Genomic DNA, 288,358 nt, shown 5'->3' with positions numbered 1-288,358 from the left:
GTTTTTCTTCCTCCTCCCTGGTCATCTGGTTGCATTCCAAAGCGTAAAGTGGGGTACTTCCTTTGCAAGTTTGTGTTTCATGTTCATAATCAGTGGTGCATGCAGACAAATACTGAGATATTCTCATCTGGACAGGATGCACTGAACTGTAGATTTGAATTTGATCTTTGGCAAACAGTGATCCCTATTTTCCAAAAGGTTCTACAGGAGTTGCGCTATGTCAAGGACAAGTAGAGAAGACAGTACCAACACCAGGTTGGGCACAAGCCTACACAGATATTTTTGGGATCTTTGGAATTTGCTAATTTGATCTGCATGTGTTTTGCACCTCTGCAAATTTTTATGACCGTGTTCCCTGGAGTATTCAGAGGAGGTGCGACTGCGAAACATTCACTGTAAGTTCATTTGGAGCAGGCACTATGTTTACATTCGCGGCATTACATAAAGCAGGTTTAGTGCTGCTCTTTACATTAGGGTAGCTGGCTAACATGTTTTCAGCACCTGTTTCAAATGCCACCTTGGGAACCTGGACGTGATCAGCTGAATGGAAACCCAGTGAAAAAGTCAAGACACACCAGAGAGAATCCATCTCGTCTGTCCTGTGAGCTGAGACAGATCCCAAAGGAGAATTTGCTGAATGTTGCTGAGGCAAAACATGTTTGGACTACTCAGCTTAATCTTTTGCCACCCGACCCTCACGCTGACTTTGTAAATTACTGCATTTGTCATTTATAAAAATCTGAACCAGTTTTCCTAAGAGCGGTATCTCAAACCGCTAATGTCACTGCCGTCTGAGACCTGAGCGCAGCCTCGGAAAGCCAGATTAAACATCAAGGCAGGTGGAGTCATTTCTCCCACGATGCCATCTGGTTGTCTTACAGTGCTTCAAACACTAACATGTCAGTGTTTATACCTGTGGGTCAACATTTGAGTTAGAGGTAGAACTGCTGTCCCTCCACTGAAGGTGCCATTGAAGCTTTGTGGATCGCTACAGACTGTGAAAGCTTATGCAGGGAATTTTTTTGGGCCTCTATGTTGGATAATGACAGAATGGGAACGAAGCCATGGGGATAAGAGAGAGGGAGGCAGGGAAAGAGTGAGCGCAAGAAAAGGAAACAAATGACGGGGGAGGAAAGATGGGGATTTGAACTGATGTTATCTCTGAGTCTCTGTGATGGTTGCCATAGAGGGTCACTCTCGTTATGATTTTCTACAATGGCAGACAATAACAGTGCTGATGGGCAAATAGCTATGTATGTGTGCAAGGGTTTTGCGTGAGGGTGTGTGTCTGCATGCATGAGTGTGTAGGGAAGTCAGGGGAGCATGCCTATGAAGTCTTCCAGTACAGTGAAGCTGTGAGGTTTCTGAAAGGTGACAGCAGTTCAACACAGAAATACGGAGCACCAAAATCACGTTACATGCGATTTCCACTGCTGTGCTTCAAAGATGCTGGCATCTACACAACTGCAAATGAGATGTGAACAATGGTTTTTGCGAGTGCTTTGCGTCCACTCCAAATATGTCTTTCTTTTCTCATTTCCACTTGCTACACTCTCTTCAACCCCTTCTTCTCCTTTTCCGTTATGCTGACACATTTCGCATTTCTGCCTCTTCCTCCATCTGTTTTCCATTGCCTCGTTTCTATTTGCAAATCTCCATCACCATCACACCTCTGGTTTTATTTACCTACTGTATTCCCTGCTAACGTTCCCTTCTCTTCTCTAATCTCACGTCCTCTTGTTGCATGTCTCTCTATATTTCACCCCTGGGTGCCCCTGCAGCTAAAAAAACAGCCAAATGTAACAGAAGCCAGTAGAAAGGAGCTGTGCACTGCTGGCTCAGCGTTTCTTCACTACAGTGTGCCTCAACCAAAAGCCTGACAGACAGAGACTTCCCACACACACACACACACACACGCGTACATATACACAGATACACAAGGGCTCCTTAAATCCAACCTCTCAATTATACAATTACACAGTCGAGCAATTGCCCCCAGCAGGAACTGTTTATTTGCCTTTACCGCAGAATAATACTGCTTTTTGTTCTGGAGCTCTTTAAGATGAGATGAAAGGATGATAAAACCTCATTACTCTCTACAGACACGTGACGGCGAAGGATAAAATCAAACAAATGTCTTAGTAATGTAATCATTGGCATGTTGGTGGAATTCCTTTCTCTCTGCAAAACAACCTCAGTCACATGGGCACAGACTTGTATGTTGGGGGGGGGGGGGCTTCATATGAGCTTAGATGCTGGCATGCTGCAAGTGAGCCAAGTGAGACAAGTGCCAGTTGGTCTGGTGACTGGGTCAGTTCACTGAGCTGTATGGCTCATGAATGTGCAAAACTCTTAAGGAGTTCACACGGAGATCAGTGTTTTAGCACAATCTTATCAAAGCACAACTTCATGGAAATCATACTCAAAGATGAACAGACAACACCTCCATCCACCTACCATGTACTCCATGTTGGAAGCAGGAGGGTAGACCTGGCCTCTGAGTTTGTTGTGAAGGTCCAGGATGAGTTGAGCATCACTGTCTGTGATAGCCCTCTTCCCCCTCTGTTTGGCCTCCCACCAGTCCCCATCTTCGTCCAGATACTTGTCCAGAGTCTTCTGCCAGCTTGTGGAATTAGGAAGCATCACCATGGATGTGGCCGTCTGAAGAAGCAGGAGCAAGGACACAGCCCTCATCCAGAGCGGGTACACGCGCCTCATCCTTAAGTGATGATGATAGTGATGGCGAGGATCCTCTCAAAGTGGAGTGGGATGGATGAAGCGGGAAAGGTTGCCTGCCAGCACAAAAAGACACTTCTCTTCATCTACAATGCGAGCTGGCAAGAGAGCCGAGAGGAGAGTGCAAACAGGTTTACTGGAAGGATCATACGTATGTGGTGTGCTGTTCTGTATCAAATGTGCTGAATAACTTGCTTCAGTATTGAACTTGGTGAGCACAGTGCACACAGTTGGTCTGGTGCAGTGCCATTGTTAACCTCACAGAGTTCACTGGGGGTAAGCAGGCAGGCTGGGGATGACTAGTCCAAGTGTGAATGAAAGAAGTCCTGACTAGCTGTTAGGAAATGTTTTCAATTACAGCTGTAATGAACGTAGCTAGGTGCACAGGATGATGCATAATGTATCTAATGCATTCACAACACTGTATGTAAACTTTCTGAGTTGAGCCTCTTGGTATGCATGCTGCAGTGCTGACAGAGGCCGATGCAGCCGGCCAACACCTAATAGAAAAATGCGAAGAGTAATGCATATTGAAATAGAAATGGAGTAGTGTGATTTAATGTAGACTTTGGAAACAATTTACCTTTAATGACCCGGAATGGAGCCCGCTTCTCGAGATCCTGACAGAGATCTGGCTATGAGAAAACTTCTGCAGCAAGAAGAGAGAGAGGCAGAGAGACAAGGTCCGTCTTCAAAGTTAGCTGCACAGCTGCTCAGGTGGAACAGAAATGACCGTATGATAGAAATCAAACATGACACGAGCTCCTTTCACTCTGAAGAAAAAGTGAGAGTTGGTCTTTCTTCTTTCGGGATTCTTGCACCAAAGACGCTGAAACCATCACTTGTCCACATTTTATCCTCAACTTGGCTGCGCCTCGGCGGCCCCGCCCCTGACCCCGCCCCCCCCCCCCAGTCTCCTAAACTCGTTCACGCTGACGACGAGTGCGCGTCCAGGGTCGTGCGTGTGTGCGCAGCATAGTGTGAGCAGGATTCCTTATTTTCACCCAATGTTGTGCGCAGCAAGTTTAATCCTGACACCGTGTGACCCACAGAAAGTCTCCATTCATCAGACACAGTATTATAGAGTCTCTGTGGTTCCTTAGAAAAGGAACCTTCACTTAAACTTTGGTGTTTCACTATTGCCTTTTTACCTTGGTGGTCAAAAATACTGCAGTAAAAGTGGCCACTTTGAGTGTTCACAGGTGGATCTAAGAGAATTAAAACTCAAACCAACTCTCCGTTAATTCGTCGTTGTTTCTGCTCCTGGCTGTACCTGGCTCTCTATACAGACTCACTTCCCACAGAGGGAGACACGGTTCTTCTTGTATTTTACCTAAGAAACATGATAAATGTCATCAAATAAATGACTTTATACCGGCAGTGGTTTGACCCACTTTCAGTCAACTGTGAATTTTTTTTTTTCCGTCCCTTAGCACTGACCTGTCAGGTGAGTCACGGACTAACCAGGGAGCTCTGTCACTCAGTTATGTTTGGACATGTGTTAAGACCGTTAGATTACTGGAAGGTGAGGAGGACGTGTGTTGGGAGACGATGGGACACGCTATTAAAACTAAACAATGCAGTAAAAAGATGTGTCCTACTTAACGTCTCAGAACTACACCGCACTACAGAAAACGTCCCCTTTGACTGATTATTGTACAGGAAATAACACTAGTGGAGAACCTTTTACTGTTGCAGCTGGTTAAGGCAAAGCTATTTTAACAACTTTATTTACTGTTAGTTCAGCACAGTGGTTTCAAACTTGGGGTTTAGCTTCTTCCAAACGGTCACAAGACAAATATGAGGGGTCATGAGATAATTAATGGGGCATGACAGAAGAAAATAACTCAAATTTGCTGCACAAATTTCCGTTCGCTCCCTGGTCTCGAGTCCAATATACTTAGTGACATCGCACTGATGCATTCATTTGAGAAGCATCAGGTCAGCGTGAGCACTATAGAAGAATATGAAAGCCTCTCTTCCTGAGCACCTCTGCTGTCTGAGCTACTTCTATCAACGTGATACAAGAGCTCTCGCGTTGGGGACCCACCACATTCTGAACTTCCACAAACCCTGAGTTTACTGTCTGCTGCCTGGGTCAGTAGCAGGGCCTCGACCGCAGCTCCAGTAGTGGCCCTCTCCCTGCAGTCGAACCAGGCAGGCCTCCCCCTCCTCATCCCCCACTGCAGCTGAAAAAGCAATGATCTCGCTATGTTCCCAAATCCCAGGAGAGAAGAACCACCGAAAACACTCAGTCATATGATATACACTAGAATTAATGTTACTCTACATTTAGATGTGTGTGTGTTTGTGAGAGAGAGAGAGAGAGAGAGAGAGAGAGAGAGAGAGAGCTTGACCATAAGAGAGTGAGGGGTGTAGCAGCAGAGGTGTGGACTAGTGAGTCAGTGTGTCACTGTACCTTCATAACACAAACAGAAAATTATTTAAACACTCCAATTAGGTTCTATGGACTTAAACTCGAGCCGTCGCCGAAACACACAACGAGTAACTGTACGAGACTCTGCCCATGAAAAAGAAAGTGTGTGGATAAAAGAAATATTTACCAACTGCTCAGGGACTTATGATTTACAGTGTGGTAATTTAGGTCAGGCCATGTGTAACAGACGAGACATTGTCTGATTAATGTTTATTACAATGGCTGCCAGTAAACATACACTATTTATGCCTGTGGCAGAGCAGTATAAATGATTTCATGCTCGGGCTTGTTGTGCTAGCACCATTTTATATGATTTCTCTGTATCATCCATTCTCTTTATTGCATCTGTTGTTTTCTACTACTTCTCACTGAGCTGTCTGTTAGATTTTTCCTTTCTGTTAGCGACTGACGAGCTCCCTGCCTGTGTGTGTACTGTACATGTATGTTGTCTCTCTCTCTCTCTCTCTCTGTATGTCTCTTGTCTCTCATGTTCTTTCTATCTCACCCACAGACTCATTGTTAAGCCGTGGGTCCAGATGTTCCATTCGCCACCTCCTCCCTTCACCGTGTGGTCTTGCAAAAAAAAAAAAAAAACTCATGAACCCAGCAGAATGCATCAACCATGCCAGACGCTGCATCCACACAACACTCGCCTCTGGACACAACAGCTAACCACACAAATGCTGTCGAAGAACACTTTTTGTTGGCCCATGTTATCTGGCACATTGCTCCCTAATGGTTTTGGTTGAGCTGAATTGAGGTCAGAGCACTGGAACGACGTCTGGGTGAGAACGAGAGTAAAGTGCATCAAGGTCATTTGGCCGACGTTTGACATCACTGCCTCTGTGCTTTTCTGACATTATCAGCAGTGTTCAGCAGAAAAGCTGCCTCAGGTCCACTTCGCCACAATCTTTTGCAGCTTGTCTGCCTCAACCCCCTTGTGGTGAAAAGATGTCAGTACGTCTGTGGACAGTGTGCACTGTGCTGTGTCCTGTTGCTGTATGTTTTATGTATGTTGAGGTGGACATCTAGGGCTGGAATTACATTTTTAAAGGATGGTTTCAAAAGTAACCCAGGACAGAAAGCAGTTCTTACGGTCAAACTAAACTTAATATACTATCTTCAAGGAGTCACACATTCAAATGTCCTTGTTTTTTTCATACTTACAATTCAGAGCATCAGTTTAATGTTCATATTCATTTTCAAATGCACACATTGGCTTGGCCTTCACTTTCCCTTGTGGTTTCTTTTCTAATCTCTTTTTTCTTTTATTATAACAGCCATTACCCTTCTCATGTGTCACAGATTAACTAGAAAAAATGATGTGGTCTGGTCCCAATTCAAGAGTAATTTGGTCTTAAAGCGCTCTCTTATTTCATACTGAAGAAGTGCTGTTCCTCTATAAGGTTTATATGTATGTATATCTGTGTATGTTTAACATCTTAAAAATATGCAATATACTTTTGCTTTAATTGTCTTTATTAGTAACAATCACGCTAACTGATGTCAAAAAACATGACATTGACTGCACCACTTCTGCGGGATCGCACACAGCGCTTTACAGAATCACAGTTTGTTGTTAATATATTCTTCATGATATTACAGCAGCGAAAGGTTTTGTCAAGGAAATGTATGGACTTCTCGTTGGAATGTGTGGGAAAAGCACATTCATCATAAAACCAGCAGGTGTCAGTGTCCTGCAACACACAGTGAGCACAAGAACCTTTCAGAGGATTTACAGTACTCGAGTGGTTGGGCAGGGGAAAAAAAAAGCTTTACTTAGATTACTGTTTGTTGTGCAAACCCGTTCGAAACCAAGACATTTCACAACTATACCAAATGCAGTCCGGTCTCCTGTCATCTGAATTATCCTCTGGAGAAGCTGCAATAATCAAGCACTCTGTTCCACTGATGTGTAGTTTACCCCAACATGCTTTCTTTGACCTACCTAAATATAAAAAAGTATGTTGAAACAACTTCTTTTGTGTGGGTTTTCATAGAATGCACTTTAAAAGAAATCACACATTGCTACATCACGAGAGCAAAGAGGCTGTGGCCCTTTGAGCGAGTATCAGCATCAAAGCCTCAGCGAGCTTGTCGACAACAGCCATAAAAGAGAGTTGAGAGTAAAGGAGGAAAGCCCATCTGATTATGCAGCATTTTCCCAGTGCTGTGTTTCTGAGAGGACATTGATTTTGGCTTACGTTTTGCAGCTGCAGGATGTCGCTTGTCTGGAGTTCCTGCAAGGCCCTGCGAGGAGGCTAACACGACCCCGGCCAAGACAAAGACTGCAGTAGGATATGGAGGGCAAAACACAGAACACAGGCCACCTTCGCCCCAGTTTGTGTTCTTAGATACAGCCAGGAGGGTCAACTCCAGCCTGCTATGTGGTTTTAAATACTGTAGATTTATTCCTATTACTACTGTAGAGGATCTCAATGGTGCCAGGGTCTGAAAACCTAACTCCATGGGATTACTTTTAATGTTCTGTATGACATGAGTACAGACTGTACAGTTTTATGACATAACAGCTTATATTAGTCACCATAAAATGGAATATCTATACTGAGGTATGCCAGATATGTTTTATTTATATTTAACCAGACCATGTGATGAGCATTTCAAAGAAAAGACAAGAAAAGTGACCATAAGGTTCACCTCAAACCAAATGGTGTCTCGTTTCATTCTGGCCGATTGACTGAAACATCAGGACTTGCTTGTGTGCTGTTAGCGCAGAGAGAACATTAAACCATGAAAACCTGGGAGGAGTGAAACATTTCCCCACATGTTATGGCAACACTGTCCTAAATAAATAGAATTAAAGACCAAAATAGGCAACTGAGACACCGCAAATGATTTGTGTACCTGAAAAGCTTTATTTTTTACCCCTATGTTTGAAGTAAGGGCAAATCCAACTCAAAAGAAGAACGAGTGCAAAGAAACGTGTCCTGCACAAAAACTGTGCTGCCTCGAGAGATTTATTGTAGCAAAAGGGCTTTGACATGTATATGCCAACGTTTGAAGAGATTCCAAAACATGCTTCAAGTAGCTGACATCAGTCTCTGGGAAACACATATGTCAACAGGCTCCGACTTGACCTATGCACATGCTCCACTTTAAGAGTTACATTGCAAATATGTGTGGAGGCCTTGGAAATGTGTCAGTGAGGCCATAACAATGATTTTAGTGCAGGTAACATATTGTATCTTCTATCAAATGTCCTGCCAAAGGACATAATTTATATACATATAATATGAATCCAATATAAATAGGTGTTCCCTTTTATCTGTCTCATGCAAATACAGTATCACATGAGACTCTGCTAGTCTAGTCACAGAGGTTTACACGGTTCATGAAAATTTTCAAATACATTTTTTGAGGCACCTTATGGGTTTCTCACACTATCTGATATGGTCAAACGCTGCTGTACTTGGAAATAAGTGGAGTTTTTTGACAAATGCTGTTTTCAGGGTCAGGACTGCTCTGTCAATGTGAACTTTTCATGGAAGTGTCATCTCCAATCTCATCCAATGTGATGTGGTCTAAATCTTTTTTTTTTGCCAGGGTAATTTATTATTTTATTATGGTATATACAGTAATAACACATACAAACAACAGTGTTTTTTTTTTTTTGCAAAGACTGAACTCACTAGACTGTTTTTGTTGTAAGAACCTGTCTAACTGCTGGGACTCTTTCTCTGCAGGTCCATCAATAGTCAACTATTTCTGCTTGGAAAAGAAGATGAATACCATTATCCATCACTGAATATACATAAATAAACATAAATATACAGTATTGTTTTTACTGCATTGAGCATTAACCCCATTCTGATGTCCTCATTTCACTGGGGCAGTGGAGGATTTTGGGGAGGCTTGAGGACAGAGCCGAGGCTTGGACTGGGCACAGGCTGCATTTCCGATGGTTGAGCCTCCAGGGGAGCAAAATAAACATAGTTGTTGTGCTTCCAAAGAAGAAAGAAGAAAAAGAAGAAAAAAACAATACAATGAATAAGAAAGAAACCTCTCTCTGTATCCCCCTCAAGGCACAGAAAGGCCACTCGGAGCTAGAAGTCATAGAGGGCACAGAGGTACACAGAGTACAGAGACAACAAAGGAAGGAGAGAGGTGTAGCTGCAGCCTTACAACAACAACAAATAAACATCAAACCTCCACAACATTAACAAGTCACAAAAGATTTAGCTCCCTTTCTTTCAGTAGTATCACTCAAACCTAAACTCTTTCTCACACCTCTCAGCAGTATTGGAGTTGGACGGCTGTTTGCACATTTGGAAACCGACTCTCCCACTCTCACCTTCTCCCTGCTAATAATCTATCACCCTGCCGTCATCCCCATGAAGTCTTCATCTTCTTTCAAAAACAAATGCTTTCGCCGTCTTCACACTTCAAGGAGATACAACTGTTTAAGCAATAAGCGTTCATCTGACAGATCAGTAATTCACGTGTGTTATTCGAAAAAGTTGTACCTTCACAAGAGCTTGCAGATGCGTCATTGCAGCCTCAGCAAGTGTTGGCACAGCGTGATAGCAAAACCAGTTAAATTGGATTTATTGCTGCAGCAACTGGAGAGTGAAAACTCTGAAATGAAAATCTGTTTCTTCTCTCTGTTTCTCTGATTGCGTTTCCCTCTATCCTCCTGGTCTTGAGGTGGAGAGGAGTTTATGCTTCTTGTCTAACTATCCTGAGTTAAGTGAGGAATTCGATACAATGATAAACCATCAGATTAGATTAAATTAAGACATTTGCTTTCACACATTAAATACTGACACTTGACCGTAAAGATGTACTGAAGGAAGCTGAAACAGCAGTTAGGGCAGATTTCTAGTAGATGATATATAGCTTAAACGTTAAATGACATACCTGTGCTCGTACAATTCACTGGGACGTGACTAGTTTAAATTCTAGCGTGAAGAAGTTTAAAACAAGTTGGTGAATGCCAGAGGCAGAATGATTATTTTAACATTCAGTAGTATGGAAAAACGGACTGAAAATCTAGAATAAGTTAAAATACTTTGATGAGAAGTGCACCACTAGGCCTTTCAGAAGCTAAACACAAAAAGGTGATTAAGGTAATGCTGTAATGGTCCTTTCTTATTTTACACTCTTCACAGGTGTTTTTCTGCTCTGACTTTCGAACCATCAGCTTTCATCCTAAACCAAATCTAAATCCTTCACTTCTACTCTGTGTCTGCCACTGATGGATAATCCAGCTAAATGTTGACAGCAGGCTGTCTAACTCATCATAGCATTCTGCTTCTCGCTCCACTCATGTGCCTTTTAAACATCTACCAATCATCTGTTTGGCTCCAGCTCTGGCATTTGCTCAGACAAAAGGATTTTTCTCATGCATGCTAATGTGTTCCTCGAAAACTCTGTGCTCGTCTCTTCCGGTGAGTGCGCCGCTCTGTTAAGGTTGGCTGCACATGATGCAGATGAAGCTTCCTAATAAAGCTCAGGAAGTGGTTTGAAACTCTCATGCTATGCAAAGTTTAGCATGGAAATGTGGGGGATGGCACTCCAGTCTGCCAAAGCGCCTTGTCTGAAAAAGATGTTTTCTGTAATTGTGTTTGCGTTTGAACTAACACGGACATTCACCTAACAGTAAAGACACGTTCCAGTCCTGTTTATTTGTTTATTTGATTACTTCATAGTCTGTTTGTCTCATGCATTCGCTGTACCTGTGATGGACGCTGGCTGAGTACCATATCCTGCAATTACCACTGAGAGACAAAGCAAAAACTTCAGCATCTGTCCAACACATCATGCATAGCACAGCATATATGGTTTGCATACCTAGGCCCACCTCTCTATTAGTTTCATATGTCTTAACAAATTTCAACTACTTTCTCCATCAGCATTTACAGAAAATATTAGGTGATAGGACATATGATAAAAGGTTAGCAGATTAGGACATTTTTTTATAGTCTGTCCCCAGTGGATGTGTCTAGAAAAGACAAATTCTCTTTCTGCTTCTCCTATTCCACTCAGCTCTCTGTATCTCTCTCCGAGCGAGGTTGGTTTCATTAGACAAGCTCTAACAACTCTATTAGTCTGTTGATTTGTGTAGACATGGACGGACAGGGCCAAATTCAATCTTTGCTTATTAGGATTCATCTGTAGCCATATGTCATACAGGATGCAGGATATGGGACTTTGCAATGGCTCTGTTAAACTGAAAATGAACACTGAGAATCCAAGAGCCACATTGATAGTTTAGGCAGAACCTCTAATCAATATCAGACACGAGGATGAGCTTCCTCTGACATCTCACCCAATAGTTACTGATACTGTTTTGGCCATAGGCAAGGACGGGATGAACTGTGTACTTGTGAAGAAGAAGAAGAAGTAGAAGAAAAAAGAACACAATCAAAATAGACAATTTTATTACAAATACAAAACATAAGGAAAATACAGTTCACTGCATAAATAGGTTGATGTTGATTTAAATACAGTCAGTGCGGAGAATGTTAATTTCCTATTTTGTAACGCAATACTTTCAACTAATTTCTTTTAATTAATGTCAACATTTTGGTGTCATCTTGAATATGTTTTCTAAGTCCTTTTAAGTGTCGAATGTCTTGAGAAACCGAAAAGGAATTCTTATCCATTTGCCAAAATGTCAAAAGTATTTACTTGTCAACATTGTGCTAGTGCTCAGTTCAACTAATCTACTACTATGTTCATTTACATATTGGTATGTAACATAATAAGTTGTCATGCAAATGAACCCTATTCAGTACCTTGAAATCATATAGATATATGTACAATCCTTTTAAAAAACAATATAAAATATCTATTGCTTCTCCATATAAAAATGAATAACTTATAGAATACTTGAAGTTTAAAGATAGTCAAGATATAATGATTATCTACATATACAAAAAATATTAATTTCCTTGTATTTTGGAAAATAAAACAAACAATTAAGGTGCACTTGAGTGCGTAACACCAAAAACATTGCTACATCAGTGAAAAGATCATTACAATGCATAAACATTGCATTAGTCCATTATACAAAGTCAAGATACGTACATATTGGTGTATGCTGTGCCAATACACTATTCAACAAATATGATTATAAAACAGATATGTGGGTCAGATTTGTGGTATCTTTTCACTCTAGCAAAAAAATTTCATGAAATACGAAGGAAACCTGGCATGAGTGCAGATTAAAACTGCAAATGCACCATGTGAATATAGAAACCCACTTTTGACCACAGCGGCGTCATCTCTGCTGCCAAAAGCGCCTCTGAAATTCTCGGATTTCTAAAACGTCTGACTGAAGTATGTCCTTTTGTACCGTTTTGCTTTTGCATGCTTTTTGATTACAGTAAGTGCCCTGTTGTAGACAAATGTTTGGAGAATTATTTTCAAATAGAAATCCCATTAGATTTGATTATGGAGTTTGTCACTTACGGCGACGTCTAAGGCGGCCACTAAGCTGACACTGCCAGCACAGGATTTTCCTCTGAGGTCAAAGGCTTTGATCTTATACATCACAACATTCTTGTGAAGGCACACACACCACATGAAGGCATGATGCCGATAGCACCAAAGTGAGTAGGTATTGAGCAGCTATGATGATGTTACTGTATGTCCTTAAATACTACACTGTCAATGGTAAACAAATATAGTGATAACAAAAATGTATGCAGCACCACACGTGTTTAAGGACCCATTTTACATATAAATTATATTATTAATTAAAATAGTCATCAGTTACCAGCAACACTGGTAAAAAATGGAACACATTAATTTACAGTTTATTTACAAGTCATCAATGCTAAATCATCTGCTGCCTTCAAATGCATGTTTGTGTCTTTAAATAAGCCCATATATACAAAATAGTGTGGTCCACAACTGTTGTGCAAATCCTTAAAGGATCAAAATAATGTCTCTGTGGTACTGTATGTTGTCAGCTTATGTCGAGAGCAAACCTGTGTTTATTTGAACCAGTGCAGATAGTTTGTCTTGAGAGCGGGGAAGCACATGTTGTTGCTGCAGGAGCCCCCGTAGCTAGGAGGGCAGGCGGAGCAGGGCACGCCTACTTTGTAGGGAGCCTCTCCAATCCAGTTACCCCTGGAAATCAGAAAACCATATTGTGAATGGACCAGAGCACACAATTGAATATCTGACTATCAACAAGTTTAAAAATGTATTCTTTCTCGGCAATAAAATAAATTTCCTGGAGGATTGAACATCTGGGCGTAACATCTGCTGATGAAAATCATGATTCACATTGATAGTTGGTGTCATTCACGTTACTGAATTATGAAGACAGTGACAACAGTGACCTCTGCAGATCTGAAAGCAGGACTGAACCCAAACCCAATAACCTGGAGTGTCTAAAAATAGAGGCCACGTCCAATAGGCAAGTTAAACTGCCATCAGCTTCCTGATCCTGTTACTAGTACATATGCCTCAAACCAGTGGGATTACAGAACCTAGGTCACAAGTAAGTCACAAGTTCATGTCAGGGTTTTGAGTCCATTCATTTTTTTGTAGAGAATGTTCTACAGGTTGGGGTCTGCAGAGCTCAGCTAGTGCAGTGCTGGTTAACAGGCTTGCATCAGGGTTATCAACATGGGTGGCATTTCACAAGCACAGAACAGAGGGACTGTGTCGGGACTAAGCCTGCCGTCACTCTATTGACAACAGGTTAACAGGTTCACCAGAATGCACACGCGTCCTTACGGCATGTATTTAACACTTTATAAGAGAAGCATACAGTTAATCTTCACTTCACCAGGTATACTTACTTAGGTGAGTAATTGCACACTAAATAGGTTGCACGTTTCCACACTGAACCCCATACATTCATATTGTGGCACGTGTGAACAGCACAGCCCACTTTGTTGGATGTTGCCCACACCATCTACAAAACAGGAAAATCTGCTGTCAGTTGATGACACTACTGAGAGTTATTCCACGTATTAGGTAATTATCTGTCTACCTGTGTATAATGAGTACACATGGGTCCATAACATCTGAGGGGGCATCGAGGGTTACAGTCACGGGGGTATGGAAAAGAGTAGTCCTTGACCTCATCGTACCATGGTTTCACAAGCTGAAGAATGGATCGATAGCTGTGAACAAAAGAAAGACTAAGAGGCATTGTACATACCACATGTGACGGAGAGCAACACCTAATGCCTGCACCTTGTCAGCAGGTTGACAGTAAAACGATAACTGTGCTTAACTGTGACAAATGAGTGGAGATGCACTTCAGGTTTGGTCAAAGGTGACAGAGCAAAGAAAAATTTAAAACACAGCCTGATTCTGAAGATGCTCCAGAAAGTCCACATCAACTTTTTTTTTTTCTCTATGTTTTTCTATGGACAGAATTGTCTTACTGTTTTTTGTTTTTTTAACTCCATGGTACAACTCTCTCTGCAACCCACCAATAAGCTGCTGCACCTCCTAGAGTTTCATGTTGTTCTTCAATAAAAGCTAAAAGTGAAGGAACATGTGAAGGTGCCCTGTGTTTCCAAATGGAAAGTCGTGACCCACTAAAGGGATGCGCCTATGTCCTCATGGGTCATCGCTGAAAACACAGCTCTTGTTTATTTGAAGGGCCACAGCAGCATTCCTCAAGCAGTCACCAGGTCACAGTGCAAAAACGCTTAGAAGAGAGAAGAAGGGGGCTGAAAGGTAATGACTGCTGAGAAAAAGTCATCCCTGAGAGGAGCAGCAGATGTCAGGGAGGGGGGGAGGGGAGGTAAAGGTCACTCACCGTCCTGTCCTGACGGAGAGGTTTTGACCCAAGAATCTGAGGAGGTGAGGTGGCCCATGCTCCCACAGGCAGGCGTGAGCCCAGTCCTCAGCTGTCTTAGCCAGAGTGTCGTCCCAAACCTGAACACACAGGCAGATGTGAGAGATGATAAGTATCAGCACCACATCTTCATACAGCTGTTCTGACTGGTACAGGTGTCACCCATTAAAGCTCTTATACTGCCTAGAAGGAAAACTTTAGTTGTACATTTCCCACGTACAGTAGCACATGCAATGAATAGACCTTTGTGAGGTGAAGTGCTGTTGCAAAGCTTCACAACACAGAGAATGGCAGATACGAGAATATGTACATGGTTTCAGTGGGAATGGATTGTGGCTCGGGGCTCTCTGCATGTTCTGATTTTATGGTAGTTTAATTGGTAGAAGAGTCACCCCAAACATATTTTATTGATAATACAATTCAAACCAAACCAAACAGCTGAAGCTGCTGAGTAAAACTTAAAGCCATTTCTCATTTAACTTTCCTAGAAAACTACAATTATTAGTAAGTATTTTCAGTCTTTACATAGTCCACATACTTAAATGAATTTATGGATGCCCTTTGGTCACTTGTCATAACATAAATAGAAGAGATACAGTGTACATTGTATTTGGCTGCAGTAAAACCATGCTCTGACTAGGAATGATAAAAAGGGTTAACTCACCATGTATTCCATATTGGATGCTGGAGGAAACACTTTCCCTCTCACTTTGTTGTGGTAATCAAGAATGGCAAGCATGTCGTTCTGACTGATGTAACGCTTCCTCCTGGTTTTGGGAACAGTCGTGGTGTCTGTTCCATAGTTGTGCGCTGGAGAACCGGCACTGGAGAAATTGGCGGCTGGCAAGGACGTGGACGCTGGAAGAAAAGTCGCTGCCAGTGCACTTGCTCCGCAAGATATGCACAGAAGTATGAGGTCTATGGCAAATAACTGAGGTTTCATGTTTGGTTTCAGGAATCTGCAGACAGAATCTCCTGCGTCCTGGATTGCTCTGCAAAGAAACCAATAAGATCAACTTCAAGTAATCTAGCGCAAAAACAAGGCAGTGCAGTCCAGACACGGTCAAACCATGTTTCAAACCCCTCTTGCTTTAAATTACAGCCCAGAAATATTACAAACATCCTTTCACAGACTCTGTAGTCCTACCTTTTCTTGCGCAGCGGTACCTTGTATCTGCGTCGCCAAGTTGCTATCACCTCCAAAGCTTCGGCGATGACTTAGAGAGGGGGAGGGCTGCCTGGCTGCCGGTGTGGGGTTTTTGCGCTTTGCAAACTTGGTGAAAACTTCAGGAGAAGCCCTGCTTGGCGGGTTTATATATTGCTGTGGACGATGCAGGAAGTGCGCTTGCCTCAGAGGTAGAGGCTCAGCCCCTCCCTGTTACCTGAAACACAGCATCATTTGGAGACCGTGTGCTCGGTCCATCCTAACCCCTTCCTGGCAGATCTTGCCTAATTTCATCAAGGCATCTGCTGTAGGTTTGCACAGCTGCAGGAGGTGCAGGGACAAGATTTGATCAATAAAGAATGGAACATATTACATAACTATTACAGGAGTTGTCCAGTAAATCAATAAGACAATGATGGCACGGCTCTTTGTACAGTATTATGTGTTATTAGTGTGATGTATGGTGAATTATGGTCTTAAGTTATATTTTTAATATAGAACTGCAATCTGAAACATATTAGACAGAACTGAATGACCTTGATCGAAACCATATATGACAGTTAACAATCAAGCTGTCAAATCAGCTCCATAAAATTTCCACATCCCTCATACTCCACTCCTCACTGACCAAGACATCCACATAAACTCATGGGTGGGAAGACAGCCAGGAGATGTATGTGTTGAATCAATGTGAGCGCTGGGTTTCTATGACCCGTCAGTGGTTATTGTTGTATTCATTATACTATTAAAAATTACACTTGATCAGCGTGTAGCTCCGGCTGTGTGGGTTGCCAGGACAGATGCAGAATTAAGGGAGGGGGGGGGGGAGAAAAAACCCTTCTGCAGGTCATAATTTTCATTGGCAGCTGGCAAACAAATTAAAGCAACGTGACACAGGAACAATTTTCCTCTCCTTCGTTTTCTTCTCTCTCTCCCTCTTTCTTTTTCTCTCCTGTTGCAGACAACTGGTGCTTTTGCCAAAAATCTTCTTGGAAGTGATGGACCTTTCAGGTGCTGGAACTGGTGGAAGGGATATATCACTCAAGAGCGGTGCACAGCAAAGATTTTCTCCTCTGTTTCGCACTTACAGTTCAGCTCCTACTCGTCACTGTGGTACTTCCACCTTATACGTTTTTGCAGGGATGAAAAGATGCCAGAGAGGACGTGGTGTTAGCTTTATTGCATTTATTTTTGCATACATAACATATTCAATCCTAATTTGAACTCCAGTGAACTCGTGTGGTCACATATGAGAAAAAGCTACTACCAAACTTGGAATAAACTGTTGCATATTTTAAAGTCATTCCCCTTTAATTCTACTAAACAATCCTTTGGATATCAAGCTATGAAGTGATTTAGCTTTTTTTCCCCTGTTACAACTATACATCATCACATGTGTTCAGTATTTTGACTCATCCTCCCATCTGGTATCAATAGTCAGGCCTCTCTCCAGCCAGCTCAACCCACCAGCCAAAGATTTTGATATGAGACTCTATCTCCAAGTTTACAGTCATATTATAATCCATATCACTAGATTAGCATGCAACATTTTAACATACACCTGTGTCACAGCGTTTCTTTAATTTATTCTCCATTTGGCCATAGGCAAGTCTAAACAGTGGAGTCAAAGGTTTCTGTTAATGGTGGTAAAGCAGGAACCAGAACAAAATAGTATACTGTATAATTCACTGTACTTCACTTCACTTTCTCTTTCTCGCTCACTCTCACACACACAGACACACATGCAGTTATTCCATGTGGAGTCTTCTCAAGGCTCCAGATGATATTCCCTGAATCGCAGAGTGCTGCTCCTTGTTTGCATGGTGAACCTAGTGACTTCAAAAGAGGTCAAAGCATTATTATTATATTATCAGCTTAGTAATTACAAGATTATTTGGGGCACATGCTGCTCAGAGGGGCCTTGGGTCTGTTTTGGAAAGGCATTCTTTTTCTGACAGAGCATTTATTTACCTACAATACATTGTTCCAAGTTTCCCACATGCTTTCCCCCCTCTCGGGAGGCCCCTCGAAGCCCAGTGCTGATGCCAGTACAGCAGAGAGAATGAGGTGCAGTAGTGAGCGAAAGGAAAACCAAGGCGAGGACTAGCCCGCAAACCATAGACAAACACAACAAATGTTGAACAAGCTGTGTTTCTATACACATTCAAAACAGCAAAAGGATTTAGAAAAAAAATCATGTGCATTATTTTAACCTGAAATGGAGCTTCTCGTGCAATCACACAATGAATGTCATCCACTTTTCCGTTTTTCATGCAGATTTGAGTAAATAAGTGTTGTTGGAAGGTTTTGGACCCAGGTCTGCATAAGAGTTCTGACCTGCACGATTCAACACGTAACACAATCTCTTAAGGATGGCTTCTTGCTCTGTCTGTCTGCTATTCCAGCAATCAAAGCACATGCTGTAGACTCCAGCTCAGCTGTGCACTCCACCCTATTGTTACTGCACTGGCCAACTCCACCATGCATGGGAAAGCCATTAAGTAATCGGCAGCATGTGAATGGATGGATGAAAAAGCGGTGGAATATGACTTGAAAGACCAAAATGTTTTGGAGCCGTTTGCAAGATTAGATAGTAAGCTGTGGATCATGTTGCTCACAGCACTACTGCGAGCATATGTTCTGTATCTTATTCTATGTACACACATAGCTTCACGTTGCTTATTTGTTTTTGTTTCTTTTTCAGAAGATAAATGAGAATTATGAAAAAAATATGAAGCTAGAGCCAGGACACAGTTAGCTTAGCTTAACATAGCAGACATGACTATAGTAGGGGAAAACAACCAGCCACAGACTGTCCCAAAGAGCCTCCAACATTCACTTGTAGTGCTTAGTTAAGCAAACCTGTAGTTTCCTATTTTATGTACTCATAGTTATAGTATAGAGTTATACTTCCAGCAGCCAGTGAGTTAAGCTTATCACAAAGACCAGAAACTGGGGAAACTGTAGTCTGGCTTGTACGGCTCGGTTACGTGCCAGACTATTTCTCAGCCAAGTGCAAGACAAGACTGTAGGAAATTGTTACATCCAGTCTTTTTATACATTGCTTTTAGTCAATTTTAATGAATCAACATAACATGTTATATGGGTTTTAGATGTGCTAGTAGCTCAGTTTTTGTACCTGTATCTTTAGGCTAAGGTAGGTTGTACTGGGGCGGCTCAGAGGTTGTGAAGTTGTGATGTCATGAGTTGGTTTTTGTTGGCCACAGGGCAAAAAGAAAAGTGACATTTCAAGAGTGGTTTACATTGGGTAAAAGCCCAGTCCCTCGCTTCAATCTGTCCAGGCTGCTTTCTTCCACATGCAGCTGTTAAGCTTTTGTATCGGTGCAATATACAGTTACATTGCAAATACGATATGTTTCACACAGCCTGATAACTTACAACAGGGTGAAGACAGGGAAAGACCTGCGGGTGAGAAAGCTTCAACCCTGTGTCCCCATCAGAAGTTCAGGAGTGGATTATTACTCCTCCCTTCCTTGTCCAAAGAGTAACAAGCACAGTAATTAAGTCAATAAATATCCGTGTCTTCTGATCAAAGAGTGTCCTCACTGACCTTTTATTGAATCCAAAATTTAATTCCTGCTTTGTTTAGACTTTATATATACCAAGCTGATAATATAACATTTGTGCTGTTTTTTCATACAATCCGACTTTGGTTACAATGCCAGCTGGTACTGTAACTACAGTATTTACTGCTGAGAGATACCCCACAGCCACAAAGCCTTGTATTTAAAGAACAGCAACCTCCATAAATACACCCAGAGAGAGAGGATCTGTTCCAGACTGGATGTTTCCCCCTGTTGTTGTCTAGATACAAGTTTGACGGTTGTTTGACTACTCAGTGGATTTAGTGTTTGACTTTGTCCCCAGGCCCGGTCACAGGAAGAAACCACACTGTCGAGACAATTAAGGCAAATATAAAGTATAAACAGAAGATGGCAGTGAGGGCCACCAAGGCTTAGAGCGATCTGAATTCACAGGCCAATTTTTCTTTCAGTTGAGATGGATCAATTGGAAAAGTACGGGACAAAAAGCGTAAAGACTGAAGAGACAATGGCGATGGTTAAAAACTAGTCACTGTGCCATCAGCAAGACTTATAAAGTGCTACAGACATTCTTAACAAAGCTCATGTCAGCAATACATACACAAGTAAGCACCTGTTTTCCCGTAACAACGTTTAGAGTGTGAGAAAAACCCGAGGGATTCCTAGACGGGGAACATTTTCTTCAGGAATAAGTCCCTCAGCTCATGTATCTATTTTTGACATGTTACATTCCTTTGCCCCCAGATATTCTCACCCATCTATAAGATATTTACAACCATCTTTGATGCTCAGGCTTTGTAAGACTGGACAGAGGCGTGCTGTGGTCACATTCAGACATTTCTCAAGAGGTTCAGATGTCAGCTGAGAGAGGGACAGGCAAACATGAAAAATCCAGCAGGACCTAAAGTTAGAACTGAGGAGTTTTATGATGTATCTTAGTGACAGTAGGTAACAAAAACTATCACCTGGGACTCAAATAAACTGCCAAAACAGCCTGTACCTGTATATGGAGTTTGACTTTTAATGCCAGGGTATAGTATACAGCTGCAAATTACATCTAAAGAGAAAGCTTGGGTACATGCTAACATCATTTACAACATACTTACAACATACAGTATACACAGTATGCAGTATATGCAGCATAATGCTGACCACTTGTGCTATTTTAGCTGTATCTTTCTAGCCTTTACCCCAGGGGTCCTAGTTTCCAGGCCTTCTGCCCATTTTCGGACTTTGACTGTTGCTTGGTATTTTTTCTTATATTTCTTCTAGCACTTTTTGGGATTCACCAATTTCTGCAGCTACAGCACCATTACATGTCAGGGACAGACCAAGCAAACGAGACTGTCTAGGACCATAAACGTGGTTCACCTGTGTTATTGTTATATCCAGGGCATCTGGGGCTACTGCCTTTGGCAGAAATAATCCACGCAATGAACTCTTCTGAGTTTAAGATAAGACACTCGCTGCTGTGATTGTAATATCTCATTGTAATTGAATTAGGGAGAGCGGCTCAGTCATTTAGAAAATTTTCTTCTATTTCTAAAATCTGTTTTTCATATGATCATTATATTACTGTGGATTTATGATTCGTCTGAAATTTTCACTGCTGCTCCCGAAGAGAACTGTTCATTGTCACAAACTGGAGAAAAGGCTCGATTTCCTGTGCCTTTGTGGGTGGTTTAAGGCTTGATCCTTGCTTACTTGGCACCTAGTAAGAGCTTTGTGCGTGGGGAGCACAGGCGAGTTCTGCAACCTGCCGAATTTGTGTCCAGAGTGCAGTGGTGACATCTGGTGAACTGTACCATTCATCATTAAAGAATATGCAAATTGTTATGTTGGATTATTTTTTATGTCAGCTTTTCTGTCTTGATCCTATTAGAGCCAGTTCAAGCAGCTACCTGCCAGAAACCATGCAACAAGTATAATAACACAAGTGATTCCATTGTTACACTCTCGCTCCTTTCACGATCTAAGTACACATTACTGTTACAGAAAACTTCATCTTACAGTAGTTAGGTTGAAAAGTGGATTTCTGTTCTATGGATTTGACATAATAGATTCAACATGGTTTTATTAAAGCTTAGACCTTATGAGTATGTATGAATATATACAGTAAGTTCACTGGACATTGGATGCTAAATGTGTTTCAAATTAAATGTATTTATTTCTTTCAGGATATAGTGTTGCGGATTGCAGAGCTGTATGTTTTTGTATTTGATTCTTTGATTTTGGCCCAGAGGATGACAGAAATCGGGAAGTCAAGCCACAGAGACCAAGCAGAGTTCAGAAGACTGTGTACTATAACACTGGAATTCAAACAGTATCTCAGGTTCTCACACTTGATTGGTGAGTAATGTGATATCATAAAAAAGGTTAATATGTACTGAATCAAACTAGCCTCTTGCGTATATTGAGCGTTGGTCTATGACGTTGAATGAACAGTCATCAGTCTTTCATTAGCAGCCTCTCGACCCGCTGTACTTGTAATGATATCAGTGTTTGTGTTGGAGCCACCTTATCAGAAAAGCTCAAACCTTCTTATGATCTGCTTTCATGGAAGGGAGGGATTTCAATCTAAGATGAAGCAAAGTCCCAGTAGATTGCTGGGAGTCCCCTCTTTCTGGCCTTTCTCTTTATTCTCATGTGCCATTTTTTAGGCGTTGCCAAGTTCTCTCAAGTGCCGTTGACGGGACCAGTCACGGTGTCTCATACTGTAACAGTGGGGCAGAAATAACTTGTTGTTATGGGTCAGCGACAGAGTTTTTATTTGATTTGTTCAATTGATTGAAAATCTGCTTTGAGGGTTTAAGTGTTGACTTTAGACTTTCTACTGGCTCTTATTCTTCCGCTCACTTGGACTGTTTTCCACACACAAGTTTACCTCAAATGTTTTGTACTGCACCCCCTTTTGTGAGGCTTGAACTTGCGGTGGCAGAAGGCATCCCTTGTAAGATTTTACGGCTCAGTTCTTGGTTCAATGTAAACACACAAGTTTGTGGAGCAAATACTGAGAGGTCATGGTCCCTGCAGTTTGATTGTGCCATGACAAAGAAAACTGCCTCATTTCTCCTGTGTTACCTGTCAATGTCTGGAGCTGCTCTTTCACACATGTAGCACACAACAGGAGACTGTCAGTGTCAGATGTGTTTTCAATTGGCGAAATTTGGTTTTGGTGAGGAGCAGTCTACTACCCATAACCATGGTAAATAGTTCTCATCTTTCTGCTGATTGACTGAAAGGAAAAGCACGCTTACTCACCGTGAATTCCCTGGACAATTAACTACTGTATTCACACATGGTCTCAATCGAACAGCACTCTGGAAGGGTCATGTCCATTTAATGTTGTGGCCAACCTCTTCAGATATTTGTGGTGGTGTCTGAAGTTCCAGTGCTTGTCTGGTAATGACTATAATATAATGTATTATATTATTACATATTACATATTATTCATTAGAAGTTAGTCAAATCTTGGGACATTTATACATTGTATATAACTTCCATGTATTGTTGAAACTAGGTTTTGTGGATTCCCTGACTCCTTCTGTGGGGCCGCAGTGAGGTTGAAGTTTGACATTTTGAGTCATAGGCATATGCATGAAGACATTGGTCTGTACATCTATGCTGTCTTCTGCAATTTGTTCCTTCTGTTCTTAACAAGTGACACTAGGTATTGTGTGTGAATAATTCAGATGAGGCATGTTAATAGTTTACTGGGTAAGAACATGTAATGCTAATTAATTTACAATAATAATTACATACTTTATTCTTTGGTTCTCTTCAGGTTCTCCAGCGTCTTCCCACCATGCAAAGATGTGCATGGTGACTCTAAATTGCCCAAAAGTGTGAATGTTTGTCTGTCCTTGTATGTCAGCCCTGTAATAGACTGGAGCTGTGTACATGAATATGAAATGGAGAAGAAAATAATCAACATCTTCTTGAACCCAGGTTACACTTTCTAATATTAATGAGCGCTGTCAAACTTTTATTCAAAGCCTTACATCATATGAAGAATGTTTTGTAATTCTATCCTTTCATTTCATCTTTTCAGTCTTTCCACATAATAAACTTTCTCCTTGTTTCCATAAACCTTTGACCCTAGTGGCGTAAATACGCGCGTGTGTGTCTGGCTGTGGACAGTTGCGGTGGTTTTAACCTGCTCTGCGTCAGCAAGTGTTTTGACTCTTCTTTGAAACTGAACTTTTCCCATGTCGTCCCTTTCTTTCTACTTCCCCTGGTTCTCATGGTAATCCTATCTGCCAAGGAGCTTCACACGCTACCGAGTGAGGTTTAATGTGGGTGAAAACGTCAGGTCAATTTAAAAGACTTGCTTATATGCATGCACATGTATAGGTTTTTAAATGACTGACCCTGCTACTGAAATACAGTCTTGCGCTGTATGCAAATGATTGCTCAAGTTCTAGAAAACACATGATTACTTCAGTGTATGACGTATTTGTTACACTGGAGGCAGATTTTCACATGTTTCTCTGCAGCAGGACTAAACATCCAAGTTTGTCATATCAGATGTGAAGGAAGCTAAGCCAGATTACTACGAAGCCCATCCAAGGGTCATCCTTATTTTTCACATGGTTGTATAACTGAACCCCACTCGTATACTGTGATTTAGCCCTGTACCTAACCTGAGCGGCATGTTCAATTATGCTAAATGTATCTGTTTTTTTATGTGCTTGGCAACAGTTATAGCCTTTTTAACTTATTATCATTGTTGTAGGAAAGTCTCAGACTTGGATAGTTTTACTCTATTAGAGTATGTCTTCAGTACGTGATGTTCCATTTATTCCAGGTGTTATTTTTTTGGCCCCAGTGGAAGTGGTGTAATTTAGCATTTATGTTCTGCCTACCTCCTTTTAATCTGTCTTGTCTTCCATAGTTACTGGGTAAATAATATTTCCACAATTTACAGTGAATCTCAGTTTTATTAGCCTCATTGCAACTGTAGATAAAGCTTGTACACTATATTAGAGGTTGTGTTTTGAGTGTGTTTCAAGTAATTTTACATGTCTATGTAGCTTTGTTGTTTCTCTTGATAGCGAGTTTGTGTTTTTTTGTAAATTTCTGCCTTTGTCATTGTTTTGTATTACTTTGTAATCCAATGTATGGGATCCTTTTACATCTCCTCGTGGCCATTTTGTGTCTTTTAACTCAGTTCTATTGATTTTGTGTTGTACAGATAAATGTAAATCATTATTCACGGTCATTTTAGTTGTGTTTCCTTTTTTCTAGTTCCAGAGAGAAGCACCAGGCATTTTACAGTAGCTGCTAATAGCATCACTAGTGAATTAATTGTTCTCCAGCTAGTTGCTGACCTTGTCTGGCTGACATTTTTACAATGAGTTGAAAGTCAATAAAACATTGTACTAATGTGAAAATGTGAAATCTATCATTCTGAAATGTTTAAATAGCACCCCTGGTCTATGTTTCCAAAGGTGCTCTGCTTGTTGTGACAGAAATGATTGGTTATCAACCTGCGTGTTGCTATGCCCTGGATTGGTGAGGCTAGTGTCTAAACAAATCCAACCAGCTGCTCTGGTTTGTTCAACTGTGAGTGTGTACGATGTATCCCAGCATGTCCAAGCCAATGCACATTTCCTGTCCTTGTTTCCTGTATAAAAAATCAGTGTGCTATCAAGAGAGACTCTTCATGAAACACTGCTGCACAAGCAATCATTTTTCCCACAAGCTGCACATGATTAAAATTTGTGTCTTTTCTCATTCTATTGTCTGGTTTTATTGTCTTTAAGCAAATGAACCTCGCTTCGGAATATAAAACTGAATCTGAGAAATGAAAATAAAGCAAACTTTATGTACATATAGCAGTGTCAATGCATTGAAAATCCTGCAGCTCTCAGTTTAAAAAGCCAGCAAATTCTCTGTGGATCGGATTCAATGAAGTAGGAAAAGGCAGCAAATTTCAAGCCTTTGCTCATTTTTCACTGCATTAAATCAGACTGTGTCTGTCATTTTATAAGCTGATCTCTGTCCAAAAATGACAACAACAAAAAAAGAAAAAGAAAAACGTGTGGTGATGATTTTCTTTCCTTTCGGCCAAAATATCCACAGCTGTCCTCACAGATCATCAAGAGTCTGATGCCGCCCCACCCTAACACACACACACACACACACACACACACATATGCACTTTACAACTGATGTTGCAGCACTTTTACTGCATTGCAGACAGCTTCCTATCCGTTTTAAAGTTGAGTTCACTGTGAACACTATTGTTTTCTTTGCTCTTTTTTATTATTCCTCCCAGGTCTTTGGTCATTAACTAGTCCTTGACTGTTTGTTGTAGAAACGTGCTTCAACTTCCTAAACGTGTGTCCTCTTTAGGCAGCGTGTGCTGTAACTTTTCACGTTTTTAACTTTTCAACTTTTTATTTTATTCTGCTTTTTCTCTATACATCAGCCTCTTTTGGCAGTTTTAGTTTAAGCTTTTTTTTTATTTTCTCAATTAGTTTATATGAATAAATGTTGGTGCAGCTGTAGTGGGGAATGGCACTTTCACTGTGAGGGCTCTCCCTTCAACTTTGATTAATTTTTTTGCTTCTTTCTGCAACTTTCATCTTAAACATACACATCAAAACATACGAAGTGTTGTACCTTTTCTGGACGTATTCTTCTCGTAGGACGATAGGACTTTTTGAATGGCTTGACCAGCTGCCGTCTAAATTTCCCAATGGGTGCCATTCTAAAATTTCTCCTCCAAATCAGACATGTTGGCTGTTAGTGAATTACTTCATATAAAACATATCAGTGTGTTTCTAGAAGCTTTGGATTTTTTCAGTATGACCAATAGTTTTTGTGTAATTAAAGGTTTTGTGTGTATGAGGAGACAGTAACGAGTGCAGGTGTGTCTATCACCACCCCGGCGACCCATGTCTAAAAATGACTCAGCAAAACATGACTCAGCATTTTTTGTGTTGATTACGGATGAACCTTTATTATTTACCTGTTAATCATTTCATACACACACACGTCCTGTTTTCACAATAAAAGCCCTAATCCCTGAAATTTAAAAGGAAAGGCTTAAAGTGGTTTGAATGTACAAAATATTATCACCAGCAAACAACATGATAGTATATGACGGTGTACTAAAAGCATATGAAAAGAAAAATTCCTGTTACTTGATGTTTTTCTGTCTATTTTTTGTTTTTCAATTAAAACTCGTGTCTCTTTATTTAACCTTCCTTTAAACACTTTCTTTCTTTTCTTACTGCTCCTTCTGTCCTTCTTTTTTCATCTCGCCTTCTCTTTTATTTTTCCTCTTTTTCTGCCATATATTTTTCGCCTCACCTCTGTCACTTTTATTTTTGTAACTTTTTCTTATGGTCAACTTTTTATCTTTGGGAACTTTTTTTCAGTTTGACAACCTTTTCCCTTGTCAACTTTTCCTTTTAATCAACTTTTCTTTGTGACGTTCTTTTAGACAAGAACTTGCAATAACTTGTCATCGGTCCGCAGCTTCTAAGCAGTCTGCGTTTTTTGGCAGCGGATCAGCTCGGCGACATAATTTCTCCAGTTTAAAGTTGTTTTTGAATAAATTGCTTCTCTTGCACCATATTTGGTCTCAAATCTATTCTCACTATTTAATGAGCATTTGTAACCTTCTATTCTCACACATCTTTGTTACAGTATGAACTCAGTGATGTAGTTTATGTGCAGATCAGGCTTTGTTAGGTTGTAATTCAGTTTTACTGTACTGTTGCAATTTTGCAGTTAAAATCGCTTATAACATCATATGATACTTAAAAAAAGTCTAGTTGCTCTTTATATGGATCGTAATAACGCCATTTTAACCCTAACCCCAACCCTAACTCTTACCCTGGATAGAAAATACTGGAGGTGGTTCATCCTGCCAACCTTCTGCTGTCAACAGTGGTCTCTAATAGCGTCTCCTCCTCAAGCTGGAGGACTCTGTGCTGCTCCTCTCTTTTTCTAGGTGTGTCTTCCTCCTTTTTTTCAAGTTTTCTTGAAATATGAAAGCATCTGGCTCTGGGCCTCCTGCTCCAAAGCCCCACAGCACATCCTTCAAGCTTGCTGGTGCACTCATCCTTATCCTACCTGACTGACACCTTGGACTTGGTGAGACGTGACCAATTCTGGACTTTGAAGTTTGGTTTTTCACTACATTAATGCCTTACCTATTTGTTCTTCAGATTAGACCTTCATGTTTATGCTAAATCAGGTCCAAGTCATTTTATTTGACTGGTAGGATCTGGTCTGTTTTTTGCAATATCCTTAGGAACTTGTATTTTTTTCCTGACGTCTGGGGTGGGAACTGGGTAACAAATGGGTTGGGAACTGCAACGGTTCTAATCTTTTAGAGGCCACTGAGACGCAGTGTGCCATATTGGCCTACAAGTAAAATTGAAGCATAGATATGAATGAATGTCTTTTAATGTGTTTCTTGTCCTCCCAAGAAGTATGACAGCATCTGTTGCTTTAGCAAATGAAACTTATTTATCTTCATTTTTTGTTACCAGCAGCCATGTTTTTATTTGAGCACATTGTCCACAAATGACTGCGATTCCCATCAGCATGCATTACACCCCTTCCTCTAAATGAATTGTCATCATTGGATGAACCATGGTTCAGCAGAACAGCTTCCGACATATTTCTCAGCACTGTCGTAATGATAAACCTTTCACTGACCTCTGACCCACAGAGCTCAGTCCTCAGACACACAGTAGCAGAGTGATTCCAGATGGAGGGAGTCTGTGGTTAGAAATATGTCACTGTTTCAGCGTCATCAACACAATTTCTGGTTTGCCTCACATTACAAGATTGCCCAGTTCCAGTCAAACCAGTTACTGTAGGAAAGATGACTACAGAATTTGTTTTTCTTTTCTTTTCACTTGACTAGACTTGTAGACATCAATTTCTCTACCTAAAATAGTACTGGGTGTTGTATGTGAAAGAGCTGATATTACTTTTCCTTTCTTAAAGTTTTATAGTTTCTGTGAAAGTCATTCCAATTAAAGTGCAATGCAGTATGTGTTTAAGGACGGGTAGAGAGTCCGCAGATATCAAATGACTTCTCACCCAGTTACATTTCCCCTGCGCCAATAACACAGTCTGTGAACTTTCCTTAAAATCCACTCCAACAACTGTGGATACACTAATGGTATAAACAAGCCCATCAATAAGAAAAACAGGTGCTCTCTCCAACGTGCTCCATTCACATGTCAGAGTACACTTCAGCTGCCATCATTCTTGACAGTAGGAGGTGGTACCAGCCGTTGGGACAAAGAGACATTCCCTTTTTTTCACCATTGAAAAACAAATAACAGACACAATAGTGCTCTTTTATTCGCTCATAGTCACGGGTTAGGCTGGAGAAATGGCTGGGAAAGGGTGATCTCTCTTGAACACAGATTTAAGAGGTGTCACCTGGTGCAAAGATGCATATGCTCAAGAAATTATGTAATATTATCTAGTATTCTTAAAATTCTACAACGAGATCAATTGGCAGAATTTTATTTTCTTTTTTAAATAGACTTTCTTAATGCATAAGACTGAGCCACTAACATTCCCATGAATCAGACACCAGCTGGCTAACTTTTCTCTTGTGGGTGGGCTGAACCATAGATTAGGTATGTATTTCAAGTAGGATGAAAGTTGAAACATAATCCAGCCAGAGATTTTGTATATACTGTACAGTACCTCTTCAAAATGTATTTGCTGATGCTGTTTAGCTGTTTATCTTATCTTGTGAACATCTTGTGACATTGATTGATAAGTCTTTTGGACAGGACAGACTAGTAGTTTCCCCATTTCCTACATGAATGCAGGCTTTAGATTTGCTGCATTTCCCTACTTCATTGAATCATAGAGATATTGACATCTGCATGATTTTCAATGACACTGCTGTTCCAGGGACTACATATTCTCTGATTTACTTTGCTGGCAATGCCATAAAGCAAAGTATCCGTAGTTTTGGTTTGCTTTATTTTTATTAATCACATTGAGTTTTATATTCTGAAGTGAGGCTCATTTGCTTAGGCAAGAATTTACAGTATGTACAGCGTACAGTACAATAGAAGTTGAATTGATCATCACATTTAACCACCTGCTAGGAACTAAGCATATCTCCTAATACGTCAAATTCCTTTAGGTTGGCAAAACATGCTTAAAGCATGATTTTAAAGAACATTTTTAAAGATCTGTGAATTAAAGCTTCATTGTACACTGATTATGCTATTTTCTAATTTTGTAGTGGCTATGTTGGTAGAGTGGTCCTCCTCCTCCATTGGCGGTTAAAGGGCCCATGCTCCTGGTCATATGTCAAAGTGTCCCTGGACGAGACACTGAAGCTGTCCAAAAAACCCACAGTCATTAAGGGTTGCACAAGCCAGTGCACTCAGAGTGCCAGTCCCAAGCCCTGTGCAAAATTGGGGAGGGTTGCATCAGGAAGGGCATCAGGCATAAAAACCTATGCCAAACCCATGATGCACTGTGGCAACCCAGACCCCAGGATCAGCCAAAAAAAAAAAAAAAAGGATTCAATTTTCTACTTTTGCAACCTTAAAAATGCCAATTCAGCCAGAGTTACTGGAGATGAACTACTGTTAAAACATTTCTGTGTGCTTAGTTCATGAAGCGTGAGAGAGTAGGGGAAATGTGAGGACTACAGTGTGTAACAGCAGCTACTTTTTTCCATCTACATAAGTCACCAAAACTTTGCACTGTGTGGAAACTGTAAGTCTAAGAGCCTAAAGTTGTGCTGCTCTGCGAGGTTTATCCTGTTTTCTAATTTTGGGTTGGCAGTGGCAGAGTGGTGTTTAGAGCAGAATGTTTAGATGTTAGCATGTTCATACGATCATGATGATGTTACACTCAGGCATGACATCTGCTACATCTAATTTAATTTAGCTAGTTAGTGCAAAACAAAACAACTGGCTCTGATAAGAATGTCGAATTTTACATTCGATCATAAACCAACAAGCTTTACAACAACTAAGCCCAAAGTTGCAAATAAAATTCTTTAAATCAATTCAAATCACAAGTGAATATTTTATAGGATAAGATAAACTTTATTAATCCCAGAAGGGACATTCAGGTAGTCTTGTAGATAGAAAGATCGTGATAGTAGTTAGTAATCATCTACTGTCCATGGCCGGGATGAAGGATCTCCTGTATCTTTCAGTCCTGCAATACAGTGAGGTGAGTTGTTCACTGCAGCTATTTCTCTGGTCCATCAGGATGTTGTGTAGGGGATGGTCAGTGTACTCTAGAAAGGTCTCTGTCTTTTTCTGTGTGTTTTTCCACCACAGTCTTCACTTCAGCCAGTGAAGTTGTTAATTTTCCTCCACACTTCTCTGATGTTGTGCTCTTGTAAGTCTCTCTCTTTATTTTATTTTTGTAGTCCTCCTTAGCCGGCCTCAGTTTGCTCTTCAGTTCATGTTGGACACATTTGGGCCTTTCTTTGTCTCTATCTTTAAATGCCTCCTTTTCTGGTTAAGTATAGCCTTTATTCTCACTAGTGATCCAGGGTTTGTTATTTGGAAAACACAGACTTTGTAGGTTTAACAGTGTCTCTACAGAAGTTGATGTATTCTGTGAAACAGTCAGCCTGTCTGTCAATGTCCATGCTCTTCACCTTTCAGGAAGAGAAGAGCAGCCTAAGGTGTCCATTTCCTGACATGATGATGGTTGTAGGTTGCTTCAGTACACAGGGTTTATAACAGATCTGCAGTAAGATCAGGCAGTGATCTGACCTGCCGAGTGGCGATAAGGCAGTAAAGGTGTAGGCCTCCTTGACACTTGCACAAAGTAGATCCAGTGTTTTACCTTCTCTGGTAGGACAGGGGACAAAGTCAGAAAATCCAGTGAGCATCGAGGTGAGAGTCACTTGGTTAAAGGGCCTCAGAATGTGGAGTTTGTATCCTCATACACAATCTCATAGATGCTCCATCTCCATCTCCAAACCTTTAGTTTAGCACCATCCACAGAGACACCTCTTCACCTCAGCTGGGATGGGCTGATATACTCCAGGTTTGCTGTGTTGTAAATAAAGGAGGTCATCTCACAGCAATATCTACAGGTGATTGAGCATAAACATATTACACTAGTAAATAAAATGTCAAACAGATGACATATGGCTTACAGTGTACCTCTGTATCTGTAAATCTGTAATGATGCTCTGTAATTTTATATCAGTGTAAATGCATTTTCCATGTTGTTCATTTGCTACCAGCAAATATATATTTTGGAACACTTACTGTTCCTAGTTAGTTGATCCTACAAATACGGTGTAAAATCTGGAAAGTGCAGACACCACAGAATGCAAACACAGGCCAACTGTACATAAATGTCTCAATTTAGCATTCAACTGCATCCAAGTGGCATCTAAGTGGGAATGCACAGGCTGCTGCACTCTGTTTTAACTGGAAGACTTTATGCTCTGGATTTGTCTCAAATCCCCTCCAGCTGGACACAGAGGCAGCCTTTACACCGAGCTCTGCTGGGTGTGAAACGGATTATTTAATAAAGATTTATTTACTGTACATCTACTAAGAAATAACGCTGTATGGAAAAGAGTCAGATTATGTGTAACAAAGTGTTGGGATTTGGTGTAAAGAACACTAAATTGGGGATTTCCAGCCTTCTGAAATTTGTGAGTTTTATTGTGTTGGTGTTGGCCATTCTGGGATTTTCAGTACTTTTTTCAGAGTGTGAGATTTTCGTCATATGGAGTGAAGAAAAATTAGACGTCTAGCCAACAAAAGTAAAGTCAGTTATCCTCCCAGCAGAAGAGAAACCTGGCCATCACTCGCATTTATTGAACTGCCATGGAAAAGAAAAGAGTGAAATGGTGAGCTTGTTTCTACCCAGGAACGCCTCGACTGCTACTCTCACATCCCTGCCCTGAGATGAAAAAAACGGTTTTCCTGTTTGATTTTTTTTTACTCTTGAACTGGGAGTGCAGAGAAACATTGACATTTATCAAAACAGACTTATAGGTTTTCTTACAAAGATGAAATTATCAAGCCTTCCTATTGAGAGCTAAAGACATGACATCACATCCAGACCTGTCCTTCACTGGCTTGTGTAACTCACAGAAGTCTGTTTTTCCAGCATGTTCCTTTAGTTCATGTTCCACGCTGCAGGTAATCTAATTATGTCTGGATAATTTGATTTTAAATGATGGTGTTGTACATATCCAATAAATTCAACTTTTGCTTCACAACCCCTAAAAACTCCCACGAGTTAGCACACGAACGAAATGGTTTTTATTGGCTGACAAAAATTAAAAAAGTTTCCTATTAACAACTTATGTCGCATCTAGTATGTTTAATCTGTATAAAAACCAAGGTGCAAAACGTACAAGATGAGGTTTAATAGGTGTGTAGTGTCTTTCTGAAGTTGTCACTGGTTATCTGGCCAAGTGATAACTTCAAACCACACCTTTGTGTTTTGCACTCCAGTGTTTGGATGCATTAAACAAACAAGTTTATATTGTGTTAATTGGTGAGTATAGTGAAGTGGGAATATTTCTGCAGTTGTTATATATGCCTCCAGATGGCGCTGAGCTTTTGGGTGTACTCCTAAGGACGTTTTAGGGCCCCCAAACCAGGAAGCCATGCTGGTCATTGCAGCATTGTGCACAGATGTAGAGATTTGACTAGTTCAAACAGTAAATGTATGCAAAATTGGTTTTAGGATGCCTCCTAAAATTGTTCTTTTTTCTAATATTAAAACCACAGCAAACGTTACTTTTGTCTCTGGCATTATAAGCGCATAGTCATCAATTAGGAAACCTCACTTTTTGGAAATTTAAGTTTATTACCCGACAACCCTGAAACCAAAATCCTTGAGTTGTCGGTTCATGTCTCCTAGGCATGTGCAGTGTCAGTGAGGTGACCCATGTCATTAAAAACAGGCTAAGGAAACAAATTCTCGGAACTCAGCCACATGTGAAGGAAAAGCTGTGGGTGGTAATGACGTAAAACGCACTCAAAGAACATACTATTAAGACCCCCCAAAACAACAGTCCATTTTGTCTGCTTTCCCTCTCATCACATGGTTTCACTGGTCAACAACACAAACACTGCACATACACTAATCCTTACACTCATTTAGTTCGTTTTTTTGTTTTGTTTTTGTTATTTTTCCAACATTTTCGAGAACTGATACAGAGCAGTTCTTAACTACAACGACTGTTTCACAGTGTCTAGTTAGAGGGGCTTTCTTTTTTTAACCCAAATCTCCATGATTCCCCATGGATGTAACTGACGTAATCTGCCACTGTTAAGAGCCATTAGAGGGATGACGCGGCCTGGCACAGTGATTAGTGTAGTAAAATCAGCACACACACACACACACACACACACACACACACACACACACACACACACACACACACACACACACACACACACATACAGATTCTTAAACAGCCTTGTGGGGATTGTTAACAGAACTCCCTCTAGTAGTATGAGTGTGAAAAAGTGATATCCAGTCAGGTGGATTTGTATAAGTGTGTATGCAAATACCGGATTTCTATGTCTTTATATAGAATAATGCAGTTGTAAGTACTTACATGTACTGAGTTAGCGGATGAATCACTAGGTGGTATTTGTCTGGTTCTTTCCATTTTCTTGTGTTCAACATTATTCAGATTTGCCTATAGATTTCTATTAGAAATTAAAAGCTATTAAGAGTGTAACTAACTCTCAGATCACACTTCTATACTTAGTGTTTACACCAGCGTCATTTTAATAGACACTGATATTTATGATTATTTCTGATTCATACACACGCCTTTGTGTATTTATGGATTTTCCAAGAGCAAATGTATTTTCTATTTCTCCTGCTGTGAGAGGAAATATTTGGATTCAGTCAATTATTCTACCTTTATTGCAGCATTCGAGTCATGTGTCAAGAACATTTCATTGGAGGTCATAATTGAAATTAATTCAGTAGACAGTTTATGTAGCTTGACCCCAGCGACCCTTTTAATGGCAGTACGAGCACCTTCTTGAGAAACACTGAAACTCAGGAAGCAGGATGTTTCTGAGGATATGGTTATATTTGTACATCAATAATCCACTCACTGAGCCAGCATGCTCGGCTGGGATGGAAATAAAATTATCCAGCACAATACATCATCCAACATAAAATCAAAGCAATGGCTACCCAAACTTTAGGCCAAATACAAATTTAATTCCCTGATATACAATCCCTCCCTTACCTCATTTTACCCTTTGGATGCTCAGCTTTCCTTTCCTTTCTAAGATGCAGATTCCCCCACCCACACCCCCACCATGTAGGTGGCCCACTGCTACAGTGCTAGTTAGCCTGGCTGCTGTCTAGGTGAGCTGCAAGACACAAGACCTGTGGTGGCTGGCTGGGGTACAGCGGTCACAGCCTCTGTCGGGCTGAGTCTAGTCTGAATTGACATTGGGATAGACAGAACAGGGCAGGGCCGGCACAGGCAGTGGTCAAACACTGGATCTGTCTGAATGAACGCTCAAACTAAAGTGTGGGTGACAGTGGCTTCATGGTAGACAATTTGCGTGTCTTTGCCCCTCTTCTGTCTGTCTGCCTAAGTTCATTTTAGTTCACTGAAATATCAGTTTCATAAATACTCCTCCATGCATCGATGTCACTTCTGCTCAGTGCCCTTCCTCACAGTGATTCTGTTCCACAGTCGTTCTTTTCTGCCTGTCAGAACAACAATAGTGAGCCTCTCTTGGCCATTCAAACAATATACTCTATCACTATTTAATGAAAGCCTCAAATCTAAAACACACATAACTAGTGTTTTGGTCACATTTCATTCATCCGGCATGAATAGATGTAAGATCCATCCACGGCATCCACACACATATAAAAAGAAATTTGTCTGCGACCAATGATTACAGATAACATCCTTCTCTGTGCAGATCTTTAAAGGCATTTATGTGTATCTTGGGGGACCAGATAGTAAAAAACGTATTCTCTTACTCTTTGATAGCAAGAAAATACAACCCGTTTATATCTTCTCAGAACAAGTTATAATAAGTGTTTAATGGAGTGTTTATAGTCGTTCCAAATGGCCACACTGTATGTTGTAAATGAAAAGCTGACTGGAATATGGGTCCAAAGTGTTGGACTGACTGACTGACTGACTGCCATCCAAAGCATACAACAAAGATGATGGTTTGAATATTGATTCACCCGTTTAAAAAAACAGGTCTATCCCTAAGCATCGCCCACCTCCTTTAAATCACACACACACACACAATAACAGTGAGATGAGTTCAGATTCTGGTGAAGGGGAGGACGATAGCTTGTTCACTCTATGTCCATGAGTCCTACGTCTGACATTTCCTGTCACCTCTTCACCTTTTCTTTTAGCACTTTTCATTTTTTGTGTCTTTCCTATTTTCCTCTGTCGCAAAGAGCCTGTGTGTCGAGAGAGGGATGATGGATGAGAAGAATGATGACTGTTTATGTTTGGTACCATCTGACCTTATTCGTATTACTTTTGAAGAGCGGCCAACTCAGGCAGGCACATTCGTAGTTGAACACACACATCACTGCCACATTACATGTGTTTATACGCGTTCTGTTGAAAGACAATACAAATTGCTTCTCTCCCATTTAGCTGTGTTCTGGCAGAAACCAGTGCCTTACGTACATTTTCTAAATAATGTCTCAGAGCGAGTTTCAGCTTCCATCATTGTTTAGGTGCAGTTGAACAGCCCAAATGCACAGAGAATAAAACAGAGGGGCGCAATGACTTAGATGGCAGCAGTGTATGATTTTCTAAGAGGTGTGGCTCAGAGAACCGAAACACAACATTTACAGTTTGTTGCTTTGAGTGCAATTACATATCAGTGCAAATGTTTGTTAGTACAGTAATGCCATCCAGGAATGGAGCCCTCACACCAAACCTCCAAAAGCGTAAAGCCCCCGATGCAGCCTCCTAGTTCTCACCTTGAACACCATGGGGATAAAACAGAGGTAAACATAGCTAATTCTCAACACCATGTGCAGTATTTGAACTGTTAAGTCTGTTTTTGTTCTTTTTGAGACCTGGGCTATACAGTTAGATTCAACAGGAGAGACTGGAAACACTACAGCCTAATTTTGCAGGGCTGCAGTAAAATCCATTTTATATCTATGGAACATGCAAATACACATGCACATCACTGCATCACTGCCCATATTATTTAAAATCCACTTTAAAATTAAAATGATTTAAAATGCACACGCCAAGTATGTTAGAAGTACACTCCGTCTCTCTGTCCTTTGTGTCTATTTGAAGTTTGCACTCGAAATGACGTATTGTCGAGTCTCAAGGACCCAATCGCTGCTCAGGCTCAGTCCAAACACCGCACAACAACAACCTTAGCCGAACACACAGACATATGAAGAGTGGTGTGTTGTGTCCTTTTTGGCTGACCAAAAGACCAAAAGCTGCTGCATTTTGGATGAACTGGAGTCTGATTGTACGTTTTTGACAGGAAGAGCTATGTGTCTTCAGCATGATGTGAGCCGATGTTGGGAACGAGGGATGTTGTATAGATTAGATCAGCTTCTACTCAACAGGAGTCCCTTCCTTGATGATGAATTAATAAAGTCAGCTTCTGTAGTGCAAATCAGAATCAGTAGGCTTCACTTCAGATCAAACCACCATGTAGTTGGACTCCAACGTACTGTTTCTCTAGAGCTGAGCCAAGAACCACAACACCTTCTGTCACTAATACAATATGGCAATGCTATATGAGTTACTGCTGAAAACGAATTGATGCGGAGATTCACAAGAGTCATTTATCTACTGCAAACCAAGATGACCAAGAAAATAATCCAGTGAGTAGCTGAGGAGGCTGAATGGCTATAAAGTGCTGTATGACTTTGATCTAACATGGTACAGGAAGGATTTCACAGCAACATCTTAACTATTTTTAACTAAGCCATAGTTAGAACTTAATTTTCCTGCTGTAGACTCAGGATTGAGAACTCCGAGCAGAAATCTCTCCACTTGGCTGGTGTTAATGGGTTCAGGCTACTGAGAGAACGCAGGCCTCTCTAATCCTCCATGGATACAGTCATGTCAATAGAACCCGGTGCCATTTAATACGGCTCTTTGTAACAATGAAATACTGCTGAGATACACAGCCAAATGAGAAACTTTAAAAGGCCATTTTATTTTCAGTTGAGGCAGCATTTCTGGCTTTTATTTTACAAGTCAACACAATTGGAATTGGCATCAAATAAACAAACACAGAAGGGTTGTGTATAGATGTCTTTGTTTCTGGTTGAAAAGAGTTTTTTGTTTGGCCAGAGATGCATTAAGTTTAAAAGCCGAGTGTAGTGATTACAGAGCTGCTTCAGAAATGCTAAATGCAGTATAGAGTAATTGTGCTTCTGCCATTTATTCCATTTCGTCTTTTGCCTCCATTCTCAGCATGCAGAGGACATTAGGCTCAGAGAGAGGCCATTAGGATTCTGTTATTTCTATTGATTTATGTTTTATTTGTTCTTGGATAATACTTTTTTGTATGTTTTTCCTCACAGCAGTAAGTCATTTTGGGCACGTCTACAAGGAGAAAGAATAAGTCATCAAAATAGTAAAGAGAACGGCAGCTTTCATGGGGTGCACTTGTGAATTTGACTTGTATTGCAATCGTCTCCCTTTTCATTTCCATTGCAATGCTTTGAAATTCTCCTCAAAATGCTGCAGTGCACACCTCCTGTTCTCCATTTGTGATCCACACCTCTCACTGCAACTATAAAGCAGTCAGACAGATCTTACTTTTTTATGGGAGGTGTAGTGCAGCAATATTTCTCTGACCGCAAGCCAAGGCCACCAAACATAATCAATGTTAATGATATACAGTAAAATATGAGCTCTTCTGGTTGATTTTGAATGCTGTGTGGCTTGGTGGGTTGTTCATTTTGAAACAAGTGTTTCTTATTATGTCGAGTATTGTGTTTGGCAAAGAGGCTGCAAAAATCCTGCCAATGCGAAATCTGCTTTCCAGTGCCTGCTTAGAATACCATATATAGTTTCACCTGTTATCCTGCTCAATTCGCAGAGATAATCCACACAGTCAGCAAGTTTTTTTTTTGTTAAGTATGTTGTGGCAGATACCCTGTAAAACTAAAGGCTTTGTGTGCATATAGTTACTCTTCTTTAAGCTGGTTTCATTCTCCAAAGAACAGTATTCTGAAGTTCTCGGTTTGTCCCCAGTGACCTTGGTGATTTGTTTGTTTTACTGTAGTGACTGTACTGTTTCACCTTACAGTAAACTTGGGATAGACGATATCAACAGTCTACAGTTGAAGGAAAAAGTAAGTGAACTACAATATTTGCACTTTCCTGGATTTCCTGGATCCAACACAATATTTCTAGGCTGAAAAAATATGAACACTCATGGTTTTTCATGTGTTTATCCAACACACCCGTTAAACATACAGAGTGATTGTGGAAAAAGTACGTTCTGATAACTGATAAGTGGCTTGTAATGTCACTAAACGCCAACTGGCTTCAGGTGTTTGCAAATGCAGAGTAACCTGAAGAGTCATCAGCCCACAGTTTGGTACAGAGGCCGTCCAGCCAAGATCACTCTAAAGGAACAACACAGGATGCTCAGTGAGGTTAAAAAAAAAGAACCACAGAGTAATTGCTACAGATTTGAAGGATTTATTGGAGCGGGTTAACAGTGAACCACATGCAAAACATTGAACAGGCATGATATCTGTGGCAGGACACCAAAAAGGAAGTTATTGTACCCACACACAAAAAAAAAAAGCCTTGTAGCACACCTGGAGTTTGCCAAAGACCACCTTGACACTTCAGAGAGCCTTTTACACCAGACTTTTCCTGAGAAGCTCAGCTAAGAACTGAGCCAAAGCTGGTTTCAACCCGTTATCAAAACACTGTTTCATTTGCTGTTTCCACTATCACTCTATATTGTTAATGTGTGTGTTTAATAAAGACAAAAAATCATGACTGTTTTATCAACTTAGAAACATTGTGTTTGTTGATATTTGTGACTTTGGCGAAGATCAGATCACGTTTCATGAACAATTTATGCATAAAACCAGAAAATTGAAAATACTTCCCTTAGTTTTTTATTGTAACTGTACTTGACACTACATGTAAATTAGTCCAGTAATCACATTATATGATTTGCTGATATGCCAAAAGTGCTTAATATGCTTTGGACAACAACAGTAACTACAGAGGCAGGGTGTGCATTCTTTTTTGAAAATAGCATGTTGATCTGCAACAGAAACATGGAAAACATGACACACTGATGAAAGTATTTCAGACAAATCACTGTAAATGCATTGTCTCCTATTTCCTCAACTTCACCAACATCAAGGTTTGCTCAATAAAACACAACCCAACATCTCTCTCACACACACACACACACACACACAGACAGTTAGACAATTCATTTTTGAATCACAGAAAACTCCCTTGAGGACAGATTGTATTGCTGTGTTCAGTCATTGCCTTTCAAAGGTCATAGAGGATGAGCTGTTTTGTGCAGCACGAACTGTATGACTCAGCTGATTTTAATAAGTTCACTTCCTGGCTTGAGTTTTCTTTGCTGTCTTCTTCTCGAATTTTTAACTTTGCTTGTGCGCAGCTGTTAAAATGTTCCCTGCCTGTTAATCACGATCCCATTCTAATTGAAAATACAACGTATTAATAATATTAATAGCATTAACAGCATCCCAAAGAGCCATGTGAGCTTGTGTGCTTGCACACTGCAGCACGTGGCTGTTGTGACTTGTGGCTTTACCTCATCAATCTGTGATTGTGGGGAATTGCTCTGCAACAAATCATCCACACACTTTTTTACTTTGTGTTTATCTTTCACTGGACAGTCAGCAGTGCTGTAGCAGATCAGCATCACTGGACTTAAACAATTACACAACTTACAGTTGGACTATAGTGCAGATTTCATGTCTTTCCTCCATGACAGCCTCATTGTGAGTAATTAAAACCAAAACACCGTGTGGTTTTGCCAGAAATGTATCGCCAGCAGGAACTTGTCTCTACCCTCTGCCTTTCCCTTTGATATGCTTTAAAATGCTATTTCAAAATGTTCCTGGTTAATAAGTAAATGTTAATAAGTACAGTAACTGGAATGTGAGGGCCAGTAAATGGCATCAGTGCCTTTATCATCCAGGAACTGCTCAGACACTCTGGCCACATGAGGCTGGGCAGTGGGTTTGCTGAGCTTTTCTGTCAGAATAACAACCAGGGTCAATACTCAATCAATCACCAAATGTTACCAAAGTTAACCACCAAGAGTTGTTAACTAGCGTTAGCACTAACTAACTAACAGCAACTCTGGTGTTCTCTGCTCTCTGTGTTAGACTAACTGGACAACCTGTGCAACCTGATTGGCTTGCAAGTATGTGAGCCTCATGCTCACAGTAGTAACAAGGAAAAACAAAACAAAAAACACCAATGTGGAGAAGAATCATTCATTCATGATCAATTTGATCATTAGATTATTTATTTTCTGTCATTGACTTTTTTTTTTTTTTTTGTGTCGGCAGATGACGTTACACACCAACCAGCCAACAATAAAGTCACCTGGCGGCCACCTCGGACCTGCAGCCTCATGCGCAGGTCAGATCTTATAGTGAGTAGGCAGATAAAGTATTCTTAAAGCAACAGTTGGGCAAGAATCTGTTTCTTTGTTTGTACAATATATGTGTCTGTAGGTCCAGTATCTTGCAGGTGGAGTGACCTTCACTGACTGTGTTTCAGGTCAAATTGACACAGATTAACGATACGAGAATACAGCTTCGTTTTAACTTGTGATCTCTCATTTGATCACACTTAATTCTGAGTAACTTACAGTTAATCTGATCACACGTGGCTTTGTTATTCTGAAACTGTACAGTATCTCCTCAGTGAAGCAACATTTCAACTACACCACCTGTCAAATCTGTACACTTTCCATGCAGGTTCCAAAGAGCTTACAAAGTCAGAAAAATAATTCCTCCCATGACCTCAGGTCTGTGGTGACATCACTGTGGTTAATTTTCATGGCAAGCCCATCATATACAGCAAAATCATTTACACAATAAAAAGCTGGTGGTGTGTTTGACTTAGCCACATCTGGACAACTGAACAGAGATTTATAAAGCAGCGAGTCCACTCCAAACGGCGTTGGGTATCATCTCTCCTGTGCAGCAGTGTTTATGTAGGCCAAGCTTAAATATTTGAGGAGCACATGTGGGGATGAATGGTGGCACTGGATTTCATCATAAAGCTGTGAAGAGTGAGCCAGCGGGGGGTCATTTTAACACTAGTGTCAACATCATGAGAGCCCACCTCTGTCGACTCAGCAAACACTATATCGCACGTGCTCTGAAAAGTGACGCTGCTTTCTAGAAAGGTCCGGTGGTTTTCTCAGAACACGTTTTGATGGTGCCAACAGGCTTTGGACACCCCCTGGTTGATTCTGAGTGGAGTGTCCAAAGTAACCATAAAGGGGAAAAATAACAGAGGGAGCTACGAGAGTGTAGGGCTGGGGTCTGCTCATTAGACAATAGTGACAGATGTGCTGGAAAGAGCAAAACAGCTGCTGCTCCATCCACTGAGAGACTCCATCTTGCTATGTCATTTCTATGTCTACAGTGTCATTATGTAATGGTTTTTTTTGTTGTTGTTGTTGTTCCTCTGGTTTGTATTATACACTGTTGTGCTCTTAGGGTCATTTTAACTGGCCGACCACTTCTTGGTAGAGTAGCCACAGTCCCAAAGTGTCTCCATTTGTTGATTGTTTAGCTGTATACTAGTGAGTTTCTAAAGTCTTTGACATCTATTTGTAACCCTTCCCAGCTTCATCAACAATTCTTTATCGTAGATCCTCTGAAAGCTCCTTTTGTCGAGGCATGGCTCACATAAGCGAATTGTTCTTGTGCTGAGCAAAGTCAAAAATGAAATTGTGTTTTGTCAGTCATAGTAGCTCTAGTGCACACCTCCAAACTAATTATCTTAACTAAACTACAGGTATGCTAACACCTGACTCCAGGTAGCTTGTTTTTTAGGTTTTTATTCCAAGGGTTCACATACTTTTTCCACTAGCAAAGGGTTCACATAGTATACCTATAGTATCCCATCTTTCCTCAAATCTGTTACCACTCAGATCACTGTATTTAATTACAATGAGTACTGTGGAAGTTTCCATGCTCCCCCTCATTCAGTTGCCAGGGCAAGAGCCACATCAGGCGGGCCTAGATGCTGGCTACTGCTGCGTGGGTTTCTGTTTACCCAGCCTGGCTGTCTGTGGACATCCAGCACAGCTCACACATCATCACCCCACTGTCCACCTGCCTCGCTCACTACAGAGAGTTTCAGTGCATCAACAAAAGCCTGTTCTGACTATATCTAAATGATGTTCTAATAAAACCCTCTCTGTTTCACATGCACAGCAGAAGGTTGTCTCTTCTTGCAGCACTGCCTTTTATTCAGATAATTTCAAATCAGTCTCTTTTATATCTTCTTTGGCCTTTGTCAGTAACCATCCATCACTTCCAGCCAACCATAAGCCATCGTCTTTCTCTGCGCTTTCTGCTTTTCTGTGGGTATGCATGTCTGCTGGGGGTTTCTATGCAACTCTCCCTTTATTAAAACAGACATCTGAACTACCCCACCCACACCCTCTGACGTATCCATCTCCCTAGTGGGAAAAGGAAAAGAGAAGAACTGTGTTCATAAAGGAAAGTTAAAGGGAAAGAGAAAGAAATAAATCACTGATGGCTGCAGACGCAACTGATTTTGTTTATTTGAATGGCAGCAACGGCGCACCGCTCTGCGTTAGTGGTCTGACCTGTTGCCAGTCACAATCTCTAGAATACACCAAAGGGGGTTTAAAGACGCTCTAAATAGGAAAACAAATAATCTCCCAGTTAGACTACAAATTATAGTCCAACAGCAGCTTTGGTACTGCGGTGACTCAGTGCTGATGCCACATCATCTAGGATGTCAACCACTGCATGACCACTCTTCATCCAGTCACATTGTAGAACCTTTTACACTGGGTAGATATAGCTGTCAAAGCTTTATGCAGGAACAAACAGGAAACATTGGAAGGTACAGCAGTGTGTGTGCACCTGAGAAGAACTGCCGAACTCTTCCCCACCTCACAAACCAAGCCGAGCTACATCTATTTTATCCCCCAGTCTTAAAGTGGCCATTAAACCATTACAAATATCAGCATGCTTCAGAGAAGTGGCTTGTTCGAAATAAGTTATTTGATTACTTATTAGTTTCAAGTGCTACACCAATGAGAAGAGACCATTTGTGTGCACAGATATCCTGAGGTGTATGAGTTTTGCCCCTCTCTGTTATGGCAGCATTTTAATCCCACTTTCCGACCTGATTGTCTGGTTGTTTCGTACCTCTAGAGGTGTTCAGACAAACATCTACAGCACTCCACTGTGTCCTGTAGTAACAAATACAAGTTGTGACAACAACCTGATCCCATTCACTGTTAATGACAAAATATACTATTTGCTAACACTTGAAAGACTCCAAACATGAGTATTTTTCCATAGTTTCCATCACATCACCTACAATAAATTCAAACCTATCACATTTAAAAATCACTTTATGAATCTGGCTCTACAAACACTTGGCAGATGTATTTTCCAAGTCCCTAACTGATCTTAATCCTGCAGATTGCAATTTTGAGATGTCAAAATTTAAACATTTATAAACCTTGTTTTGGCAGGTGAATTAATATGATTGATAGTTCAAGTTCAGTGAGGAAATTTAAATGTTTCTTGAATATAGTCTCATAGTAATGGATTTGGTTGACTTGGTAAGGCATGTCATCCAGATATGAATAAATAACATTTATTATAAACATTGGAAACATGTTACTTTAAATGTCTTTGCCAATTGAACCAACGCGTCAACTACTCCTATAAACATTTGACCCGGTGTTTAGAGCTATTCAAATATTTTGTTGTATGTGTCTGGCAGAGGTGTTGAGGACTGTTTAATGATGCAGTAATAAGCAGACATCTTTCTCTGATGCTATATTATACTGACTCTGCAACAAAGAAAGAAATCTCCACTGTGCAGCATTCTGTGAACTTTGTCTAACTATTCTGAACCACCTGTTGCACTTTAAACAACTGAATAGCAAGATGTCAGGACCAATCATCTGAACAATACCTGACCCTGTCCAGCTCTAACAAGAGGTTTATTTTGTCAGCTGGCTGAATCTTCCTTGGCTGCAAATGTCACTCTAACATATAGCAGTCCACAGAAAAATGCATTTATTGAAGGGACTGCACAGCTTAAAAGTCATGCATATTCCAGAAAGTACAGATTTTGTAAAAATACAAGTCATTTGAAACACACACAGGCGCTTAGTGAGCTTGCCCCCTTCCCTGTGAATCATCTCATAAGCCTCACAGAGATGACTGTTGTCTGAGGAAACACTGCCGTCTAGTGGGGAAAGTGCACAGTTACTTATTTCTAATAATATTCATAAAGCAAAACTTAAGTTTTAATTATTTAACTGAAGAAATTATCCCCCCCCCCCCCTTCCCCTTTCATATTCATATATACTTCAATGTGTCTAATATAATCATTGCTCTTTAAACGGTCCAACACACAGTTGTCTTAAAATCACTTGTCAAAATGTGCGAATTTGTCTAATTTGGTTTTAAACTTTATGACTTACCCCTTAAAATGACATGTCTGTGATATAACCCTGTGGCAACAATTATGTCATTTTGGTTGCTATTTACAAGGGAATGATTTTCCAGAGTTAACACACTGGTATGAGGTTGTGGTCCCTTTGACAGCTCTGTTCACATGTGGCTTTCACACATGTGAGGCATTTCTTTGACATCTACACTGCCCAGCCTCTTGACCACTGGAAACAAAGGCAAGGCTTTGTTGAAAAGTCTAGCATGTGTCTGTTTTATGTGAGCCTAGAGCTCACGTGACGAGAAGTTTAAATCAAAGCTGACCAGATGTTAAATGTCAGTGTTGGCCTGAAGGTTGTGACTGGGCAAACAAATTGTTATAGATGCTGACTAATATTCAGACTTGTGGATATGTGATTAACTGTCTACTCCCTTCTATTTTTATACCTCTATAATACATAATAGTCTATTCATTGGTGCTGAGTTGTGATTTTTGATGCCTTTCTTAACTAGATTGAATTAATGGGAAACACTGCAGAGTTTTTGGAGCGGTTTAATCTCAGACAGATGTTGGATATTGTGTTCTAGAGAAGATGTCGATGAGATTGGAAAGGCTTTCATTCAGCTATTGTTACACAGAGAATATTTCAAATAATGATCCGTCAGTCACACATTACAGTGCAGGTGTGATAACAGGGAGTCCTGACAGAGCCTTTGTCATATGTAGACACCTTTTGTGTTAATGTGCGGTATGTTAACTGCTGGGCAAATTAAGTTGCTGAATGCTGACACACTTTGTCACAGAATGCAGACAGGATAACAATGAAATGACAAAACATATTACTGTGTTAATAATGAAGTAAGAACACATAAAGACATCTGCAGTAACCATAAGGGTGTTTTGTGTGTGAATATTTATCATAAATCAAATATGTGGTTTGTGTCAAAGGTATGCTACAGTTGCATGGCACAATGAAACTATTCATTTTTAACTCCGGCACAGTAATAGTATATTTCTCCCCAGCTGAAGGATAGTCAGATTTGTTTTATTTCTTTATCTTTTGATATTATTCATCAGCCGCTGGTAAACCAAGTGTTGTTAGGAAGCTGATTCTTAATTTAAAGAGCTGCAAAGACACACCACACACTATACTTGTTATTGAAATGTTAATAAACATGTCCAAAACACCAGCATGGTCCTTTAAGTCCTAACTTTAAAGAGTAATGCAGCAGTCATTTACTAATGTGAATTACTGTGCTACCAGAAAAAAAAAAAAACAAGCCTGTACGAATGACATATTACTGATGTCTCTCAATTGACCATAATGGTTAATTATTTTTTTTAACATTTTTGTCTTGGTGTTTCTCTTTTTCTCTTTCTTTACTTCTCCCACCCCAGTTCAGTCCCAAATCACCTCATCCTCCCTCAGCTAAGGGCCGTCAGCCTCTTCTTCATGTAAAGAAAACCAAGGTATGTCGCCCCTCCCAGAAGGCCTATCAGCAGAGTGGTACCAACAATGACCGGTGCGTTCTTCTTGGCCAGTCGAAACGCCACAGGCAGCACAGCTGAGATGAGGATGTTGTTGACGTGGCCCAGGACTCTCCTGAAAGCTGGGCGCTCCACCACACGCTCATAGTATGTTTCTAAGTTGACACGGTTGCCATTGCCCCAATAGCGACGGGAGAGGCCGAGGAACTTGAGGCGGTGCAAGGTGACGGCCAGTGAGACGTCTGCCATGCTGAAGAACTCCCCACACAACCAGGGCTGACTGCCTTCTTCTACGAGTGGAGGAGGAACAAAAATGTATGACAGTCAAAGGACACCGCAATCAAAATGTGGCTGTGTTGTGAGAGTTACAACTGGCACGTGTTAATGCAGAAGTTTATATATATAGAAAATTATAAAATGTAAACGAGTCTGTGATCACCTGGTGTTTCCTCCACCCTCCTCTGCAGCTCTGTCTCCACCTGTTCCATCACATTCTCCAGTTCATCCAGAAGCTTCTTCAGGTACTTCATGTTGTCGTGGTCGAACAGCTTGGACTGCAGAAACATTTTCACGTGTGTTAGCTCTAAGGCTGCACCCAGTGCTGAGGTTGATGCAGCTGTGTGCAAGTTCAGTCCACATTTGTTCAACTAACTGATGAAAATCATGATCAAAAAATGCATGCAAAAAAACATAAGGGGCAAAAAGTTACCATTAGACTAACAAAAAAAGCACAGCGGGTAAGGGAGGACCTTCATTTTAGCCACTTCCTGTACTAATACATTGTTAATCCCCTACATAAATCATCATGTATTAATAGGTAACTGGCAAAAGAAATGTATCATACAAATGTAGTTGAGTAAAAGTAACAGTGAAATACCCAGTACCATACAAGTAACTCACTGTACACAAAATATAGGTTATTTAGTTATTTACCAACTTGGCATAAAGAGAAATGCAGAAATATTCCTTCCTTGCTTCCAGCTCAACCCATAGTTTACAGTATGTCTGCCTCTTTACAATTAATATTTATACTGGAATCTATGTAGTACAATTTAATACATTTAAATTCTCGATTTACATGTCAAACGCTGAGATGACACACACTTATTGCTCAGCTAAGTAGCTCTAGCAAGAGTTTAACTAGGTGTCATCATGAATGCATTTAGCCATTGCCTCATTTAGTTAAGAAACTGAAACACAGTTTTCCTGTTTTTACAGAAAACAGTTATACTTTTAGATTTCGCTCCAGCTGGTCACAGCTATGTCCCCACGTAGCTATGACTTATAGCACACATAGTGCTGCTGTTGTGGGTTAGTTGTTGACTGCTTATCAGCAGTAAAGTTTAACAATGCATTTTGTTTTGTAGGACTGCATCAATGTTAGATGGCACAGAGCTAAGTTATTGTAAATCAATAAAAACACACACACACACACACACACACAACAGATTTGTATAGTCAGCACTCTGCAAACCTGAATAACTTACTTTCAAACGCCTCTGTTTTGCTACATACGCATCTTTAAGCTCCGGGTTCTGTTCAGCCAGTTTTTTCAGCTCAGACTCTGTGTTTCTGATCTGTGCTGTCACACAAAGCACAAGAGCACATTAGACCTGATGAGGCACACTGTGGTTTGTGTGGTAAGTATTATAAACTTGATTACAGTCACAACATCTGGTTTCAATGTTGTGGTCACAATAACTGGGGTCAGAATATCCAGCGCATCACAGATTGCTCTGTATGGGCCTCACAGACCGGTCTGACCCTTGTCTGTCACAACAATGAACCAGCAGGTGTTAAGCAGTTAGTGGCTCTAATGTGCATCTGAAGTTCTTACTTTGTATGCAGGTGGCAGCATATGCTGGTATGTGGGAGTCCACTGTGATTTCAGGATGGAGGATGCAGCCATGGGTGTAGGCATCCATCTGTAGTGAGTCCAGGAGCTCCCTGTAGTGCTGCACTCTGTGATAGTAGGTAGTGCCCTCTTCAGGGACCAGCCTGGGAACACCTTCTGGAGATGAACAAGTTGTGAAATCCTGCTGTATTTTATACAATATAAGCTCGTCAGAGAGAGCTGATGTAGAAAAAGGGAAACTAAATGTTTAGTGGTTGATATTAAAACACACAATTTTCATTCAAATGTATTGTTTCATGCTTACCAGTTCTCTCCCCTTAAAGATGACTAGGTGAGACCCTTAGAACAAAGCTATCGTGAATCAGTGCAAACCAACAGAAAATGGAAAATTAAACACAGTGACAATGAATTTAAAAACAGCAAATGTACAACACAAATTAATTACAACATAAAATGTTTACTTTAAACCCAAAAATACCCAAAGAGCAAAGAAAGTGGATGTGGGAAAAGAAATAGGGAGTATGAAGCCCTGCCAGTCAACAGTGTTTATTTAGTCTCACCATCAGTGAAGTTCTGCTCCAGGTAGTCTATGATCTGTGTCGGGTCACATATGACATTGTCATTGTGCACCAGGACTGGTACCTCACCAGTAGGATTCAGATGCATGAACCAGGGCTCATTGTGTTCACTGAGTGGTAAGCTCACGTCATACTCCTCGCAGTGCAAACCTTTCTCTGCTACGGCCAGACGCACCTGTAAAACAACAACTATGACTCACAACAGAAGTTCAGAGGTCCCAGCGCTTTGACCTGTACACGTGTAATTAACCTTAGCTTTTTTCATCTCTTGAAAAGTCTACGGTTTAAGAGCTATTGACCTTTACGTGATGGATATACTAACAAATCTATGTGTTTTTCAGATGCAAGATTACAATGCAAGGTACAAACAGTCTGCACACAGCTAATGGATTCTCTGTTACTAAACATAAAATAAGTAACATAGGTAACAAACCACTGCAGCATACACAAAGAACAGATCAACTAAGTTACGTTAGATTCCAACCACACGCATAATAATTACACATAAATATTAAATTAAACACATCTTGTGTGTTTCGAGTGCAAACAGTTTTAATGTGCTGGGAAAGACTAACTGGGAGAAACTACCTGTACATATACATAAGAAAGGGAACAAACTGAGTCAGTGAATTACATTAGACACACAAGATAGATCCAAAATAAATACAATAAATCTTCAGGGAACAACTGACATCCAAACAGAAACCTGATCAAACCACTGATCAGCAGCTGCCCAGTGACCTGTGATGCTGAAACCTCCTCTGTAGGTAAACAGCTATAATAAAAGGCCCTCGACCAGGAGCTGTCCACTCGACTGTGGTTCTGAACCGGTGCCACTTGAACACTCACCTTCTGAGAGTTGAAGGACTGAGTCCAGTGATAAAGCCTCAGTTTACACTCGCTTTGCTTCGCAGCTCCTCCACTTTGCTGCTGCTCGTCTTTCTCGAGCAGAGCAGCTTTCTCATCTTGGGAGTCAGACATGACTTCGGACGCCATTTTATCTGCTGTTACTGTAGGGGACAAGTGAAGGCAGCACAGCAAAATACACACACCCCCCCTACAGGCTCGGAGAATCCCTTTTAGTTTTACTATTATTATTATTATTATTATTATTATGATAAAAATATCTACCCCACAAAAACAACATTCGTTTTGGTACATCTACTATAATAGTTGCGCATAATTACTCTGGTTATTTTGATGTTTTCTACACTGCACACCGGACAAACCTTAGCTGTGCAATGACAGCATTTTCCCAGCAGAGGTCGCCATATTTCTTTCTGTTACATTTCCAAGTTCAAGAAACAAATAAAACAAACAGTTATATTAAAGGTTATTACTGTCACACATGGACTTATAGTAAATATTCATTAAAAGCAGTTATATATCAGATACATGACCTTTATGTTTAATAGATTTCAGAGATAGTATGACTTCATGTCAGACTAAAGTGCTGGAGATATTTCTGATAGATGACACTATGGATCAACTAAAATACTTTCTGCATTTACGCACTGGAAACAAAAAACAAAAACGTTGTGATAAATCTTTCTAAAATGCCGAAAATACATCGGCTACTAAAGTTTTCATTAAATGAATGAAACTCTTGGCCTGGAGTGTGTGTCAAACGTTAATGGACACATCAGGTGACAGACATGTCCACCAGGTGAGTCTGCTGTGAGCTCTGAACCTGACTACAGCACCACATGGAAACCTCACCTCCTCATCTCCTCATCTCCTCACCTCAAACAGACAGACTCTACTATTCTGTGGATATTATGGGGTGTTGTTATGTGGGATCTTGTGTCCTCCCTATGTTTGGCGGCTGTGCCGCGGGGTCAGGAGGAGCAGCTCCTTTTTGAAGAGGGGGGAGAGAGGAGAGGAGTGGGAGGTCCCTGTGGCGTGACGTCGCCGTTGGCCCGGTGTCTTTCTTCAGCAGGGACTCGGCGCTCGTCTCTCTCCCTCTGTGATCAGTGGGTGAGAGGGGGGAGAGAGCAACACACAGCGGAGAACTCGGCGTGCGCCTCCGGTAAATGACAGCCACCGTTCATGCCTTCTGTGTTCTTACATGTCAGTGTCTGGAGGTAGCAGTCCACAACCCTCATCCTCCTGTGTCTTGTTTTTTCTGTAGTCATCATCTTGCTGGCTCATCCTTTCATCACACCACCGATCCTGGACCCCCCCCCCCCCCTCCTCCCAACCTCGGTCCTGGAGAAGCCTGAGTCTGCAGCAGCGCACGATCCGCTTAATTTCTAGTGTTTATCTGGATGACGGGCGGCAGGTTTGACTTCGACGACGGTGGCACATACTGCGGGGGGTGGGAGGATGGCAAAGCCCACGGACACGGCATCTGCACCGGACCCAAGGGCCAGGGCGAATACGCCGGGTCCTGGTCGCACGGCTTTGAGATAGTAGGGGTGTACACCTGGCCTAGTGGGAATACCTACAAGGGCTACTGGTCCCAGGGAAAGCGACATGGGCTCGGTGTGGAGAATAAAGGGAAGTGGATCTATCGCGGAGAGTGGAGTCACGGTTTCAAGGGTCGGTACGGAGTCCGGCAAAGTCACAGCACACCTGCTCGATACGACGGCACCTGGAGCAACGGGCTGCAGGATGGATACGGGATCGAAACCTACGGTGATGGCGGTAAGAGCCCGGGTCCTAAGTACAGCCTAGTGTTTGTTTAACGTGTGTATCCCTTTAACTGCTGCAACTGAGGATATGTTATGCGCGTAACTGATGCAGGCTAATAAAAATATCAGTGCATGAATCTCCATTAGGTATGAGCTGAGTCCAAGCTGAGTTTGCGCACTGCGCACCGCCCTCTACAGAAATATGACTTACAACCCTCGTAGTCTTAACTTGTTGGATGCTGCTCAAGTTAATGGTTCCGCTCATTCCGAGGCACATCTCATTTGGCACGTCTTGTTCCGGCACTGGGAGAGAGTGGCTGGCGTTGCCAGCGCAGTGGCACCATGCCTCGTCTACAAGGAGGTTGGAAATCAGTGCAGATCAGTCTGTTTGGAGCCAATTATAGCCAGACTATCACCTACTTCTCTGTAATTTTCACATTTGGGCCTAGAGCGCACCAACACCTCTCATTAATGGTCATTACTAAGCGTGTTTCCAACTTTCACCATTGAGTTTTTTTCTTATTGGATGATTTGTTCAGAGCCTTAATAATAAAACTTAACACTAACACTTTTCGTGGTTGCAAGCTGGACTCTTTGCAGCTGTGTTAGGTCACACACAGAACATCTTTACACTTGATGAAAAGTCAGTGCAAGGCCTTGCACAGAGCTGTGATCTCTTTAATTGTGTGTTTGCAGGTTTAATTTGTCAGACCGAGATGATAAGATCCCAAGTGACCTAAAAACACAAATGCCTGAAAGTATGGGCCTGTTGTGTATTACAGAGAGTCCTTAGTGGTTATAAAATATTCAAATCACTCAGGATTTGTGAGCATCGTCTCCACTAACAGCTGCCTTATGGTGCACAATAAATGCCTTACACATGATGGTTTCAGAGGGCTTGGGAAATCAGCTGATCCTAGAGGATCTACAGAACATCTGGCTGTCTGACCCTGCAGCATCCTGATAACTTGATCTGCAGGGTCACCAAATTGAACTGCAGCGCAGAGCCAGCCTGTTAATCTCACACTGTTTATCCATCTAAATTCCCTCCCAGGCTTCTATATCATTTTCTGTTAGAATCTGACCATTATAGCTTATTTCACAGAATTGTTCAATGAAATTCGAGCTCTGGATTAACAAGCCTTTCTTCCTGTTATGATCAGAATTGTAATATGATGTTCTGAAGAAGCCACACTAGGCCATCACATGCTTACTGGGCTCAGCAGCACCAAGTGGGATTAATGAGGCATTCCTCTTATTATGTGACTCATAACAATTCCCAGTCTTCAGAGACAAACGGGTGGTGGTGAATGTGCCTACTGTCAGTGGGGGAGTTAGTGGCTACTCGAAAATAGGCTCCTAGCTGAGTGATTCACAGTCATCCCAAGTGATCCTCAGCATCAGTGCTTTAATCAAGTCTCTGTGATTAGGTTAGTTATGCTCAGAGCCCCAGATCTGTGGGGAAGAAAACATTTCATTAGCTTACATGCTCCGCACCCCTCCAGCAAGGTTCCTGTGTGTTCCCATATGTAACGCTGTTTCAAGGACTTAGCGCTGACGTAGAAAATAAATGGCCAACAAAACAGAGAAATCATAGAAACCTCTTCTGTAAAGGAATACTTGAATTCATTTTTCTTTGTGTGTTTCTCATATGGTTTGTAGAAAACGGAGTCCATAGGCATACATGTAGACACAGAAAATCTAAAAGTAGATAGACAACGCTTCATTTAAAGGGGCCACATGGTAAAACTACTGGCAACTATTGCTTTCTAGGATGTGATATATGTTGTACTACTACACCTCTTGACCCATGTCTGCATGTTCCTTAGGTACCTATCAAGGCCAGTGGATGGGTGGGATGCGTCATGGCTATGGCGTGCGTCAGAGTGTTCCCTATGGCATGGCTACCATTATCCGCTCACCTCTCCGTACATCTCTGGCCTCTCTGCGCTCTGAGCAGAGCAATGGAACCGTGCTCCAGGATCTCTCCTCCCCTGCAGACACACCAACAGGCAGCCGCGGGGGCTTCGTCCTTAACTTCCACTCAGACAGTGAGGTCGTCACTGGCAAGAAGAAAGGTCTGTTCCGCCGGGGTTCACTCTTTGGCAGCCTCCGGCAGCTGCGCAAGTCTGACTCTCGGACCTCAATCTCCAGCAAACGCAGCTCTGCGCGCAGTGATGCCACCATGAGCCGCATAAGCTCCAGTGACGCCAACTCTACCATATCCATCGGTGACGGCGAGCTGCCAGACGAGGACCTACCTCTGGAGGACCATGTGGATGCCACCACAACTGAGACATACATGGGCGAATGGAAGAATGACAAGCGCAATGGATTTGGTGTTTCAGAGAGATCCAATGGGATGAAGTATGAGGGAGAATGGCTTAACAACAAGCGCCATGGTTACGGGTGCACAGTTTTCCCAGATGGCACCAAAGAAGAAGGGAAGTACAAAAATAACGTGCTGGTACGTGGAATAAGGAAGCAATTGATTCCTCTTAAGAACCCCAAAACCAAAGAGAAGGTGGATCGGGCTGTGGAAGGGGCACAGAGGGCGGCAGCCATTGCCAGGAGTAAAGTGGAAATAGCAGCTTCCAGGTAATATGTTTATGTGTGTTGTGTGTGTACACAGGAGTGCACTGAGTAAACCTACAATTATTTGCACCAGCAGTTGCCAGTTTGACAAATACCTCCTCATCTTATTGAAGGCTCACTCTTGTGTAGGGGGAGTCCCATGACAACTGCTCCGAACTTTATTCATCAACAACAGTCAAGGCTTTTGTGTAGTCAGTGCGATCATCCCTGGAAAAGATTGTGTTTCTATTCTCTGCCTCTATCTTTCATTCCCAGGGAGAGGGGTCAGGCATCTTGTCTCCGTGTGTGTGTGTGTGTGTGTGCGTGAGAGAGAGAGAAGGATTTGTGTATCTGTGAGTTCCTGTGCATGAGCAGTATAGCCATACCTACGCCCAAGCCAAGTGCGTCTCTGTGCGTGTGCTCAATATTGATGCTTGCTCCTCTTGCCAAGTACTGCTCTGATGCGGCATCTGCTCTTTAACAGGTGGATGAGATGTGACCTTTTCATTTAAAGCCTCCCTCCTACTGGGACACAGTTCAGGGTACGCAGCATCCCTTTGACATCCTCTGGTTTCATTGCATCAGGGAATTATGAGACTGAAGAGTGCGACAATGTGTGCAAGCTGTGAAAAGGTCTCTATGTAATCATGAGTCTTTTTTTTCCTCTCAAGAGATGCACAGGAATTTGGATGTATGAAAATGCATAAACAAGGATTTTTAAATCTGGGATTGCCACATTGACGCCCCCACCAATGCCCTCATCAGATAACGTGCATCACTATGCTAACATGTTCACAACGTAATCTACAACGCTGATGTCTGGAAGGTAGACCAGCTATGCCCAGTTGGAACAGCACCATCCTTTAGCAGCAACCTCGCCAACGATCCTGCTGCATCGTACATGGGGGGTCATAATGACATCCTGGTTTATGGAGTTAGCATGATGCTTAAACAGGCTTATACCATTAGTTTGCATATATTTAGAACTGCAGCCAGTGATTATTTTTTAAACAATCTGAATATTTCTACTTTTATAAAACAGTAGGTTGATTACATTTTTACCCTTTGTTTATTAAAGCTAGTTTCACTGAGAGCAAGTGCTGATTTTTTTTTTTTTTTTTTATCTGTCCCACTCATACTTAATCTGGTCAGATATGCTCTAGTCTATGACTGCCCCAATTCTCTGTCAGTGGTGTTACTGGAGGAAATGTCAGGAGATCATCAAAAATATTATGGTTAGTTGTAAAGGAACAGTTAGTTTTGTCTGTACCAACATGGTGGACCGACAAACCAACTGCCTAAAAATACAGTATTTTGAGATTATTTTTACTGCTGTTTTAGCTACTACTTACTTATTCTTATGTATTAGTTGGTGCTATTATTTTACTCTTATTCCAGTATGTTGTAGAATACATTATAAAGTAAAATGCACAGACTCAATATTATAAAATCATGATTGTAAAATCAGTGAATAATTGTGTCACGCCTTAGAACTGAACCTCGGCATTTACAGAACTACAGCAATAGGATACTAGCATTAAATCCAACCTATATATACAGATTACATAAAATGGATTTAACACACTCAGCATGCTCACACTCCTATATCCTCCTTTAGTCTTTGTGTCAGTGAAAAAAGTTGACGTACTGTTAAAGAGAAAACTGGATAATGTGCCAAAGGAAGCGCCATCTGATCTCTTCTTCGCCTGTGCATTAAAGCAACAATAACAGCAGAAGGAAACACATGACCTAACGCATAGTGCTAAAGCAGCAACAGTAAAAGCATTCAAGCTGATACAAAGTGTTTATGGCCGCAAACAAGATCCCTTTCACTGCAGGGAGCGATCAAATTGCTGACTGGTACCCGCCACTCCGTTACGTGCTGCTAAAAATCTCAAAATAAGCTCTTCCTGACTGTAGTCAAGATCTTTTTCTAATTCCTGTGTTAGGCCAGAATGACAGGCAGTGGCAGTTGTACGCAGGTTATGTAAGTGTCTTTATACAATGGATGGCAAAAGATGCACTCGTATCGATCCAGTTCTGGTCATGTGACACTTTGTCTTTGAATATGGAGTGCACCCAGTAGGGAGGGGAGGGACACGGCGCTAGTAGATGAGACAGAGAATGCAAAAATGGATGGGAGGGAAAGAGTCAGAGGATAAATGTTGAATGGATGAAGTGGAAGATGCTGCAGCAGTTTTTGACCAATGGATTTCTGGGGAGTGGGCGGAAATTAAAGAGGAGGAAATGAAAAGGTTACAAATGGGACCCACCCAGCCCTCTTTTGTGAATTACTGTGCAGAAGAGCTATCCCATCAGCCTCTGGGGTGGAACTTATGACCTCACGCTTGTGAAGAGCCAATCAATATAAAGCTAGTGTGATGCAGGGAAGTGGAGTGGAGTTCTGTGTCCCTCATTCACAGTGTTGGCACCCTTATCTATGTAAAAGTAGCTCTTCTACACACCTCACACATCACTTCAGTATTCTGTGGTGCCCATGTCGGTATGTGTGTGTGTGGGGAGGGAGGGGTCAAAGGCTTGTGAACTGAGATAAGTGACTCCGTTTGCACCATTGACAAGTTTAAAGAGTCACAATGCTTCTCCTATAGCCTTTCTGTCACAGACAGCATTTTTGGTATCCTGGTAGTAGGTAGGTTAGTACCTGGACGATCAGGATGACAGACTTTAAAGTGTGCTGAATGCTAAGCTGTGCAGATCAACATGCAATTTGATTTGACTTGACTTTACTAACACATAATCTACAGTAATGGCCGTTGTTATAGTTAAATTTAATGACACGCCTTCTGCTATCTCATAATATCAGAAGCGTATGAAATGTCACTCAACACAATATCACTTGCAGGTTTGTGTAAATGTCTAGGTATTTCACTTCATATTCCAGTGTATTATTTGTTGATTTTCTATAATGTATTATCTGACCTAACTTTTCGTTTTTTAAAAGGCACATTGATCGAATAATGCCAATAGTCCATTAAGTGTGTGTTCCCATTTCTTAGCAGCCATTCATTATCTCTACCATAAAATTTGTTTCTGGTTTCCCTTTTCATCTTTCTGTCACATTTATCACTAGATTTCCATGAAATTTGCTTTAATGGTAGGAAGATTACATAATTGAGTGGAGCTTTTGCAGACATGACGTGCGCATGAGATGAACAATGCAGTTTTATAACAGTTGTATTCAGACATACAGATGCATTTTAAAAATAAACTTTATGTACATATTATGTATTGTGAAATGTTGCTGGACACTTATTTAATATTAAGTGTGATAGAAATGATTAGTATAATAGTTTTTTTTAGTAGTTTTAGTTTACTTGGACAATTTCTTAGCATTTATCACTGTTGGGACAGGTACCATTACCATTCATAGCCATCCCACCACTTTTATAGAGTTGTGTTTTATCCACATGTCTCTTTATCTTATAGTCAATTTTGTGATGTTGCTGCTAAAATTTAAAAGGAAATTGAATTCCTAGGGTGGTAACTTTTGTATTCTACATAAGAAGTTTGCAACACCTAGAAAAACATTTGGTGGACATGTGTCCATGCTCTTTCTCTCTCACCCTGTCTCTCAAACACACACACACACACACACACACGCACACACTGCATTTTATCTACATGCAGTCCCTTTATCAGAACCCTCCTCTCTCTACACACAGGAACACCTCAAGTAAATACACTAACACACCCGCACTCTGTTGGACAAATACTTATGGTCAGAGTACATGCAGCGTGTGCTTCTCTGCTAGTGTGTCAGCAGTGAGTACTGACTAAATAAGGCAAGGCATCAGTTGGCTTATCAGCACCAGCCAGGAATATATACCCGTCCCACCACTGATATAGCTGCTCACCATCTCATTCACACTCTCCTCCCTGCCAGATGTATGTGCGTATGTGTGTGTCTCCATATAAATGGGAGGCAAAGCTGCAAAGAGAATGGGAGAACCTGTATGTGTGTGTGTGTGTTTGGATGTGAGAGCGCTATCGTTTGGCAAGAGAACAGACGAAGTGTGTGCAATGTGTGTGGTTTGTTTGTGTCCAGAGGTGTTTGTTTATCACCTGTTGTTGGGGAGGATGGGTGGGGTGGGGGGCCTCAGCCACTGACCAGCTGCCCTTTTTTTAAAGGGAGTTATACATCACTCCGCATTTCAACATGTGAACAACATAATCCCAACACCCAGTACATCATTTAAGTTCCAGCTTGGCTGTCTTTCAATGGCACTGACTTTGCCTGCTTCAAATAGGAGCCGGGGATGGGGGGCGGGGGGTCATTTTTTCTGTGTCAGCACATGCACATGTTTTATCGTGGAATCTGAGCCACCTCTTATAGAGTTTCTGTGAGGTTCACCACAAACCTTTCTTAAGTACAGTAGGTCAGATTTGCCTCTTTATGAACTAGAAAACTAGCAGTGAGGTATCGAACATAAAGTAGCAGTAGCTGTGGAAAGGACTGTCAGCCGTCTGAATTACAAGTGAAGTTAAATCACATTTATTTATGACCCCGCATCGTATTTATGGCAATGTGATGGTGTGAGGTAGCACAACTTTTACTGCTGACAGAATCAAATGCTCATGCACACATAAAAAAATAGTGCCAGCTAATCCAAACGAAAGAGCTATGAATAGTGTAGCTGATGCAATGGCACGTGCATGAGGTAGTTGAGTGGTTTTAAATGACCGAGTGATCAAATAACAGCTTGTACTGTAATCTTATTTTGTATTTCATCATATTTTCATTAAATAACATGTTCACATAAAGTATGTCCACCAGGGGCAGTGTCACATTTCCACACGACGATTCAAATAAATCCAGAAATAGAGATTATGGCTCCATGTGCTGTTTATTTATAGTTTGGATTTTTTATATTATATATTTTGGCTCCCAACTTTATGACGTTCAGTAGCTCACTTCACATGTGGTCTCACACAGATTGGGAGGTGTGCACGTCAGTTCCTCTGCAAGCCTCTGAGACCTACAGTTACCTAAAACACCCTTCTCAGTGTGGGTGTTTACAGAGGCATAATTCTGCCTTAAGTGGAGATATAAAAGAAGGATGAGCCAATGCAGCTAAGTCTTTATTAACCTGTAATTAGTGCTTGGCAATTTGGTTGAAATCACACAGTATCTGTGTACCGACAGGCTAGAGAGTAGCTAGAGTGGAAGTTAGAGCAAAAATGCACCTTCAACATGTACTGTAGGACCTGAAAAAGAGTTGCTCAGTATCATTGCAGGAAGAGGATGAACAATACAAAATCTGCTGACTTTGAGGTCCACTGTGTGAAAGCTTTGGCCTGAAGGGAGTAGAGGCCTTTGGGGATTGGCTGTGTCTAAATGTGAGCGGCGCGCTGGGTTGTGCAGAAAGTAGTGGCAATAGGATTGGGTGTCATCAACATGCCATTAAACAATGTGGCTGTGGCTTGTCATCTCTGTGGGAATTGCACATATTTCTGCAGTTTCTCAAGAAAGACTGGGATGAGTCAGCCAAACAGGCACACAGGCACTGGGAGGAGTCGTGTGGAATTCAAGGTTGTTATAAAACGTTAACTCATGTAGTGGCTCACCTGCAATCATTAAAAATGTAGTACTAGTTGTACTTGATGTTTTAGCCACTCTTCTGTTTCCTCCACAATTACTTGACTTTGTTTGTAACAATAGCACATTCCCAGAAGATGTGATTCACCGCTTCCTTCCTTTGTTCTTTCAATCATGTCTAGAGTTAATTATGTATGTGATTGTGTATGTATGGTTAATGACAGTCAGACAGTCAGTGGATTAAATATTGTATTAGACACACTATGATTTGAGATGCACAGGAATAATGAGTGGGGGCAAATGCTGTTTCTGCTCAGTAAGCAAGAAAAGTCTCCAAGGATTTTTGTCTGTGTGCCTGTGTGTGTGTGTGTGTGTGTGTGTGTGTGTTTGCTGTCCTCCTGAGAATTTCACTGTGGCATGACATAATGTAAAAATTCCAAATGTTAATGCGCACTTTATCTTATTTAATATTGGCATTTAGGTCAATACTTAACCACTCTTGCAACATCTTAGGATATCTACTGTACTGTATATGCATATTTAAAAGTCAGTAACAATTACTGTACATCACAACTGAGTGGAAGGTTCTGCTGAAGGCGCCACAGCTGAATACCAGTGTTGGAATTAAGTTGTTGTTCATGCACTGACCTTCGCATGTGAATGAAATTATCAGTAGTACCACATATTTTTATTGTATTGCTGAAAAACATTGCAATGTATTGCTATTATTGTGTAATGTTTCATTATTGATTAATATATATGACCCTGCACTAGCAGCAGTGTTTTTGTTTTTTGTCCATCCCATTCTGAATTGGCACAAATGTCCACTTAGATTCAGATTCAGGGAAGAACTCACTAGATTTTAGCAGTCTAAGGTCAAAGTCACTGTGCCCTTATGTCTGTCCAATTTTCAACAACATAGTATCTCAGAAATGCCAGGAAGGAATTTTATTACATCTGTCACAAACATCTACTTGGACTCGAAGTGATTACAATAGGTGTCTCAGCACACATTATTGTGGTTGATGGAGTTCTAGTTTTAGTAAATTGTAAGGTTGAATCAGTTACTGAAAGTGCAGCAGATTAATGTACTGTTGATCAGTGAATTTGTTCTTTTTTTTAAATTAAATTATTATATTATATATCATATAATGTTATTTTAATATCTGAATAAAGTTCAGCACTAACCAAAATTATGTTCATTTAAATTTGAATTTAGTGGTGATATATGGTGACTGCAGAGGACAAACCTAAAATAACAACAGAACTAAAACTCAGTACTGCCATAATTCAAAAAAACATCTGTAATGCCTTTATAAGTGGCTAGCTGCCCAGCTACCAAACAAAAAACAGTTTGACTGTTTTGGTAATATCAGGTGATACATTTGCATCATGTCAATCTATGTAGTACTTCCAGTACTACTACAAGTAGTAGTCTCAAATTGTCTCTCTATTTATGCAAATTACTACACCCATTTAAAATGTATTGTTAGAGGCAAAGAAATCTGTAAAGTATACTTAATTCTTTAAAATACACATTTAAAACATGATAGCAACACTAATGGTAGCCATAACAGTAGACATCTGCTCATCTGACGCACAAACAACAGTTACGACTGTTTGTACCTGCTACTATAGCAGTGTGTCGTTAACCTCTGGACACTAATGTGCCCCGCAAAATCTGTTCAGCCACTGTGATTGACTACCTAGGCCGCTTTCACGCCAGATGTTCTTGGATTGGATTATAGAATTATCACTTCTCTTGTTGATTTAGAGTATTGCTTTTCCACATAGAATCCCTTCACGAAGCATGCAACCACGCTTGTAATTGCTTGCATAGATTATACTGTGTGTGACCGTGTTCGCGGTGCATTTTATTTTGAGGATGTAGTAGAAGGGAATCTGTTTAACTGTGACAAGGGCACAGTGCAGCGGGACATCACATCTATCGCTGTCACCGTTTCTGGATTATATCTTTCAAATGACAAACATATCGTCAGCATTTGCAGCTGACAGTGAGACGTAACTGTGTGAATTTGCTTTGTTGATTTCACATTTCTTGAAATAGCTGTAAAACATAGTTTGTATGATGACTGCATCCCAGTTTTTCAGCTGTGGGCAGATGTAACCGAACCCTAATGCTTCTTTTGTGTACATGGTTGTGCTTGAGAAAGTGAGTATGTGTGTAGACAGTGGGATGAATAGTGGCAGGAGATTGGAGGAGAGAGAGAGAGAGAGAGAGAGCACAGACCATAATTAAAACTATTCCTTAAGCTCAAGTGGTTGCCAGGCAATGTGACCTTTACTCACACAGGTTCAGCTTTGGCTGTTGAGTCTCATAGTTAAATGAGACACATCGGCACAGTGGCTGTTTGTGTGCGTTTGGCTGGATCCATGTTGTCCATCTTTGTTAAAGTGCATTTACATTCAACAAATTTGAAAAGAAAAACTTTTATCGTGCGTTTGTGTCCATCATAGTTTTGCGTACATGTGCGTGTATGTGACACTGTTGCCATATACAGTAGTGGGCTGTAGTGTGGGTGTGTGCCTTTGCAAATTCATTAATACAGGTCAGATGCCCAGTCGGACAGCTTGCTCAAGTGTCCCTGGTCGTTACCATAGTTACTACCTCACCACCGTCATAATTTTGTGATCCATTTGTTGATTTTTCTTTATAAAGTAGCAGAGTGAAGTGGCGCTGTTAGTTTAACACATTGTTGTTATTCATCCTTGAAGGCTTGTGTGTCATGTCTGATCCCTGTTGAAGATTTACAATAGATTAATGGATGATTACTGTGGAGCAGGATAACTGTTGTAGAATAGAAACACCGTTCATAGATGCTGTCCTTTATTCACACTGATTCTCCGATCCTCAGTAGGTGTCATTATGGCAGTAATGGTCCCTTTCAACTTTTCATGCAGATTTTGTTTATGCGTGTGAGTAAATTAGCATAAACACATTCATTTGCATGAGAGGTGGCTCGTTTTCCTAAGATGTAGGTCAAAACCTTGCATTTGTGCGTCTGCATTTGTATATGTCGTATAATGTTTGCATGGTCATCTCAAACCATGCATCAGGTGATTTGCATCAGGGGAGCATATGAGCATGTGTGTGAGTGTCAGTACTAGTAACCAGGTTACGTTGTCTGAACTGACTTCAGTGGGTTTCTTGTAATAATATTTTGTATAAAAATGTTAAGGAGATATAAGGAGAGAAATCACAAATATTTGAGGTTACGTTGGCTTTATTTGATTTGTGTTTTTGAATGAAGGCTACGTGAGATCTCAGTCGAGGGCTCGGTGCAGAGCTCCTGAGTAGAGAAAGCATGAGTGGGAGATTAGGTCTGTTTGTAATCCACAGTCAAAAATGTCAGTAGAGTATGGGGATTTTTTCTATTTAATCAAAACTGATTCTTCTCATTCTTATTCCCAGAAATCATATCAAATCTGTGCAACAGACTATGCATCATGAGCATTATTTCAGGATGAATACAAATGGAAAACTACATTTTCAAGTCATGAATGTACAGGTCAAATATTCCAAGAGGTGAAATTATATTATAGTCTGTTTTTCACAAATGTATAACCCTGCTACGCACAGCATGGTAACTGCAAACTGTGATCACATTACATCTTATGGCTTTTGTATTTAGTGTTGTGACATTTGTGTTTTAGTTTTTTAATTGACTGAGTGCACCATCATGTTGCAAACAACGTACTGTGTGTCGTTCTGGCAGTTTTATCAGGAATCCTAAAGAAATCCTCCGCTTGTGTAATCACACCCTCCAGATGGCTTGAACACAATGATAGAGGCAAGCTGGGAAAGAGCCAATCCAACATTATCACATAGCATGTCATCGCCAAACCGTATAAGCATAAACCACAATGTAGTTCAAAGTAAGATAAGTTGGTTGTGACCAAAGGAGAACGAGAGCTCACAGAGTTACCAGAGGTACTGTAGCTACATTATACAGCTGCTGCTGCTGCTGCTGCTGCTGCTGCTGCAGAGCTAATCAGAGCCACAGCAGCTTTACACTGTCACTCCAGTCTCATCAGGAAGTTGAATGCTTCAGAGGTTAACGTCAGCAAGCTCCTGTGGGACAACTTTGCGGAACCAGGGAGCGTGAACTGGAAAGAGAACAAACTTTAACTGGATGAATAACTGTCATATAATTCTGTAATATCTGATTGTATTTGTGATGCTGCTCTATCCTAAAAAAAAAACATGCATGAATGTGTCACTGCTCTATACGGGTAAAAGTGAGCTCTAAAGGTGCTGACAGGTGGCTTTGGACAGAGCCAGGCAAGCAGTTTGTGCTTGCTTCCACGTTTTACAGCAAGTCAGGCTAACCTTTCACCATCCATTCTCTCTAGCATCGTATTTAGCACACAACTATGAGAGTGGGTTTGGTCTCCTCATCAAAAACCTTGGCAAGCAAGCAAATAGGCATATTTCTCAAAAAGCCTAACATTGTTATACAGTGTGATGCATGTACTGTTTGCTCTAGGGAGTCTGTAGATACAGCCTAATGATCAGTGTGTCCCCAGCCTTTCTAGTGTGTCCTTTTCTTCTACACTCTGACAGATCTATTCATTACCAGACAGTTGTGTTTTGTTTCCTAGTTATTGTCTTGTCCTATTTTGTCGCACGCTGTCTTGTGTTTCCACCCTTGCAAGTGTTTTTCATATTGCCGCAACATGTGCAAGTGCCTGTACTCGTATGTATGCTTTTGTTCTGCTACAGTTCCCTGTGTATACCCTGTTCATACTGTGCTAGATTATTGATATGCTGAGCAAATACTTACATGTTCAGGTTAAATACGCAAAGAATATTCAGATGTCTCATTCAGGAACCATATTATTTTCCTGGGCATCCATAAGAACAGAGACAATTCAGTAGGCCTTAATGATCTTTGGTGCTGCTTTTCTATTTTTAGCATGTGTGTCTCTACTTTCCTGAAAGGAGTACAGAGTATAAAGAAGAAAGATGGGGAATAAGCCCAGAGCCCTGGCCTTCCATGTCACCAGGAGGTCATTATGTCAATTGATGAGCAGAACACTTACTGCTGTTGCTTACTGTCTGTTTGACCGTTTCCAGATGCTCTAATTACACACTGACATATCCTTAAGCAAAAAATGTCTGTCTCACATTTAAACTGCAGATTTACAGTTCAGACCCCGGTAATGTGAGCTCAAACCTCATCTGAGAATTAATTTTTGAAATATTTAATAGTAGTTTCGGGTAACCACTAATAATGTTAGTGCTTAATTCTGAATTAGCCCCAGACAGGAATTCAACAGCAAGTTTGCACGGCTATAAGAGGTGTGTGCAGGGCAAGCCAAGTGCGAGTTTGTGCAGACTTTATTTGTGCATCTGTTGCGTTCTGCTGGTTTGAACCCAGAGACTGGGTAAGGTAATGTCACTTGATGTATCCTTACATAAAGTAGAGAGGACACGCTCTTGAAACTGACTGACATTTGTTGTTTAGTTGTCTTTATTCTTGGACGATTGTCGAGTGTTAATGTTTAATACAAGACAGGGGCTCCTCTTCTCCTATATCTTATTTTACACTGTACCAGTCAGCATTCCAGTTACCAACCTTGGACCGAGGGGGATGGGGAATGGGTGAGTGTGATGGAGAGCAGGGAGATGCAGAAAAGAGAAAGAGCAGGGGGGGTCTACTGGAAGAGGCAGCTGGGGGCAGTGGCAAATGGAAGGTGCAAAACTGTGTTAGCATATGTGAGAGGTTCCTCAAATTTGTTATATCCTGGGGAGTGGCGGAGACTCTGGGGAATGTGCACACACAATCACACGTTTACACATAACAGGCACTTAATACAGAAACACACATACTGTATTCTGAGGGAGACTGGGGTATGAAAAAACACATGGGAGCTAGGGTTTGAAATTTAACCCTAAAGTAAAATTAGAGAGGCTGACGTGCATACCTCAGCAGTTCTAAATACCCAGGAGTCTTTAGAGGCGCAGTCTGTCTCACCCACCACTTCTGTCTTTCACCCTTTTTCATTCCCATACCTTTTCCCATAAACCGTTTTGTTCTTCATTATTTCGCTCTCCTCAAACAATCCAGACGTCCAAAGAGAGAAAAAGCATCGACCACACTGGCTGCCAAACTGACTGAACACTTTGTCACAGTAATGAAACAGCCAGGGATCTCATTAACCTTTCAGCATCTCTCAAACGGAGCTTCACTCTAAGGGGAACGGCTTCAAAGCCTTTGCTCCTTTCTGCAATTTGTCCAAATTTCTACAAACTGATATTTGCAAATATGAATTTTATAGATGAAAATACCTTGATTTTGCTTGGACCAGTCCTCAGCACTCAACCAGACAGGAGCGCCTGCAGAGCCCAAAACTAGACGTGAACAGGTGTTCCTTTATAATCAACGACAGATCAGCCACAAGCAGGGGGGCTGCAGACTGTCTGGCAAGTTGTAAAACTCAAAACTTTTCCAAGGTCAGTCGTGAGCTTGCATATGATTGTCTACTCAGCCTTGTGGCCTTGTATCTGTAATCATCAATGCAATCCATTACAATATCTCTCCTCAAAAATGTTTTTGCAAAAGTGTTTTGATTCACTCTCTCGTGTAAGCTGTCTGCCCATCGCCACAGAGACACAAAGTTAGGGCTAAGTGGTGTGCCTGCTGCAGCATTTAGCAGCTAAAGAGTCAGACATTCCCCTCAGAAATGGCAGAAGCTAAGACAGACCTGAAAGGAGAGAGGGCAGTAAAGTCATTGGCCGCTAGGAGTGAGTGTACGCAATGAAATTTGCCAATGCCGGGAAGAGCACCAACCCTTTCGTCTCTCTTCTCCACATGCCCATGTTTTCTCACCTTCTATTTCACTCTCCTCTTGTCCTGCTGCTCTATCACACCTCTACCCCCATCATTCTCTGCCTGTCACCTCCCACCACCAGACGCCATGTCTTCTAGCAGTCTGCATTACTTCCTCTCTCTGCCCGCTCTACCTCAAAGGGAACTGTTAATATCTTTAGGATATGTCCAGAGCATGCTGTATACATCCGTGACGCATTCATGCCTCCTTTTGCTTGGCTGCGCATTTCAGAAATAGAAGCATGTCTGTCTTTGTGGCAGCATGTGTGGCAAGTGGATGTCGGAAGTATGCATGTCAGTAGTGTGATGTAAGTGGAATGCTTTAATGACTGTGAAGTGCTCCCAAGTAAGACAATATACTTATATCTGATTTTAGCCACATGAGAAATTCCTATTTGTCTGTAATAACTGGTGGTGAATAACAAAGCATAGATGTGTTACTGTCTTAAAAAAAAATCTGATCTGAATATTTATCTCCAGCTGGTCAGTGGTTTCCAGAAGCCGTACTGAACATAAACACAACCTGAGTGTGTCCTTTGTCCATGGATGATGCAGGGACTTATTTCTGGAGGGGAAACTGTCTGTCTCTCCCACCAGCATATGGCTCCTCATGCATTTTAATATCTGAGCTTGTCAAAAACAGAACAACCCAAGTCCAAGGACAGAGAAGTAGTTGGAAAGAGAGACATCTGTCCCTCTTGGGTCACTCTTAACACAAAGACACGGGGAGGGAGGAGTTGGGATGTGGGGGAATGAAGGAATGCAGAGTCAATAGATGGATGAAGAAGGATAAAGAATGAGAGCATTGATTGAGTTATAGAAGTACGACTGAAAGAAAGCAGAGAGGAAGATAGATGAGTGATATTAAGCAGGGCAAGAGGCAGAGCTGTCCATACTTAATGTGACACTTGGACAGGCCATCTGGATCTTTGCATGTAATGTTGCACTGTCGTGTATTGTTTAAGGGTTCCGCTCACTATCTGTTCATACATACAATAAGTGACTCATCCACTGGCTTTAAGTGATGCTTTTTTGTATTGTTGCATAATTAGTTGTTTATTTAAAGAAGTCTGGTGGGAGCAGGAAGACACATCCTCCTTCCCCAGTGCATGAAGTACATTCCTGTACCTCCCACGCTCATGACTCTCAGAATTTGACTGTGCATGTGCAACTGCATGTATACATGGACTGTATCGGTTGGACAATATCTGTTTGGTCTGGAGTTTTCAAGGGATTTGTTAAGCAGGTCACTCCACTAGCCTCTCTCCGTCTCGCCATGGTACGCTCCGCCATAATACCACTCAATGCTAACGCTAAGCTCAGAGTGATCCCAAAATGTATTACTCATCTGCCTTTTGGTTTTTGAGCATCAGCATAGAATAGTAGATGTAGAAACCAACTTTTGTCATGCTTGTGTATTATGTGTTATTTTTTTCTCTTTGTTTTTTGTTTGTTTGTTTCCTGTAGATGAATATTGTGATGATATGATATGATATATGATATGATATGATATGATATGATATGATATGATATGATATGATATGATATGATATGATATGATATGATATGATATGATATGATATGCAGCATCATATGCGTGTTTACTTTTGTGTGCCTTTTGGACTCCTCTTCCCTGTGGTCCAGCATCAGTGCAGTGCTCCAGACTGGATTAAGGTCTTGCTTGGATGCGGCTGATGCTCTATTTGGAAAATCGGGATTTGGATTTGAGATAGAAGCACATGGGGAGGTGTTATGTTATGCCCAAGAGGGACAGGCTGAGTGATATAGCTCAAAGATAGGGACAGAAAGCATGGATGGAGATGATGGATGGAGAGAAAAGGGGGTAAAAGGAAAAGAGAAAGTGTCACGATGACATAGCAGCAAACTTTTTTATAATGAGTTATTATAGAAATATAGAAATTTTATGCATTTGCTACACTCGTACATACAGTATGTGAGGAACAACGGGCTTCAACCAGCCTACCAACAGTATTTTGCATTGATTTTCCTACTCACCATATTATTCTAATGTTGTTTTTCCTTGTGTTCCCACAGAACAGCCCATGCCAGGACGAAAAGCGAGGCTGCAGACCAGGCTGCTCTGTCGGCTATACACGAGTCAGAAATTGCCAGGGCAGTTGCTAGGGAGCTCTCCCCCAATTTCTACCAACCAGGTAACCTGTTACAGCAAGGTTACATGCATACCACAGGTCTATGTTGTGTAAATATGTCCTTGCCAAGTAGCCTCCAAGTAGTAGCCTCTCTTGATACTTTCCTGCTGAGTAAGAAGCACTTAGACTGCAGGTGCATTGAAGGGCTGTGGAGGTCAGATGTCTTCATTCCACTTGAGGAACCACAACGGCTTCACTATGTCTATGTCTATGACTAAACATGACTGACCCAGAGATGGAGTTGCATTCAATGTTAAGACCGATGCCTGAAGGGGAACTCTAACATATTAGTGGCTAGCATCTGATAGTAGGTAATTGGGCCAACAAAGCTTTTTTAAAATCCCCCCACCTCAACCATGTTTTTTTGTTTTAGCTACACCCAAAAACGGCAATCTGTCCTTTCAAACTGCTATGTGGTGAGCAGTTCTTTGGGGTGCTTTGTATAAATAATACACAGTTACACAAAGAGGTGTTTGTTTGAAGCAGAATACAGTATTGTGGCTGGAAGGGTGTATGCCTTGTCTCTACTATCACAGGCCTGTTGTAACAGTTGTTATTTTTTTAGTTCATATCAAACTTCTGCTTAAGTGGAATGTAGAAATGGCTTTCAGGACTTTGAGTGGTACTGAACCTACCAAGAGCTCTCCTCTTTCTTCTGCATGAAGGTTTAACAGGCACACTGCCACAGTATATAACTACTCACAGCATAGGATGTTGACCTAACTCTGTTTAGGTCATTTACAGGGTAAGCTGAGTTTTACAAGGCAATACCGGACATATAATACTGCATAAATAGTGAGATCATTTTTCGTCAAAAAGCAGTCCAGCAGGTGGGGTCAGAGGTGAAACACAAGGCCACAGAGAGAGCAACATCATACAAGGATCTTGTAACATTTGGTTTTTGATTTTGCATTTTTCCATTCTGCTGAATCTGCAACATAATGAAGCATTTAGAAATACTTCTATATATAATATATGCTAGGTTATAGGGTGGTAGTTTTTTTGTTTATTTTTATTGTAGGGTGTACACCAGCCTCTCCTCTCCCACTGCGTGTTATATATTTAGGGCTATGAGCTAGCCGACCTTGGGCCCTTGCCAACAGCCACCACAAAATAGTGGGTGACAAATAGATTGACAATGGTACCCATTCAAGCATGTCCCTCCACTAAGCCAGAGAAATGGTCAGTCCTGGCCAGAGACTGCGGCTTGTTTGTGTTGTGGAAAATGATGGTCATTCTTGGCAGGCCCAGTGATCTCTGGGTTCACAAGTCTGCAAGTGTTCTTGCCTTATAAGTCAGATCATGAATGAGGGAGTGGATGATGTCATAATCATTTACAGCACCAGGTGACAAATACTATTTGAATGTGTGGGTATGTCTGCTTTGGCCAACTAAAAGTCAGACACCTGTAATCGGCCAAACCTTTTTTCCATATTTGACATTACTGTATTAATTTGTAATTTGTGAAGGTTTTGTATATGTAGATCAAAATCTACCAGATTGTAAGAGCAGTTTGTGGGATCAAGAATCATGAAGCCTCCATTTTTGGTTTGTATATGGTACATGGTTTGTACTTGTCTGTCCTAAATGTCCTGCGACCTATCATTAAAAGTTACTTGCTTACTACTTTTAACGAACTAACCTGGTTTGCCTCCTGATTGTCTACATCTACAGTGGAGATATGCTCATGTACCCTCATCCCTCAGCTTCTAATAAATCCTCTAGGGTAACAACTATGGGTCTAAACCCCTTGTTGTTTGTAATTGACATTTCAGACTCATAGCAGATTATCACCCAGATTGGAAGTGTGCACTTCAAAAGGAAGGAGAGGGTCATAGGGAACAGGACCCTGACCTTTATGATTGGTTCACTCACAGCACCCTGGAGGGGTAGCAGCAAGGGTTAGCTAGGTGTGGCCTGTAGCTGTGACGTTAATTGGGCTATATTTGCCAACGTGTGCTTGCTGGGGTCTAATGGAGACATAGCTGAAATCCTTATGCACTGAGAGGAGCCCAGCTCTACACTTGCCCCTCTCTGGGGCTGACACAGAGCAGCTGTCCCTTCCTTCAGCCAGTCACTAGAGGGGATGGGGGGGGGTTGGAGGATAACAGAGCCCAGCAGGGATCCCTCACTGCCCTGTTTGACCCAGTCAAGGTACACTCAGGCTAGGTGAAACCATAAAAGCCTGGATCTGTCAGTGCTGAAAACCAGACGTGAGCAGGTGCTGCTTTAAATCATAGTAGCAGGTGTTGAGAAATATGTTTCACGACAGTAGTTCTAAAGTTATCCTGCGACTTTTCATGACTTTCAGGTATAAATTCCCTGATTAAATCTAAATTAGATTATATAAATTCTATATTTCTTTCTGTGTTGGCCCTTCATTGTATCAGTAAAACTCAAATCTTCTTATAAGGTCTTACTGGATGAAAAGAAAGGCAGTAGAAGAATATCAAACCTGTAAAAACATTCATTTATAGACTGTATGAGGAAAAAGGAGATCGGAAGGCTCAACTTTACATAGACATACAAAGCAAAGGAAGACAATGCTTACATTCAATCGTACCCACAGGCAATGAGGCATGGTTTATTTATATGTCTGTGTGTTTGAGAGAACCTATGTGTATATACTGTATGTGCATCATGTGCAGTAGTACACAGTATATTGCCAAACTATGACTGCTACCCCTGCCCATCTGCCAGTGTGAGTAGGAGGAAGAAAGTCTAAAATTGAGTCTACAAATTGAGTCATGAATCTTAAATATGAAAGTGTAAAGAGCATGCTGAGATTACAACCCACAGAAGTAAACAAGTACACACACTCATCGGCCACTTCATCAGGTACCTGTTCAACTGCTTGTTATCACAGATATCTAATCAGCCAATCACGTGGCAGCATCTCAGTGTGTTAAGGCATGTAGACAAAGTCAAGATGATCTGCTGAAGTTCAAACAAAAGGTGAATTAAGTGACTTTGAATGTGTCATTGTTGTTGGTGCCGGTTTCTATTTTAGAAACTGATGATCTACTGGCACCTTGGGCTTACCAAAGATGGTCTGGCAAAGAGAAATATCCAGTAAGCAGCAGTTCTCTGCTGGAAATAAGCGGCCAGGGTGGTTCGAGCTGATAGAAAGGCAACATTAGCTCAATTAACTTAATAACTAGAGTATCTCTGAATGCACAACACATCAAACATTGAAACAGATGGTCTACAGCAGCAGAAGACAAGGTGTTGCTCCTGTCAGCTAAGAACAGGAAACTGAGAAACAGTACCTGAAAACTGTACATAAATAGAGTACTTGAATAAATGTTATTTAGTAGATCTGCATCTGTGCATCGTATATAATACAAAGGCCTGACAGCATCATTAGCTGTCTTCACTCATAAAGCTACAAAGGCCATAATTTGTCAGTGTTGTTTTAAGCACTCATAAAACATTCAAGAGGTTAAAGAAAAATATTTCTTATGTGGCCAAATATTCCCTTTCAGTGCTGTGTTTATAGTATTAGATCATAAGGTACTATCTCAATGAATTTGCAGTTGAACCCAACAACAGCAACAGATGTGATAGCTGAACATACTGTACTCCTTTCCGCCAGACACACACACAAACACACGTACACACAGTCATGTGTGCACTCATACGTACAGGTCTCATTGAAGCTCCCCTCCTGTTACCGCTGTTCATCTCATATTAAGGTCAGCTGAGGTCAGGCTGAGTCTTAAACAGCTGATCTATTGTGTTTTGTGCGAGTATGAGATTGTGTGTCAGTGTGTGTGTTTTGATAAGCGTGCACTGGCAACCTGCAGCTTGAACAAAACACTGTATTCTCATATTGTCAGAGAGACAATGATGACGGAAACAGCCACAATACGCATTAGCTTAACTGAATTAAAGAAAATAATTATGCACATATGTTGAAGTGGGCAAATAATGCTTTTAACTGCTGTAACTCCGAATCTTTAGCTCCACTTATTTGTGTTTGTGTTCAGTATTTTAGTCCTGGTCTGGACTAAACCACAGTATGTCCTATTTTAGTGGCTCTCTCTGGAAGACTGCAGACTCAGCCCAGTTGATCAATGTTCAGATGAAAGAAACACGAGGGGCCACTTGGGTAATTGAGTCTCAGTACATGTTCCAGCTGACCTGGCAGGATTCCTTGGTAGAGTGCATCTAATACATATTCACTCACTCATCACAAGTGGATCTACACAAGCTCAAATATCAACAAAAATAGCTATTGCTAATTTCATAATATGTGTTTTATTGCTTGAACTGTGGTGATTTGTGGAATTTAACATGGCTACTATAGAAGCCCTGTCTGAGCGAGAGGCTGGGAGTTGGTTTAGTGCTGCGAACCATTCAGAAAATGCCTGGAACCCATTTCAGGAATCTGTTCCCAAACAGTGTGGAATTGCTCAGGCCCGCCTACGAAGCCCAAACTCTTATTAGGTTTTGGTGTGAAATTAAGATCAGCAGATATGTTAAGCCCTGCACATGTTCAAATGTCCACCAGTGTCTTTGTAGTGGGTCTTATTGGTGGGGCTGCTTATGAAACTAATTAGAAATGCCATGCAGGTGAAAAATACTTCAGGCTTAAGGCTTGAATCAGTTAATTAATTTGCATTGAACTAGATTGTGCAGACTCACTAGATGTTATTCTGTAAGAGACATTTCACTAATGCTTTCGATTGACGTGTGAGATTAACCATTTTCCAGCTCAATAACTCAGTCAATATTGAATCTATCAACATAAGCATGATGATGCATTCACCATGTTCATAATCGGAGTCTAATTCAACATGAATTAGATTCATATTAACTTACACTGACTGGCAGTATGGTGTCTAATGGGTGGCAAAACAGTTCAAGATTAGTAAACTGTCTTCAAGCGTGTTTCTTCTACATACAGTATAAAATGTCTCTTTAATTTTTCTCTACCTCACGGTGGTTTTATTTGAAGCAGAGGACATTGTTTTGCTCACACTACCGTATGTGATTCAAACAAAGCAGCATTGTCCTTGTCTTAATCGCTGACACTCTGTAATTTAGGTTTGGTGAAAAAAACAGGCAAACAAAGACTCTGATGTGTCTAATGCAGTTTTATTCAGAAGAGAACAAAGGACCAGCTCAATTGTAAAACAATTTCTCACATGCAAAGATATATTTATATTCAGATTCAGGTGATATTGTGTACACATCACAGGAACTAATGTTCATAATGAAAATTCAAAACAAGGTAAAACAATAATGCCATTCTGTCTATTTCTGTAGCAATAACAGTCATTTGAAACCGTTTGTGTGTACAAGGAATCACAAAAGAGTTGTGGCTGCATCTTGGGACCAGCTGTCTTTATCTCTATTACTCTATCTGTTGATGGTATCTGAAAGATGCTTAACATCTTCCCAGATTGTATTCTTTAGAAACAGTATGTTTACATATAATTGTCGGTCACAGAAGAAGGATCCCTGCTCAGTTCCTTTTCCTGAGTTTTCCTGTAGTTTGTCCGCATCCTTTTTGAACCTTTTACGAAAATCATATTTATTGATAAAAGAGAGTAACTGATGATAAAGGTCACCCTGCAGATGATGCTTCCTTTGTGCAATGATGTTTGTGACGTCACCCTGCATTAATTGGTCCTTTTCACTCTGTTTCCCTCTCCTCTCCTTTCCTCTGTTAATTTTTGCAGAATGACTGCATATGTAATAGGGATTCATGAATATTTTATGTGCAAGCTTAACAATGCTGAAGAGCCAGCTATGTAAAACTCAATGTAAGATCAAAAATAGGAGTTAATGTGAGAGTTAGGAATGGTCTACTTATTACTTTTTCCTTTTTCCTATTACCTATTATTATTTCTCACAGACCGTGGAAGCATCTTCAGATGTGTTCTTTAGTCTTTTTTTCTCCTTATCTCTTAATTTCTTAATGTGTGTCACCTCTCTCACCCCCGCAGGACCTGACTATGTAAAACAACAGTTAAAGGAGCCAGTTGAGATTAAAGAAGTCCCAGTTGAAAAGAAGAATAACTCTCCAACAGATTCGCCACACTTTTACCGTAAAGGAACCACTCCTCCACACTCCCCTGTGGTTAGTCCTGGAGGCACACCTCCCCCTTCGCCTCAGTCTAGCAAGAAGAAAGGTCAACTCGCCAACAGCAGCAGCCGCAAAATCAGCAAAGAGGAAAAACCTTCCCGCAAGATAAGCAGACAAGAAGAGAAGTCAAGTAATAGAGCCAGCAAGGATGAACGATCTACTAGAAAGCAAAGTAAAGAAGAGAGGCCGTCTGTCCCTGACGGACCCAAAAGTTCTAATGTGCACACTGAGGCTCCATCTAAGATCAGTAAAGTTCAGCAGCCTACCCCAGCATCTGCTCCTCCACAGCCTCCTGCAATTCCAGTCAATGGCGAGCTCCACACTGAGTATCATAGTTATTATGTCAAGGCCCCTTCAAGGGTCCCTCCACCCCCGGACCCTGAGGAGTATCTAGAAGAAGAGCCTAGTGCCCTGGCTCTTGCACGTATGCCCCCACAACCTTCTAAGTCTTTTAGTCTCCCCACTCCTAAGCCAGCCTCCATAGTAGAGAGCAAGAGTGACCAGAAACTCAGGAAGCAGGATTCCCTAAAGCCAAAGAGCCTCACAGACACTAAGAAAGCCAGTATGGAGATTGCAGAAGGTGCAGAAGAAACAGTAAGTGTTGAGGAGATGCTCTGTTAGCACAAAGAACAGAAAGAGGGAGAAACAGCAGGGCTGACTCTGTCTGAACATTAAAACATGGCGCTGATGATACCTACAGCTCACTAGTCAACACTTATATATGACCTCATTTTGTGGGTGACTGTTTTGTATTAATCTGTTATTTCCTGGATTTTCTTACCTTTGACAGAGCTTGGTTAGCTGTTTCCCCCTTTCCAAGTCTTTCACTTGAGCTAAGCTAAAGAGGGGAGTCTGCATGCTACATTGTGGTATTAATCTTCATCATCATCATCAGACAACATTAACTAAAATGTTTAACTGTTCCTATCCACTTCTTTCTGTTCACGTGGTTATAGTACCTGTGATTTGTGAACAATATGCAGTAGAGATCTGATGTTCTTGTTGATTATCTGAAATCTGATCTTTATCACCATGTTATTTCTTTGCAGGGTCCTAACTCCATCCTCGTTGCTATGGTAATGCTGTTGAATATTGGCCTTGCAATTATATTTGTCCATTTTCTGACATGATGCTGTTTCTCAGGTACGTTCTTTGATTTTCTTGAACACTTTTACTCGACCTTATGAACTAATCTCTAAACACCAATCTGCTCGTTTGACTCACATCTCGTGTGTCCTGTGTGCCACAGTGTGCGCCTGAAATGTGACAAGCAGCCACATGAATCCAAACACTTTATGTTGCAGTGAAACCATGGCAACTGGCACAGTTGCATCGCCAGTCTTGAAAAATGAAAATGGCGCCGGTCAGACACGGGGGTGGCCGTAGGTGTTTTGGAATCAGCGTGACACCGAAGAGAGTCGGGAGGAAGGCACCAACCAACCTGCCAGGGACCTCCTTTATGGCCAGCCCCGTGAATTAGCACTCCTTTGGCTTCTCTAAAAGCTGGGGTGAAATGTCGTGTCTTGTGAGATTTTTTTTTTAAGTTTAAAAATGCAGCCAAACATACACAGTCTGAAAAAAGAAGTAATTGAAACCCACACGTGTGCTGATCCAAGCACTGGTCTCTGTAGCCCACTCCTGCTGCCTTGGCAGAGATAGGGGCTGACGGACTTTGCTGGATGAGAGTGTGGAGATGCACTTTTAGATGACGGGAGCAAACAGCTGCCTTTCTATTTTGCCGTCTGACGTTTTGATGGGGAGATGTGAGCCCGGCGGCCTGAAGGGGGGAGGATATCTGCTGCGGGAGTATGCTCGGGTGTTCGGAGCATTTTCCGGGGTTCACACCACTCTTGCAACAGGAAACTGGGCTCGGCCGTCGCCAACAGTCAGTGCTAGCACGGTCACTAGCCAGTCTTACTCTGTTAATCCAATAATCACTGTAGCTTTCTTAAGCTCTGTCCATTGTAACCCAGGATACACTGCTTTGAATCACTCCCCGTGCATGGTGCAGTTTTTGTTTGTTTTCTTTTCTTTCTCTCTTTTTTGTATTGTAGCTTTGTCCATTGTTGTTCTCAGAATGTTGGTTACCTGTGGTCAAATGCTTATTGTATGTTTCTCGTCTTGGGAAATGGGTAAATAAATCTGTATTTCCTTTTATTTTGAAATTCATTTCAATTAATATCTGACACACTTGAGTTGCAATTTGACACCACACATTCACCTTACTGAAAGTGCAATATGTTTTATTTTTTCAAAGAAAAGCTTATAGTATATTTTGCCAAAAAAAAGAGGGGTTGTATATTATATAAATTCTATGTTCCGTCACTTATAATTTGAATATACATTGACTGGAGAGAGCATCGATTACCAGCTGGCTTTGTGTTTGGGAAGCCAGTTCCAGTTAGCTTGCTTTAAAGCCACCTAGCATTGAAAGAGTAAAGTAATACATGTCTTATGTTACTTATTCAGTTGAAAGGAAAATCATTTCATTGAACTGCGACACATGCCTAGACCATTTTCCTTTCAGTGTACCGCTCTCGTGCAAAGAGGCCCAGCAGTGCTTGCATGCTTATGACACTGGATCTGAATGGTCTCGTGGACAATGATAGGTGAACATATTCAGGTTTCGGCCATGGGAAATGTGGCACCAGGGAGAAGAAGAAATGCCTTTAAAAGTCTTTAACAGTACTACTGTTTACCTCAGAAGAAAAGATGAGGAAAGCGGGGAGAGAAAGTGATGCCATCCTTGTCTTAACTTCGTTGTGTGTGTGTGTGGTGGTGGGTGGGTGGGGGGGTGTAAAACTCTTGACTGTTGTCATCACCTGAATCATGCTTTCAGCTTGCCTCATTGTCATAGCTGTTTGTAGTCTTTGTTGCAGGTATGGCATGTGCTTCTTGATTTTAAAGTTATTTATTTATATGGTTGACATTTACTGTCTTCACTACAAAGATTAATTATTTATTCATTCTACAACAGATGTGCTTGTGAACATTGGTCATCATAAAAGGGCTTTAATATGGCTATGGGTTTGTTCACTGCAATTAGTTTTTTGACATTCAAAGTGAGTATATTCAAAGTACAGTATATTTTCTATTACGAATTGAGCAGCATGTTTCTTCTGGAGAAGGCTTTGGCCTGAGATGTTTGCAAACTGTCCGTATGACTCTTAGAAAACTGACCGATGGAATCAATTCAAAATCTGGACTAGGCAGTAAAAGCAGCCCAAAAGATAAACAGTTTGAAAATGTGGTGCAGTCAGCTGCCACCAGGCTGAATCATAAAGTTCTTAACCCTTTCTTTGCCCTGATTTCGTTTGTGTTCCCCAGTATGGTGAAGACTGGTGTTTCGAAGAGTTTAACTGAACAGCCTGCTTATGGGATATTTTTTTGAAATGCAGCATTGCATGTTGGGAAAAAAATTTATATATAGATTATTATATACTATTTGTAAGGATTTTTACAGAGCACAATCCAGAATCTGGTATGAGTTGGTATTTTTCTAACAATTTGCACACCTGTATTTTGACATTGAATAGAACTTGTTTGTACCTGGTAATGTAATGCACATGATAATGTTTAACAGTGAAAAAAATTGCTTTATTTCTAATTGGTTGTACTAAATGTACCATTTGGGGATGTGAAAGGCAGATGTACTTGTATGAGTTTTTAGGAAATTATGAGGAACTGCAGGAGACTTTTGATATCCTGAGGTTCATGTTACCCCATTGATTTGTGCAAAGTCTTTGGAGATGAAGTTTTGTGTATAACAATAAAGATGTTATACTGTTAAGCTACATTTGGATTTTTTTCTGCATGTTTTCTGCACTAACACAAACGTGTCACCAGCAGGACATGATTTGATATTAGATTTTGAATAATACAAAAACCTAGCACAATATACCCCCCCAAGAAAATACAATGTAAAGCCTTCCAACAATGGAACATATACATTTACACTGGCACAAAACCTACAGCTGGATTTTAAATGACGGATTCAAAGGTTGTCACCTGTCTTATGAGAATGTTTTAAATTCCAGTCTCATGTTGATTTCTGTGTATCTCCGGGGTTCATCATCTCATCCGTGCTTTGCCTCCTAGCAATGATGGCCCCTCAGTGACCTTCTCATAATGAGATCCAGGGGGAAAAGACCAGGCATGAAATCAAAGTGTCTTCATCGGGGTCTCACATTAGCTGTGCGAGCACAGGCAGGTGCCCCAGTTTGTCTCGGGTCAGTTCGTACTGTTTCCACTGATGATCAGCCTTGGATTAGTGTAGTGTTACACCAGCAGTGGCACCTGCCAGGAATCAGCAACGCCATGTCGTGCACTTGTTGTGCCCTCTGCCCTGATGTGAGGGCAGTGTTTTATCTCACTAAGTCTCAGTTGTCTGCAGAACTATCAGTAATTCATTATTTGTGATTTATTTGTTTAATAAATGTACAAATGACAAGTGCCTACCTTCAGTCTTTTTAGTTTGCTGTGCCAGTTTAAAATTATCAGGTGCCATTATTAGTAGTAGGAAGGAATATTATATGGTTAGTGTAGTGTATAATCTGAGCTCTTAAAACCCATATGCAAAGCTGAACTTGTCAGTAATAGTATATAATATCTCTGTTACTATTCTCATATGGCGCACACGCTGGACAAGATTTGGTTGCACAAGCAGTCTTGGACAAATATAAACCAAAACCTTATAAGCATATCCTTCTCTCTTAGAGGCCATTTAACAAATTCTAGTGACAGCAATAATTTTGACCATGGTGAAGAATCTACTGTGAGCCATATTCAGAAGTACTGAGCCAATATCTAATTTGACTGTTCAAACAGGACCTGGTGAATGGTTTTCTAAATCACTAATCCATAAAGAGAAACAGACAATGACAATGTATTTCATTACAGCTGATATTTAAGTAGGCAATTAAAATAAAAAGAAGTTCAAGCAGCATGTCCTTCTACATCAGCTGTTGTTGAGGTTGTTTGAATTTAGTTTTAGACAAACTAATTGGGATTCATATCTTCATTTGTACATTCTTTTATAAATTATTTTTGGTCACCATCTAAATATCAGCTAATGAAACACTAAAGAACTTAGTATCAACCAGTACCACTTTATTAATTTGTTATCTTACTATATTTAGAAGAAGTAGTACTATTAAGTAAAGTAGTACCATAAATAGCAGTTATAGGCGTTAGCAGGTGGGCTACATTGCATTTTTACCAGTTTGGTAAATTGTGTGTATTTGTTGCAGATCGGTTTGATGAATAATATTTTAACTGGGATTTAAGGAATATATAATGTTCTGGCTGTTATGACTCGGACATGTCTGCCATATATCCACTGAGATGAAAGCAAGTGTTTCTCATGTGTATATTTAACTTTCCCTCTCTGAGACCAAGCCTCCACCTTCGGAGTAAAATGCTGCCTAGTTGTGCTTCTAAAATTAGATTAAGGCTCGTAAGCAGTGAAGGGATATCACCGACCAGCGTTTTTCAAAACTGTTGCTAAGACATCAGTATTAAGCAGATCATCTTTCCATACCGGGCATAGCTAACTTAGCTTAGCATCACTACATCTGTTATATTTACACAAACAGTTATAATCAGTTATAATACCATAAACCAATCACTCTGTCATCTAAGGCTAACTATTATGTGCTTCAGTGACGCTGCCATGGGCTTTGCTGTTTGGGCACATGAACTGAAAAAAAGCAAACACAATCATGCCATTTAAGCACACGTCTTCGCTTTGTGCCCTGTTTATCTACTGACACATGAATTATGATGAGGGTTCCATCATAGGGGTCTGTAGGGTGACTCACTATAATTCACGGAAGCAAGACCTCACAGTGCATTAACCTCAAGCTGTTGAAAATCCATTTACCTGTCTGAGAGGCCATTTGAAGCTTCCATCATGTGTGGAGTAATAATAATGCTGATAATAATAATCTAACATAGTTTGGAATCAGACACAGGATGTTTGAGATGATTAAGAAGATGTTGTTTGTCCAACTGTTTCACTGCTTAGTCTTTGCATCAGCGTTTAATCACAGGATCATAAAAGTATTACTTTTAACTCAAAACTCCTTCCCACTATACTCTCACAGCAGTCATTAAGTCATCAAGAATATTTTGATTACGTCAATAAAAGTGGCCCAATGCCAACGTCAACCATCAGCTTATAATTACATTCCTGACCGTTTTTATGACTTATCAATTTGCCAGACATTATGTCAACACAAGAATCGCACATGACAAATGTTTGTCTCGTGTGAGTCAGTGTTCAAACTATCACCAAATGATATTACGCTTTGGTGTGTTGTGTTGTAGCAGCAAGTAGATGCTGATACACTTCAGCATGTCTGGGCTAACAATCACGCAGTGAAACCTGATATGTCTCTCTAATATTTCTTTTCTATTTGTCTTTCTTGTGCAGTATGACATTTTGCAATTATCACTGATGTTGTGTAGTTACACTGAGTGTAATCCAAACTTCATCAGACTAAATACAAACAAAGCTGTGCAATTGTATGTTTGTTGCTCTGTTTGAAATTTGATACATATTATTAACTACATTAATTATAATTATGTTACCCTTCATCTAAAAAAAAAGAAAAGTGTTTGTCATAGGTTGCTGATGCTCCTCTGCAGCAGATATTCAAGCGATTAAGACTAACATGAGAATTGCAGGGCACTGTGGCTTGCTGCAGGCAAAAGGAACACTACCCTCAAATTCACTGTGACAAGCTTTACCCTCCTTTCAGAGAAGAAATGCCCAAAGACATCACTGCCCCATCTTTCCCTATCATGACTAAAATTCTGACCTGGATTCATTCAGGGCTTTTCTAACAACGCCATCGTACTGTTCATAAGTCATCCTGGGTTGACGTTTGACCGAGTCTCTGGTGTTGAGATGGGTGGTATTAGGAGCAGAAAATTGGGTATGTTGGTCGAATGCTTTTGAGAGATAATCTAATGCCACGCCCACTTTTATGGATCCTTTTACATTTAATGATAAGCACAAAAGGGGGAAATGTTTAAGCTGCATATTAATCAAGTGCACGTCATTATTTGAGCACATTTGCTAGCCTTGTAGGAATGTAAGCCATGTGCACTGTTTACTCTCACACAGAGTTTGAATGCCTAAGATGTCAGACAAGCACAAACATTTAATTAGACTAGTAAGACTGACAAGTGCTTCTTCTAGCAACCTGACTGCCCAGTGTTTCCATGCATTGTGTGTGTACGTGTGTGTAAAGGAAGCCCTTTTCTGAGGGCCCATAGCAGTCTCCCCAAAATAGAGCTTAGAGCAGCTGCAGTGGGGCGTTTCATATCAGAGACATCAAAGCAACTGCTACCACACGCCCGCTCTGATCATAAGCGCTAATGGTGTAATAGGGGACTGAAAGGTCAGTAATTGTTTGTGGTTGTGTGTGTGTGTGTGTGTGTGAGGGTTTGGGAGTGTGTAGCCAATGTGTGCGAATCAACAGGCAACACACAGTGTCAGCAGACAGGAGCCTACTGGAACTTTCTGGAACACAAACTGACAGGAGCTAAACCTGGTATTACTGTAAGACATGTACCAGGTCATGAGTTACCTCTGCAGTCATGGCTGACATCTACGGCAGCAATGAGCACGACCAATTTAACAAAACTGACCTATGCAATTTGCGAAATGGTCCCAGTTATCCCATTTGTGAGTGAGTTATCTATTGTGAAAAGCCTGTGTGTAGACAGACAATGATATAAGGGAATAAAAAAGTCCCAAAATCCCCTGTTCACATTGTCTCAGGCATCCTCATTAGTCTGCTCACAGCTCAGGTAACGTTGGATTCATTCGGAAGTGTCATTTTTCCACAATCATCACTTCTCCCACATGAAAGAACTCCAGGCAGAAGCAGCACAAAGTCCCATGCTGAACCTGACTGTGGCTGTTTACCTGTTACAACATGGTTTGTAAATGGCTGATTTTCTGTTTGGACTTGGTCTGTAGGGTAAGTGTAGGGTAGCACAGAGTACATGCCTTCTCTCTCATTCTTTCTTGAATCCAAATTGATGGGCCTACAAAATGTCTCTGTCATGTCCAGTCAGCACCTGCTCTCACCCATCACAGTATGGTGGAGACAGTCAAGGATGTTAACCTGAAACACAGGCGCCCCCTATAGGGTTAACGATGTAATGATCCGTTCTGAAAGGATTGTCAAAAAGTATTTTCAGCTCCGGATTAAAACTAAAAACGAATACCATCATTTCCCCATATCTAGCCTAACGGGGTTATCTAGCAGAGGTGTAAGTTTTCATTAGCCGGAAATAGCGTCTACTTTGCACACTTGAGATTATGATAGACACCATCTCATAAAAACATATATATTATTAAGAGAATCAATTACCAGATAATAAACTGGATTTGAAATTTTATTTAAAGTTTAAATAACATTTAACATTCAACAAGGATATACAGGTCATTAGATGGGACCGTTTCTGTCGGAAAGTGAAATTCTACGGAAGAAATATATCGCGGACAGGTGTTTAGAGAAACTGTTTCCGGGTATCAACAGCTTGGTAGCGTAAGTGTTATCTAAAACGTAATTTCTGATTCACATACTACTACAGAGTGGTAAGAAACACTGTTATTGATTTATAATATCTCTTTGTGTGTTGATGTATCCGGATGTCTTGATTTATTATCCGATAAACACCGATAAAACAATTGAAGAAGTTGGATCGTTTGTTTAGCAAGGCGTTAGCTTGGTGTGTTAGCCCAAGCTAGCGGCTGACAACTCGCTGAAAATCTGTTGGTCTAGTGAAAGAAATTATTCACCGTAGCCGCCGTTTATATGCACTAGGTCAGAGCAGAGCTTTATTTGATCGATAGCCAAGTTGCAATACATGTACATTACCGATTGCTGTAGTTTAACGTCGGGTTACACTAATTGTCACCCAACTGAAAGTGAGGGCCTAGGTAATGCTAACGTTGCGTTATCTTTAACGTGATTGCAATTGCTTTATCAAACAGTGTACACACAAATTTATATTGCGTGTCATTAAATATCCTATATTCTATGTTCATATTTCTTTTCAGAAGTAGCAGAATTTCCGGAACAGGATGGGTGAGTAACTACTGCCAAATGTTTATGTTGGTAAATGTGAATTTGACTCACACCTGTTTAAGACCGTCAGTTTGTGTTGCCTCACAGATGGTGAAGAAAGAACTTACGGTGGTTGCGAGGGGCCAGATGCCATGTATGTGAAGTTGATCTCTTCAGATGGCCATGAATTCATTGTGAAAAGAGAGCATGCCTTGACATCTGGGACTATCAAAGCCATGTTAAGTGGGCCAGGTGAGGATTCAGACACTGTACTCAAAATATATATTCATTGTTAAAAGAGCACAATGCCTTTAGTTGTTATTTTACTTTAACTCAGAGATCATGTGCTGCTTTTGTAAGCTATGGAAACTGTGGACACTGTAATGTTGTATTAAAAAAAAAAATCTAATCTACTAGTTATGTGTCACTATTTTGGTAGTTGTCAGAGAAAAGTAGTAGACAAGCATGTCATCTTCATCTTGTTTCCTATTCAGACTTTTGACTTGCTCTAATTCTTTATAGTTTAAGTGACTATAATGTCAAAGTGTACATTTTAGAAGTTCCCTGTAGAATTATAAATGTTTTTTGGTGATTGCTTTACTTTACATGAAAGTAAGCATGAAGGAGTTGGAAGAGACTGTCAGAGCATTACACACCTTTGTTAGCACCTCACTGTATGTGCATTCTCAGAATAAAGGGAAAGCCTAGTTGCTATTAATGTATATAGTTAGAAAAATGGGAATTCAGTAAAAGTGTAGAATTTATCACAACCTGGTAATTGTAGCTAATCTAGAGGTCTGTATTAGTATCTTGAAAGGTGTAGAGAAAATGGATATACAATAGTGACAATGATTTGCTTGCTTGCTTAAGCGATTGAGAAAGATTTTAGATTAGGTGTGCTAATATTTAATATCTTAATTGAACTAATGGTAGGTATATTAAAGTAAATTCTAACTGTCCACTTGTTAGCACTATACAGTGGCAAGAAAAAGTATGTGAGGTTACGTGGATTTTTGCATGAATTGGTCATAAAATGTGCTCCGATCTTCATCTAAGTCACAACAATACAAAAACACAGTCTGCTGAAAATAATAGTACACAAACATATGTTTTTATTGAATATAACCATTAAACATTCACAGTGCAGGGTGGAAAAAAGTATGTGAACCCCTAGCCTAATGACTTCCAAGAGCTAGAGCCAGGAGTGAGCCAACCTTGAGTCCCATCAGGGTGAAGATATTGGATGTTTTGCTGAAAGCTGTCCTACCCTTTAAAAACACACACCAGTTTTGGGTTTACTGTTGCTGCACTGTTGCTACTAGGTGTGGTCGTCCTGTAAAGATGACTGCAAGAGCACAGTGCAGAATGAGGTAAAGAAGCATCCTAGCGTGTCAGCTAAAGACTTACAGAAATCTCTGGCACATGCTAACATTTTTGTTGACACATCTACAATAAGGAAGAATGGAGTACATGGGAGGACACCACGGAGGAAGCCATTGCTGTCCAAAAAAATATCGAAGCACGTTTGAAGTTTGCGAAAGAGCACCTGGATGTTCCAAAGCACTACTGGCAAAATATTCTGTGGACAGATGAAACTAAAATTGAATTGTTAGGAAAAATCACACAACACTATGTGTGGAGAAAAAAAGCACACCAACATCAAAACCTCATCCCCACTGTAAAACATGGCGGAGGGAGCACCATGGTTTGGGGCTGCTTTGCTGCCTCAGGGCCTGGATGGATGGTTGTCATTGATGGAAAAATGAAGAGTTTATCAAGACATTTTGCAGGAAAACGTAAGACCACCTGTCCGCCAACTGAAGCTCCACAGAGGATGGGTGATGCAACAGGACAATGATCCAAACCATACAAGTAATTCAACAAAACAATAGCTTCAACAGAACAAAATACACCTTCTGGAGTGGCCCAGTCAGAGTCCTGACCTCAACCCGATTAAAATGCTGTGGCATGACCTTAAGAGAGCCATTCACACCAGAGATCCCAAGAATATTGCTACGCTGAAACAGTTTTCTATAGAGGAGTGGTCCAAAATTACTCCAGATCATTGTGCAGGTCTGATCTGTAACTGCAGGAAATGTTTGGTTGAGGTTATTGCTGCCAAAGAAGGGTCAACCAGTTCAAATACTTTCTCCACCCTGCACTGTGAATGTTTTTATGCAAAACTCCACGTAATCCCAAGGGTTCATACTTTTTCTTGCCACTGTATGTGCATTTCCTTTAAACTCATGCCAAAACGGATTTTGAATGCTTTGATACGTTTTAGTTCATAGCATTACATGTAATATCTACCTCTGTTATATGATATAAAACAACAACAACCAAAAAACTACAATCTCTAGATTTCAAAATCTGTGTTTTCATGAAACCCACTGTAACCCTTCATCTGCAGGTCAGTTTGCTGAGAATGAAACCAATGAAGTGAACTTCAGAGAGATTCCATCTCATGTCTTGTCCAAGGTCTGCATGTATTTCACCTACAAGGTCCGTTACACCAACAGTTCGACAGAAATACCTGAATTCCCCATCGCTCCGGAGATCGCACTGGAACTGCTCATGGCTGCAAACTTTTTGGATTGCTAAAGTTACAGAGATAATGTAGAAGCTTTGAAACAGTTTTAGATTTTTTTTTCCTGAGTATTTAACTTGTTTTGCCATTTACTTAACATGAAACACGAATGAGTATGTCACTATTAAGTTTTTCTTTTTTTTCTTTTTTGCACTTGGCTTCCTGTCATAATTTTATTACTATTAAAGGATTTCATTTTAATATTACACACGCATATGGCAAGCTGCATCCTTTGCCCAAGAATGTGATAAATGTGACCCTCCTATCCCAGAAATCTCACCTCTCCATCTTAATAAAGACGTATTTGGTGAGCACTGTGTCGCCAGTTGCCACCTTGTTCAATATGACGTATATTTGACTTGATTTCTTTATAGTTTGTGTGTTTTGTTCTAGCTTGAGCTAAAGTCTAAATGTGTGGAATGTGAAAAAGATACATATTGGCTGTTATTATTATTAATTGTACTTACCACCCACAGTGTTTGTTTTTTTTGTCACAACAGTACAACTGCTAAAATTGCATTATGACAGTATGTTCTGCCTCAAATGTGGCTACTTTTAAGTTTAGTCTGCAGCTTCCTGCTAACAGAACTGAGGATTGAAATGGATCTTGACATAAGATGTTTCAGAAGAAAGCAAAGTGGTAGGGTATACTTTGAAGCCATCAACAGTTCTGTTTTTAGGTCGTCAGTGGAAAGAAAATTACGTAATGTTTAGATCAATCAGATTAGCCAGTGACTGCTAAGAATTCAGAGTTCCAAGTGTTTGTTTTAACATAGAAATGTGCAGGTAAACATCATTTATACATGTTCAATGTAGATACATATTATTGTATGATGACCTCAGAGATCCTATCAAATCATCATTTAAAGGTGCATTTACAGACCAGCTTGAATAAATTGTCCTAAACTTTGCATACTGATAGATGATTACGCTCTGCCTTGGTGTGCAAATGGAATAAAAAATATTAAGTATTGAACATGAGCTACTTTTATGGTTTTTGGCGATTACAGCTAGTACTTCCATTCCTAGTGTTCCGTTATTGTTGGACCTATTAACAAATGTCCAAAACGGTGTAATACTAAAAGGAATCATACATTTACAGTATAATTAAAAAATTAATTTTACAACCAATGTGTTTTAATAATGTACAGTAAACGATAACAGTAAAAAAAAAGACAACTTTTAACATTTAAAACATAAAAATAATGAAGCTTGATCTCCATTTTTAAATAAAATATTTTCTCAGTATTGGATGTTACGCTGGATGGGGGACGTTTCCAGGCCATCGCTCACTGAACAGAGATCATTGACAGTTCCTAATGTACGGCTGACATTGGTGGGTTTTAACACATGGTTTATTCATTTATTATTTATGCGATTATACTGCAGGGATGGTAGACTGAGGGGCGACAGGGGTCTCAGGTCTCAGGTCTCACAAAACGTCAGCGGGTTGTTTTCTTGTGGCAGCAACTTCTCGTGTCACGTGATTCCCTGACGTCTCGTCCTCCACTCTGCGCTTATGCAGGGGGGGTTTCCAACATGGCGTCGATGCAGGTAAGAATACAATTGACAGCGATCGCATATTTAGAGTTTATCCGGCCTTCAGTCTGGCTTTCCCCTGTGGTTTATTAGTCACTTCATCAATGTCATGGATTTGCTCGTAGTAATGATGACAGTAAACTAAAAAGAAATGACAATTAGCACAAACTTGTGGTTTAGCGTTAGCGCTTGGTCTATGCTAGCAACACAACTAAGCCCGTCATCAACAGCACCAAGTCAACCCTAGCATAAAAAAAAAGTAGCCATCTCTACGGCCATGAATGGTGGTGTATTTTTCCCTCCAACACCTGGAGGAGGACTTCAGGGGGTGTTGTGTTACCAGTTATATGTTAGAAGAACATTTTTAGCAGCTCTGACTACTAAGTTATTTGTCTGTCGCTGACGTTAGCAAGCTAACGAGACAGTACGCAGATTGACCCGTTTCCTGTTGAGCTGAACAGGTGCATCGCTTTCATCTGCTGGCTTGAATCGAGATGAAAGCTGTCTTATCTAAAAAGCCATAAACTAAGTTCATAAATGATTTCACTGCTGAGCTACAAACGCGTTTATCAAACATTAATCTTTTCATCTGTCACAAATGGTTTGATTTTTATGTCCGTAATCTTAAATAAGTCAGGTCACTAAATGTGGAGTTAGCTAGTCGTTCGCTGTAGCTCTAATATCGCCGTCACGGAATGAAGCATTGTTAAGGACGTTTTACATTTTTTAATAAACACACGCAGCCAATATTTCCCCATTTTAATTTGTTTTTATTTGATTTGATCTTTATGGTTTGTACATTGTTGTGATGGAAACCGAAACACATTCTCTCCAACAGAAAAGGCTACAAAAGGAATTATTAGCCCTGCAAAATGATCCACCCCCAGGAATGACGCTCAACGAAAAAAGTGTACAGAACACCATCACGCAGTAAGTGTTTTATTTCCAGGTTTTATGTGATTCATGTGCTCTGGCTTGACCAACGCAGTAACATAATCACCTTCATGTAACCTACCCACAGTAATCACTTACTCATTGTTTGCATCTGACAATAAGTCTTGTGTGGCTGTTTTATCACTGTGTCAGAGTAGTGTGATGCACACGTCTGGTACCACGCATACAATAAAGGGAACTTTTGCACTAGCAGTGCTTGGAGGTATTAAGACGCAAAGTTATTGCAGCCATAGCAACTGGTGAGGAAGAACTGGGGTCATTCCGGTTACTGGCAGCTGTGGCCCCTTACTAGAGTACCTCTAATGTACTCTGTTACTAGTCATCCTTATAAAATATTTATCGGTTGGCATACAGGAGTTGTGCTAGGGTAGGAAGGAAAAGAGGTTGCGTAGTTGACCTTTCTCTCTGAGTATATTGGTGTTACCTTAAACACCCGTAAATGCTCCGATTGTGTGAATACCATTGCGTCCTGTTGGCAGTAAGGATGAACTGAGCTGTAGTGCTGTAAATGGACTCGAGGCCTGCAACACTGACTTTGAAAGTTCCTACCTTGTCGTGGTTTTCAGAAAGACTTCCAGTGTCATTTCTGCAGTTTTCTGCTGTCTTAAAGAGACAATACATGTTACAGTGCTTGTGGGTAGTTTAAGATAATCTTGTAAGAATCTATTATGTCACCACCTCTGCCACTAGATGACTGCCTGGTCGGATTGAATGAATGTTGTGTGTTTTGCATGACAGGAGTCTTCCAACCAGTTTCGCTGGCTTGTGTGTTCACTGTGCAACCCAGGTTGCAAATGGTATGCGTGGGTGTGCCTTTTTGTCTCAATACAGATGTCAAAAGGATAGTGATTGACAGTAGTCGGGAACCTTTTAATCACAAGTCATTATGAAGTTAGATGTACAGTAAATGTTTCAATTTGAGATAACCACATCAAACAAAATAAGAAAACTTGAATGTCTTTTGGCGACAATGCTGTGCTATGATTGTGATAAGGTGACTGTGGTTTTAGTTTTGTAGTGTTTGTTTATATAGTACACTGTCTCTGGGTGCTGATTGTAGATTGCAATGTCTTTTACTTGACTGTGTGATAGTGTCGATGGATTAGCTTTATGACGGAATGAATCAGCCATTGCAAACAAGTAAACTGCTGCATGAAAGCACTGTAGAATCTCTCATATCAGTAATCGGCTCGCCCCTTTCCCCCCACCTTTACCGAATAGCTCTGTCATTTTTGTTGACTGGATCACATAATCACCAGGCAATGGGGAATTTGAGCAGTGTCCTTGGATTCATTGTGTTCCCTGTATTCATTGTGGGTTACATCAGGTGTAACACAGCATCATGTACAGTCAGGAGAAAAACTGAGCTACCTTTAGATACTCTGACCTTCTGTGGGTTGAGGTTTTATAGAGGACTGACCTCGTAAATGATCATGTGCCCTGAGGTAGATTTGAAAGACACACAAGATTAGAAACCTGAACAACAGCCACAAGTCTCTTTGGTGTCCTATCTGTGCTGCTCGCCTAGAAGAAATTGGGTCAAAGATTGTGATGCTGCCATTAGTGTTCCTTTTTCTTCTCCTCCTGAGGTTTCTACTGTGAACAGACATTCCTCATAAATGGTCTACTTTGGACTGGTTTACCACTAAAGCTACATTTGTACCCTGAGTTGTAGCCATATCGAAAAAGTAGATTGTCCTTCATCCTAAGACCTAGGATCATGGCTCTGAATTTGCCTGTTATCTTCCCTTCTGAACAGGACATTGAATCTCTAGCTGCTCAGTCAGCACAGTTCTGTAGCTAGACAACAAAAGCAAAAATAGATTTTGTCCATTGGATCAATAGAGTATCACATTATTACTAAAGCACTGTCATAACCCAGATGAATATGGAATGTCATTGCAATGGGTCACACTAAAAGCTTTTAATTACACACTTACTTACTTGTGTATGTTTTGAAATAATGAATGAAATATGAACAATGCACGTCATTCTGTAGATTGCTAGCTGATCTACATTCAAATAACATGTAAAACTCGCTAACGTTGTTAAACAAGACTATTTGCATGGCAATCAAACAACCCTGCACTGCACAAATATTCATAGTTTTTTCCTAAACCACAATAACTGTTGTAGTTAAAGGAGGTTTAACCTGAAAAACTGACTTGACGGGAAGAATTAATGTTGTCCATTGACAAACGTATTAGGTGTAGAAAATAAGTAACAAAATAAAAAAAAATCTATCTCTCAAATAGTCTTCTAACACTAAACTTTGGAGTGTATTGGTTTATATTTAAATATTGTACCTTCCTTTTAGGTGGATTGTGGACATGGAGGGAGCACCTGGCACACTGTATGAAGGAGAGAAATTTCAGCTGCTTTTCAAGTTTAGTAGTCGATATCCTTTTGATTCACCTCAGGTAAGCAAACGCTTGTAAGTATATGGCTGAAGCTGAGGCTTTTTAGGAAGCTTTGTCCTCTTCTCATGTCAGAAAAGGCCACGGTGTGCTGTCCATGTACTGGCTTGTCTTGAAAATCTACAGTGTCTCGTGCTTGATCAGAGACTGAAATTTACAAGAGTATTTAAGCACCTTCATACACCTATTTGGTGTACCAAGTGTGCAGGTTCCTTTTAAGTTAAAATCTATGACCTATGTAAAGAATCCTCCTTATGGATTGTCTGGTTAACAGCAGTAATCACATGAAACACACTGGCCCTGCAGTTTTTAGTGGAATTGATCTCATCTGGGAACACAGGAGCCAGGATTCACGGACAGACACACCGGTACAGAGATCTTGCTGGAGCCATATTTAAAGAGATTGGTTTAACTCAACAATCTTGTTTCATTCATCAGATGCCTGTACACATAGTCCATGTTTTGGTGTGGAGGATATGACATAAACTTAGCTACTTAGCTATTATCCTCTTAAATAGGAAGGAGAGACTGTCAGAGTGGTCCTCTGCTGGACTCCTCACTTCAGTGTAAGCTGCTGTAGTGCATTATGCCCATGAACTACTCAGTCTCAGTTGAAACCTTTTGTGCTGACAGCTTGTGGTTTCCATTTCTGTCAAGACCTACAACAGCTGCCACACATACTTATTTCTATTATATGGTCAAAGGAAAAACTGCTTTGCTACTGAAACATATTTAATTTGTTAACCCCACTGTACTTATGCTGACAAGCTGAAATTTTATAACCTTGTGTCACAGTTAGTATTGTTTTGAAAAATCACTGTGCTGCAATTAACGCACCATTTTTTCTGTAACAATTTTTTGTTAGTGTTTTGGTCAATAACATATTTAGAAAATAACAATATTCCAAAGTTACACTGAAAAATACACAAATCGACAACAAGTAGAAAACATTAGGAGCCACCATCTTGAGTTTCTGTTTTTCTTTTACACTTCCTCTGTCTAACTGGTTATTCTGAACTCTTGTATACTTTTAATGGTTAACATTCTTTAATGTCTGTTCTTTTCTTTGTGTTTTTTTTAAAGAACACATATATGTCTAAGTTTTTTGTTCCTCTTCTTCTTATCTCATCCGTTCTGTCCTAAATCCTCATGTGTGGTGCTATAGTCTGACCTTAATTTAACTTACTTGAAGACAAACTTTTTCCCAAGTTGTATATTTGACCACCAAAATTCCCTCCATTTAGTCTAAAATATAGAATTACCTTTGTTGCATCATACCGCCCAGCTCTACAGACTCATCATCATGATAGTAAGAATAATCTTAATGACAATAACTACCTATGCGTTTTTGTTTGTTTCACCGACACAGGTAATGTTTACAGGAGAGAATATACCTGTCCACCCTCATGTGTATAGCAACGGTCACATCTGTCTGTCTATTCTAACGGAAGATTGGTCGCCAGCCCTCTCAGTGCAATCAGTTTGTCTTAGCATTATCAGCATGTTGTCCAGCTGCAAAGAAAAGGTAGGGAACCTGCATGCCTGGGGCAGCAAATGATTTATAAAAACTATATGCTCCTAAAATGCTCGATCTAAATGCTCGTTTCTTTTTCTGCAGAGACGACCACCTGATAACTCCTTTTATGTAAGAACGTGTAACAAAAATCCAAAGAAGACAAAATGGTGGTATCATGGTGAGTGTTGTGAACTTTGGTTTTGGTTGGGGCAGACAAGTAAAATGAGTTATTTTAAATATATGCCATTTGAATTGTTTATTTGCCTTCACAGATGATACATGCTAATCTACAAAGTTTGTAATGATCGTAGAAGAAAGAAGTCCTACTGACCTACGTAAAGCACTTTTTAATCATTCAGTCTCTGAACTCTGACCTTTGACTGGAATAATGGACACCATACGCTGGAGGCTCTTAACTGCATTTCCCTCACGGGCAATCGGATGCATGTTTTAGTCGGTTGTAACATAGAGAACGAAAATAAAGGAACATTACACCCGGGGAGGATCAGCAAGAAGGTGATAGTAATGCAGTGAGCGAGCAAGTAAGATGGATTTGTAGTGAGATAAATATAATTCCTGTTTAAGATTATTATTGTTACTTCTTTTTTGTTTGTGTGTGGGCGCTAAGGTCCTTGTGTTGTGCAATAATAACTGATGGATGCATGCTTGGGCCTACAAAGAGAAATCCAAATCTAGTCATTTTCTGGAAGGGATCTGACCATCATAACCCCAAGAAAATGCTTCATCTGTTTGTTTTTTATTATTATTATTATATGCACTGTGAAAGTCTAGTTTAAAAAGGCACTATTAGTACATTATTCCCAGCTTACAGTTGAACTGTAAGCAGTCCACTTATTTATCAGGTTGAAAGGTTTTAGTTTGTAACCACTGAATTAAGAATAGACCCAATTCTTCTTCTTCATCTTCCAACTTGAGACCTGGTTGCAGTTCTTCCTGCTGTTGGACAGAATGTCGGTACAGATGGAAATAAAACAGATGTGATAGATCTCCTAATCAGCTGACAACCTCAGTGTGCACATCTTCTCATGAAGTTGGACTGAACTTGTCATGTTAAGCAGTTCAGCCTGGAAGATGTGCAGCGGCCTCTCTTCCGTTTAAAGAATGTCTGTAAGAGAACATTGTCGCATGATGCATTTTTATTTGTGTGATGCTTTTTTTTTTTTTTAAATCTCATGCTTTAATCTTCTAAAATGTTTGATTTTAAAAGTCTTGACTTCATTTTTTGTACTGTTTTTCAGCTAGCTGAAACTTTACTAAGGGGGGTTATTATTTTGATGGGTCAGTATAGTTTGTTTTCTTTCTTTTGATTTTGTATTTGTCCTTTTAATTTAAATATTTCTTTTGATCTCCAGAAAGGTAGTAAATGGAAAGGAGAGTCTTTGTAGAAGTCATAAAGAGGAGGCTTATGCGATTTCCCCTGGTCAGAGTTTTGGCTCAGGTACTTTTTTCAATAAAGAGATCACCTCTAAAAAGATACCTATCAGATATTTTGAATTTAGCTATATTTTCACCAAAAGAGACTGTTATGTTGTAAACTTATAACATGTCTGAAAATATTGTACATAAGTCTTTGAATTGTTGGATGATGTGAAAGAAATTAGCAGAGGACGTGTTTTACTTTATAGCAGAATGGTAATAGGAGTGCTTTATTTCATTGGAAGTTGGTCTGCATCATTTGCTAACTAGGACTTGTACAGTCAGCAACAAACTCTACAGTTGGTTTAAAAAAAAAAAAAGAAAAAATGGAGTAGTTTTACAGAAAGGGTGCATGCGATTTTAAACCCTACTTTTTCTTATTCGCATCTGACATTGTGACAACTTTTAGTCTTTCCATAACTTAGGTAATGGTTTGTTGGATGGATATTCCAAACCTCACCTCCAGAGGCTCTTTGTCATTTCAGGCTGTAATCACTCCATTCCTGAAGAAATGTTTTATTGCCATCCAGTCAGAGATACTTGAATTTTCCATCTTGGGTTGTTTGTCTTGCATTTGCTTTTTTCCAGGGTCTAGCAGAGTTTCTTGAATGAACTTGAGTGAATGTGATAATACTGTATACTGTAGAGGAGATTACCACAGCACACCGCTATCTCAAAACTATATTGATAACTTAAGGACTTAAAGACATCTATTTAACCAGTGAATAGTTTTTGGTTTTTCTTTTTGTTTTTTTGTTTTTTATGGTCTTGTCTGCTGCCACTGTTCAGTGAGGAAAAATCTGGTCAGACTGAAATGATTGTTTAAATGCAGTCACAGCAGCATTTGTGCGGGGACAGAAAGCCTTCACTTATTTGAAATACTTGCTAGTGAATATGTTACATGAGTTTGGATGTGACTTTTTTTCCTTCCTAGAATCCCCCCACCCCCTTTTTTTTCCCCAATGTATTTTGAATTATTCGCTTGCAGGTTGTTGTGAGAAACACTAACGAGGGTGAACTATTTATATTTGAAATTTTGTTCTGGGATGTGTAAGCTCCATGTAATAGGTGCCTGTTCATTTTCATAATCAATAAAAGCAAAGATTCACTTTTATTCAACTATGCTTTGCACAGTGTTTAAATATGAATTATCACTGTTTATCCCTTCAGTTCTAAATTAAAACAGAGAAAGTAAAACATGTTTTTATAAATATACTTAATAGTGTTTTGGATGTGTTCAGTGTGAGCCCTAAATTATTTTCTAAGTTGTGAACTGCTTATTTTAATACTAACAAATTTACATGTGTTGGAATGCATGTATAAGTGTATGTGACATAAATAACCTACTGTTTGCATGTGTGTAAGAAGATACAGTTTTCCCCCTCTAAAACAAAGCTCACTAAGATATAAAAAAGAAATCTGGTTTAGTGGCACCATCTATTGGCTTAGCTAGAAAGTGTAAGCCTGCCAATAGATCTGCATCTCCTGGTACTCCTTCTCAAATCAGGTTCCCACTGGAATTTAGTTGGTGCCACTGCAGCTGTGGGACCCCGGGATGATCATCGATATTACCTGAAAGCATGAGCACTTTCTGTCCAGGGAGCTTCATCAATCAAAATGAAGTCTGTGAGTGAGCGACAGGGCCTCAACTCCATGCTGAACACCTGCCCTGCTGCAGTGCCCTTGGTCTCTCATGGTGTTACCTGAATCCTACCAGCAGCAAGGAGTGCTGCTGTGGAGCTGGTAATGTGTTCTCCTTCTCTGACCGATGCAGAGCAATAAGCAAATTAATCTCATAATTATACTTAATAAACCTCTCAGAGGAAAAAACAAAACAACCAAAAACAGGTCAAGTTATTGAAAAAAGATCCCAAGATCGGGTTGTATGGATCAGATGAAAAGAGGAAAACAATTTAACCATGCTAATCTGCAACCTGCAGAAAACAAGTTGTAAAAGGTTTATTTTGTTTGTGAATCAAAGTTAAACTAGGCACCAAGAAAGCACACCAGGACTGAACCATTCCTATAACCGCGGGGGTGGCTGATTCATTTAAGCTCCACCTCAAACTCTAATGATGTTGAAGTTATTGGTGTGTAATATTTAACACCGACAAAATAAACTCAATGGACTGTACATATGATAAATTAAAATGACCAGTCGTGTACCTCTAATTGGATACGTTTCCATTTGTACCCAAAAAATAACGTGGTCTGTCCCCTGTTCCATCCAGTTCTCTTTAGTGTTTGCCGATGTTGGAGGTGCAACTGGGGTCTGGCTCTGGACAAAGGTAAAACATACCCCAAAATATTTGTCCCTTTGTTGTAGGATAGTCTCTGGATTATTCGTCATGCTGTCGCCAGCTCGTGTATGATGTTGAGGTGCACTGAAATTCCCCAGACTTTTCGTGGAGGAAGGGGCGGTTGGGAGATGCTAGCAAGAGGGGTGCTTGGCCGATCAGCCATGATGAGCTTTAACCGGCTAAACTAGCGTAACTGGAGGTGGCTATATAGTGTATATTCATCAGGAGAAATCCCAGTGACTTATTCATGACAGCACGAATGCTTTCCAGTTCTGTTGGTGTGTTTTTAGGAGCTGACATTTGTAGCAAATGCCGTTTTCTCGTTGGCAACGTTAGCTTCCTGCTAAGCTGGACACAGTCGAAGCTGCACTGTAAGTTAGGTTCAGGGGTTGCAGACAGCCCTGTAGCTCTGTCAGTCCACCCAACCTCCATATTCAAGTTCCTATGTAACACAACCATGCATTTAGTTTTCAATTTAGTATAGTATCGGCGTATATTAGGTTGTAAAAGTAAAAGAAATGCTACAACTGTTGTAGCCCCGAGAACCTCAGGGGCACGCAAGATGCAAAACACAGAAGACAGTCTGATTCTGTGCAATGAATTAAAGTCACTCACAATGGTGCACAGTGTGTTTTATTTGTTGAAAATAGTCGATATTAGTGGCATTTTGAACATGCCACTGCTCTGTTGATGACACCAGCGCAGCCATGTCCCTCTGCTGTAAACAATGGCTATAGGTAACACCCCTAACTTTGATTTCAGGCAGGTTTTTATTTCGCAGTGACATGACGGCTACAGTGTCCAGCACGTGAAGTGTCTAGGTTCAATGAAGCTGTTTCATTAAGTGTCCAAATGCAAGACACCAGAGGGTCTGATCTGTGCCTGACCTTTGGTCTAACCTCTGTGGGGTTGTTGTAAGAATTTCCCTAATTTCCTCTCATTGACTGCTATGTATTAAAGTGACCCAACACTGGGGCCATCTTGGCAAGATGTGGTGGTACAATTTGTCCTTACTTAATTGAGTTTGTACATGAAGATTGCATGTACTCAATCCTCAGATTTTGCAGATGAAAAACACATGGTAGCATATCTTGTTCCTTATGCCGGGTAGCCACAGGCTGTGACCTGTGTTTAATTTTTGTTCGCCAAATATTGCATGGGTGCATCAAAAGATAAAGAAGTTGATGTGTGTTTTGTTAACTTTTACCATATTGTTGGACTCTTATCTGCTGTTCTTATTATACTATATTTACTTGATGTAGACTGATTTAGACCTGCATGTACTTACCTTGTGTCTCAAGTAAAATTTCACCGAAGGTCCATCGTCTTGTTCAGGCTGCTATCATAGGATTCCCTTCTTTTTCCAGGGAGCTTAGCAGCAGTAACATGAGCAAAGCTCCTTCAAATAAAGGTTCATTGTCTGGGTGTATTAGCTGCCAGTGGATCAGAATGTGAGATAGGCCGATAGCTGTTCAGTTTAAAGGCTTTGCCTACTGAAATCTGCCATAGGACAATGAAAAGCCCTTAAATTGTGCAAAAACTAGTGTGAATTCAGTGAGTTATTCCATGCATGATTGTGTGGACTAATGCTTAATAGCTAATGATGCAGTGAGTGATGTATACTTCCATAGGGACTCAAGTTATTATAATTTGATCATTTCCATGAAATAAGTCAGATTTTTCTCGTTATTTAAAGTGGGATTATTGCACCCTGAAAAAAGTTGTTAACTGGTGTCATTTTTCAGGTATAGAGCATGGCTCAAGTGAAAGTACAGACCTCAGCACCCCCGGCTGGTCCTGGCCTCTCCCCCGGAGTTTCCCCGACGGCCATGGCCAGCCCAGGATCCCTGGGTCTGCAGCCCTCCGTCAATGGCACAGGCCCGGCCCCCACACCCGCCTGCCCTGCTCCTGCAGTCGGATATGGGGACGCCCCTGTGTCTGCTACACTGCCAGGTAGAGTGGCAACACAATGTTGTGGCAGTCAACAATATTTTTGCTTTAAATATTTATGATTAGATTCTGTATGAACTATGTACATCTCATCAGTATGTTCTACTTTTGAAACTTTCCAGTGTTGCCGATTTCCCCCTTGTACTGCCAATGTGTAAAATGTGTATAGCTATAGTTTTCCTATATTAGAATATTATTTTTTTGTCAAAATGACAAACGTGCATAATTTAAAAACACTATTGATCAGATTTTCAGCATTTTCTAATTGTTAACACTGTAAATTGTGTTCCAGTGCTTGGCACATAATATGTGAACCTATTGGTTAATGATATTTCTTATAATTAAGTTTACTGCATAATAAGCCGTAGTCTTGAATCACATCAAGCCTGTAAGAGCTTGTTGCTTGCAGACAAACCAAAACATACTTGAGCTACTGCACATCTTTTGAATAGGGAAGAGAACTGCATTCGTCGTTCACAAATTGGTTCATTTGCTTTTAAGTGGTTTACAGAATTTCTTACTTGCACGATAGACTTGATAATTGCGTGTGACATATGTTATGCACAGCATTCCTGAAAATGCTGTACAAAGATGCTTATTATAACATTTCAAGATCCCAATGCATGTCTCATATCATTCATTTGAGCTGTCACTCATTCATATGAGACAATTAATTAAATCAGTAAGGACATTTATTCGCACATATGCTATAGTTATGCCTCTGCAAATATATCCCTGCTGTTGCTCAGTATGTTATGCTATGTGCTTGGTTTCAGGCCCGCCCCAGGAGAACATGGCAAACCCTAAAGAGAAAACTCCAATGTGTTTGGTGAATGAGTTAGCCCGTTTCAATCGGATCCAACCACAGTACAAGCTCCTCAGTGAGAGAGGCCCTGCACATGCTAAGGTGAGGCGAATTACAGAAATCCACACCTGTACATGGAGAAAATTTTTTTACTTTACATAATGATTATAAGCATAGTGCTTAATGTGTATAAAACCCTCTAGGGATCTCAGAATATGAGAAATCTAGTAGTCAGTACCAATACCGACAAAATACCACAATACTTAATATCATATATGTTTCAATACCACTTCCAAAAATAAAGTATTTCCACATAACCTCTATTATTTCATATTGGTAACAAAGATTACATTATTATTTCATTCAGAACACTATAGTACCAAGAAAAAAAACAATTGCTGCACACATACACAACTAAACATTAGCCTATGTGAATTTTGTGTTCACAGTTCACAAACACTACATTCGAAGATATGAACATGTTTGCTTTGCACAGACCTGAATGTCTATATTTGAAATGCTTAGCTAAGTTTGAGATACTTCCTCCTTTTCTCTTTTTGAAAAAGTTGGCATACTTGCTTTTGGTAGTACATAACTTGCTGCGTATCATCCGACAAAATATCTCCTTACACAACATGTAGAGTCCGTTTTGTTTTTTCTTCTTCTTACAACTTGAGGTGGTCTCTCCTGTTAGAACTACTTTCCTTTCTCTTTGTGCTTTTATCACTAAAAAAGTAGTGATTCACTAAACTTGTAGGGTTATTATGGTGACCTACAACAGCTGTTGGTACATTTAGTACCACAGAAAACATTGGTATCTGTAGTTTGATATGGACTTGGTACCGAAACATTGGTTCATGTAACAAACGTTAAACTGTTTTATCAAAAGTGTTTGACATGTTTTTGAACTGACGAGCGATGATTTCACATTTTTGATTTTGTTGCTTTAAGAAATACTGTTCATGGGAAGTACATCTAGCTCTTACCAGATGTGTTCCAGGGTGGTGGTAAAAATGTAACTGCTGTTAGGTAATATCTTTCTGTCTGCATGTCACTGTTCCAGATCTTCACGGTGCAGCTGACTCTTGGGGAGCAGGTGTGGGAGGCGGAGGGCACCAGCATTAAGAAGGCCCAGCACTCCACAGCTGCCAAAGCTCTCGCCGAAAGTGTACTTCCCAGGCCAACACCCCGCTCCCCTAAAGCGGATGTGAACAGTAACCCAGGTACTGTTCAGGTCTAGTTTGAGTAGTGCATTTATATGAATAGTATTAAACCTCCTCTCTCCCTTCTCTATATGAAAATCTCTCTCTGCTTCTAGCTGAAAAATACATCTGACAGTTAAGTTCTGCAGTTCCCATTTTGTCATCTTGAGGACTTAAGGAGGAGTAGGTGGACCAAGACTACAACTTCCATAGTATGAACAACCAGATGACATCATCTGAATTGAAAAACCCTTTCAGATAATGTTATGACTTTTTCAATGTAGTATTTTGATATGGGGAAGGCAAACAGGAGGCTAATATCATTCATAAACATCTACGCCTTAAACTAGATCATAATGAAGAAAGGTGGCAGTGGGGGAAGTTTTCCCCGCAATGTGAATGCTTTAAACTTTTAAACAGTAGATAGTGGAAAAAAGTTAGCTGTGGAATTACACTGACAATGTGGGTGCATTATCAAAAGCTCATTGTGTAACTGAAACCACAGGAGAATCTCAGTATGAAGGGTAAGAGCATCAGCATTTTTCCTCTCCTTCATTTTTCTTCCCCAGTGTAGCATATTGGCAGGTTTTCCAGAGAGTAGAGACATAAAATATGATGAGTTACTCACTGGCAGTGCTCTTATTGCATGGATTTTAGTACTCGGATGTCAAAACACAAGTTCTTGTGCCCTCTACTGTTCCTTTATTTGTGGAATTGGAGTAGCGAGAGACCTCAAAAATAGTCCAATCCTTCTGTAGTTCAGAAAGATAGTTTAGTCCCATCAGAAAATTGCAAAACACTGTGATCTTTTAATGCATTTTAACACATTTTGGTTCCACTTTACCATTCTGAATCCAGTGTCAACTTTCTTTTGAACTTAAAATGACCTGCCATTTTTATTATTTTTATTTTTCACCCGTCTAGAAATGAATAGCTGCTACATTCATGTTGTGTTCAATGAGCTTTAAAAAAAGTTATGTTATCAATTCTGTAGGCATTACAGGAAGAGAGCGTGTTGCCTTTCTGTCTCCATTTATAATAAAAATTTCAGTATTTTCTGAATGTTCACCCTGAGGAGTGTTACTTGCAGACGTAGCTCTCAATATATTTAAATCAGGGGTCTCAAACTCAATTTACCTGGGGGCTGCAGGAAGCAGAGTCTGGTTGAGGCAGGGCTGCATCAGGTTTTCCACAAGAAAAGTTTTGTTTAAAAATAAATCCTTAAGTCTTTATTTTTATTTTTTAATACGAAAAAAATAAAAACATAAAACATTTATAAGAAAATAAATCACTAATAAATAAATAAAATAATAATAATGAAAATAATAATAATTGGATTCCTCTAGTCGGCGACTATATGTGGTTTTTTTCAGTCTTCCATCTGCTGTATTCAGATTCCAATGTCTGTATTAACAGTTCTTTAACCTTTAACCTTCTTCTGAACATGAATTGAACATTGAAGAACATCAACTGTTCTTCTCTTGTCTACTCTTTGCTGCTACAGATCTGGCAGCGCTTCCTCTCCCATTGTTGAGCCACATTTGGCTCGAGGGAGGAAGCAGTTGAGACCCTCAGTATGGTTTAAAGATGATCATCAGTAAGTCTGGACTTGTACTTGGACTTATTGAAATTCAGCTCAGGGAAGCTGGGGGTCAATTCTTTTAAAAACTGTAAATAGCGCGACGCAAATAACAAACAATAACCCACAAATAACGCTGCGACCCTATAATTGGTCCGGGTTACCGAGGACTGTTATTGCCGATGGACAGGTGTCGCTATGTGACTGCAGACTACATTAGGCTGCATTGAGTTCCTTACTTTTCTTTTAACCCGCCGCCAACGCATCACTCTGACTTATAATTTCTGCTGGGCAGCAAGTGTTGTGAACGCAGCGCGCTGGGATGAATGTCCGCGTGTGCTTCGTAGAAACGAGGCTGCTAGCTAGGATGAAAACTCTCCATGGCAACGCTGCTGTCACTCATTGAGAAATGTTTCTCTGCTTGGATTAAGCCCGGCCGATGTCCCGCCCCCGAGACCCATACCCCCCCGCCCCCGTGATTGGTAGGTTCGTTCAGCTCTGCACCAACACTGTATAGTGTCAAACATATCAAACTCGCGGGCCGCACTTACATTAAACTTTCATATTAAGGCGGGGGCCACAAATTATTGTCCCACGGGCCGCAATTGGGCCGCGGGCCACGAGTTTGAGACCCCTGATTTAAATGATCCATCTTCCGAAAAAAAGCTGGTACAGATCCTCTTGGTAAAGCCTACTGAAAGCTGATGTTATCTCTGGCCAAAATAATTCTGCTAGCCTCATCTTACCACACAAGTCCTCTGTGGTATTGTAGTAGTAAAAAAACCTCAAACCTAGTTCTTAATTGGATTAAGAAAACACTGGAATATACTTATGCAACATCAGTGGGGAGCTGTGGGATTAGCAGTGCATTCATCATACAAAAACAGACAGGTAGGAAAGCACTACAGTTTTAAGGTAGAATAAAGAGCTCCTCATTTTTGTCATTTTGTTAATGTGAATTGTGAAAACTATGTATAACTTGTAAGTTCAGTTGGTGCATCTGTGTTTTACCTGTCTTTTCTTTCTGGAGTTTTACTATTTGTTGGTTCACTGTCCCCATTTTTCCTAATTTCATGTTTTCTCTTGTTCTTCACTTGCTCATATAGGCAGTATAACACCTACAGTGGAGCTAAATGGTCTGGCCATGAAGAGAGGCGAGCCAGCTATATACAGGCCTTTGGATCCGAAGCCCATGCCCAACTATAGAGCTAACTACAACTTCAGAGGGATGTTCAACCAAAGGTGAGTGCCCTAAAGTCATCTCAGCCAGCTGCCTAAATCATTGACCATTTCCACAGTAAGGTCAGTCTTTTCAACACTTTTGTCCACATCAAAACACCAAAAGAAAGTGAACTCTTTAGATTTATTTATTCTGCTCCTTTCAGTTAACAAACAGCCAATTTTTGCATTACACCATCATTTGTTATCCTGCAAAATCATCATAAACAAATACGAAAACGACAAATACAGTTGTTCAGAAGTTAGTACCCTTTCTTTTAATTCTGTGTGAGTATAAAAACAATTGATCCACTCTAGAAAACGTTATACAGGGTACTTAAAGCTTCATAATGTGGAAAGGAAGGTTTCTAAACACAGAGGGAAATATAAGATTTGAAATTAATCCGACTTGCGTATAGATGCTGCCTTCATATAGTTTGCATTGCCTCAAACAGCATTGTTTCTTTGATCCCTCCGGCTCAGATGTGTGTCAGACGTGGTCCTCCGCTCCATATGTTTCCTGAACTGATGAATGTGGTGCCCTCACGGGGTCTATTTGCACTCAGTCTCTGTCAGCTTTCTTTCTTCCCTTCATTTTTTTGCTTCACTGGAGCCATCTCGACATTTCCAAAACCCATAAAAATGCCAGAGATGTGCAATTAATGAGCCTCTCTCCCTCAGTGAAGGAATGCTATTTAGGATTTGGGATGTGAAGTTGGCTTATCCCACAGGCTTATCCTTTGGACCAATTTTATTGAAATATAGACTTAAAATAAATACTGTTTTACCATAGTAATTTGTAGTGTTATTAGTTTTGTAAACATTATGATATCATCTTAAATACAGAAACAAAGTGACACAAATTGTGGTCATAGTTTAGACAACTTGAGTTATGTCACTTCAAAGAGCACACAGATCCTGGGAACATCACAAATTTCATTAAGGCAGTATTTATCCAGCTTAGTTTAAAGTGTGTAGTAATTTTCAGGAGATAGTAGACTCCCACCAGATGGCAGTGTTTCCTCATTTTGAGTCCTGAAGCTAGCTTTTTTTGAAGGTGGTAAAGCACCCATTTTGTAACAAGCAACTTAGGACAGTGATGCATATATATTTTTTATAATCATGAATCTCTGCAAGGAATGTACAAGATCTGAATGCAAAGATTAAATTTAATAAACAGCTGGAAACGAGGAAGCATGTGAAGCATGATGAGTGCATCTGTTTTGCTTTTTACCTATGTTTTGCCTCATTTAAATCCTGTAGTAAGAGTTTGTGATGCCAAATATGTGGTATTTCATTTAAAAATGTGCATATGTTGCCAGAAAATGTCTTTGATTCAGTTGCAGAGTTGGGTAACTGAGTCTAGTCAGCAGACAGTCTAGCAGCTGGCTCACATCTTCTATTTGATCCATGCAGGAACAAACGGGGTGAAAGACAAATGTCTGTGGGGTAGAAGAGAAAACCTGCTTTCCAGCGTCTGTCTTTCAAAGTCATATGTCACAGTGATGAGTTTCTAACAGGCAGGCAGTATCTGTTCTTTATGGTCTGTTTTGTTTTCTTATGCTTTTTTTTTGTAAGCAAGAGAGAGAGGGGGGGGAAGAAAAGGGTTAGGGAATGTGTGTGTGCCTTAAACACAGAATACACACTGTAACATTTAACTTGTTTCAACTTAAAAACTCAAGGCACAGGGCTGCCTTAACATTTTACATCAAGTCTACAAATTTGTTCTTCTAGCACAACTAAATCTATCTTGACTAAGTATTGTATGCTGTGTAAACTAATGTCTTAGTTTGTTTGATTTAGATTTAGAAGAAGTTGGGTAGTTGCTCAGACTTAAAAAAATATAATAAAATAAATAATAAACCAGTTGATCTAATATTTAAAATACTCCCAATTTTGTTATCTCATACACCCTCTAAAATGTTCTCGGTTACTTTGAAGAAATAACTCTTCAAATCGAGTAAAACAACCATGATACTGCATCTAACATAGTATACTGGCTTCTGATTGAGCCACGGTGTACCAAAATGAATACATAGCAGTCATGTTAAGCTGCACCGAGTGGTTATAAAAATTGAAAAAAGTGTACTGTGGTAGGGAATGAATGAAAGAATTCAACACCAACCTCTATCATGGTTCACATAGTTTATACTAGTGTGAAAATAAATAACTGTGATCTACTGTATGTGTGTATTAAAGACACATAGCAAGTTTCCATCATGACAATTTTCTCAAAAGAACTTAAAAAAAACTATATTGTATGGGGATGACAAATGACCAATGTATGCTTGGAAGTTGACTAATATGCTAATTTGTTTACCATTGTATGAAATTTAACAAGTTGAGTGATTAATTTAACAAGTTGAGTTAGTACAAGTTGAATTACCTTGCAAATACACAGCTAGACAAAAGATTTTTTTTTTTTACTTAAAAAAAGATATTTAGGTTAACTAAATTCCAAAATATTTAACATTTCCACAAATTTCTTGAATGAGAATTTCAGTGCGCAGAAGTATATGTTATCCCAAGGTCATTTATGTTTTTATGAGGTCTTTTCTTAGTGTAGTTGAGCCCTGGATTAATGAAAGCAAGACCTCTTATTACAAATTCTCTTCATCAGATGACTGACTATGTGGCAGAGTGACAGGCCATATCCACAATCAGTTACCTTAATGATGCTGCAGGGAAACTAAGGTTTCCATATGCCCATGTCCTTACCTATTATGATGAATAAGAGTGATCCAGAGTCATGTTGATGGAACTTCTTACCATTAAAAGGGCAGCCTGGCTCTGATCCATCAGCGCTCTAATCACCACATAGACCAGTATTGATTCATTCAGAAAGTGCCCTGATGAGAATATATGGTGATAATATGAAATGTGCATTTATCACCGTCTTAATGAATCTTATTTATGGCGATGGGCCGATGCATAATTCCTTACCATCAAAGTCTATGTTTAAAGTAGTGATTCATCAGTCATTGTGCAGTCATAACCACACCATTGTTAATTCCCAAATACTGACTATACTCAGAATGATGTGTAGTGTTCAGCTGATTCAATTAGTTACTAAGGTACTATGAAACATATGAAAATCCAGCCCAAATGACACACTAAAACAGTAATTGAATCAGTAAAATATTTGTGTTATCAAGAAATGTGGTTGCATCAGTGTTCATGGACAATCCCTGGTTTCTGTGTTATCATTGGAACACCTGATTCCAATGAGTCATAGTGGGCTCCTCCAGTGTAGACATCCTTGGCGCTCCCAGCTTTTCCTCCTGCTGGTCTGATCCCAGGGGGGCGGGGGCGCCTGCATCCTGTCAGGCTTGGAATTTGGACAGTACTTTCCCTGTTGGAGCGAAGCACAGCAGTCAAAAGCCACCCACCTCCTCCCATCCCTCATTTGGTTATGATAGTAACATTATGTCACTGGAAGAACAGTGGGCTGAATGACTGGAGGTGCTTTCCTCTGTGACATTTCCTAATGCGATGGCATTCAGATACTGAGCTGGCCGTTATTGCTTTCTCTGTAGGAAATAGTGGAAGAATGGGTCACCTCTGCTGTATAGTTTGTAATGACAACCTCTCATGAAACTACCACCTGAATTTGCATTTGCAGTGCCCCTGAGTTCTACAGAGTATTTTTGCTTCTTCCAGCTCATTGTTTTAAAGTTAGGGCCAACAATTTTACTCTTTTTTTTTTTTGTGTGTGTGTTTTGTTTTTCTGTAATTGTCAGTGCCCCTATCAGGCTTGTTTCCAACCCCAGTACCCAGCTGTTGCTAAAGTTGCTAAATGCACTGCTTAGTCCCTGCTCAGCGCTAAATAACTAACAGATAAAGTTAAAGACTAGATGGTTAACATAGCAGAGGATTTAGAGCAGAGGAGCTGATGCCAACCAAAACAAAGTTGCATCTAGAGTGAATAGAATTTACTGTTGTCTGGTTTGATGTGACTCAAAATATACAGTTTGCTAATGTTTGTGTCTATTGAATGTACTAATAGGCAGAATAATAAGCCAATGTTGTATTTTTATGCTGTTCTTGACTGACTCAAGATCGGAATAAATGCTTGCTTAAAAGGATGAAATCTGGACTGATTTCAACAGCTTCCTAAACATTGTGTAGTAGACAATTTATTGTCTTGTGGTGCGTGATCAGAAGCTTTGCTGCGTTTTCTGTCCATTTTCTTCATACACTTGGTTAACAGAAGCACTTCGTCAGCACTGCATCCAGAATGTTTTGTTGTATCAGGAAACCCAAAAAACTTTAATATCTGGCAACATGAAATCTGTTTTGTAATCAGTCTATTTTAGTGAAATACAGCAAAATTAAGTTTTCAATAGTATTCTATATTAACTAATTTCCTCTCCCTTCTCTCTCTGTTCCTGTAGCGGTGTCAGATATCCTCTGAGGTCTTTCTCACACATGCAGTCACCTTTTTCTTTTTCGTTTTTTTTCCCCCCTCGCTGGCTTCTCCCAGTCAGGTTTATATTTTATATGACTCACTGGCCTGTTGGGCTTTAGTATCTCATGTAGTTTAGTCAGGACTGTGTGCTATTTTGTCCACTTAGGCATTCCACAGATATGGTTTCTCTTATCCATTCCATCATCACTGCTCACCAGAAACAAAACGGGTCTGCCAAAGCCCATAAGGTAGGGACTGGAGAGGAATAAGTTTTTATTGCATTACATTTTTTTAAATCACTACCTGTCTGTATAGATCTGTAAATCAGATAGGTTTACTCACATAGGAGATAAATTACCATAGGGGACATGCCAGAACAAATGATAATCTGTCCAAATTGTGCAAATGGGTGTAAACTCATAAAGCAATGTTTTATTGAGGACACTGGGGGTGGAGGAGTTGAATACAGGTCCAACATAAACAAATGCTTGGAGTGATTTGTATTCAACAGACTCAGTGACACAAAAGTCTGGTCTCTCCTTTTATCTTCTTCTCTGAGTAGAGTTTCATGTTTGTGTATCCCTGTGTGTCCTCCTCTCGTCTTGTGCCTTGATGTACTGAATGTAAAAACGAACCTGATACCTCTAATACCTCTATGTATGAAGCAGGTTACATCAGTAGAAGTAACTTTCGTAATGCTGCCTTTCAGGGTTTGGCAGGGTGAGTGGGAGAAGTGGATTTCTTCACAGGCTTTCATGTGTATATTTGTACAAATCCACACCACTTACTTGTATCTTTTCCCAGGAAATTGGACCCTTCTTTTGCTGTAGTACTCAGAGGGGTTTGTCTTACCTCCTGGGTAGCTGTGCAGTATTAATGCAGAGTGGTAAATGGCTGTCAAGAGAAAAGGTTGACTGTTTGTTGAGAGATCTCTTCATTTAACTGACAACTGCAGTGCATGACGTGACAAAACATCTGCACCTATTGCTGGTGTGCATCATCATAGGTCGACAGGACAGTTAGAACTGTTGTGTCATATGGACTTTGCAGAAAAGCCTCAGCTTATTATATTCACCCACAGTATCAGCAAATCCCTGACTAGAAAGAAATACTATATAATATAAGTAGCATGATTGCAAATTCTTAATTATTACTTACTATTAGTGTCGCACAAAACCTACTTATGTAAAGTATTCGTTTAAATGGACTTGATCACTTTTCACCACAGGAATCCTCCTTTATGGCTTTGCCAGATATACTTTATGAAATCCAGCTTTGCTCCAAAGGCTCTTGTATTCTTGTGCATGAACAGACTTTTCTTTTTATAGAGTAATGCACAGTTAATTTAAGTACAAGTGTACACCCAGGCTTTTGTGGGTGGGAGTGGGTCTAGTTTAATAGCAAGGGCTAAATTGATTGCACAGTCTTGAAAATTGTGCAAACCGTTATCTATTGAGGAAAAACTGTGTGATTGACAACAGGTGCAAACATGGCAGAGGCGGCCATATTGTCCACCATGTCCTCCATCAAGAGCTTGGAGAATGACTATACGTAACATATTACAGTGAACGCACTGTCCTGTCTTTAATGCAAATAATTATTTTACAAATCTTACTATGATTCATCTGAAGAGATGGCCATTTTCATACTCGTCATCTCTTGAGTTGAAGTGGTAACCGCATTCTCGCTGTAAGGCTTGATAGATTGCATTGCATGTTTTCAGTTAATACAGTGGCAAGAAAAAGTATGTGAGCCCTTTGGAATTTCATGGTTTTCTCCAATAATTTGTCATAAAATCTGATCTGAAGTCAAGAGTATCGACAAATATAATGTGCCTAAAATAATAACACAAAAGAATTTGAGTTTTTTGGCAGCAATAGCTTCAACCAGGCACTTCCTGTTGCTGTGGGTCAACACAGCACAGCTGAATGCACAACATTCAGGAGGAAGTTTTGCCCATTTTTCCAGGCAAAACTGCTTTAACTCTGTCATATTTTTTGGATGTCTTGTGTGTGGCTCTCTTCAAGTCATTCCATAGCATCTCTATTGGGTTGGGCTCTGACTTGGCCACTCCAAAAGGCAGATTTTGTTGTTCTGATGCCATTCTATTGAGGACTTTGTCCTGTTGCATCACCCAATTTATACAGAATTTCAGCTGACGTACAGACCTTCTCACATTATTCTGAAGATTTCTTTGATACATTTGGGAATTCATCTTCCCCTCAATCACTCCAAGCTGGCCAGGCCCTGATGCAGCAAAGTAGGCCCAAATCATAATGTTTCCTCCACCATACTTTATGATTAGGATGATGTTTTCATGATGATATACAGTAAGCGTTTTAAGCCAGATTTAGTGCTGTGGGTTCTTTCCAAATAGTTCAATCAGTCCAATGATGTGTGCTCTTTGGCAAACTGTAGAAACCTGTTTTCACTTTGACATTATTGAGGTATTTTTCAGACATCTTTTTTGTCAAAGTTGTGATTTATAATGTCAATAAAAGGATGACACAGCCAAGGGGGTGAATACTTTTTATAGGCCATGTATTACTAGAAGAACTGATTAAGCAATGAGGTAATACAAAAAATCATATAATAATATGAATGAATACTTGGTTTACTTCAGTTTAAATTGTACTGACTATAGACAAACCTTTAGACTGGACTACACATCTGTCTTTTACACATCTACATTTTTTAGATTTCACATTGCCTATTACTCTAATCTTGCCGCATTATAAAGCTGTTAGGTGTCAAAACAAAGTTTGTTCTGTTAGTTACTTTGTTTGATGAAAAAATGTGTGTTTTACATTCTGTAACAGGCACAGTATTGCTTGGGACAAGAAAAGCACACTCCACATTTTAAGGGCATCTCAGTGTGGTTTGTTGCACATTTGAGCTTGTGTGTTATTGTTCTCTGTAAAGATTAAAGAAGGTATAAACCAAAATACACCTTTACTTTGTCACATGACCATTTAGCGAATTAGTAAGATACTTGTTAAATCTTAATTTGTCCTACAGAAGGTCAGTTATACATATATTTATTTTTCTAATATTCACATACTGTATGCATTCATCTCTGATGCACATTCAATTTTGAGTTCTCTTTGATGTTGCTGGATTAAGGGCTACACCCAATTAAGAAGAATCTTTCATCAGTCAGTAAAATATGATGCCCTAGAGATGTTTGTTTAAAAAGACAGGCTAATCATTTACAGGCATAGAAACCATGTCAGAATAATCCATAACAAATAACAAATGTCTATTATTTCTTCATGAAAGATGGCACAGGAGCATTCAATGTTTTTGTTCTGTCTCTGATTTCAGACAGATCCTCAGGCAGCCTAGCTGGGACTATAAGGGCAAAAGTGTTGATGTGTATTTTTCTATCCTGTATCACAAATTGGAAATGCACACACTGGCGAGTCTTCCCCAAGTCACTAATATTTTATGTACTAAATAGGTCAAAATTGTTCATACAAAGCCAGATTTCAGTCAGATGATTAAAAAATAGACTTTTTCCCAGTTGGTGCTTTTATTACTTGCATAAGAAAATCTGCACTTTCTTTTTTCCCTGTTGCACGCTACCTGCCAGTTACAGTACTTTAAATCTGTATTAGTGGCAAACAAATCTGTGTGTGTGCGTGTGTGTGTTCATTCGTGTTCGTTCAACTTTGACTCAGCAATAACGTGTCAGAGAAGAGATTGGGTAGGTTTACATGCAGGTTCAAAGGAGGGCACCTGGACAGCACACTGATTACAGAGCTCTCACAGAAAGAGCTTTAATCTCTTGTTCAAAATTGAAACCACAACAAAGTATAAACAAACTCTAGACTGGACATTTAATTAAAAAGAGTTATGAAACTATTTGTTTTATTCACTGTCTGTTGGCCTTTTTGATATATAACGGCTGTCCGTACAGGCAGTGATACTGCATGAGTAGGTCATATAAGAAACCAGCTGTCTGCAGCACCAGAGATGCAGTGATGCATTATGCTGAAGGGATATGAGGGAGTAAATTCATTGCTCCCATAATGGACTTGAATGAAAACCCAGGGATTGTGAACTTTTGGTGATATTAAACTCTATAATGAGGGCCATAGGTTGTAGGTTGAAAACCTTAGGTAGTGAGACAACACTTGATTGACTTAAACAACTACAGCTGATTTAGTGTGCATTTATTAAAATTACATTTTAAACACTGACTGTTTTACTTCACAAACCATTTTAATTCTCCTCTTTAAATGTGGGCCGCTATAGGTCTTACACACACACACACACACACACATAATTTTTATCTCTTTAAACTGGTCAAAAACATTTTTACACTGTGTGTCAATTGTGTAAACAGTTGAAAATCATAATCACCAGGAGGCCAACTCTGTTTTAAGCTACAAATTCAACTACAAGTAGTTTAGTGGTCGGTAGTTTACTTTTGTTTGAGTGTGTTCACCACTGGTTGTCATTACAGTTGATATTGAAAAGGCTGTCAGTGTGCCTCTATTATAGTCACATGGCTGCTATGGTTTAGTTGGGAAGACATGGAGCGTTTCAGAAGAAAGCTACTAGATGTTTAGTCTTAAAAAAGGCAGTATATCAATAACATGTGACCTCATCAGACTAATGGCTAACATTTGAAGTTTTCTATTAGTAGGCAACAAGTGTGTATCTCTAGGCACAAAGTCATTGTCAATAGATCAAATGTACAAAGCTTCCCTCCACATACATCACATAAAAATCATGGTAGGTGTTCATGGTCTCTTCACCATTATCATCATGTTAACTGCTACTGATTTTATTTTTCGTTTACCTTAAACATCCCTTGGATCTTTTTCTGAAGACTATTGTTTCTGTGTGTTTCATTTATAGTACAAAATATTGCTTAATGAGCAATGATGGCTCATAATTCAATTCATTCAAAACCACTCTCCACCACCACAACGGATCTGCTCCCATGTGGGTTAATGGGTTCTAACCTCAGACAGGGTCCAAGGAACAGTGCTCAAAACATGACAGTGGGTGTTTTGAGGACTGTGTTTACTTGACTACATGGATTGTTTTCTCACACCACTATATATTTTCTACATTAACAATTGCGTGAGGCAGAAGGAAAGAAAGGCAATCGCTGACGGACTCAGGGAATGAAGAATAGAGGTTGGGAGGGAGAGAAAACAACTAAAGGTCTGGCAGGAGATTGGAAGAAAGTGCAGCTGGTGGAGGAGTGAGCCTGTCCAAGTTTTTTTTGTTTTTTTTTGTTTTTTTTTTGTTTTGTTTTCCCTTCCAAATCTCTGTCACCCTTTTGTTCTGTATGTTTGTGCGTGTGTATGTGTAATTGTGGTTTAATACATACAACTATCGATTTTTGCATGTGTGACTTGTTTTGGTGGCCAAACTTGGTGATGTCGGAAGATGAACAGTGTTTTTTTTAGCCTACTTTTTTAATACTCTAGTAGTATACATACACACTTTCAAATGAAGTACCAAATGAATGCTTCCCTGTCTAAAATCACTTTTTTAAAATATCGCTAGAGGTTCTATACACATCAAGAAATCAAATCAGCCATAATGTTATTTTAGTATGCTCTTACTACATTAAATGTTACCAGTATGAACACTCTTGAAAAGTTTAATGAGTGTTTTACTTAGTATTTAATCACTAATAAGTAGTATTGTAGACCTCGGCAGCAGTCACAGATGACTGGAACAGATTAAGGGTGGTGTTACATTCTAAACTAAATTTAATTTAATGTGTTCTCATGGGCAAAATGACAGCTTTATTACTGAAAGGAAGCACAGTATTTGGTTTTGATTGCTGTGGTCTGCAAAGGTTTCCCTCCCAAAGCTGCTGAAATTTTTACTGCTCACTGTAGACTTTCATGCCATCGACACTAAATGCCCGCCCACTTTTAATGTGTTCTTAGGGATGGTTCTTTTTTGCTAATCATTCCATTAACAAAAAGTTACTTACAGAGTGACTGTGACTGTAGAGCGACAGTGAGTGACTCACATAATTCTGCCATAATTAGCATCAACCCTTCATTGTCAAACACTTCTGGTCTAATCTTAATTAAAAATATTCCACTCTCAATCAATATCAATCAACAATACTGACACTTCTTCGTTGTATTGGTTCATAAAGGGAATTGCTCTGCTATGTGTCTGCGAGAAGGAATTATTATAATACGGATCAAGCACTTTAATCATACACTGAAATCCTGTACCCTCCTTCACTGAATATGGCTTCACATCAAAAGTTCACAAACTGTATATTGTATATTAATAATAAATTCTTTTGAAGAATTCTCATCAGCAAAACAATATTTACACATGTATGCAAGTACTGAAAATAATGCCAGTCAAAATAGGTAAATAATGTACTAAAACAGTATGTACAAGGCTTTGTGACCGGGGTATTTTTGTGTTATGTGAGTAGAATATTGACATCATCACCTCATATTAGTGTAATAAATATAATGTGGGGACTATGAAACCTGCTCCTATATCTGGTGCCGTGATTGTAAATGTGCTGCACCTTGACATAAAAATGTGGTTTAGGCTGCTCAGTTTACAAACAAGTGTACGTTTTCGATTTCATAGGAGAAAATAATTACAGCTTAAATGTCGACCTGCCGTTTAAAGTAATAATTACAATCTCACATCTTTAGTGTATGAGTAAGACAGGTTCAAAAGCGCCTGGATCTTTGGGTATGTGTCTCTGTGCATGTCAAGTTTTTAAATGATTATGATGAAATGGCAAACCTAACTAGATATGCCCACATTAAAGGGAGCTGCAAGGAACCTTCTGCCTTCAAAGTAAAATTCATGATGAGTTATCATTTGGTTGAGTTGTGGCATCAGCTTGAATTCTTGCTATCCCTTAGTCACTCACCTTAGTCATCCCAAATACACAATGACACACTATAGCCTTCACACAGACATAGTGGTGTTTTCATTTTAGTTTTTTCTTTCCCTTATAGCAGTCTTGACACCCTACCTACAAGTGTTGTGTTCTAATTGCCCCTCTGCAGTACAAGTTATAACAAAAATAATAATAAAAACGGGCTGATCCCCAAAGCATGTGCTGATTTTTGTAATTACTACAGTGTGCTGATGTGATTTTTCTGCCTTTTTCATCTGCATGATTTTGATGTGTGTGCGTGTACTCGCCTGCGTTCTTGGCCGACTGGTTTGTGTGTAAGCCACTACTTTCCCACGTTGTGGAATAGGGTCTCCCACAGGCCTCCCTCCTTGTCTCTATTCTCTTTTTTTCTATCCCTCTTTCTCTCCTCTCTTCAGTCTCTGTCTTTCTTATCCCTCTCTCTCTTTCTCTCTGCACCTGTACTGACCACTGCAACCCCAGCTGTTCCCATCCCGGCTCAGCGCTGTTGGCTGAAACCCATGTTGCACTTGGCATGTCTGTGCAAGGACCAGGCAGGCCCCACCCAGGGAAGGCTACCAAGGCCAGGAGAAGCTGAAAGCAAATGGATGAGACAAGAGCTGTGGGCTAGAGAAAGACCTGCTGGTTTGCATTTTGGGAGTAAAAAGCTGACTCATTATTAGGCCTGCTGAGCAGGGAAGAGATTATGAGAGTGAAGAAGGGATGACAATGATACACGTGTTATAATAGTTATTGTTAGTGAAGTAGTATTTCTAGTAGATCAATGGGAAAATGTTATTAACGTCTACATAGAGCTTTGGGTGAACTAACATTGTTAGTAATCACATCTGGACATTGCTACAGTGGGATATGATGGGGCACAACTCAAACCCAGTAATTCAGTCAGATAAACAACTATTTTGTTTTGGGTTTAGAAGTGAGCAGATCTGAACAGCCAGGGGTCTGTAAATTGTGATGGATGTCATGGGTGTTTCATAATGTGGATGTGTGATGGAGGAGATATTTTGGTTAATAATGGTAGTTGCCTTTGTGTTGACCTCTAAATAAATATAGAAAGATGGGAGTTTCGTTATAATCCCCATAACCTTCTGGTTGCTCATGTTTTTGCCCTGACAGTATTTGGACATTTTCAGCCAATAAATTGGTTTTGCTATTGTCAGCAGGAATTATGCTACAACTACGATGCCACAACTAGAAAAAAAGGATTAACTAGGGTTAGCTAAAAAACATTGTTAGCTGTACCAACACTTCCCAAGACAGTTTCACAATGAGGACCTATCAATACACTAATTTAAGAGACATCTAGCATGTTGAAATGTTACAGAAGTTACAGTTTGTTTTTTTTTTCTTTTATCTGTTGGTCAATCTGTTATTTTGGGAAGAAAATAACAGATGAAAATCTTTGATTAATTGTGATGACATTTTATGAAACTTGATTAGTCTTTCTTTGTCCAATACTTAAATTTATTACAAAATAGCTTCAAAGCTAAGGGCATTCTAAGCTGTACTATGTCTTCATCTTCAACATGCTCACATTGACATGAGTATGTATTAAATAGCAAGTTGAGATTGGCAGTATTTTAAAGCAACATTGAACAACAGCAAGAGTACGTGACTCTCTCTCTCTGACAAGATCTCAGTCATTACATGCAATAAGTATATTCACAAGGGAGTGTATGAAGTGTTTTAACTTGCCAAGAATATATATATTATATATAGTGCTGCAGCACATCACTTCATTTAATTATGTGCATGATTTGTTATAAAGTTAACAAAGGTTTCCACTGAAAGTGGTTTTCTGGTCCTATATTTTCTAGCTTCTTGGGTTCCCCTAATTCCTAAAGATACTTAAGCATTAAATGTCATGGATGCTGCAGTGCCTAGTAGGGTGGTGAATAGATATGTAACGCACTGAGGAGGGATAGCTGCTTTTCTGTAAAGCTTGTTGTATTTATTTATTTATTTTGCATCAAGTAAAGAAGCCACCACCACAAATTCAAGTATATAATTGTATTCTCTTATTAAAGTTAAATGGATTGGCCAAACATGAAAACCTTGAATACTTTTTGGCACCAGACTCCAGTCAAGACACATTTCCATAAATTCCTGTTGTTGCTGTCCATATGTGTCTACCACATATGGTGGCTGTATGTCCTCATGAATTAAAGTTTACTGGCAGACAAGAAAGAGGACAGGGAGACGGATATTAAAAACTTTGTATTCCTCTCTTCTCTGGTTAGCTTTCCCACTATTTCTCTTTCCTTGTCCACAGACATTCTCATTCTCCCCCTGACCCAGGAGGGGGTATCACACACATGAACTTGCAGACCTCTAAATCTTCTCGGTGGCAGCTCAGTCCCGCTTTGTCAGTACCCAAAGAAAGAGAGGAAAATCTATGTCTAGACCCACAAGAAAGAGGAGAGGATATATATGTCCCTGTGCTTTGTTAGGCATCCCTAAGTCGAGGTTCAAAAGCAAACCATTACTCAAGTGGTTGGCCAGCAGGCTATTGTGTAGTAATTGACCCTGATGAAGTGGCAGGCCTTTAATTTGGGAATGGTGTGAATTGATAACTTGGCTCAAAATGTCTGGGCCCCTCCTTTTCTTCCTTTTTATCTGTTCTTAAGTCTGACATAAATCTTTAGTTAAGTGTGTAAACAAATAATTTAATAACATCTATTTTTTTATGTAATGTCGAATAGTTTATATAATAATTATTCTGTTATTTTTGTTCTTTCCAGGTACCATTATCCTGTTCCTAAGATCTTCTTTGTGCAGCTGTCTGTAGGAAGTCATGAATTTATTGGCGAGGGGCGCACCCGCCAAGCAGCCAGACACAACGCTGCCATGAAGGCCCTGCAAGCATTGCGCAATGAACCCATTCCCAATCGGCCACCACAGGTAAAATCCAACACAAACAGTAATACTTACAGTAGTATTAAATACCAGGAGGTGATTAACATAAACTGGCAAGAAAAAAGAAAAAAACACCTACACACACTTCAATCTAATTCATCACAAAAATAATTCATCAAGTGGGTATTATCAATTCAAATGGTTGTAAATGGATCACAAAACACAAAAAATTACCAACAATCCTTTCCCAATTTTTAAGCATATTTGAGCACAAAATAATGATCAAATCACATTTGCGTGTAAAATTTTACTTTGATCTAATTCCACCCTTTGCAGAAAAAAAACTGCCTGATAAATCTCAACATTGTACTAATCGATTTTTGAATATATTAAGGTGTGATTTTCTCCCAGGCTTTCATCATGACTTCGTAAAGGTCTGCTGTGCTAGCTATACAGTGTTCCCAAACGATTCAGTATAGCCTTTTCCACACAACCTCAATGGGGTCTGGGTCTGGTGATTGGGCTGGCCAAGCCATCACAGGCAGTATTCCAGCAGCTACTTACTTCTCTAAATAATTACACAACCTCAAAGAATGCTTAGGGTCATCATCTTGCTGCTAAATGAGGTTATACCCAATCAGCGTTTGCCCAGAGGGGATGACATGCCTCTTTAGTATGGAGTGGCATTCATGCTGGTTGTGGATGGCTTTCATGTGATTTCGATTTCCCACACTTCCATGCATAAAGCATGTCCAAAACTTGGACACCTCAAGCTTGGACTCAGCAGTTCAAAAGACTGTTTATCTCAAGTCTACTGCACATCTTGGCCCACTGCAACTTTTTCTCTCAATTTTCCAACTTTAGTAGGGCTTTTTTCTTGACTACTCTGCCCATGAGGCCAGCTGACCTGAGTCTTCTATGCACAGTGTTTGTGTACACTGGTTTGTTTCTTGTTGTATTCAACTATGCAGCCAGTTCAAGAGCAGGGAGGCATCTATTTTTCAAGGAAGACACTTGTAAGTACTTCTCTTCTTGGAATAGATGTGCACTTGGGCCTTTCACTGTATCTTCTGTCCTGATTTGATCCAGTTGCAGCATGTCTCTGGAGACTACAGTGTATACATGGCTTCATCTTGTAGAGAATACTCTTTAACAAATATACACAGATGAGTTTCTATTATTATTAATAATAAAGAATAAATAAATAAATAAATAAATAAATAATAATAATAATACTAAATGAAAAGTAAAGAAAATATGGCCTATGTGGCTTGTGGTCTTTTAGTAGCATTTGTTGACAATTAGACGATTATAAAATATCACAAGTTGTATCCTTTAATGCCATGAGATTTCCATTTTGATTTCCTATGGACCCTTTGTCCTTATTGTACAAGTAGCCCTCTATCATGTATGGTGCTGTGTGTTACATGGTGTTGAGTAGAAATGTTTTGACTTGTACTCAACACTATGTTGAATGATTATACTGAGATTTGTTGCTTTTCAAAACATCTTTTGCTAAAATAATGATGTATTTACAGTTATCAGGTAACATTACTCAGTGTTACCAGTCTCCACTTTATGCATATTGAATTTACATCCTATTTAGAGCTTTCAATACAATGTAAAAATCAAACATATGACAAATAAACTTGTTTTTAAATGAAATAAATTTGTTTTCTTTACCTAATTTGTTACAGTAACAAATTCTTTGTATTAATTAATCATTAATTATTTTTGATCTACTTTGTAGAGGAAAACATTATATTTGACTAGGTATGATTAGTTATGCTGCCTACACAAATTTCAAACTAATGCAACCTCTAGTTCCACAAAGCTGTTTCTCTTCCAACTTCATAGTCTGCCCTTCATTTATTTTATTAAAGGTCCTCCAGTCATTGCACTTTTGCAACCTTGTGACTGCTTTCACCCTAGAGGGCTTTCTAACTACTCACCCCCTCCCACTTGAAAACTCTTCCCCTAATGAAAAGTCAGGATTTAGACTGCTGATCTGTTGCTGCTCTCGCTGGAGGGGCTCTAAAGAGTGTTATGCAGTTTTTGCTCTTGCTAAGATGAATGCGTAACCAGCTTTCATCAGATTGAGTTCAAATCCACATCATCTCTAATTACACTAATGTATTTAATTTAAGCCATGCAGTCTCCGTAGTTTTATTTTGCACCTGCAGGGGTGTATGTTCTGTTCCTTTTTGTCCTTTTTTTCTGTCTGGCTACTCCCAGTGTCACTGTACCTCTTGAAGGTTTCCCCTCAGGCATAGCTGTTAACCGTTGTTATCATTTCCCACCGGAAATCAAATTACCCTATATCCTCACCGCTTGGCATTGCTGATGGTTATTCAAACCGCTTTGGCTCTTTTCACTTGCCTGATTTGCTGTCTTGTGGCGACAGTCTCCGTAAATGAGCTCTTTGTTGACTGCTCCTTCTGAGTCTTGCTTTACAAATTGAGGCACATTGTGTCTACGGTGTATGTCTGTCATTCTGTCATGAGTGTTTGTTCCCCTACATGTGTAAATTTGTCCTCAGGCTAAAAGTGTTCCTTTTCATTATGGGCTGTCAAATCTTTATTTTGAGGAAGACCACAGATAAATATTAAAAATACTTTAATTACAGTGTTTATGCTTGGGTAATCCAACAATATGTAACCCTAGGAATCACAGAAAAACACTGCTGACTAACTCGTAAATCCTGCAAGTGGGTCCAGTGTGTGTCTTTATGATGGGAAGTCTGCATCATTGCCCTAGTAGAAATGTTGCATAGTTGGTTAGCACGAGGGGAGATATATTTAGATCAGATAGATCAGTTACCTTTCTAAGAATTGTGTTGTTCTGGGCATTGAGAGCACGTCCTTTCTGTCCTTTGATCTAGAATGCTTTTCCCAAATTACAAAACCAGTTGGCCATGAGCATACATTGCCCACTGTCACTGTTCATAAAAAAACAGTGACTTGTTCAGAACCCTATATGGGTTATTCACTTGATTATACTTTTCTGGAGACTCTGTTTTCAGTGCATCCCTGAGTCAAAACAGCACACAAATCAGATTGAACCCTCTGTGTCAAAGGAAAACTTGTCTGCTTGGTCATTCTAGTTGGCATATAAATATACATCCACAGATACATGCAGACACTTACACCTAGCAGCTTATTAACGCAGGCTTGAGTGGGGATTCTTGCTATTAATCACATGCTTGAAACACCAGTCAAGTAAAATCTAAGAATGAAAACCATAAATAAATAATATAATAAACTTAAGAATGTTTTGAGGCATTTTATATTTCTGTCATATCCACATACAGTAACATTGGAGACAAAGTACTCACAAAACAAAGCTCATACCTTCCGCCAGTGTGAGGCCTCTCTTAGCATGCACATAGGTAGATCACCACTTGACTGTTTCCTGTGAAATCCAAGAGATCTCACAGTATGAATCATGCAAGATATCATGTCACACAATAAGAATCAGGGAGGGGAAGGAGCCCAAGGGGAAAGACCACAGCCATTCAGATGTAATCAGACAAAGAGCTGGACATGAGAAGATAAAGATCGAGACACCGCTCTGCATTCCCATAGACAGCTGGCACCAAAAAGCCCCTTGTTGTACAGCCGATGATATGATCTCTAAGGCGTGAACAAGGGATTTGTTTCTGTATTAATGGAAGGGACAGATAACAAGACTTACATACATACACTTACTTACGTAATTCAATTCAAACTATACTCTATTTTAAGCACTGCTAAAAACTATTCCCCTAGTCTGATCAATACTTAAACAGATGACTCAGTAAGTAAAAACTATTATACTGACTATAGGTTCATCTGGCACCCTGGTATTAAGTCCAGAATTACTACATGACTTCATGGGTAGAAAAAAATATTTTACCGTAATGTTTATGTTATATTTTAGGATAACCACCTATTTTTGTATGTGTTTATCACAATGAAACACACTGGTGCTTTCCCACTGACCTTTATAATCCTTTCAGTTTTGAGGGAGATCTATGTAGAGCAGAAAGTTGCCAGATTAAAAAGAGGAGTTTTCTGTACAGACAGAGGACCACCAGTCATGTCCTGGAAAACTGAGTTTTCAATCTCATATCAGATAAAGATCATACATAGAAAACAGACAAGCTTCTCTTTGCAAAAGCTTGGCAGACATCCACCCTTCAGGTGTGTAATTCTGAAAAATCTTGGTTTGATATGTGACTCTGTTTTGCACTATCAATGTATTATTTTTCAGACAGCCTGCAAAAATGAATGATATGTTTACTTTCCAATTATGCTGAAGAATCTTCTCGTTAAATAATGACTCATTGACCAGAATACTTGAAGAAGAAATGACAATGCAATACCTCAATGTTGGTACAATGTAATTACAAAAATATCTGTACATGAAGAAACATCATAGAAGGCCTCAAGCACTTATGAAGCAGAATATGGCTACATATCTGTAGCACTCCTTTGTTGGGCTTTGTTGTTACCTTTTGCCCAAAATACTATGGGGAAACACGTCACACTCATTTTCCAAATACACACCTTGGTGACACCGTTCCATAAGAGTTTGAATCTTTAACATGGCTTTTTCCAGGTACATCATGTATTTTGAGTACATGATGAAGTACACAATTCCAAAAAAAACAGAGGAATAGGCATGTGGATGATCTGAGGCTCTTACAGCTCAGGCCTTCCATTTGCGTTCAACATATCAGTGAAATTACTTATATGAGCCAGGCTATCCTAAAAGCGTATAAGGTGAAAGTTGCACCTTTGAGATCAAGTGGTAATCAGGCTGTACCTGACAGTTCATAAATAATAAAAGTACATACCTTGACCTTTTGTTTCTTCTTCTTTTTTTTTTTCTTTGTACTTTTTTTTCAGAGCCCTGAAGTCAAAGGGGAGCCTGAGGAAGGCACAGACGCCAGCAAATCAGAGATCAGCCTGGTTTACGAAATTGCCCTCAAGCGGAACTTGTCTGTCAATTTTGAGGTGAGAAAGATATGACAGACTTACACCATTCACTGTGTTCACATACACATAAGTTACATGGTCACCCAGAAAAATCAGGTTACCCAGATAATCTGAATGTATTGAGTGAGGGAAGATGCTGTTTAGGATTTTGGGTATGCTCATTTTAAATACATGGAGGCGTCACTCCGTGTAATGACACACTCTACTTCAACACTTTCCCTGTCTGCAGCGTTGTGTCTAACACGTGCAGTTATTAAAAGGCAAGTAGAGACCTGGTTGCACATATACATGGCAGAGAAATCTGTGTTCTACAGGAGAAATCTGCCTGAGAAAATAAAGTCTCTCACATCTCCCATCTTAGTTACAGTGATCAGGTTTTTCATTAACATGACAGTTAAGAAATCATCTTACTGAAGAAATAAATGTATAACTGGGCTACTTAAGTGCATTTCATGATAATACAGATAAACCAGAAGTCTTGTAGATCCTCATCGGATCCACATATACTATTAAGGATATTCCAATGTGATGCCGTTATCACTAGTAACTTTTTCTTGAAATAATCACAGAATTAATGGTATGTGAGGACAAGGCTAGGCATTTGGGAAATGTGTGAGTAGTCATGTATTTTCAGTTTGGCTTTTGGTTCAGTAAGTATTACAAAGGCTTAACAGCTTTGCGGAAAGATAACACAGAGGAAGCTGAAGGAGTCATACTGATAATCCCCTAATTATAATGAAATGTGAACTGCAAAAAAGCTATGTGTTTACCCAGTTTGCTTAATTTTTACATCAGTCAGGTCAATTAGTCAGGAATTTTGATGTATTACTGTTTTTTAGGCTTGTGGAAATGTTCATAGTGGTTAGCTCAAAGTGTTTTTGGACTGATGTAGGACGTTGAATTGAGTTCTTGTGACGTAGTCCTAGTGACTCAGGTACTGGTTAATGTAGATGATCCACTACTTTGACATTTATTCCTTTAGTAGTCAGCTTTCTGTAAAGTGCCAAAAAACATAAAAATATATTTAATAATAAATGAACAAATCTAAAATGGAAGTAACTCCTGTAATATTTTACAATTCTCTGTAATTCAACATGACATGTAAATCTTGACAACTGGACTAGAATTTACAAAATCTATGTTGAGCAGTGGTTACCTACTGAACATGACCAATGTGAGTTTGTAATAAAGAACCCACTGACGTTATAAAGGTATTGGAAAATAAAAAGTTAGGAATTGACTGTCTGCATACTCTACAGAATTAGATTCAATCTAATAAAGCCAAGTTGACATTCATGTATTTTAACAATGTGTGTGTTCGGCTGTGTGATCCATTTTGTTTTCCAGAATAGGTTATTGTTGAGGGGCAGACAGAAAAGCCGAACTGTTGCCCTGTGGTCCTTTGAAAAAGAACTGAGAGATGAGAGTAATTGAGGCAATCAATACAGAGCTATTGACTTTAAATTTGTTTCACTTCATATCTTTCAGCTCTCTCTTGCAAGAGAGATCTCTATCTCAGTGAAACTACTTAATTAATATAGGTCCAGCTGCTGAATATCAAGCATCAAACTACCTTAATTTCAGTGCATTACATACAAAGTGTTTCCAGCTGGAGATGATCAGACTAAACTAGCTTCACTGTAGTGCTCAAGCAGATGTTTTGCTTATATTTTCTTGCATGTGCGTTAAGCAATTTGTCACACACCTGCAGCTGTCTGTGACTAAGCTGCATTTTTTCAACATTTCCTGACTGGAGAGATTTTCTGTTTTTTTTTTTTTCAAGTGACCATGTGATTTAAAAGTCTGATCAATTAGTCACTGTCACCTGCTGTCTTAACTCCTTCTGATCAAAAATGACGTTGCTATCCTAGGCTGAAGATTAAAGTTAAATGTATTAATAGAATTGATACTCTAGACAGTTTTAAAAAAAATGTTGTTTGTTGTTGCTTGGTCTGTTAAATACCCATCATGAAGTGACCATTAGAGGAAATTAACCTTAAGCCATCTTTGCATTGACTTGGTTGGTGGTTTCTGCATATTCATATTCACAGCTGCCCCTGGGAAAATCTTTTTGCACTGGAGGGTTGGTGACCTTGATAAACTCAGCTGGGAGCTGTCTAGTGCTGCTACAGTTTCCCGCTGGTATGTTTCACTGAATAACATAAGGGTTAGCTGATTTGCTTCAAGATTTTAGTTTTGGTTTTGCTTAGCAAGGCTAGACAAAACGGGGAATCCTGTGGCTACCTTTCTAGCCATTGGAGCTCCCAACTTTCAAGTGTCCTTACATGACCCACTGGGTCAGTTCTCTTTGGCTTTCACTGTCGCTGTCAGCTGACTCATACAAAACTCTCTCCCTCATTGCTCTTTTTCTGCACTCTGCAAGGTGCCAGAAACAGGGGAGGCTTGGTTTACTTTGTGTGCCCCCTCCCTTCCTCCACAGAATCACTCCCTTACATCTCTCTTACCATGATTCCCAAAAATCACACGCAGAGCAATAGGATTTTGAAGATCCTTTTTACGTCGCCCCTCTTTATTCAGAAACACATTTGCTCATTACAGCATAACATGGCTATCCTTCCTGGAACTGCTATTAATAAAACCAGCCAGTTAAATCTGGATTGATGTGATTCATTATCTGTCATGTCTTCGTCACTGTCAGCGATTACTCCACTTTCATTTTCAGTCCTTCCAAATTGGAAGCTGAGAGCAGTGGTTTTTAGAAACAGACCACAGCCACATTCCTCCAAACAATCTCTCTTCTCCTCTGTCAGTCTGGAGACTGGCTGTTCATTGCTGCGGTCTGACGAGCAGTAAATCAGTAACTTATCTCCATGTGCTTCTCTCCAAACCTTTGTGTTTTATTCACCTATCTATTTATATCTCTGTCAACACCTAATATCTCTTCCTTTTTCACAAGTAATGACTTGTGTGCCTTCTGTGTACATTGTTTAGCTTAGTTTATTCAGCCTTTTCTGTGCTACAAATAGATTTCATTATTTAAAAGTAGAAAAAGTGGAACCAGTTCAAAATGTTTTGTTTCCCTAAGGCCATGCTGCAATCATCCTATCTCTCTGCTGGCATTACATATGTTTCTTGCTCCCTCACATCTCTGATGGCCCTCCAGCAGATTTACTTTCATCCTCAATCAGCTTGTTGCGTGCAATATGCTCTCATGCTGCCACTATGCTGTGGTTGGAGACCAAGTGTGAATTATACGTCTCTATGGGTCTGTTTTTGCCAATTGGATCCATTACATTAAAACTCATTAAACAAAGTTCATCTCCCTTCCTGACATGTTACATTGTCTTCACCAAGTCTATTTTGATGCATTGAAAAGACACTGCCACACCCCAAAACTTGTGAAACTATTTAATTTCATATATAACACAAACACACATTTACATAAAGCATACATGCATGCGTCCTACACAAAACCGTAACAACCTCTCATGTTAGCACCTTTGACAGCAGCCATGTTTTTGCATCGTGTCATTCCTGACCTCACTGGGGCATGAAATAATGCGTGAGTCACAGTAAGTCTAACGAGTGTCTGCTTTCCCATCCCTGTGCAACGATGAGGGTCGCTGCCACCCTGAGAGCTCGTTGGCTCATTTAACTCCCCCATCAGGCAATATCAAACAGATGTCAGCATCAAAGAGGAATCAATATATAAATCACAGCTTGTGTGTTGGATCAGAGGCTCCATTCCCAAGGACACAAGAGAAGAGTGTCCGGGCCAAGAACCACCCATCTTAGAAGAAACAGCTTCCCTCGGGGCTTGTCCATCCACCACGCGTCACAAAGGAGCTTTTCTTCCCTCTACCAGTCCCCACCATTGTCCTACCTGCTCCCATAGCCTCCACTTCAAGAGCACCTGAGGTCTCACATGCACAGATCATCAGACTGCTCAGGGTATTAATGTCTCTGTAAGAAGCTGAAGAGAAGACCTCCCATGTTTGAAAAAGAAAAGATGAAGAGATGAGATGAGAAGCATTCTAAAAAAAATCAACATTGAATGTCCAAGGGTTTCCTGTGTACAACCTGATCCTTGTCATTAGGTGGGAGACGGGTGTGTTAGTGTGTTTGTTTGCATGTATGTGTGTGGCTGTGCGTGTAATTGAATGGAAGTGTTGAAATCCCATCGGCGTGGTGCAGATCCTGTGTCGTCTGCCAGGAGACTGACTGCAGCTTGTCTGCCGCCATCCTGGGCCAAGAGTGTGTGACATGTGTGCACAGATCCACACTTTGTTTCATACTTTCTGTTGACTGTATGACATATAGAGGCCAGGTTTGATTTCTTCCCTCATGTTGGCAATTACATATTTTTACTTAAGAGTTGTCACTGCAACATATGTCCAAATCCTATAATCACATATCTGTCCAAATTCAGAAACACATTGGAAAAGAAAGTAGACAATACAAATGCAACAAAAGCAAATGACGCAATCCTTCATATTTCATCATTTGTGTAGGGCATAATTAATGGAAGCTACTAGAAGGTTAGCTTATCCTAATTTAGCTTAAAAAACGAAAACAGTGTTGGAGTAATGTGATGATATTTTGTGGTGCCAGTGAGAACTCGAGCAACTAAATTCTGTACGAGTTGAAGTAAAGTGTTTACACGTTGGTTGCTGCACCATCGTGTTCAGCCATGTAAACTGAGGAGCTGCACATTTATAAAGAGTCCTGTGAGAGAGACGAGTGATGAATTGAATACAGCAACACAATTGAGTTGAGGACCAGCCATATTGGCATTGTATTAATACTGTAGCTAGGTTTTCTCTAAGTAACCATGCATTCATGCATAGCCTCAACTGACCAGTGGCAGTGATGTGCAGTGTCATTACTGACACCATCACCAAAGCTGAAACCATTCTGAAATTAGACATATTCCTATTGATTGTTGTAATGTGCAAGAAGCTGCCTTGATGCATTTCCTTTTTCTGCTGATGAGCAAGACCAGAACAGATCCCCTGGGTGGAAGAGAGTTTGGCTGTTGCTAGCTTGGACAGCTAGTGCTCCAAGGCTTTCCTGACACACATCCTCACTTACTGTATACTTAAATCCTCTGTGCAAGGATGTTGAAAGGTTGAGAGGTACATTGACAGCAGACACAGGCCCAGTGTCAGCCATGTTAACAAAAACGTCCTGCATGAACAATTAAGATGAAAACGCCTAACAGATTTTTAGCCTGTATTTAATGAATGTGAAATGCAGTTTGACAGCAAATAAACAATTTCACATACACAAACAGTACACCTACAATAGTTTTTTGTCAGTGCTGCAAGACAGAATTGTGTAGTTTGTCTATTTCAGAAAAATAAAATAAATCTGTTATTAATTTAAATATTTCATGCTGTGAACTAGTTTTTTTATTTTGAAAACCAAAATACTTGTGTTGTGATGGTGTTGCATGGAACGCTGGGTATGCTCTCTTTATTCTTTGTTTTCTTTGTGCCTGGTATTAGTCTGTGTTGATGTGTAAAGTATTAGAGGAATGTTCAGTGTTCCGCTTATCGTTTTCATCAGTTTGATCGTTCACTGGGTTTAAATGACCTATTTTAAGATTGCATGTGATTGCCGCAATTTGTGCTGTCTGCACCACAAATTGAGCTCATATAAAGGAGAACAGGAGAGTGGAGGGCAGGTCTTGAGAAAGTCTAAAGAAACACAGCCGCTAGAGCTAGAGGGAGAGTGAGGGAGAAAGTCAGCAAGCTATGAATTGAAAAGGTCTCCACATTAGCTGAATAAGAATTGCTGGACTTAGTAAGTGTGTGAAACTTAAATCTTCCTCCAATGAGTTTTCCTAAATAATGCTGTGGAGAACCCCACCTGCTACACACACTGTTCTCAGTCGTCACAGGAAGTAGATGTGATTGTAGAAGCATGACCTAACGCCAGCCGGTGTTTGTTTTAGGTCTCCCAGGTGACCAGAGGCTAGAGGAAGGAAACGGAGCCTTCATCACTAGAGACTGTCATCTAGGAACATTTTACTCTTCATATGTGTGTTTGTACGTCAGTGTGTGCGTGTTTTGTATATGAATAACACACGCATATGGGTGGGTCGCGCTGGGACCATTGAGAGCAGATGTTTTGGACCACCTGGTGTAGCTGCTTGCAGACCGCAGTACACACACTCCCCTCATATATCATGCACAACAAAAACACTTTGCATGCTAATTTTTGTATTTTGGCCTGTCTTTTGTTATTCCCAGAGACTTCATATAAGACAAACTTCACTGGACATTTTCTGTTTTGTGTTACCAGGTGTTGAAGGAGAGTGGCCCCCCACACATGAAGAGTTTTCTGACCCGAGTCACAGTGGGGGAGTTCTCGGCTGAGGGCGAGGGAAACAGCAAGAAGTTGTCCAAGAAGCGTGCTGCTCTGTCCATCCTGCAAGACCTAAAGAAGCTACCCTTCATCCCCACTGTGGAGAAACCCAAGACGCACTATAAGAAACGTACCAAGACCATCCTCAAGGCACTGAATCTGATCTTGTTTTCAGTCACCCATGTTCTGTTATATATTATGAACACACATCTCTGGTCAGCTCAGCAGACTGCCTGCCAATGGTTTCGAGAATTTGAAAAATTAATTAGATAACTTTCTCTCTCTTTCCTCCCAGACAGGACCAGAGTATGGCCAGGGCATGAACCCGATCAGTCGTCTGGCCCAGATCCAGCAGGCCAAGAAGGAGAAGGAGCCCGAATACCTGCTGCTTTCTGAGAGGGGGATGCCTCGGCGCCGGGAGTTCATCATGCAGGTAGACGATCATTTTCTCATTCACATTTTACATTTTCCTACATTTACCTATTTTTACATGACTGCACTTTTTATCAAAGGATGATCAGGCCACTGACAGAACAGGAATAAATCCTCTGTCTGGCCAAAGGCAGACAGCAGCCTTATATAACCTCTTCGATCAGATCACACGTTTTTAGGTTTATTCCTGGGACTGGATCTGGTTTCCTATTTCGGTCAGGTGTGCATTCCCAGTCCCATCCTGCACACAGCTGCTTACTATTATAACTGTTATTATTAATTACTTATTAGATTACTTGTAATTTAAGACTTATTGTGATTAACCTTTTCTATCAGACCTGACAACAATAGTTTGTCTTTCTAATAAGAAATTTGTTTCTTTCCTGTCTGTTAAGTTCTCTACAGCGGACAATGTATTAAAAATGAAAAACAAGCCCAGCTAGAATGTAGGTTTCTTGCTTAATGTCCGAGCACAATAATAAAAATTAAGATTCAATTATTGAATTATACATGTTCATGTATAATTCAATAATTATACATTGTTATTCAATAATTATACATGCTTAAAATGTTACTTACATTTCAAGTATAAAAACTTGTAGACCTTTCTGTACTGCTTCTTGCTCCTCTTTTCTTTATTACTCACTACTCCCTCATCCTGTCTCTCTTATTCTCTCAACTTGTTCTTGAAAAGTTCTGTTTAAAATTCATTATTTTTATAGCATGCACTTAAACCTCAGAACAGATGAACATCCATCTTTACAGCCCTGTTTTCTTTAGTGTGGAAGCCAACTCTTCAATACTATTAAACTGCCATTTTAAGCTCTTGCTGCTAGAAAAGAAAGCTCAGAAACCATCTTCTGCGCTTCAGAAACATTAGATGTGATTGTGTAAGGAGCCAGTATTGATTAACAGAGTAAAGTTTCATGGTCTTGCCGCTTTAGTAACATTTAACCCTGAATGAAGTTATTGATGTTTTGCAGTTTTTTTTCTGTAAACTCAAAACAAACTTTGTATGCAGAAAGAATCTCAAAGAGATCCTTCTCCTACTTGGAGTCATGCATAATAAGGCGTCACTGCCAGATAAAAGGAACCTGTCAACTACTTCACTGTTGGCATTACTGTCAGCCTGAGTTGATCTATGAGATGTAGAATTTGTTTGGAACTAACATTGTCTGTTTCTGTTTTATCCCCATTATTTTTACTGGCCTGCAAATAAAAGATGCCTTCTTAACCTTTTCAACCATTGCTGCATGCTTGTCTAAGAATATTATGACTGAAGCTCAATTCTGAAAAACCACAGACACACTAGTTAATAAAAAGTTATTACTTGTCCTCATTCATTTTAATTTCCAGGACTCAGATTTGGTCTGTTTTTTTTATCATATGTTCTCTAACCCACTCACTTGTTACTAAAAATGACTCCACTTTGTGTCAGAAGGGACTGACTTTTTATTAGAAATGTCTTAATGTCTTGGTTGTTGTAGCAGTTTAGTATTTTATTCAGGTTTCTTATATGTTGTAACCTACTTGATGCACTCACACCAGCACTGGGTAAGCTTATCAGAACCTTCTGGCTAAGTGCACTGAGGGCTGACTGTTCTCATGTTTTGGCTCTGAGTATGTTATTTGTACAGCCTAATTGTCTGTTTGAATAACATAACAACGTCTGATATTCTCATGGAAATATGTGCTTACATTCTGCAGAGACAAATTTAATGTTTTAGGACCACCGAAAAACAAACACTTCACTTGGAGCTTTTTTGTATAATGTAAATTTCATGGGTTACTCTGTCCAGAAAGCAAAGCCAAGTGTTTTCGACTGAAAATAAATAAAGATTATAGCGAAATCACAGAAAAACTGCATTTTAAGACAGCGAGTCATCTATTAGCACCTGGATGAGTATCAGATGTAGCTGTACAATGTGTGAATTGAAAAATGTTTCAATTTATCTGCATGTGATCATGTGACTATTTGTGTGTTCGTTTGTGCGTTTATAGGTGAAAGTGAATAATGACGTTGCCACTGGAACAGGACCCAACAAGAAGGTGGCCAAGCGAAATGCAGCTGAGGCGATGTTGCTGCAACTGGGTTACAAGGCTTCCACAGTCCCTCAGAACCCCACCGAGGTACAGACTCCACTTCACTGTTTGTATCTAAAATGCGCTGTAGGGTACAGTTTGCTGTTACTGTTGGAAAAGAACATTTTTTGCACTATTGAGGTTGAGCAAGTATACTTATATTCACAGTTCACATGACACAAGACACTCAAAATTTTCCAAAATGTATACTTTACTTTACTTACATACATAATATACAATATATTACCAATAGCTGATATTTTCTGTGTAGATAAACCTAGTTAACCATACAATACCTCAATGTCTGTACAATTCTCTTTATAATAGTAAGATGTCAAAATTAACAGATGAACTGTTATTCAAATATTTGCAACCATCATTTTAATAATAAAAATATATGAATGTATATATGAATGTGGGTAATTTCTACTCACAATTATACCATGAATTAGTAGTAGTAAATGTATATTAAGTAGGTCACTCTAAGTAATTTATTTTGAGGCCAACATAAACTGTTTCAGCGAAAATATGATTTTTTGCTTTTGTTTTTGTTACTTTTACAAATGCACACAAGAAATGCAAGCACACTGAGATGTTATATAGCCTGTGTTGCAATTTGTATTCCATGCATGCTAGCAGGGCTCTGGGGATAGTGGTGGTCCATGGGTACCTATACAGCTGAATGCTGAAAGATTACATAAAGTTGTTGTTTTCGCCACCCTTATTTTGTCTGAATGCTATCTCGTCTCCTCAGCCCCGTAGCCCTGCAGAAGAAACTGATGCTGCGTTGATTCTCAGATTTATATTGAATGCCAGTGACCTATTATGTAACCTGTTCAGAGTGAATGTGTTTTGCAAGCAACCCTTGATCGCCATCATCTTTATTCACCTTGTTGGTTTTTAAGATCAAGGAACAGATTCAAATAGAGATGATGTTATATAACCAGGCTCTCTGTAGAATATTTGGCCTTCCCCAGACAGCTCATTAGTAAGGTACGTGCTGCTGCATAGAATATATCATATGCGGACAGCCATAAAATAATGTAAGGATGACTCATTCTTCAGATCAGAAAGACTGTGAAATAGGATCATATTCTCCAAAGAAAATGCAACACAGTTTGCATTCAATATTTCCCTTAGTCTCAATTCTCTATGCATCCTATCTTTGCGCCATAGTACACTGTACCGGTTGCATGTGTTGACAATGAGATTTCAAATGTTACACATACGTTATTTCATTTTGGTTTGCATCTTTAAAGTTTTTGTTCATAAACCCCTTGGATTGCTATACTTTGATGTCTGTCTTAGATACAGAAGGGTCTGGTGGTCTGAAAATAAACAATAAGACCTTTCTGGTTAAAATCAAGGCAGAATATTTAGACAGAATGGAGTTAGTGGCTGGGACATGGCTTCACATTGGTTGACAGCTGTGAAAACATCTCTATAAGAATTAATTAGATGGCCTACTTCTCCTTAGATCCTTGGACAACCTCGAGCTCCATGGAATACATAGTGTTTATCAAGCTCCTGTTTCGTAGGGTAGGGTGCCGCTTTCTGTCTGTCTCCATACAAATGATTTGTTTTTCAGTTTCACACGTGTGTTTGTAAATGTGTGAGCTTGTGCAGGCTGATACACTGAAGTAACACATTGAATAAGGACAGTTTTAGGTACTAAACATTGACAACACCCCCTAATTAAGTGACTGGCTTAGACAGACACTACACTCCTGAAGCATCCCCTCCTGTGAGCGCTCGTGTCTTTGTGGCCCAAACAGTAGGAAGGAACGTGTCTGACATGCGTGAAGAAGTTGTCTGTTCAAGAATATATATCTTTTCTTACCACCTCCTTCTCTCCTCATCCCTACAGATGGACAACAAAAGCTGGAATGGACAAAAGGCGCCTTTTACTGAAGCGACAAGTAACAGTGAGTATCCGCACGTCTCCCTTTGTCTCTGTCTATTTCCTTCTCCTCCTCCTCGCTGGCTATCCAATGCTCTCTCGTCTCGAAGGTGCTTTTAGTCGGCGAGATGGCCCAGCGTTTAATCTCTGTGACTGTTCAATGGGCTTCTGACTGTCAGCTTAATCGGCCGTGCGTCCTCATGGGGAGCCTGCAAATTCAGGCTCATTCACACAGGCTTACAGGGCCAACAAACTGAGGCCCTCCAGGGACTACCCCCATTGCCTTCCTGTGCAAGAAAACGTAGCCTTTCACTCAGGATTAAGACACAAGCATCCATGCAGATACACACACACACACACACACACACACACACACACACACACACACACACACACATATACACATACCCTTAATCCCACACACAGAGACACAAAGCACATGATGGGGCAGGATGTGTATGATAAGATGATCTGTCTTAAGTCAGATATATCTTACATATCTGTATGTGTCTACCACATGCCAGCTGTAGACAAAATAAAGATGAACGCTGGATTTTTGAAGTAACTTTATGATCACTACAAGCACACAGCTTGTCCCCTCCAGAAGTATATATGGAATAGTCAAAGTCAAGTCAATTAATTCATTCATGTTTGCTGTACATAAAGTATCCCAAGATATCTGGGTTTAAGATCGAAAGATGAATATGATATGAAACTTGAAAATTGCAGCTTTTATTTGAATGTAGATGTGTTAAACAATATACGGTAGATTAAAGCACCTTTTGTATGAGATGACCCAAATTTTAAGTGAGTGAATTGTTTTGGAAGTAATATGTAAGTGACAGGTGTGTCCTGTCCGGTTTTAGCCTAACCTTTTACCTGTGTGTATTCCATGAATGAATGACTGACTGTGTTCAAAAAGAATAAATCAACTTGAAAACCAGAGAACTGTCTGTGGGAGAGAAAAAAGCCATTTTGAATCAGAGAAACAATGAAAAAACAATTATATACAAGCAAGTGGGCATAACTAATACAACCATTTGGAATGTCTTAAGACATTCTACTACTTATGAAGACTTTCAAACATAGGCATACACAAAATAGTTTCATGACAGTGTTTATGTATGAATTTACATGGGATTGTGATGGCCTCATGGGATGTGTAATTTAGAGCAAAGTAAATGAGCTATAATTTACTTGGCAATAATTTACAAGAGCATTTAAGAGGGAAAATGGCCTGTGAGACGTGGAGCAGAAAAGTGGAAAACAAACAGCTAGCATTATTAGATCTGAATGTCCTGTCACTTGGGTTTTTTTGGTGGGGTATCCAACTTAGGTAATGGATGTCATATTTCAGCCTTCTCATATTGAGAAGTACAAAACAAACTGTTAAGACTAATGACTTGGACATAATGTCTGTGCTCATTGCAGGTTGAATCTTAATAAATAAAATTCAGATGAGAGCTCTGTGTCTCTAATACAGCTTTGAGAGCATTCATATCTGTGATATTAGTTTATTTATTTAAAGATATATCATCTTAATTTATGTTTACAGATAAATGTTTGAATAAGTTATTTTAATGGTTGAGGTTTAAATGGTAGCACAAGTTCCACCCTTTGCCCAACACCTACAGAGCAGAACTCCCAGGAAAATGAAGTTTACCTTATATGGTGATTATTTCTATTGTTGGCTTGGAGCATGTCTTTGGTCTGGTGCCATTCCCACTCATAGTTTATCTCACACTCAGCATGAGGCTTAACTATCTGCTAATTACTTCTTTAAAGTTGCCCAAACCACACAACAGTCACACGGCGCTAATGTGTAAATAATGTTTATTACATAAACAACATTTACAACTCATTCAAACAGATACAGCTGGTCTCCGTTTTCACTGTGTGTGCATGTGTGGATCCTTTTCTGCTGAATGGAAGATGTTTCTGTTTTGTCTGTTGTTTTGATTGACTGTGCAGTTTTTTGAAAAACTGAGAATAACTAAACCAGTTTGCAGAATTGCAACATACTCATTTAGACTATGGCAACAGAATCATTGTAACATTTCTAATATGATAAACATTACTACTTATAATTGCAAAACTCACCACACACGCCCACAGCAGAGAATGGTCTGTCTTTAATCTTTTCTGGGTTGTCAGAGTTCAAAATTAATTAATTCTTCTTGTAGATATTTCCACTACAAATTCTAGACAGACTTTGCAAGCTGACTTCTATCTTACAGTGACAAAATTTACTGTACATATCAGTAGCTATGGAGCAATATTTTATGTGTTTTGTTTGTATCATGTAGGATGCACACTTGTAAATCACGTGGGAGGCATAATTCAGATTCTGCTTTTGGTTTTATGCTGTTCCTCCAAATAATGGTTGGTGGTCTTTGCATACCAACAAAGAGTAATGGGAAAGCAAACATAAATGTAAATATTGTAGAATGTTTTAAAAATACAGATTTTCAACAGACACTAAACATAAACCAAATTTTTGGGGGTAGTAAAATCAGAAAAGCAGCGTAGGGATCCCTTTACAGCTTGCCAGTCAAGCTCATAATTGAGCATTGTCATCTGCATTACCTGAAACTGCTTGGGCTTTTTTCGTGAAGTAAATACATGAATGAGTTCCTTAAGTCATTTCTATCTCACATGAGATTCACTACGTAAAACTACTGTGTAGAGAGGCAGTTACTGCATATAAATGTGATGAATCCATAGCAGAAAATTCAAATGCAAACTTTAAAGATTGTTGGTGACTATTTAAGAAGTGTGTCAGAAAGCAGGTAAGCAGGTCACAGGCATTTCATTTTTGCTCTGTGTTTCTGTTCTTCTTCCACACAACACACACATAGGAACCTAAAAGCACTGATTGCATATGTGTGAGTGTGTGTAAATGCCGTTTGCCTTGTGTGGGGTGTGGGATGCAGTACAACAACAAACAGGGTGGCTTAGAATCAGGAAAGGAGCGTATAAAGAAAGCTGATGAAAAAGAAGTAAGAAGAAAGTATTTTTCTCCCTTCAATTCCCATGGGTATTTCAACAGGGGTTTTCACTCAAGTTGCCACATTTCATTTCCTGCTGTGCATATGTCTGTGTGTATATGTGTGTATATGTGTTGTGTGCATGTGTGAACTATGTGAAGGTCTTGCTCCACCATGGTGATTTATAGCAGCGGGCTCCGGCCCTATCTGTTTTTGATCAGTCTCATGCTTGGCTCTGGCTTCCCTCCAGTGCTCCCCTGGCCCACCGGACACCGAGCCTGGGTGGGACCCCTAAGAAACTGCCTGGAACCAACACCACAAACACACTCTTTCATTCCCCACTTCTCAGCCTCATTCCCTCTGCTCTTTCCTTTCTCTAACTTGCTCCCTCTTCATGTACATAATTTCACAATCGCTGTCCAACATCCTCACGCACAAGCACACTCTGTCACTCTTACTTATTCACTCTCACGGTCTCTCCTCCTTTGTCTCACTCTTGCTCTTTCTTGCTCTCACGCTCTCGCTTGCCATCTGACACCAGCTTCAAGCACTCAGTCACATGCAAACATCCTCGCATGCACACACACACACTTAGGCAGACTATCACACACACTCACATGGATTACATTCATTGTTGTCCCCCCATCACCCACCCAACACCTTCAGTGCTCAATGTCTGCTTCTGATGTCACGCTGGCTAACACCTTTCATTTTTTAGGATGCTATATTCAAAATGCACAGATCTGCGAGTTTTACTTGTGTAAATTTAAATTAAAGTTGTCATCAGGATTGGGAGGGGAAAAAAATCCAAGCTGTTGTGTCATTGCTGGCACAGGACAGTTTGTTGTAGTATGAGTAATAAGTCCTGGATTTCATTGCTGTTTCCTTCAGCTTTTCAGCTTCATTGTTCATAATGGGAAATACTGTCTGCAGGTTCCCAGAAACCTTAGACTAGAGTAAGCTAAAACTCTTTCTCTTTCTCTCTCAGTGTGTGTGTGTGTGTGTGTGTGTGTGTGTGTGTGTGTGTGTGTGTGTGTGTGTGTGTGTGTGTGTGTGTGTGTGTGTGTGTGTGTGTGTGTGTGTGTGTGTGTGTGTGTGTGTGTGTTGGTAATGTTAACTCAAACAGGAAGTAGCCTGTCAGTCATGCGCTTACTCCAGCACTTTCTCCCAGCTGTTGGTCTGTACGTACACACAAACAAGTCCAGAGACGTAGATACAGACACATACACAGCTGGTCTTCCTGTCTCTAGTGACCTTGGCTAAGCTTTGGAAGCACTGTATGTTTTTCATATCCACTCATCCCTACCTCCTCTTCCATCTAAACTGACTCCTAGCTCATCCTTCTCTTTTATCCTTTCTCTCCCTTCACATCTCTCCTCCTTCCTCCTACATATCTCATACTTCTTCCCCTTATTTTCGCTTCCCTACAGTGGTGTTTCCTCCTTCCACCTGTCACAACCATTTCAGGACAGTGATGTCAGAGTACAGTGAGCCAACATAAACAAAGAAATTTATACAAATAGTCTGGGTCGGAACATAGTCTTGGAGCGCTGTTGTGCTCAGCTGGCTAGAACCACTGCATGTCTGGATTGTGCTGCATCCTGCTCAAGAAAAGCCGGTGAGACAACAAAGGTGCCTCAGCTTTTCTGATCCAAAATGCTTGGGAAGTTTCCCGGGCCACCAATATATCCACACAAGAACCTTGACTTGAGGCCGAACCGGTTTCAGAGTTCTGACATGCACGCGTTTGCCGGTGCTGTTTCCCATCAAAGATGAAGTCATAGCTGCACTGTTGATATTGGTAGATGCTCTGTTTGTGTCTGTGTGTTTGTAAGAAAGAGGCTGTGTGTGCGTTTCCCGGCAGACACTTTGATAGTGCTCAGAGCTGCCAAACCACATGAAACTGTCATCTACGTTTGGTGATGGAATGCCAGTTTGGGAGCCAACACACATGCGTATACACACAATCAGGCACACACGCATGCACAAACACTCCCTGGCATTGTTTGGTAGAGGGTGAATGTACTGCGAGTGTCCAAATAATTTTGACTCTAAATAATTAGAGCTATAATTATCTCCTCTCTCTCCCCCAACCTCCTACCTGTGTTCCTTTTTCAACTTCAAATTTTTATTGTGTTGTATTGTGTCACCTCATCTACTGACTATCTAAATCTCCTTTTCCATCCATCCTCCCTCCCTTCTTCTTTGACACATTCAGCCCAGAAAGGCCTTCTCCACCTCAGCCCGGATGTCTACCAGGAGATGGAGGCCAGCAGGAAGCAGGCGGGCAGTGCTCCAGCCCCAGGTGGCAGCAGCAGCAGCAGTTCTGTCAACTACATAACATCCAAAGACATGGGGCCTTGCTCTGCTCCACTGCCACCAGGACACTCTCCATACTACAATGTCCCAGCCTCCTCACCCAGTCCCACTGCTACAATGGCCAGGGAGCTTCTGCTTAATGGTCAGGCACCCACAGCTGACACATCCCTCCCCATGAAAGGCAAGAACCCGGCCCTGGCCTGTGGTGTCTCTGTGCAGCCTACACAGCAGCTGGACTACCTGGCTCACATCCAGGGTTTCCAGGTAAGATGCAAGGAGATGGACATGATGCCACTATGATGGCTACAGATCCAGAAAAAGCTCTGAAGGTCTATAAGAAATGGTTACTAAGTTCAAAATTTAGGCAGAATTGAAAAGGAGCTGAATAATAAAATTGCCAAGCTGTTGTCTGTAAATACTCATGATTTTGTTTTCAATTCATTTTTATTGTATAGCATCAAATCACAACAGAAGTCATTTCAAGGCACTTTACAGTGTAACGTTTAAGACCTTACAAAATATAACTGTATGCAGAATTATATAGAAAACCCATCAACCCCACTTGAGCAAGATCTGGGCGACAGTGGAGAGGAAAAACACCCTTTAACTTAAGAAAGCTCCAGCAGAACCAGGCTCATGGTGAGCAGCCATCTGCCTCCACAAGTTTACAGTAAATTCAATGACTGTCACATTTTTAATGAACAAGCTTTGGGTAATGCTGAATGCTGCTCTCACATGACAAGCAAAGCATGCTTGTGTATACAGTAAGAGTATAGATTGTAGAGCTGTATAAATGTAATTTATACATTATTGACACTTTTGAATTTAGTGCTGGAAAATAAATCTGACAGGTGCTTTTGTCATTAATGGCCTTAAAACACACAGATACTCACTGTAAGCACTCTGCGTGTCTCTTTTTGTCTAAGACAACCCTGTTTTAATCAGTGCCGCCCAATCTGCAGCACACACCATACCACTGATACCTGCAGATGCTTTTTATCAGTTTGAACGAAAACATTTTATCTTAACCTGCTGAGGGTTTCTTTGAAAGGTCTTTGTTATTGCTCTGAGCCTTCCTGTGTATGTGTAACCTGAGAGAGCTCTGCTGGTTGGCCAAGCCCAGACACACTTGTGCATATGTGTGTGCGCACACACATACACACACACACAGCAGGTTCTGTTTAGTGGAAATGGAAGAGTTGGGCTGAGGCTTTGTGCGAAGTTTAGGTCCTTGTTGTTCTCACACTGTACAAAACATACCCATGTTTGCATAAAACTGAATATATATTCTTTTATGCATTTCTGAGAAGCATACACACAGAGAAGCATCAGTGCACTCACATGTTTCTGTGTTTGTGTGTGTGTGTGTGTGTGTGTGTATTTCTTAAGCAAGGAATTCAGGCTGTAATTGAGACATGGAGACAATATGTGTTCCATTGAGGGGATGTTTCATATCATGTGGTTCTGTAACGAGAACCTCTGGTTGCCTACACAGCCATGATAGACTTCTTAAGGCTTATGTATTCTTATGTGTTTTTGTGGGTTAAACCACCACCGATTTCAGATGTTTTTGCAAAAAACTGCACTTGTCTGCTTTTCCACTGAACTCATAATGTGATGCTTTGTGTCGGCAGCTTTCTCTCAACCACACTCGACAATAAACAAGCACTCACATGCACCATGAGATTTGTCTCGTAACTTGATAATAATCTCTTGGTCTGATTAGTAACTTTGTTTTTTGTAATCTAATTATGTCATCCAAGTGAGTGAATTACAGTGACTGCCCAATACTGGATTAAAAGCAGTTAAACAAGACATTCTCATAGTGTCTGTTTCATCCATCCAATTTCATAAAGGCCTACCTGCAAATCCCTTCTTTTGATTTGTTTGGAAAATGGCCTCTGGTGAAAGCTCTGACTGGATAAACCACAGTGTGTTGTACCCATGCCAGCTTGGAGCAAGGACGCTGGCACTTAATACAGTCTGTTTGTATGTGTGTATATTTTCTATTAATTTGGCTAGTGTGTAGTTGGCACTGTGGGTATATACGCTGGAAGTAGGGCAGAAACAAAGAAGCAGGAGGTAAAAGACAACACATGGACCAAAGATGAAGTGCAGAGTAAGAGCCACATAACAGATTCTCCCTCTCTGCCTTTGTCCGTGTACATCTCACTTCACTCTCTCTGGTTTATAATTATTTTGGTGTTTCTGCACACCCATTCTAATCACTCATGGTAATCTTAATTCTTCCACAAATTTACTGACTCTTTAATTTTTCTTACTTTTGTATAGTTTAGAGATGTTGAAGAGATTGACTCAGCATTGCACTCACCAGCTGCTCTGCCATCACGTTACTTAATAGTCTTCAGAGTACCACTGCTTCAAATGATTAACTTTTAACAAATTTTGAATTGAGCCTGTCTATTTATTTTTTTTTATATAAATATACATATATATAGTAGAACAGTGATTTTCCATTACCTTTCCATTAGACACCTGGACAAAGACAAACATGCTGCTGATTTTTTCTTTCCTTTTTTTCGTGCTTTCACACCAGTTTGCATTTATCAGAGCAGCTCTCTCTGTCCATGAGCTGGCAGAGTTGGAGTGATTTAAAGGTTGAGTGAATTAATGAAGAAGAGGGGAATGAAATGGCAGAGAGAAAGGAAGTGTGGATGAAAGATGTGTGTGCGTGATCACATGCTGCTTTTATTTGTGGACTAATGCTGAGCATGATTCCTGAGGCTCTGATGGTACTAGTAACATGATCTCTAGTTTCAAGTAGCCAGTGGACAGACTTGTGTTAAACATGGACAGATTCAATATTATTCTATGTTTAAGACTGAAACATATCATATTATTTTAAGGGTTAATAAATACTTTATTATACTGTATTCTTATAAAAAGACAGCATTTTTTCATCCTTAAAAGGTACTTACTGTAAATGGCATTTATGGTGTTTACTACTTATATTAACTGTGAATTAACTATCATCACCCTGCCCTTTGGTTATCAGATGGAAACAGAAGTCCATAAAATCTATAACACAGAACATTATTTTTTGTTGCGCACACTAATAAGCCATATCCCTTAGTAACTGGCAGGTAGAGTAAATGTAGCACCTTTTCAGCAGGAGTTAGAAGTTATGATCCTCCCAAGGTCAAGCTGCATTTGTGCGAATGGAAAATATGACAGAAACGTTGTGTATTTAGCAGAGATTTTAATATGGCTGTAGAGTTCACAGCATATGAAATATCATTAGACTGTACTGCAGCACTTCAGGTTGTGTCTGTAAAAGTTGAATCAGTTTTGCCCAGTTTTGCTTTATTCGATAGTAATAACATAGTAGACAAAGCAGTCATCTGACTTATGTTTTCCATGAAGCTTAACATGAAAGATGGGTTTAGAGAAAAGAGAGGGCTGTATTTGTTTCCGTGCTGGAATCAAAACTTCTATTTTGGAAATCTTATGTTAATGAAAACACTATCCTTGGCGGGTGACTGATGTTGATATCCACTCAGTACAGTTCCCAGGATTTCTCACAATTTCACATTGTTTGTTCTTCTCCTTCTTTACTTCCTTCTATGACTGTGTAGAAAAACCACTTCAAGTGGTGCCAGCTACACCTTGCCTGGCATTTTCTTCCCTCTCCTTTCCCCCTCTCCCTCTTTGGCCCCCTGTCTTTCACCTTCCTTCTTGACGTCCACTGCTGACTCTCATCTCTCTACGTCAACATCAAACACCTGATCTGGTGCAAACTTTTAAAGACTTCTACAGTTTGCTTCCAACCTTCTTGTCATCATCTCATTCCTCTACTCTCTGTTTACTCTGGGATTTGCGTTAGAAAATACATTTTGGGATGGCTAATCCCACCACGTTTGATTTTTGCAGCAGGGTGATGGCTTCCAGCTGCGCTCTGCGGCATATTTGTGTGAAGAGTGATCTTCGAAAACAAGTTTTGTCTGTGGTATAAATCAGGCCGTTAATGCTGTGCTGGCTTGGCACACAGACTCTCTGCTTACATGGTGGCCCTCTGTGTGCGTGTTGGTGCGTATGCCTGTGTCTGTGTGTGTTTGGAAAAACTTAGTGATGATGTTTTTACACCACAATTAAGCCCATTTGCAAACCTTTAAATCAAATACCCTCAAGTGCCAACACAGCATATTGCAAATTTGACTATGCAGCATCTTTTTTAAAATAGCCTTTGTTGTTTGTATTTTGATAGTATTGATCATATTTCATGTTCAATCATTCTCGACACTAGGCAATATAGTGGTTGTGAGCCAGCACTGTCCCAGCATGGGAAGGTGGAGGGCGTGTTAACCTGGCACTTTGTTTGGATTCAAACTGTTCTTTTCACTGTCTGCACACTAATCACTGTTCTCAGAAAAACTCAGCCTGCTTTCTTCCATCAGTTTAAAACTCCTTCTGTCCTGTGTGAACTCTTTTATTAACTAAAGTCCTAGAGTACCACACGTTTTGTTCATAATTTAATGAGGGATAATAATATAAAGAGCCCTACTGTGCTATTTACTGTACCTAAATTTGTCTGTACGTAAAAAGAATTATCCAATAACTAGAAATTTCGGAATTTGTGAAAGCAATGTCTGTGGTGTTTTTCCTAGTATTGCAAACCTGTGTGCAAACAGTTGAAATATAATTTTCAAAGAGAGAAAGGGAGAGAGAGAGAGAAACGAAGTTCCTAATATTGAACTGGCTTCAATAGAACTTGGACTCACTTTGTCTTTATAAATAAAATAGTCTCTCCGTGATTTCGGTGAAGTGCATTTTCACTTTTGTTTGCTCTGCCATTATTAGAAGTGAAAGGTATATCAACAGTGTGCTTTAGACACTCTTGACCCCTGAGGTCCCCTCTGAAGTGGCTCAGTGTGGAACTCTAATTGCTTCTCACCAACAATGACAGCGTTCGTATTCTGAGACCTTGTTTATTGTAGTAAAGTCGAAGTTATTTCCGTGCACTTTGACTCTCTGCAACCTGAACTCAACCTATTCTCAAATAAAAAGGGGGTAGTCCTGCAGTGCTTGTTCTCTGTGGTTTAAACTGGAGTAACATGGCAACACAGCTAGTAAATATTTGTCTTGCAGTTACTTTCACATCAGTGTGGAACACAGTGACATGGATATAGTGTTTCACTTTTCCACACAGCATGAGTTAAACATTTGGACTCACCTTTTTATTCAATGTTGTCTGTATTTCTGGTTCAGTGTCATTAACAGTGGCATCCTCATTCTGTAGGAAGTTTGAACATAGCAAGATATGTTTTTACATTTTAAATGGGTACATTCTCTCAATCATATTTGTAAGGTAGTCACCTGCAAAGCTTTTCCAGCAGTCTTAGAGGAGTTGTCACACATCCTGGGTGCTTGTTGGTTGCTTTTCTTCATTCCATGGTCCAACCTAACCCAGACTATCTCAGCTCATTTTAGGTCATGTGGCCCTAAATTGGAGGCCAGATCATCTGATTCAGTGCTCCATCTCTCTCCTTCTTGGTGACATAATTCTCATAAACAACTGATGGCCTCTAAACAGTGTCACCAGCAAAGCATTCACACACTATTGCACCTCGCCCCCGAATGCTTCATGGTGGGAAACACCATCAGTTTGTCATATCTACATCACCCAGTCTTCTCACAGTGGTTGATGTTGAAATGTGTTCTGTACGCTCTTTTCTGAGTTGCCGGTGCTTGGTGATTTTTGAGGTTTGTAACTCAGATGAACGTCTCTTCTGCAGCATGGCCATGCTAGGTATTCTTTTCTGGGGCAGTTTCATCACAGCATTTAATGGTATTTCTGACTACACATGAAGATATTTTTAAGTACTTGAAGTGTTCCCTTCTAGCCCTCATATCTTGAAGCTAGGTCTGGGCAACATGGTTTCCGTCACAGGATTTTTTTTTTTTTTCATATTAGTCTATATCAACATATAGGCTAAATCACCATTTCTGTCAAGCTAGAAGAACAAGAAGTAAGTTAAGTGAGATTTGGAGGCCCTTAATTTATTTATTTTTTACCATGCTTACTAGTGTTACTAGTCTTTTTTTAACTAAGTATGTGATATCACTGTCTCTTTGTTCTTTTTGTTGTAATGGCACTGGGAAGTGGACACTAACAGGTCTCTTGTTGTTGTGTTAGTATCATACTGGTTTAATGGGAAGCAGCACTTGCTTGGATCGGGGACTGTGAAGTCTTGCACTGCGTGCGCTCTAAAGGATGGTACTGCCTCAGATGGTGAAAAGATTAATGGTCTGCACTTAAATAGCGCTTTTCTCCCTAACTGATTCAAAGCACTTTTACGCTGCTTTTCATTCACCCATTCGCTCACACATATAAGACTTTGCCATGCAGTTGACCTGAGCAACAGCACAACTCACTGAACTTGGGGTTCAGTTGTGAGCCACAGCCACCCCAAATGTTTTTACCTTTTTTTGGAGCAACATGCTTTTAACGCAGTTGGCAGTGCACACCACTTCTCGGTCTGACTTGAATTAGCCGACCACACTACTGAATTTCTCTCTGACTCTTCTTTTCAACATTATCTTCATCTTTTAAGCCTTAAGCTTTGTCCTTCGGGATGTTTTCTTCAGTAACTCTGTTGCTCCACTTTCTGTTAACATTTACTGTCTTCATTTTCTCTTATCTCACACGTGTTACTGATGCTATGGTCTGTGCGCATCAGCCTAAGCTGACTTGGCTGTAACTATTCCAGCCACGTGATTGGTTTGTGCGGTGCTATTCTCTATTTTCATGTCAAAATGGAATGGGTTCTATCAAAATTATTATTATAATATTATATTTATTAAAACTGAATGTTGGAGGCTAATTTTAACCCTTGTTAGCTTTAGTCAGTAGCCAGCATCATCTGCGCTTTATGAATCACACTGCAGTAAAACACATCTAATGAATGATACACTGAATTTATCTTCACAACAGAGCTTTAGTTGATCTGGTTAGTTTTGATAGTCAAGCCCCCAGCACTGGCACATTTGGCTCTTAGTTCTAAACCAGCAAAGAGTTAAAGCCAGGCTGGAACCAGTTGTCCTGGCTGAGAGTTAGTTCTTTGGCTGTATGTAAATGCAAAGAACCGCTTCACAATAAAACACTGGTTATGAATCCCAGTTTCTGTGCAAATACATATTTGTGCTGTTAACATAAAAGCATGGCTGCATAAGCACCACAACTGTGATTGTTTTAGTTTGTGCATGTTCATGTAAGTTCAAAGAAAGACAAGCATTTGAGGAGGAGCCATCCAGCTTTAGATGCCAGATGTCAGAGGTCGTTCCACATTAGTGCCACCAATCAATCATAGGCCTTGCGTAACTCTTCTGCCTTTTTGTCTCTAAAGGAAGTGGATTGAAGGCTGTTTTCTAAGTTAGAACCTGGAATGATTAGTTAGGCCTGTTCAGAATGCGTATGCTCACAGATGCATACACTCAAGATGTTCATTATCTTTTTGTCAAATGATTTTAAAGGAGTTGATGCCATAACGATGTTTTGGCATTTTATCAGAAACCCCCCAAGAAAGAAAGACCTGTTTTCTGGTAAATGGTAGTTGCCACTCACTTTAAAATACAGCTGATTGCAGTGCCACATGTTTTGTAGATATTTGTTAAAATTATTTTTCCTGAATGGCACTGGAAAATAAGCAATGACCAAAGTCATACTTCATTCTGTTGGAGAATAAGTACCAAATTTTATGGCAACTCTTGAATATCTGATAACACATGCAAAAGAATGAGCAATAGTAGTCAAACCCAAATACAACAGCGAGATAACTAGCCAGTAGTAGGATTGTAAAAGGACAAAAGGTTCCCTGATTGATGGAGTGCTGTCAATCAAAAACAGACGACATTGAACAGACATTGTACTTGTAAATCAGTCATTTACAAAAAGTACCTAGCTTAAGGGATCTTTGTCCCCTCATGGTCAAAATACTTTGTAATTTGTAGTTCCATGTGTGTATATACCACCATAGACAAAGGGACAAGTTGGGAATTATTAGAAATTTGATATATCCAAGCATATATCTCTTTACATTGAGAGACTAAACGGGAACGTCTGTTTCCTTCAGCACCATTGAAGGGCCTCACCCTCAGCTGGAGGCCCGACAGCTCAGAAGCTGAGTTCCTGCCGCTCAGACAGCATGATTACACTATATATCACAGACTCCCAGATGTAATGCCTAAATGGACCAGCATACTGAAAACAATTACACATGCACATACACAAAGATCATAATCTGTTGTGGCCGCATCATTGTTTTGCTCTTTTCAAGTTGGAATTCCCTTTGCAGAGTTATGGAAGAGCCTGTATTTTCTGCTCATTAATACATTTTCAAAATTTCTGAAATGGGATTCTTCTTAAATAACAGTTCTATTCATATCCCTAAAATGTCCCCCTCAGTTTCTCTCTCGTCATAAGGTTGAATGCTGGAGAATCTATTAGAGATTAACTTGTCAGAGAAAGCTTTTTCCATGGCTCACTTTACTACCTTCATTATTCATACACATAACAGATAGCATTCCACGATTTATCACTGTGGGCCTATCTCCTCATCAGGTGTGTGTGCACGTGCATGTCATAGTTGTTCATATCTGTGTGTGTACACATGTTCATATCAATGTGTGTTAGTATACACGCTAGTGTGTGTGTGTGTGTGTGTGTGTGTGTGTGTGTGTGTGTGTGTGTGTGTGTGTGTGTGTGTGTGTGTGTGTGTGTGTGTGTGTGTAGGAGAAATTCATGGGCTCACTTGTATCACATGTGTATGGCTGTTTTGAACACATATTATTTTTATATATGATCATAACTTATTTGTAGAGATACACACCCCACTCTGGGAGCTTTCAGTCACAGATCATGTGTAAGCATGCATGTGCTTGCACACAAGTTCAGTATGTATGGCCAACAAATTGTAGCTGAGATAAGATAAAACTTTGGTCATGCATGGAAAATGTAAACAGAAAAATACAACAACTCATAGACGCACAAATACTCAGGACACACATTTTCTGCTGATTAAAAGAAGATAATAACTTAAAACACCTAAGCCAGCGGAAATCCATAGAGACAAATCAGCACATATATTGCACATAAATTTAACACATAATGCCATCCATATGTTTTAGTTACAGCTGTTTATATAATATTAGATGTTATTATACCTTGATTTACAAACATATATAACATGGATTTACGCATCCTAATTTTTCAATTTCAATAACATTTTATTTATATAGCGCCAAATCACAACAGAAGTGATCTCAGGTTTAAAACCTTACAAAATATAAAAGAATTATATAGAAAACCCCACATCCCACTTGAAAAAGCACTAAGCGATAGTAGAGGAAAAACTCCCTTTAGCACCTAACAGGTTTTGTTTTTCTGTATATTATTTATGTTATTCACTTTTTAAAAGAAACTACTTGTCGTGGACTGGAAAAAAATGAAATGGCCATCTTTTACTATACCTGACTTATCTAAGGAGTTAGATAGTACTGTTACAAGCTCTGTTAAGCTAATAGCTATATCCTTCCATACATGCTGCACTACGTTTCTGTTTGCTGATGATGTGTTAGGCTATTTCAATCAGCAATGTTCTGTCTATTGTCTCTCTACATTCGTTCATTTTTCTTAGCTTTTTTTTTTCCACATTTTTTTAGTTATTTCTGCAATTTATTACCATTCCTGCAGCAATCCTGGGCATAAAGGGGCCAGACAAACTCATTTGTGTGGATATGCACTCACATGATTAGAAAGAGAGCCAGTGAGAAGTAGGACAGATAAGCGGGCAGAATTACCAAAAACCCTCGGCTGTCAAGTGTAGACTATCCCAGAGGAGCGTCATGTCATAACCGTCCTGATTGCACAGCATATAGGAATGCTGTCAGAGTTAACCTCTCAATGATCGGGGGTCGTCAGTGATTTCATCACTACCCCCTCGAATGCCCCTTTCTCAGTCGCCCGTATAAACCATTACATTCATTCCCTCCATTGCCATTTATGCATGATGCATGTGTCCACAAATGCACTGTGGTAGCAATTAGACATGCAAGATTTACTCTCAAGCCAACCGCTTCCAAAAACACAAGACAGTGTGTTTGTAATTTCTGCTTTGATATATCCTTTCCTGTTTTTTACGTGTGTGCTTACTCAGTTTGCCTACTACTTGCCTTCTCTTCCAGGTGCAGTACAGTGATGCACAGAGTGGCAAGGATTATGTGACCTATCTGACCCTCTCCCCTGTGCAAATGACTTCCCATGGCACCGGGAGCACCCTCCAAGCCAGCCATGACCAGGTATGTCTGATTGTGTAAATGTAATTTATAGGTGGAGAGTGACTGTGACACACAATGTGGTTTTTAGAAGCAGTACACCAAAATCAAATATTACAGATTAAAATGTGTGTATCAAAGTGTGTACATATAGCTGAATTGTCCTAAAACCTCAAAATGCATGTATGTATTTCAACTTGCCATCGCACTATGGACACAGATGCACATTTATACATGCTAGACACACATGCACTTGTAAATATGATGCCAGCCTCTGTCATCAATGTATTATTTTTTTAAATTATTCATTGAAAGTATAACCCATAATAAATAAATGTCAAAAATAGAAGTTCACCACCCTTTTGCCAGTACACTCTTCACACTGATGCTGAAGTCTATGACAACAACAATAAGAAGAACTGACATCAACTGGGCTCTACTTTCTAGGATGCGCTTATCTTGGCTCAGTGAAGTGTAGCATATAGCATATATAGTCTAGTATATAGGGCATACTGTGAAGAGGCAGCCAGCGGTATATCCTTCTAGATCCTCTAATTAACAGGAAAGCCTTGGCTCCATGGTTTTATTATTACTCACCAAGGCATCAGAGCCACCTGTGATCTATGATTGCATTTCTTCTACAAGACTCAGTTCCTCCCACACACAGCCGCCAGCTCACTATGATTTTCGGTCTATCAAAGTAATCCCCATCCTGGAATCGTATGGAATATCTCGTGGCATACCCCTTATTCTCTCTCCCTCCCACTCTAGTTTTCTCACTCACTCTGTCTCACGTACTCCAAAATTCAGAAGAAGCCTCTTTGTATTGTGTTGCCCAAGCAGAAAACCAGTTGCTTACATTCTATCATCTAAACATAGGACACCCCTTTGTTCAGCAGTCTTCAAAGTTTTAATAAAGAGCTGGCCTGTCCCTGAATGGGACAGCTGACAGGGGGCTAATGCCGCCACCGCTAACTGAGAGCCAAGCCAATATAGGCCAAGCAGGTCTCTGTTCTCGAGAACTGTTGTTGCCAGGAGCACTGGGGCATGACCAACTGTTAGAGAAGTCTTTTATTTTCCTCTTCTCTGTACAGTGAGGAGTACTACCACAAAGGGAGCACTTAACAATAAGGGGTCACCCTTAGAAGCCCCCAAACTCTTAACACTTGTTGAACAAAGTAGGCCTGAAAGCGTCACACCATTTGGCCAGCTTTGCCATGATAGTGATGCACGCTGCTATGAGGATGGGGTATTTGTTGACCTACTAATCCAGTCCTTAGAGTTACCTGCTAGTTACTAGAATAGGCTCAATCGTGTGCTGGAGAATCTCATGTATTATGTAGCATGCGTTCAGATCAATCTGGAAGCTGGTTTCACATATGCATGCCAGTCAATGTCTGGAGATTTATGTCTGCAAAGTGTACGAAGTTGCGTGTTCGCACATGTAGGAGATTGCCTTGAGAGATGCATTCTTAGACAGGGCAGTGGTCTGTTTGGTTTCAGAAAGGGGTGGTCCCTGGGTAGAGTATGTTGGAGGTACTGTGGGACACAAAAAGCACCCAGCAGAAATCAATCGTGTTTTGTTTATGGTATAACTGTGTAATTAGAAACAGTGCGTTATGCATATAACCCTGGTTTCTTTAAAGAGAGAAACACAACACAACAATTGAAAGCATGGTAAATATTTCCTATACTTTCTTGTGTTGTGCTAAGTGGATCAGCTGAAAGAGAACACTCACTCACTCTGTGTGAAACCTCTGGACCTCTATATATCTGTTGAATTCACTTAGGTGCTCATGCGAACTTTACACAAACTTTGCACTAGGGGGCTTGCAGGATCAAGTCTGGGTAATGTCTGAGCTAACTAACTTGGACATTTAAGTTCCCACAAAGTTTATGGTTCCAGTGCATCTGTAAAAGCAACTTGAGTTACCAATTAATACTTAATTAGAGATCAATATGTTTCCTATGCCGCATGTTAGCTTTAGCACCCATAAACACAAACTCTCACATTGCTGTTTTTTTAAGTGTAATTGGGCATATCATAAATACGATAAGATGGAACAGAGAATCTCTTGGAAAAGTAATGATAAAATCTTTCCTGCAACCTGACTCTGTTGGTGTAGACACAGAGAATTTCCTGTGTGTCTAAGTGTAGGCTTATGTCAGGTAGACGATCAGTTGATTAGGATCAACAGCCAAAGCAATTCTCTCCATATCTCTCAGTAACCATGATGTATAAAGGACGGATGTGTAGGATATGGATGACGCTATGCAATTATTTATAATCTTTTCTAGAGGTACCTTCATTGATGCCCATGCCATTTTCATTTGTTGTATTATTTAAAATATTTGGTTGAATTCTGATTCCTTTTTTTTATTTATTTTAATACTTTTGTCAGTTCCAAGTTATTAGTTAGTTGTGGTTTCTTCTGCTTTTGTGGAAGAATACCAATAAATGTGCGCAAATTTAATGTAAATTTGTATTCTGTTTCAGTTTCTGATTATTCTCATAATTTTGTTTTGAGTGATTTGCAGGTGGAGTACATTGGTTGAATGTTTGTTTTTATGTAAAAATCTATTGTCAGAGATTTAATCAAAGAATATTGGGCTATAAATAAGAAAAACAGATATACTCCAGCCTGCAAATTAATATAAACAGTGACTTGAAAGAACAGATATGATGCCAGAGGACAGCCTGCAAAACTTGAATTTTTTTGTTGAAAACACAAAGAACATGAGCAGAAATCAGTCATGTCTGCAATATTTAAAATACAATATACGTAAATATTTAATATACGTCACATATTAGCAAGCATATACTTAGAAAGCACATATTAAACAAAACTGAATCCCCTTTTGAACACTTTGCAATTTGTCTATAAAGTATAGGGGGATGTAGGATGCCACAAAAACCCTTCTTACCCTGCTTCATTTACAGGGATGGAGTCAAAATCATGTTGTTTGTGGATTTCTGCTATCTGTTATGTGATGAGATTTCTCATTAGCATTTAACACTATATAGCCTCACCTAATGATGACACCTAATAAGAGAGAATGGACTTTTCTCAGATCTGAATGCAGTTTCAACTGGTTCACTGCTGTATTGTCTCTCCCCTCTTGTACATTTTATACCCAAAGGACTGTGTCAACAAGTTTGGAAATCATCATATCTTGAAATTCATAGATGACCCAGCCATAGTGAGCTTTGGGTTCGAATTCTCCAGTAGGGGTCCTTAGGCAAGACCTCCTAAAACTTACCCTGCCTGCCTTTGTACCTTGCACCTCACTTGTGAGCCGCTTTGGGTAAAATCATTTTGGATAAAAGCATCTGTTTGCTTTGTAGTATATGTGTCCAGTTAAAGCTGTCATTTTGTGCATTTGGAGTTTGTACACATTTGTTTAAGGTATCTATATCTGTAACATACTGGATGGAATAGTGAAGGATTATAACCACTGAAATGTACAGAGCTGGTTATTGTAGAATACATTGTTAGTTTAGCCTTCTGTTAGACGCCAAACATTAATGATCACAAGCAGAGATGTTGCTACAACGTTTTGTTTTTTTTTACAATGGTCTGCTCTTTATCAGTGAGTACTAATACACATGCACACCTACACATAACCACGAAGTGCTTAGGTGCCATAATCCTTGGCCTTGTGCAGACATTCCTGGAGAGCCTGTATGTGTGAGAGATATACAGCTGAGTGCCCTTTCTGACCCTATGTGCCATCTACTCAGTGCCATCTGCCAAACACATGTGAGCCTATAGGCTGCTAGACTTGCTGAAATCCACCTGGAGCCAAAGATGTTTGTCTGCAAGTCCTCCACTTTGGCTCTAAATGATTTTTGTTGATAGTTTCAGCCTTAGGTTACAATATGTTTAGTTAACATTTTAAACCAAAGGAACCAGAGAAAAGAAAAACTACACCATCGACAGTTTTTTGACTAAACAGAAGCAGAGTAAAACAATGTCAAATGCTGGTTTGTGTATATGTCTCCTATTCTCAGTTCCCAAATTCAACTGTAGGTTTATTTTAGGTGACCTCTTGTTTGAAACACATTTGAACTTATATCCACGAGTTATTCATAGACGTCCAGCCTTGCCGTCTGCTCAGGCACTCAAAAGGTTTCATAAGTTTTGCTCAGCTAAATCCATACTCAGCATCATTTGATACTATATCAAGTTAAACAGTCAGACTAGAGGCCATACCATAGGGATATATTTAGCTTTTGTTTTTGTTTTGTTTTTGTTTTTTTGTTTTTTTTTCTTTAGACGAGCTGATTTCTGTGTTTGTTCTGCAGAGCTGAAGTAACTTTCTGGCAGTCCTTCATTGGCGGCAGTGGGACATCAGGGGGGCCAAGGCCCACTGAGCTGTGTGTGAGGTGTCGCTAGTACAACATGAGCGGGATGCAATTGAAGATGACAGGGTGACTGTTGTGTGTCTGTGTGTATTTTTGTGCGTGTGTGTGTGTTTGTATGGCTATCAGTGTGAGGATGCAGCATGAATTTTTAACCATTGGACTGAGAACATTTTTACAAAGTGAGGACATTTTAGCCAGTCCTCACAATGAGACGGATGTTTAAAGAGAAATTTGGGGTTAAGTATAGGTTTTACAGTTAGGCTTACAATTTGGTTTTGGTTATGTTTAGGGTAAAGGTATGGGTGAGGCAGTACAGGTAATTAATAAAAAATTGAAAGTAGAGTAGATGTGCATGGCCTACGTGACAGTAGGGGGGCTAGGGAATGCATTATATCAATGAGTGTCCTTACTCTGACTGCCATACAAAAGTGTGTGTGCGTGTGCGTGCGTGCATGCGCGCGCGTGTGCATGCGTGTACATGTGTCCTCAGCTGTGCCACCCTGGATCCCAGGGGCCCTGTCTGCCAGATTGTTAGCTGTGGTTGCTTAGGTTTCCTACAGCAACAGTACATTTTGGCTGATTTGATATGACATGTTGGACATTGCATATCAGGATTAAAATGTGTTGTAGACATGCTTTCAGGTAATGAGAGCTACTTTGATGGGTTTATTTTTTGTGAATTTTATCAGGTATGTGGTGTTAGAGAAAGTTCTCTCTTCTGCCTCTAATTTGTCATCTAGCTGTTAGGCAAAGTTTTCCGTAGGTAGCCTATGACCAGACTTTATGTGCTGAGATAGTACCCTTTATGAATTAGCCTTTCACAAGGCCGACATCACTTTAACAAAACACCATTTGGTCACGTGCTTGCTCCCTTGACTGTTTCTGTTATCTTAGGCCAGATTCACAAACACATACAGATAACCATGACAGGTTACCCAATCCTCCCTACAAAAACAAAACGTGGACAGTTTGGCTAAAATTAATTGGGCATCTGACCTTGTCTCTGGTATGTGGATTTTTGCTGCCAGAGTGATGTGAACCAAAGGTTAAGGGACAAGGCTGAAGGGTGCTAATAATGAACACCAGTGGGTGGTGTTTATTTACATGTTACACACATTCTTACCTTCATTTGTTTGGATATAAATGTATTGTAGCTAGGAGAAGATAGACGGTACTGATTCATGGTGTGCTAACTGCTGGGATGGTCTTCATAGATCCCCCAAAGAGCTGGGGAGAGGGAGCTGCGGAGGGGTGGAGGTTGTGCAGGCCTTGAGTTTGAAATCTTCTTTTCCAACTGGAGTGCAGACATTACCCCAGGCTGTGCTCCTCTAGGGGGTCCCAGTGGAGTGTTACCCAACCAACCAGGCAGCTGTTAAGCAGCTTCTCCTCCCCGTTTATCTGTCTTGCCTGTCTCCTCTTCATATGCCAGTGTTGTGTAACCAAACACGGCACCTGGACGTATCCTAAATCACTTTGTGAGAAGTACACTAGAGAGTGGCACCAATCTGTGTCGACAAGGCCTGAAATTTGTGAATGAGTTTGTAGCAGACATATGTAGGTTTCTAACTATATTGATGAACATCTGCTACTGTTGTGTATACACTCGTCTGTGTCAGAACTGAAGAGGATCATAAGTTAAAAAAAGGTACATAACCATAGTTGTGTGATTTGTGTATTTGTAATAATTTTCAGGTGAATTGTGTGTGTGTGGCTGTGTGTGTGTGTGTGTGTGTGTGTGTGTGTGTGTGTGTGTGTGTTCCCGAGGAAAAAAGTTTAGATCTAAACATAACATGCAAAAAGCTTGAAACACTAATATTTAGGTAATATGAAGTCTTAGCAGAGTGCAGTAATCTAAACTTTATTCAATTATGAGGGTAATTTCACAAGCTAAATTCCCATCATGGTAGACTGTAATGCCAAGATATCTATATTTACTTGACATTTGACCCTGTCATGATCTTCTTCTTCTTCTCTTTCGGCTTTTCCCATCAGGGGTCGCCACAGCGAATCATCCTTCTCCACCTAAATCTATCATGAACATCTTCTACCCTAACACTAGCCAACCTCATGATCATATCTTGTAAAATACTGTCCAGTATTGATGTTTGACTGTCATTGACTTTACACAGTGAAAATCATGCTGTTTGATGTTGATTTTGAATTCAAAAGCTATAGAAAACATCTTAAAGAATTGTGCCCACTTGTATAATCTCAGTATTTGATATCCTGGCAAACAGTGGCACTTTAGAAATCAGTGTAAGAGTGCTGGAGCCAGACCCAGCTGTTATTGTACAAGAAGCAGGATACACACTGAATGGATCACTATCCCAGTGCTAAAAAACTATTCAGTTCTGTTTTTTTTTTTGTTTCCATTCAGAAACAATGGCTTGAGTTTAACTCTCATCTCTGTGTCATGTTGATAAAGTGTACCCAAGTTTTAATTTAAGTATAATGACTTTTATGAGATGGCTAAACTGAAATTCACTGAATCTATAAGAAGATGTAATGATCAGAGCTTGTTGTAGGAGGTACACGTCTGCACAGCTCTCATTCTTCTTAATTACACATCATATGGACCAGAGGTGGAGCAGATCTCCCCATCAACATCACCTTTCAAAAGAACATCACCTTTCAAAAGACCTCCCTTCCCAACACCACTCGACCCAGTCTTCATACTGTCAGACCTACCCAAACCTGCTGCACCCCCTACCTTTAGCCCACCGCGTTTGCACCCTGGAGATGACAAAGTGAAGCATCCACAGAGCAATCCATCACTCCCACCTGTCTTCCCACAGGCCCTCCTCAGGAAACACCTTTCAGTCCAGGAGATTAGAGTGCGATGGGAAGGAGAGGAGCAGTGAAAGAATGATGGAGGAGGAGGAAGAGGGGCTAAATGAGTCAGAGAGACAGCAAGAATTGGGAGTGGGGGGGTAGTTGAGAAAATGAGCTGGAGAGAAATTGATTAGGTGGAGATAGGAGGGATGGATGAAGACAGGGGATGAGAAAATGAATAGATAAGGGACTTATCTACACACAAAGCAATGACCAGTGGACAAAGAATAAACATGAACTTGCACATTAGGGCATATATTGATAGTTCTAAGTGGCACCTTAGAACATAAGCATGGCTATTAAAGTAAGCAACTGGGTTGTGTGTAGACTGTTACATGGGACTTTGAGTTAGTTTCATAAAAAAGCCAACTGTAACCTGGTTGCTTAAGTGCATGTAAATTCACTGATCTTGTTTGTTTGCTGAAGATAATCTGCAGAGCATGTCTTCATTTTTTTATCTGGACTACAGTACAACTCTGGTGTAAAGAAAGAAATGAAAATATTAGATAGAGTTTATGAGCTGACCCTGACTGCATGAGTAGCATGAAAATTGACGTATACCTTTTGTGCTGACAGCATTTTAGCGGGGTTACCACTGCTGTGCATGTGACTTATGTCATGTTTTGGTAGTGAGGATCTGTTTGGCTCAGACTTGAATGAACAAAGAAATGTATCAGCTTGTTTCACTCTCTCGCCATGGAGGAATTCTGCTTACTAATGCTTTGAATAGCATACCGTGCACCTACACTCCACGCCATGAGAACATTTATTGAAGATGATTAAGTAGGCTTTTTTTCCACAAGAGTTATTTATCCAAGTATTGGCTAGCCCGATAATAACTTGTGCTCATTCCCTATGAAAACAAAAAAAAAAGTATTTGACTTCACCCCAGGCAGTTGGCATGTGTGAGTGAAGTATTTCATAAAAAAGTAACTTGAATCTTTTTAGTTGTCAAAGATGTGTAAAATTGTCACTCAAATACGTGATGAGCATGACAGATAGTGTTATCCTACCTGCAAGTTTAGATTACACGCCACAACCCGGAGTGTCTCTGAAAGCTGAATTGTTGACATGTGATACATTAAGACAGCTGAAATCATTGAGCCCCACAATTTATAGATATTATCTTTTTTTATTATCACAGTATTATCACAGTTCAAATAACTAATTAAGGAAGAAAATGAATAAATGAGAACAGGATTTATTGTAAAAGTGTAATTTATATCTTTATATGAACACAAATTAATTGTTCTCTTAACTTGTTGGTTTCATACCTGTGAGACCGGTGTGATTGATTTACGGCAGCCACAAGTGTGAGATTCATTATCACCTCTGTGCTAAGAGGAGTAAGTTGTTTTGGCAGTGGCCTTGCAGCCTTCAGTGCTATGGTGCTCTTAGTGTGATCTTCCACACGCACAAATTTGGCATAGATAAAGGTCTCTCAACCAGTCACACATCTCTTCACTCACCACCTCTGGGGGAGGCATAAGCCAAGCTGCTAATTTGCTACCTACTGCTCTTTGTAACATCTTTGGCTCATTAACTTAATGCCATTTGATACTGAGTGATAGTCTGCCTTGCTGAAAAGGTCCCCAAGATAAGGGCCAGGTATTTAATCTTTTTTTTTTTTTCTGCTTTCCAATCTCCCAGTAACAACTTGTTAATTGTGTCACCTGTGGAGAAAACAGCTTTTTTAACACCCACACAGTTAGGTTTTCACTTTACAAAGGTTAACTTTTCTTATTTGCTTCATAATCAGCTTTATGCTTTCTGTTTTACTGTATCCTATAGATGTAGTAATCAATGTCCCACTGTCTGAGCCCTTTGGAAATGCTCAGTTTATTACAGGGACGATATGGAGATATGAATAAAGCTGCCCTTTGTGTCTCTGATCTCCTGCTTCCCAGAACAATGTCTTAGAAAACAGATAAAACCACAAACCAACACTGACATTTTGAATCATTTTTCAATGTTTCATTGATTTGCATAATGCATTGCATTTACAGTATTATGTGCAACTCTACTAGAAGAAGTTGAGGATTTTAAACTTGATATGTGGCACAGGTCTTGTGGTTAAAGGCTCCTGAGAATTAATCATCATAGAGAACTCTGAAAGCAAATCACAAGCTGACTGTAATTGCAGGCATACACATTTACCTCACGGGCATAAAAACAACCACACAACTGCATTGGCAAACACAAATACACTCTTCACAATGACCTGTATTGTTTGGTTATAATTACACTCTTTTGTTGGTTTCTTGATTTGGTGAAATCACATCTGCCAGATACTTGTGTGCTATTTGTTTGTAAATGTTGTTTTTGATTTCTATCGTATATCATATGATTATAGGATGGTCTTTCTGAAATTACAGGAGATCATTTAATTTTCCTGACAGGTCCATAGCTGAACAAAATGAGGCTCCCCTGCTTGATATACAGTACAATTAGTTCAAGTGATGTTTCTAAATACAAACTGTAAGACACCTGCAGTGGTGGGGGTTGGGTATTTATTTTCCTGTAGATACATGCAGGTACAACACCTATTCATTGTCAATCAAAAGCCAGCACCGCACCATGTATCGCCTGCTGATGGAAATATATTCAATAGAAGCAACCTCATCTCAGTAGGTAGAACAATTGTATACGAAAAACAAACGTTCCATAACAGGCCACATGTCGAAGTGACCCTGGACAAGATACTGAACCCTAAAACCTTGGAGCGTTAAAGGCCTGTCCACACGAATTTCTTCAGGGAAACTAATGTCTCAATTATTATTAATATGATTATTGTTGTTCTTATTATTATTATTGGTGAAGTCCCACGAAACTGCAGGAGAAAGTTGAGAAAGGCTCTATTTTTTGCAAATGGCAATCAGGGAACACGTTTACATACACTCAAGAAAGCTGGTTACTGGAAACCCCAGTATACATGCAGTGAAAGAGTAATCTGATTTGTTTTTTTTTACACATGTTGGGGAGGTGACTGATAGCTCCGTGAGAGAGACACAGCAACAGACAGCCACAGCTAAAACTGAATTCAAGAAATGCTGAAAAGTGACTTATTTAGACGTTTACGTGTTGGTTTCAGTTTGATTTTAATTTTGCGTGGACTTGAATTATAAAAGCGCCATAGAGTTACTCCGTGTGATGATCTCTTCTTACATCCAGCTGCACATCTCAGCTGATAGTAGTGGTGAGTGTTATGCACATGCATGCAGAAAAAAAGAAAGATACCTTGGGAAATCGGGTTTCTTTGATCCCCTACCCCAATTACAGTAACCAAGTTTCTCATTTACATGACACTTAAGACAACCACTTTCTCGAGGAAGCTGACTGTAACCTGGCTACTTGAGTGCATGTAAACACACTGAGTGTACTAGCCAACATGGAGGTTTTATAACCTACAAACACATATCTTTAATGCTTAACATAATATTACTGAGACAGAAAAAACTGTTCTAAAAATAAATCGCCGACATTGTTGTGTGCCTCGAGGTGGCAGTCTGTGCAGAACGTGTAAATTACACTCTAAACACACAATACTCCCACGGAACAGAGTCTGGCTGCTGCAAACTACTTTGTATTTGATGTGTGAATTCACCGTTAGGATTGGTGCTCTGTGACTGTTTACTGACTTATGGAGATGAGCGTAACAACAGGGGAATGTTTTTCTGTCTGTCTAAGCAGCCCTTCTTGTCCTCCTCCCTTTTTCTCCTCATCACAACCACCTTCCTCTCATCTGGATGTTTACGCATTCTCAAGCCTCAAACAGCAGACATTTTGAAACACTCAAAACAACAGTCACATCGGGGGTTGACACCAGTTACGACTAAGGTGTCACACACTCCTGTGGTTTAAGTAAACGCTCTGTGTGTGTGTGCGTGTGTGCGTGTGTGTGCGTGCCTGCCTGTCTGCCCTAAAACAGTGTCTACATGATCTTCCAAATCTTTACATGTAAATTCATGTCAGCCCAAAGGAGATTGGGAAAGATTATACAAACCAAACTATCACTGTCTAAATCTTAGATGAAGAAATTGCAAACAAAATGGTTTTTAAGGAATTCATTTTATTTTCCTGTCAATTTGCATGTCCTAGTTAGCTTAGCAACAGTTTTTCAGTTAAATATGGCAAGCCAATGATTGAGCAAGCATTTATTATATTTCTTCTAATCTGAGCAATGATGTTGCAAATTGTGCCAAAATGCACCCTCAGATGGTCTGCATTGTGTGTGCCTACAAGTATTACAGATTTTGCCATGATTCTCTTAGTGTTGTTCAGATGATTTATGGTAGACTGTATATGTAGCAATAACCTGTAGTTCTGTAGTCATAAATATGTTTGTTTGAAATTGATATGTATCACATTTGACCTTGTTATGAATGTATAGACCACATAATGCTTTATCTCATTGTTCCCTTGTCTTTCTCAGTATGTTTTGCCTTTGGATTTTTTTCATCAAAAAATTCACCATAAATTATTATTAATAGGTCTTTTCGGAATTACTCAAAAATCGTTTGAGCACATATTTGTGTCTGTGTCCGATAGATACCTTGTAAACTCTACTTGTGAAATAAAAGAAGGTATTTCATTGTTTGTACATATTGTGTTAGTTACACTGTAATGACTTTGGCAAAATGGTGTGATTTATTGTGCGTTCCTTTAAGTGAGAGGTCTAATACAGCATAGTTACTAAAACAGTTGTTTTAGAGGCCCCTTTTTCCGCTGGGACATCTTCTCTATTCCTAGTTTCCCTCTTATTCTCTCTCATCCCAAACTCTTTTACTTTCCTTCTTTATCTCTGTTAGTCTCATAATCACCCCTGCACACACATCTCCCTTGTGCCCAGTGAGTAAATGTGGAACCGTGTGAGCCTTCAGTCCGTCAGGACTTTGAAATGAGACATGGCTGGGACATCAGAGGACTCTGCCACTCAAAATGAAACCTGCTTGATTTATAAGAGAACAGGGGTTTGGGGGGTTGTTTCCAGTCACACACAAGGCCGTGAGGACCTCCATTATTACCCTGACTCCTATTTCATGGGACCAACCACTGCACAGGAGTAGAGCCATGGATGGATTATGTACATGCGAGACTTGTGTGTAAGCTTTATTAACTCTAGAAAGTCTGCTATTTACATTTTCACAACACTGGAAGCAGTAGAAATGAGAAACCCTACCTCGATCATTTGTCAGTGGCCTGTGGTGTCCTGACTTAAACATCTGCTGGTTGTACCTGATCCCTCATTGAGTCCTGCCCCTTCTCTCTCCAATCCTATTATCTGTGTCTTAATCACATGTTTGAGTTCCTTCTTGGTGTTTACTGTCTATTTGCCGTGCTGTAAAATGTTAGATAACTTGTAGAATCTTGTGTTATGTGTTAAAGCCTCTGCAGTTTGCTACTGCAGGAAAACTGACGCATAGTTGGCATGCACTGCATTGTTTAAATTCTGTAGAAACTATGTAAAAAGCTACTTCAGGTTTTTTTTTTCCATTGTTATCCTTACCATATTTGTGAAGGTAAGCCGGCATAGCATGTTTGAGAGTGGATGTAGAGGTGTGTATCTCTTCCTCTAAAACATTTTGGTATGCATCTTTATACATAAAAAACTACAAAGACACATTTCTAGCAATACAATTCAGGGCAATTTGGAGACAATTTAATTTGATGCAATTCAGCTGCTATTTATTTTTAATTTGGCTTCTATTTGACAGCCACACAATTTAAAATGCTTATATTTTTAAGTTGACAAACTACTGTAGATACATTTAGAACAATACAGTTTTAAAGGACTTGGAGTATTTTCAATTCACTTAGCTACAATTCAGAAGGAAATAATGTACTTTTTACCCCGCTACATTTTTCTGACAGCTTTAGTTACTTTGCAGATGCAGATACAAAATAACAATTGGCCAATACATTATTATGTACTATAATGGACTGCCAATTTGACAGTACATAAAGTGGTAAAACTCTGCTCCACCTTTACCAACTCTTTGTCAGAGCAACTGGCAGCGACTCTGTGCTGTGAACACTGACTGAACACTAGAAACTTTACACAACACATAATGATTTTGAGTATGTGCTGTCAGCAATGTCTGACTCACACTGACCTGTCTGACATGTCACCATGACCAGATCACATTCATGACTTGCTCTGAGGTCACTAAATATGTGCTCACCTTTAGGCATTGTGACTGAGCCATTATATAACAGGGAAAACTCTACTTATAACTTATTTACTGTTTTTGTTATCTGGCTAAGAAGGATCATGTCATACTGCCTATACATATGAGGCTCACCATGTCTATGCCATTGTGTGTTTGCTCATCACTTCAGCTCTTCTGTGTCTATGCTTGGCTCACATGTGTTTGAAAGGCTCAATTTAAAAGATTGCTTTGTTCCTGTTTAGATGGTTTTCTTTTGTTTATGAACAGTTTACATAAGGCCTGCTGACTTTAAACCAACTTTATAATATCATTATATTAACATTTTGAAAAGACGTATTTTAGTGCACATTACAATACTTTTTTATCCATGGTATACCATATTTGGCTAGTTAGTGTGGCCCCTGGACCTATTCATTAGAAGCCCAGTTTGTTTGAAGGGACTTACCCAGCAAGACCTGCCTCTTGATATGTAAGCATAGTGGAATTTATTGTTTCCAGCAAACATACCTGAAACATAATGTGTCTCTGCAGTACACATTGCCAGTTGCCATGGGAACATAGTAGGGTTTTCATAACACTTGAGGGGCTCCCTGACATGGGTCTCTATCAACCACTGTCACACAGTAAGGTGCAAGACCATTCTTTATTTCTTGGAATTTAAGTTGTCAAAACATCCATCTTATAGGCACAGTGAGCATGCTGGGTAACAAGAAACAGTCACAAGCATTGTGGGGATCTATACCAAATTATAAAACACTGCAATAAGTTTTACAGACATGTCCCATGTGGTTATGAAGTGATAAAAACTAGGAAACACAGAAAAGACCTTAGGGAGACACAAGCAGGAAGAGACGAGGAAGAACATGCAAAAAATGCTGTCTGACTGTGCGTCCTCTCTTGTTACCATATGTCCTTTTTCCACTAGACAGCCATACACAATTTTGTTTCTAACATGAAAATATAAAGGGCTCATGATGGAGAGTAGAGAATTATTGCATACAGCTGGAGCCTGTCACAGTAACACTTGACACTTAGCTCCTCTCCCCTCACATATCTTTTGTGTATTATATTTCCAAGTTCCTTTTATTGCTTTTCCACATCTGTCTGTCTCATTTCTTTTCTGTAGTTTTGTTTGTTTGTTTTTATTGACCAACACTTTTGCCTTCACCTTGACTTTAAACATGATTAGCAGAGGCATGTTAGGCACACACAAACAAATTACTATTTTCAGGCATATTTCAGGCCTTAAAAACAATCAGCAGCTGACGTCATTGTGATGGAATAGGAGGTTTTGATAACTACTCTGTAAAGGGAAAATACTGTTGTGATTGCTCACTGGGCCTGGCCATTTTAATACAAACACTATTTTAGTTTGTATCATTTGCCCATTATAGGAGAAATAATTGTATTTCACTTCTAACCTAAGGGCTGATAACAGCCAGCAATAACCTTTGACACACAGGCAGCCTGCCTGCTGCAGTATCTTTACCAAGTTTATAATCCATGCAAAAAAAAGAAGTGATTAAGACCTTGGATTTTACTGGTGTGGACTACCCATGCTTCCATGCTGTGGGTAGAAAAGGTCTTTTCCTTAAGTTGTGTAGCAGCCAGGCAGCAACCACAACCATCACATTTACATCTTCACCCAACCACTGCTTGTACTGCTGCCCGCTTTACTAGGCCGAGCAGTTCATACTTCATCGCTAAGTAAATGGAGTAAGTCTGTCATGTAGAATTCAGGACAATGAAATTTGGCAATGAAAGAGCATTTAAGGAATCATGGGGCCAATCTTTGGCACAAAGAGAAAAGTGGAACACAGAGAACGAAGAGTAAAGGGAGAAGTAGTTTGCCCCACGGGACTGATCACCATCTCTACTGGTAAGTGGGCAAGTGCCTGAAAGCTGGCTTTTCTGTTTTGTGTAAAACCCTCAGGGCAATTTGAGTCCAGTTGTTGAGGATTATAGAAGCCTCTGACTCCATGGAAAGGTCCATTGCTGCAGGTGAGGATGAGGTGATGTAAAACTGCTATAGTGTCACTAGGGAAATCTGATGGAAGCAAACCACACTGCACAGGAAAAAGGGTCTTTCCTGAATCAACCACAATTACTTTATTATTAGCCCTTAGAGTAAATCTTCATTGTGACATTTGATGAACTTCCCCATATTACCCCACAACTTCTCTAGTACTTCATATGACTTACAGACATACAACTGTTGTAGTAAAAGCAACATTATTTTCCCTTACCAGTAAGGGCAATGCAAAAATTGTGAATGAAATAATAATAGTTTGTTGGATGAGTCACAAAGACAAGGCTTCCCAGACTGTCTCAATACCAGGTTGCATGGAATGAGAAGCATGGGAAACATTTCAGTTTAATCATTGGTCATGTTGGTGAGTCACTGTTTTTTAAACTGTTTTTCTCTTGTTATCCAGTATCGTCACAGTTCCTGGTTTCCTTTATATTGCATTCTTCGTGGCCTGTATCTTATCTCAAGCTTTATTTGGTCACTTGGTGCAACATTGGAATAAGTTAGAAATATTGAGGAAAGACTGCTCCCCTACTGTAACTTCCTGTGGGGAAAGGTTGGTTTTTCAGTGGAAATGTGTCCTCATCGCTGTTCTTGATGAAAAGAGAAAGTGTCAAACTTTCTCTTCTTGTTTATTTATGGTGTTAGGTTATAGTTATTTAAAACATTATGTATGTAAGAACACAGTTACACTGTATTACTCTGCATTGATTAGCTGTTTAGACAGCAGTTTGAATCTATCATAGGAGAAGTTAATGTTAATGTATTAACTACTTAAAATTATGAATTTGTGACAGGTTGTTGTTTACACTGGTTGTTTTTTCTAATTAATGTACTAGTTAAATTTGTTCCATTTTTTTGTGTTCTCTTATAATTCTGATGTGATGTTATTACATCAAAAATAATGAAGCTCAGTAATTATGTTATTGTTGTGTAATGCTAGCATAGTGTTATCGTAGAGACTGTCTTAGACTGCATCTGCTTTTTCTCCAAGATGCTTTGCTGACAAGGCAGGAGTGTGGTATGTTGAGGTGCTTCTGCCCCTCGGCCTCTGCCCATATGTTTTGTATTACGCCCTAGGAGGTGCCATGCTCAGCAGCTCAGTCTTGGGAGGGAATAAAGCAGGCCTCTTTGGCCCAAATGACGCATGACATGGCGCTGCGCCCCGGGCCCTTATTTATGGCTTCCCATGTCAGCGAAAACTTACCCCCATGGGGAGCCCCAGAGCAGTTAAGCACGAACTTAGCTCAGCCAGCATTCAGTGCTTATCGTAGGCCTGGGACATCCTGAAGAATACAAACACTGTCCACTATAAGAGGTCTGATTAGTGTAATGTAGCAGCATGCATATCTGACTGACAAGTATGCAAAAATAAAAAGTGTATTTAACTGTACAACATCCAGAGTTGCCACACTGTTGCACAAGAAGTCACGCGGCACATATGAAGTGCTACTTCAGAGGAATTAGCGTCATGTCAGGCTACAGCTAGGCGATTGCCAGTATCACACAGCCTCTTTTATCAATGCCTCTATGTGTAAGAGGATGTGAAATGTGGAGAGAGAGTGAAAAAGTAATTTGGTGAGAGGATCTGAATGCATTTTCTCTGTAGTTACTCAAAAATCCATGTCACACCGCATTAACAAATAGATACATACAGTGCCAACAGTCAGGTACACACAGGTGTTTGAGCTATCCTGGAATGTTTCATTGATCCATGTCCAGGGTTTTGATGTGGGTAGAAGGAAAAGAAATGATTTTAGAAGAAATGAATGCCAAGGGATGAAAAGAGGTTAGAGAGTAGATGATAGAAAGGAAAGAGCTGAGGAAGAAATTTCCAATAGATTTAGAAGAATTTAAGGAACATTAGAGAAAGATGCGATGTGATGGCATGGAAGTAACAGTAGGGTTAACACAGGACAAAAAGATGACTGGGACTTTATTTTCCCTGGTATCTCATATTTCTTTGTTCTTTGGGGAGTGAGTGTAAAAAGAGGGAGCACTGTCAAGGTTTTATGAGGCCTTTTGAAAACAGAACAAGCCCTCTCCTGAATAATATATCCAGCCTCAGAACTTTCCTGACAACAGGGCACTCATCTTTCCAACATCCCAGGTCCTGCCTGTAAACCACCCTGTCCACTTTGGTTATTGTTTAGTCTAGAGGATGTCCCTTAGATCATCCTCGTCGGCAGCCATCCTGCTCCCTTTGACTTTACTGTCCCCCTTCCTCACACTGTCTGACTCTGACTCTGTCTAGCCTTGTTAAGACCTGACAGCAATCATGGTATTGCAAGTAAGATGAATGGTGATTTTACAATTAAGCAAACAAAAGCAAGCAGTTTGGGTTACGGTTATCTACCCCAGCATTGTCTCGAGTTCTAAGAAGAAAATGGTAGTAATAAATGGTGAAGTGGTACTTGGTAGATGTGGGGAAATTAATCTGAAATATTTTTCCTGTAATAAGTGCCACTCTCCAGCCATAGTAAAGACTGTGAAACTATAAGAAGCAGCTTATGAAAGGAGGCATTGCCATTCTCCTTAGGATTGTACTATACTGTATCGTCCACAGTATTTTCTTATAATTCCTACCAAAGATAAGAATTTCAGTGGTGCGTGGACAAAGACACGATGACAGTTCAAACTGTTAATGGAGAGGAATTCAGATTTTTAAAAGATTTTTTTTTTAATTAACCATAGAAACATCATTAGTTTGTTTAGTTTAGTATTGTATAGTGGTTAGGATTATCTTTACATTTACATTTAGTCATTTGGCAGAAGCTTTTATCCAAAGCGACTTACAAGTGAGGAACAAATCACTTGTAAGTTGCTATCGCTATAGCTGTGCACAACTATCACTGTTGTGCACAGCAGTATGCCAATGTAACTTGTGGCAAAAAGGATATTCCTGAAAAGTACAAATTTTCCATCTATCCAATCAGTATCGTAACTGCTTTTCCTCTTAACAGTTGAGGGTGGGGGGCTGGAGCCAATCCCAGCTCTCATTTGGCAAAAAGTACAATTTTTATGTTGCCATGTATGTTGTTACTGGAAAAATTAAGTGTAGTGAAATAGATTTAAGGCTATATAGCCTACTACTGATTCTCATTTCCAGCCAACAACAGTGCCCGTTGACTCTGCAGGAAAAGTAGATCCACATAAAATCTCAACTTTAATTTTTGTGTATCTGAGATGCATACATGCATTCATTGAAAACCTGTTAAAAGTTAGTTTCTAGGCCTGCCAAAGACCAGAAGAAGAATTTGTCTCAGGAAGATATCAAGCCATTATGGTTCTCCTGCCTTCTTTTCCTTGAGATAATATGGGCATCCAAACACATGGATTAGACAATGAAGCAAGATCAAAGCAAAGATGGGAGCAGCCACTGATAGCCACTGATTCTTAAGGACTGGTCTTAAGAATAAAGAAAGTTCAATTGGTCTCACTGGTTTTTACAGAGCCAGAGAAAGTCATAGGAATCTGAATCTGCTTGGCAAAGAAAGAAATACCACACTGTACTCTTCAGAATGGGTCACTAGGTTAAACCTTAAGCTGATGTCTGTGCTTTTATCTGGCGTCCAGCAGAGTAGACGCAGGAACTGATCGGTTCAACCCAAGACATGCAAACTAGACTGAGGTTTCCTTTTCTTCTGGTACTCTGAAGATTCAGAGAGGGAGGAGAGAACGAGGTGCAAGTATGTGAGAGTCAATGACTTGGTGGTGGTCTTCACCTCATTAGGACCTCCCTGGTGTCTTTGATGGCTGTTAAGGGCCAGAGGGTGAAGTGATGGAGACACTGATTGAAGGCTTCTGTTCTCCCTTCTCTCAGGTTCTTTTCACACCAAAATACTTACTTTTCTATTGTTTCTTCTCAATTTTGCCACTGTTTCTTGCACCCGCTATATCATCCCTTTGATCTCTTTTTGCACAATTTCTTCCCAGTCTTGCATTTTCTACAATGTCTTTGTTGCTTACCCAGTAGCCAGTAGTTAAGCAGTATGAGCTGACATAGGGGTCTGATTTGTCAGGGTCAATGTGATCCAACGATCCATCAGGTCCATCAGACCGATGTTGCAGACTCCTGGGGGACTTGGCCTTTGTTTGGCTAAGCTGCTGATGGAAGTGAAGACTCTGTCAGGAAAACCATTAAGAGCGCAGCAGGCCCAGAAAAATGATCTGCCCTTGTCACTCTACATCAGGAGCTCAGCCACGGTCACAGAGCCTTCTCAGACACCGTCACATTCAACCTTTGTTTGTTCAAGTCTTTGAACTAGGGACAGATAGATAGATAAATGAGACCATGTGTGAAGTACCTGTGGGGTGCTGGATTGATGGCAAATGCTGGCTTGTTATCCAAATATGGGGTGTAGAAAGAGGACAGGTGAATAGGGAGTGAGGAGGGTGACTTCAGTACTTGCCCCATCAGACTGTATGTATGGGCAAGACGATTAAATACAATTTTAAAAATCTTTTTAAAGAAATCAGTCCATTTAGATGTATTCATGGGTTTGATGCGTTATCCAAAGACTGCAGAAGGCTTTGGGAAGTTTTTACATGGCAACTGTTGGCAACAAATGTAATCATCGTTTTGTTTTTTTTCCTCAAGTTTTGTTACTGTGCTGAGCGAGTATGTCATGGATATCAAAACATCTTAAAAAAGGCAGAAGCAGAAAAGTGTGGAGAGAGAACAGACAATGAGGAGTACACCTAAGATAATTTTGGGTGCACTTTATATTACAGATTTAAAAGATGAGTTTGAATTGCTAAACATGAAGCAATAAAAAAAAATGACAAAAAGAACAATTATCCTATTTTTACATACAATAACCCATAATGCCAGAGTTTTAGAAAATCCATTAGAATCAGTTTATTAAGAAAAAACAGGACTTTAACAAACTGTCTGTCTTCAATAGAATCACCTCATGGATCAGTCATTTACAGACTGCCACCTCAGCAAACTGACATTTCTGCTGATGGGTTTTGACACAAAGTCTTCTTTAAAACACCAGTGGTCTCTGTCATTATAGACTGCACATTATATGATTACCAGTCAACAAAATATATGTATAATAAATACACAGAACATTATAAGAAAGGTGACCATTAAAGTGAACTGTACTAAAGTGTAAAGTTTAGCCATAGTCTGTATTTTGATTGTCATTACAGTTTTGTTTGCATTTAAACCACTGTCAATGAGAAGATGTTTGAAAGATTTACAGATCAGAAACTGAAATCTCTCATTTCCAAAACTATCTTTATGACATGTGTTTAGCATGTTGCTTTTGGTAAGTTAAGAGAGCTGGTAAAAAAAGAACTTAAAAAATTATTTGTGTGTAGATGGATCAGGAAACAAATGTCCAGTTAGTGCAGAAAATGCTAATTATGCGATCAACACACCACATGCTCAAAACTATGAATTCTCTAGATCTACCTACTGCCTATTACTTTGTATGCGTACTCCACAAGTACATCTAGTGCACATGCACTTCATTCGTCGTCATGTGTGCAAGTTAAAAAGTAAGCAATATGTAAAGTACACTCTCAATTATTCCTTTTTATGTTTACAATGAGGGCAACACTATGAATGCCTTCCAGGAGAGGGTGTCTGAAGATATGCACCTTATCTTGCCCCATATTATAATAGCAGGTTTGTCACTCTGCCTTCACACTTTTGCCTTCTGATGTGGTCAGACAACCATGTGAACAAAGTTTTTTTGTTTTTTTTTTTTTAGTAAGTAAGTTTGTTTTAGGGCATTTTAGCTATTCTTTGGTATCTTATTGAAGAGGTAAAGTGCAAACATGGGAGAATAGAAGGGATATAACATGCAGTGCAGTTTTATTTTAAAAAACCTCTGCCATTTGTTTCCTTTCTCATTTGTTATTGGTTCCTGGCATAGTATTGTCTCTGCGCATTGTCTCCTAACCAATCTCTTACTCTTTCTTGTTTCATGAAAGAGATGGAATACCTCCACCTTGCATGTCACAGCCTCAGACTAAACATAATCTCTTGGTGTTGATGCGGCAGTGTAGCAACTGCCTCTAGCGATGGCCAACTTATCTCATTAGAAAAATAATGATTTCACTCACTGCCATTCCCACAGATAGGCCCAGTATTTGTCTTAGGCTCTGTGTCCAATGTTGAGCCCAGAGATTGGCTACCCCTGCCCTTATGCCTGCCTGTCGTATATCAGCAGTGCTGCCACTGTCAAGTCGCTGATTTATGGCTGTTTATCTCCAGCTACCCCTCCCTCCTCCAACAGATGGGCTCTGGTTATTTACTCAGGAAAAGAAGGTCCCAAACTGATTGAATAAATACTACAAACAAGAGGTAATCATGGGGAAGTTGTTGCAATTACAATTTATTGGTCACCTGAGTAAAAGGGAGATTGATCTCTCCGTTTATATTAGGTGTGACGCTGATTATGTGTCCTAATCTAATTAATCTGACTGCGTCGGGTTTCCCTCTTATCTTAACTACTTTTTCTATTTCGGTATGTTCGTTGCGGTCATTGTAAGATGGCATGGTTGTACAGCAAATGTATAAAAACATCTACTGTCTTATAGCACCTTATATCAACACCCTGATGTAATTAACAGTTTAAGTGTGACAGTGTGAAAACCGGGGGGGGGATGGCTTCCGATGAAATCTGATTCTGGAGAAAGACTTGATGTGATGATGTTTAAATTTTATTTAGTTTATTTATATGTTGCCAAATCAAGGAAAAAGAAGACAAGCAAACAAATAAATGAAGTATTTGTACGAGCACAGAACTTTGTGGAATTCCATAACTATCGTGTATACATGAAAGACTTGAGACACATCGAAGTCTATTTGATAGATAAGACTTAAACCAACCTAATGCTGTTGCAGAGATGAGTTCATTGTCTGAAGCTAGGAAAAGGTCATTGGTCACTTTGTGCCAAAGAAACTACGGATTGATGAATTGTACCATGGATCTGACCTCCTGTGATTTCAATGCAGGCAACAGTATTCAGTATTTATTGAGTAATAGCAGTATTTGTTTTTCATGCCACTCCAGTTATTATTCTTGTGATTTTTGTTTTAAGCTATAAGCATCACAGATTTAGTTTTTACTTGGATTGATACAAACCAGGTCTTGACCCTTGCTCCTATCGGTCATAAGTTATGATTCCGGGTTTATTTTTGTCATAATCTGATGTCAAACACATATTTTTGGATGCAAGCACACAGATCATTTTGTTACCTTCTCTTCTGCATATTGCAGAGACATTGATATAACACGCTTGATTTTCTCACTTGCCTATAACTGTGTTACACTTATTGAATGGACCCTGAATTACCACTCCAAGACTGAAAAAATATTGAAACTGGAACAGCAGTTAAAATTGTCGGACCTGGTGTGCTTCAGGACATAAAGTTTTCACAAATAGGGAATGTTTCCACTATTAATTGGATGCTAATTCAAAACAGTGGCACACACAATGACAGAAACGAGTGTAAGCATGAAATTAAAACAGTTGGTGGTGCTTTTAATGGATATTTACATTTTGTTAGACAGCATGATAGCTCAACAGATTTAGTTCTTGTTGCTCAGATACCAACTGAGAAATGCACTGTAAGAGAACAGATTGCTTCCTCGGACTAATATTGATATAATAACCTTTAGTGTTTGCATTATATGAATAGTGGTCACTCATGATGGTTGGCCTGGAAGGCAAAGGTCTACACAGACCCAGTGGTGTCATCTTTGCTGGAAAACATAATCTCCAGCTACGTCAGCTCCAAATCAGCGCACATTGAGAGGAATAGACAAAAACATGGCAAATACATCTGGAGCCAGTCTTTAGGGTGGTGGGAGAATCCTTGTCAGGATCATATCTACAATAAACAAACAGGGTTTTGATTTGGAAGTGAATTTAACTTGAATGAATGTCAAGAATTTTTTTTTGTATTTATTGTTTAGGCCCACCATGTGTGTCCGTCTATGCTACACCTCCTGACTCCCACACATGTTGCATATATTATGATAGCAGGCTAAACCCCTCAGATCACCAGCAGCCCCTCTAGCTGGCACAGACAGGCAGGAGATGAATGAGAGGGAAATTACATCATAGCATTTTGGATCCAAGTTTGGCACTGGGAATGCTTTAAGCTTTATAGTGTGAATTAATGAAAATACAGACATAGGATATAGTTTTTAATTAATAATAACATGGCTTTACGTTGCTAAACATGAATGGTTGTGATTATGGCATAAATGTGGCAAAGAACGACAATTCAAAGCCAAATATCATCTTGGAAGTGTGAGGAAGGGTAATTTTGCACAGTGTCCCTTCTCAACTGTAAATTGAGCTTAATTAGGCAATTATACACTTAGGAGTAAAAATGTTTGACAGATTTGTTTGTTTTAAATTAGCTGTTTTGTGTGGGTTTTGGGTTGCGCTTGATTTATAAGTATTTCAGACCCGCTGCTAGTTGTTAAGCTGCGGTCACAGAGAAGACAGATGTCACTCAGACTGGCTTAGGAAAATACAGAGCAGGGAAAACATAAAGTGGAAATGTTAACTCAATAACACTAAATAAACAGTCAGAGGAGAGGAGCCAAAGACAACAGAGATTGAAGGGAAAGTGTCCTGCTGGCATCAGATTTCCCAGAGTAAGTGTTATTCGAAAAGCAGCTGAAGGGTGACAGTCACTCTCCTCCCACCCAATCTCTCTCCCTCCCACTTCTCTCACTCACTCAACCATCTGTTGTTCTCTCTCTTCTCAGGCTGCTCTAAGTGCCTTGAAACAGCTGTCTGAGCAGGGACTGGACCCAGTGGATAGCCCCATCAAGGTACGGATCACACCACACTGGCAGATAGACACTCCACATACACCCAGTGGTGGATATTTACCCAGTCAGCCATTCAGGGTAGAGACACGCATGTCTAGTGAGGTGTGTGTGTGTGTGTGTGTGTGTGTGTGTGTGTGTGTGTGTGTGTGTGTGTGTGTGTGTGTGTGTGTGTGTGTGTGTGTGTGTGTGTGTGTCTATCTGCATGTCTGCCCTGAAACAGTATCTACGTGATCTTTCCAAATCTCCTCTGTAAATAAAGTCACACATGACACGTACTGACAACAAAAGAGGAATGACAAGCCCTTAATTTAAATGTCTATCTGGTGTAGAATATGTTTGATTTCTGTTTGATTAGCACATTTTGCAGGATTGGATTTTACTTTAATTCAGTAATGACTAGTACAAGTCCCAATGAAGGACTGAGTGGAGCATGGCGTAGTTTAGCAGACAGTAGAAGAGCGTAGAAGAGCAGTGAGAAAGAGGAAACCAGAGTGGATTGGTTACACATGGTGTGCAATTTATGTGATTAGAAACCACAGTTTTCAAACCAACTACTGCAACAGGTTCGATAAGGGATTTAAGGCTAGATTCAAATTCAGTAAAAAGGTATGGAACCCCATCCCTACTCCCCACCCACACGCAGGTAGCAACATTTCCTTTTGGCATTTTTCTTCCATAGGAAAGCAACTGTAGGCGTGTGTATTTACATGCACTTCAGTCTGTCAGTGCTTGATACTTTGCATGATGGCTATCACCACATAACAGAAAAGAGCACTTTCACTCATACCTCCCCTTCCCTCAAGCTATATCTCCTCCATTATGAGGAAGGAAGGAGGAAGGACGACAGTGGAGAATGAAGTAGGAAAGTAGAAACACCATGGGGGTTTTTCAGAAATCAGGAAGGAAATCACTGTCAAGTATTTTCATAGTAGGTGTGCCCTGGGAAAAAGGAAAGTTTTCTTTAGTCTCTCTCCTTCAGAGCAAATGAGGAAACAATAAAGGGAGAAAAATCCAACCACAGCATTAACACAGATTTATTTAGGTTACCATTGCATGGAGAAGGGCAAATATGGCAGCAGTTATACTTTCACCTCAACAGTTAATCACTTATTTCTTGCTCCAGTCTTTTCCCTCTCTGCCTCTAGAACTTTTTTAACTTAGACATACTTTGCTGTTAGCACATTCTTATCATTGAGCTTCAGATCATTGCAAAACAGCTTTACTTTTTGCTGCACCCCACACAAATCTCTCTATAGTCATTTCTGATAAAAACCCACAGAACAGGAGCTACAGCTGATCTATTAGTGTGAAACAGATTGAGGTCAAGGACTTGTTAAGTGTGTGGAGTCAGAGTACTTTCGTTTTCTCTGGAAATTTTCTTTTACGAGAATTACCTATGTTGTTTTGAAAGAAGTGGAACAAATTACCGAGGCCAGGAGTGATTATTAACGAGCACTGTTTGAGTCCTTGGACAAAATGAGACCTAACACAGTTTCATTTGTCTTTTTAGACCAGTGAACCATGTGGGAGGGAGGATGGACATTAAACAGACTAACTCAGGCACCACCACTCAGGTCTGCAAGGATTCAAAGGCTGTCGTCTAGGAGCTGACAACCCCGTACCCCCTCCTCTGGGATACACAAACCTGACAACCCCCCCACCCCCACCCCCAACCACCCTTCACCCCGATGTCCCATAATCTACAACCCAAAGCGTCCTCACTACCCACAGTTCCCCCCCTGACCCCTACCCCCACGATTGCCACTGTATCCTGCAAAACCTGTCAACATGCAATAGGGTGGATGTGCACCGAGAAATGACCGACTAAAACACCATTACCTGAGTCTATGTGAAGACAACGCTATCTTAACATGTTTATTGATGATTTCTGTCAAAGTTTAGAGGACAAAAAACATAAATTAGACAAATGCATGGTACTGTATGAAGTTAAGGGAAATCCAAAGTGATAGACAATTTTCCCTTTGGATAAACGTCTCTTGGTATGGTTAAATCAAATATGTACATCATACCATTGTAAAACAAAAGAAACACTTTAGGGGAGAAACCAACTTGCGTACAGTAGCTTATTTTTTTCGGGGGGGATTATGTTTCTGTTTATTTTATTTTTACTTTTATTTTTTCTTTTGTTATTTTATTAATCTAACAATGCTTGAGTACTGTATTTAAAATTAACCAATGCCAGTGCTGTGAAAGTTGTAGTTGTTGTCTTCATATATAGTCACCCAGCTTACCTTGTATGCTGACATAAAAAAAAAAAATCTATCTAAATGGATGTGTATGACTTGCAAGAGTATCATATTCCAAAAAATAACACAGAAAAGTTTTTTTTTTTTTTTTCATGTGGACAAAAAGGACAAAACTGTTGTTAGCAGTAATCACTAGAAGTCTGGACCCACACAGGGGCGAAAGTTGGACCAACCCTGAGCTCCTGAAAGGTCTGCTTATCCCTTTTTAACATGACCCCTACACTGGCATAGCATCACTGGAGCACCACCTGACCAACAGTGGAGGCACACGGGCCACCACAGTTGTACTGTTAATCTAGGAAAAAGTGGCCAGTTGCATCAACAGCGGCTGTGTTCTTGCACATCATCTCTAATGCCAGTAAACTTGTGATGTAGAGTCCAATCTCCAGAGAGTTGTGTGCAGGCTGCATGTCCTCCAGTGAATAAAAAGTCCTCTCCATTCCAGTGATTTTGTGTCAGTGGATCGTCCCTTCTCTTCCCCCACCCCACAGTTTTGTCGATCACATCTACACCCATTGTGTGTGTTGTATTGACCTGCAAAGGCATCAACTGGGTGCTTTTAATGCCTGCATTCTGGAGTGCATCTTTTGAGCAGAGAGAGCCTGCGTCCGATCCACAGACTCCCTCCACTAAAAGCCACTTTTGAATCACTTTGTTCACTGACATTGAGGATGTGTCTTCTTCTTCGCTGTGTGTGCAATGTGTAATAAGGCTGTTTCTGTTACTGAAATGCAGTAAAAACACCTCAGTTCATGTGGGAAAAAAAAAAAACGTTTTTCTGTCTCATTCTTTCTTCTGTAAGCACAAGTGAACACATCTCACACCTCATTAATAGCCCATTGACGAGTATTTAATTACATTTATCTAATTCTGTGTAGTGGAAACGAACCTTGTGTAATAGCTGTTGTCACTTTAAACAGTAAAATGCTGTTTATGTCCAAACAGAGACATTTCATCTTTACCATTTCTGACTTCCAGTACGACTGATATCAGCAAAGATAGATGTTTTTTATTGCACCTTACCTTACACATTCTTCTGCTGCATCATTTCATCACCTTTACTTGCTTCCTACAAGTAGCTCCACAGCGTGCGCTGCCCTCCAGCATGGCAACCGCCTCTGCACCGTGAAACCTCCACTGTGCTCTTTTCCATTAATAGGATGGATGAGCGAACGGGACAGCGGCCGTCTAATTCAACTTCACTGACTAATGGACTCAGCTGGCAGCTACATCTGCTAACCATTGAAGAGCGCCAAGGCTGTTCACACACATTAGCAGCAGATCTCACTTCCAGACGCTTGTTCAGGTAGTGGCAGTCCGGCTTGAGGCCATGTTAGACCCAAGATGAATTGCCTTGCTCTGACCAGCCAATATGGGAAGTGCCCAAAATAGATCAAAATCAATGGCGCTGTGGAGCTTCTCCTCGCCACACAAAAGTGAAATCCAGAGTCATTGATTTTTCTGTCTGAATTATGTCCCATTGACCCCCGTGAAGTCCTCTAAATTGGAGCTGTATTAACAGGAGAAAAAAACATGAGGGGAATCCTATAGACGTTGATGAATGTCCAGGAACAAATCAAGCCAAAATCCTAATCGTAGCAGTCATCTTTCTTGGATGAGGGACAAGGGTTGTTACGTGTACTTACCAGACCACATGAAGGCCTGTTTCAAACAGTGGTACCTTTTTTGAGCTACATGGAGACAGTAGCAGTAGCTGGAAGTGGCTGCACTTGCTGCTGAGTGCTTCTGTACACAGAGGGATCGAACTTGTCAGTACAGCTCGCGCACGTATTGGGACCAAATTGCCTCTGAGCAACTTTATCCAGCCCCAATTAGTCACAGCAGAGGAGTGCTGCATGCTGCAAGCTGAAGCTGACACCTCCACACTTCCATGTAATTCTCCAAGGACATTAAGGAGAAACTTGAAGCAAGCGTGTCTATGGGATGGGTGTACTCTCTGTCACTGGCTGGGTGATCAATTAGTTCTGTGGAGAAATGAGTGTCAGCTATCACGCCGATAGATGTGTGGTGCATCACTTCAACTCCCACACACGTCTTTCACGTTTTATTTAAGAGCTTTGATTCTGTGAATTAGTTCAAGATAGATGAAACCCACATTGTTCGGACACATACCTGAACTGGCATTTCAAATTACGAACTGGAAAAAAAAAAGGCAGTGATAGAGGAAGGTCTGATATAGGACTCAACAAGCTTTAAAGACATGGTTGTTTGGGTGACCCAGATTTACACAAAGCTCGGGCCTTCAGACTTGGGCTCATGACTGTGGTATTCTTTACTTTTTCTTCAGGGGAAAAACCAGACAACTAATAACGGCGTGTTTTGTTCTCATTTATTTAATCATTAGCATTTTTAGTGAATTTGAGATATTCTTTAAATTAATTTGTTTTCCTCTGAGTCCAGGAAGCCTCTCTACACAAATAGAAATCCCCACCACTCTCATATTTTGTTTTTGGATGTTTAGGTTTTTTTAAAATAATTGAATAGATGATACACTTTTAACAAGGATGTGACCTCGAAGGCGTCTACAGCCCAGAGTGCACACAACTCAGCAGTTTGACCATGTGAGTTCAAATCTAGCTCATGACATTTTAATGTGATACTTTGTTGGCAGCAATTAGGAAATGTAGCATTTTTCCAGCTTACTTGCTTTTCTTTGAGGAAGTGAAAGGTCAGGAGCAGCTGCGTAACAGCTCCACTAGAAAGGGGAAGAATTTCATTGTTGTTGCTCCCAGATATCTCAGCAACGCTAAAAATAATAATAATGATTATTTATAATAAATGACCCACGGCTAACCTTTCTGTTACACACAACATGACAAATGTTTGCATCCTCTTTCCTTTATAGTGGGATATGTGTGACATCCTGACTCTCAGTGACCATGCATGACTATTTCAGGCTCTTGGAAGAGCCCTTCTTTCAAAGTAGTCTTATGACTCGGAATATTTCTTGTTTACAGGTCTCTCTTGAAGAGACTGTGATCTTTACATGATTTTTAAAAAGACACGCGCTGACTGTTTGATACAGTATGTACTGATTGTACATACAATATGACCTTTACTTACAAAACTTGCCCTTTTAAGCCAACACCCTTATCTAAAGGCCAACTGACTCATTGTGGGGCACAATGTGGGAGGAAAGTGACACAGATTCTGGTCAACGCAGTAAAGTGGGTGTCATCTGCACCGAACAAGCCGAGATCACTGTCTGCGCTGAACACTGAAAGAGGTGTTTCTGCTTTGTCTGCAGCATTAAACAAGACAAACAGCAGCTCTTCACATGCTGGCAGATAATAAAGACAGACCATGTAATAATCTAAATCACTTTATTAATTTAAGTTAGGTAGAGACACTAAACATTGGAACCACATTTGCTCTGCTATGGAGCAGTCTTCAGAAAAAAAAAAAAGGAGGCTTATGTTATGCTATCAAAAAAAATAAAATAAAATAAAATAAAATAAAGGCAAAAATTAAGAGGTAGAGAATTTAGGCTCATCGCTGTGACTGAAGCAACGACGCCTACTGGAATGTAGTTGAAATTCAAAAACTCCGAAAAAGGTATATAGAAAATTCATATATCAAATATAAGGGAAGGGGGATTTGGGGGCACTGGGGTATTCACAACATTTAAACATTTACATTTCACTTTAACTGGACAAGATGGACAAGAGAGTTAAAGTGTTACTTTGGAAAGAACAGTGGAAAGCTAGTGTCTTTAATGCATTTCCTTCAACCACAACCACACAGTGTGAAGGTGGTTGTTCGCCTGCAGTTACAGCTTTTGCCTGGTTATTTTTCAACATAACATTATAACTGACATTATAAAAGCCACCAAACTTGAAATGGGAGAAATAACAATGCATTTCCTCTCTGTGTCCCCCCCCCCCCCCAAAAGCAGTACATTCTGAATGTGTCACAAATGCTGGTTCAACCCAGGACATGGACTACCTCGCTCGCTTTCATTTGAGAGGTTAGTCAATGCAGACGCGACATAACAGGACCATTAAGGGACATTAAACCCATTAAACTGGAAATATTTAAGTCGGCCACAATCTGGCCATTAAACTTGTCTCATTTAAAATGTGTAGACTTCATTATTAACACATGCTACATGTCTGTAATTCGGTATGTGGCAAAACAGAATATGGTAAAGTTTAGTTATTGTGAAATATTTATCTTACTTTATTAAAAAAAACCAAAAACAAACAAAAAACAAACTAATCAGAGCTGTGTTAAACTGCAAGCCAATTTCCTGACTGAAAAAAAAAAAAAAAAAGAGCCTCTGTGTGGGAGATGCTTGGTATTTGAAAATGCTGTGTTGAACCTTTCTACACAGAGAATGCTGGCAGTATAGAGGAAAGTCTGAAATTACAGTGCATGTCTACAAAAACAAAATAAAAGTGGAAAAATAGTTTTACTGTTTGTACAGTAACATACTGTATATTTTCACAATGACACTAAGGCTGGTGACTACATTATGTAAATATAATTAATTATTTGATACCTTTTCTGTATGATTTCAAAACTAGTGACAGTATATAGAAGTTTCTTTAAACAAACTTAAAAAAAAGACAAAACAAAGTCAAATAAATCCATTGTGTAGTACACAGCTTTCTTTGTTCCAGAGGAACAATATGGTAAACCTTTGCATTTGCTCAATGCAAGTGCACCAGTCTAGACTCAGTCTTGTTTTTCCTTCTTCTCCATTTTCATTCTCAGTGGTTGTTTCCTCATGCCTGCAGGTTCATGTACCCTTGTTCATGGTGCAAACAGTGCCCTCTAGATCCCATTCTTCGCCTCATTGTTGTTCATGGCCTCCTTTCTTTGAGCTAGGAAGGGGTACATGCACTTGTCTGCCCCTAGGAACCGGTACATGCACACAATGGCCTCGAAAGGGAGGATGCTGCAGCGAATGGAGAGGAAGAAGATTAGTGACACAGGGGACAATAAGGACTCCAGTGCAGTTTACAGAGTGCTGATTAAGACATGAGAGAGTGCACAGAGGTAAACGGGGGCGGCTCACCTTTTCATGAAGTTGACCATATAAACGATGCGAGGCGTACAGATCATGGGCTGGTCAGTGAGGATGGCTCTCATCGCCTGTTTCACACAGAACTCTGGCTTCAGGGGAGGCAGAAACGCCTCAATCTCCTTCCTGAATGGAAAGACAAGCACCAGTTGGTTACCGACTAATCCAGAGTTGCAAATGTACTCAGGCTTGGTACAATGTGTTAGACAGGCCACATTTTAAATTGAAATCACTCAGAAACTCGAGTAGAAAGAAGCTTTCAGCAGGCTGACAGTTAACTATCATTGTTTCATTTAATTGTAGTGCATTTTATTTGAATATGCCAACAAAATCAATCAAACTATGAATACTGTTACTGTCTGTAACCATCAAACCGAGTCTGGTCTACAGCGGCAGGGAATGAGAGTGGCGCCCAGGTGCACCTGTTGGTGAGGTTTCCCCTGGGAAAGTCACCGTCTTTGTTTGAACAAAGTGCCGAGCAATACAAGCGACTTTATAATTTCTGTGCAATGAAACACAAACCATCAGCTGCAGCTTTGAAGTCCAGAACGTGTTTGGGAGGCGGTTTTATATGGTGAAAATGACAGATGACAAACTCATCCCAGGTGCAAAGTGTGGTGTGTGTTTTTTTTTTAAAGAAATGCACTTCTAAACTCCGTTACATTGTCCGGTGTATACTGAACTAACCTTATCCTGCAGCCCCTGAACATTCCCGTGTCCACTAGGTAAGGGCACACCAGAGTCATGTTGATGCCATCCTTCTCTGAGGCCTTCAGCTCATGGCTCAGTGACTCGTGGAACCCAATGGCACCGAACTTACTGGCACAGTAATCCTGGGGGAATAAAGAGAGAACAGGTTAGCCCTGTAAAGCTCCTGCATCCAGGGACCACAGAGAACATTATCAAACATGCCCCTCAGGCACAGAGGTCTCTACTTGCTGTTAATGATACAGCCACAAAACCAAAGCTGGCCTGTCCGCTGTACTACAGTTTCATTATCATTCTTCTCCTGTGCATCAGGAGACCGCTGAGCGTGGCGGGAAGGTTTTGATGTGGTTTGTCGTGAAAATAATCTTTAAAAAAAAAAAAAAAAAAAAGGCTTAGGCAAACACAGATGCATGTTGATAAACATGGGGCGGCATAAGGATATTTGACTGTGCCCACATGACAGGCACAGGCTATGGTTGCCCAAGACTAATGTGCCTGTCTAAAGATCACATTGAAAGCATTTCCAGGAAGCGCAATAGGCTAACAAAAACTTAACTTATTAACTGAGGTAGACCTTTTGAAGAGGACTTAATTATAATGGATGACTGTGTGTACAATAAAAGCAAACGTGGGGCTATAAAAACAAAGGCAAATGGAGTAGTAGTCCCTAAACTGATGGCGTTAATGATGAATGAAGTGTATATTATATCTCATATCATAAGAGATATCCAACTTTCTAGGACCACTACCAGTTTATTCCCTCTGTGGCTATAGAGAGAAAAATGACCAAACCACATCAGTATATTTCTATGCATCGGAATAACAAAAAGAAGAAGAAGCTATAGGAAGGAATCCAAAACCTTATCCATTGAAAGCTGCTGTGACCTGAATACTGAGCGCCAAGTTGTTCACAAAGCACTGATGAAGATATCTCTATCCCTTGGGGAGCTGTCAGCTCATTCTGGCCTCAGTGCACCCCCTCCCCACTGCTGCAGATAGAGGAATCTATAAGAGGCTCCCCACTGCTCATCTGTGTCCCTTAATTTAACGGGTTGAGGGACAACTACAGAAAGGGGGCCTAACCTCCCCCGGCCCAGTGTGCTAGCTGGCACACTGACGACTTGGGAGAAAAGTGCTGGTTTCGGATGGTGGGAATGATAGGATGTGTATGTGTTGTTGTGTATGATACTAACCTCCACTCCAGCTGTGCTGAATAAACCCAGGGAGCTGGCAACAGTTACAATGTGACCATGATTCAGCTCCAGCATCTTGGGGAGAAACGCCTTGGTGGTCTGGAGGAAGAACAGTAGAGACAGAAGGGCAAAGATAAAAAAAGGAAAAAGAAAGAAAACAGGGGAAGGTTAGTTCACTTGTGCAGTTTGTCTGTGCCAAAGCCCTTTGATCCTCTCTGCCTCCCTCTCGTTCCCCCTCGCTTTCTCCCTCTTCTCCATGGTGATGCAGAGAGAGGCGTGTGAATGAGAATTCATAACAGTCAAAAAAAAAAAAAAAAAACAAGACTCAGACTGAGTGCTGGAGTTGCAGCTTTTAAATATAGAAAACTATTTTCCATTAATGCGGGCGTTAAATAATAAGACAAGGCTGATCCCCTCCCCTCCCCTTCCCTCACTATTCACTGAACAATCAGGTACGTGGTGTGTGTGCTGCTGTTCAATCTGTTCTTTTCCCACACAGATCTGGTGCCCATCGCTGGGCCTGGCTCTAAAGAGCTGGTGACAACACCAATCATGGGCCTCCGTTCACTCAACACTTCCAACAATACGATACAGCCTCTCATCTACCCACACAGCCCTGCGTCCTGCCCAAGCGGCAGTCAGCAGAACAATCGGTAGCGAGATGAGCTCGGAGATGAAAGAGCTTCACAAGAGTGCCACGTGAGAGCCTGAGTGGTTCCACTGGCCCATCCAGGGAGCGTTACTGAGGTGGTGAGAAGAGGAACACCAGGGAGCAGGTTCAAAGAAAGACATTTAACAAACTATTGATTACCTATGGATCCATTCCACATTCGGCTTGTCTGCTGATTTTGGAGCTGCCCTGGACACAGCATGAGCCAATCAGCAAGTGTGACATGTGACAGCAGTGATAGGAACTGACCAATCACTCCCCCTCTAGGAGGTCTACGAACAACCAGCAGGCCTTTTGTTCGTAGCAGAGCTAGATCTATTCAAATCCGAAATGCACAGCCGCGGGGAAGAACAACACATGGGGCCTGACGCTTTTCAAACGGCACTGGGGTTACCAACAAAACACCGAGCACCTTAATATAAGAAAAGGAGATTCCCGATGGTAATAAAACTGTGGGCCTCTGAGTTTTGTAAGCTTCTTTAAGACCTCAGTTTGTGCTCTAGAAAACTGAGGTTACCATTTGTTGCTCCTTTTGACATCGTCATTCCCAGTTTGCAAAACTTCTGCGGTCACATGAATGAACGGTAACTGTTTCACTGGTTGCTACAGTATGTAAGCCTGACCAGGAATGATTCAGTCTCTTTTGTAAACATTTGCTGGAGGGAAGCACAGAGCCAGAGAGAGAGTGGTACCAAGTAGTACAGCCATGAAACCACGGGAAAGGGAGGAAAAGCCTTGTTAAAAGTGCACCCAGAGATCAGCTGCATCTGACTGACTCTACAGTCAATCTCTGTTGGACTTCACATCTGTATTTAGATGTCTCTCTCTCTCTCTCTCTTATTGTTTTGAGAGGCAAATAAAACTGTAAGTCATAAGTAAAATCCTTGTTTAAAGGAGGATGACTTCATCAGTTTGGGGTTTAATATAGCCAGGTACAGTGTAAATGATCTGACTGTGAGCCAAACATCTGCACTCTTCCAGGACATACATTTTCAAGTTGTTGCAATGCTCAACTCATCAAATGATGGGGCCCAATGAGAGGGAGCAAGAGAACATGAGGCCTGGCAAAAGCTGAGAAAGTCCTCTGTGAGCCAGAATGGCAGCGGTTGAGGGAGGGAGTTGCGTGCAAATGAAGCATTAAGTTAAGATATGCCCATACGTGACTTGAGCCAAAGTTTCCCCACTCCCACACCGATTTTTCAGAGAGCAGACACTTGATTTGGCACAATGCTCTCTGAATACCGCCAGCACTCAGACACAACTGGACAATATTGCTGAGTGGCCTGCAGCTAACTTACTACTGGAGAGAAAGGCCGATTCTCTCAGCTGGAGGACGGGGCTAAACGTGACCAACCGTCCCGTCTCTCTCCCGCCCTCTTTTGATGTCCTGCTTCTCATGGCAGCTTTGGCATGTGGGTATGACCTGCGCTGACCTCTCAGACACAAAATGTGTGAAGGCAACCAGGGGCTCGTGTCTTACAGAGCTGCTGTAATTGGGTCTCAACGCTCCCTTGTTCCGCTAAATTACCCGCTGACACAGCCAGGCCTCCTTGGTCTATGTGGGGGTGCCCTGCCCACTGCACCCCCTAATTGGTGTGTGCCTCTAGGAGAATTTAAGCCACACAAGCTTCTTGCAGCTGGGGTGTCAGGCTGCATTAGTGCTAGCATCTGACCAAAAGGAATATGAACAAAATATTGGCCTTTGTGTACGACCAGATGGCCATTTAATTGGGCTGACTTCTCCCTGGACAAGAGAATGAAGGGGAGAGAGTGAAAAATGCCTCAGCTCAAGAGCGTGTTTGATCTAGCAGCAGCTCAAGGAATTTGAGTTGGATGGGTTTAGTGGTCATCAGGGATGGTCGATGCAGCTTGGTCATGTTGCGGTGGCAATGCAAGTCAGTCTCCACTGCAGCAGACTAAACCACAAGCACCCCGCTGTTCTCTGACTAACACAATTTATTTAAAATGTAATCTGATCAAAAATCCAGGAAACACTTGTTATAAATTTTATTTATTCATTCTATTTATAATGCTCATTTTCCACTGATTAATCATTCATTAAAAACAGTAGTTAGTCACAGTCCTAAGCCCATCCCTGAAGATATAACAGGTGTATGCACAGGGAGAGACCCAACATGGGAGTAGTCATGGGTAGCTCCACTGATGGGTACAGGTGCACCACTCCTGAGGAGGGGCCCATATAAAAACCAGTCAAGTAGGACCCTTCTGCCTGGCTGCCTCCTTTCTCTGGCTACAGCAGGAATGCAGCCTGCGGAACTTGGCTCCTGTCGCCTGGCATCTTGTCAAGCTGATCCACAGACAAGAAACCAATTGTCAGATAAAGTGGGTCAGCAGCAGCTTACCATTACCCTCTCGCTTCGCCCGCGGATGGGACAGCACTGCCTTCCTTCCTCCTTTCTTCCCTTTGCTCTTTTCCCGCCATGTCAGTGTCGAGCGCTCTGAGCTTTCATGTTGTCGCACAAGGGAGGTAGGATTTCCACAAGCTGCTTATTGTTCATAGATCACCTGTTGGATAACCAGCTCAAGATGCTGAGGACAATTTCCTTTCATGTCATTCCACTAGACATGCGCTAATCCTCAAACAAACTCTCGTGACACCGTTTTTAGTCATTCCGGGCCAGGGAATGTGTAGTCATTTCACTGATGCTTAAAACATCACAAGTGGCCAGCTGGACTAATCGAAGCATCAGACAAATTCAATGTGATGACCCCCTGCCTCATAAAGGGACTGACACAGGATTGAATCATAGCTGTTAGTCCATGTCGGTATGCGTGTGTATTTGTGAGTGTGTGTGTGTGTGTGTGTGTTTGACAAAATTGGATGAACAGAGCTGGCTTCTGACTCCCATGCAGCTGCACCCACTGCCTTCAAATCAGGTTGGGAGGAGTCAGAGAGGCCGAAGGAGGACAGAAGAAGTGTGGAGTCTGAGCTGAGCTGGCCTCCATCGCCACTTCATTGTCCAACAAATAAAAAAACGGCACAACATGAAGATTTCCTCCGACTCTTCCACTTAAGCTAAGTTTTCACCTTCTTGTGCATTTTAGACATGTTTGGGAAATTTAAGCAACTGGTTGGGACCAAGGAGAGAAGGCTGGTTAACAATGACTCTCTAATGACACTGAGTGGCCACTGTCATTAGTAGGTTTTTCCAATATGTGACACTGGATAAGATGAATAAGATGTGAAGTAACCAAACCAGCACAATTATCTGTAACATGGGCCCTCAACTGAATCTCTAACTTTGTCCAATGGCTTTTGTAATATCCCTTTTATTATCAGCCCTGTGTTAAAAAAAAAAGGCATGACTAAGCCCTAAGTATTTGTATTTGTTGAGTCATAAACCACAATTAAGCTATTTTTAAAAACCTGTTGTTCAAAAAGAGAAAAGCTGAATCAAAGGTTTGTATAACGTACCACCTGCATGCAATGAGCAACGATACTGTGTTTGTGTAAGACAGGAAAGTGGACAGGCCCCTGTTAGTCTAAGCTCTATTCATCTAGCTTGTGTCTTTAATGAACCACATCCTCCATTTTGGCTGTCGCCATTCATTAAGTCCTTCTTTTATCTGCTCCCCCCACCACTAAAGAAACCATGCTCTCTGCTGAATATGGGAGAACACAAACACAGACCCCTATTAAGAATCCAAATCTGCCACCCAACCACTGGATCCTGCCTCTAAACCCTGGATGTAAAAGAACAGAGATAGCCAACAGAGAGGCACATGAATAGTTGAATGGAGTATCCATTAAGGAGGAAATGCACAACCTGTCTGACTGACAACACAAGAGATCTTCACGCTCAGTTAGGGAGCTTCAAATCACTGTGGTTTCATGGTATCACTGAGAATGCAGTCCTCTGTAAAAGAAGAGCCTGAGGCCAAAGTCTCAAAATGAACATCATCCGCTTCACTTGACACATTGCTTAATATATTGTGACAAATAGAATTAAAGATGAAATGGTCGATTCAGAGCCATGCAACTGGGCAAAGGACACAGTCCCAGTCTTTGCAATGTACTCCACAGCAGGCCTGTAAACCAATTTGTACCAATGGTCCCGAACAGGTGATGGTGCACCCCCCCCACCCCCGACTCCCACCCCAGAAAAACACAAAAAGGCCTGTGACAGCACCTGCTCCGTTTAATACTGCCATTTGTTTATTTAAAGCGCAGCATATTCACTCCATCAGGCCCTTGTAGCCTTTTAGATGAGTATTCACACTGAAAGGTCCAAGGAACAGAGCCAGAGTAAAATCTGATACACAACAAATCACCGCCTGCCAACAAAATGTGGGCGAACTGATCCGAGACAGATCCAAACCACGTACAGAACCCCCTGCTTCCATCACGCAAGTCGGATTCGTGCACAAGAAAGGAGAAGAGAGGAAGAGGCTGACACACACTGGGGAACATCAGGGACTGGGGCTGCCAAAGAGCAGCGAAAGGCGAGACTCAAGAAGCCAAACCTGTAGCTTTCCTCTGGCACAAGATGAGCAGAGAAATCTGCACATGCGAGGCAACTATGGTCAAACTTTCTTCCTCAGTCCTGGGAGGCACACATACGCACACAGTTTGGCACACAGAAGGGTAAGATAAGGAGCAGGCATGCAAGTCAGAGGAGAAGCATTCCCCTTAAGCTGGCATCACAGCAAACAAACACTGTGCTCGAGGGAACTGAGGCACATATAGAACATACATTTTAAGTCTTACCCCTCAGTATCCAGTCTATTTTTTATACAGTGGAATAAGTAGTTGCCTTTGCTTCAACTCACCCAGAAGTGTGCGTGACAGTTGACCACCATGGTGCGCTCGATCAGCTCATCGGGACACTCCAGAAGGTGATGGCCAGAAACAACACCGGCATTGTTTATCAGTATGTCCACTTCTCCCACCTCTCGACGCACCTTCTCGGCTGTGGAATACACACTCTCCCGCTTTCCAACATCACACACGTAGGTGTAGACCTGTGGCTGGAAAGGAGGGACCTCCTCTACACCTCCAACAGGTCCTGCAGGGGAGAAAAACACAGAAGGAAACAGAAATGAGTAAAATGATGAATGAAAGTGTTTGTTCAGGAGGCTGCTGCAGAGTTATTCAGTTATTAGAACTAATCATTCTGAATTAGAAAGAGATTTTAGATGGATATTTAATAAACCTGATGGTTTTATTAGGCTGTGCAAACATACACCATGGTCAAGTCAACTCCACTTTTCAGTGTGTTGGAAAACAAACGTTTAGTCTTATTATAAGAGCTGAGATTGTGTGCAGAGATGCCTGTAGGAGTATCAGCCGCATCTGCATGAGTCCTGCCATATGAAATTTCAGCGTGCTCATTGTTACACTCGGCGTTTGTCTTTGCTTTGTCAGCGCAGCAACCAAACAACCAAACAGCGACCGAACGACATTAAACAGTGCCTAGAAGCTGATGACAGCCCGGCTGCTCCAACGAAAGCACATTTACCGTCTTTGGGTATGGGAGTGTCCACTTCATGGTATATCTGTCGCACCATCTCCGCGGTTTCCTCGTTGCTTTGGCTGTTTATGTCCCACAACACCAGGATCGCTCGTCTCCGGGCGAACTCCTTGGCAAAGAGCCGCCCGAGGCCGCTTCCAGCCCCGGTGATCACGCACACCTGTCCCGCCACGCTCTTCTCCTTGGGCCGCACAACCCATTTAGCCCCGGCAGTTACAAAAGCCCAGAGCACCTTCAAAATGACCACGAAGAACTCCGCGATGATGATCACCATCTTCACCAGGCGTTCAATCACTTGAGGTCAGCAGCGGAAGACGCGCAAGAAGACGCACGGAACGTTTCCCCCTCTTGCAACCTGTTTGCAGCAGATAGGTCGGGTTACACCGACAGACTTGGATCAGTGCTGGCAGGAAGCGCTTACAGCGATCATAAAAGTGGAGAAAGGAGAAAAGGACGTAACTTGTGAGTGGAAGACAGAGAGAGAGAGAGTTCAGATGCTGCTGTCTCAGAGTCCGGTTGCAGTGCGCTATGAGAGCAGACACTATGAACTGTGCCTCCTACTTCCTCTGCTGCTCCTGCACTCATCTCATCCTCCACCGCATCCCATTCGGTATTTATTCAGTCCACCCATCAATGCTGGGCCCAATAGGACTGAGACTTGAGCGCCTGTCAATGAAGCGCCAGCTCTTTACGCTACATGTGTATGTGCGTGATGTAACCTAATAGAGTTTGGTTTGGGTTTTTTTTTTTTTTTCCACTTTACTATCCCAAAGGAAGAGCAGAAATAAAGTGTCAGCCTTTGAAAAGCCACTGCTTCTTTCTGTTTGGGCTTTTGGGCTATATCTACATATTTACAGCACACATGAGATAGTTACTACACTTAAATCACAGGTAGTCTAAGAAATAATAGCCTACAGCTACTGACTGATAATGATCCACTGCGATCTGCTGATTAGAAAGTGAAAGTGTGTCGATAAGATTGATTACGCACCGTGGCATACGTAAAAAGCGTGGCCAATATAAAACCCCGTGTCTGTCCCATATCCACTGTTGATCTGTCTGATGAAGGAAACTGATAGTCCCAAAGAAAAACAGACGTTCTTCACAACTGAGCCTCGCAGGGTTTGACCTGCATGCAGCAGCTTTGTTAATCAAAAAGAAAAGCATTTCTTTTTCATTGTATATTGCTGGTGGTAGTTTAATAAGCTGCACGCCTGTTTTGATCTACAGGTTAGACTCATATGCTTTACCTGTATTTATTTGAGTTTTGTATACATAAATAATGGCATATTGCAAAGAAGTTAAACGTGGAAAAGTAGCCCCCCGTGAAGTAATACTCAAATAAAGTAAACTCACGGCAAAGCTGCGGGCAACCTGGGCGCAGTTAACTCAATGAAGTGCACATCAAGCATTTAGCCTCTAAATTAAGACAGTCACAATCAGTTTACAAAATATGGCTTCTTGTTTCCATAGCTTGCTGTGCATCACAATGTCTGTATTTTACAACCTGAACCAGACAAGGTAGCCTTTATTTCCACAATGGATCATCCAAGTTGGGCTCTGCAGCCTTGAAACTGTGTCCCAGCACTCTCTCTGGGACTGTGGTCTGCAAAATGATGTGTTTGCTCCCTCTGCTGGTCAGCGTAGGCATAACATCGCCTGTGGCGTGGAAGTTGCAAAGGTAAAGTTTAGCGTCAGACGTGTGTCATATCAAATTTATTTAATGCGAAAATATGCAGAATAAGGACAGAGCAGAAAATAAGACTACCTTAAGTTCCACTCTGATTGAACAAAATAAAATAAGATCAAATCAATTAAAATGCGAACATACCGAGAAATGACAACACTGCAAGACAGCACTGAAGCGACTTGATGTCACACGGTATCAGAAATGCACATTCACTTTATTTTAAAATCATTTCCTAGGTTTGACTTTTGGCGTGGTAAAGACCAATGACGAGTCAGGCATCTGGAGGGACAGCCCGAAGGAGGTCCTAAATTCTTTAACGCGCACATGCGCATAAGAAAATTTCTCTTTCTCGGTGGACGCAATGGCGGATGCAGAGTGAGTGTTTAGTGCTGTAGTAAAATCTAAGCACATCCAGTGTTAAAATTACTATCTTTGTCAAATTTACACCCTAGATAGATTGCTTAGTTAGCATACATTATAATCTGGGTAGTATTATTAAAAATTGTAACATGAATTGTTATTGTGATGACTTTAATCTGACGATGTGTAGCGACATAGCTGAGTACAACATGGCTGTCTCTTTAGCTTCCATGCACTCAAGTATTTGCTTTATTTGTGCCACGAAGAACAAAGTTATGAATTACCTGGCAGAAGAACCTTAATGTTTGTAAATGCGTTTTAGCCAGGCAGTTGTTCAGAGGAGTAACGTATAGGTTAACCTGTATGGAAGCCGGTTGATGACAGTTTAGCAAGCTAGCAGCTACCAGCGGCAGGGATGGACGTTTCTGTCCATGAAGTTAGCAAAATGAGTTTAGGCGTTATAGTCGGCGTGCTTACGGAATAACTCATGAAGGTCTGTATTCCCACATCAGAAAAAAGGTTCCGGCGGTCCCTGAGAGCCTTCTCAAAAGGCGAAAGGCCTTCGCCACCATGAAGGCCATGCGTGTCAAGAAGATGCTGGCTGAGAAAAAGGTAACTAGCATGTTTGTAGATCCTTCAATATCTTTGCTTGACTCGTTGGTGTTCGTATTCGAGTATGGCGTTTTGATTATCATCACACCTAAGTAGCTTGGAGATAACGTTATATTTGTTTTGTGCTTTCAGACCCGCAAAGTGACCAGGAAACTGATCTACAAGAGGGCTGAGAAGTACCACAAGGAGTACAGGCAGCTGTACAGACGTGAAATCCGCCTGGCCCGTACTGCTCGTAAAGTGGGAAACTACTATGTGCCATCTGAGCCTAAACTGGCCTTTGTTATCAGGATCAGAGGGTAAGTGGTGCTCACCATCTAGAAACAGAACTGTTGTTCTTGTCAAACTTAGTGACTAAATTGCGTGCATTGCACATTGTGTTCAGGAATAGATAAACGTGGTTATGCCACAACTGTTTCAACTTGAACATGCAAGGTGCTTGATACTTGTGGTTAATGATGCATTCTCTTTCCCCGACTTATCGACAGTGGTGAAACAGATGTGTAAATTAAGCCAATTATATTCTGAAACCACAATCAATATTGTAATATGACTAGAATGTATCTATATGCTGAACTATGTTAATCGTAATACTCATTTGTTTTCTAGTATCAATGGTGTCAGTCCCAAGGTCCGCAAAGTTCTGCAGCTGCTCCGTCTGCGCCAGATCTTCAATGGTGTGTTCGTGAAGCTGAACAAGGCTTCCATCAACATGCTCAGGATTGCTGAACCCTACATCACTTGGGGGTAAGCATGTTTTATTTTGATATAAATGTAACAAAATGGCATCAATTCTTGATGTGGTCTATTCTGAATTGACAGCTGAATACATGTTTGTCTGGAGTGTGGTTAATGATGCTGAACTTTTTTCCCCATCATATCGACCATGGTGAATTCTGACTGAAACTAAGCCAGTTTTGTCTGAAACCACATTCCATGATGAAAAGCACTTACTGTGTTTTATTTAAACCCAAGAGAAAATTGTATCAAGTATGAGCCCTGGTGTCTTTCACACATCTGTTTTCAGCCTGAGTGGTGAAACACTAGATTGCAGTTAGTTGAACAGACTCCTTACACTGTCATTAAAATGATCAGATTTGTCTGGCTACATTTAGTGATGGTGAATGTAAAGTTTATGTTGTGTGTTAATGACACTTGATAAACAGTATGACACTAGGTGTGTTATCACTGTTAGTTGTTCATGTGCTATTGTGTAAATGTGTCCAGCCAGAGCAAAATGCTGCTGCACTTCTTTCTAGGAGTTGTAACCCCTCTGGTTACAACTTATTTAGGTGATGGTAGAGGAGGTGTTGTGATTTATAGTGCTGATTGAAAACACCAGTGAGTCTTCTGATTGGTGTGTTAAGATGAACTTTGAAACTCACAAGTAGTATTGCTGCGCATCAATGCTTACTGTATTTAGTTCTGAAAAGTTTAAAATAACTTTAGTCTGTAGGTTTGCTATGACATGAAGTTATCTAAACTCCCATATTTTCTTTGGTTGTGTAAAGCTGCTTTGCGACAATGTCAATTGTAAAAAGCTCTATACAAATAAATGTAATTGAATTAAAGAAAAAATGAGTAATAAGTTGTAAATTGTAATGCCTGTAGGAATGAACCCATGTGCAAAGATGCCTATGTTGTGAACTACATTGCCCACACTAAGATTGAGGTCCTTCTATAACTTTTTCTGATCTGATTCCTCAGATACCCCAACCTGAAGTCTGTTCGTGAGCTCATCTACAAACGTGGTCATGGAAGAATTAGGAAACAGCGCATTGCCCTCACAGATAACGCTCTGGTGGAGAAGGCCCTTGGTATGGAAACATAAGTTTTCAAGACTACAATATGAGATGTAGAAACTATTGACTTACTTAAATTGAGAGTAATAATTGGTAACGGTTCTGAGCCTCTTAGTTTTAGGTAGTTGTACAAAAATCATTAGTTTTTATTCATGGGTTCTGCAAAGCACAGTTTGAAAAGCAGAAACAAAATTTCATAACGTACTGATGGAATATGGCACAGTGCTACACATGGTTAATGATGCACACTTTTTTCCCCGTCTTATCGACTATGGTGAAAAAAAAGAAAACTAAGCCAGTTGTGTCTGAAACCACATGCCTGTAAAACTGTGTCTTTACCATCAGAAGTAACTTTGTTATTAAATTAAAACCATGATCATTTTCTAAATGACAATGCCTAGACAAACACTAAAACAAACCGGATTTATCTATTCTATATATCTGTTGTCTCAAAATGCTGAAAAATACATCAGCCAGATGCACATACAGGTCACATGCCCAAGTAGCTTCATATTGCTGATTTTAGTGTCTTTAGAGAAATGTATGGGTATTATTGAAAATATGAGTTATGGAAAAAAAAAAAAAGCCAGGTTGCCCAAAACAGTGTGTGGTGTCAATATGCTATTACTCAGTCAAATATATAAACGTCTTGGTCTTGGTCATCACCTGCAGGCAAATATGGCATCATCTGTGTTGAGGACCTCATCCATGAGATTTTCACAGTTGGAAAGAACTTCAAGCCCGCCAACAACTTCATGTGGCCCTTCAAGCTGTCGACACCCCGTGGCGGTATGAACAAGAAGACCACACACTTTGTGGAGGGAGGAGACGCTGGCAACAGGGAGGATCAGATCAACAGACTGATCAGGAGGATGAACTAATGTTTTGGTGAGTTGTAGGAACAGTTCAGAAAGTAGATATGGCTCACTAGATGTGGTTAATGATGCTCATCTTTTTTCCCCATCTTATCGACAATGGTGAATTCTGACTGAAACTAAGCCAATAATGTCTGAAACCACATCTTAGCTACTGAGCTTCAAATCATCCACTACCGATGGGTCACTCTACGTGCAGTGATGTGATATCTATTTTTGAAGTTTTAATATTTTCTTTTCTTTTTGTTTTAGGTTTTCCAAGGACTCAAAGTGTACAATAAAAAATATGGAAAATAAGTGTCCTGTGTTGGTCTCATTATTAAACCATCTTTGGTGCATGAAAGTGCCAACTCACCCATATACCTGTTAAAATAGGTCTGTAGCAGTGAGTCTTTGTTTTCCCCACGTATAAAAGCTCTTTATCAAAGAATAAGGAGCTTTATATAAGTAGGCATTGAATTATGAATTACATGTACAGAGTCAGAATGGGGACAGATGTGTCATACACAGGTGAATGTACAACAAACCCTGTGGTCCTCAGGTAATCTTATAATAATATAATAATCTAGCTGAGTGTCTGGAGGACTAGCGGGTCCAGGAGGACTAGCGGGTCCCGGAGGACTAGCGGGTCCAGGAGGACTAGCGGGTCCCGGAGGACTAGCGGGTCCAGGAGGACTAGCGGGTCCTGGAGGACTAGCGGGTCCAGGAGGACTAGCGGGTCCTGGAGGACTAGCGGGTCCCGGAGGACTAGCGGGTCCAGGAGGACTAGCGGGTCCAGGTCTGCTGGTTTCAGAGCAGCCTCGTTTCCATGGTGACGCGGGGACTCGCTAGCCCTGACCACCTTCAGCCTAACGTCGCTGCCCGGGGATGAAACAGCCGGTATCATGACCGAGTGTGTCCGTGAGCCAGCGCCGCAGCCGGGCGATGTGTAGTGTTCGTGCAGGTGTCGTCCAGCTCCACCATGATGGCTTTCCAGGTTAACGCGAAGATCCTCATATCGGAGGGAGGCTCGAGTAACAGCCAGCGCGGCCCTGACGCCGCCGGAGATCCAACATACAGGAGTTTCGGGATGAGATCAGGTGGAGGACAAGCGTGTTTCTCACAAAATAATCACATAAGGAGGAAGTTCCCTGTGATACAACCTTTAAGCAGTGAGTAAACGTGGAGCACACGGCGCCAACCTAAGTGCTAACTAACGTTAAATGTCATTTAAGAGCAGCTAGCTTAGCTTAACGGGACCACGTCACTGAAATACTGAGAAGTGCTCATTTGTGTTTTGTAGAGTCCAGGGATGGGAGAGCCCTGATCAGCGACTTCGTAGTTGGAGGGTAAGATACGTCAAGATTTGATATGGAGAAGCAGCTGGGCAGCACGCAACATACCTCACATATTAGGGCAAAGTGTCCACCCCATCCTCCTACCTACACAGTATAATGAGCTTCCCATCGTTGGGACCTATGTAGCTACATATGCTAATGATGCCCCCAGACTCCCACCTACTGAGTGATGCTGCACTGGGGTGGATTTGGTAGAGGTCGCTCAATATGCATTGATGAAGTGGTACAGTTACTCAAGTACTGTACTTGACTACGGTTTTTAGGTGCAGTACTCACTACTACTTTACAGGAGTGCTGTGTGACTTTAACTCCACCACATTTATATGGCAGCCTGAGTAACTAGTTACTTTTCAGATACAGACTCTTAAAACCAGCTGGTGGTACAACTGGTTTGTAATTTACACATCAAAACGAGTTGACAAGTATCTTGCAACCCCCCCAACATTTCCATTTACATTGTTAAGGTGGTTTTCAAGCAGAGACCAATTGAATAGTGATGACTTCAAATGAAATTCTCAGTTTTTCAAGAAGACCTAAACATTTCTGCAGGAACAGCTCCTGACTAGACACTTATATTATCAGCACCATCAAGTTCAATAGTGTTTAAAATACTTTGAATTTTGTCAGTAACTTAGATTGATGCCAAGAGAACTCACTTTCTTTGTGAAGTACTTGTACTTCTACCTTTAGTGGAGTACATTTGTGAAGTACTTACACTTTTGCTTGAGTATTGAGTTTGTGTACATCTGCTACTTCTATTGCATAAAACGTATATATGAAATACCTGAACTGTCTTTATTCAATGTGTGTGCAGGTCCCCTTTCTTGGCCAGAGACGACAAGCTGCAAACTAAGAATAGTGACCTGGTGAAGGACATCTATGGGCGACACTTTGAATTTGATAAAAAGTGTAAGGATTTCAGCCCTTTAAGACCTGCATTGGTCTTTCTATTGGATAGGCCAAACATTAAATTTGAGGCTGGTGTCTGTGGATTGTAACCTGACAGCCAGTAGGTGGAGTGGTCATCATACATAATGAGCCCGGGTCTGTTTCAGTCACAGCAAGTGTGACATTACATACATGAAAGCAACTGACACGCACCCCAACTTTACACTCAGCATTGTCAGTATTTATAAAAAGTAGTGATTTGCCATATTCCTTTTTGTTTTAAAATAGTTTGAATATGTTTTTTTTATCTTGTCTTTATATCAGGTGCTTATGCTGAATGATTAAATATAAGTATTTTTTAGGTGCAAGGTTGGAGAGGGCCAGAACTGTGATTCCTCCACTGCCAAGAGACTATAATGTGCACAGACCTGGCAGCCTGTATCCCTTCTGCTTCTCCAAGGAACTTTCCCACAGCCATGCAGTGCAGCCTTTCACCCTGGGGTAACCTGTGTGTTAATGTCACTTAGTCCTGTAGTTCCTGTTAGTGCTCTTCATAGCATATTTCTACAGACATCTGCACTGATTATACTAATCATATGAGTCAGTGTTCTTTTTATGACAAAGAATATGAACAAAGGAAACAGTACAAGTAACATTTTGATATGCACAATTAGTCACAAACAGATCTCAAGCTGATTGCTTTCATGTTAGCTGATTTTAGTGCATGATTATAGCTAAGATACAATAACGCAATAATGAGATCTTTTTAAAACTTCAGGCAAATAAAAATGGACAAATGTCAAAGTAGACATATATTAATACAGAGGATTTATTCCTGCATCATTATGTTTCATAACAATCTCAGTGCTATCTTCCAGCTACCCTGAGAGATATGAACTGAACACGAATCCAGCCATCCTCTTTCCCCCCACTTTAGTCCTGAATGGCAGAAACACCTTCTCAGTTGAGAACTGCAAGCTCAGCAGGTATTTTTGGCCATATAAAGTAAATTAGACCCAGCCAATCAATAGTTCTCTCACTTATTTGTCAGGCCCATGCCTCTTCTGTTGTCCCTCTGTCTTGCAGGCCTAAGGTGAATTATCCAACATACAACGTACTGACCGTTAAAGACAATCAAAAGAGTGAGTGATTTCAGAGCTTTGACTGTGAAGCAAAGGCTTAAGTAGCTGCTTTGTTCATACTGGAGTGTTTGTTGTGGTGTTAACATGTCAGCCCTGCATGCCTTGTCAGCATACTGGAGCAAGTGAAACGTAGAATCTGACCTTCAGCTTGTAGCCGTGCCTGTGTTGGTGGCATTGATTTACTTGCAGCTAATATGGATTTTATGGATTTCATTGCAAACAAAAACCTTTCGGTTGGGGTTTATCACAAAGTGAGACAAGGGGTGACGTGAAAAAAGGGAGTGTTCAGCATTGTCATATGGAGTGAGAGTTTGATGTCACACCTATTTGACCTGTTTGCTCCATTCTTAAAGTACCTTTTGTATCCCTCATTTACAGTTCAGTCCTCATGTAACTGATACTACTCACAGAATGATGACATGTTTCTTTAAATAACATTAATGCTCCTAATGCTATTGTAAGTGCATGTGTCAGCGTGTATTTGATCATAAATCTCTTTTCTCTTCCTAGCTTCTTGCCATACAGACCAGTCCTATCCAGACCCAATGATCAGAGCTTCTCGCTCGTTCATCCACAGAATATCTGAGCTGTCCTCTTTGGAGGGTGAGACGGTGAGACAAGAGAAGCTCAAGAAAATGAGGAAAGCTAGAAAACCTCCATCCTGACAATCACCCTCTTCCCAGTCACACCGGTCAAGGATCAAAACCTTTGAGTCAGTGCCAACAACGTCTGAACAAAATAAAACATTTAAGGCACTCTGTCCATCTCAGTGGCTTGTTCTAACTGCTTGTTTATCCTCAGTGGTATTAGTTTCCTGCTCAACATGGCTGGTCTTTATATTTTGGGACTCCTGACCTGAGCTCATTCCGTTCAGTGATTACAGAGTATTTACTGTGGTAAAGTGCAGTATTTGCTATAAGAAGAAACGCTGATGCTCAGTATTGAATAAGTTCAGTATTTTCTATTATGACTGACAGCTGTAGATTTCCACTCAACATCTGCATGTAAATCTACGTATTTTCCCTTTCTGCTGGCTGTTATGTAAGACTGCCACTCTTCTGTTTCTTGCTGTATCTTCACTATGTTGTAAATGCTGTCAAGCTTGGATTCTATTACGACAGTGACATATCCTAATTAAGCTTTGTTCAGCAAGTACATTATCTTTGTACATATTAAATAGTTTAGCAAAACCATTATTGTGCCTTATTAAATGTCTTCCTGAAATTAAACAAATGTATTTCTTGTATGTCAAGAACCTTTTTCTCTTTTGTGAAACTTAATCTTTGTTCTCTAGCCAGCCTTATAGAGGGAGCTTCATCTTCGTTATGCCACTATGCTGTATGTCGACCAGTATGGTAATGACAACGCCTTAAAAAAAAAAACATAATCTGCATTCCATATCTGCAAAACAGACACTAAACTGTGCCCCCAGATCCCAGAACGTGGTACTTTCCCACATAACGCATTGTTTTGTTGCTGTATGGAGGGCAAGTCTCTGAATAATCTTGTTCATTGTACTTCACAAAGACACAAGTGAGAGCAATTGTCTTTTTGTTTAGACTTTATTCACTCATTATTATCTGAAGATAAGGGATATCCTCTGTGATCTGTGTGATCTTTTTTATTTTGTATTCCAGATCATAATTGGCACAGCATATAGTATATGCCCCAGCTGCAACAGGTTGATCCAATATGATAACACGAAGGCCCTAAAATGCCTCTTACTAGACCCTTTATAAGCATTAAAGACAGATAAAAAACACAGAATAAGTGAATATGCCTGAGATGAAATAGATTCTTCCATCATCAGTTTCACCCAGAGCCAATCAGTAAGTCATGGGGAAACAGAACCACTTTGCTGCTGGATGACAGTGTCCTGCAGTCCCTCACTGAGATCATTTAGTGTGAATGGGTCTAAAAATGACAGATCGTTATTATCTTGTAAGACTTTTGAGTGAAAAGTTATATTTTTACCAATTACTTTTTGACATTTCTATTTTATGATACAAAGTAGAGACAGAAAAGATAGGGAGGGGAGGATGGGGTAGGATTCACATACCATCAGGGATTTTAGCTTCTCTGCCACTTTGAAACTCAACTGTCCACCGTTTAATTTCAGCGAGTGTCTCCTTCAGTTCCCTGCTAAATACTAATGTGATGTTGGGAAACATCAGGCTCTGTTTGTGTCTCCCCCTTCCTCTGGGTACCAAGGTGTGCATTTCAGGGACACACAGTGACCTAGAAACACAGAGCCATCCCCTTATTCATGCTAAGTGAAGGGGCTGCATTCACGCTCAAACGGAGGCCGTGTCTCCCTCTTTCTGCAGAGTTTATACCGCCCCTTTCAAGTGTAGTGAAACAAAGTGACCTGGAATAAACTGTCAACAATGAGGTCTTTAATAAGAGCGGTGCTGGGGCCGCCCCACAAGTGGTTTATCGTTTCACTGTAGTTCCACAGCAATCTTTAACTGGGACAGGACAAGACCAAAAGTGCAGTGCTCATTGAAATGAGCCAGAACCTGCAGATTAGGATTCTGCTCAAAGTTGTAACCAGATGGTTCCCACTATAGGATCTAGATCAGCAAGTGCCATAGTGAAGAATAGCCATGCTGAGTTACTGTTTGACTTGATATTGTAATTTATTGATCAGTATGACAAACAAAAAGATACAGGAAGTTTCCCTGCTGGCTGCCTTTTTTTTTTAACATTTTGTGAGAGAAATCACCCTTAAATAATGTAAACCTTTTATACTGTATACATTATGTAAAGAGTGGCACAGCAGGTTAGCACAGTTGCCTCACAGCAAGAAGGACCAGGGCTGTCTCCGGGTCCTCCAGCTTCCGCCCACCTCCAAAGACATGCATGTTAGGTTGATTGGTGACTCTAAATTGCTCATAGGTGTGCGATATGTGTGGATGTTTGTCCGTCTCTGTATGTCTGGCAACCTGTCTAGGTCCTGACTCTTGCCCATTGACAGCAGGCTCCAGCACTCCCACAACCCTTCAGAGGACAAGAGGTTAAGATAATGGACGGATGTGGACCTTATGTAAAGGGACACTCAGAAACACCATCAGACAGACAAGAATCAATACACTCATACAGGGTGACTTTGAAATGATTTCAGTTAAGCTGATGAAATCCTGAAGATGATGTGAGTTTAGGTGTATTAACAAGGAAATTTGAGCTAAGGTTGCTCATCATAGTTGCAAATATCGCTTCCTTATTGATTTAAAAATAACACTAAAACTTAAGCACCCTCCAGTGTTCTTTGAATTTAGATTCATTTAATTTGCACAAACAGTTTAGAGAAGGGGGGGAGGGGTAACCTTTCCACTGCTCCGTGACATTTCACAACATGATTAATGAAATCCTCCATGATAGATGCCCCTTTCTCACAGTTATCATCATTACTTGAAGTTTCATCTCTCTCTGAGACAAGGGTCAGTCCCACTCCACACCCACACATCTTGCTTCATCTGCCCACCTCTACTACCTCTAATATCCGCACTTATTTACATACATATAGAGCTGGAACTGTATGCCAAGATAGGGGACTATTGAGGGGACAATTATCAGTATAATGTCAGGTTCGGGCAGAGGAAACACTTTTGTCAATTTTACTGTCTTTGTTGTCATTACATTGGCACTAAGCCAAGACCAGGCAGCCTGCAGAGCTGCTGCCAGGGTGCCATCAGTCTTCTCTGCTGCCATGGTCCCGGAGAATCATATTATCATCCATAAACTATCAAGCAGTAATGACCTGTAATGAGCAGAGTGTCATTAGTGGGATGTACATGACGGCTCATCATTTAAGTGTGATGTGAACACGAAGACACTCATACAGACACATGGTGACAGTAAGTTCTCAGGTGCAGAGCAGGCTCTACCACGCATGTACTCCTCTGTAATTTTTTTTATCCCTGGATTCACCTCTTCAGTTACACATTTACCTCCCAGATCAACCTCCGTCTGAAGACTGAGATATGAGGACAAATCAAACATCCACTCCCTGAACTCTTTGAGTAATGAGTAAAGCAGCTTACCGTGCTTGTCGTAGTTGGGTACATCATTTACAGGAAATTATATAAAAGATGTTGAGACATTCTTAAATGCTCTCAAGGGGTTTCACATACAAGTACTAAAACTCTGTTCCACTTAAAGAGATAAAGTAGGACCACTCTTTTACAGAGCAATGTACAAATGTAAACATGGAAGAAGAAAGAAGGAGACTGCTGAACTATAAATTCAAAGAATAGCACACAGAGGATCTACTCACAAGACAGAAACTGAGTGTACTCATCAAGAGGAAACGAACTTACCCTAATTTATCTTAAATAAGATATTTGTTTAAGGTTGAACACGTTTGAAGTGATGTTAATTTGCATTGATGTAACATTAGGTCATTTCTGCTTTTTTGACAGAAGTTTTGTACATTATTGTGAAAGTGAACCATCAACCTAAAAAATGAGTGAAGTGTGTCGCTTTGCTATTAGTTAATGTCAAACCTGCTGCACGCCTTGGTGAGCGTTCAGGTTTGGTTGAGACACTATGTTCTAAATTCTCCACAAGGCAAAAATGCTTCTGTGTGAGGTTGGTACAGACAGGGTGTTGTTCTGGTCAGAGGTGAGATCATAAGTGTACTTTTGCAACACGTGGCGAAATGAAAGGTGAATTCTAGCATTTGTCAACAAAGGTTTTGGAACTATGTCAGCCCAGGTCAAGTGTTACCATGGAGACAGCTGCAGTTTGCATTCCCCATATGAGTGAGATGGAGTTAGGATTCGCTCTGATGTCTCCTTGATGCCCAGTGCAAGACGTGGAGACACACACACTTACATTCCTAACAAAATCCAATCAATCCTGTCTGTATACCGCTATCTGATTGTGTGTATGTAAAAATATACAAACTAACCAGTTTGCGTATGATTCTCACGAGTTCAGTCTCTGATGTGAAGAATAAACATTGTGTTAAGATACATTAACATAGTCTGAATCCTCTTTTCTTCCCCCTTAGATGCACTGAGGAAAATCCGAGCAGGGTGATTTTAACTGTGGAAAGTCTGATTGTCTTTGACAAGTGCACGTTAAGGGCAGGAGGTTCAGGGTTGGGGGGCTGTCAGATGTAAAACACACATGCTTTGATATGTACTTCCAATGCTGAAACCATAGCAAACTGATGCGGTTGGAAGTCTTGCATCAGTTGACAGATCAAATCAGTACTGAAAATGCACTAAATGTGTGTGTGTGTGTGTGTGTGTGTGTGTGTGTGTGTGTGTGTGTGTGTGTGTGTGTGTGTGTGTGTGTGTGTGTGTGTGTGTGTGTGTTTTAGGGACATCCCCATTGTGTTTCCAGACATGCATTTGCAAAATGAGTTACACACCAATAGACAACTTCTCCAAATGAAAGACAACAAATTATATTCAATTTATTGAGAGAAGTCTCCACAACAGGGTTGTTTATCATTTGAAAATGTAATTAAAATGTTTAACACAAAAAGTACTGGAAGGCAGTGCAGCAGCTTTACTTTTGAGGTCAGTCTCGGTTCAACACCCTCATACTTTAATATATACTGATTCAGACACATGCTTCTCAGTGATGATTATGGTGAAGATGAAGGCTATTACTGTCGCTTGACCTACCATAGTAAGAAGAAGAATCAAAGGACCCACAGAGGCCCCCCTCTGCTCTCTCAAAACTTGTTTTTCACGACAGTGGAGGTAGATTATTATAAATATCAGTTCCCTTTACAGCAGCAGGCGAAGGGAGGCCTCGTTCCCTGCTAATGCTTCCTGCAGAGGCCTCGTTCGTTTGCAATGAGATGGAGGAGGAATGACGCAAACAAATGCTTTACCCAAACCTTGGGAGTTCTTCGCACATGCAGGTTCCTTGAACAGTGAAAAATGTCTTTTTGAATTCAAGAATAAATAAATTAGCAGATGACAGCGTTAACCTTCTATTGAAATACTTACAGAGGGCACTGTGTCACTTCCAATGTAATAGTGCTCAGTGACTTTCTGGAGGTTTGTTGTCAGAAAACATTTTATTTTTTTATTAGTTTGTGCAGATAAAAAAAAAAAACAAGATATAAAGTGTCATTTAGTGAACTTTCCGGGTGTTGACAGGTCATTTTTCACCTTTGAACAGAATCAGGCAAGCTGTTTCCTCGAGTTTTCTTTCTGCTAAGCTAGCGGGGGATAACTTACATATTATTCATGTATAAGAGTGCTGCGAATATTTTCATCCAACTTTCTGCGAGAAAACACACACGTGTATTTCCCTCAAAATGTTGATGTGCTCCTTTAACGAAAATCTAAATTAATAAACAAATGGTGTTCAGATTTCTGATAAGTTACAGTAACCTAGTACGAGAATGAGAACAGTGGAGAGAGGTGAGAAGCAAACGGTGGCTTTACAACGCTCAGCGGGCCCCCGCGCACAATTGACTGGAGACCTGCCAATGGTTCACATTCCTTCCTTTCTTTTGAGACTCAGAGGTTTGGGGTGGCAGAGAGTGACTGGGTAAGACTGGCACAGTAATTCTACACAGGGGTGGTAAGAAAGAAAAAGGTAGGCAAGAAGAAAACTGGTGAGAAATAGGAAGAGAGAACTGAAGGGGGAAATACACAGCAAACACACCAGCTCAGCCCTTCCTTGTTTATTGTCTCCTCACGTCTGTGTGATCGACTGGATGAAGGCGCTCAGCTGGGAATAGTGAGAGAGAGAGAGAGAGAGAGAGAGAGAGAGAGAGAGAGAGAGCCCAGAGGGTGCACGCACAACATGAGAGACATTAGAGTCTTACCAGAGTTGTTATGGGGTGTTTCGAACCGTAGGCTGCTCTGCAGACCTGTTTTTGCAGGGAAACATGGGGGCTGGACACAGGAATTCTAGGTCACAAGGGATCCTGTGGCACAGCAAACTCCTGGCTGGGTTGGGCTGGGCGGGTATTCCAACCTCTCCCTCTCATGATCATGACAGAGGTAGAGTGGGACAAGAGTGGGAATGAACATATTTAGAAGAGGAGAAAAGTGTGTTTAACCACTTCCTGGGGCCACCCATAGACGTCTGGCCTGACCTGCTCATCATGGGATCATTTGTAGAGTTTGCGTGTTTCTTGCTAGTGGTCTCTAATCTGGGCAAGAACCACGTCGTGTCAGGTGGTTGTCTGGGTAAATGCTGCAGAGGCAGAGACCTGAGCTGTTCCACCACTGACTGGAGGATGGACAGAGTGTATGGGACGTGCTACTGCGACGAGGACTGTGTCCGGACCAAGGACTGCTGTTTCGACTTCTTCACAAATTGCCCAGGTGAGGGACGAATGAAGGTGCCACCCTCTCTAGTGTTGACATGACACCACAGTAAGATAACCTGAACTCTGGCTAAAGATAGATTATCCTCTGAATCTGTTTACTAGACAGAGGATATGATTGTTTTCAGTACCTGCTTATCACTGTATACTGCATCTCTGATGACACAGTAGACAGGTTGTCACCAAGGTCACCAACCAAAAATGTAAGATTACTTGGGCATATTTACCTTCCAACTCTCAAGTGGTTTGTTCTTGTTCACCTTTGACGTTGTTTACCACAAATAACCACTAATAATAATAATAAGTGTTTGCATTTATTTGTTTACTGTAACGCGTCATAGCTGCCACATCACAAAAAAAAAAACAAAAAACACCAAATAACCTAGACAACCATGTATCTGATCTAATCTCAGTGGACGAGATTGCATAATGGCATTAGTACAAATATTTGAAGAATGTGATTCTGTCAATGAGTTGTAGCAATTACAGTTGTAGTCAAACATGCCAAGCTTATGTAAAGTGTGTTATAAAGCGCCGGTCACTGAATCTGCATTCTTAATACATTAAAGTTGAATCATTGAGAAAAAAGTGATTGGTTGTTCACTTGCATTCTCTGAAACTATTAGTAGTTGAAAAGGAAACACTAATTCTACACTTAACAATAAATGCTTCATTGATCTAAAGTTATTTCCTGGATATTTCACTTAATTACACAACCCCACAGGAGAATTCTAATTACACAGTCTGCAAGATTTTTGTAAGCTTTCACTGTTTTTCTGACTTAGCTAGTGTTGGATCCAACATCTGAGTTTGATTGTTTGCTACCACAGAGCATGTCCTGTAATGTTTCTCCACCAATGTTGTTGGCAACATTGCAGCACAGGACTGTGCCATGAGCGACTGGAGCTTTTGGAGCGGCTGTGCAAAGCCGTGCAAGCCTTCAGTACGGGTCCGCGTCCGCCGCATAGAGCAGCCGCACAGCAACAGTGGACAGCCCTGTCCAAGCCTGGAGCAACGAGCCGGCTGCAGGGAGTACAGAGACCACCGGGGAAACCACTGTGGACTCAGCTCAGGCATACAAAGCACACACACACACATAGTAACATGGCTTTTACTATTGTTACCAAGTCTTTGCTTGCATTTTACTTTATTTGATACATATACTTGAACTGGTTTCTCTCATCAGGTCCTGCACTTATCACCAGTATGGAGTTTGGCAAGGGAAGGCCTACGCATGACAGCTATGGAAATCCCCTAGACTCTGGGTAGGTTTCATATCTTTCGCATATAAATCCTCTCTAAGTACTCTGCACATGACCTCAGGTGTCTTTAAAATTCAAGAGTTGAAAAGTTCATCAGTGATGCTAAGGGTTAACATTGTTTTAGTATCATGCTGTGTAAATCAAACCATTTTTGACAAAAGATAACGGCCAAAGCCTTTTCTCCGCCTACATCAGCTGCGATTGGATGTTTGCTCACCTGGACGTCTGTCCACAGACCATTAAATGCAGCAATGCTGAGAGGCTGCCCACACACCTTTGAAATGAAATCCTCAGGCTTTAATAAGGACTGTCACATGAAAAGCACATTCACAAAAGGTCTGGATGACAGTAGGTGAAGTATTGTGAGCCCCTGACAATATGTATAGGCTACTTATTTCCATTCAGGGAGTGTCCATACTACCCTGACTCAATGAAATACTTCATCATAAGCAATAAAGCAAACTATTTGATGATGATGCCCTCCCCCCCCCGTGCACATCAGAAGTTCACTTCAGTCCTTTATATTGATTCACTGGTCCTAATATCCCAGGACTGACTGCGTGACCCTCATGACCCTGCTCCCACACCCTTCAGGTTCTGTGTGGAATTCACACTGGAGTCCCGGACAACCCAATGTACAGTGGAAAACCGGCCGTACACACACTGGATGCGCTACATAACAGAAGGCTTTAAAGTGTGTGTGGTATGTGAACCTCCTGCCATGCGAAACAATAGTGGCAGCTGCCAAGGAGATGGTCAGGATTCAAACAAGTATGAAACTATTACTCTTTACATTTGTCTTATTTCAGTTATATTGTTTAAGGTTTAATACAAAATATAAGAAGACACATCAACTGAGCAGGATGTTGTCACTTACACTTAATATGCCTTTAAACAATGGCAGTAATCCAGTGAAATGATGGTGACACCTTGTACTGCTCAGCTATGCACATGTTCATGTGAAAACGTACACGTAAACATTCAGGACTGTGTTGCAGAGAAGCTCTGCTTCACTGGCAGGCGGTGGGGAACCCTCGGTGCCGTGGGACGTGGAAGAGGATCCAGAGAACCCAGCAGTGTAACTGTCCTCCACAACACAGCTTTGTCTTCATCTGAGCCAAACAAAGCACTGAACAAGGCTCTGATCTTGAGTCCACGACATTTAAAAACCAACCTCTGCTCATGTGTGGAACTGATATAACAAGTCTTATATGTATATACTATACTGCAGGCTCTCTGTACCTATGAAGACTTAAGGCTTGATGGTGGTGCAATGCAATGATGTCTAATTAATATACTACACATTGACACAAATGCATGTTCACTGCAACCACTATAAACACTGAACTATTCTGTACTTTATCCCATGTTGTGCAATGACACCTCTAATAGACAGAAAGCACCAATCACAGTTGATTTTGTATGAGAGTCTGTTTTATTCAGTTTGTAAAAACATTCTGTCAAAAATATTTAACACGTTATTAAGCATTAAAAAAGACAAATGAATCGCTCTGTGCCGAGCGCCCTCTGGTGGTACAACAGTTATTGGTGCAAAGAGAGCAACAGCAAAGCAAAACATGTCTGCAAGATATATACAAGGCAATTATCAGACAGTTCAGCCAATGGGTCAAAAAAAAAAGTGTTAAGTGGCTGAATTAATGTTTTGTTTTATTTAAAAGCAAACTACTACGTTACACACGGGACACAGAATCCAAATATAAAAATTGATTTAAGAAAGGCAATGCAATGCGTTTTATTCTGTGTTCACTGCCCTCTAGTGGTATATTTAATATGGTGCAAACAGCAACAACATGAAGGAACATCTTCAGCAATTAAAGTAAGCAGAACAAATACGTCATTAGTTTTATGTACAGGAACTTGCTACACTCTTAAAGTTACAGGGGCCCTTCCTCTCTCTTTAGCCAACTTTGTGTGTCCTCAATAAAACTCTCCAGCGGTCTTTAAGCATGGTTCCAGTGCGTCCTTCAAAGTCAAAATCCTTTAATATGAGGGACCACTTCCCCTGGCCGTGACATTTAACACCATCCATGAGATATTTGTCCAGCTGTGGTGTCCATTTCTAAACAAAGTAGAAATTAAACTTCAATTATGTGAATTCATAAGAAATTCCGAACCACAGATAATACGTGATGCTGACGCTTGGTAACATTCACTTCATTTGAGATTTATTCACAGGTCACAACATTGAGAAAGCTGTGTGGTCCAGCTTACCTGAGGTGGTTTTCTTGTTTTTTGGATCACTGAAGTCTCCATTACCTTCTTAGATGTTGTCCGAGATGGTGGTCGGGGGTTTGCCCTCCGCGATAACCTCCGAGATAACTCTGTTAATGGGAGGTTTAACACTTGCATAAGGTTCAATCCTATATGTATAAAGCGTAGTATAAGTTGGTAAATGTTTTTTTTTACGTATGTACAAAGTGACAAATATACAAAACAAGATGCATTTTGTTTTTACAAGAAATAAGTGGAAAAAAAAAACCTTTCGTGGACAGTCTTTGGACAGAGACATAAGGCTTCTTGCATGAGTCCGGTTTCCATAGATCAGTAATTTTAGTTGGAAATAGCTGCCGTTTTCTTCTGTGGAAGTGCAATACAGTGTTATGAAATGTATTTATCAAACACATGTCTAAATCCAGTGTGGAGGACAGATTTTTGGATTTCATCTTACCCAAACAGACATGTCAACATCGACAAAGCAAAGAACCCCAACAACTAACACAGCTAATATATCATTTGTAAATTAAAGATATTTCTTAATGAAATTAGACATATTCACACATTTTCTAACTCACCTCAAACATTTGGTCTCATTTCTGAAAGGAAACAAATGCAGAATACATTAACATAAAATAAATACATATTTAAAAAAGAACAAGGAAAATTATTTGCAAATTTCAATAAATATAATTAAAGGTGTTAAAGGTAAATTCTTACTTTTTATCCTCCCATAGCACAGAGCTGTTCTGTGTCACCCCATCCTCCAAACTCTCATTATATTGTGAGGACTGCACCATCTTTGTGGCTTCCTGATATATGGAAAAAAGATATAAATAATATAAATCACAAATTTTAAGTATTACTTTTGAAAGATAATTCTCAAACAATTAACTTGTGCGTGTGCAAGTATAACTACAATGTGAAAGCAAAACTAATGATGCCTGTCATTACATTACCCTTCTTGGTTTAACCTTGGTCATGAGGCCTCTGTGTAAATCACTCCTAAAACTTTCATGAATAAGCAACTCTGTTAGACCCTGAGGAGGGCTCCACTGAATGTAACAGTTTGCCCTTCCAACTAATTTGATGACAAATTATCAATTAACTATGAATGATAATGTCACATCAGCAGCTTCAGTTGGTCAGAGTGCCATTACTCAAAAGGACGACGGTGTAGCTGAACAGACAAATACGCACTTGCTGCTGGAATTTATTTGTTAATCCTTGCGGTTAGCTGGAGTGGAACATTAGACACCTCATACATTTGCTAATTAAATTGTGTAAACTTCTCCTTTTCACGAAATGACTGGTCAGGGGACCACTGACCTAGAACATCGGCATTGATTAACAGTTACCGAACCACAGTTTAGTTAAAAGACTTTTTTTATGCAAAAAAAAAAAAAAAGCAAAACCACCACAATAACTTAGAGTTTTACTCTATGCGTAAGAAGAATCTCTCTATGCCTGGACCCAGATAAGAGTCAGAACATTAAGGGAATAATTGTCTCCTGACAGTTATAACTGATGTTATGGGAGAAAATTAATATTTAAGACTGAGTAATTTATAACTCTTGTGTAATGTTGACACAGGCTCTGTGATCTACAGTGTACCCTATGTGGGTGTTGTACCTTCAGAAGGTGGTCACAGGGATTTTTTTCCAGGAAAGCATCCAAGTAACACTGGATTGTCTCCAAAAGGCGACTGAAGCTGAAGCTCGTCAGATATGGATGGCAAGTGTCATTATTTGTCACTACTGTTGACAGCATAACTCTCACATTCTTGTACATTGGTAACTGTAAAGAATTCAAATATATAATTTTAAAACAAAATACTCCAGTAATGACCCTGAGCTTTTAAGAAGTAAAGACACACTGATAAGCATACATACCTGTGAGAATTCATGGTTATTCCCAAACCAATTAAGGGCAGAGGAGGCAGCGCATCTTTGGCCTTTCTCCAAGCAAACAGCCACTGACTAAGAACAGAACAAACAGACCAGAAACTCAAAATGACAACAAAACATTCAATATCAACACTTAGTCTTGCTTCCTTGAATGATTATCTATTCATTAGAACCAGCTGAATGTAGTTCTCACTAGAATTACATTAAATCTTTCAATCACAGACAGATTAAGAGATGTGTCTGAGATCTGATCCAGCTCGTGTTTCAATTACCAGAGAGCAGTAGAAAAAAAGCATAACCCTGAGGTACTGTACAATTACCTGGACGACCAAGAGAATGGTAATGTTTTTGAACAGACTTTTGTCTGCCACAGTGCCTTTTAGTTTTGACCATATTATGGTAGCAGACATCAGAGGCATCACACTGTCGTCTTCATCAAAATGGACATCTGGAGAAAAAGGTGAGAGTCTTGTTTAAATATCCACTTACTGTATGTTTGCACGCACAGTGAAGGAGGCACAGAATGTGTTACAGATTACTTGGAGTGTGTATAGATAACTTTTAGATAAGTTGCACTGCACTGAGGTCTTGTACAGTTCCTTACTGCAACAACTTACCCAGCTGCTTTCCATGCATGACTCTTGCCAGGAGGGCGACAATCTTCATTTTCTCATCATGGAGGTCTCCTTTAAGAGAAGGACACTGACACATGGCTGGAAAAAACAAAAACAAAACAAAGACACACTATTCACAAACAGGGTTAGCAACAGCTGTGTTTTTACAGTTAGCTAGCTGACAGTTACTGTATTTATCATATTAATGTGGTTCACTGCCTCTCGAGAAGTTGTATTTCCGCACTGCTGCGTAGGAAATTAACACCTTACTTGCATTTAACAACATTATATATCTTTATTGTTTATTGTGAAGGTCCTGGCTTTGGTCGTTAACCACTTGTTATGACTTAGTTACACTTTATTTGAACAAATAAGAGTTTAAAGTTCTGTCTGATGATCAACTTTTACTCTATTTGCTCTACGTTTTAAAGGGTACCAGGTTAACTTAAGTCCGACTTGTTAGTCGTACTTACACTCGAAAGTCGAAAGCTTTTCGTTGAACTCATCAAGTTCTGCTTCCTTGAAACTCCGACACAGACTTAGAAACAAAAAGTCCAGCATCCAGCCAGTAGCAACAGCTGTGACAGCTTCATCTTCAGCAGCGCTGCTCGTCTCTGCAGCAGTTTGATTGTTCTGCTCAGGATCCATGTTGGTGTTTACTGTGGCTCCATTTCTTCTTCTTGATAGTGTCTTAGATTTCTTCTTCTTTGGAAGGAGATTGATTTCCGCGCGCTTTACTCTTTGTTTCTGGTCGTTTGAACAAACTGCAGCGCCGCTCGGCGGCGGGTAGAGTAACTACAACTATTTATCTCAATAAATTAGACGCCAAAGGCTGGTTAATGAAAACCTACTGTGTGGTTATAGTTGGAAATCTAAGTCTTCTATGGCAGTCATAGTTTAAATGTGGAAAAAACGGAGCTTACTTTTATAAAGGCAGCGATCCTCTCTGGCTTCCTTGGTTTAGATGCAAAAGAAAACTTTTACTGTAAATTATGAAAACATTCAAAACTCTCTATTGGTATAAAATAGCAATGAGAAACGAGAGTCAAGACTTTTTATTTTTATTTTTCTACTCTTCTTACTGCAGTTTGATGTCAATTAAATATTTATTATTTATTATAACTATTTATTTATATAGGAACATAGCAGAGATTAAGCAGCATACTAAAAGGCAACAAAATTCAGACAGCTTGTTGATGACTTCAGCATTTTCCGCTGCCACATGTAAAATCTTTCAGTCAGATGGTTGGCCCAGATATTTTTAGACATTATTAACCACTCTCTGGCTCTACACATTGATGAACAACATTTATGACTTTGTTCAAGTAACCAGCTAAGAACTGAATTTCCTGAGTAAGCTGAGGTTGATTTTTAGTGGAGAACACAGATTTCGCTGCTAAAATATGCGGGTTTAGAGTCACTACAGTTCATGTAAAATTGTTATCTCTCTCTACACAGCACTAACTCTGCTCTGTTCAAGGTCACCAGTGACCTTTTGCTTGCTGCTGATTTATGCCTGTATTCTATTTTAACTCTCCTCAACCTGAGCTCAGCCTTTGACACAGTGGACAACAATGTCTTAATCTGCCATCTTGGATCATCTCATGCCCTTCTCTGTTATGCTTGGAGATGCCTCCCCTTTTCTTTTGTGGGGTACCTCTGGGGTTTATTTGAGGTCCCATCATATTTCTTTGCACTACTTTGCACTCTATATTTCTTTGCAGAATACATATGTATATATATATATACTAATTTTGGACCAAAACAGTATTTGTATTAGAACCTCGTCAGACTTCTATTTATTACAGATGCATCTGATTTATTAAAAACATGAGTTAGGAAAGTTTTACTCACAGTCTTGTTCTCATGATCAGGACCATCAGAGACCTTTAATATTACTATTAAATGCAATAATCTAAGTGCCATGTGAAACACATAATGAAGGTCCAATGTTCCATTTTGCACCTTACAGCCATATTTAAAAATACATGCAGTTGCTATTAGAAAAACATGTTTTTATAAACAAGTCCTACATGGATCCAGTTTGCAGACCTGTCCGGGAGCAAACAGGCACAAAGCCACCTACTACTCACACTTATGTCTAAATCAATCTCGGACTGGCTCAGCACTTTAAAACACTCATAATTAAATACAGTCTCAGAGATGTTACTGGGCAGATAAAGACAAACCTCTGAGTGCATGCTATACTGTCAGGATGTTCAATATAATAAATCATAAAAAAAAGAAATAGAAATGAAAATATGCTGGTAGTGCAGAGGCATAATGAAATCCATAATTTCAGTGGGTAAAGTCTACTTGTTTTTCCTTCAGGTCAGACTCAACTCATGGTCCCCTTCAAAATCCTGCTGACATCACACAATGCTGGCACAGCATTTGAGAGCTATATTCCATTGGTAATATTTGATCTATAAATAGTGACTGATATTATTACACTCACCCGTTTATTCTACTTCAGAGACATAAGAGGTTGTTTTCATATATCCAGAAGAGAAGATTGGCCATAACTGACGCCCACCCATACTCCACCTGCTCATAAAGCATTACTCCAAGTAATAATGTGTTCCACCTGTCTTCCACATTGTGCCTGGCTGCGACCCTTAACACCAACGCTGGTGGTTATCAAAATTACAAATTTTGTAACGCCTTCCCCAGAGAATTTGAACTTGCATTGTACAACATAAATGTGTTGTTGTTGTTGTGCAAAATTTTAGTCTCTTAAAATAAATAATAATAATGATATTTGAAAGATTTTTTTTGTCAGTAGAACTCCTCTAGAATAAATTCTGGCACATTTAATTCATCATTCATTTGATTTTATTTGGAATGTGTGAAAGAAAAGTTCATGATCATATTGTTAATTCTGCTAGGTGAGTTGTCAAAATACAGTCTGTATAACAAATTTAGTAGTGTTGGATTACTTAAGTCGTAAAAACTTAAATTCTGTAAAATTATGACCCTTAAGAGTATAAGCGGTTAGGATAATGGATAGACATGTCTGAGCTTGTAGGCTTAAAATCAGTAAATCATTTTACACACAATAAAGAAAAAAAAGTCTAGAAGTTCCAGGTCGGTCTTCTAATGTGCCTACTATGTATTAAAACTTGCAATATATACTACCATAATAATTCTTGGACACAATGGATGTAATAGATAGATAGATAGATATAGTCCCATTTGATACAATAGACAACAGGCCAGTACATTAGTGTATAATGCATAATTAACCTTTTTACTTTTAGAGTGTGGGTGTTGCTTCCCTTTTTTCATTTTGAAGACATTACATTCAAGAGCCTCTGCTTTTGAGGTCTGAGAATGTTGTTTATGTTCAATATCACTGTTTGGCAGCAGTACACCAGACAAATGTGTGCATCCATTAATTGCATTTAATGGAATAGAGTGCATTTGCTCGCAGTAATAAAAGATTTATCAAACACTAATGCCAGAATTTGGATATGCTGCTTTGAAAAGTGAAAAACTGCTTTGCGTACCCTTTTGCAGAAAAGGCTATTTAAATTTTATTTAGCAGTATGTGTAGATGATTTATACACATTCCATCTATTTACACATTATATAATCTGGAAGTTGAGTCATGGCAACTGGGCTTCTTTCTTGTTAGGCTGAAACTTTTCGCTACTTGTCCAAGTAGCTTCATCAGTCTGAAGATAGTTGGTTGGAGCCCACAAATTTGTAAATTTGCAGGTTTGATTTCACTCCACCCTTGGCCTGAATAGGCTCGTTAGGCAAAACAATGGAAGGTGGGGACGTGAAGAATGTAATAGTCACACCTCTGCCAACCCCTCTTAACATCTAAAATGGGGCGTTAAGTGTGTTCAACCTGGTGCAGGCTTCCCTCACCCCTCTCTCAAGCCACTTGTCCTCTTTGTCTAAAATGTAAACGTCATTGTCCTAAATGAGTGTCCTTTGTCCTTAAGATGAAGGTACCCAGCTGATTCAGGTCTGGAGGTGTTGCTCCTCCTGTGCTGTGTGTCCTGTGTAGGGGCTGTTTGGTTTCTCCAGTGTACAGCTCAGAGCATTCTTCACTGCACTGGACTGCATACACTATTGCTCAGCTTGTGTTTTGGAGTCCAGTCTTTGGGGTGGACAAGTTTCTGCCTGTGTGTGTTGGTAGGTTTGAAGTAGACAGGTATGCTGTGTTTCCAAAAATCATTTTCAGCTTCTCTGAAACCCCAGCCATGTAAGGAATGACTAGGTTTTTTGCATTGGACCTCGGACATTGGATGTTCCAGTTTTCTTTTTCTGGAACAGGTTGCTGCCACGAACCTCGTCAAAACCCCTGGACGACTGAGAATCTTCACAGACATATATGTAAAAAAGGCATTTGCAAAATGCAGATGTCGCTAACAGTAAAAGCAAGAGCTCATTTGTAAAATAGAGAAGAAGAAGTCATAAACACATGAGTTATATATACATTTATTTGTTATTCTGCATATGCTAATAGACATGGAACAATGCTTTACAGAAATGTTGACATACATGTATCATAACAAAGTGTTCTGTGGTCACATAATTGTTCGGACTACTACATGCATACAAAGATGTTGCTTTGTACAGAAACAGTCTGTAGCTCAGAATGTGTCTAATGATAATGTTCTCCAAAGCTGAACAGAGAGAAAAAAAATCAAAAACAAACGAACAAAAAGTAAGAGGCAGAGTACACAGAGACAAAGGAAGAAACAATGTAGTTTTATGCATTTTAGGGAGCAAAGTTTGGTAAGCATGCATGAGTGACACGGACAATACCCATTCTCTCGGAGAAAATAAAGACACAACCTTTCCACTCTGTACAGTATCACAAATGATAATGCCATTGTGAGACAGTAAGACAGAGCACGGCCCTTTTGCTGTCAGCTCACATAATTAATTTCAGTATCCACACAAACATCCTCCCAAGGGGATAGAGCTGATCAATACAAATCCCTTGTTCCTCTACCCTACCTGTCAAAATGAAGGATTACTCAAGGCTAACATGGAGACATGATTAGTACAAACAAGTGATGAAGTAAAAATTGAACAGACAAGGATCAAAAGAAATCCTTTAACAAGAAGGTTACCAGCTAACCTTCTGTCATATAGAAAAAATAAACGAATGAAAACCCTAAACATTAACCACCACCGACTCCGCATCTTACTTTGGAGAGTACCAAAAAATCTTTCCAACGAGGGATCGATCATTTCACAGATAGCGCCATGAGCTCTTCTGTATATCTCTGATTACTGGATACGTACGTACAGAAAATATGGCCACAACCATGGATCACAACTGATGTGATGGAGGACATTTATTCTTTCTTTACTCTCACAGCCTTCCCTCACCCAAGCCTTTCTGTTACTCATTGATCACTGTTCCTGAGGGCATGCCATGGGGTTAGAGCCTCTGAAGCTGTAGGGATTGGAGCACTCAGTGGTGTCAGCATGGGATATAATCAGATGGCTTGGTTCAGTGACAGTAGGGATCTCTTCCTACCTATCTGTAGTCGGATTCATCACTCTCCTGCTGGCTATTTCTCAGCTCTAAAGGCCCAACTTCTGTCCCTTTGTTTGTGCTCCTTCCTGCCTCACTGAAGACTGATGGGGATGGATACTGAATATGGTACACAGATTGCCCAGGAGGAGGGTGAAATATTGCCACTCCTTACTCTGGGAGCCAAGACATCAATGTGGATTTGACAACATCACCTTTCAAAAATGTACAGAAGTAACTAGTGGACATTAGCTGTTAAAGAAAAACAGATAATCTATTCAATTGGAACATCAGAGAGTTATAGAAAACCTGAGAACTCAATAACATTACTTGTATCTATTACATAAAGACCTGATTTCTCCTATAAAATAGAATTTTCTGTACAGTGCTATATGAACAAAGCAAAATGACTTGCTACCTTCTCATAAACATCAATGCTATGAAAAGGCACGCATCATTTCAACCACCATATGGCAGGAAATTGTGGTCGTGCTCTATTTTGGTTTAGAAAAAATAGAATCATTCTCAACGTTAATTCACAAAAAACACAAAATCATTTGTGTGTGGCCATTGACATTAGATTATCCACCACAGACATTTGTTAGATTTCATGTAAATCTAACTGCGATAAAAAAGGCCCAAAGTGGTCAATTTGGATCCCTATTCCCACACATAATCAAATTTGAGGTTCGTTGTTAACTGGCATTAATGTGCTTGAAAGCATTACGCCAGCCATATAATATGAAATGAAACATGTAAAAGTCAAATTGTCATTTGCATTGTTTGTGAGATTCTTGAGAGTACTTGTAATACTGTTTTGCCTCATATTAAAGATATAACATTTGAAAAATACAAGTAATTTCTGCCTGTACACTTACAAATTCCCATAGACAGAAAATAAAGTGCCACAATTCTTGGCCTGCATAGATTGCAGTATGCGGTATTGCACATTCCACACCTCTCTGTGAGAACAAAAAACATGATAGTAATAATAATAATAATGATAATAAGAAAAACAACAAATTCACCCACATACTTCCTGTCTGTACCATTCTGGTTTGTGTGGCTTTCACAAACACACTTTTAGTACACTCAGCCTAGTGTCATGCTCAAACAAACAAAAAACAAAAAAACAATTCCAGCAAAAAAATTGGAATCAAAGGCAACATACAACAGATATTTTCAGTCAGTGTAAAACAAAAGCGAGAAAGAAGACGAGAAAAAAAAATCCTTTGGGTTTAAGCTTGACTGAAAATAGTTTCGTTCACAATGAAAAACAATAAATTATAGACACTAGGGATATACAAAAAAGTAAATAAATTTATCAGCAGGATCGGATAACCTTGCAGTAGTATTGTCAACAACATCAGGGTGCTGAGGATAGGACAGTGAACACAATGCAGGTAAACAGACCATAAGGAAAAAAAAAAAAAGCTACTGTCATAATACATGTTATTACCATATATGTTATTATGCAGCTGAGATAGATGATGCTTGTCAGTGTGCTTGATTTGGTCCAATGACATCACAAGGAATATTGTTTTTTTGTGGTAGTCTATCCCTTTTTTAATGGCCAAAATAGATAATCATAGTGTAAAGCATACTGTATACGTGTATTGATGACCAGATCTACTGTACTGATTAATAAATAGTCTTAACCCTGCTTGTGAAATCTCACTTACAATCTAGACCTACGTATTATTAATTTATTCTTAACGCTACTTTTAGATGTGTATACCTGACGTCAGAGATTAAATACGATTTTTTTCTGTGATTTGGATTGAATCAAAAGGCTTTACAAGGAGTGAGAACTAACATCTCTTAAACCTTGCCCAGCATAATAAATAGTTTCATAAGCAGTAGTATCTGATAGCTCCTGTTCTTACTGGTTACATATGTATTTGGCAACTGTAGATGTATGCGCTTTAGAGGAACCAAGGTGTTTTTGTCCTTGCCCACGTTCCTTAAGTCAAAGACTAGTAACTGGATGCTCAAACTAAAAGTTCAACATTTCTTGTAAGTAAACTGAAAGCAATAATGTTTCATACACCATTTTTCACACAAAATAACATTACAGGGTCGTCATGGGAACACTTTGCATTTCCACAAAAAGTAATGATATGTTTTTTTTTATAGGTCGCTACGATGCATCTCCTGGTCTGAGGGCTCTCAATTAAACCACCCAACCCCTTCCTTTTCACATTACAGTGACATTTTTCCTTTGCCATCCTGTGCATTGTCATTGTCTTAGATGTCCTAGTATTTACAGTGGAGCGCTTTCAGCAAACTAAGCACCTTAGAATATCTGTCGTTGATAAATGCATGCTTTTTACAGTTAAGTCTGCATTTCCTTTCATTTGCTAGAAAAAGGGAGACTAGACTCATTATGTACATTGGGAGGACCAAATGTCTACACTAGTTGATGACTTCCCTCTGTTATTTTTAAGAGCCTCCCCCCTGAACCCACTGTTTGTCCCAAAGTCATTCTTCATTCTTCACAAAGCACTGTAGTTTCTTTTTCAGCAATACACAACAATACAAATAAAAGGGACTTGTCATGCCATGCAAGAATATCCTCACTACAACTGCACCCTTATCTTTTCGTCTCACTTTCCCACACACCAAGCTGAGGTTGCAGTGGGTCTTGTGCCCCTCAGAGCTTCCCTTACAGTCACATGCTGGTTTCACAGGTCGGAGAGAGGCTGCCATCTCCGGGTATAAGGTGGATATCAGATGTAAACATGTGGTTCTCTACTTTGTGTCCACTTTGGTTGCTGTCAGCCTTGACTTCCTCGCCTGCCCCAACCACACCTTGGGTACAATTTTGTGCTGCTGTCTTGGGTGACAAAGGCGCAATTGCAGCGCCGGCCACCTCCATCAGATGCTTTTCCTCATTGTTCTCTGTGGACTGATCTTCATCACCGGGTGGGGTATCTACAATCAGCCTCTCAGGGGACAACGTGCAGGTATCCTCCTCTAAGATGGGGAGAAGCTCATCTGAACTGGGGATGAGTGGTAACATCTCTCCCTCCGGGGACTCGTCTTCCAGAATACTGGAGCTGATGTCTCCAGGAGACGTAGTGCTGGGTGGTGTTAGAGGGCCTTCAGCAGAGGTTTTGGTAAAATTAACCTTCAACCCTTTTATTTTCAGAGGGTTATTCCCTCCTGGGGAGCTCTGGATATTCTCCACGGTGCTGTTAAAGCTGTCCCTTTCCTCTATATGGAGCTCTGATGTGTCACATGGGTTGACTGATTCATAGAGGCCATCTCTGATGACAGGAGAGCTCTGGTCACTGCTGGCCCTCAGCTGGCTAAGATCCAGATGTGGGGGCGCCCTGGGGTGTCTGATTTGACATGGCCCAGGATGTTCCTCACCTGAATCTAAGCCCTCTCTTCTAAAGTTATCTGCCAAGGAGGGTTGTACCTCTTTCATTTCCAGCTCCACCTCTTCTTTTAATGTAGATTCTGGGCTGTGAGATCTCTTGGGTGAGACAGGGGCAGTCATAGTTGTGCTCAGAGTGCTCATGGAGCTTGCAGTGTTGAGGTTAGTGAAGGACTGTGACTTAGTCATCTGATTGTACATCTCCTCCAGTTTCTGAACATTCAGGTGCTGTGGGGTCCTGCTTGTCCGTTGCGGACTTCCAGTGGTGGTGATGGTTATATGATGAGGGGAACTTTGCAGCACAGACTCTGGGTTTCTTTTATCTGGAGATTTCAGGTTTGTTTCAGAGGTTGCGTGTCTGGCTAAATCACCCCAGCGGCTAGGTGACAGGTGGTTATCAAGGGAGGTTTTGTCCTCTCCTTTCTCTACCACCACATCCATCAGCTCCATACTGCGAGCAAAGGCATCTTTTAGGTTCATTGACACGATGCTGCCGTTCCTTTTGGCTCTCTCCAGTGCCTCCCTCCTCTTAATCGCCTTCTCCTGCCTCTTCTGCTCCTTGTAGAACTCAGAGAAGTTGTTGACAATAATTGGGATGGGTAGGGCAATTACCAGCACTCCAGCAATGCAGCAGAGCCCACCTACAATCTTTCCGAGCAAAGTCTGTGGGTAAATGTCTCCATAACCCACTGTTGTCATTGTAATGGTTGCCCACCAGAACGAGGCCGGGATACTGGTGAATTTAGTGGCATCCTCGTCTTTCTCAGCAAAGAAGACCAAGCTGGAAAATATCATGATGCCCATGGCAAGAAATAAAATAAGCAGCCCCAGTTCATTGTAGCTCCTTCTTAAAGTAAACCCTAGAGACTGGAGCCCTGTGGAGTGCCTGGCTAGCTTCAGAATCCTCAGTATTCTCATGATCCTGAATATCTGCACCACGCGACGCACATTTTGGAACTGAAGCACACTCTTGTTGGACTCTGTTAGGAAGATAGTGACATAGTAGGGCAGGATGGCCAGCAAGTCAATAACATTCAGTGGGCCTTTAAAGAACTTCCACTTATTGGGAGAAGAAAGGAAGCGAAGGAGGTACTCCATTGTGAACCACGCAATACACACAGCCTCTACGTGGGCCAGCTGGGGGTTATCGCTGGCCTGCCCAAACTCGTCTTGGACCTGGAGTTCAGGTAAGGTGTTGAGAGATAAAGCGATGGTGGAGAGAACAATGAAGAAGATCGATATGATGGCTAGAATCTGAAAAGAGAACACAGGCAAGAATAAAATATTAATAGGGTGTCTTATGTTCATGTGAAAAAAGAATTTCAAAACAGTAAATATAAAGTCATGCTACAAATGCATGAGGCATAATGTGTTCATTTAGAGTACAGCACATTCGGTTTATTACTTTGTCCTTCTCAAAGTGACTGACTGAGAAATGATTGGAATACGCTATGAATAATCACTGGTCTTTGATTTAGGTTAGGTACAGAAAAGGAGACAAAAATAAATCCTGAAAAGTGTGGAGTATAGGTGATATGAATCTAATGAAGTGTCTGTCTTTGTTCTGGACTTAATGAATGATCTGTCCTTAAGCATTTCATGAATGTTAAGCATGTCACAGCATTGTTTATAAAGACAGATGATGGCAGCATGGTAATGCAACATGACAAAAAGGTAGTAAAAAGATCTTTGAATGAGCTGGGAATAAATTCAGCCTTATTAAATAAGACGGAAATTTCAATAAGGGAAAATAAGTAGGCCAGAAATCTATTTTGGAAATACTGTAGAGGAATGTGTTTGTCTGTGGTCTCATCTCCAATTGATACAAAGCAAAAGAGATTTTGGCTGCACCTGTTGGCAACAATCTACAACTCCATCTGTCTTAAAATATAACTAATTGCTTTCAATATACAAAAAAAGTAACTGCACATTTAAAAAAAGAATAGTTTGTTCCTGTGAAATTTAAAACAGAAATATAACGCCAGTGCTCTGTGTTCAGTAAGGGGTAAGAATATCCAGCATCATTCTGTGAGGTCACCACAGCGTGAGGTTGCATTTCAGCTGCAGCTCTTTACCTTGACCTGGATTTACTGACCTTGGTAGATTAAATCTGACCTTAGATGCTGTGACTTCGATATTTATAAAAATAAATGTGTTAAATGTATGGTGAGTGGAAAGGTGCATTTCATTGTCAGATCATGTTATCTGATGGCTGATGGTGTAAAGTGCTCGTCATCATCACTTGTCCCTTCTTCTATAGTGCAGCTCAGTATTTTTATCTCTCCCTCAGCCTGGCACCGCAGTCACAGATAAAACTTCTTACAGCGCTGCTGGGATTAGTTGATGTCCTTTTTTCCACAGCTCAACTGACTGTCTCAACCCACACAGGTGAAAAGTCTCTGATCTTGTAACGTGGGGTGGTTTAGGAGGAGAATGAGAGTTGGAGACCCAAGTCCCAGGAAAGACAGTTAACTTTGAGAGGCCACAGACAATGCCTGACTGATTTCCACTCTGTACCTTCAACAGTCAACAGTAGTAAACTTAGTAGTAGCAGTAAACACAAAGGCAGGTCTCCACAGCATTAAATCCACTAATCATATGTGACCAGTAAAACATAACAATCGTAACCTGCACCACCTGTTACTGCACAGTATTCAACTCTATTCTACAACAATAGATGGAGGGGCCACCTTGTGGCCACATTTGGTATTACAGTAGATCTACATTACGAAACTCTTGACTGCAAAAACCTTCACACTAAAGTGTAGATACATAGCCTGTCAGCTGAAATCCAGTGCAGGGAAAAATAACCATTCTTTAGTTTCACAGAAGTCCTCTATGATCTGAGCAAATCCTATTAAAATCTAATGGCAAAACCGGACACAATGTTAATCACAAACCACATTAGGTTGCAGACAAACACACTGTGTATCTCACACAGTGCAGCGTGGAATCAATCACTTTATCTCCTTTGACATTTCAATAATTTAGCAAAAATCACGTATTAGAGAATATCATGTAGTTTTGAATTATTGATGAGTCAGCTATTTCTAAGGTCTATCTATTAGAAAATTCTTACTATTAAGTGATAAAGACCCAGAGTGAAATTATGATAAGGTGGTGTCATGGCTCAGAAGAGGAAGTGTTACTGTTGCCGATTAGGTTAAACCTATTAGCGGCTAAGTGAAGCAACCTGGGCAGGACTGGCACTGAGCTGAAAGACTGTGGAGTCACTGTAAGGACGCAGATTGCTTCCATAACCCTAAATGTTTTGGCAAGCTCATTTGAGGCTCACTTCCTTGTGCCAAGTTACTCGATCAGAGGACCTTTACTTGTGTCCCTGTTGCTGAACACCTTGGCATGAAGTCAGCCTCAAAGGTAGAAGAGTAGATTAGAGCATAAGATAATGATTTTGCACAATTTATTGACTTAGAGGTAAATAGCTTAGCAGCTTTTTCAGACGCAGTATAAGAATGAACATGCTTCAGCAATATAGGCAAAAGGTAAGTCATTCTTTAGAGGTCAACTATTCTTTATTTAGATCACATTATCTGAGAGGAGACACTTAATCTTGTACTATTTCATACTTTGGAGCAAGAGAGCGCTTTAAAACTACACTATGTACAGCTGAATGAATAGATGTGTGGGCACACGCACAGACACACCACCGTCACACAAACAGACACAGAGAGAAAGAGATTCCATTTTTTCTCTGACCCACACCCATGCGATCCCACCTTCCTGCACATGCATGCACCCTTTGTTCGTGGCCACCAGCAAATGGCATTGGTGTGTCAGGATGAGAAGTCCTGAGGTGGCTTGCATTAATCTACTGTAACTGAGTAGGAAAATTTAAGAAGCTTGGACTGACTCTGAGTTCCAATTAACCAGTAACATTTCTGACCTCCAACATGTAGAAGAGTGAGCTATCCACCTTGGAAAACTACAATTTAATGAACCCAACTAAATACAGCAGTGTTGACACAAAAATAATTTAAATTCATTTAACACAATTAGATTTTTCACCCATTAGAAAAGACATTTGAAAATACTATTGTCTGTAACATTCTGACTAAACTGCTTCTATGCGCAGTGTTTATCCTCCCCCGTTTTATTGATGTATACACAGTAAGCTCTGCTGATGTTGCAAATATTGATATGCTGCCTGCCATATATTCATTATAAGAAGAAATATTTCTTAGCCCCGTTGATTGCTTCCATTTGGCAACATAGAACATTTAAATATTGGAAATCAAAATGTTCTACCTGGATGTTTGCTCCAGATTTGCATGTGTGGTGGAATTAAATATGGTATCTGTGAGGGGTGGATAAAAAAAAAAAAACGGAAACACGGAAACAAGCTCAGCCGTGCCAGTTGACCTGGAAGTGACTCAGTGAAGGAAAACTAACATAGGCAGGTGATGAACCGGTGGAGCTGTTCTTTGAACAAGAGTTCAAAGAGTAAGAGGACTGAGGTTAAAATGCCAGTGCCCTGATCAATTTATTAAACAAATCAATACTATTGTACCTGTTGACCACACTACCTGTATACATACTGTCCCTATGAGCGCACCATTTTACTGTGGTTCTTTTGAAATATATGGTAAGGTTTCAATTAAACCTTTTGGACAAATTGTTCAATTTAATAATAATTTTCCCTTCCTCCTTTCCCTTTTGACCTCAGGATCCTATAGTCAGGTCATGGCCAGGGCAGACTTGACACCTGATTGGTTTAGGAAGGAGGATAATGTCTTCAGATCATTAGACAATGTGTGACATGTCCTATCTGTCCGTATCTATTCTGGCTCTTATATCCATGAGTAACGTTCCTATAGAAACTGCTTGGACTGACTTTAAGGGTGAATCAACTGACAATACAAATCACTTGCCAAATGTCTACATAAAAATAGACAACAGCTGGCTCAGTTGCTACAGACGCTGCTAAAAAATTGCCAACGAAGGTTTAGATAGAAGTTCGGCATATATCTTTAATGTATACAAGTCTCACACCCACCCTCACAATTTCATTACACAGATAGTATTAGATCCTCTGGGATGCCCAAGTAGGAAGTACAAAGTTGTTCCAGAGGAAAAAACACACAGGAGCCAGTGAGTTAAGAGCTCTCTCAAGCCTCTCTTTCAGCCTCTCTGGATTTCCATCTTCAGCTGCCTGTCATCTTAACCACTACTCTTGAATTGAGACAATCACCTTTCCACATCCTCTTTTAGTTCCCACAGAAAGCAGTCAATAGAGGCATTAGCTCCTCTGTAAATGTCCTGTCATCAGTGGCAGGCTTGTGGCCGCACAGTTTCAGTCCACTTCTCACATCACATTCACTGCCCACATCCCCATCATTTCTTACTTTGAGGGAGAGAAGATGCTGTGGGGAAGAGGAATAACCCGAGCTACACCAGTGGTCCATCTGCCTACCTGGGGGAGGCTATTGATTGTGTACACATCACATTATGGACACTGAGATAGGCTCAGCAAGACCCTATTGATCTCCCTGCTCAGAGCTCATGTGGACCATGATCCACCTCACTGACCCCAGGCCTCCTCCCACTTGTGTCATCAATTTGTGCAGGGCAAATTGAGCTATTTGAATCAATTCAGGTGATTATGGCTATGGTAATGTGGATTGATTCTGGGACTTGTGTGGTATTTGATGTTATGGCACTGTATCTCCTCCAGCATGATGATACTATCAAAGTATGGTGGGCATTCATGAGTGCTGGGTGTTACATAGTTACACAGCTTCACACATACATTAAAACAAATTTGTTAATTTAACAATTCACTGTAGTAAGTTTAATTGTGCCAGTGGCTTAATCCCCTTCATTATTCAGACCAGTGGCTTCATATGCTATAAATAGGTTGAGAATGACACAAATGGTAAGGTAAAAGGCAAGGTATGACTCCTAAATGTGCTCACATTCTGTTAGTGAGTCTTTAACAGCAATTAGTGGCACAGAGCAAATCTAAAATTGCTAAGGAACCTGGCTCTGACACTTTAAAAGAGATTTATAAGGCCTGGATAGCGAGGGTAAGATTTGAATACATGCACCCTTGGAGAGTCAACATTAATCTTAAAGTAGGAGCGACATCTTTCCTCCCACTTGGTCCAGATTATGCTGGTTGAGTGCCTTTTCCATGGACAGTTTCCAAAGACTTCATGGTGACAGAAAAGCAAAGCAGGATTGTGATATTTGGCTGTCTGATGCTTGGTCCCAGTGCTTCTCCAAGGTTCACAGAGATTTGGAGGAATGCCACAGTCATTACTATTTGGGCCTCAATTCTAAAGCCATTAGGCTGTGGACAAGATAATTGAGTTCATAGAAAAAGGCAAAACTGATTCAAATGAATTCAAATTGAAACTTGAAACAATTAACTGAAATATGTCCAATCAACTTTTAAAACTTTGCAGCAAAATCAGATAAACGAAACCCCTCCGATGTCCATCTGGCTAAATATTTTTGGCAACTTAAATGGGAGCATAATCATGAAGGCCTATTAACTGAAGAAAAACCATTGAGCTGGTCATATACCTTTGACAGATCTCAGTACAATCGATAATTGCAGAGGATATAACCCATTCGTCTTGGCCTAATGCAGCATCACTATACTGTGTCACTAACAATTTAATTTGTCATCAATCAGCAAGACTCTATCATGTGCCCCTCCGTACTTGGCAGTCTTTGTCAGTAGTATTGTTATGATGTGATTAAAGTCACAACTTCAGGGTCACTCTGAGGCACCTTAACAATAAGTGTGAGAGACAAACGCAATGGGAACTATTTCTCTTGTTGTTTTTTTCTTTTAAAACACAAACCCTTCCCATCCATTAGAGATAAAGAATTCTCTTTCAGTGGCATATTATAATATTCTGGAGGGATGCAGCAGCTGCTATTCTCAGGGGTTCAGCTAACATTGCTAACGAGGTGTGAGATTCATTCAGCAGCACAAAAACTGGTTGAGCCAGTTGACAGCACACGAGAGGACCCTTAATCAAGTTCTCATCTTTTGCTTTTTGAAGTGCTATATTTAAGTTTTAGCTATAAAAATCCAGATAAGAAAAGTTGCAATATGCAAATAAATAAAAGTTGAAATGACCCTAGAGACTATTCCCTGCATGGCTACACACAATGTTTTCTTTTATCATTTCACCAAACCTCATTTCTCATTTTTCCCATTCTTGTAAACACATTGTTTATTTCACCCTCCCCCTCAAAGCTCTTTCGCTGTTTTCCAGGCTTTATCCTGGAGTGATTTGTTTTTTTTTTATTATTTGTAGTAGTGGGCTATTGTGAAATATTTATAGTGCGTGTTTATCTGTTGGGCTGGTCGTCGCACAAGCATGCCTGCACAAAACAGGCAGCGGAGCTCAGAAGAGTTTGGGCTGAGTAACGTGCCCATGATCAGTAGTATTAAATATCATGCACAGGAAAGAATGTATTAGCTGATTTGTGACACTGACAATTCCCCATTTGGTGTTTGTTCAAATGACACATCACTGAGATCCCATTAAGATTGTTGCTAAGTCACTGTAACAATAACACTGGGAGGAAAACGTGTATGAATCTGAGTTCAGAGAGTTGGCAAACAACTTTGTACATCAGAAGTTAAAATGGAGGGCCGAATAAAACTCAGTAATGCTGACCAGCACAACTGTTTTAAGATACAATGCAGCACAGCACAACAGCACTCAGGTAAACTTAAACATTTATGACTGAGCTGCCACACAAAAAAATCACAGTCACATTTACAACAGCAATACTTCAAATGCTAAACTTCACACCACATGCTAGCTAAGCCATTTTTGCACAAAGAAAGTCAGCAACTCTCACTCTCCACCAAGTATATTGATTAATTTATTTAGTGCTCTGATAGGATCCTTGAGCCATCCGCTGACTGAAATAGATACCTAATGGTTGGCCCATATCTCCTGTAACATAGTCCTCAGGGTCTGTTATCAGATTTCTATACCCAGTATTGTCTTCGGGACAAATATCATTTCAGTTAAACAATAATAAATCAGTGTATTAAAAAAAAAAGATATCTCCCAGTGTGGTGATGCAGTATCCACAGACGACTCAGCAGAATAGGGTTTAAGTCTTGGATGTGAAAGTAGTTTCATTTTGAGGTCGAGTCTCTCAAAATGGACAGTAAAGAAAGTCATGCACAAAGCATTTAATGCAAAGTCCTAGATACAATTGCCCAATGTCATCACTTTCAGCTCTTTTCAAACTTTCCAAAGCTCTTCATCTGGCCCTCTCTGTCCTACCTCTGTAATCTGTCCATCAATATTGCCCTCTGAGACACCTTGCAGTCAATGAGGACTTGCAACTTTCACAACACAAATGTCAGAGAAAGAAAGAGGGGAAATCATAGGTGGTCCTGCTGGATGCAGGAGAACAGATTGCACTAACTCTGTGAAGCTGACTAGAGGCAGTGCACTGTCCAAATTACATATATATGTAGGAGCTTAATTTATTTATGGAATAAAACAGATTCATAGCAAGTATAAAACCTGCAGTAATAAACAAAAGATATTTCTCCTAGTGGGATAAAATCTAATAAAACTAATTCCTTTAGTGGTAAAATATGTAAGAACTTGCCATGAGCTATGACCCAGCAAGAGCGTGCTTTGCTTGTTTCTATGCCTTCGTCTTCTGCTAACATGACTTTGTTGCTGCTTAACTGCTTCTGTACTACGACAAAAAACCTTTCTGAGGATGATGTACGTATTTATATTCACATTAGCAATTAAACTGTGTCATTACTCTGTGTCCTTTCATTGGCAAGAGACATAGAGAGCGCACACTGGAAAGGTCTGCACGTGTATATGCTTCTGCACACATGGTTTGCCCATGTTTGTGTATGTGTGTGTGTTTCTGGGGAGGACGGGCCTTCAGCCCTTATGGCGTGAGAACATTATTAACCTATATGCCTCTTCCGCCCCCTTGAGAAAGGGGACAGCAGATAGACTAGAGATACAGTCAGCGCCCTTCACACGATTCAAACACTGCTGCACATGTACACGCATGTGACAGCTCTTCTAGTATATGTGTAAACTATATATCGATGCACATGCTTGATATATTATGTCTGCATGTTCAAAAGAACAATATTTTAAGAAGGAAAAAAAACAACATAATAGGAGAAGATAAGTTGCTTAACTTTTGAGTAATTTTAGGTTGAGCAGCTCTGTATTCCCCAGGGGGTGTGTGTCTTCATGTGTGACAGATAAAGAGCAGTCAACAGGGCTATGTTTAATTATTGCTAAGTGTGCTAGCCCCTATGCCTCAGTAGTGATCACTGTGTTAATCACCCCAAGGCCCTATAATCAACAGGATTATGTCACAGACCAGAGGAAGGAAGAAGAAACAAATGCACAGCAATGGACCGTGTAAAAGTTAATATTCATGATGTGCTGAGAGCTGCAAATAACTCAAAGGGCGCTTGGCTGCTTCAGAGTCTGTATTTATGCAGATAACAACACAGGAAGGATCTCTTACATGCTCCCTGCTCTCCTCTACCCCTGAGTGTCCTGATAACATCATCCATCTGAGCTCGGAGGCTGAGGCGGGACAGGAAGGTGGGATAGTAATGGTGAAGAGGCAAATGTGTTTATGGTGCCTTCTAGAAATTTACTCAGAATAAGAATTACTCTCCGTTTGCTTCTCCTGGGTGCCTTTCCTTCGCAGATAACACCGGGAAAACCTCACAGGAAAAAACTGACTCTTCCCTTCACCTCCCACACACATATGCACACAGGCGAACACACACACACTCACACACACACACACTCACACACACACACACACCCTCCTCTCAATGACTACGTGTCACCTTGCTGAGTCAAATTGTGTAACCATGGAGATGTCTCCCAGCAGTACTAACGCAAGTCAAACAGAAAGCTGCTTTGTGACTTAAACATTGTTTTTTTGTGATGCAGAACCTTTACCATTCAGCTGAGCCATCTGCACAACCCTCTGAGCAGCAGGATGCTGGGAGACAGATTTCTGGATGAAGAGAGGTTATTTTGGTGCACTGGAATTCAAAGCAAGAGCGTCCAGCCTCGGTGAATGCTACAGTGAATTCCAACAATATGAGATAACATTTGCTGTTTGGCGAAACTTTTGATCAACATATATATATATTAAAAAAAATCTACACCTGGCAAAAAAGTATTTCTCCACTGCAGCTCACCCACCGAGCTGCAAATGACCTCAGAGACATTAGCGGAGGCAGTAATTTAGAGAGTGCCAACCCAAGAGTGCCTGGACCCACAAGAGAGCACTGAAAAGGTCTTTTTGTGACTTTGTGACTTTTTTTCCAAGGGGGTCCAGTTCCACTGTAAATTGCGATGTGCAAAGGAGTTTAGTTAATCCCTTGGCTGATTCCCCTCGCTATCCTTCACACACAGACTGAAAGACACAAGCTTCCTTTGGATATGTGTTGCCTTTTCTGCTTCTCATTTGGGACTACAGAAAGAGGAGTGGTCACAGAGGAGCAGCTAATCCTGATCAAGTATTAAAAAAAAAAATCAAGGAGAAACCACAGTCTTGATCCCCCTTCATTTAGATTTCCCATGAAATTAGCAGCCAGTACCACACTGACACCATATCTCTGAAATGTGGAGTGTGTTGGCTTCAATATGTGCACACTGTGTCAGTCTGAACTGACAAAGACTCTTTCAAGTTATGTGCTGGCGGTGCAAAACTCTCCATTGTGGATTTATTGTTATTCAACTTCTCTTCCAAGGACAGACCTGTGCTTCCATCACTGTCTACGTTTAACGTTTCACTCTGATATACACCATTCAATCACAACATCATGCACACACACACACACACACACACCCCTCTTTCACATTCCCTCATTTTTCTGTATAGTTTTTTTTTTTCTTTCTCTCCTCTGAGAAGCTGGGGAGAATATATAACCGAACTCTGTTTACCACAAGAAACACATCCAACTGACAACATGAGATCTAATGGGATTCACTCCTATAATCTTTGCATGAATATATTAATGAGTGAGCCTGACACGGGAGGAGAAACAAACACAAGAGCAGTCGAGGAAGTGAATAAAAGTCAAACAGATAAAAGCAAGACCAACAAACAAAGTAAAAAATAAAATAAATACACAAATACTTCAATTGTGTCACACTGCTACTGTTTCTTACTGTGCACTAATTTGTTTTAAAAACCATCTTGGTCCTATTTTATACAGACAACAAATAGAAACTGCTCCTGCGTATTGAGAGAGAGTTTAGTGACTGTGGAGGTCATTCGTAACTGTAGAAACTTGTGAATGAATTCCCCGGTTCTCAGTGTCAGATTTTCTGTCTAATATCTTATTTTGCTGCTGATACACTTACGTTCACACATATGCACGCACGCACACTGCACGGGAGCCTTAATAAAGTCACATTTCAGCTACGCGAACGTCAGCAATTATCTTAGCCGGGGCCACCCCTGATGCACAGCAACACATGCTGCTCTCTCCCTTGCAATATGCCATGATGTTTACTTTAGTAATGACTCATGCTGGATCATACTCAGTGTTTGTCAGCAACAAAAAAATAGCCAACAGACTACAATAGAAATGTGACTTGAAAAACAAAAGCTGTATGAATGACTGAGCAATTGAGCTGAGTGCTGCCTCATGGCAGAGGCAAGCAGGGAGCGCTGATAAGGGAGCTATAATAACGGACAGGATTTCACAGCCTTTGTTCCGTGGCAATAGAGACGGATGATCACCAGGCTTGGGAGCGGCACCGGGCGACTGTTTCCATGGCATTAGAATGAGGTGTGCCTCTGTGTGCATGTGTGTGTACATCCCAGTGGGTGTTGTATAGTTTGGGGTGGAGGCTGGGGTATTATTGATAGGTTGTCCGTCCTTGAGAAGGCCAGATTGGGACGCCCCCACTCTTCACGGGAGATTTCCTTGAATTATTCTAAATGAGGACACACTTCACACAAACACACAAGATTGCAAACAAGCAACTTGGAAGAGAAGATGGAGAAGTGAAGATGTATAGGAACAAAGCTATTCTAAAAAAAATCTATGTTTGTGTGTGTTATGTCCGTTGCTTTTTCTGCATTTAACAATTGAGTCAGTGAGTCAGTGTGGCTATCCGGCTTACAGCCCAGTAAACTCAGGTAATCAGCACAGCTGCGTCGGAGCAGGTATAAGATTAACAAGTCTGTGTGTAAGACGATAAGCTCCCACAACATTTCCACAAACAGGGTTTGGAGAATGAAAACCTACATGTGCTGTCAGATTATTTATTTATCCCCCTACATGTGAGGGAGAGAGTGAGTAACTACTTACAACACTCTTTATATCTGCACTAAAGATAGAGTTTAAATCCTATTACAATTATCCTGAATCGTCCACAGACCGAATGGCATAGATAACCACGCAGATTCAACACCCAAAACCACAGGTCCCTGCAGGAGGCCGGAGACAAGTGAAGGGAGAGCCTCTGGTGTGCCAACAACACTTGGACAGTGAATTTTCAACATTCAAAGTGTTTAGTCTGCACAGCAGGTTAAGTACACCAGTGCACAAATGGTGGGAGACGATAGAGCTGGAGAGTTCATCATAACACGGGCTGACATAGCAAGAGACAAAAATCACAGATAATAATATAGTCATCACGCCCTGGGGCTGATTCAATTGCAGATGCACGAATCGAAGCACATGAAAAATTCACTGGTGGTGGTGATATGAAGTATTTCAGTCAAAAGAAATGCTTCTCTCCATGCAGGAGACCAGTGTTAACATCCATACGTTGGTCAACATGTATGTGCTGCTGAATGTAGAGGAACCAAAATCCCAACCAGCCCTGGATGACCATGATCTCAGAACAGTATGTGGAGGGAAGTACTGGCAAAATTACCACTAATGGTATCTCTTGTGTTTCTTATAAGCTATACAGCAATAATAAATCAAGAAGAATTCCCATACCAGTCTACAAGCAGACAGTACACAGCAAATGAGAGTTGTAATTTACACACGAACTGATAGAAAATCAACACTTTCTTGATTTTCTCTCCCTTTGGGTATAATTGTAAATTGAATATGTTTGGAGTTTTGACTACTGGTCGGACAAAGCTAGAAGATAAAATCTGAAAAGTAGAATCAATAATGAAAACAATTGTTAGTTGCAGTCCTAATACAGACAACTAATACAAATACGCTGTCAGGCAGTAGAAGGATAAGGGATAAAAATCTGTGTAAGCAGCACAAACTATTACACAAACACAGTAAACAATAATCAGTGCTAATGCTGCTGGGATAAAGCAGCAGGAAGACATTGTGCTCATACCTAAATCCAATAAAGAGTAAAGAAATAATTAAAACTTTACACACTGACATTCTTGGATGTGTAATCCTATTAGTGAGGGAACTCCTGTGCTGTATTATTACACTGAGAAGTGGATCAGCTGTGAAACAAAGATGATATTAAGGAAATAACATTTGTTGCACAGTTCTGTCAGTGACTTAAGATGATGCACGCACACGTAGACACACGCAGAAAAGGACAGCAATGGACTGTACAGAGACTATAGTGCCTGGAGCTGTTGCCGGCAAAAGAAGAGCAGCCAGCGTTACTCTCGCCCTACTCATGCTACTAATGCACCAAGGCAGCTCCTAATGCAATGTGGAGTCAGTATGACCCCGCTACTGACCCAAAATGGTCTTGAGGTACGGAAGGCCAGGCTGTCTGCTACTTTCAGATCATCTGGATTATAGAGGACGTCTATGTTCCTGTGTTTAGTTAAGACATTTTGTTCAGCCAATAGTCATGTATGAAGAGATCTGATGACACGCAAGTGCAAATGTTGTATCACTGTCAGATAATAATATACAGTATTTTGATAATTTAACAAAGCGCTGCTGGGGTTTTAAATGTCTATTAGTCATTCTCATTGCACAGGCTAATAAAAAGCACCACTACCACCTTGTAGAGAACTATTACATTTTAAAAGCCTAATCATTCAATGTACCGTGGAGAGAAAACATAATAAAACAGGCTAATGTGGAAATGGGGGACATATTATATCTTGGTTACAAAGGAGCTGGGTGCATTTCCTCTTTTGCATGTGTAGACTGTCCTCTTGTGACCTTATTGTCTATTAACTACTAGACATGTTTTTCATGTTTAACCTGCCTACCACAAACCAGATGTCCAAGTGATCAACATGTTGATTCCAGGCAGAGATCTTAAAAAGTTTAATGGCTATGTTGAGTGAACTCTGGTACGTCGAATTTCTAGTTGTGGTTTCAGTTCTTATTTAACATGTGAAAAAGTTTGAGAATTATCAGGCAGGGTTTTCAAACTTTCAGTAATTGGCCTGCTTTTTAAAAAAGTATTTTTCGCTTATTTGCCCCAGCTCTGGGAATCTGAGAACAGTTGGACAACACATCCCACTGTGATGCTGCTTTTGCTGCCTTAGCTGAAGAAACTCAAGGTCAAAATAATTGGTGTCACTGATCCTATTCTTTTTTCCGCTATGTTGCCTCTGCTCTCTAACAGCAGGTAAACAAGTTATTACAGTCACCCCCCCTAACAGCAGGGAAGTTATTCCTCTTCATAATTTAAGCCTTGATATGAGAACATAAGTCCCCTCTGTCTCACCCTGCTAGTGATGCACATCGAGCTAACACCTCACAAAGTGATTCTTCACTGAGCAAACAAACATGACCACTCTCCACAACACTTAGCTTAACACGATTGATATGCTTGGGGCGAGTCAGAAAACAGCAGGCTCTCCCTCGCAGACACACACACACACACACACACATGCGCGCAAACTGAATAATGTACAATTTAATGAGTGTAAACCTCTGCCCGTGGCTTCCATGGTTGAATACATTCACATTTTAATATGAGAAATAGTGTAGCCAAAAAAGGCTCCCAAATTACTGTAGTCATTATACTATAACAAATATTGTTACATGTTATTTGTTAGAGTTGATGCTCTGATACTCTTGATATCTGACATCATTATGCAATACTCACAGTACGTCACATAGAGCAATATAATATGATAGGATCATCACTGTCTATGTGAGAGTATAAAATATGAGTGTATATGCTGTTACATTAGAATATCTATGTAAAAACCTGGCTCTGAATCACCCTGCTTTTAGCAACCGGCCCATTAGCAACTATTACTAATGAGAAGTATTGAAACCTCTAACTTCCTGTGTTGACCTTGCCTCACTGTTAAACTTCACCTTGCAGTTAAAATACAAAATTTATGCCGGTAGAACGGTCCGTAGAGACATGCTACGCTCTCAGAAATTCCACAATCAATGTCATACATTGATTCTTTTTCATTAAGTCCAGTCACAAGCCCTCCCAGCGTGCAGCTTTTACTCTGAAAATCCCATCTAAAATTTTCATCAGAATGAAAGGGGGTTAGTTTGTAAGGAAATGGGGTTGCATTGAACTTGTGTGTGTGTGTGTGTGTGTGTGTGTATCTTTCTAATGGATTTAGGACAGCAGTGTAAAAGCTCAGGTGTAGTGGAGGGATTATTGGTCTAATGAGTCAGATTACTTTTTATTCTACAAATCACCATTTTATTAAAGGATTTTCTTGCAAAGAAAACAAATCATTTGTTTGTTTCTCTCTACGCTGCCTCTCTCTCCACTGGAGCAGAAACACTGACTGGACTGTGACACGGCACCAGCGTAACACAAATAACATTGACTGCACTTGTAGCGTGTAAAGATGATACTCCTGTAGGGATCCTGCCTGCCTGTGTACTGGTGTGTTTGTGTGTGCATGTGTGCGAATATCATCGGTTTAAAAGCTTTCCTGTGCATCTGAGTGATGATGTCACTGCTGGCATCAGTGGTTTCTTCTTGACAAACAGGAACAGTGGACCCCACAACTGCCAGCACTTGTGGCTAAATTAGGCTTGGGGACAGCAGACCACGCTCTGATGTCACTCGGGGTCTAAAGAACAGTTGCTACATGAGCAACAGTGGCTTTAACCTTGGCACACAAATTACATTGCATTCCTTCAGTGCACTGCTGTCGAGCTATTGCCTTCGCTTTCTTTGTCCCATTCAGTTCTCATGCTACAACCTACAGTATGTGACAACAACTCTTCATCTATCAAATTCACTGCATGTGTCTTAACACCAGCTGGAATCCAAGCTGAAGACAACCAAGTTTCCACCATGATATTCTACTCAGTATCAATACTGCTTTCCAGGGAATCCTGGGTACATACTGTGTGTTAAAAACAAACTGAAACTGCATCCCACTTCCACTGTCTCAGTAAATATAGCAACACAATGGCATCAGACAGACTCTGATAGGAATTGCATTGCTGCGTGATCTCTTTAAATCCTGTTTTGAGTCCATTGTCTAGATGCCAATGTTTCTTGCTAATTCTTCAGGATAAACTGTGAGATGTGGAATCATTCAATATGGATCTTATTCGGAGTATACTGGACTGGAATTAAAGAGGCGGAGGTCTGCACAGCAACGTCATAAGAGTGAGGTGAACTGCAATACTGCACCAAGACCTGTGTAAACTCTGCTAAACAGCTTTGCTATTCCTTATTGGCCACTTTTGGTTTTATGAATCTTGAACATAATATTGTTGGTTCCTGTTCCAGCTGTAAGATGGACACTTTTTAATAGGAACTGCAAGCACTGACAGTATCAGTATAAGAATCAACACACTGTCAAACACTTCTTGTTTCCTCTGACGTCTCTGTTCAGCACGAGAAAAAAGACAAGTAGCTGAAGCCATCTGTAGGAGGATCGAGAGTAATCCCGTCTGACAAGCAAAACCCCTTATGACTCCGTGGCACACTCAAGTTTGTTAACGCCAACACGGCAGATATTGATGATAGTAAGAGGCACCACTCATATGCTGCATTGTGCTGGAGCATGTGGCCTCACAGTGGGCTGCTGGATAAACAAGCGCGATTATTTTTTCATGGTTGTGTCATGATGTATGAAGCTATGCAGGGAAATGAGGCAAGTAAGAGAACATAGAACATGTGGATGGCTTTGGGGCACAGGCGGTTGCAGCATTTTAGGCACTTGAATGCCTACAGTATACTGTATATGGGTGCAAAACACACAGATAGGCATCCAGGCATGCATACACACACACACAGGACACACATAACAAATAAGCTGAATTTGCTGAACATTATTTCTTCCGTGCTCTTTCTAAGTAGCTATATTAATTCTTCCTTCGATGATATAAGGACCTTGAAGTTAACCCTCAGGACCTTCAGAGGACGAAACATTGATGATCAGTGACACAGCGCCAATTAAAATAGAAAGGAAGAATACTTGACACAGACTGGCAAAGCACTTCATATACAGTAATCAATCTTTCTCAATTATCAATCTCAGATGAAAAAGATACAGCATTCTCACTTTGTGTTCAAGTGTACCATTACTTTGGCCTCAGTGGACACTAAGACATAGAATGCTGATTCCTCTGTAAGGAAATGTTAGAAATACCCTCATCTGACTTTATCTTTATTTGGAACTGGCTGTTCTGGGTCAGCACTTTGGGCAGGTAGGCTATTTATGGGAGTGTAAATGTTCAAAGACTCCATGGGCCTCAAAGGGAGGCTCTGAAGGTTGGATGATGGATCAGATGGATGCTGGAAGGACTAAAACTCAAACTGACCATTAGTTGTTTACTGAAAAAGACCAACAGTATATCATGTATATTTAAAGAAAAGAATGTGTAAATGTCTGAAATGCTTTAATTTATTGTTCAGACAGATGAGTGAAAATGTAAAAAAATCCTTAGAGAGTAAATCATCTATAACCTCTTGAATGCTTCTTTAACAAGATAAAAAAAAGATGAAGAATGAAAGACAAACAAGGAGAGGATGATTTGGAGAAGAGGAAAAGAAAAGCAGAGAAATATCCTTCGCCTCCTTCCATCATGACTAATGAACTGCACACACGTACACAGACGCCGACAAAAATAGACACATTACTTTTTATGTGAATTTCTTCATTTTGTCGTTTCAGATTATAATTTTCTTTCTAAATTCGTGGTTATCCAGCTACGCGACCAAATATTGTTGAGGACATAAGAAGTTGGCTGCTTTACTGTGCTGTGCTTCTTGCATATGTGCGTGCACTCACGTACACAAGTGTGTGTGTGTGTGTGTATACTAATTTGGAGGAGTCACACACCACTAAAAAAAAATACTGCAGATGGGAGATGTGGGAGGATCACGGAATCTCCCCAAGAGTCTGTGCCGTATCCACGCCATATTTGGTGCTTCAGAGTATCACTGTCAGTCAAGCCAAGTTTCAAAATACAGTGTGTACATCTAGTGGACCTTGGATAAAAATCCTTTCCAAAAAATTTCTAGTGTTTGTTTTACCCTGCTTAGACTGCCTGAAGGTTGGCATTTACACTATCAGCACTATTCAGATGTGCCAGATGTCCTTGTTCACAGAAAAGTATAATAAATTTACTGGAAATACTTTCCAGGGATTGCCTAAACTTTCTGCAACTCAAACTGGTGCCTATCTGACAAATCCTACCCATTTGGCAACTAAAATATAACAGCGTCAGCTCAGAGCAACCATAACAACCCTTGTGTGACATTAAAGCTCCCTCAGCAGTAAATAAGAGGCCAGTTGAGGCGTGCTGGCCCTCCTGAAAGAGCCACTGTCCACCCAGCTGCGTAAAGTCTGCTCCAGGCATCGTCTAGCCTGGCTTATGATCCCTATCAAGAAACAAGCTCAATCTCTGCTCAACTGAAATCCACTTTATGATTTACACTCCCTAAGACACACACATATTCTCTCACACACCTTCATCTTTTTGTCTCTCAATGTTGTTTTTTCTCTTCAGAGCACTAGCATTAGAGTGTGGGAATACAATTTTATATCTGTATTTATGCATGTGTGTGTATATGGTGCAGCTCCTTCTGCCTTCTGCTTTCTCCATTGATCTGCAGCAGCGTTGGTGGGGCTGCCCACACACCTTCCTCATCATCAGTTGCATCCTGACTCCTCTAAAGTAGTAAGTCCTGTGAGGCAGCCTATTATTGATGCCAACATTTTGCCACTATAAGCTTTCACAGTGGATGTTTGGAGGGTTAAGAGTAACTTGACAGAGAGTAACTGTTCCATTTTTAGATACTTGCATAGTCACAGTGCATTGCTGGTCCACGGGATGCGCTGTGTCAACTGATCATTTTACACGGGGATACACCTATACAGACTGGAGCTGAAACCTGAAACAGAAAATACCGACTGTTCTCACACAGCAGAGAAAACCATACTCCTGGTGAGCTCCTGTTGCTGTGGGTTATTAAGTGCTGTTGGCTGAAAAACATGAAATAAAACGGGCGACTATAGTGCTGCAGCAGAGGGAAGACAGATCCTGACATAGACATATAGCCTCTCCAATGATGCATGGAGCTGTACAGCCCAGGGAACCTGCCTTTAACTTCCTCCTAACCTCAATAAAGACAAAAAGAACCCCCTCCCCCCCCCCCCGGATGACCTTGCTGCTGTTTTCCCTAGGTGGCTGGATAGTGTAGTGGTAAGATTGTCAACCTCTATGTGGAAGACTAGGGTTTGAATCCTGGCTGTGGCCTACCTCCAGTAGGGGTCCTCAGGCAAGACCTTTACGCTTACCCTGCCTATACCTTGTAGCTTGTACCTTTGTAAGTGGCTTTGGATAAAAGCGTCTGCCACATGACTAAATGTAATGTGGTGTTATCCTTTATTCCCACTTCTGCTTCCTTTAAAGGGACCACCTTTAAGCAACGGGAAGAGGATCCATTGTTTTCCTCCCACTTCCCACACACCTGTCACTGTTCGTACTTACAAAAAGGTCTTGGTGATGGGGAGATTGCTGCCTTTCATTTGTCTAGCCCACTGCACTGCTTACTGTGAAGTTGTAATTAGTGTCAAGAACAAATTTGTTGGTGCTAATAAGGCTGCAAGCTGTGGTGCTAACAAGCACAACGTGGCTACACACAGAGTGGGGGTTCCAGATGTAGATACTGCTGGCTGATAGATAGGTTTGGAAGCTGGGAATTGAGGTGCTGCACAGTTTTTAGCCATGTTAGTGGTGTGACTGTCGGGATGGTCATGTTAGTCCGTCCAGATGTGTCAAAACTTAAGGGTGAAAATGTGTCATTACAATTTCTAGAGACATTCAATAACCAAAAAAAACATTTATTTGTTTTTCCACTCTTGGCCTAGTCAGTTTCAGAGTCAGCATAATTTGTCTAACACTACAGGCGTATGTCTTTACAAATTAAATATTTTTAGCTTATAGCTCTAATTATTGCATTTTAACCAGGGGAGTTATCAGCTAATATGCTCTGAAAGTCACTGCTAACACTGCCTCCAGCTGACTGCGCCACTGATAACTTCACTACGACCGTCAAGAGTTTTTGCCTTTGATTAAACACTTTTGTGGGAAGATTTTTCTTTCCCAATTGCATCAGAGTTAGACGTTGCTGTGTGACTGGATGTTGACAGAGGATGGTACATCACACACACACACACACACACACACACACACACACACACACACACACACACACACACACACACACACACACACACACACACACAAATTGACAATTTATTGCTGTTTTTACATTCATTCTGATATTTGTAATTAGTGTCAAGAACAAGAACAAACATTTAAGCCTTCATACCATAGGTAAAATCCTGATTTTAGCTTGGATTTTAGCTCCATTTCCTTGTTAGAACAAAGTTCAGATTAACTTTGAAGTTCTCCCTCTGGTCTCAAGGACCATTCTGATCAATTTGGGTAAACGACACATGGACAGAAATGACCTGAGACCAACAGCAGCAGAACAAGACTTTACCTGATTAGATCGAGCTGAATTTAGCACTGAATGTAATTGGATCAATGAAGAAAGATGACTCAAATAAGATGCAAATGAGAATAAGAAATAATAATGCCATGTGGATATGTATATACTTGGCTTAAATGATTTAAAATTACACTGTGATGCAGAAACTAAAGTCTTTATAAAAAGATTTATGTGCATTGAGATTCTCACCAATCCATACAATGAGCCCCAATGTGCATGCAGCACACTGGCAGGCTCAAACCAGACAATGTTAATGGAAATGCTAAATGGGAAATTTTCCAGAGTCTGGGGCAGAAAAACATAATTTTATTTCCGATAGCCAAATCAATCATTTCCATTTGCAATGAGGGGAAAAAAGCAGGATTAACCTATCTCTCTTCACAGCTATAAGCTCTTTTTACTCAAGACACTATTTTCACGCCCTCTGTATAGTTGGTTCACCATGAAAATGGATCTACGAATATTTCCAGCAGAAGCAATACCGATGTCGCGCGTAGGCCATCTCACAGAAGCACATTATTAAAGAGGATTTTACTCGAGCATATTCAGAACGAGATAATCCGCAGCAAGCTCTCTGCAGATATATACCTTAGGAAAAGCCATTTCATACAGCTATCACAATTTTATTGCTTATGAAAGAAGAACTAAAGTCCTTTATTGTAGATTGAGGCATTAGGTAAGCTCCTCTGTGCTCGATTGAGCAAAAACAACATTGTTTGTGTAGCTCAATTCAACTAGTTACTGGGAGATGAACACAATTTAGAAATGGGGATTTCAACGGTGATGTGTGGAGTGAAAAAACAAAAGTCACTGTACTGGTTCAAATAAACCTATAACCATAATTCAGAAACCCTAATAAAGTAAATTACACAGTGTTCATTTAGTGCTCTCAAAGCCTATATGCTCAGTGAATATCAGGCTTCATTGTGTATTATTTTTGTCTTCGTCCATCCCACCCACTTCTCCCTTCTGTCCTCCCTCCACCTATATCTGATGTCCCTGTCAGCACTGTCCACCTGAAATAAAGTTAGCCTGTTTATCAGACAGTAGTGAACGTGTCTGTGCTGATTAAAGCTCCGTTGGACATCCTTTTTTCTTCAGTAAAACAAATTGAGCTGTAGATTATAGTCAACCCCCCTGCCCAAGCAGAAGGGGGTTTCCTAAAGCTAAGAGAGACCACTGCTGTTTGTTAAATTACACTGCATATTGGAAAATAATGAGCATACAGTAGGAGTTTCCCACTTTGAAGTGCGGTGTGGCTAATCATCTGGTATCCTTCTGTCGATATGCTCTCTTCTAGGTGAGGAAATTGACTCTGCTGCTTCAGCTCTGCTTCGTGGTTAATTGGAAAGCTGAGTGTGTCTCAGTATTTCTTAGTAAGAGAGGAAGAATGAAAAGGCCACTGTTCTTTTTATTGGCTGCAGGTACAGGCTGTCTTAGGTGTTGGCATTCATGGACATTCAGAAATATGACCTTCCCAATTTACCACAAGGAAAACCCCATCATTACAAACATGCAAGAAATTCAGTCCTCACATAAACACCCATAAATCTATGAATAAAAAATGACAATAAAGAAGAAAAAAAGGTTCATAATTGTATATGGCAGAGGAGGAGAGTGTGGTTCTGAGTTCACTGTGTGTTTGCACTGGTTCAAATGTTTGAAGTCACTTAGTAACTGCTTCCAACCTGTTTTCTATTTTACATCACAGCTTTACAAGATTTACAATATTCGCAATGTTAAATTAACTCTGTATTACTGATCAGTTTCATGTTATAAAATCAGCTTTTCTTTCTGCACACATAAACAACAGTGTAAGTGGCGTCAGACTATTGAATGGTAGTGTAAATGTAGGCTACAAAAATAGCTTGGTCAAGTACTGTATTTTTGCTAAAATACTCTTTGAGTGTTGTGCTCATCTAACCAAACCATACATGTTTTACCATAAAACCTTCTCAGAGGATTTATTGTTTTGCAACAGCAACATCCAGCACTGTACATTGTGATTTTGTTTTATGGTAAAGCAGTTTAGAAAACAATTAGTTTAAATAAGCTGTTGGGAAATCACTCTGGACAATACAGAGAAACTCAAATATTACACCATGCAATGTCAGTTTAATATTATTTGGGTGTTCAGGAGATTCATCAGAAATCCACTTACTGTGATAAAGCCATGGATATACTGTGTGTATACACAGATATACTGTGTGTGATATTCAAAAGCATGACAACCAGATCAAGATGGTAGTGAATCTTTTACTATAATAATAATATATTGACTTTTTGCTCAACAGTTATTTGTCAAGTATTATGGTCAGTGGTCAAGAGACTGTAAACCGTTCAGGATGAGCAATTTTCTAGGGCTTAGGACACAGACTCTCAGCATTACTGGCGTCAGTGTTGAGTTATTTGTGCCCCACAGAATCCAGATGGTTAGTGTGGATGGGAAAAAAAAGAAATATAGACAAAGATTTAGACAAGGTGGCTGGAAGGACAGAAAAGATTATGTAGAGGTCTGTTAGTGGTATGTAACAACTAAAGTTCTGATTTCTTTTTTCCACTCCCCTTATTCCCTTTGTTTATTTATTTCCCTGACCTGTGCCCTGTCTCAGCCTCTCCAACATCTGCCCACAGGAGAGCTAAAGGAGATTAATTGAAAGATTTTGATTTCTTTTAGCTTTAGCTTGGATGACTCTGAGACTCGCCCCCCTCTGCCCGTGCTTACAATCGTTCAATCTTTTCTCACACAGCTCCCTCCGTCTCCTCCAGCTAACACTGCTCAGACTCAAACTGAAAAAATACTGTCACAAAATTTGTTTATAGCAACATATTCCCACTGCAGATTCCTCTGCCTCATACTAGAAGTGGAGATTGAAACAAAACAAGTCTGTGTTGCTGGGTGAGCAGGAGAGGACACAATGAGCTGAATAAAAGCTATCAGACATTAGGGACATTGACTTATCATCAATCTTTATGTCCCTAAAGTACAGTGAAATACTAGTTTTCCTTTATGCCAGCGTGTTAATGGAATTTTATCATTATTTAACAGCATCACTGAATCTGATTCTGCAGTGATATTGGGGTCACAAAACAATGACTCTATTTATATGGCTCTTTAGGCTGGCATTTCACACATACACAATGTCCAATGAGACTGAAGGACGCAATTCTTATGAGCATTTGACCATTTCCCTCACTGATGTGATTTTCTGAGACAGCGAGGTGATGGGTTTTGGGGACATGCATGAATTACAGCAGAGGTAGATGGAAAAAGTGGGGAACAGGGGAATAAAGTCAGCCGAGGAAATCTAAGGAGAAGAAGAGGTACAGTAGGTACAACTTGTAATCTGGAGTTTTGAAGGTGAACCTTCAAGGTAGCTATTACTGGCTCTGGGCACTTTGTTGAACTCTATTCTTCTAGCTCACATGTGATTGTGTGTGTCAACACACACACACAAAAAAAATTCAAGTGCAAGTGCACGTGCGGACACATACACACATGAAAACCAAACGTCACCAATGCGCAAACTTTCCAATTTTCATGAAAAGGTCAAGTTCCTTGCTACCCTTTCTGAGTCTACTGATTGTCATTTATTCAACATTAGAGCGTTTACATTAAAATTTGCTGATGAACTGAAGAGCGATTTCAAATAATGTCAAACGTTATGGCTTACAAAGATGACATTTTGCCTGAAAATCCTAATTTCATACCATATTAACAGACAGCAGTGAATGTCTTGAAATGTCAACTGAGAAAAATCCAGCTCAGCAACCTTAAACTCTGAGTTGAAATATTCTATGCAAGCTAATGACCTCAGTGAGATATCCTCATGCACGTACAAACACACACACACAAATGCATAAACATAATATAACATAAGCCACATATACATAGACAATTATCTACACCATGAACAAAATGAAATCACATGTACAAACTCAAACCCACAGACCCATATGCAGACATGCCCAAGGGTGCCATAATGACACCATCTGATTTAGTGTATTGATCAGGGGCTGTAAGCTGCACAAGGTCCTTAGAGAGTGTGGCATCACATAAAAGACAACATTACAGCTTATCAGCTGGGGCCAAACACAAGGTGACCTTCACTTTACTGCCTCCTGGTCCAGTCTGTTACAATTAGTCGCATGGGTGGAGAGATAAGTGTGTGTTCCAGGATTTCTCTGTGTGGATACAATCGATGTGTGCATACGCAAATATCTTAAAGCACTTTTGCATGTAGAATGTGGAAAAATAACGTTTGAGTATATATCTGTGCATGTTTCTGTTTTGGTAAGGTCTTTCTACTTTTTCACACCAAGGAGAATGTGAATATTGTCTGATTTAATGACTCATTCAATAACATAACCTTTAATGGACAACAAATTACAGGGGCATAATTTTATGGTCTTACTGCATTTGGCATAATGAAAACCACAAATCATCTTAAGCTTTGCCCCCTACTGCACACATAGATACACTCAAATGAGACAAAAGGTGTGGACACACAGCTCCTAGCTATAAAAAAGCACAAACACACACATGTTCATATATTCACACATGCTGAATGTGTTTGTGTGCTAAACAGGAAGCTTAGTACACAGACTAGAGACAGGTGGAAACAGCACAGCTTTGTTGTTTTGGCAATTCTATTTTCTATTATAGACCATATATATATGTATTTCTCAGTCTCGTTATTAGAATATAACTAAACAGAGGAAATATGTACATAATATTTAAAAAGACAAAATTAGCCATTACATACTGATTACATACTGTACCGCATCTTGCAATTCTTACACCTGAACGTTTTGAGTGAGGTAGCTCTTTCCCTGTGCTTTCAGACTTTATGCTAAGTTGAACTGTCTGTAGCTCCAATTTTAGTGTACTGACATGGGAAGTCTCAAAATATCAAACTGACAAGGTGTGTGCATGATAGATCATTATGGCTGTGTGTGCATAAAATAGCATTTGAAGTCTAAATATTAAAGAATCCAGTAGTCATGACACACACAGTTTGACAAACCAGAATTATCTCTGCACTGTGCCGAGCCTGCCCTGAGATTGTGCACAGACTGGGCTGAACAGCTTGGCCATACAAAATCCTTGTACAACAAACAGCATAAAGTAGCATCATTAGCTTGTAACTGCAGAAGGGCTGAACACTTTCGCTTTGCACTCGGTTCTCTTGTACTTCTAGATGACCATATGGCTTATGCATAATTACATATACATTTTGAATTTATCACTCCTGAAAAGCAATCTTGTTCCTCTCCCACACCAAGTCTGCAACAAGATGTGTCTGTTTATTCAACCAGAAAATTTTAAAATCTTGCTGAATGTGTCAGTAAAAATATGTTAGACAGCAGAGGAGACAGAAAAACAGAGGTGTATATATGTGTATATATATATATATATATATATATATATATATATATATATATATATATATATATATATATATATATATATATATATATATATATATATATATAATTATTACAATCGCACAGACTGTGGGGGTAGGGTGCATCATCTATTAATTGGTTGGTGGTTAATTTCCAGGCTCCTCTAGATCAACCCATGGAGCACTAGGTAATTGTCTATTACTGACTTATAAGTTTGGATAAAGGTATCTGGTGTATACAGATTAGAGAGGCATGGTATCACTAGGCAGTGACATTTCTGCTGCTTCAGCTCTAGCTGCTCTATAGCTACTGAACATCTTCAACTAATTTCTTTCTTTTCATCAGGAATTTTCTTTTTTTTATCTCAAAAGTTACAATAGTTTTCCATTTCCTATTTTCCCTGTAGGGGCTGATTAAACTTTAATCTAACTATCAATGGTCTGAATATAGACATTCCTTCAAATTTCATCTAACTTGATTTTCCAACCTCAATTACTTATTGATTGATTGAAGAGTAACTGTAAAATGTAAAAATGTAAAAGTTTCTGTGATCTCAGTTACATTTGAAACTCTCAGATGATGAAAATACGCATCATATAAAAAGTTAACCTATCACATTAAACTGTGCATTAACCTAAACGACACGATGGTGAAATGATTCAGGTACAGTAATAGGATTCACATCCATTATTAATGTGAGCCCCCCTAAAATGAACTGATATAATTAGTCAAGGCTTCTTTTAGCCCATCCTTCTACAAAGGATAAAGGCTGAAGGATGGTGTATTTTAGGGAGGAAACCTTTTTGAGTGGTCCATCCTCCAGAATGAGACACTGGTACACCTTGCCAAAAACTGAAGATCACCATGATCGATACTGCCACAGCTATTCCAGGAACAATGACAGAGTGGATGTATTGAATTTTCCACATTTTGGTTGAAGAGAGATGATACTATTAGAGAAAAATCCAAAGTACTTCTCAGGAAGGTCTCAACAAGCTTTTCTTTTTTTATACAATAAAAAAAGCTAAGGTGGGACATGACTGCTTCTGCATGTTCATTTCTAATAACGTCAATATTGTACCTGTCATGTAGAGCTAATATGTTTGTTCAAAGGCATTCAATTACCAGCAGAACTATCCCTGACCTCAAATGCTGCAACGCGACATAGACCTGACATTACCACTTACGATCCCTGTAACATTTAATGCTGTGGCAGTAATTTATCAACTCAGAGTGCTTGTTAGTGTGTAGGTCTATGCATTTGAGTATGTGGAGGTATGTGTGGTTGGTATAAGGCTATCTTTTCTGCTATGATTTACCTTTCTCTTCCTCTCCTCTTTTAATGAGGTGATGGTTACGGTTTTCTTCAGCAGTGCGAGAGAATGGATAATGTGTCCACAGTAGAGCAGTATAATCTATCCTACCTTATGAACTGGTGGATATAGTTGGGCACTACAGCTGTAGGATGACCAAGTATCCAGAAGATGGGCTATGACAGTAATATTTCTTTATGTGGCCAACTTTATATTGCCTTTTCCTACATGATCCTGCTGGCAGGGTATCTGTGACTATGAGGTAATCTAGTCTACTATTAGGCTATAAGGTTGGATGCTTTTTCTCCTCATGCTCTTACCTCTTTTCATTTCAACAGAATGGAGTAAAAGTAAAATATGTCAGCTCCAGTTTGAGGGGTCTTTATGTGATTCATTTGCTGGGTTATTGGACTGTTATTCATAGCGCAGGGTGTGGCAGTCCTCCATTTCACTTGGCCCATTGAACTTTATCTCCCACGCATGTCAGATCTTACTCTATTCCCCAAATGTGACATCACATCCTTTGCTCTACACTCTAATGTTGATAGGAAATAGCACAATATGTAATATGCAACATGTTTCTAGAAGCAAAGCTACAAGCCCTGACAGTCACATTATAGCTAAATGAAATGGGCTGCTTAGATTTCATAGTGACAAATCGGTCATAGTTTTTAACCAGAAAACTTTGTATGACTGCATGGAGGGATTCTGCTACTGCAGAAGGGCTGCATTTTGTCATCAATGCCGTACGTATCACAACATGGCCCATTCAGATTTAGCATATGGGAAACGTAGGACCTTGAACCATATTTGGGACAAAACACGTGGACGAATCAGCCTTTGGTGCTTCAATAGAAATCCTTTTCTAAAGTCTCCCATATTTGTGAAATACTAGATCACTGGGGTGTCCTTATAATTGCAATTTCCTCAGTGCCATTAAATTGGACAAAAGAACTGGGTACAATGGTAACATGATATGATCACACTGTCATAAAATACAATAATTGGTAATTGCATGACTGCCCAGTCCTAATTTATGGCCTATTAGAGTTTTCAAATTTGATTCTGGAATAAAACACTCACTCCATCAATTTCAGTAAAAGCCAGATGACAGTAAGAACTGAAGTAAAGTCACAGTCTAATCAAAGTTTCATTTATATATTTTTTTAACTTTAATTGTGGCATCCTCATTACTTTGTTAAATAGCCTATGATTTTTAAAGCTGTACCAAGCAATTTTTGATAACTACAGAGATAAAGATTTAATAAAATCCTAGTAGTAACCCTAAATCACTTCATTAGCTAAGGTGACATTCAACTAGTTTATGTGAGCTTCTGTCCTGGGAGTGGCTGCCCTGAGCTTTATAGGAACTGGCTTTGACTTGGTTTGTTGATTTTTACAGGGAGTGCTATAATTCAATGTTGATTCAAAAATATAGCTTAATGTTGCTTTAAATATCACAGTACATTGCCAAGACACTTCATCCTTCCAGGTTTTGTCAGCACCAGAGCAGATGTACAGACACACAGCCTTCAAGCCACAGCACTCGACGATCATAATGTTATGCCGTAACAGTCATAAATACAGATTTGTGGCATCACAGTTACTCCCAAGATAGTACTTTTATCACCTGTGCAAAGTATATCTGAATGAGTATTTGTCTCATGAGGCTGCAATGGTTGTATTGTTTGTACTAAGAAATGTTTTATGTGACATAGTTTCTCTGCATATTTGGTTAAAATAAATTAAAGTGCTAAATTGTAATTAGTACACACCCAACCAGCTTGATAAATAGCTAGATAGATACTTTATTAATCCCAAAAGGGAAATTCTGGTGTTGCAGTAGCCATTACATAGAGAAACATACACACACATGTAGAAGATAATAGAAATAATAAAAAAAAAACACTTAAAGAAAATAGTACCTTTAAGTTGCACACAGTTGTCAAATCTACAGAACAAAAGAGGAAACCTATTAAGTATGCTGTGTAGTTTTATGTTAAGATGAAAGAAATTCGAGCAGAGCCCTCTACTGTCTGAATATAGTTTTGTACAGGGTGATTGCTGTCTTGTTTTATGAAGATGAGTTTATTAAAAGCAAGATGACAAAAAAACATTTGCTAAAAACACAATTCCACTCCAAAACATTACTATGATGTTCGTAGAGAATAAGTACATCAGTGCAGGTTGTAGCTGGGTAAGATAATGGCTGCTGGTGACAGGCCTGTCTCAGAGAACACACTGCAGGTTGAGGCTTTTTGATATGATCCTGTAGAGAAATGTGTGCTGGGTATTGTCATCTCTATGTAGCCGTTTCCTGTAGAAGCCTGGTCAGTGACAGTTACAAAAAGATAAGCAGACTACAGGCAGACAGATGGTAGTAGAGGTAAAATCAACCCTCAGGCCAAAGGATACATGACAAGGTAGGAGGTCGAGGCAGGTCTGATTGTCAGGTACATGACTGCAGGGTAGTGATTAAGGTACGACAGTCAGCAGTATGGAAATGAGAGTGGGATAAGAATGACCTTAATCATGCTGGTTGGGTGAGTTTAGGTGATGTGTGAGGGTGAAGAGCAAGGCTGAATACCATGGCGCAGGGTGAGAAGAGGTATGGTTGAGGAAAAGAATTGAAGTGTTGGTTCAGATAAGTTGCAATTAGAAATAGATTTTTTCGGTACTGGCCTGTTTGCTCAAGCAAGCTTGTAAGCTCTGTTTCCACTGGAACAATATGATTGAATCGTTTATTCAAAGGAAGTGTTTGTATCATCAGTTGCTGTGTCATATTCTGTAAACCATGGACCTTTTGTAGAGAAGTTCATACTCCATCAGAGGATGGTTGATAAAAGTGAATGGAGACATGCAGCTAATAGGCTACAACAGATTTCTGCATTTTGGACTCTGCATTGTATCAAAGGTCAGCACTGTCAAAATGGGTCAAGTTCATCCATGTCATCCATTTCACTCGATGTGAAAAAGGTACACCGATTTCTTTGTCCCTGTAAATGAATCCACTCACTCTGCAGTGATCCAGTTTGAATGAATTAATTTCCCTGCAACATGATGCTGCTTTAAAAGCATCTATACCATTTAAAGCAGCCTGGAGTCTGGATGCCCCTTCTCTTTGTCTAAAACTCCAATAAACTATACAAACAGAACCAGAGAGCAATCTGCTGTGACACCCTGCACATCCTTTTCACCACAACATGGCTTTTAGGCATTTACATTACAGCCTCTCATGTATGTGATTAAATTATGAATGCAGCTACTGTCACTCTGACTGTGTGTCTGCTGAACTTTCATGCAGCATCCTATGAGACTTTGATCTAACAGCCAGCGGGCGATTAGCTGACTATGTTTTTCTTTGTATGGAGGGACAGGGAGAATTAAGCAAAAACAAACATTTTCCTCTGCTGCAGAATGATGACACCATTTACTTACATTTTAAAAATCCAAAAATAATGCTACACCACGAGTTTTATTTATCTTTCAGCACTTTTTAGTGGTGCAGTGGATAAACAAACTGTAACAAATAGGGAAGTACACCACCTCCTCATACTCCTCCTAACTTTCTAAAGCAGACAGCCTTGTGCCCTGTCTTAGCTCACACTGCATGAAATTGAAAGATAAATAATTACACTGATTACAAGCCAATCAATGAGCTTCGAAGTTGGCAGTGGTAAGTTCCCCTTGCTTCCCACACTGCTACCTCATGTCAAATGCTCAAACGCAAGTGGGAAAGTCAAGTTGTCAGCAGGCACTGGTATACACATGCACGTGTTCCATACACACACACTCCCAGAACAGAATTAATGAAGTAAGATTGTCAGCTTAAGGCCTGCTTGAGATAAATCCTTGTATAGATGGAGCAAAGCTGAAGAAATTCAATCTGTTGACCTAACCTTTGCCGTAAAGGCTAACACACAGCCTTTTCTTTCCTCCCTTTTTCATTTGTGATCACCATCGATCGGACATGGAAGGGTTTAGCTGAAACAGCGTCCATCCATCAAGTCAACTCTAGTTACGAGGGAGAGCAACCAACCAAAAAAGTACCTAAAACCCTAATCCAAAAGTCTTTAAACTGCATTACTGAGGCTTATGCTGGATACACCCCTCCACATCATTCGTGTAACAGCAACGATAATATTACAGTTTCAAGAATGTGAGTTGTCATTGAGTATAAGCAAGAGAAGGGGAAGAAAAAGAAAATCCAGCCTTTTATATTCAAGACTGCAGTTCAAGCACAGATAGATCTTACATAAGTGCCATGTTGTCAAAAGTCAACAAGTCCAACATTGATTTGCACTTGCAAGGGTACACGCAGTCAGCTGAGGAGGTTCAGAATACCGAACTGAACTGTATAATCACATGGTTGCTCTGGATGTCCACTAACCCTTACGAATTTACTGAAACTGGGCTCCTGAAATATGATGACAAGAAATTATTTGTAACAGAATAGCAATGTTATCGTGTGCATGGCATTTCCTGCCACATTTTCAATTTCAGAGCTCAGTTCCAGATTGAAAATGGATGCAAACTAAGTAATCTAGCGGCATGCTGTTGTGAAATTCTTATTACACAATGGATCTCTGACACCCTCTCCATCACAAGTTTCAAACTACAATTTTTGGAGCTAATCCCAGCTGACACTTGACAAGAAATGAAGTACACAGTGGTCTCAAGATTATCACAAGGCTGTAACTGCTTTTCCACATCACTGAAAAGTGAAAGCTATTGAGAGGACAGTTTTGCATCACAGATGAGTAAAAGTAAATTAAAGCCATGCTAATTAAACACAGCTTTGACATGTAGTTTAATAAGCTTAAGGTATTGTTGAAATGTTTACATGAGAACGCTTTCTTTTCTGGGAAGCTTTCCACAAACATCTGCCCACACCAGGCCAGGAGGAACAACTAAGCTGCTGCCTGATGCACTCACATGTGCATGCACCCACACACACACACACACACACACATAGATGAACAACAGTTCAGACACATGTTGTGCACAAAAACAGTGTCTGCACAATCTACAACTGCTTCTATAAATCATTCACCATGTCCATCCATCCATCTTCTTTTGCTTATCTGGGTCATGAACATAGGTGAGAGTAGGAACGTAGATTGACTGGTAAATCGAGAACTTCGTCTTATAGCTCAGCTACTTCTTCATTACAGCAGACCTGTACATAGACCGTATTGCTGCTGGTGTTTCACTGACCCGTAATAAAAAGAACGAGTGACAAAGGGCAGCCCTGTTGGGGTTCAACAAGTACTGGGAACAGATCTGACTTGGTCCCGGCAAGGCAAACCAAGCCCCTGCTCCAGTCATACAGGGATCGGACAGCACTTAACAGCGGGCCCCCGACCCTGTACTCTCACAACATCCCCCCACACTATGCTATCATCGGTCGAATGCAAGTCCACAAAGCACATGTGGACTGTTTGAGCGAACTCCCACGAACCCTTGAGCACCCTTGAGAGGGTTTGTTGGTGGTTTGCCTTGGTAGAAATAGGGACTTTAAGCCCCCAGCAACATAGCTTCAAGGGTCACTCAGGTATGCAAGCAACTGCATCAGTGTAAGGTGGCAAGTTTGAGGAGGGGCATTTACCATTTCTTATATTTTATTTTTCCAACTTTATTTCATGCTGCTGCACCGCACTAGAGACCCTCTCCATCGACCCAGTGACATTCCACTGTTAAACTATGTACATTTCATTCTTCCATAAGCTACAGTGAAAAACAACTGCTATATCTTCCACTCTTAAAATCAATGATCCTGTGGGTTCATTTCACCAATCACCTACTTCTTCACCTTCCTTGCCACGGTATGTTGTAATAAAAAAAAGAAAAGCCCACACCACCAAACGCTATGGATATGTATGCATGGCAACAGTTGCCTAGAGCTACCAAAGCTAAGAATAACTAGAAAAAAAAAAATCATTCACAAGAAGCCTTTGCAGTTCAAGTTAATGAGTCTCTCCTCTCATGCTGACAATTAATTTTAATGAAAAGCAGTCCTTTCAATTTGCATAATGAACCTTCACAACAAAATTAATAAGAATAATGCAGAGAATCAATCACTCATAATTACAATATCAGAAAGTAATTTGATTCCTATCTTTATGTGAATATTCATATTCATGCAGGAAGTGGCCTTCCATTAAGAGTAAGTGTTTAGGTCATAGAGTAAAAAAGGCAAAAGAATTTGTCATTTATGGATGAAAATAAATACAACACTCATGAAAACTCAATTTAACATACATCTTAAATTGTTTGTGTGAGGTCCAGCGTTGCACATGAGGCATATCTAAATAAACACAAGCCCAACCCTGGACTTGTATGCACACACACACACAGCTGTGAACCGAAGAGCTCACTGTGGCCTGCAGTTGGTATATACGGTACACGACCATGGCAACGGCTAAATGCCACAGCACAAGTGGAGCACATTTTACCCACTGGGAAGTCACACTGCAAGTCCAACTAAATGTCAAAAGAATATTCAAATAAAGTATTGTAACTCCAGGGGAATGACACCGGTGTCCTTTTTAGCTGTCTTTAACAAATGTGGATTCAATTTGGGAGTTCTCATAATGACAAAAACAGATCAGGGTAAATCTAGCTCCTCCACAGAGAAACAATGATCAAAGTACAAATCCTTAGCATTGACGACTTTCATCATCTGTCCCTTTAGCTGTTTCCCTTCCCCCCTCTACCATCCTACATCTTTGTATACCTGTCTCTACCACTCTCATTAGTGTGTACCTTTGTGTAAGAAGTTACCCTCATGTCCCTCTGTGCCCCTCATTCCTTCGCATGCTCATCTATGCTTCCCTATTATTCACTTACCCACAGTCATGCACCTGGGAGCGACAATTAGGGAGGCATGAGACTGGTGAGCCAAACCACCTCTCTCCACGACCTCCCCCATGGGGAAACCAGGAAAAAATCTGAGTAAGAGGAGCTGAAAAAGTGCCCATACACAGATGCATCCCTTAATCAATGGCTGTAACCTCTAAAAACACCCCTCTGTACAGAAGAAGAAGATGGCTGCAAAAAAGAGAGAGAGATGCACGACACTGGCTGGCTAAAAGTCCAAATGAATCCACAGTGAGAGGTGAGATGGGAAGTGCAATAACTCACACCACACCCAGTCTATCTGACCTCTGTAAACGGTGCACTGAAAAAATACTGCCCATGACTACATTTAAAAAAAAAAGAGGTAATGATTCAAGCTGAACATTTCCAAGTTGGTGGAACATGTTTTCATTTATTTAACTGAAACTGAATTTCTCTATTTGAGTTAAACCATTTTCTTGTACTTGTATCTGTGCCTTGTGAGCTATTTTTCATGAGTAATAGATCCATCAGTCATCCTGCACACAACACCTTTCATCATTCATTCAAGCATTCATTAGTTTTAAGACAATTACACAAGTAACTGTGCATGGAGACATGAAATCAGTCTTACGTTTAAGAGCCCGGTACCTAGGTTGGACTTCATGACTAACTATGGATGTACCAAAATAACAAATAGCATTTTGTTCAAGGTGTAAAAGTGAATTCTTCATAGTCTTTAGTTAATGTATTCATTATAAATTGAAATAAAACTATAAAAAGAAGCCAGTTTTTGCTTCACATGTAACTTCAACAGTTAATCAGTTATCAAAATTGCTTACTTAGCAGATTAATCAGTTAACTGTTTGAAGTACTATGGCTATGGTATTGCAGCTTGAATCACTGAAAATATAGTAAGGCGTTTGAAAGCTGTCATACGCATACTGTCAAGAGCAAGTGAGACTATTCTCATTGAATGCGACCCTGAGGTTCATTTTCCTTCTCTGCATGGCTCACTCCAATTCAACAGCATCAGAAGATAATTACAGGAGACAGGTTTCCTTTTTCACCTCTTTGCTGTTATTTTCACAGAGAAGGCTATGATCTACAAGGATTTTCCCTCTGGTTTAAATTCTACATTTATTTCTCCTCATTTTTTAGAGGTGATTGATTTGATATTAGCTCCTTCACTGTATAGGTTATAGTGTTATTCCTACCATGCATCTTCACATTTACATATCAGTGCAGTATGTGCAGTCATGTTTGTATATTCCACATGACACCACACAGATTTCACAGCACACTCAGCAGGTTTGCTCAATTTTATTCAATGTTTAGGAAAACACTCAAATGCCCCCTGACTTTGTGTTGACTATGCTGGAGTTTGAGAGCAGGTAATAAACACGTAAATCAGCTATAACGGGAAATCTAAAAGCAAAATAGAAAAAAAAAAAACAGCTTAAATGCAAAGAAAGATGGTGGGCCAGGAAATGAAGGGGAAGAGAGGAGAAGAGGAGAGGAAGAGCAAAATGGAAAAGAACATTGGAGAGTGGAGAGAAGAGTAGAAGAGTGGGTACAGTAAAAGCTCTCCTCTGTGTTGGCCCTGGACAGAGATGCAACTCGCTGCTCTCCGCCTACTGACCGCCCCCTCATCTGAACGCTCACTCTGCATTAAGGGCCCCAATCAAATATTCATTCTCCAAAACCAGCACTTATATAACCAATACAACAAGTACGTCTCCGTGCTGACCTGACTGAACAGAACAATGTGTTACACCAAGCAAGGAGCAAACAATAATCTGCACAGCAAGCAGAGGGTCAGCAGTGCTGGCCCACTCAGAATAGATGCTATTCTTGCATAGCTAACAAGCTCTGCCTCTACAGTGCTCTGTTGCAGTTAATTAATGAATAAATCACTTCAGAGGAAAAGTAAGAGACAGCCCAAGTTGCTTTTATTTGCTTTGAGCACATTTTACTCCCAGGACTGCTTCCATCCATGTTAGCAGTCTTCTTCTTCTTCATTGTCATGTGTGGGCTTCCTTTCTTGGTGCATTACTGCTGTGACTGGTGCAGGAAAGCTCATAACATTGGTGCACTTCATTTATGTGCAATTTAATTATTATTACTTGTATTATTATTATTTGCATTTTTTGCTTGCCAGAATGCCCCATGACTGACAGCTATGTAAGGACTACATCTAAATCGAAGTAGGTACCCACCGATCATTGAAACATCTGAAACAGTTTATAAAACATTTAAAATATCTATCTCCTAAAGGACAGAGAGAAATCAGTCACAAAACCTTTAGCCTGACCGTAAGATTCCTTTTGACCTCCAAAAACATTTTTCTGCTTTGTGTCTTTAAAATGTCAAAAAAGCCATCTACAATTGAACGGATTTAATCTTGTGACAGTCCCAGTCATTTAACAATGGCAGGACCTGTCAAGGATTCAGCACTTTACAGGACAGGGGCCATTACATTTTGTCGCCATGGTAACTACCCTTATCAGTAGACACCATTGAACGTCTTTGTTATTTGTCAGTTGACCTCAATTCTTCACATGGATTTGACCCCATCTCAACAGAAAGGCACTAATCCAGGACAAGAGACCTGGCAAAACACTTCTGTCTGCAGATCATTCCCACTGATGATAAATCAGCTCACTATTGAAACGGGTCTAGTGTTTGCTCTTGATAGAGTAAATTACAAGTAGTTGTCAGCACAGAAAAGGTTTGGTTTGGGAAATGTGGTTAACATGAGAACCAAGATTTTGGTCTGCTCAGGCTGTCTGAACATGTTTCAGTGATTTGTGGGTTATTACCATTAAGACACAGCGGTTGAAGTGACTGACAGATACCACATAGGCCCTAATGGTAGCTCACCACTATCCTTTAACCATTAATCGATCAAATGCCAAAGCGCTGATGCCTCCTAAGAACCTTTCTCACTAGCAATTAAGTCTGAATATGAATCAAACTTCAATAATTTCCTTTGCGATGCTTCCTTCAGTTTGGACTTTTATCTTACATTAGAGAGCTTCAAGTCCCAACAGTAGGCTTTAGCGGCTTGATGTGTATTTCTACATTTTCTGTCTCCATCGTCTGGCTCCGGGAAGTGGATGGAATAGAGTGCCTACCATCTACACTTTCATAACCTAGATGCTACATGTGGGGGAGAAAGCCAAAGTCTCCACTGTTAAGTGGTCAGTAATGGCAAAATAATTCAATCTAAGCGGGTTTTTCTCTTTCCACTCAAAACTTCCGGTACAATCCCTCCTTGTTGTGGGCAGCTTTCCGGAAACACACCAAGACATCTTAGTGACTCTGCCAACAAGCCAATGATACAATGGCAATTAGAATGCAATTAGAGTTGCAATTGTTTGTTAATTGAATTGTGTTTCATGTCAGAGGGCAGTGAGAATAAAGCATATAGGCCACATCTTAATCTTGAGACATAATGTGCATGGTGCTGCCTGCTGAGGCAAGACGGTGATGCCAGGATTTAAAAACAGTCTGAATTTTGGGCTAATCCCCATCAGAACACAAGATTAGTGTGTGTAGGATGAGCTCCAAGGCATAGGAAGAGAAAGAGAGACCCTGGCAGACAATGAGGGAAAAGCTCCGTGTTTAAAACGAAACAGAAGCTTGTTTTTTTTTTTTTTTGCAGACTTGAAAGATCATAAATTACATATTGCACAAATCACCTCTGCCTCTGGGACACAAAAAGATTGTTTCTCTGTCTCTACTGATCTACCGAGTCAAGACCTGAGGTGTTGAGTGTGAAACAGATGGGGTCGTTGCAGAGGTTGTTTTTGTTTGCTTGTTATAGTTCATAGTTCACAGGTCATACTTTGCTTGTCATAAGAGAAGGTTTATTAGGTGGCAGAATGTCACAGCGGCACTGACATTTCCAGCTCACCGAGCTGGAGCATTCTGCAAATCTAGAGGAAGTGGTAGGATATCAAAGTGCCGATGAAGCATAGCTGGTGAGGTTCAAGGGACACCAGAGCTCAGTCCCCTCTCTGGTGTTTGGCTTCTATATCTGGAGGCAGTCTCCTCTGAGGTGTTTTTTTCCATAGAACGAAGGAGAAACAGACCTTTTAATGAATGAAGTTTAAATGACGCTGCTAGTAAACGAGAGAGGCTCCTTTATTGTGTTTTAAAAAAGCATTAGAGCACCTAATTACACACTTCACAAGTTACTTGTCAACTACTGTATATAATGCTTCAGAAACAAGTCTTTAGGAAAATGACTTACTCCATTTTTCTATTGTTGTAGTAGTAATGTTTTAGGATCCTTTTTGTGCAACAAGGCCCTGAGGTTTTCTGCCAGACTACTAACAAACCAACTTTTCAGGATCATTCTCATTTAACTGGATTAAGCTGGAGTCACATGCTTAGTGTACATGCAACACTGACTCCGGTGGGCTGTACAACAACCCTGACCATGCTGCTGTTAAACATGCCCCAACTCTTCCTCTTGCACACACATACACACGCACAGAGAGAGAAATCAAAGTGAGTATCCCTCTGTTCATGTGTAATGATGTTATGAATAATAGATGTCCTGCACCATTGTCTATAGTGAAGCTATAAAAGGCAATGCAGTGCCAACTTATGTGTTTTATCTGTCAAAGGGTGGCAGACAGTTTGTTAGTAAGTCTACTTATTGATTGTGTTTTACCATTTCATGTATACACATGTATAAAGTATCTCTGCCTAAGCTTGCATGCTTGTTTGCAACTTCTAGTAGATGTTAATGAGTTAAGTATGCGTTGGGGTGACATTGTCATGCTGTGTGCATATGTTGGGTGTTGCCTTACGTCAAGAGAGAGTAAAGAGAGAGAGAGTAAAGTGACAGGTAGGCCGGATGCCAACAACCATCCTCTTATTAACTGTCATTGTTGTCTTTTCCAGGAGGGCACTCTAAGTGCACACAAAAGACATGATGAACTTGGAGACAGCATGCTTCACTGCTGCTGCCTCAATTGTTGAGTCTGTGGGCAAAAAAAGTACGTCATGACATTTTTCTCTATAAACCGAAGGAGGAGGAATGTAACCTCTCCACTACTCGACTCAAAGATGAGTTCGAAGGCAAAGGATCTGTAGGACTTTTCATCACAGCATAAAAACAACAAGGTGATGTCTGGAGAATATTAGAATATTTTGTTCATATTTGGTTGTAATTTTTGTAATAATGATACAGCAGAACTAAGTAAGCAACAAAAGAATAGTTCTGTCATTATTCATTGTCATGTATGTCATTATTATCCTCTCCTCTGCTCATCTCTTCCAGAAAGTTTACTAAAGAAGATCCTTCGTGAGTGATTGAAGGTGTGGTGAGAAAGCTTTTCCCTCTGATGGCACTGGCGTCTAAGAGCATTTCTATATCCCATAACATACAGTACAATTAGCAGCTTCCTCCAGAGTGTATCGTTAATGTGCACAAAACCATTTTGGCTAGCCGCTGCATATAACCTCATGCTAATGCATCTTTTCCTGGGTTGGAACACCCTCTAAAAACCAAGGAGGCAACTGTCTCTACATTTTCTACTGTTCTATAATCAATCGGAATAAATAGGTAAATACTGCTATTGTATATATTATAAAAAATCTGTAGCACTGCAAGAATATAGGATGCTACACTAAATTATTTGATGGATAAACATTGCAAAGTTCTGCCATAAAAACAAATCGATACATATTCCGAACATGATTCATGAATGCAGGCACTTACAGGGAGTGTGCCAGACTCCATGCACGCTGCATGGGTTTGGATAAAGTAGAGCCATGAATCATTTTTACGTGGCAAAAGCTATGGATAAATCACAATTGGCCTGCATTGAGCCATGAGACGGTGCTGGCTACTAGACTGAGTCTGCATATTGCTGCAGAGTTGGACGCAGTGTTATAATGACGGCTCGCTTTTGTAACTTCCTGAAATGGGTCTCATCATAAGACTAAGACAAATTCTGTCTCAGCTAACAGATCCTTTCACGTAGTGAATGGAATGGGATGGCACATCCTATATGTCAGACTATGACAAGACCACACGCACACACATATTGGACCCAGATAAGAGAAAGTCCTTGAATGTTGCGGAAATAATTTTCCCTACAGACCTTCACATACACATACATGTTCAGTGGCCTGCCGCCCCTCCCCACCATCCTGATAAGCACAGACCCATCGTGATAATGGCCTTGTTAATGAAGTGAGACGTGCTTGAGACCAGTGGCTGATGCAGCTGATGGCTATCAGTGGGTGGAGCCATCAGTGGTGCAGTAATAAAGTCAATATTTGCTGGGACAGAGATGAGCCTTACTATTATATGTGCAATCTGTGTCTTTGTTGTATGTGGTTCTGATTATGTGTTTGCTGGTGTACTTTATCATAATGGCGATGAATGAACATATGGTGAATGTGCTGCATGTGAATTTGTCTGCATGTAAATCTACACCCAGGTACAATAAGGAAACAGGTTTACACAACTAAGTCAACAATATGATTCCTTTTATGTGGTTCACAGTGTTTGGTAGCTTGGGTGTGCGGACCATCTTCTTTGCTGTGGTTGGGTTTTTGACTTTAGTCAACCCCCCCCTGTTTTGTTTTTAGTTGAGTATGTTGTTCATTACTTCTGCGTGTGATTCTATATAAAGCCTGCTTGTGATGCAGCTTCCTGCAATCAGCAACAAAGCATCATTCAGCTCCTCATGTTAATCATGGTTTTTGTGTAGAGCACAGCAAATTACAATATTCAATAGTAACAGGAGATCACAGCGGGGCCGCTTGACTAGTAAAAAGCCTGCCAAACACACATCACACATATTTAACTCCCATCATTGAGAAACAAGCACATCGAGGATGTTACCTCTCTTAACAGCCAGCAGTTTAATGGGATGAGGGTGTGGGGAACACTATATAATGTGTCGGTTATATCAGGCTCCATATTGAACCTCATTAAATCTTCCTACCTTTCATTCACTGACAAGATTGCTAATAGCGATGGACCTCAAAAACTCTTTATGGGCATTCATCATAAAAGAGCCAATCAGTGCTTTCATCAGAACTGGGCTGTGGGCAGACCACGCGAATTCTGCTCACGTCCTTTTATCTGGCAATGAAACCCTTCAGGTGTGTCAGAGTGTCATATAATCAGCTCGCGTTAAATTAGACCAAGGCTAATGTCACCCCAATCACAACAAGGGTGGCTAATTACTGTCACCCATACTCTCATCCCCTTGAGCTGTGAGGTCACAAGGAGGGTCAGGGCCAGCTGGCAAAAGGCGACCACTTCTCCAGAGAAGGTTCTTCTGCAAAACAACAAAGTTGAATTCATCGATCTATCTGACAGTCATCCGCTCACACCCACTGCTGATCACTAGATTCACAAATCTTCAAGGATTGTGCCCATTAAGTGTCATCCAAAAAAGATTAATAATAATAAAAAAACACATCATTCACCTAATGCTTTGCTGTGTCTGTCAAACAGAGCAAGACATGGAGTGAGGAGGTTACAGGGGAGACAAGGAGGATGAAATGGAGACAAGGATGTAAGGGGAAAAAGACGGCGATGTGCACAACCACATAAAGCCCCCATTAATCAAAGGGCGGTCTTGTACGCCTCATGTGACAAATTAAACAGAGTAATGGTTTCTGTGAGAAGGAAAATATAGAATAGTACGTCACTCATACTCTAACGATTCTCCCACCCATCCACCATAAAAGGCTATCAGATTAATACCAGCTATAGGGGCCTATACTACTACTTAAAGCTGACATGACCCTTTGCCACACGAACCCATCATGGATTCAATAACTCAATCACACGGGACAGACTGACAGTATATGAAGTCACTCCCACTTTTCTGCTGCAATTGTCATCCTTCACTGATGACTGCATTTGCTCTTGAAAACACAAGTAAATTGTTGAGCATAATGATGACATCACATAGCACATGCACCTGGCTACTCTTGAGAGGTTCTATGACATGAAACTATTACAGCAAGGAGGCAGCTGGTACTTAATTTCATTGTAATTCACAGATTTGTGAGGGGTCTCAGGAGATACAGAGTGGATCTTGGCATTAATGGTGCTACACCCTTAGGCAAGAAACAAACAAAAAGAAATCCACACCAAAGTGAGGACTGCTTTGAAATACAGGTTTTAGAAACTGCAAGACATAATAGGACATCATACCTTAAACAAACGTTCTATGGTGCAGCGTGTACGGCAGGTAGCATAAAAAGACCAAGTTGTTTTAATTGTTATTGAGTAGTTAGTAGTGTAAATAATTGTCATTATACTGTAACAGGAATATTTTTCAAGTAACTTGGAGTTGGTATATTACATGGACTAATACTAGGGAGAGGTGGGGGAGAGAGAGAAACAGCGTACAAATTGGACTTGGAGTGTGAGACATTAATGTAGCTTCGCACACGGTTCACAGCCCCTGGTCCTGCCCTTCCTCAGGGTTTTAGATGAAATGTCAGGATATTATGAGGTTTGATGAGATGAGAGGACATATGTGTGTGTGTGTGTGTGTGTCTGTTCGCCTTGGTGTATGAACATACAAGAGAAGGTCCAAAGGCAATAAGGGCCTGTGCATTGATGCTTAGCAGTTATATGGCCTGCTTAAATACTATGATTCTCTGCGGAGCATTGTGTGAGAGGTTCTAACGTGTTTCTGCATAAAAGTGTGGGTCTATGCATCTGTGCAGCTTTCTGTGTAGGTGTGTGTGTGCTACACTGTGTGTTTCTGTTGCAGCCTTAGTCTATTCATGTAATATAGAGTTATTGTTCTCTGTGAATTGAGTAAAAGTGAAGGGAATAATATGAGAGGGATTGCTTTTAAACAGCATTTCACTGACAACAGGTTAACAAAGCCAGAAGAAAAACATGAGTCCCTTTTCTCTTTCACTCTCATTGTTTCTGTGTAATTTGAACAGGGTCAATGATCTGCATGCAACAAAAAAACAGAAAAAACAAAACAAAACAAAAAAAGACCCTGAATATTAGTCTCAGTGATTTTGCAAATGTCACCATGCAAACAGCGTGCACATCTGCCTAGCTTCCTTTGGACTTCTTACTTGCACACAGAGAATGCAATTAGCTTGTCATTGGCTTTTTTTTTTTTAACAGTCATTCAGCTTTTGCACGTGGCCCACGGCAGCATGGAGTAGCTTACTCCACATGAATAACAATATCTGATTATTCATACAAGTGACTCAGCTGGTTGTACTGTATTCTATCATCCAATCTCCTCCTTCTTTTTATTTCTTGCTGTCTTTCTCCTGCACATCTGGCCAATCACTTAGCTTCTCAGTTTTTTCTCTTGCAGGTTACAGGCCACCCTATTCATTTCTCTACTTCTTCTTGTGTCCCCATCTCTCTGCCTCTATTGTGTGTGTATAAAGCTAGCTTTGCCTATGGCTATGTCGGCTTGTTGGTGTGGGTGGGACCACAGAGGGATGAGGGGGGAGTCTGCCACAGACAGGTACAACACATTAAAGTTCTGCTGCTGAGGCATAAAAATAAAGCCTGGGACAGTGTGTCCACAGGGACAGCCTTGTCTGTTTCCACCTTAGAACACACTTAACCTCCAAATGGATATATTTAGATCAAACACACAGTTGATTTTTCTTTTTATTTTTCTTTTTGAAACTGTGAATGACTGTCTGGACAATTATTCTGAAATGTCTTAAGCTTATAATTACCTAGAAAATATATTTATCCATTAACCACGAAGACAGACCTAAACAACGTGAGATTTAGCAGTAAAATCTATGAAAATAATGCCATCAAAAGAACAACTCTTGGTTATGTCGTAAGAGATCTGGCAAAGTGCTACGTATGTTTATAGTGCAGCCAATAAACACTTCTTATAGACACAATTATAAGAAACAATTGCTGTGAGCACTAAATGCACTGACAAATGCTTTTCCCAGTGTTTTGTAACTTGAAATGTTTGATTTACGTTAGCAATAACTTAATATGGTACATTGGTATTGATTGGACAGTACAGTAATAAAATAAATTGTAAACACAAGATTTTTAAGCATATATTCTATGAACATTTTAAGTATTATAACCTTAAGTATGTGTGAGTGAATAGAGGAGGTGAGGGAATAAAAATCTATACAACACTTTCCTCTGACTTGCTAAAAGCTGGATTCATTTAAATAAACTGACAGGGCAGATAGTAAGCGAGCCCCACATTCATGGTTTCTAAGAGGCGGTGCTCTTTGATAAGGAAATAAGCCGCAGAGAACTCCAAAGAGTCATCTAAGTCAGCGCCTTTCAGATCTGGGCAAAGTGCACCTGAACAATAAAGGTGGTCCTCTCACCAGAGCTCAAGCAACTTCACATCAAAAGACTTCTGTCCTTTCCATTGCCTTTCATTGCCACTTTCTTCTCTCTCTCACTTTTATTGTCTGAGGAGTAAGTTCTTTACCTTCATCATTTTCTTTCCCGCAGATTAAACATATTCCCCTTCCCTCTACGCCCAGTACTGTAAATAGGAAACTTCTAATAGAATAAATGCAAGGACATATAATCCCTGCCTGACCGTCCTTCTTTCATTTTTTGCCCAATACTCACTTTCCCATGAGCCCTTTTTAACATGCAGTGCCTTTCATTTCACCTCCTCTGCAGCAGGCGACCTGGTGACTTGAAACATAAAGCTTTAATTCTAGTGATGGAGTGCCCTGTGATGATAGGGGTCACAGGATCAGTCCTGCAGCAGGGTCACTGTGTTATTAGCAAATGAAGAGATGCACGGGCACCGTTAGCACGGGAACAGAGACTCTGTGACGCAGTTTCCGATTCTACAGGCGATTACTTAAAGAACATCAGAGCAGTAACATAATGCTGAGTCAGGCTATGTCTAATTAATGGCAATATCTTAACAGAGCTATCCTGCTTTACTATATGCTGTGCTCCAGTTCTGTCTTGGGGCTCTGTTTGATAATTACCCTGCTAATGAGAGGAATGGGGGACCAGATCAAATCATTGCAGATAATAGGGGTTAAGTGAATTGTAAAGACCAGAATGTCTCTGTATTCTTGTGATGCACTAATAACTACTCAATGAATAAACCCATATGATGATGATTATTGTTGATCTTTCCGATGTAAAACACGACAGTCAGATAAACATGAGGATTACCATCTGTCTAGCGGTATCAAATGTCATGCAGCAAAAAGAGATTCATGGGAATATTTCACTGTAGGCTAGACTGAAATATGATATACAGGACAGGAACTCTCTTCTGCTGTGAAAGATAGTTGGACCTTTTGTGATCTACGACTGTCACTTGTGGATCAAGACCAAATCAGTAGGTGTGCTATTCCTCTGGAAAAAACCCATCAATAATGGAAACAGCCAGGGAGATGAGACGAGTAGACAACGTGGTCCTGCTGCATTAACCATGAGAGGGTCTCCCACTATTGTCCTCTTCTAGCTTACTTTTCATGGGGAATTCATAAAAGAACAGATGGAAATCAATCCGGGTAAGAACAGACAGCAGGTGCTTTGGCTTCGTAGTAGGGCCAGGGATTGATTGGAGAAATGGAGGCGAGGCCGTGGGCACAAACCAAGACCTGGGCCAGTGGCCAGAAAGGACGCAGCTGCACAATTCCCACTGTCCCGGCCAGGGCGAGGTGCCTCCATCTTGTGCTCAGTGTGTCGAACACACTTGATCTGCAATGTGCTCCTTTTAATTAACTACTCCATACAGCTGCATAATTACTCCTCTAACCTCCTCTAATCAGTCGCTCGCTGGTGCATGCCATATTTTTCTGCCCTTGTTCATTGTTCATTACCTGGTTGTTGCTCCTACTAATGCAAAGGCAACTCAACACAGGCTGTTTAGGACAATGGGGAGAGCAGGCTAAGACAGTGCCAACACCAATTCAGCCAAGTTTGGCACACACTCAACACACAAGCAGTTGTGAGACGGTGGAATAATTTTACAAGATGTTATTGTCTGAAATGTGTTTACATGCTGCACACTCTGTTCCATAGTTGCTTCTGTTTGGATGTATTCACCAGCTTGTGCGTGTTCTGTCTCTATAATCAGGCAGCTGTATCACAGTAAAGAAAGGAGACATAATTGTATGCTTTCTTTTCCATTCAGCCCAACCCGGTGTGAAGTGCGAAAGTATCCACTGTTGTCTTGGTTACATCTTCCTTCTTGTCTTTTGTGTCTCTATAAATAAAACTGAATGGTATGAATGCAGAGGAAGCCCCCATTGCTATGAGTCAGTTGGGACACAGTGTGAAGCATCAAGTAACAAAAATGAATGATAGACTTAAAAAAAGAGAAATGAATACAGGTGTGATGAACATCATCATACAAACTGTACTGATCCAGTCCAGGAGGCGACGTGGGCCACGAGAGATTAATTTGAGCAACACAATCTGTCACTGTATTAATAATGCACTCTAGTTAATCAACATTAACAAGTGTATTAGAGAGCAAATACCCAAAGCAACATGACACAGTGGCATCTGATTCCCATACTTGTAGCATGACCTTTTCTTAAGCCAGAGAATGAGCACCGGGAACACTGAAACAGCACTCATATGGCTCCTAGTGCAGTGTTTTGCTGTTGATCTGGCCTGTGCATTTTACATTAGAAACATCCACTGCTCTTGGTCTTCGTATGTGCTGTGCATAAACAGCACGTGTTTTCTCTGACATACACAGAAACTTTAACACACTCATGAGGTGACAAGGTGACACAAGGACATGAACACGTACGAAGCAGTCCTCCTCAAAAGTTTATAATTATGACACCATTTGTTTGTTATATCATCATGCTAATCACAGTATTGTAATAATCTCAATGACTTTTTCACCAACTGTGCAGACATGCAAAATCACCTGTGCTATTTTACTGCTCTACTGTACATCAGAAATAAACACTTGCAGGTGAGTGAACATGCAGTGATGGGTGCAGTACATGCATGCACTTATATAAACACTTGTTAAACTATTTCTACAACTGATGTTGCTTGTAGATTTACTATGTCTGTTGGCTCTTTAGTTTATACATTAAAAAATCATGTTGCATGTTTTTTTCTCAGAGTCACGTGCAAATCATGCAAAGCAGCAGCAAACACGCCTAAACCGCAGTGATCGTTGCATCCTGCAGATAGGCTGCTCCCATCATTCCCTCTAGAGTTGTAACTGCATGTCTGGGATGGTTGGGTGATGTCACTGATGCTTTCCGGAGCACTGCTCTTGTAATAGAGTCAATTTAGCTCCATGGCGAGCCATTTCTGACCCAGCCTCATCCCATGAAGGACACATTAGTCCCCCCGCCCTTCATCCCACCATTCCATTTCTTTCTCTCATCTCTCTTTCGCTTCCTGATGCACTCATTGATGTTTCGCTCTACAACTGTATATTTTATATATCTACATCGCCATTTTGTTTTCCATGCTATAATTCATCATTTCCCACATCCCATCTCACCAACACCCCACCTATTCAGTTCATCCTTTTGTATGTTTTCAGTTCTTTACTGCATGAGGATAGAAATATAATTATAATAAAGTCCAACAAAAACTGCAGTAAAACGTCTTCAATAAATAGCAATGTAAGAGGTGACAGGGCTCAGAAAAATATCTACACTCACACATACACACAAACTCATACACATATCCTCCATAGCCTGAGAGTGTATTTTGCAATAAAGTAAACATTGCTTTCGCTGGGTTGTGCAGTTTCTTGGAAGCAGTTGTGTGGGAGTGTGTTGTGTTTAAACACCCCACTATCTGAGACGAGCACTCCGCTGTCTCCTTTGAAGCTGCTTCAACTTTAACCCCAGACAAGCTTCCCATTCTCTCTTTTCTGAAAAACTCTGTTTTAACCAGAAGCACAAACACGAGTTGCCATCCATCACTATCCTGCCCAGTATCTCCACAAGTATGAAGTATTTTCCTTTTGCTGTGCTCCAGACAGACTTCCATGAGCTCCTTTATTAATATACACTCACACCCATTCAACCTCCATCTCCATCCCCTCCATCTCCCACTCATGACATATCAGGATGATGAAGTGATACTCACACACTTTTCGAGCTGAGCTAAATTTGACTTGTCGCAATGGAAACTGAACTTTAAATAATCTGCACTATGTTTATGCCAGATTAGCACCGATGCAAACATGGCTCACTTGCTAATTTGCCTAAGTTGCATTACGCGGTGGCATCAGATTAGGTGGTGTGATGACTTGCACTCTTAATGTACGGGCCTGTGGGTTCGTCATTCACACAGTAGTTCACTCAGAGGGGGGTTGCAGAAAGCACGATCAGAATCACGTTTTAAAAGACAACAAATTCAAGTGCACGAAATTGTTGAGAAAAATGGCTGGATACAATTTAATAAAATATTAAACACAAACTAACATGCTATTTGGGATGGGTTCCACAGGGAGAAATACAATACAAGAAAATACAGGGCATATCAGAGCAGAGGATAATGGGTGGGGGTGGAGGCAAAAAATAGGATTGGCATCATAGGGAGAAAAGAGTATAACAGCAGGTTAGAAGGAGGTGAAGCTGATGGCAAGAATAAAAAAGATTTAAAGAATCAGTGTTGTGATTTTTTAGGTATCACCAAAGGCACTGACTAGGTGCAGGTGCAGTAGATCCCAGTCCCACATTCCAGATTGCATATGCCCTGTAGATAGCTCAGTGTCCTAGTCTCAAACAGAACCTGACACCTTGGCCTGGCTGTGTGTCTGTTTGTATTTGTTACTACTGTACAATGTGCCTTGTCATGCTTTCCGCCTAGTCAGCTGAATGCAAATGTGCTTCAAATGTATTTAAACAGAGACAAAATAAGAGAGGACACAAATCAATGAGAGTTGCTTGGGTAAAAAACAGTTCGCATGACGATGGGAAGACGTGTGATATGGGGGGAATCACTGTATTGTTCACTGACCACTGGGGAAGAACATGTGCTTTGCCAGGCGGAGGCTGAATGCATGCGATCATTAAAAACAGAGGCAGAGGGGAAGTCGCCAGCTTTTACTTAATTTGACAGCATTATTGATGAAGCTCTTGCATCGAATCAAACATTGAATAAATGGAGTTAGGAAATTATTTAGAAGCTATTGATTGCACATAGCAGCGTTTTTCTTCCATGTTCAGTCTGGTGTGTGGCCTAGCAACAAACATTCTGTGCGGCAGTCGGGCTTCAGCTGCAAGCAGGAGGAAAGGAGAGAAGACAAGCGTCCAGGCTCCAGTATCAGTAAAACCTTGTGGATGGGAGCCATCTCCTTGTTATGGTCACAGAGTCATAACCTTAAGCAAAGTGCCATCCCTGTGAAGCTGTGTCTCCCACACTTCTTCATAATAGACTTTTATTCCTCCAACTGCTGCAGTCTGTTACTCTGACACACTGTGGCTCACCTCTCTCTCTCTCTCTCTCTCTCTGCCTATGGTATTTCCCAGTCCTTTCATTTTTTCTTCTCTCGCCAAATCTGCCTGCTTCTGTATGTAATCACAATGTTGCAATTCAAGTAAATGTCCACACTATCAATATTTCATATGAAAGTACATTTCCTTTCCTAACTCCTCTCAGACTAATACTGTACTTCACTCGTGCTACGAGATATGAATGAGAGCTCTGTCACTACACTGAGCAGATATGATATCTGCAACTGAAAACATTGGAGATTTTCATTATCATATTATTGTATCGTTTAAGTAAAGTTAACAACAGTCTCAGCGAAATGTCACCCGAGAACTGGCATGAAGATGAGAAGATGGGAATTGGTTTGACATGTACTATGAGAGAGTATTGAATGCGTTGTTGTGAATGGAGCTTCATATTTGCTGCAGAGCAGTTGAACTGCAACATGCTTTGCATAACATTGTGCATGAAATGTTCTACATGGCTGGCTATGGCGTGCTGCATTTGCACTAGCAGTGAACACAAACACCAGGAATATGCACATATGAATGCAGTGTTCACTAATGTAATCTGCAGGCTGTGTAGACTTTATCTTTCAGGACATGGCCCTGTGGGGGCAAATGGAAAGACATATACAGTGTTCTTGCAGGCATGCAGAGTATGCTTTATGAATATAGAGGGCAAGCATACATAATCACATACACATTCAGTACAAATGGACATGTATGTACAGTACATACAGCACACACTCAGTTGTGTCTGTTTGTTTGGTGTCTGAGCAATTATGTTGCTAGGAAAGAGTTGAAATAGTTTTGCAATAATAATTTAAATAATTAAATAAATAATACATAAATAATTTAAAACTAAATTTCCAAATGATTATTTTTTATAATATATGGCAACTGAATGTGAAATGGTGAACTACTGCTCTCTGGGAGAGTAAATCAGATACAGAGCTACATTAGCATTATTGGCTTAACAAGTATAAGTTCATTATTCACATGTTCTCCGCCAACTCCTAAGGGAAATATCTGATCCTTTAGTGGCGTTATGGTTCACTGGGTTCCTGCTGTTTGGTGCTGGACAAGTAGTGTAAAGTAAGGCATGAAATATTAATGCAACAGGCTAAACCAATAATTTTAAAGATGCTAAAGAAACTACAGAATTAGCTGATACTGTATTTCCCTGTGGGGTTTTTTCACATCTTTCTCATTACATCTCTCGTCATCTGACTCATTGTCAGTACAAAAATATTGCTTAGAGTAGCTTTGAATTAAAGCAAAAATAGTTTATTTTTATGTTCACTGGTGCCGCCCACCATGCCTGATGTTCGTTCTAGTGGTAGAGAAGCCAATCTCTCCAGATTAGACTGTGAACCCCAGTAAACCAGCGTCCCTCCAACCCTCCCCCTTTAAGCCTCTGCTTGGCCTTGTGTTAGATAAGTCAACCATTAAAAAAAAACAATTTTATTGAGCCAACTTTTGGCCCCGTTTAGCCTTAATCTGATATATGTCAACAACGTTAATTGATTCACCATCATCAGCGTGATCGTAGGGATGACGGGCAGACAAGACGTTGCAGCTGACACTATGTAAGAAGGTTGTTAATTTCTGTCCTTAGACTCTGTAGTGTCATCAGAGGGGATTAGGGTAGCAGCACATCAAGTTGAGGCTGTGTCTGCCAGTCTGTTAGACAGACAGAGGGCTGGATTTATAACTATCTACACCGCCGTTAATCCTTGCAAGAAGACAGGCTTGGGTTTTCAATTAGGAAAGAGTAATTTGCAGAATTTTTTGTGTTCAGTAAGACAAATTATATCCGCTGTGTTAAATCGGCTCACCTTTTAAACACGCCGGAATAGTAAACATTTTTAAATTAATATTTATTAAACTTTTAAACTATTAAACATAAACAGCATTCCTCTGTCATAACTTTCCACCCGCCAAAGTGTGTGCTGTTTCTCCAGACACATTCCTCCAACTATGTGGAGGCTGATCAGCTGTACATACCTGAAAATCTGATGGTAAACTCTTAGATTTAGGAGCAAAGCAGAGGTGTGAAGCTCAAGTGAAGATGAGAAGACAGCAAAAAGTAAAGAAAAGAAAATAAATGTTGCAATGGTAAACACATAGATATGTCAAAGAAATTAGGGAATGTATCCCTGTACACGCTGCCTGAGAGTGAAGAGATTTCAGCGGAATTCAAGTCATGAAATGAAAATGGAACTGACACTATGTTTTCTTTGTTGTCTTCAGTCTGTTTTGTTTGAATAGTCCTTACTTGGTGTCTGTGTGCATCCATGCTTCTGTATGCTTGAGGCTACTTAAAAATCAAATTAATATGTCATCTGAGACACCCATGCCCATACAGTACATACAGCCAAAAGGTCACTCTAGATGTGCGTCACATCATAAATTTCAACACTGTCGCGATTGAATTTAGCAAACATTAAAGGCCAGTGTTTCATCAGCTGTGGCATGTGAAGTCAGGGAATAAATACATATTAAAGGACATAAATCATGTATTCAAAGGTGGATGAATCACTGCCTTACCTGATTTATTGCTTCACATTATAATGTGCATTAGTCTTTACGCAATCACAGTGGAGCTTACTGTATGTTTAAATGAGACTCCCTAATCCCTGTACATGCGACTATTGTGAACGTTAAGCCTTTTGTGGCATAAGATGACTTATAGCAATGTTAATGCAATGTTTAAGAGGCGTTAGTGTGATTCAAATAAAGGATGTCTTTCTGCAGGATGAAGGAAAGCAGCCACTTAAAAAGGTGAGATTAGCACAAGTACACTGGAAATGTGACAAAGGCTGGCCCTACTTTTCCTTGTATCAACAGTCATCCATCAACATTAGTATTGTTATTTGCTTTCAGGCAACTTATTCATTATGTTGGAGCAGAAGGTGAAAACTAGGGATGCTTAAGAGTCCTAGCTGGCCTTTAGATACTGTCACACTACTTAAGGGGGATTTATTGCAAAACAAGTATGCTTTAAAAATCTTTAACTGGGTTGATGCCAGAAATAGTGGCCAACTCTGGTAAGTCTGAGAGCAGGGAGGATCTCACACTGTTGGGTTTTGCTGTTCATAGGGAGGCCTATAAATGAAATATAAATAGGTGGAGATATTTGCTAAATCTATATTAGTTTAGGTTGAAAGTGTATCTGGAAAGAAACCAGAAAAAAAAGAATGGCAAAAGTAAGATAAAGTATAAAGAGAAAAACTGTAATATCTGTAACATGTGATGAACAGCGGCTTTAAAAAGGTTCCTTCATTCATACATTCATATTAAAATAAATGATAAATGCAGTAGCTTTTCAGACAGAAGTTATGATTGTTCATAACCAAGAGACTAATCAACTAATCAAAAACAACCAATAGATTCAAGTGATTAACCAGCAATTAGCAAAGATTAACCAGTCTTGAGCTGGCAGTGAACAACAAAGTATGTCCACAGTTACTATTAGTTGAAGCAAAGACACATACAGTCACACTAACCTGCCTACAAACAAATGGACAAGACCCACACCAGTACTCACCAGAGACACACCCCAGAGAGGGGCCTCAGGTGTGACCGACACTGATCCGCTGGCCCACTGCTTGGATTTCTAACACTGACACAGTTCACAAGGTCTGCATGTGTGTCTTTGTCCTCATGTGACCCTGGTTCAGTCAAGTCATTGCCTCAATGGCAGTAAGCTGATTACAATCACACTAGAAATCTAAAAGTTCTGTATGCACCCCATTACCTTGTCTATCACACAGAGGGACAGTTCAGCTTTAGGGCACATATGTGCTGGACTATTTTAATGATTCACAGTTTTTAGTCTTTTTCTTTTTGTCTGACATTCCTTAAACTAGTTGTTGTGTGGATTAAAGCTTTGATCACAGAAAGGTTTTAGTACCTGGTAAATACCCTGAGGTACAAACTTTAGTGGTTAAATCAAGCTATTTGTAATTATTTGTAATGATTTTTTTTCTTGAAATAATGTTATATAGGTAAAAGTTGTTGGTGGGACTTGGTGAAAAGCTATTACAATTCATATTGTATCCACCATGGATATCTGTAATTGTTGAGATTTACTGTATACTGTAGTTGTTTCAAAACACTGGGGAAAAAAACTGTTATACTGAATATGAAAATAAACTATATAAGATTAAGGTTTTGTTAAGTAAAACTGCCATTTAAAGAGCAATAAAGAATGTAAGACAAAGTACAGTTACTGTGGTCAGCAAGGAGAAACTCCTGTGGCTCAACAAAAGACTCAGGAAGCCTACACACACACAAAGAGCAGGATACATAATAATTTCTTCTGTCACTTCCTGGGGTGTGGAGAGACAGCAAACAGCTGGCAGTATAGCCGTCAGTGACGCCGACAGCATGATGAACCGCAAGAAAATAGAAGTGAAAAAGAGGAAAAGACGGTGTATGAAAATGGAGGCGGTTCAAAAGGACTAAAATAGGAAAGACAGGAAAAGCTAAAGACTAGGGAGGGAGACGAAGAGGAGGTGGTAGTGATGAGAGGGAAATGTGAAGAAATGTGTGTGCCCAATCAGAACAGCCTCTGCATTGTCAGCCAGTATCCACAAGGCAATGGCTTGAAACTGGCTTTAACCATTTTCAGCCTCCCACTGATCTGCTCTATGTGTCTCTTTTCTCTTACAGTACATGTCCTCTATGGATTTATCATAGAGCAGAGGTTTTTAATTAATCTTTTCTATCATACAAAACTAAGTCCCTGTTCTGCCGCTGATGCTCTGGAGACAGACTGATTGGACTTGGAGAGCTGAGCTTTCACGTAAACAAAACTCAACTTATCTCCTCTCAGTCTCACACACAGCACAAATTATTACAATGAAAATAAAAAGTATTTTGTGCTCATAATATCACAGCAGCATTCTGGTAGAAATTACGCCAGCAGACAAATTACCAAAGAAGGAAAAAAAAAACAATCCTAGTGAAAAAGCATGCAACCTAAGGGCAAGTTGAAGTCAGTGAGACAGTGCCGATAATTTAGAGCACAAGCGTTTCCCTAACATTTGCATTAGGGGCTGGCTGTGGGGGTTGAGGTACCAGCTGCTCTGCCTCTCACATAGCCTGTATAGAGATGCATTGCTCCCTGGGTGTCGATAAGTCACCATGGCACACCACGGTCACCATGGAAACTACACAAACACAGCATTTTTGAGGAAACAAGTAAAATGAAGTTGATTGCATGTTCCTTTTCTTTCCATCTACAATAGAGGCTTTTTTTTTCTCCGTTGGAGAGAACTGCCTTCACAAGGATCTCCCTTTCTGTTTGGATTTTTGTGAAGATTCTCAATATGCATCACTTGGTCGTTTTGTTGAATACCAATGCACTCCTATGTCACTGCTTCCAAGATGGAAGGCCGTGCAGGGTCGCAATTCAGCTCTCACCCAGCGAGAAAATGACAGAAATGTGGAGGAGATGAGAAAACATGGCACAGAAATGAAATGTAAAGGGAAGCTATGAAAGCAGCTGGGGTGGGATATGAGAGGAGGTGAAGAATATTGAAAAAAAAAATGCATGGAGAGAGTGAGGGAGACAACGCTGTGGCACAGACTGTTATGTGGCACCCATAGAAAGCTGGTTCAGCAGTAATGAAAGGTTCTCAGATAAGGTGTAGGTGTGTATACGTGTGTGAATGTGTGTGTCCAAGTAGATATGCCTCTTTGTGTGCTATACCTGCCACGGGAATAATGTGTGTATTACTATATATATATATATATATATATATATATATATATATATATATATATATATATATATATATATGCACACACAGAGATGTGGAAGAGTGGAAGAGTGGTTGTGACTACATAGTGTGTTTGTGTGTGAATGGGGGAATCACTGGAGGATGTAATACAGCAGTTAAAATGATGACTCTCTACTAAACACAGTCCCCCGTTCATCACCTCGTTTCTGATACCTTCAGGGACGAGGGAAACTGCAGATGATGGGGTGAGGAAATCTCAGCAGAGGCAGCAGTACAGGCAATGAGCATGAGCAAAGAGAGGAGATGAGGAAGGCAAGAGGAGGAAGGAACACATTAGCCTCTTACCCAGAGTGTCACTTAAGCTGGGAGTGCCAGCCAGCGCTGTCACTTGCTGCTTGTCCGTAGCCACTCCCAAACTTCAGTGGGATTTATGTCTCACTTTGATGGTGCCCAGAGCTGGAGCTTTCATAAGTTTACAGACTTAACAGGCGTGATGTGTGCAATTTATAAAAAGTAAGAGGGCTTTCATCCAAATTTAGAGCAGGACGATTTTGAGAAAATATGCAAAAGAAATGTCTCAATTATGCCGTTTCCATCCACTACCATTATGCAAACTGTAGGAAATAGTAGTAAATCTAGGTTGAGATAAACGGCTGGTGGTGCACAATACCCAGGTAGGTGCCATTAACACGAAAGAATAACACAATTCAAAGAATCAAACCTCAAAAGGTGGAAAAATTATAGAAAACACAATGGATTTTTTTTTTTATTCCCTAGTGGTTAAAAAAGATCAACAAAAAGTGTTCATGTAATCCAAAAGTATCTGGCAACATAATACAACAGATTGATATTTTTGGTCAGGCAAAATCTGACAATGCCACCTTTGTTTCCTTGAGATTTACAGCATTGTGTGACCGATTCTACATTACATTACAAGACGTAGATATAGTGATCAGTAAAAAAGTTATAACAGGTCTTTTCCCACGGAAAATGTGAGGGTGTATTCTGGGGATGACAGTAGAATTACTAACGTGACCTCAACCATCAATCCTCGGCTTGGATTGGCCGTGTTGTTTTGCCTGTTGTTCTCTCTCTTCTTTATAACTTGTGTGAAAAACACAGTTTAAATAATGTGTGGATTGGTCATGCGTCATGACTGTCGCTTAATGAACACGAACAAGTGCAAAGGCAGGCCAGTGAACTTTCTGTGCACATCAACGCCAATGAGCTTCACACTGTAGTTCCTCTGCATGGGAGGTGATGAAAACAGAAGAAAGCAGCGGCGGCTTATTTGTGCTATGCAAAGCAAAATGAGAGTGAGGACGGGTGCGTGCTTTGCAATTACGGCACACACTGATCAATGGGCATTTCTGTAATAATTAAACATGCACAACAGATTGATTTCAACAAGATCAATTTTTAAGGGGCAGCAGCATCAATAGCTTTCTTCTGGTCTGTTTTCAACAACTTCCTCTGTCCCACTTCAGATGTTGCCTTTCAATGCTGCAGGAGAAACTCACAGGTAAAACGCTTCAGTTAAATCAATTAAGGTCTAACTCTAGTCTCATAAGTTCCTCTTTATTTTGTAAATGATCCTGAGATACCTCTGCTCTAAAATCCAAATGAGATTTCTTTAACAGTGACAAGCTCAATTAAGCAATTAAAATTGATCATTTATTATATGCCCCTTATTTATTATCTGTCACATAGATTTTTAATTTTTGTACATACAGTGGTCCATCAACACTGTCAGCAGAAATCACAGCATTAATGTAAACTCACTCAATATAATGTCAACATCTAATCTAATCCATGTCTAATGCTAAGAACTCAGCAACAAGATATAGTTTCCTAGATGTTAATTTGATTTTTGTATTTAATATCATGCACATTGTCAATCTATCAACAAATGCCACAATCCTGGTACATGTGTAATATGATTGTTATGAAAGTTGATATTTGCTGCTTGGTAACAACTATAAATTCAAACAGCATTAACAAAACTGTGGAGAGTGGAAAGTGCTCTATCCACTGCTTACAACATGAGTGCAGTTTGTTGTCCATATGAGGAAATTCATGTTTAGAGTGAGCCGAATAAACTAATGAGTATTCACTGTATATATAACAAATCAGACACTTTACATGAAAACAATAAAGACATGGTTACAAAAGCTTTAAACAAACGAAAAGCTGGAGTAGCAGCAGCTTATCACTACTGCTCGTAGATGAAACTGAAGGCAGAGTGCATGTTAAAGGAGTGAAATTAGTTCGAGTGCTACTTCTTTGCTCTTACAAACCGTTCATTATTTCTCCCACTCCAGTGTCTTATCATACCCCTTCAGGTCTTAACCAATTTGTTATAGTAGTGATCTTAACATAATACAACTCTTACGTTGCAGGTGACTTATCCAGAAAAAAGACAGAGGGAGGTGAACTGGGGTACTGGGTTAAAGGGTGTCCTGAAACGTCCAGATGATAAATACTCATGTAGGCACTACAAGAACTCATGCCACCTATAATCTAGGAGGTTGTGTCTTATCTGATTATGATTGCAGGGTAAAGAGGATTTAGGTGCTAGTGCCTAAATGCTAGGCTGTACTGATTAGAGGTCTGGTGGAAAGATTATGCAATTGGGAGACTGGAGGAGGGGATAAGGTGTGTTCTACCTAAATGACAAACTCTACCCATGTAATACATCCTGATAGCTTGCTAAAGGCCAAATAAGATAACGTTGTACAATAATAACTCCTACAGGTTGGAGTTATTAGGAGCCGTTCTGCCTCCTGCGTAGAGACATCAGCTTGAGAGAGAGAACTGAGTTGAAAAACAGTCAAATAAGCTTTTGAATTATTGTTGAAGGCAGGCAAACACTGAACCTTTCAGTTGTTTCATAACATGACAGACAAGGTCAGAGTTCAGTGGGCAGGCTTTACACAAAATAGGCATAAAGTAACTCAAAATCAATTTGCCCAACAAGCTGGGAGCATTTCCTCCATAAAATGTCAATGCTCATCAATTTAACTTTCCCAAGACTGACCACAATTAATGCAGAGATGAAAGGATCATGGAACACAAGGTAGTAGACCTGCTGCATGAATTTGACCTAGGGGCATATACTATAGGGAACGTTTGGCTTATTGCTGACTAAAGGCCTCTACCTAATTTGCCTTCAACTTGGACTCTATCACTATCAGAAACTACATTAGTATACACAAAAGGCCAAATACCTTCCTCAGTGCTCTAAAAGCCTGGAAGGAAGTGGACGGATGGAGAGTAAGAGGCTGTCTGCAGTGATCTAAAACATCAGGCAGCCCCAAGTGCTATGGACTTACAGCACAACAACGTGCTAATCGAATTTACTCCTGTCACGCTTAAAGTCATGCATTAATATTGTCATGTCAGATGCCTCACACATCCACGATTCTATAAATTAATTTACAGAACAAAATCAGCAGCGTGTGATTATGACAACACTGATGTTCACAAAGTCTGACATTTGAGGTGTCTGTTACAGTGCTTTATTATGCTACAGCTTCCTCACATTGTGTCATCAACAGTGTCTGTGGTGGACTGACTCTGGCTGCTTCCAAGCGTGGGAGGACCAAACAGCACAAGCCTGTGCCCATGTAGTCCCATTGCTTAGCATTCTCACTAGCTAGACTAGTTTATTAGATGGCAAGGAGAGTAATAGTGCACATCCGTTGAACATGGCTGATGTAGTTAGGTGGGGTGTGGAGTAGAAAGCCCAACTTGTACTGTCTGCCAAATAAAAACACTGACCTTTTAAAATACTTTGAATCCTTATCCATTATGACCAAACTAAACTGACTCTAAAGTGAAGTAATTCTAAAAAGGGAGATGTTTTAGTGATAATTCATTGTTACCATTCTGAAAGGCTTAACTAGACGCTTCGCATGAACACAAATCCACTGAAAAAGACGCTGCTCTTGCAAACTATACTATTCATATATTGAAACTTAGCAGTGTTTGCATTAATGTAACAACTAATAGCCTGAATATTTATGCCAGGAGCATATATGTTGAGGTTGAAGCTCTCACTCAGTCACTATTGTAAATACCGTTTGGTGAGATCCTCTTACTGCACGTTTTTCTTCTTATCCTGTTTGTCTGAACACAGAAAGAAATGCACCTCACACATCTAATTACATTTCCCATCACACTGACAAAAGACACTAAGAGCAGAAAACCATAGTTATAAACTACATAGACAATTGATATGCATCACCATCTGTCTTTTACAGGGAAATGCACTGATTAGCCACAACATTAATACTACCTGGTGGGTTTTGTGTTAGTCATCAGAATCAGTACAGATACTGTGTGTTCTGTCGATCATGGCCAGCATTAAATCTTTCCACGCAGACCTGTTTACCACAATATTATCAACAATAATTGTGGCTTACCGGTGTATAAAAAGCTAAATCACTGTAGTCCAGACTTCTTTCAGCAATCCAGCAATTTCCTTGCATGAGCTCGGGCAAAGTGTATTTTCTGTACATCTACACTCATGACTCACTGTTAACATTCAAGGGTCAGGGCAGCATAAATCCCTCAGACTCAATATTAAGGATAGGATATAAATAAAAATGACAGCCTATAGTTTGAAAAATATAGAAGCATCAATCTGATATTTTACTTCCAGTGATGCCACCTTAATCTTATAAAGAAACTGCAGCGCTTGACAGCATTTGCTGTGCATATAAGCCATGCACATACTTAAACAAAGTACTTAAATAAACATTTACCACTTTCTAACTGTAGATTTACCTTTGCTATTTTTGCTGATGACCCTTTTCAATAAAACTACAAACAAACATATTTAACACATGATAGGAATTTGTAGGATGATATTGCAGCAGATGTACGTAGGTACATACACAGTAAAGACAAGGGCTTGCAAGATTTTGTCGTGACATGAATTTCTCTCTTTCAGCCCTGGACGCTTACTTGTGACAAACCCAGCGCCAGCTAGGACCTGACAAAAAATAACTCGACGCTCCTCCTTACATGACACAGTATTCAAGCTAAAGTCACACAGTAACACAGAGAAGTCCTCTTTGTTTTGACCATGTCATTCATAATTAATTGAGAAAGGTTTGCGGAGGTCCGGGTCTGCATACAGAGGTGGAATTTATATGTCTCTCAGGGCTTTCCTCTGCCACTCTCTTCCTTCACTTGTGGTTCCCTCTAGACACCTCTCCGCTGCCTCCTATGACTGGTGTCCTGGTGCATTATCTGCTCTAATTTGATCTCCATCTTTTCCGTTCTGAAAGGGCTTGCCTGTACTCTGTACAGAGCATGTACTCTCACTCTTATTGCTGATGAATGTAATCCTAGCTTGATTGACCCTGCTGAAAAGGTCACTCCTCTAATGCTTAACCTTTATTTAAAAGCAGAAAGAGGACCATAGATGCCATACAGCAGAATACTAGGCTTCAAAACTTCACTAAGGCTGTTTCAGAGGACAACACACCGAGCAAAGGAAAAAGAGACAGAATGGGAGAGAGTCTATGCAAATGCTAGAAGATCTGTTATTGAATTTGACAAAGGGATCAGGTTGCTTTGTATAAAAGCACATGCTTATGTACCAGCCTAGTAATGGCATTTCCTTGGTCAAGGGCTTTCAAGGATTTGAAAGTGTTCTCACTGTACAGCGTGTGCCTCATAAAAGGCTTCCCTGACCTCAGGGAGCTGCCATCTGACAGTCGAGCGTTCCCAGCAGACTATTTCCAAATGTACTTTTGGCTTTGGATAACCCTAGTGCGATCACAAGGCTGAGCCGTAAGAGTCATGTTCAAGTTCCCCTTGTAGGGCACTAAGCAGAATGTCAATGCAATTTGAATTAGGGTGGGATTTCCCATTAAGGTTTCACAGGTTTCCCCAACACAATAGTGAACAGGTCAGCAGTAAGGAGATGTGGCTTGGGAACGAGGGACTGTGTTGAGGATGTAAATCACTTTAAATATACACATGGCATATCAAAATTACCTTACCTGAGCTGGCCTTAGATTGAATATTGGCAGCTTCTTTTTATAATTGATTTGTGTGATATACAGCTTCCAAATGGAGGCTGAATGTAATTATTAAACTTAGGTGGGATCATTGTTAATCATAAATCACTGGCTGATACAATATTTTTTTTCATTTTAGAAATATATATTATTATCATCTAAAGCTGAATACTGACTATAATGTTAGCCAAAGGCACCAGAGGCTTTTAATTGAATCTGTCCTGATTTCCATGCTGTCTCATCCAAGTACTGTTTGCTAAGGGACTAAAGGGCTCAATGAACAATGCACCATCCAGCACATACACCACATTACCAGCTGCACTACCCACCCAGAAGGGATGATGTTTCTTGGTCACACACAGGACCTGGTGTTTATGATCCTCTGACATGGAATATAATCCAGGCCAATCCTGCACTCCCCGGTGATGAGATCAGGATACTGGAGACCAGATGTAAATTACCAGTGATTGGATTTCATCAAGGCTGACCTACCAAACTGAGGACTGAGTCAGGGTGGGGATGGAACGAGGAGGTGGTTGAAGGAGGAGTCAAAAGAGTCACCTTTTTTACCTTGACACTGCTACTCAGTGATGTGATTTCACTAGGATTTATCATGAACTAATGGGAACCCTATATGATGGATGTAAAGGTTTTCCAAACATGTGGCACGTGTTAGTCCTGTTCACCACCTCGGTTCTCAATCAGTTAAAAAAAATGTAAAAAGGAAACACTGTAAATGTCTGCAGAAACAACAGTATTCATTGACATACCGGCAACAAACTTTTGACATCAGCTGTCATTCAATCCAAAAAGACCTGCATCTAATCAGTGCATAAGACTGACAAACAATAGAGCTGCATGAGAAAAAAGCCCTGGACCGCTTCCTCCAAAAGATGTGCTGTGTCAGAAGCCATTAACAGATCAGGTCTACACTAAAATACTTTGTCTTCACAGAGAAAGCAAGCAATAGAATCTGACACGCTACTACTTTGTCAAAGCAACCAGCACCTGCAGTGATCCTACTAAAAATGTATCAGCGCTAGAACTAGAATTTGACTTCACCATGATGTTTGGTTGCATGTCACACATCTATTTGTACTCCTCGCTGTCTACTTTTTATTTTCTATCACATCCGCCCAAATTGTTACCTAAAGAGTACAGATTTCTCTATATTTAATACGTCTCTGACAACTGTTGCTACTTACAAGGGTAGAAAACACACAGATGGCACAAAAAAACGCCTAATGAGAGTACAGTACACGACTGTTTAAGATTCAAATCCATGAACTCATTATTATTTGTTACAGGTGGGAGTGGGCTTCTACTAAGTGTGCCTGTAATGTGTTATGATCCAGGCCGAGTGTTCGGCTTTGAATGCTAACAGGAGATGTGAGATGGGGGCGGCGTGATCGCACTTCCAGTTTCAGTTCCCTACCTTGGCAGCCACGGAGGAGCTGGGCTTCTCCAGGAGATCCCACAGCTTCTTCCTTTTGTCTGAGCAGCAGGTGTTATCAAACTCTCCTTCTCCCTCCCTCTCCCTCATTGTCTCTGCTTCCCTCCGCAGCTCCTCATTCATCTGTTCTTTTTTCTGGTGGTAACGAGCCTGGCAGCAGGACTCCAGGTAGATCTCGTCAATTCCCCAGTAGTCCAGCTCCTGGCCAAACGAAAGGGCACACATCTCCTCCATCATGTGTAGCTTGCCTGTGCGGTAGAAGTTTAGTATGGAGGTGAAGGCCCCCGGATGCCGGTCAAAAAAGTATTCATTTTCGTTCAGGCTATAGTCATCACAAACTTCCATTAGGGACTCGTGGGTGTTGCAGTCTCGAAGCTTGCCAAGCCGGGTTCTGGGTAGCCGGTCTAGGGTCCGCCATAAGACCTCGTGGTTCAGACCTCCGACATTAAGGCGGACTCTGCGAGAGCGGCTTTTGGTGCGGATGATATCGATGGGCTCTGGGGCCAGGGAGGGAGGGATTCGGATGTTGCTGGGCTTGGGCCCCGCTGATCCAAGCTTCTCAGCCATAGTGATAGAAAAGGTGGTTTATCTTGGAAGATGTTATGATGTTACAAAAAAAGTCTAAAAATTCAGAATTATGTTGGGTCCTCTTTAGGCAAGTCCCTCCATGGCTGAGGAAACAAAAGATACAGGTTGTCAGATGACTGGATGACAGGTGACGGAGTTAAGTCAGTTCCCTTTCAAAAAGGGAAATCTAGTACAATATTATACCTCACACATTTCCAAAGAAAAAATCTCTCTTCAAGAAACAGTCAGCTGTTACTTCAAATTAAAAATAGTCAACAATAGCATGAGCTGATCCCTCTTATCTTATTTAGAGAAGGTTTTAGGCAGAATCAATGATTTTGTTTTTACAGTCAATATGGCTGCTTTGCTCTGCACTCCACTCCAGCACTGTTATGGCTGTAGTGAGGCATTGAACTCCTGCTGAAGCACTACTTTCTACAAAGCCCATCTGTCAAAATGAGACTCAGTGGTAGGTCAGGAAACAAATGAACTCAAAGAAGCCTTGAAATTCATTCATGTGTTAATTCTATTCTGACGGAGGAGGTTTATGTGAAGGCAGTTTCTCGTGAGATCAAACATTTTTTTTCTCCTGCCACATTTGGTTATTATAGTCATATTTCCTGACAAATATAACTCCATTCACAACTGCCCATGTACACAAGTTAGATTTTAACACAGAGGCCAACATGCCCACTGCACTAAGTCCTATAATGTAACACTAAGTTGTAAATACTATAATCTTAAGTCATTTAAAAGAGAATTAAGCTATATTAATATTGTAGTAAAATGCAGTGTAAAGTATAGATTGTTCCTTAATGCAAGTTTAAATTTACATTTGACACTTCCTTGTTGTTTCTCACAATTTGGACATGTTTTACAATCCAAATTCAATAATAAGAGTAGGTGTGTGTGGGAAGGCAGGATAATGGCATCACATGGATAATACTTGTGTCCTGACTTGTTCTGCAGTACAGTAAATAGAAAACAAAACAAAACAAAACAACAGAAAAAAGAAAAAAACAAAACAAAACAAAAGCAAACAAACAAAAACACTGCTTCAAACCTGTTACTCTGCAACGTATTTTTAATGCCTGTATAATCCAGCAGCTCCTGTGTACATCAGTATACTATGGGCTGTCCTGACAATCCACTAATTCTGTTTCTGGTAAAGTAGTGTTAAAATGAACAAAGACAAACAGTCAGTCTCACCTTGCCGAGATAAACCACCTTTTGCATGCAAACTCCTGTAGTTCCTAAGGGAGTAGGGTATGAAAAGGGAGCCGGGATCTCCCTTTAGTCAAGCGGCCGCAACTGAAGAGAGCACTCCGGGGACGCCGCGCAGAGAACGCGTGTCCCACATTTTGTTGAAAATGAGTCGGGAAGAAAAGCAAAAGGCGTGAATACCTTCCTCTGAAAATGTTCATCGGAGCAGAAACAGCGCTGGTTCGCTGTCGGAGCACTGGGAAAACAGTCCTGCTCTCATCCAAGAGCTTGAAGCGTGCGGATAAGACGGACTCACTGAATCACTGTGGCTGCAGACGTCGTGCGCGTAAAAGGCAACGGGAAGGAACGGGATAAGCGAAATGCGGAGCGTCCCGCTGCACACTACACAAGGAGGAGCAGAGGGGCGCACACGGGCTGCACCACATCCTAGAGGTGACAGCCTCAATGCAACTGGACAACATAGTTAGATTCATAAAGACAATGAGAGGAGCTTGTTCAAATCCGCCCTCTGCAACAGGAACACGGTGAAGAACGGACGCAAAGAGCACTGATTTCTTTATTCTGTAATGATATTCACAGAGAGAAACAAACACTTATCCCCTGCTATACAAAGAACATGATGGGAGTATTCAGTACCAATGAACATGTTGCTGACAAATTATATTTAGTGCCCATTTTGCCACAGGCGACTTTCAGAGAAATCACCATAAAGTGCTGTGTTGTGTGTAAATGCACAATGAATGAAGCCTGGACACTCACTTTGCAACAATATAAAAATACCCAAAACTGATTGAAGATTGCGCTTCATTTTTAGAACACAAGCACAACAAATTGCTCCCTCCACCTCCATCTCACTCTCTCTCTCTCTCTCACACACACACACACACACACACAAGCTGTGCTGCCACCTATTACAAGTAAAACAGTCTATACGGTAACAACTGACCAACCATTTGATGCTCAATTTGAGCCACAGAGAACGTAGACTCCTTTTCTTCACCACATAAGAGAGCGGTCAGCAAAAAGTCCATGATCAATCCATGCACAACAACATCTGCCTCCTTCTCCAAGTTATCAAAGCCCATCTTATCTATTGGGTATCAATATTTAATGATCTACCCACTCCCTGGTCTTAATTGAATAAATAGGGATATTAAATTATGCATTCATTGTTATGCCTCAGATCATTACCTGCATTGCTGGACTTGTCTTTCATTCTCTCAGTTCATGTGAAAAGCATTCAGTATTGCAAAGATATTTTACTGACACATCCAGCTTATGTGTCAGATAAACATTTCCCCCCTGGCCAAGTGCTTTTGCAGAAATTTGATTATACGCTGCATATGTGTAATTGATTTCGCTGCCATGTTCCTTCCTTCCAGTGACAAGTGATCAATAATGCTGCATTGACTAAACAGAGCCTCCGTGTGCACATATTTGACTTAACTGTGCGGGCACTGTTGTTTGAATGTCAAAGACGTTGGCACTGTCCTGATGTCAAAGATGCCGTGTAATCCCACAGCACATCGACGGCAGTCACACAGTGATGCTATTATTTATTTGAATGTGACTTAAGCGCTGTGTCTGCCGCATCCCTTTGCCATGCAAATTGGATTTGAATATGACAAGAAGGTTACAGGAGTTGTGTGAAAATATGCATCTGAGGTGCAAAAACTACATTAATTATTTTTACCCCCCTCACAAACACATTGTTTACCACTTGTATAAATATATAGTTTGCAGATGGAATTCATTCTAAAACACTTGTCAGTACTATCTCTGAGCACTGCATCCTAAATGACTGATGCAAATTATACTCTTGACGACAACAAAACTACTGCTGCCACATTCGGTAATCACTTAAGGTGGAGAGAAATTATTATGAGCAATTGACTGTGTCGCTTTTTCATTAATTATTATCAAAATGGCATCAACCATCAGATGAGTCAACATTTGTGAGGTTGATACAAAATAAAGCCGGATGGTATGCCACAGCTTGAGCATGCAAATGTGTTGTGTTGACTATTGCAAGACTTTATGCAATAGATGCTTCCAGCTCTATACTAACACCACCTGCGTGCATGGACACTCCTGGGAGCTGAAGACAGCCCGCGTCCCACCATGTGGGTGGAATAACTCTAGTTATCAGCTTCATATCTGTACTTATAGAAATTTGATTCTCTGCAGGTACAACAACAATAAAATGCCTTTTTTTTTTTTTTTTTTGTTCTAGAGGCTGTTTGCAGAGATGAGGTTGTGCCGTTTTTTAAATTCCTGTGTACTATGTGGGCATCAGTGCTTGTGTGGGTTGTTGCTATAGCAACCCAAATTGTAGCATCATGCTGAAGAAACACTCTGGGCCATGGAGCCAGATAGACTTGCGAGCTAGTGTGGCTGCTCTTTGTGACAGTGATTGAATCAGCTGTTTGCTCAATTAACCTTTGGTGTCTGCATTTATCAGAATACATTACACAGTTGGATTGTGATAATGTGATATGGTAATGGAGACTGAAAGCTATGCAGACGTTCCATACAGCATATTCAATGCCTGAAGAAAAAAGGAAGTAAGTTATGAAGTAGAACGAACAAAGGTGATGCGCTCACAGCTGTTTGGTATCACAGCCACCTCCAGATTCTCTCTGTAAGAGCATTCTCATCAATCCTGGACCAACTACATTTGACTGACTGCACTGGCTGCCTCATCCCTGAGCCGTCACTGCCTGCTGTATTTTCCCTTTGCAATTTGTCATGAAATGTGTCCACTCCATCATCCAAACAACACGATGGAGACACTTGCACCCCACAGCTCCTGCTTCTGATGCTGTCAGCACATAAGAGAGACACATCATCATCTGTTCCTAACACACTCATTACACATATACACTAAGGAGCAATGTGCGGATCATTTGTAGCTTCTCTAGAAGAACCTAATGCACCTATTTACTGTAGATAATCTAAATAGTCTGCCGCTGTAAGGGGTGTTAAAGTTCTCTAGCTTCTGATGACGTTTTCCTTTAGCTGAAGCTGAGCACGTACTGTATAAGCTGACAAGTCATGTTGCCTTGCATGTGCTGTAAAACTGGCCTGTGTGTAGCAGATGAGACACAGAGAAAGAAATGTGGATGGCTATAATTTACTGTGAGCTTTCAGCAGGAAGGAGCGAGGAAAAGTCACATTCATCTAAATTACAATAATAAGCATTCAATCAATGTGCAACGCTTTTCTATTAATAGAAATCTACAATAGACGTGAATACTTCAAAAGGAAAAGAAAAAAAAAACGACATGGGTGGGCAAGGTTGAAAAATGTGGCCATGCTCTCTCTGTCACACTCTTCTCCTCTGCTGCCTGCTCCCAGTGCATGATATTTTGTATATAACGTCATTTTCAAAGGTGACATTTGTTACTCTGTGAAAGTTATGGAACGCCTGTGACTGGTTTGGTGTCAAGTCCCAACTAGGAGCTTGGATACTTTGTAGGTCTGTCGTGGTACAGTACATGACTGTATACACAAATGTGTGTGGGGCTGCATCTGCGCATGCGTGTGTGTGTTTCTGTCAATAAGAAAGAGGAAATACGCCATAGCACCAGCCTGTTTATTCTCTTTGGCTATTTTTAGCTGTTGGCCATGTCAAGGTCCACACAACTATCCACCCACTATGGGCAGCAGTGGCCTTCAATGTATTGGTCTGCTGCAGACCTGAGTCATTAATCTATGTCATCTTTTCATTC

The 288,358-nt window shown here is 40.3% G+C and overlaps 13 protein-coding genes and 3 non-coding genes across 21 annotated transcripts in view; 10 read left to right on the top strand and 6 right to left on the bottom strand.

Moving 5' to 3' along the window:
- crispld1a (cysteine-rich secretory protein LCCL domain containing 1a) overlaps window positions 1–3,560 on the bottom strand; it is a 13,117-nt gene extending 9,557 nt beyond the window's left edge. Inside the window, exons 1-2 of the mRNA XM_026361280.1 lie at window positions 3,320–3,560; window positions 2,458–2,792 (exon numbers count right to left, since the gene is read on the bottom strand). Of these exons, the coding sequence (XP_026217065.1) occupies window positions 2,458–2,718 (261 nt within the window). The 5' untranslated portion in view covers window positions 2,719–2,792; window positions 3,320–3,560. The remainder of the gene's footprint in view (window positions 1–2,457; window positions 2,793–3,319) is intronic.
- Window positions 3,561–12,997: 9,437 nt separating this feature from the next.
- On the bottom strand, window positions 12,998–16,224 carry pi15a (peptidase inhibitor 15a). The gene is made up of 6 exons (XM_026363795.1): window positions 16,111–16,224; window positions 15,628–15,955; window positions 14,925–15,043; window positions 14,145–14,277; window positions 13,951–14,066; window positions 12,998–13,270 (listed from the first exon to the last, which is right to left on the bottom strand). Exons 2-6 carry the CDS (start codon window positions 15,904–15,906, stop codon window positions 13,135–13,137), a joined length of 783 nt encoding a protein of 260 aa, XP_026219580.1. The 5' UTR covers window positions 15,907–15,955; window positions 16,111–16,224; the 3' UTR covers window positions 12,998–13,134.
- Window positions 16,225–45,907: 29,683 nt separating this feature from the next.
- gdap1 (ganglioside induced differentiation associated protein 1) lies at window positions 45,908–50,422 on the bottom strand. The gene is made up of 6 exons (XM_026363487.1): window positions 50,122–50,422; window positions 49,255–49,447; window positions 48,677–48,850; window positions 48,327–48,421; window positions 47,279–47,393; window positions 45,908–47,129 (listed from the first exon to the last, which is right to left on the bottom strand). The coding sequence occupies exons 1-6, from the start codon at window positions 50,266–50,268 to the stop codon at window positions 46,777–46,779; spliced, it is 1,077 nt and encodes a 358-aa protein (XP_026219272.1). The 5' UTR covers window positions 50,269–50,422; the 3' UTR covers window positions 45,908–46,776.
- A 774-nt stretch (window positions 50,423–51,196) lies between these two features.
- jph1a (junctophilin 1a) lies at window positions 51,197–77,429 on the top strand. Of its 2 annotated transcripts, none has more exons than XM_026364053.1 (7): window positions 51,197–51,301; window positions 51,404–51,918; window positions 53,735–54,503; window positions 68,946–69,064; window positions 75,016–75,749; window positions 76,205–76,298; window positions 76,460–77,429. In XM_026364053.1, the coding sequence occupies exons 2-6, from the start codon at window positions 51,540–51,542 to the stop codon at window positions 76,283–76,285; spliced, it is 2,082 nt and encodes a 693-aa protein (XP_026219838.1). In that variant the 5' UTR covers window positions 51,197–51,301; window positions 51,404–51,539; the 3' UTR covers window positions 76,286–76,298; window positions 76,460–77,429. The 2 variants fall into 2 exon arrangements, with proteins under 2 accessions (XP_026219838.1, XP_026219839.1); XM_026364054.1 differs by having other exon boundaries at window positions 76,405–77,429.
- Window positions 77,430–83,633: 6,204 nt separating this feature from the next.
- On the top strand, window positions 83,634–87,175 carry eloca (elongin C paralog a). 4 transcript variants are annotated; one of them, XM_026364440.1, is made up of 4 exons: window positions 83,634–83,719; window positions 84,235–84,262; window positions 84,350–84,493; window positions 86,652–87,175. In XM_026364440.1, the coding sequence occupies exons 2-4, from the start codon at window positions 84,259–84,261 to the stop codon at window positions 86,840–86,842; spliced, it is 339 nt and encodes a 112-aa protein (XP_026220225.1). In that variant the 5' UTR covers window positions 83,634–83,719; window positions 84,235–84,258; the 3' UTR covers window positions 86,843–87,175. The 4 variants fall into 4 exon arrangements, with proteins under 4 accessions (XP_026220225.1, XP_026220224.1, XP_026220227.1 ...); XM_026364439.1 differs by having other exon boundaries at window positions 83,663–83,769; XM_026364442.1 differs by having other exon boundaries at window positions 83,683–83,769; window positions 84,238–84,262.
- A 1,181-nt stretch (window positions 87,176–88,356) lies between these two features.
- flj11011l (probable ubiquitin-conjugating enzyme E2 W-B) lies at window positions 88,357–95,810 on the top strand. The gene is made up of 6 exons (XM_026363412.1): window positions 88,357–88,382; window positions 89,206–89,297; window positions 91,639–91,741; window positions 93,108–93,263; window positions 93,357–93,432; window positions 93,527–95,810. Exons 1-6 carry the CDS (start codon window positions 88,368–88,370, stop codon window positions 93,538–93,540), a joined length of 456 nt encoding a protein of 151 aa, XP_026219197.1. The 5' UTR covers window positions 88,357–88,367; the 3' UTR covers window positions 93,541–95,810.
- Window positions 95,811–96,901: 1,091 nt separating this feature from the next.
- stau2 (staufen double-stranded RNA binding protein 2) lies at window positions 96,902–175,796 on the top strand. Its single transcript, XM_026363393.1, has 15 exons — window positions 96,902–96,979; window positions 98,737–98,944; window positions 99,718–99,848; window positions 100,810–100,969; window positions 103,634–103,769; window positions 117,790–117,949; window positions 122,794–122,901; window positions 129,151–129,363; window positions 129,509–129,646; window positions 131,647–131,775; window positions 133,595–133,652; window positions 138,833–139,197; window positions 149,134–149,247; window positions 173,368–173,433; window positions 174,944–175,796. Exons 2-15 carry the CDS (start codon window positions 98,746–98,748, stop codon window positions 174,977–174,979), a joined length of 2,013 nt encoding a protein of 670 aa, XP_026219178.1. The 5' UTR covers window positions 96,902–96,979; window positions 98,737–98,745; the 3' UTR covers window positions 174,980–175,796.
- Window positions 175,797–179,045: 3,249 nt separating this feature from the next.
- On the bottom strand, window positions 179,046–189,698 carry rdh10a (retinol dehydrogenase 10a). The gene is made up of 6 exons (XM_026362930.1): window positions 188,799–189,698; window positions 188,110–188,345; window positions 182,649–182,747; window positions 181,435–181,580; window positions 180,742–180,873; window positions 179,046–180,621 (listed from the first exon to the last, which is right to left on the bottom strand). The coding sequence occupies exons 1-6, from the start codon at window positions 189,082–189,084 to the stop codon at window positions 180,498–180,500; spliced, it is 1,023 nt and encodes a 340-aa protein (XP_026218715.1). The 5' UTR covers window positions 189,085–189,698; the 3' UTR covers window positions 179,046–180,497.
- Window positions 189,699–190,801: 1,103 nt separating this feature from the next.
- On the top strand, window positions 190,802–194,446 carry rpl7 (ribosomal protein L7). The gene is made up of 7 exons (XM_026362931.1): window positions 190,802–190,875; window positions 191,373–191,472; window positions 191,605–191,771; window positions 192,082–192,219; window positions 193,180–193,289; window positions 193,947–194,162; window positions 194,402–194,446. The coding sequence occupies exons 1-6, from the start codon at window positions 190,862–190,864 to the stop codon at window positions 194,153–194,155; spliced, it is 738 nt and encodes a 245-aa protein (XP_026218716.1). The 5' UTR covers window positions 190,802–190,861; the 3' UTR covers window positions 194,156–194,162; window positions 194,402–194,446.
- LOC113164943 lies at window positions 192,315–192,406 on the top strand. The gene has a single exon (XR_003299049.1). It is a non-coding gene; the product is annotated as a small nucleolar SNORD12/SNORD106 (small nucleolar RNA).
- On the top strand, window positions 193,503–193,592 carry LOC113164945. Its single transcript, XR_003299051.1, has one exon. It is a non-coding gene; the product is annotated as a small nucleolar SNORD12/SNORD106 (small nucleolar RNA).
- Window positions 194,205–194,296, top strand: LOC113164944. The gene has a single exon (XR_003299050.1). It is a non-coding gene; the product is annotated as a small nucleolar SNORD12/SNORD106 (small nucleolar RNA).
- A 506-nt stretch (window positions 194,447–194,952) lies between the features above and the next one.
- Window positions 194,953–198,762, top strand: si:ch211-171b20.3. Its single transcript, XM_026363338.1, has 7 exons — window positions 194,953–195,300; window positions 195,432–195,477; window positions 196,301–196,395; window positions 196,737–196,875; window positions 197,253–197,360; window positions 197,461–197,516; window positions 198,027–198,762. Exons 1-7 carry the CDS (start codon window positions 195,111–195,113, stop codon window positions 198,179–198,181), a joined length of 789 nt encoding a protein of 262 aa, XP_026219123.1. The 5' UTR covers window positions 194,953–195,110; the 3' UTR covers window positions 198,182–198,762.
- A 5,570-nt stretch (window positions 198,763–204,332) lies between these two features.
- On the top strand, window positions 204,333–207,590 carry LOC113164740 (somatomedin-B and thrombospondin type-1 domain-containing protein). Its single transcript, XM_026364182.1, has 5 exons — window positions 204,333–204,820; window positions 205,701–205,895; window positions 206,009–206,087; window positions 206,679–206,855; window positions 207,083–207,590. Exons 1-5 carry the CDS (start codon window positions 204,598–204,600, stop codon window positions 207,198–207,200), a joined length of 792 nt encoding a protein of 263 aa, XP_026219967.1. The 5' UTR covers window positions 204,333–204,597; the 3' UTR covers window positions 207,201–207,590.
- A 154-nt stretch (window positions 207,591–207,744) lies between these two features.
- On the bottom strand, window positions 207,745–211,533 carry terf1 (telomeric repeat binding factor (NIMA-interacting) 1). 2 transcript variants are annotated; one of them, XM_026364180.1, is made up of 10 exons: window positions 211,314–211,533; window positions 210,844–210,939; window positions 210,547–210,674; window positions 210,212–210,298; window positions 209,952–210,116; window positions 209,040–209,131; window positions 208,898–208,918; window positions 208,585–208,682; window positions 208,317–208,426; window positions 207,745–208,164 (listed from the first exon to the last, which is right to left on the bottom strand). In XM_026364180.1, exons 1-10 carry the CDS (start codon window positions 211,486–211,488, stop codon window positions 208,003–208,005), a joined length of 1,134 nt encoding a protein of 377 aa, XP_026219965.1. In that variant the 5' UTR covers window positions 211,489–211,533; the 3' UTR covers window positions 207,745–208,002. The 2 variants fall into 2 exon arrangements, with proteins under 2 accessions (XP_026219965.1, XP_026219966.1); XM_026364181.1 differs by having other exon boundaries at window positions 208,585–208,679.
- A 7,481-nt stretch (window positions 211,534–219,014) lies between these two features.
- On the bottom strand, window positions 219,015–283,403 carry LOC113164315 (potassium voltage-gated channel subfamily B member 2). Its single transcript, XM_026363565.1, has 2 exons — window positions 282,819–283,403; window positions 219,015–220,979 (listed from the first exon to the last, which is right to left on the bottom strand). The coding sequence occupies exons 1-2, from the start codon at window positions 283,401–283,403 to the stop codon at window positions 219,015–219,017; spliced, it is 2,550 nt and encodes an 849-aa protein (XP_026219350.1).
- Window positions 283,404–288,358: the final 4,955 nt, after the last annotated feature.

Source organism: Anabas testudineus, chromosome 2 (genome assembly GCF_900324465.2).
Source record: "Anabas testudineus chromosome 2, fAnaTes1.2, whole genome shotgun sequence".
In the NCBI taxonomy this organism is placed as follows: Eukaryota; Metazoa; Chordata; class Actinopteri; order Anabantiformes; family Anabantidae; genus Anabas; species Anabas testudineus.
The sequence above is the reverse complement of the archived record's forward strand: the minus strand, read 5'-3'. Positions and strand labels throughout refer to the sequence as shown.

Bases quoted from the DNA above. Each gene is read 5' to 3' on its own strand.
- pi15a (XM_026363795.1), bottom strand. From the start codon at position 15,906: ATGAAACCTCAGTTATTTGCCATAGACCTCATACTTCTGTGCATATCT. The intron at 14,278-14,924 runs GTGAGTGACCTT...TTTTGTTCACAG, and splicing joins CTCTCCGTCAGGACAGGACG to CTATCGATCCATTCTTCAGC. The intron at 14,067-14,144 runs GTAGACAGATAA...CCTGTTTTGTAG, and splicing joins TGTGTACTCATTATACACAG to ATGGTGTGGGCAACATCCAA.
- gdap1 (XM_026363487.1), bottom strand. From the start codon at position 50,268: ATGGCGTCCGAAGTCATGTCTGACTCCCAAGATGAGAAAGCTGCTCTG. The intron at 48,422-48,676 runs GTAAGAACTTCA...TTTGTGTGACAG, and splicing joins TGCTGCCACCTGCATACAAA to CACAGATCAGAAACACAGAG. The intron at 47,394-48,326 runs GTAAGTTATTCA...ATGTTTCTGCAG, and splicing joins CAAAACAGAGGCGTTTGAAA to TCCAAGCTGTTCGACCACGA.
- jph1a (XM_026364053.1), top strand. From the start codon at position 51,540: ATGACGGGCGGCAGGTTTGACTTCGACGACGGTGGCACATACTGCGGG. The intron at 54,504-68,945 runs GTAATATGTTTA...GTGTTCCCACAG, and splicing joins GTGGAAATAGCAGCTTCCAG to AACAGCCCATGCCAGGACGA. The intron at 75,750-76,204 runs GTAAGTGTTGAG...ATTTCTTTGCAG, and splicing joins CAGAAGGTGCAGAAGAAACA to GGTCCTAACTCCATCCTCGT.
- eloca (XM_026364440.1), top strand. The intron at 84,494-86,651 runs GTGAGGATTCAG...CTTCATCTGCAG, and splicing joins AGCCATGTTAAGTGGGCCAG to GTCAGTTTGCTGAGAATGAA.
- flj11011l (XM_026363412.1), top strand. The intron at 91,742-93,107 runs GTAAGCAAACGC...TCACCGACACAG, and splicing joins ATCCTTTTGATTCACCTCAG to GTAATGTTTACAGGAGAGAA. The intron at 93,264-93,356 runs GTAGGGAACCTG...CTTTTTCTGCAG, and splicing joins TGTCCAGCTGCAAAGAAAAG to AGACGACCACCTGATAACTC.
- stau2 (XM_026363393.1), top strand. From the start codon at position 98,746: ATGGCTCAAGTGAAAGTACAGACCTCAGCACCCCCGGCTGGTCCTGGC. The intron at 103,770-117,789 runs GTGAGTGCCCTA...TGTTCTTTCCAG, and splicing joins AGAGGGATGTTCAACCAAAG to GTACCATTATCCTGTTCCTA. The intron at 117,950-122,793 runs GTAAAATCCAAC...CTTTTTTTTCAG, and splicing joins TTCCCAATCGGCCACCACAG to AGCCCTGAAGTCAAAGGGGA.
- rdh10a (XM_026362930.1), bottom strand. From the start codon at position 189,084: ATGGTGATCATCATCGCGGAGTTCTTCGTGGTCATTTTGAAGGTGCTC. The intron at 188,346-188,798 runs GTAAATGTGCTT...TCTCCCCTGCAG, and splicing joins CACTCCCATACCCAAAGACG to GACCTGTTGGAGGTGTAGAG. The intron at 180,622-180,741 runs GTGAGCCGCCCC...CATTCGCTGCAG, and splicing joins ATGGTCAACTTCATGAAAAG to CATCCTCCCTTTCGAGGCCA.
- rpl7 (XM_026362931.1), top strand. The intron at 191,772-192,081 runs GTAAGTGGTGCT...TTTGTTTTCTAG, and splicing joins TTTGTTATCAGGATCAGAGG to TATCAATGGTGTCAGTCCCA. The intron at 193,290-193,946 runs GTATGGAAACAT...CATCACCTGCAG, and splicing joins TCTGGTGGAGAAGGCCCTTG to GCAAATATGGCATCATCTGT.
- si:ch211-171b20.3 (XM_026363338.1), top strand. From the start codon at position 195,111: ATGATGGCTTTCCAGGTTAACGCGAAGATCCTCATATCGGAGGGAGGC. The intron at 196,396-196,736 runs GTAAGGATTTCA...AGTATTTTTTAG, and splicing joins CTTTGAATTTGATAAAAAGT to GTGCAAGGTTGGAGAGGGCC. The intron at 197,517-198,026 runs GTGAGTGATTTC...TTCTCTTCCTAG, and splicing joins CGTTAAAGACAATCAAAAGA to CTTCTTGCCATACAGACCAG.
- LOC113164740 (XM_026364182.1), top strand. From the start codon at position 204,598: ATGGGATCATTTGTAGAGTTTGCGTGTTTCTTGCTAGTGGTCTCTAAT. The intron at 206,088-206,678 runs GTAGGTTTCATA...CACACCCTTCAG, and splicing joins GGAAATCCCCTAGACTCTGG to GTTCTGTGTGGAATTCACAC. The intron at 206,856-207,082 runs GTATGAAACTAT...ACTGTGTTGCAG, and splicing joins GATGGTCAGGATTCAAACAA to AGAAGCTCTGCTTCACTGGC.
- terf1 (XM_026364180.1), bottom strand. From the start codon at position 211,488: ATGGATCCTGAGCAGAACAATCAAACTGCTGCAGAGACGAGCAGCGCT. The intron at 210,940-211,313 runs GTAAGTACGACT...TGTTTTTTCCAG, and splicing joins AAAGCTTTCGACTTTCGAGT to CCATGTGTCAGTGTCCTTCT. The intron at 210,675-210,843 runs GTAAGTTGTTGC...CTTTTTCTCCAG, and splicing joins CATGCATGGAAAGCAGCTGG to ATGTCCATTTTGATGAAGAC.
- LOC113164315 (XM_026363565.1), bottom strand. From the start codon at position 283,403: ATGGCTGAGAAGCTTGGATCAGCGGGGCCCAAGCCCAGCAACATCCGA. The intron at 220,980-282,818 runs GTAGGGAACTGA...TTCTCTTTTCAG, and splicing joins GCTCCTCCGTGGCTGCCAAG to ATTCTAGCCATCATATCGAT.